Below are 288358 nucleotides of genomic sequence, written 5' to 3'. Positions count from 1 at the left end.
AAAACTCAGAAATTGAACCAATTCTTAGAAAAATGGTTAAGTTGGTCATCACTTTAAAAGTTCTTCAAATAAGTGTGTTCAGTGAAATAAAATTCAGTATAAATGGAAAATTGCAATGTAGCAGGCATTCCAGATCTTTCTATGGGGACTATTCAGGGTGGTTTCATGAATATGAAGGCCAACACCCATCCCCACTCTTGGTCTGGTTTGACTTATTCTCCTGGCAACCTATGCAGAAATGAATGGGTGGCTGAGCAAGGCTAACTGGTGATGGATTGTCTCTGCTCCTCTTGGCTTTAGCTGAGGCATCTGAATGGAGGGCTAGAGGCTGAATTGTCATCACTCAGGACACTGCTCTCTGCTGTGACCTACAACCTGAATACCTACACCCACTCTTCCTATGAGGCTGCCTACTTTAAAGGACATTGGAAGGCCTCAGAACTAATGTTTCTCTGGCCTCATCCTTTATCCCTGTCTCTAGCCCTCATTCTCTCACAAACCAAGCTACAAAGCAGTAATTCCTCCTTTGTAAGACAAGTCATATACACTCTAACACTGTCCCCTCAAGCAAGCCATAAAACCTGAAAGCACTACTATGACTTTCTCTGCCCCTCTGTGTCAGAGCTGGCCATAAAGAAACTCTTTGGCTTATTTGGTAGTAGACTGTAAGCCTATCACTCAAGAAGGGGACCTGCTGCATACCCAGATGAAGCCGAGCAGAGTCTGGTGGGGCATGCCTTCCTGGCTCCTCTTTGGGCCTAGTCTTTTGGTTCAATACAGCTGTTTGTTCTTCACTAAATCTAAGCATAAAAATAGACAGTTACCCTAGGTCTTTGGGTTATCATTTTGAGGGCTCTGTGACACAAAACATTTTCATTAAACAAATGTGTCATACTCTTCTCTTGTTGCCTGACATTTTTGTAAAGGTGTGAGCCATGGTCCTTAGGATGGTGAGTAACATTGTCACTGTTGACCCTCCAACAACAATTTCTCTGTACAGTGGCTGGCCAATAGGGAAAGCATCCTAGGGTGAAAAGGAACAGGTAGAAGACCTCAGACAGACTGCCTTTTGTGGATCCAGTTCAGGGGTCACCCACTGTCACCGATGATGAATGACTCATTCAGGGAAAACTACTACATTCTATCTTTTGATAGAAATCTCAAAAAACACGAATATATCTTAAAACCACCACAGAAATGGTGTTCGTTATTTATTTTTCATTCTTCAGTATTTGTTTTTACTGTATGGAAACGTTCAGTTTGGTGGCTGGTTTCAAATTTTCTTGTCACCCACATTCTGTTTTTACTGTATGGATGCCTGCTCAAATTTTAGAATAATTATATTGTCCTTAATTTTCTCACCTTTTTTTCCATTTCCATCTACCTCTACATTTTAATTTCCACACATTTTATCCAATTTATTTTCTACACCTTATAAGAATTTGGAAATGCCTACTGACCTGTTTTCTTTCCAGAGAGTTTGTTGTCTTCTAATTTCCTGGACCCTGTTCTTGTTCAATGAACACAATGGCCCTGATTGTCGATGTACATTTATAAATGTACCTTTTTGTAAAAACCCCATATTCATGATAACATCATGGCCTCCCTCTGCCCCAGATACTCCTCACCTAGCACTTCAAAGGCTTAAGCTTTAAGTGCAGGTGGCTAGATCTGTGAAAATCTGTATTCTGAGGTTGAGGTCTCTTTCATTCATCAGAAGCCTAATATGCGAGTTTTACCCTGTATAAGCTTTTTGGGGGCTAACCACAAATCAGACAACTTAAAACAGCGAGCTCTCTTCTCTCACGTTGTGGAGGATGGAGGTCTGAAATGCCAGTGTCCATCCCTCGTACTCCAAGGGGGAGTCCCTTCCATGTTCAGTTACAGGGTCTGTGCCCATCATCTTGGCTGTTCCTCAGCTGGTTGGCGCCTCATTCTGATCTCCCTCTTACTGTCGTGTGGTGTTCTCTCTCTGCACCTTTTTTCTCTGTTTTCTCTTCAGCCATTGACTAGAGTCCAACTTAAACCAGTATGATCTCATCATACCTAATTACAAACTGTCTTCAAGTAACATCACTTTTTGAAATATTAGAGGCCATGACTTCACCGTACGTTTCGGGGATACAATTCAACCTGCTCTGTGTGTCTTCCTTTTATCTGTCCCCCTCATGGGATAAGAGACTTCACTAAATATTTCCAATTCCTTTATTTCCCTGAAGTCAGGCCCAGCCCTAGCACCCTACCACTGACAATGCCCCATTTTTAGCGTCTAATATTTTTGCAAATACATTCAGGCAAACTGAGTGCTCTCACATTCATTCATTAATGCATTTCACTTTTGAGGACTCACTTAGGGTGGGTGGGGAAATTAAAGCCTTTCCAAGTGTGCTACCCCTAATTCAAATGTTCTTAAAAATCTGTCTGCTTAAGTCAGTCTCATAGTGATGGAATGAAGAGGCACCATAGACTGCCTTTGTATGCCTGAACTCAGGTCTGGAAACCCAAGCACAGGAATAACCTTCAGTCACTTCCCAAAGTATATTTTAATTCTGTATCCCTCATTTTCTCACACAGATGCATGGAATGGACACCATATTTTCCTCTTAGAACAGACTTGGCCACTCTAAAACAGGAGTTATACATGTATGTGGTGCCCCCACATGGGTTTGTTCCTCCTTTCTCATGTTACCATTAAAATGCAGGTATCATCAGGTAGGGGGAGTCCCAAGTCTTCCAGCAAGAGCAAGATTTCATTTCCTTTATTGTGTTTTAAGTCAGCATTTGCATGGCTAAATGCTTGCTTGTATTTCTTCTGCAGATGTCCCACCTTGTCACCAGCAACCCCCACCATGGTGAGAACACACTACAGACATCTGTTCCTTTTGAGCAAATGCCATCCTGCAATGGCTTTTATTCTTTCTATGAAATAAAGCATGCTTTGCACAGAGTCCACTCCTTATTCAACGAAGGGCACAAAGAACTTTCTTCTTAAAGGTAAATAAATGACTTCAAATATAGTGGCTGCAAAGTTGTGCATTTTTCCCACCATCTGCATCTTATCAAAGGCAAGGTTCCTATTGCTATATCATGGACAGCTGATGTCGTGAATTAGTTAATTTACTGAAGCAAAAGAAAAATAAGAGAACTAATAAGTGTTTTGGTTGACAGACGAGGGAGCCTTTCCATACAACAAAGTGCAAAGACCTGGAAGGAGATTTCTTTTTTTTCTTTTTTTTTTTTTTCTTCTGTATTTCTTTACTCCTTGCCTGGGGCAGCACAGCCCCAGTCTTTGAACAAGGTCAGGTGCATTGTGTATGCCCACAATTTGAAAAGCACTGAAAGATTTTTGGAGGGGGTGTATCTTTAGCAACAAATGATTTTGTGGGGGAGGAGACAGGACCCCACACAGGCTGCCTCTTTATTTCCCAAAGGTTGAGGCCCTATAGGCTCTTAACCAGCTGGGGTGAGCTAACACCTGCTTCCAGCAAGAATTTACTCAGGCCCTCTGGTCACAGGTAGCTGACTTCCTGATGGGCAGGGCTGGAGGCCCCTTTCAGGGAAGAATTTTTGTCTCAACATATCCACAGAAATGAACTGTAGACAGCCATACAATGTCTTAAGACCATTTAGTACTTTCTTTCAGAGAACAAAGAAAGGAAAAATAACCCCTGAAAATGTCAGATGTGTACACATTTGTACACTGTGTGCAGCTGCTCAATCTTATATTTTGTTACCTTTGAACATTCAAGTATTTTTAATAATCAGCACAGAGCATTTGAATGATTAAGGAAATGTGGGGTGTTAAGGAAATATAGGATAAATTACTCCGATAATTGATTTTTCATTGAGTCTCGCTAATACTAAAAAATATGTCATCTGGGTCACACTTTAATGACAAGCTATGGTCTCTGTCTTGGAGCAGGCAACAGGCTGTATAGAGAATAGAACACGCACACAGAGTCTAACGAATGGATAGGCACCAACCTGGGACACATCACAGGAGGTAATGGAAGACTTTCGTGCTCAGACATCAATGACAGGAGAAAATAAGAGTCACTGCAGGAATCTTTCACAAGGAGTCTGCACGTGATGCTAGCGCATGTGGAGCTTACTTGGGCAGTATCATTCATTTGCCTCTTTCGGTTTTCAAGCCATGTAGAATGATCAAATGGCAGTGCGTTTACCTCACTGCTCGGAACATGTAGAAATGATGTGAGAATGAAAACTCCTGAGAGGACCCTGGGTCTGCAGAGATCCAATGGCCGACTAGAATTCCAGTACTGTGGAGAAATTGGGATGTTGCAAATCCAAAAAGCTAGTTGCCTTGTCTTGGGGGTAGTTCTAGCCCTTTCTTACCTCCATGTCAGAACTAATGTCCTGTGACTAATAGATAAAACACCTCTTGGAATCTATTAACTTATAAGACTCCCACCCCGGCACTCCCCCACCCTACCCATCCTGCTGTACCCGCCTCTCTGGTGTACCCACCAATGCATTTTAAACTTGCCTTGATTTATGACTTTCTTTGTTCTGTAAAGCTATTTAAAAAACTTTATGAAATTGCTTCCACATTGGAACATGGAATTGGGGGTGACTTAAATGTGATCACACAGAATGGCTCTAAAATAAATGATCTGACTAACTGATCTTTTATTCCCTGTAAGATGAGAGCTATGATGTTTGCGTTGATGGATAGATGTAATTTTTTTTTTAAAGGCAGAAAGATCATATCAACCTCTGGATTAGACAAACATTTCTGTGGACAAGAGACAAAAGGAAAACATAAATTGTGTACTGTGTGAACTCTGGAATTAGGTAGGATAAGCACTTGGGCCCCGGGTGACCAGGAATTCTAAATGTAGTGAGACCTGGAGCCAAGCCCAGTGAACAGGCTTCTGTTGGTTGCCAACGGTGCTCAGAGTCTCCACTATACTGAGATTGTGGCTTTAGATGAAGCCATGAGAGTGAGAAAGACTAAAAATATTCTAAGACTTTCAGGAACTGAGATAGCCTAAGTCCACTGTCATTATTCTCAGTGTCTTCCAGGACCCCTACATCCCTGGGTCAATTATGAGCCTCATCCTTGGTTGGGGCAGAAGAGCTGGCAAGGCAAAGAAAACCTCTCAATTCTGGGGGGAGGGAAACTTGGGAGCTGGTACTCAAAATGAGCCTGCAACCCAAAATTCCAAAACAAACATATCCTAAGCTCTCAAAGGACAGCAGGGAACAAAGGACTTAAAATAGTTATTCATTTCAAATGAAATTTACTTCAGACAATAGTATGAAAAGACAGCAGAATAAATTTGTTAGGGTGGTTTAAAGGCATAGAGAAAGCCATTTATGCATTAGAGAAATAAATTTCAGGACAGAAATAGACAGAATAAAATGCAGATGGACAAATTAAATCACATCCTCCAAGCCTCCATTCCCACATTGCTAGACTCTCTAGGAGCCAAACTAAGGTCACAGTCAGATTTTGTCCCCTACTTATGAGGGATAATCAATCTGGGAGGCTCACATAACACTGTAAGATAAATCCAAGCTGCCTCTGGTTCCTACCATGCCTGAGCCACATGAGTTATGGGGGGTTAAGGAGTCCAGCACAGGCCAGAGTCCAGGGCTGTGGTCTCCTTCTTGCACCACCCCATGTGCCATGCCAGCTAATAATATGCCATCAAGTAGGACACTGATCCTACTTAAGAAACCACCATCACTTCTGCATTTAAATGCATGGGTCCTCCAGGTCCATCCGGAAGTTTGGATTCCGTGACCTGAAGTGGAGCTTGGAAGTGAACATTGCTAACATGTTCCTGCCAGGATTCTTGTGCACAAACAAGACATTTGGGAAACACTGGTGTTTCTCATAATCCTCACTGTCTAAGAGATGCAACCAGGTGGTGAGACAAGAGCAGTACTTGTCCAAGTCATACAATTGGTTGTCCCAAGCCTTTCTCCTGCTCATCGTGGTATAGTTCTCTCTTCTTTTTCTTGTATTAAGAATGAGCTCTTTGAGCACTCTCTTCTATGTTACTGGAAGGTGTTGATGCTTTGGTGGAGTTCTGACATCACAATGTTCTGTGGTTTTGTTTTCAGTCAGTTCAAAACACTTTTTAGCTAGTTGTGGAGTCTACTTGGATCCCAACACCCTGGAGGTGGAGGCAGGAAAAATCAGGGATAGCCTAGGCTGCATTGTGAATTTTAAGCCAGGATAGAATATAGTGAAGTCCTGTTTAAAATAGTAACAATAATATTTGGAAATTTTATTTTTAAATTCTGCTTTGATCTGTGGTAATGTAAGTGTGCTACTCTTTAATGTTTGAATATTGTCTATGTGTTTTCCTCTTAAGTGTCTTCAAATACGTGGTGCATGACTTGAATCTTTTTATTTTGTTTTATTTTTGTTTTTGCTTTTGTTTTATTTTTGTTTTCTTGAGACAGGGTTTCTCTGTGTAACAGCCCTCGCTGTCCTGGAATTCATACTCTGTAGACCAGGCTGGCCTCAAACTCCAAGACCCACCTGCCTCTGCCTCCTGTGTGTTTGGATTCAAGACATGTGCCACTACCTCCTGGCAACCTGATCTTTCAAAATTTACTGATACTTGTTTTGTAGAACAGAACATAGTCTACCTTCACAAATGTTCTGTGTGTTCACAAGAAAAATGTATATTGTTCTATAAATAAATAGAATGCTCTATAAACGTCAATTATGTTAAGTGGATTGGAAATAGTGTTCAAAAGGTTGCTTTTACAAAAGGCTCAGGTTTGGTTCCTAGCACTTATACAGTTCCTCACAACAATCTGTCACTCTAGTTCCACGAGATCTTACACACTCTTCTGGCCCCTGTGGGCACTGCATGCTCATCCTTACATGCAGGCACTCACACACACACACACACACACACACACACACACACACATGTATGTGTATATATATATACACATGTATGTGTATATATATATATACATACATGTGTGTGTGTGTATATATATATATATTTTTTTTAAAAAAATACCCTTCATGTCTTGATAATTTTCTACATACTTGATCTATCAATAATTGAGTGAAGAATGGTGAAAGTCTAGCTCTGAGCTCATCTGATTCTCCCACAGGTCTATCAGTTTGGCTTCATGGCTCCACAGCTATTATTAGTTATATGTTCAGAATTGACAAGCATTCACACACCACTAAGGATATATGCTCTGAGAATGCATCCTTAGGTGATATTGTCCTTATCCAGACATCATAGTGGGGACTTACACTTGTGCAGATCTATATTTATATGTAGTATCACTCCTTGCTGCCTATTTCATGTTTTGTAGTCCCAGTCTACAGGTAAAAAAAATTATTCAAACCTTCAAAACAGTCCTTTGTAAGTTGTCCCTGTTTCTGAAAAGTGTTTTTATCATATTTAGACTTTTAGATCTTTTAGCATTTTTGGAGTTGTTGATTTTTTTTCTGGTCATCTCATTTTCAGTATTTCCTGTGAGAAATCTATCACCATTTTTATGTTTGTTCATTACATTTGTTATTACAATGTATCACAATCCTTTAGCTATTGCCTCTGTGTGCATTTGCATATGCATGCATAGGTCTATGTGAGTGTAGTTCTGTGTGCACAGGTCTGTGTGGGTGTCGTTCTGTGCGTGCTGGTATACTTACACATGTGTACACGCATGTAGAGGCCAGAAGTCAACTTCAGATGGTGTTCCTTACATGCTATTCCCCTTGTTTTTTTTTTTTTTATCTATTTATTTGTGTGTGCATGTGTGCACACACAGAGATTGATGCTGAGTGTCTTGCTTTACTGTTCTCCACCTTTGTTCTTGAAGCAGGGTCTCTCAGTGAACCCAGAGCTTGCCATTTATCAGGTTGGCTGACGAGTGAGCCCCTGAGCTCCATCTGTCCCCATTCCTACCATACTGGGATTACAGATGCAAGCCACTATGCCCTGCCTCTTCTTGTGTCTTCTGGGGAACACAGCTCAGAGCATCATACCTGCACAGCCAGCACTGTCGAAGCTGCTCCCCACCCCATCCCTTCCCTGGTTGGTGTAAGATTTTACTTTCACCACTGGCTTGGAACATTGTGATTGCTATGTACCTTGTCCCAGTGAGATTTCTGTCTCTTGTGCTCTGAAGTCTTTCCACTTATGATATCTGCAGCATTATAGTTTTCACATATTTTAGCCAATGTCTTTTCAAATCCATTTTTGATGTGCTCTCCTGACCCTTTAGTGACATGAAGTTTTCCCACAACTCTCTGAATCTGTTCGCTGTTTTAATTGCTTTTGCATCTGGGCTTTACTTCAGATAATTTCTATTTTATGCCTTCAGGCTCATATATCTTGTGCCTGGTAATGTCCAATATGGCATTAATGTGACCCACGGTATTTATACCTTAAGTTTGTGTTTCTGTGTCTAGAAGTTTGAATTCCATCCTTTTCATCTCTCACTTTTCCAGCAATCTTTTCCCTGCCATTTTTATGACATAAAATATAGTTGTAACTGCATTAATGCCTTTTTGACAAATTCACAACTTGTTCAGTTTGGGGGTCAGTTTTGCTTGATTGATTTTTCTCTTCCTGCTTCATTTCATGTCTGGTAATTTCTTATCCATTATCAGAAATTCTAATTTTACTTTGTTGGGTGCTGAATATTGGGTTTAGAATTTCAATGTTCACCTGGTGAGATGTTCCCTTGACCAAAGCAAAGTGCCTTTCTTCATGCCTCTGATTCGTTTTGCTTTAGAGTCTATTTTGTAGACATTAGAATAGTGATGCCTGTTGGTTTTCTGGCCCCATTTTCCTTGAATTCTTTTTCCCCTCTTTCATTCTAGGATTATGTTTACTGTTGAAGATGAGGTATGTTACTTTTAGACAAGCAAACTATGGATCCCATTTTCTAATGTAAGCAGCCTTCTTGTGTCTGCTGACTATCAAATGAAGCCATTAATACCTAGAGTTAGGATCAACAGCTGTCTACTAACTGCTACCATTTTGCGGATTTTTGTGGTTTGTTTTCTCAGTTCTACTTTGCATAGCTCCTGTCTTGCCACAATTTCTTTTTCCCTCATGGCCTCTTGGTGGTGTTCATCCTTCTCTTCAGTCCCAAGTATTCCTTCCAGTCTTCCAGGGAGGGCTGGTCTCACAGTCATAAATTCTTTTAGCTTGTTTTCTTTTTAACATGGAAAGCTTTCTTTCTCCTTTAATTATGATGGATAGTTTTGTCTGCGATGCAGCTCTGGCACCTCTGTTCTTTCAGGAGTCACATTGCTCCAGGCTCTTCTGGCATTAGAACTTCCATTGAGAAATACTTGTAATTCTGATGGAACAGCCTTTCGTTTAGACTTGGGCCTTCTTTCTTGCAAAACCCTTTCTTTGTTGTGTGTATTTACTGTTTTAACCAATCCAGGATGGGGAGTTGCCTTTGTGCTCCTGTCTCTTCAGTGGTCTGGGCGTCACTTGTACTTAGATGGACAGCTTAGAATTGGAAATTTTTATTCCAGGATTTTATTGAAAATGTACTCTCAGCCTTTGACCTGGATTTCTCCTTCCTTTATACCCATAATTTATAGATTGATCTTTTTATGGTAGTCCAGAGTTTCTACATACCCTATAATGAGTTGTTGGACGTTTATCGCTTTCTTTGTTTGAATGATCTGATTCCTCTACCTTGTCATCAAGCCCTGATATTCTGTCCTCTACATGGTCCATCCTGTTGGTGAGGCTTTCCAATGAACTTTTTATTAGACTTACTGAAACTTTCATTTCTGGCTTCATTTATATTTAGTTTTTTTTTTTTTCACTATTTCCATCTGCCTCTTTATCACATTTCATTTTTATACCCTGAATTGTCCTCTTGGGCTTTAGCTTAATTTTGTCCTCTTTAAATTCATTCAAGTATTTATTCATGCCTTCTTTGAATATCCTGCACTACTGAGCACATTTATGATTGTTCTTTTTAAATTCTGTGTCTTGAGTTTCACCGAAGCTATTCTCACTGGGAACAATTATGGAGTTTGGTCTTTGAAAGAGACACACTGTCTTGGTTTCTCATATTGCTTATGTTCTTCAGATGAGAACTAGACATCTGGATTAGGTTGTGCTCTACACTGATACAGATTTTTAGCTTATCAGGCCAGCATTCCAAGGCAGAGCATTGGGCTGCGCCATATGGAGGAGTCTTAAGTTGATGGCCCTGATGGATCCTGGTCTCTTATCAGCTGTGTGGGTCCCCAGCCAGAAGGTCTTAGGAGTGATAATGATTTGGGGGATTCTAATTAGATGAGCAGAGGAGGTCAGTTCTCTTTTGAGAGTATTCTGTAGGGACTGGGTGCCTTGAGCAGGTCTCAGGACTGAAGGGGCAGAGCCAAGAGTAAAGCTTGCTCTAATCCTTTTTGAGGATAGCATTTCATGGGCTGGTACAGCCTGGGGAGCCTGCCTAGTGGTCCTTGTGAGTGCAGAAGGATTGTGGGACAGCTTAGGGAGGAGAAAGGAGGGGGCCCTACACAAAGTGAAGTTAGCATAAGGCCTTGATGAAGTTGGGCACTGTCTTGAGCAGCCTGGGGAGGAAGAAGTAGAGGGTCTCCACACTCAGCAGCATTATAGGTGCAGGTCCAGGGAAAGGGAAGTGAGATGTTGGAGTGTTGGATATTATGAGCCTTTAAATAAATATTCTTGGTCATTAATCTGAGATGAGGTGAAGTTTCTTGGAAATAATTAAGACCTGCTAGGTCTTACTTTCAAGTAGACCTTTTGTAAGGTAAGACTAAAGTAGAATTTAGTCTGGGGCTCATTTTCCCCTACTATTGAGATAATCCCATCATGAATACCCCATGATCCATTGATGATGAGGTCAAGCTGGTGGCAAAACACTCTTCTCAGACCTCCAACACTTTCAGATGATTTTCTTCCTTCAACCTTTTAGTTGTATTTTATGTCCTGTTCTGAAGCTGTAACAAAACACCTAAACCCAAATAATTTATTAAAACTAGTTTATTTGTTTTACAATTGTGAAGACTGGGAAGTTCAGGAACATGGAAGTGGCATTTGCCTGGTTTCTAGTGAGGGCATTCTTGCTGCATTATAATATGGCAGGAGGCATCACATGATGAGACAAGGCACATGTGTGAGGTTAGACCCCACTTCCACTTTCTATAAAGCCAAGAATGTCAATATAGGGGTATGACATCAGCCAACTCCAAGTACCTCTGAGACTCCTCATGTACCATCAGTATATGGATTTGGGGATGAAGATGATAAGGCATGACTTCTTAGAGGATACACTCTAGTGACAAGCAGATTCCCTTACATGCTTCTGTACATTGGCTGATACTTAGCTAAATACTTGAGAAAAATTCTCTTCAGATCTCGACTTTTCTCATTGCATAGCTATTGTGTACCCAACACATTGGCATCCTCACCGCCAGTCGCATTTTTTCAAATTTGGAAGTTTCCAGGCTCTTTGGAGTTACTGTTTCCTAGCTCACATTTGGAAATCCTTTCTAAAAATAAACTTGTTTCCTCTCAAATATCACTGGCCATTAACTGGAGCTTAATATCTCCCCCAAGTCATTCAATAGTCAAGGGAAGAAACCAGGTCTTAAACAGGACAAGAGATAAAATGACACCCACGCAATTGCTTAGTGGAAGAAGTAAAGCAAATTCATCTTTTCTCTCACTATGACCCATGCCATGACCTTGCCTATATTTCATTCTTTTAAACGACCTTCAAACTACCAATTAGAAAGGACAGTTTCCATACTCTTATAAGATATACTCAATCAAATGATAATGCCTTTGCACTTGAATGCATAAAAAAAAAAGCAGCCTCTGGTTCAATTTAATTATCCATGAAAAAAATACTCAATCTCTTTATGGATATTTTAGGGAGAAAATTACATTTTTTCACTAAAATTAAATAACTTTGTAGTTCATCTGGAAAGGAAAATGTTTTTTTCATGTCAGTGATGGAATCTTGATATTTGCCTAGGGTCATCTCCTTTCGTAAACTTTGCTATATTTATGAGGAGCAGGAAGACAAGTCAGTTGCCATAGAAAGTGTTCCACTGGACATGATCCTTAATCCACTGAGCATGATGGACACAACAGGCTGAGGCCTTCAGGATTTCCAAGTACCTGTGAAATGTTTGAAGATGTGTAAAAACAAAAGACTAATTTGTGTCCAAACATAAAAAAAATAAAAATAACATGTTTTGAAGCAGCATCTTCCTACATAGCACAGACCAGTCTGGAATTCCATTTATAGCCAAGGCTGACCTTGAACTTATGATTTTCCTTCCTGGCATTTCTGAGTCTTGGGATCCCAGGCCTATGCTATTATTCTCAACCTTAATGGTTTTTTATTTCTGAAAGTACAATGTGGGAGCCTGTAACTTCAAGTTAGCACTTCCATTTTTATATTTTTTGATTATTTAAGTATGGGTTGTCAGCTCATTTCATATAGTTGACATGATGTGATAGAAATGTTCACAAGCACACCTGCATGGTACCACTCTAAATGTCCCATGTTGTTACTGAAATCCTGGGGACATGTCTTGAGTGGTCTAAGTGGCCTTTATTTAAGAACAGTGATGAACTCCAATGAACAGATGTTTCCTTATGATTTTTCTTTCCTTTATTTCCTCTAATGTTATTTTTGGAATTCTTGGCTGTTTTATACTTTTGTTTGCTAAATTGTCATTGTCTTCAGGACATTCTGCAATCAGACCAGAAAATTGCCCATTCTGATGGCAGCAGGCCTGCCACTCTGTCATCTTCTATAGAAGACTTTCAACAAATCAGAAATCACTTTCTGTAATGTTATGGCACTTGTGCGCCCCAAATTTTCTAAATAAAATGTATCTTCTTACAACACACTTTCATCAGAAGGATGGTGAGTTTGGTTACTAAGACTCCATCATTACTCTTGGATCTTACAAGATAAGGATATCTACACTGATATAGAAAAAGTAAAGGATAACCCAGTTGGGATGATGTTTTCCTTTATTCAGGGTTGTATATATGTACACAAAACACCTGTTACAACTTGCAGCCCCTCAAGCTGTCTTCTATACCCATCATGTTCTTTGATAAGATACATGAGTCTATACCTTTTGACTCCTGTTTCTATAATCATCCCCTTCTGACATTCTACTACCTCTTTAAAATTTGTATTGATATCACCTCTCCCTTTTACAAAGTTTCAAGAAAACCAATAACATCCCAGTGTCAGACACAGTGATGTAATGAAAAATGTCTGCTCTTTGTTTCTGATACAAGGCTTCCAAAATCCTCAGTTTCTTAAGTGATAAGGATGCTAAGAGCATCCTTGTATTAATATTTAAGTCTTTGACAATGAGTCCTGACATAGGGCTCCTTAATCCCTTGTAATTTCCTAGGGGTTGTGAAGACCCCTTCTGTTGCATTGAGGCAATCTTGGGTAGGCTTGCAAATAGTTTAAGGATGGTAGCTGGTTGCTATAAAGATAAGCTTAACCGACTTCCTGCAACAGGGGAGAAAGATTGACTGTTGAACTGATATCTGGCATGTTTACATGATGAAGACTTGATAAATATTCTTAACATAGAAAGCTCAAAGAGCTTCTAGCTTCATGAAAATTCTCATGTGTTGGGAAGATAACACATTATAACTCCTTAAGAAGAAAATTCCTATGCTCTCCTCCATTCTGCTCACCCCCGTATCCCTCTTCATCTAGCTGTTCCTTTAATTCCCTTGTTATAGCCTTTCTCACAACCTGGAAACATAAGCAAATCTTTGCCTGCATTTGTGAGTCATTATAGCAAATTATCAAATCTGAGCATGGGTGATAAGAGCCTTCAGTCTGTAGTCAAGTTAGACAAAAATGAGGAGCATCTTGGGAACCCATGATTTGCAACTGACATCTGAAATGGCAGAAGTTTCCTGAAGTTTTATTCTCTGGAGTCTGAACTAACTGCAGTTAGCTTGTGTCATAACTGAATTACAGAACATAAGTGTTGACTGAAGAGTTAGAGGATTGGTTGGTTTGGGGCATCCCTGCCATCCTATATATATTTGCTGTCTGAAATATCATAAGAGTAAGGAAAATTAGTCTATCTTCCCTATTCAGACTTCTTCTGGCTGCACAGGATCAAGTCTCATCTTGCCTTCTATTCAGACAATGGAGCTCCTTCCTTCAATGGGTCAGAAGAGATGGTTCTCACCATTGTGGTTTGAATGAAAATGGCCCCCATAGACTCACTGGGAATAGCATTAATGGAGGTGTGGCCTTGTTGGAAGAAGTGTGTCACTAAGGCTGGGCTGAGGGATTTCAGAATCCCTCAAGCTTGGCCCAGTGTTTTACTTTCTCTTCCTGCTGCCTGTTCTTCCAAATATAGCATGGCACCATGATGATGATGGACTAAAACTCTGAAGCTGTAAGCCAGCCCCAATGAAATGCTTTCTTTTATAAGAATGGCCGTAGTCATGGTGTCTCTCCACAGCAATAGAAACCCTAACAAAGACACTCACCATGTGGTTCAGTTTTCCTGTGCAACCTGGTGGCCCATTGGATAATTAGCGTGTTTAACATTTTCTGATGAATCAAGGCATATAAGCACTTTTGTTTCCATTGAGTTCACAAAGTAGAAATGTAAGATTAACTATGACTTTTACATACTTCCTACTGGAACCTTTATAATAAGCCTTCTAAGCCTCTATATACACAGATGGCCAAGTAGATGAGAAGAGACCAGACTTAGTGAGAAGTTCTCAGTGGCTCTGTAGGTGGTACTAGGCATTGACTAAGGAGAAATCTGCAAAAGGACTCCTCATACAATGCCACTCATACAGCTATCTCTGCTTTCTCCAGCTTTCCCAGTAAATACAGCCACAGACAGCTCTTATTACTCACGAGGAAAGGTAAACACTCTGTGGGCCTTTGAGAGGGTGTAATGGAGAGCCCAGCTCCAAACCACTCAATTCAGGAACATGGGTGATGGGAGATGAAATCCTGTTGTAGAGTCTACTTTTTTTTGTTTGTTTGATTGTTTGTTTTTTGTTTTTTGTTTTTTTCTGTTTTGTCTTTTGAGACAAGGTTCTTCTGCATAGCCCTGGCTGTCTTGGAACTTGCTCTGTAGAACAAGCTAGCCTCAAACTCAGAGATCCACCTACTCTGCCTCTGAGTGCTGGGATTAAAGGCATGAGCCACCACTGCCCAGCAAATCTACTCTTTTTAAAGACAAACTGTCATTAGTCTTTGTGACCATTGCTAGGCATTTTAAGGCAAGCAAGGAAACATTTTTAAGAGGAAAGAGTAAGCCAAACCTATGAGATTAAAAACTGCCTTGTGAAGACTTAAGCAAGTCCCCACCTCTCCCTTTTATATGGTTTAGGGAAAACAATTGACACCTCAGTATCAGACCCAATGGCATAAAAAAAAATAAATTAATTAATTAAAAAAAAAAACCTCTGCTCTTGGTTTCCAACATGGGGCTTCTAAAACCCCCAGTTTCTTAAATGATAAGGATGCTAAGAGCATCCTTTGCATTAACATTAAATCTTTGAAAATGAGTCCTGATACAGGGCTTCTTAGCCCCTTGTAATTTCATAGGAGTCAAGAAGAACTGTAGTTGATCTGAAATTTAGTCCACTGAGTCCTATATTGCTCCTGCATTAATTTAGCTGAATTCAACTCCTCAATGCAGCACACTTAACCAGTACTCTTGCTATGTTCCCTTTTACCTCGGTTACTAAGCTAGCTCATAGACTATACTATCAAGAATCATAACCACAGTTGGAACGATGCAACACAACCAGAAGCAGCGGTTTTAAGCACTGCTCTAAAGCGCTTCCTGAGTGGTTTCCCCACACAGAAGTGTCAGAGGAGCCTCTGGAAGAACTTCTTCCTGCCACTGTGCCCCATGCAATTTACACCCCCTTCTGCCGCCTCCCTTCTCTGCACTTGACTCCTGAGCACATCTTTGTCACTATAAAATACACTTAATTATCACATTGTCTTGTCACTAATTGCTGTTTGAGATCATTTTGTTTCCCCAACACAGTTTTATACTTCTGGTGAACAAAGAGTATTGAAACTCTTTGGCATACCATAACCACTAAAATAAGCCTAAATACCTAATAACTACACAGCTATGTAACCAACAGTTAATTGACTCTTAGGTTTAAGCTTCACATCAAAGATAAAGCAAAATTCCACTATGTCTGATCCCCCCTCCACACACACATGCACACAAATTAGACATTGCCTCAGAGGTACTACAAAATATTAGATTATTTATTACAGTCTTGATTTTTTCTTCTTCTTCTTCTAAAAGGCATTTGAGTTAATGTGGTTTGGGTGTTAGAACCTAATCCTCATTGTGAGGTACTGAGGGGATGAAAACTTGATCCACCAACGGTGTGTAGAGATGTGGTGCGCTTCCAGGAGTACATAAGGATTAAGTGAAGTCATTGCAACTGAGCCCTCGTGTCTGAATACCAGTGGTTCTATGAGATAGAGAGAGCAAACAGAAAGCATCCCTGTGTGCGCCCTGTGTCTTTCCACACATGGCTGAGTTTGAATGGGATCCACGTGGCTCTACGAGTTCACTGTGATGAGTAGATTGGTCACACTGGTGGGACAAACCTATGAGGTAGGATCTAATCGGAAGTCTGTAGTTCACAGGGAACACACTCTCAGAAGATTGCTCTAGTGTGACCCTCTTGGAGCCACAATAGAAAGGACTGTTATAAAAGGAGCAAGACCATCCCTTTCCTTTCTGTCTTCCTTGGTGCAGGCTCTACTATCCACCATCTAACACGAGGTCCCTGGCAGAGCCAGACCCTGCTTCTACTTGTACTACTGTGAGATAAATATAAGCCTCTTCTCCTAAACAGTTAGCTGTCTCAAGTAGTGCACTACAGTAACACAAAACGAATCGACACACTCGTAACTATGTGAGGCTCAGTACATCTCGGGTCTCTACTAGCAGAAGACCATCACCACATGTGGGTCTTTAAACCTTCAGAACTGTACTCTACTTAAAACTCTTAACCTTATAATCTTCCAGAATTTTATATAATAACACAAAAGACACTAATGGAGACTCTGATCAGAAAAGTTCAGAAGTTGGTGATATAGAAGAATTTGAAGCAGAAGTGGACTTTCTCTTGGAGCCCTAAACTACATCACTTGAGTCCTAAACTACATCACTTACATTAAGAAGGGTAGACCCATGCGGCAGGCCTATTGGAAAGAATTCAATTTGGGGCAGATAGAAGACTAAAAATATAAAGAACAAGACCCATGTCAAAGGCCTTCCAAGGGAGAGGCTCCGTGGCTACTGATAAAACAAACCCTCAGTGTCTGTCCATCACAATCTTCAAAGCGCATGACATTGCCCAGAGCAGCCTGGAGGTCACTCTGCCCTGAGATTAGAGACAAGATCATGGAATTGCAGGCTGACGACCCCAGCTGCTGAGTGAAGCCATCGGGCTCACCTTTCTTCAGTTGACTATCCCTTTGTGAGTGTGGAGCCTCCCCTTCCTATCTGGTTGCCATCACTGACAACTCCATTTTTCTTTTCAGACATCCTTTCTCAGTCTGCCCATTAGGATGAGCACATTCCGTTTCAGAATGAGCAGGAAGACTGCATTCACCACAAACAACAGCAAGTGGGCAAGTTAATGCATCCTAAAGACACCCAAAAAGGTAGGCAGCAGAAGGCATAGGTACCTTCTTACAGACAGCAGTGTTCCCTTCCATCAGTTGTAGAGGGAAATCTGGGAAATAGCTTAAAGTTTGCACTAAAATGGAAGAGAGTGTCAGTAAGTCAGCTTTGGACCAACAACAATGAGATTTTTCTTACAGGTCTTTTTCTCCAGACAGCCTGATAGCCACTTCAAAGTCCTCTCTCTGGTCAGATTCAGTGAAGTTCTTTTTTCTTCCTGTCTCTGATTGCACCGCAGCTTTGGGAAGGGCAGCGAAGTAAGCTGAAATGAAATTGCCAAAGTTATGGTTCTCAAGTAAATGAGATTTTCTCTAATGCTTACCAACTGTCACCAGGTCAGATGGATTTTTCTGCTTGAAGTCCCCCAGTGCATTAATTTCTCTGCTGTCTTATGGTATCCCTGAGAAAGCAACCTTGGCCACCATCAAAGCATAAGACGAAAATGCAGAGTGTAAGTGGAGCACAAAAGGACAGTGAGAAATGAGAAGCAGAGAGAGCGGTGGAGAAAGCTTTCCAGACAAGGCTGTTGTTGGCTTGGTTTTCACATCACAGGGCATTTCACACACCACTGTACCCAGAGCTCCCAGCAAACAGCAGGATACAATGAGTCTGGATCAGCTGACCTGGATTCCTAAAAGGCATGTTGTTATTTTCGTTGGTTTCTCTCAGTGCAGCACATTGGTTTTTCACATCCTTTTTCAAGCAACATAACCACTATACAAAAAGCAGCGGAAAGTTGCGCTGCACTGGCTGAGGGAGGGGCCTCAGCAACAAGGCCTCATCCTCCCCCAGGAGCAGCCTGTGTGGGCCTCCGAGGGGCTGTCAACTTGGAGGTGACACAGGACTGCTTTGGACTATCCCAGTGAACTGGCATGTGTTACACAGGAGTTTCACTTCTCGGATGCAAATAGTTGTGACCTCTCTCTGATATATGCACGTTCAGTGAAGTCTCCTCATTCTCTCTAGTTTCTTGGGCAAATATATATATATATATATTATTTACAATAAATGCCGCCAGTTTTATCACCTCCCATCAAGGTGTTTTCCTCTTCCTTCATTCAAGGGATAGCTCAGCAGATCTATATTGAATAGTTCTTCCATCCAAGGCCCTACCTAGATTGAAACACACACACACACACACACACAGACGGACGGTTCAAAGAACAAATTTAATTTTAAATGTATATGTGATAACAGTAGCAGCAGCAGCAACGACATGGTGTACTAAGTGCCCGATGCTGCTCAAATCACTCTGCATACATCTTATCATTCACTCATGTAAACTAGGAGAGACATGGCCATCACTTATGATTTGCAGATGAGGATACAGGCACAGAGACATCAAACAGTGCACACAGTTCTCTGTCCAGCAAGCAGCAGAGCTGGGCTTTGGATGTGAAGAGCCCAGCCCTCTAACCTGCACTCCATCTGTGCTTGCTTTAGAATCCACCTGTCTCCTCCTCTGTGATGCCAAAGAGAAGTGTCTGCTTGAAGACCTTTCACGTTCTGCATCATTTCTGAACTTCATAAAGGCTGAAGATAAATGTGCGTAAGAAATGCAGCTGGCTGTGCCTTTCCCTCCCACGTTGTCCACCAGTTACCTCCAGCTCTTTGTCAAGTATAGTATGACATCAGTATCATCAACTAAACAAATGCTTTCTAGGGTAAACCTTTTTTCCATCATTGAGAAAGCTGAAGATTTAGGAAACTCATTAATTTACTTTAGTGAATCTGTGATGGGTTCTTTTAATTTTTTGCTATTTTATTTGTCGAGCGTTTTCCTTTATGTATGCTAGTGTAGTGTGTGTGTGCCTGATGTCCACAGAGGCCAGAAGATAGTGCTGAGTCCTCTGAAACTGGAGTTATAGACAGCTATGAGCCGCCACGTGGGTGAGATTTGCCAGAGCTCATAACCGCTGAACTACTCTTCAGACCTCCCCCTCCCCTCATGGATTCTGACCCACACCAATCTCTGTACCGAGGCCTTTCCCTTAATATTTCCCAGGAATGGAAAAATTGGCTAAGATTTTGAGGTGGCCAAATTTGCTAATTCCTCTAATTTACATTATTAATACCACCTGTCCCTTTCTTCCCCTTTCTTCTCTGCCCCTGCTGCGTCCCCATGTAATCCTTCTGCTGTATCCCCATTTTACAAAGCATAGCTTTTTCCTTATGGACCATCTGTCATCTACACCCTGAAGTGTGGAAAGGGGCAGATGTTCCCTCCCTAGTCCACGGGTCATAGAAACAATATGGGGCAAGTTTTGGGGGCTCAGCCACTCTGAGTCCTGTGGTTTTCACCTGCTTCATGCTGAACCCAGAGCTCTTGCTTGCTTGGAGCTATCCAAACATTTGTATCTCCTCTACTCAGCAGCGTGCATCACAGAGCTTTGGTTGCCTGGCAGAAGCTAATGGGACATGGGAAGGTGGGACGAGGACAGATGAGCTAGTTTGGAAAATGGGCAAGAGTGGCGGGTCTGTCTCTGTTTGAGATGGTTTGCATCTCCATTTCCTACCAAGGCATCAAACAACACATGCGAGATCGGAATGCAGAGTGAGGAGCTGTCACTGGAGCAAGGACTCTGCCATGCTGGAGACTCCATACCCACAGGCATGCAGGCACATGCTCTAGGGAGGACCTATGCTTGTGCAGGGGCTGTCCTGCTACTGCATGGGGAGCTAATTGCAGCACCAGCCCCACCTCTAAGTTATTGCATACATGCATTGCCGGATCTGTGGCAGGCCTGGCTATAGCCTACTGTGCTGACAGACAGAATCCTTCCTATTACACATGTAGACATAAGAAGATCTCAGGCTGCCAGATGTCACTGTGTCACTGAGTATCCTGTCTGGGCTGAGTTCAGTAGAGTGTCAGGTTAAGAAACTAGCACTTTTTGAAAGTCTTTTGTTCTCTCTCTCTCTCTCTCTCTCTCTCTCTCTCTCTCTCTCTCTGTGTGTGTGTGTGTGTGTGTGTGTGTGTGTGTGTGTGTGTGTTGCACGTGGACTCTAGAGTGAATATCATTCCTCAGAGATGTTGTCCGTCATTTTTTGGGAACCAGGATCTCTCACTAGTGTGGAACTTGACAAGCAGGCCATGTGAGTTGTGCATCAAGTCTTTCATCTATGTCTCTCCAGTGCTAAGATTACAAACATTCATTATTAAGCCTGGATTTAAAACATTTCTTTACAAGTATTCTAGAGATCACACTCAGTTTTTCATATCTGCAAAGCAAGTGCTTTACAAAGTCAGACATCTTTCCAGCTCCTCTTGTTCTGGATGTTCTAAGCAGAAAGCCTCCTGTTGTAGATATTCTACAAGCTCCTTAGTAACACAGAGTTTTCACATACATTTAAAGAAAACACCCATTAAACCTCCCTTGAGGAACCTTAGTGAGTTTCGTTAAGCAACCCGAACCCTTTTGCAATGTAGTGGCACACACCTTTAAGCCCAGCACTTGGGAGGCAGAGGAAGATGGATCTCTGAGAGTTCAGGGCCAGCCTGATCTACAGAGCAAGTTCTAGGACAGCCAGGGCTACACAAAGACACCCTGTCTTAAAACCCAGCAGCATCTCCAGGTTCATCGTCTCATCTCCACTGTGCATCCTGACAGTTGGATTTATGTGGACCATGGCCAACTTTGTTCTCTGCCTACCAGTTTTGTATTACTCAGAGACACCAGCAGAAGGCCAGAAAATACACACACACACACACACACACACACACACACACACAGAGAGAGAGAGAGAGAGAGAGAGAGAGAGAGAGAGAGAGAGAGAGAGAGAGAGATCTTTTCTTCCTGGCTCCATTATCCCTACCCACACCTCTGAAGGAGTCCCTTCAATTTAACTCTACTCTATGAGTTTTCTAGGTGCTCCATTTGTCCCCCATGGGGACCCCACATGACACAGCATCCCAGGCATAGTAATGTATACAAAAAGGATGGAAAGGGACTGATCTTAAGAATCAGAGCAGGGAGCTGTAGCCAAGAGTGCTCAGAGGCCTGCTCTCATGGAGTCTCATGGCTATGTGTCAGAGATGTTCATTAGCCTTTATCCTAAAGCCTCTGCTAATGTCACTGGAGTTGATGTTTGGGGCTTTTCTAGTGATTTCTTTAGAATTCATGGTCTTGACTAAAGGTGTTTGCTGTCTCTGAATTGTAGAACACAGTGTAGACATTGCTTAGTTGTGTGATAACAGAAGGTCCTTCATGTTTTGCTGAGAATCCCCACGAAATATTCTTAGGAGGGAAAGCACAAGATTTGAGCTACAGGAAGCAGTTTCCACCTTTCAGTGTGGGTACTTTTTGGGTGCTCCTTGACCAAACTGTCTAAGGGTAGATGGCCCTGAACTGACTCCTGTAGTGGGTAACTGTTCCAGTTTTCACCTGGAAGTACTACCCCCAGTGAGGCTTCTGGTAACTGTCATGCCTACCTATGACCTGCCCTGAGGCGGGGCCAAGACAGGAGCCCTTGAGACCTGAGATCTAGATATGCTGGCTCTCTTGGTTCCTGGTGGTCCTGAATGTTGGATGGTAGACCCAGTGGAGTTCTCCAGAGAACCCAGCTGGACTGTGCCTTGCTTCTCCCGGATCCTGCTATCCTTTTACTTGTAAGAATCCCTCCAAATAAAGCTCCCTTTTAACTTTGTGGAGTTGCCTTAATAAATCCCCCCAATAGACTGCTCTCCCTGAATAAACTGTGGGTACTACTCCTCACTTTCTCTTTCCCCTAAACAGCCACTCACTTAGGCTGGGAGTATGAGCCAAAAGAGAATTGTTTCAGTCAGTCTGTTCCATACACACTTTCAAACTCAGACCTCCACACTGCCTGAGAAAAAAGCCAAGTGGCAGAGAAGGCAGATCTTAACACAAATTATAGTATGTTTATTGTAACAATACATTGCTCACAGGCTGATGGCTTTAAAGAGACACTTGAACTCCCCAGGGAGTACTAGATGAGAGCTTTTGGAGGTGGGCTGAGCCATACCCCTTCCCAGTCCTGGTTTCTCTTGTCAATCTGAATCATGGAGAGTGGGAAAGAATCATTTCGTGTCTTCCCTTGCAGAGTGGAGTGCTGGTGAACTTTCTGCCAGTGATACGTAAGCAGATCTCTCTTGGTGGTTTCTGAAAGTGCTTTTGATTTTTGTGACTTTCGACGGGGGAGGGATGGGAATCTCGGTCAGCATCAGCCCCCATTCCTTTCATCCTGACTTGAACAGAGAGGAGCTAGCTGGAGCAGCAACATCTTCTACGGAGGAGGCAATAACTGTTAGGACAAGAGGGATGGACAAGATTGTGTCCAAGATGGCATTAATAAGCAGTTAAAGGGATGATAGCAATGGTTTTATCTCCGGAGTTCTGGTTACATTAGCTGCTATTTAAAATAATATTTATTGAGTAATCTGCTCTTCTAGTAAAATGTGTTCTTACTTTACACACCTGGATCGCAGAATAACCACAGCCATCTACCCATCTCATTTTCTTGATTAGAATCGCAGGGTTTTTTTGAAGATAATAGCATGTCTCATATAATAAGCTGCGTTGTTTTTTTCCAGAACGACCTTCATATGTCTCTGCACAGAAACTATTGTTCCTATCCCAGCAGACACACATGTGACAGGAGAGTCATAAGTCTACCTCCATTCCTGTTTAGCTTAGGGACCATGGTCATTATTGCAGTTCTGACAAACCCTTTCCCTCTTTAAGCCCCACTGTTTCTGTGATCCTCAGCTGGGGAAACCTCAGCAATAGAGAAACCCAGCTCTTCCCTTCTCCCTGCTCCCCCCTACAAACCGGTTTCCTACTAAGACATAGTTGCAGACCTCCAATGGTTCCTCAGCTCTGCTCCAAATCTAACTTTCTCTAACCCACTCCATACCCACACTTCTCAGATTCCCCCACTTAACCCGTCTTACCTTACCCCTACAGTCTACTTGAGTTACTGTGGCTCCCTCAGCAGCTGCCTATTCTGTCTTCTACCCTCCAAAAACTAAAACACAATCATGGCTGTAGCCAAAGGCATATCCATTCAAGCTCTCCCTACTCAATATGCTTTATGGACCAGCCGCACCTAGGAAAATACTAGAAATGAAGACTCTCAGAGACCATCTGACAAGCACAGACTCAGAATTTATCTGGTCACAAGTCCTGGCAGTGGTATAGAGTGAGGGCCACATGTGTCATGTATTTATTTATTCATTTGCTTTTGTTTTTGTTTGTTGAAATGCTGCAGATCCAACACTGGGCAAATGCTGTAGTATTGAGCCGTGTGTGTGTGTGTGTGTGTGTGTGTGTGTGTGTGTGTGTAAGTACACACTAAAGATTATTACTCTTGACATTCCTTCTTAAGAATCTCATGCCTCCTCATTCTCTTGAGTCATAATTTTTCCCCATTGACACAATAGTTCAGTCCTTAAGTAAATACTGTCTAGTACTTCCTCTCTGAGAAAACCCAAACACTCCAAGGTTTGTACCTCTGTCCAATGAGTACTTTCCTACTTCTCCTAAGTTCACAAGACTCTTCCGTGTACACATCCCTTTCTTCTTTCCTTTCCACTCCTAATCCACTCAAAATCATTCATCATCTCCACGTAGGTGATTACAAGTTTCAGAACAACTTACCCCAGCATCTGCTACCTTCACATCCAGAATATTTTCTGCTGACGGCTACTGAGAGCCCCAGAAAAGCAAGAAGGTCACTCTGATATTCTCCCTTTCTTCTCACCTGAAGTGAGTTATAAGACCTCTATTAACACCTTCCTTCTGGTGACACAGGGACACAAAGAACAGATCCACCTGTCCAGTTTCCCTCCAGTGTGTCACCATTGCATCAGCCTCTCTTTGCACTGACCACTCTTCTTTCTTCATGACCATCCACACTTTATTAAGCCTAGCACAAAAGTGGCCTTCCTTTGTTCTTTGAGTCTTTATTTCTAAAGGCGCTTGTGTTATGTAAACTTCCATACGCGTGATTTCTGTATCATTTATGTTTCCACTTCTGTTACCATAATTCCTTGCATAACAACTTCAGGTTCTCTCCTTTGCAACAAAACCCAAGGCTTGCTTTTCTGATTTTCTCTAGGTCCCTCACCGCCCAGCCCTCTCCCTTGGTATAAGGTCATTATGGACATTTTCCTTTCTCATCCACAGTGTCATTTACTTCTCACATTACTTTGCCATTCATTATCGGGCTTTCCACAGTTTAAAACAGAGTTTCTTCCCTGCCTTGTCTCTAGATGGTCTCATCCCATTGCATAGCTTTAAATGCCACTCACTCTCATGCTGGTATTTCCCAAATATATCTCCAGGCCATGAATTCCTCTCTGGAACATTCACCTTCTTATGTGGCATTTGTATGTAAAAATCTTGGATGGCTCTCAAAGTAGTTATGTTTAAAACTGAAATCTCATTTTTACAACTTTTTCTGGAGATGTTTCCCACCCCACCTCACCCCAAGTCTACTCCAGCTCAGTGGATGGAAAGGTCACCTACCCAGAGGCCTAAATCAGGGACTTAGGAGTCATTCTTAACCTTCTTCCTCAGTCCCTCCAGTATATTCCAGTGTAGACTGTTTCTCCTGCCTCCCAGGCAGATCCCACACTGTGTGGATCTCATCACACCAGCTGAGCCTGTTTCTACACCTGACTTCCCTTCATATTGCTGGAAAACACTGAGTCTCTTCCCAACCTGGGAACACGCTGTGTCTTCCTGGCTCTTTCTAATGTTGTAGGAACTGACTAAAATGTGTCCTTCTCAGGGAGCCTTTGACTGTCACATTTGAACCTCCCCCAACCCCATCCCTTCTCCTCCCCCACAGCAATTTGCTTTTGATTTTGTGCATCTCCTATTCACACACTTACTCACCACTGCCTACCTGCTAGACTAGAAGCCTCAGAAGTGCAAAGGTGGCCCCCACTTTATTCCTGAGAACTACAAGTCTATAATCTCCCAGAAAACTACTGAGTCGGCAAATGATAGATGTGTTCATCCATAAAACTCTCTCCACCCTGCCAACCAAAAGAAGGCTGTTTCTTTCACATTAACAATGATTTGAGGATGATGAATATAAACACTTAGCAAGAACTGAAAACCGGGATGGATGAACATGGGAAGAACACCTTAAAACTGCAAGAAAGAGTACATTTCTCAGGCGGTAGAAGATTGTCGTAATCTTTGGAGGAGGTAGTTTTCTTGATTTGGAAGAGTTATTCAAAGGACCCTTTACTCTCATGAAAAGCAAGTTCCTCCCATGGTTCCTTTGGGCAAACTCTGAAGCCCCCTTTGACCTAAACAAACCTCTTGGCCTGGGTGCTGACTCTTCTAGGAACTCTAAGCTATTGAGCCTAATGAGAGACTTGTCCTAATAGACACCGGAGCTCTCTCCATTTTATGGCTTAGAAAGCCTGGGTTTTATCAGGCAGGAAACATCCTGCACTTTGTAATTGCTTTGTTTTTTGGAAGGTCTGGATATATTCTTTTCTTACAAAAGTGGCTGACCTTCCTGAAGCCTTGAGAATGTGTAAGTCAAGAGCAAAAGAAAACATTATAAAGGCCTTAAAAGCCAGGCACTGGGCCAAGCACTTCCTGTGCCCTGCCTCCGTTTCTCTTTTGCCCTTCCTGCCTAAGGTGAATACTATGTCTGTCAGTGGTTTACATTTGAAAAAACAAAAAACAAGCTGTAAGTAGTAAGGGTACTTTCAACTAGCCACAGAGCTCCTCAGCAGGTGAGCCTGAATTTGAACTGGATTCTAGGTGGTGTTCAGAAGTGTGTGTTAACTAGGCAGCCTATATAGTAATGAGTGACCTTCAAGTCTTGTGGAAAGAGGCATTGGAAAGATAAATTCAACAGGAATGGACAGGACATACCTCATTTGAGCCATTCTTGAAGACTGGATACATTGTTGGCTAGCATGTTGAGTTATCCTGTTGGGACAAGGAAGAAAAACAATACACCTTATGAGCAATATTTTTGCCACATGAAGGAGGTACTTGCGCTATTTACCAATTTGAGAACAGGTTTCTTTAGGTATAGGAAATAATGTTTGGAGAGGTGAGTATTAAAACTGCAATTCTTCCCTAGGCCTTGGCTCAGAGGGATAGATATGCCCAAAGAAGCTGGATGGCTGGCCTGGCCTCTGCCCCTGTGGTCAGGCAGAGGGCCCAGAAAGGAGAGTCTGAGCTTGAAAGCTAAGAATATAGCCAACTAAACACACTGTTAAATTATACTTTCATATTAGGGGTAGTGTCCAAATTCAGGGAAGGAATGATAAAGCACAAAGCAACCCTGACCCCAGCCCACAAGGCAGTTTGGTGGTAGTGCCATGGCCTTAGAGAGTCAGAGACAAAGAACTCTTTATAAAAATTGGTAGGGGGTGGTGTGGCTGTATGATCAGGAGCAAAGACTGCCAGGGACCTTTCAGGAGCTGAGAGAGAGCACCCTGTTGGACAGAAGGTAGCTTGGAGACATCTTACTTTCTTGTCCCCACCTTCCATATAACCAGAATTTAACCTTTCTCATTCATAATCCATTAACATCCATGCATCACATTATTACTTGTGGGTTGGTGGGATGCGCTTGTGTTTAAGGTAATACTCACAAGGCTTTTAACTAGCATTTTGTGTTAGTGTTTTAGATCTTTTGAATACTGTGACAGAGAAAAAGAGAACCCATTGCCCCTCATACTTGCAAAGGCCCTTACACTTTAAAAGCTTGGGTATAAACATCTCAAGGACTCAGTGCTGCCCAAGCCCATGTTTGCTCTGCAGTTCTCTTGTCTGGCTCCTTCCTCCAAGTTGAAACATTTCCTCCTGGGAAGAGGAGGAAGGTGAGGTACACAAGTCTCAGAAAACTGAGAAAGCTACAATACTCAAGAGCCACTCCCCACGGGTCTATAAAAAGAGGAGGGGAGACTGCTCCTGATGCAGTTGCCTACAAGTTGGGCAGGGAACTCAGATATGCAGCTTTAGTGAGTTGTCACCACTCTGGAGGGGACCTTTCAATGACACATCTACCTGCCTTGAAGTCACTGGTGTTCTTGTAAGTAACCTCTCATCAATGCTGCTATAAGTAACCCCAATAAAGTCACTGACTGACCAAGCTGGCCTTGAGTGGAATCATTTCTTTGGTCTGCCGTGATTCCATATTTGGGGTCAGTAATGTTTGTTCATGTATCTCCCCAGGAAAAGTGACAGAATTCCTTTCCTCCTGCCTCTGATTTACTGGGTTGACTTCATTCTTAATCAAACTTCACGTAGCAAATAAAGTCCTTCTAGTCCTAAGAGGAATAAGCATATCCAAGACACACTTAATAGCCTCAAAGACAGAAATCAGAGGATCATCTCACTAGATGCAGAAAGATCTTTTGACAAAAATCTGCATCTTTCATGATAGACAAGAAATAGAGGGAACCTATTTCAACATTAAAAAAAAAAAAAGCTGTTCATAACCAATCTACAGCCAACATCTTCCTAAATGGAGAAATACTGGAAGCATTTCTGCTAAATCAGGAATAAGAAAAGCATTTCTTCTCTCCTCAGTCCTATGTAATATTGAAGCCTTAACCATGGCATTCAGATGATAGAAGCACATGAAAGATTCAAACAGAAAAAGAAGTCCAAGTATCTGTATTTGAAGATGATGCAAGTCTACACATAAGAGACTTTATAAACTTCCAAAAACACCTCTGAGAGTTTATATGGCATTCTGTAAATAGCAGGATACAAAAATAGCACACAGAAGTCAGTAGTTTTCTTGCATGCCAATAACAAACATAAGTCATAAAGAAATTAGAGAAACAAGCCTGTTCAGAATATCAAGAAGGAGGAGGAGGTGGGGGAGGAAGAGGGGAAGAAGAAGAAGAAGAAGAAGAAGAAGAAGAAGAAGAAGAAGAAGAAGAAGAAGAAGAAGAAGAAGAAGAAAGAAGAAGAAGAAAAGAAGAAGAAGAAAGAAAGAAAGAAAGAAAGAAAGAAAGAAAGAAAGAAAGAAAGAAAGAAAGAATCAAAGAAATCTTGGAATAAATTTAAACAAGAAAACAATCTTAAAATTTAAAATACTGAAGAAAAATAACTGAAGGAGACACTAGGAGATGGAAGACCCACCAAGCTCATAAATTGGTAGACACAACATGGCAAAAACATCCATCCTACTGAAATCAGTCTGTACATTCAATATAATCTGACTGAAGAAATCCGTGTGGAAGCACCACAGAAAGCTAAACACAGAGCTATCATGTGATTCAGATCCATCCACCACTCTGACACCCAAAGGACTTTATATCCGACTACAGAGATATTTGCTCAGCCGTGTTTATGGCTGCTCTATTCATAAAAACTATAAATAGAATCAGCTAGATGACCACCAAATGGACTGATGAGGGAAAAAATGTAGTGCACATGCCCAGTGGATTTTATTCATTTGTAAGGGAAAAATGAAATTTTGAAAATTGAAGGTATATGGATAGAACTGGAAAAAAAAATTAAACCAAATGAGGTAACCCAGGCTCAGAAACACAAACACTACATAGTCTTTTTTATAGGTGGACCCATTAGATTTGTGTGCTTTATTCAACATCCCTTGTAGATAGCCTGGGAACTAGAAAAAGGTGATTGAGGGGATGCCTCAAGGAATGGGTAGCAGCAGATATCAGTGACGGGAAACAGGAAAAAAATATGGAGGAAGTGTAAGCAGAACAGGGTGAGGGAGATGGAAGAGGTGGGCATGGAGGAAGGATTAACTAACATGACAGGCATGTGAAAAACCCACAGGAAAACCCACTGCTTGGTGAGCCAACCGAAAAAATACTTAGTCATAAGATAATAACCTGCAAGGTTAAATAATGCTACACCCAACATCCATGGCTTATTAAACAAGTATCTCACTACCAGATGTGAGATAACTCCTCGTGAGCTGTTGGTCAGGAAAGCCCCACAGGCTCCAACTAATATATAATTTCTCACAATTCCTCTTGGTTGTCCACAGAACTAGATGACAAGCCCCTATTACTGAAGACACCATGCATCATGGGACAAAATACAGAGAAGCAAATTGGAACTAAGCTGGTAGCTGCTCCCTGCTGGTTAGGTTTCACAGTGCTGGAAAGTGCAGTGCAGTCCACTTAGGTCAGGAGGGATCCCCTCCTACTCAGCTGAGAACTCCATGAACTGCAAAACTAACCTGTGAGGCAATATGTGCTCACCTGTGTGATACTAGGATGACTATTGCAGGGGATAATGATCAGTGCTCTCTGATAGGTTTTGAGGCCCATTCCACAAGAGGGAATTTATGTCTGATACAAATTAAACCTAATTAAAAACTCTGGCTGAAGGGGTTATATGCAAAAGAGGGAACTTAATATTACTGGTTACCAGAATTGATATAAGGCCAAACTGCCTTCTAAATACTTAATGTTCATACCCATAGGCAAAGGAATACTATTCTCAGTCTTAATCAGAGAAATTTCTCTTTGCAAGGAATGATGGTGAGTGCAGAGATTCTAGGTGCTAAGAATAAGAGATGGCCCAGAGCTCAGCCAGCCCTGAATAAAGCATTAGTACCACCCCATCTAAGACTCAGTAATAATGCAGAAGAGAAGGTGGAAAGAATGTAAGAGCTGGAAGATAAGGAGAAGGATTATGAAATACCATCTTCTCCACATGACACACCCAATAAAAGCATTATCTCATAGGTGTAGTGGCTACATACATTAGGTCTGAACAAGACTGGGCATGTCAGCGGTTAATCAGAGATTAGGGAGAGGCCATCATTACCTTCCCGTCCTTGATGAACTATGAGCTACTGATGGACTCCAGGGGATGCTCAGATATTCTCTTCAGTTGTGTACCCACTGATGAACCCACCAAGTTCCAATGATAGTTTCCTAGTCACAGTCACATAGACAGCCCTAGTTAAACTCAGTGAGTCATACATACACAAAGATACAAATGAGGGAGAAGTTCTTGTAGGAAGGAGCGTGGGTAAGAGGAAGATAACACAGGTGAGGGTAACAAATCAGAATGCACTATCTATATGTATGAACTGTCAAAAAACAAAGAGTTTGTGTGTGTGTGTGTGTGTGTGTGTGTGTGTGTGTGTGTGTGTAGTTTCTGAAAAGTATACAAATGACTCTGAAAACCAAGACCTTAGGATATAGAACCCAGACAATGCCTTTCATCACCAAAGATAAAAAAGAGCTCTTCACATTAGGAGAAGAGATACAAAGGACAAAGTCATTCCTAAGAAATCACCTAAATTCAGACTTACCCTCTAATTGGTTTCTACAAGTTAAACTTCTGTGTAGAGTATTCCATTTTAGAACTGTCATGAGCATTCTGAGACAACAGTATCCATTTTTACTTTACCAGGGGTAATTTGAAATCGTATGCCTATGATCAAACATACAGCAGCCTTACATGTAATACCTACAGTGGCTAAACACAGAGGAAAAGATCTGAAGATACAAGTAGAACTCTAACAGGTTTTAAAACTGGGTTCAACTGAACCTCTGCCAAGGAACCTCTGGATCAATGGCTCTTTTGTTAGAGATACATGTCTGTAATCAGGGCAGACTTCATAAGCTATCTGGTATCAAGTATGTAACTGTCCTCATTTTCAATTTTTTAAGAATAGGAGAGGACAAACAGATAATAAGGAAGAACACACAAACAGAAACAGGAATGAAGGAAGAGTTTTAGAATATACTGTACTTGGCAGCTTTTATTTAAAAGTACCCAGACACAGCTTATGACAGTAACTTACACTGAACATTGTACATAAGGCGTGCAATGGCCAGGGATCTCTTTCTGGCACATGATGATAGCATCATAGGAGCGTAGTGCCTGGTTTTCAGCTTTTGCAGTCATCATCTTTCATTTACAATCCAGCTCCTCATCCCAGACCATCTTCATATCGCTCTGGGTTCCTCTCCTCTCAGCTCTTTCAACTGGTGAGACATCTAACATGTTTCTAAATAAGAGCAAACCATCTAGATAAAGAGTGTGTAGGGGACTGGATCAGAGATGGGAAGAGAAAGAGAGAGAGAGAGGGAGAGTTTATTTTATATGTTTATCTTTCAGCCAGTCCCTCAGGGGACCAGTCGATTTGACAAGAAACCACCTTTGCAACTTAAACACCAGGCATCATCCGTGCCATCATTTTCTGGGTGCTGCTCATCCTTCAACTGCGAGAGCTGGCACACTACCTCACTTGGTTCTGAAAATACACTAATAAACACCATGCCTTGTGGATCTGTTTTAATCACCCCATGCCTTGAAATGGCTGTTTACCAATTTTGTATAATATAATTAAATGCCCCAACACTATATTTAAGAAACGTTAAAGATGGCTTACTCTGTTGAGGGCTGGGAAGTTCCAGATCTGGAATGTCTGCAATCCCTGGTGGTGTAAAAAAAGGATTCCCCAAGAGACCATAAGCTTGAATGGGAACTAGAGAATGTGGTCTTCCTAGTAAATATTATGATCCATGAAGAAAACAAAAGGCACAAGCTCAGAGGCATGGAAGTGGGTTCAACACTCTCCACCTTGGGGAATCCAAAACCTGAGTTTGGCATTAGATTTCAGAAGCTGTTGTTTAAGATAGTTTACAGAAAAGGAAAGAGAGATGTGGAAGTATTCATTTCTTTCATTTTCTAGACTGGAATTCCTGTTCTACTGTTTGGTGTCTTCTCATCCTCTCTACCACCAGGCAGAAATAGCTTCCTCATTTCAGGGGACAAGTACCAACCCTAGAACACCTCTGTCTCTGTCTCTGAAGCAGCCTTCCTTTTAGAGCCTAGTAGCCGACTCCCTGCCATTTGCACATAGGGAGCTGCAGTCTGGGATGGCTGCTCTTAGCTTCTGGGGTCTCAGATCAGCAGTACAGGAAAGAGTAGAATGAGCAGACAAAAGAACATGGCTACTGTAGATTAATACACTGTTCTGTGAAAGACCACACGAACAAAAGTTCTACAGATTATCTTGTGCCAGACAATAACATAGCACTGGGCCGGGACTTTGAGGAGATCCAGTTATCCACCTCAGGTGAAAGGAAACTAGTTTTGAACCTTTTTCCGGATGCAACTGGAAGGGCATGCGCACAAGCTCGTGCCTGTATGTAGGTGGCCGTGTTGGTATACTCCAGTAAATATCGTGCATCCAGCACAGCTGCTGTGATTAAAGCTGATGCTTGTGGGAGTTTATGGTCATCCCCAGTAATCTGCCACAATCAACCCCGTTTTTTCAATGGTAAGGGTTGCTGTTTTAAACACACAAACCAGTGTAGGGAGCACAAGGGAAGGGCAGCCTGAGTGTATACTCTCTTCAAAGCTTATCCACAGAATCTTTAAGATCATAGTAAAGATGAAAAGCAAGTTTACCTTCAGCTCCTTCTCTCTGCTTTTCATAGTTTGCTAGGTGAAAAACTCCTGGAATTAACTATTGATTCACACAAAGCACAGATACCATGGCTAGAAACAAGAGCTTTCAGATTCTTTGATTGTAATGTCCAAAGTATCCAAAAGCTCCCTAGGCTGAAGCAGAGAATGCTGAGTGGATAAAAGGGCTAGGAATATAGAATGTAAATATAGAGTGAGGACAGTGTCAACCACTAACCAAAATTTGCTAGGAAGTAGTAACTGTGGTCATTGTGGACTAGGCTGGGTAAAGCTTAACCTTGACTGCCAATGTCCTAAAGATGGTATTTAAGCTGAACCACTTGGGTACTGGGAATGCTACACGTATTCCAAAACCACTTTTCCTTAGGAGATAACAAGGGAGGTCGAGGCTTGCCCTGGGTCATGTCTATACTCAGACATCCAGAAAAGCATCAGTTCCTAGGACAAGACTAAGATTAGAGGACAGCTTTCAAGGAACTAATACTGTGAGAAGATAATCATATAAACAAATGATTATTAAAAGAAATAATTATAAGATGGACCAGGAGAGCTGGGCTGTTATTATTTTCATCATAAGTTCAGCTGCCTGAACAGGTTTAGCCTAAAATCCTATGAACAAGTTCCACAGAGAGAAAACACCCAATCTATATCAAAGGCCCACACAACTAAGAAGCAACCAATTTATCCCACAAAGTATTTTCTGAGATGTTGGGAATGCCGCCACAGAGATATGGAATAAAGGAATGAGCAAAAGCCCCAAACAAAAGGTTGGCTTTCCTCCCCTCAGATTCTTTGATGGGAAAGATCACAACTCTAACCAATCCTCAAGGATTTTTACTGATGCTATTGGAGGCTCCCTGAGATGAGCCTTGCCCACTGTTATAGGACCAGCTTGGGCACTTGCTTGCAGCATCAAGTTTACATCCATTGTTCCCTTTGGTGTAGACTTGGATTGCTCAGGAGATTGCCTGGGAACCTCTACAAGGCATCGATATCTTTAACCACACCAGAGTGGGAACTTTTCTACCCATAGATCTTAGGGAATTTTATTTTACAACATTATTTTCTGTATGTTCATTGGTTTCTAAAGCAGAAAAACTACTAAAGCTTTTTTAAAAAATAATTTTCTCATACAATACCATAATCGCCCCATAGAACATGTGCTGTTATGCAGTATTACACATTATTCTGCACCCCTTACAAAGATCCTAACTGTTGCTAGGCCTGTAAAAATAAATAGTAACTAGATTAGCCTGATCTTCGGACCACAGGAAATGGCTAAGCATTACACCTGGAGATTGGTGCTTTTTTTTTTTTTTTAACAAATGTATCCTTCATTACATTTCTTCACAGAGATGCTAAATGTTCTTTAGCCTGAAGCTAATGGCTGGGTGCCTCCACTCCATCTCCCCTCAGCAGCTGTGGCCATCACCTAAATGAATACATGAATTGAATTAATGTGCAATGAGTGTTCACCATGTCCAGAACTACATTAAGATGTGGATTGATGACTCTGGGGAATAAGTTCATATTTTCTTTGAATCCCCAAATCTTTTCTGAGGAATAGATAAAACACAAATCCCTTCTCCATTGTGAACCAGAAAAGTACATGCTCACAAGAATGTTTTACTTTGAGTCTGAGGTCTCCTTTTGTTTACAAACTGGCATAGATGTAGTTGAAATCCAGGGAGTTCATAAAAGTTCCATCAAAAAATAAAACCCGGAAGTGAGGCTTTTGCCAGCCATTTCCTGCAGAGTGTACAACAACCCTTGTTGAGAGTCATGGAAAAGGCAATCAGAAGACTCATAGAAGGCATATTTCCATGGGGCTCCTGAAAGAAGGTTGAAATAGAAGGAGTCTTTGCAGATGCTTTGGTGTGGCCAAAGACACATCCAGGAAAAGTTGAGTATCCCAGGACTATGTTAGGGGGAAGTCATTATCAACCTAGGACCTTATGGGAAAGGACATTCTGTGGAGAGAGAAGGAAGAGTGGAAGGGAGGAATGGGACAAAGTCAATCACCCCAGAAGCATACAGCCACGCTAGAGCACTCTAGGTGTCAAAGCAGAGGAAGTGGGAAAGGCATGCTGTGCCTTCTTGGTTCTGCCTCTTGATCTGCATTACCTCACCTCCTTCAAATGCAACCAGAAACCAGGTGAAGATGCCTCCATGCAACGGTGCCTATAGAAGACTGGATGGAGGAGAAGAGAGAAGGGCCTGGGGGAAGCTAACAAGTTAATGGCTCATGCAGTTACCACCTACATCAAGATAAAAATTCTAACCTCTGCTTCTCTGTCTTTTCTTGGCTAATATAGCATTTCCCATGATGTATTCCAGATGGCGGCTTTGTGAGGCAGCCCCAAGGGGCAAATTTCCTATGTTCAAATTCACTTAAGAAACACTGAACGAGCACGTTAAATAGGTCTCATTACTCCAGGAATTTTCAGAGCTGTACTATATTTACAGTACTTTTTTCTTGCCAACAATAGTTCCTGAAAGCTGTGATGAATCAAGCGCTAGGTCAAGCACTAAGGATGTGGAGTAAGTGGGGCAGACACCTCACTCACAGTAGGTACAAAGAAATGGAGGACAGGTTACAAGCAGAAAACAAAAGCCAATTGCTGTACAAAGTGTTGCGATGTGGCTCTCAGAATGTAAAGTGTGCAGCGTGTCTCAGCACAAGTTATTTGGCTTTGCAGAGCTTTCATTCTGGACAACTGTTAGGGTGTAAGAGATGCCTTAAAACAAAACAAAAACCTGTTTCCCCGGATAGGGGGTGTGTATTTTGATGTGAAATTTACATAATTAAACACTACGGTTCTTAGTTTGGGGTGATACCTTCCCCTCTGCTAGCCCTGGAGGGTTGATCAGAGTACATCTGATATTCATGGAGAATGGACAATAGGGAGGTAACACGTGAAAGAAGATGTGATATGTTAGTTGTCAAAGCCATATGCACTGCCGTAAATATTTCATCTTCCTCCCGGTAACCCCGTGATCTGAGTAAAATACTGGGGTCTCTATTTGATAAATCAGGAAATTGAAGTTCATGGATATTAAAAGGCTCAATGTCTCATGGTTATTAAATTGTATGGTGAAGATTTGACAGATTTTTTATTAGAAAATTCAGACCCTTCTTACTTTACTGCCTGTTACCCACTCTGTCATGCTTTGCTATTTCTTAAATTATCAGAGTTTAGAGCACCAGTTCATAGTTTAGTCATTACAAAACTATATAGTGCTATTTGTATTCCAAAACACAGAACCTTCTAGAATTTCTCTGTGGTGGTAATATAGGCTACACAATTAAACACTGACCCAGCTTCTGTGACGATGATGTATGAAGTTTTTTATTTCTTTCCACTTGTAATGTTTGACTTGTGGTTCTGTAAAATTAATGTCCATTGATTTCTCAGAAAACTGTGTTTTCCTCTCACAGAGGGCTTGGTTTTAGGAGAACCAAACAGTACATCATTATCGATTATGATTGCCGTTCCCGAAAGCTGCTGTGAATGTGAATAGTCTTCTAAATGGGTATTCAGACAAAACACTTTATTTCATTCATTTCCAAAAAGTAGCTTGTCTCCTAGCAAACTGCAGCATAGTTTACCTTAGAAATATCAACATATTTTTTCATCCAAAAAAAAAAAAAAGTCAAACAATAAAATCATTATATCAAACATTAGCTTTTATACTCAGAGAAAAATGCATTGCTCCAGCTTGGTAGGAGACCCAAGAAGAATGCTTTCTCTGGGGCTGAAGAGTATACATTAGTGCTTTTCCAAGTTTGTGCAGTTTAAAGTGGCAGTGGGAATGTGGGTAAGGCAAAGAGAGAAACTGAGCTATTGACAGGCACAGACATATCTTGGAAATCATCATTCCCAGTGTCATGTGCACTTATTTCTAACTTTGGTTATGCATGAAAGAACCAAGCAACTTCATGTAATTGCCATTCTCTAAGGGTTCCAGAGGGAAATTACTAATCACAATTATTTACTGAAATACAAATGGGAAACTCAAGTAACCTCGGGGTTGCATTGAAACAGCTCCAGACTTGGGTTACAACTTCAAAATTAATGGGAATGAGCAGGGGGCGAGGCTATTGAGTGTATTGAACAGCCTCGCCGTAATTAAAGACCCACATGCAGCCAAATGAGATTATCCCCCACTCAGAGAGAGAGAGGGCTTACCCATTCGCACAAATTTCAGAACCCCAGGTGGCTGCAAGTCCTTGCCACACAATTCTATGCCTTTACAAAGCAGGCTCTCTTCCGTGTTGTTGATGCAATGATTGTCGTGGCAGTCATTTTAATTACTTTTTAATCTTTAATAATCATGTTATCAAATGATTTATTTAAACACCATTCTATGCCTGGCATGAGGCTTCAGGCTGCACACACAGAAGGTACGTGTGAGCAATCAACTCTAATAAGCATAGAGAGCTTAACTCTATGAGCTCCCAACAAACATAACTTGCGAGTCAATCAAGTCCCTCAGAGCCAGATGTTAGATTCATAGAAGATGGTTATAATAAGATGAAATAAGGCTTGCAATAGAATAACAAACCCAGATAGAGCCCTAACTGACACAATTTTTCTACCAGGTTCTCCAAGTGAACATATGAACACACGGCTTGAACCTGTAGGTGGACTGAGACCACTGTAATCATCTGTCTGCTTCATTCTAACTGGGTTGGATGACTATGATGTATCCTTCCCCAGAGGTGATCTTCCCACAAGGGAATAGGGACTTTACTATGCAGCTTCCAACAAATAGTGCTTTGGCCTCTAGCCCTTAAGATGGAGATACCAGATGGGTCCTATGGGTACAAGGAATGCAAATAACTGAGGTAATAGAGCAATACCGTAGAAATAAAAAATGTAAGCTGTTTTCCCTCAAAATAGCTGATAAAATTATCTATGGTAGAAGGTATGATTTATGCTGTTTGTTTTTTGGATTTTAGTCTTGCTTCTTGCTTAGAGTCAGTATTTTGGTTTAGGGAGTTTATTGGTTTCTCTTTTCTTCAGTTTTATCTGAATAATTTCTTTCAATTCCATCTGTTGTTGGTGATAGTAGAACAGACATCCAGGTCCCTCGAGGGGAACCAGAGGGATTACGTTAGGACCCAGGTTGGTGCAGCATCTGTTTGCCTGGCCATGGCCAAAGTTATACTTTGCCTTTGCTATCTGTGCTCTAAAAGGGCCGCAGCAGCAGCATGATAAAAGGAGACGCATCCTCACTGCACTTTTCCATCTGACATTGGAAGGCGCGACAGCTGTGAGAAGGTAGACATCGGAGAAGCTGAGTCACTTAAGGAATTCATTGTCCAGGTCTAGCGAAACTGACAGGCCCATCGTACCTACCATGTGAGAAGGACGGTCCTGTTGGTGAAAGAGCCCAAGACTAGTGGCCCACAAAGAAGTCACTGTTCTTCAGCTAAGCTGATATCCAATAAGCACCTGAAAATAATGGACAATGTTCAAGTTGCTCAAGGACTCAGCAACATCTTCTGATGACATGGGTTTCAACTTCATTTCTGTATCGCGCTTTTATTTATACCAGATCAAACTGGTATTTTCAGAATTCTCTGTGTGTGATATCAACTAGATTTGCATTTCCAGTTTCCCATTAACAAGTATCAGTGTCAACTGGATGGTCCCAGTACAACTCAATCAGATTATAGATAAAGATCTAAATACCCATACTACTGGAAGAATGAAGAAAAAAAATCTTTTTTTTTTGATCTGACAAAAATATTTGTATTCTCAGCATCAAACATAATGTTTCTAGAGAAGCAGACAGACGTAATATCAGTCCAAGTAGACTGTTAAAAATTCAGCCAGAATATTTTTTTGCTGCTGAGGAGAAAAAATGACCTTAACTCCCACCCAACTCAGTTAGCTGCCCACATGGACACGAGGCAGCTCCTGACGTTTGTTCCTGTCCAGTCACCTCCAGGGTGGTGTCCACAGCCACCTCCTTAGACAGTAATGTCTAGAGCATCTCATTTCTCCCCAGGTCTTCTGCAGGGCCCCAAACGAAGCATTAAAGTGTGTACAGATGATGCTGCCAGCCGAGGAGGGGAAGAAACCGAAGCTCTCCCACAGTGCTACGCCACTGCTCTTCTTCCTTTTACTGTTTGTCAATTCATTTTTGTAACTCAGTGTGCCGCTCCTGTTCTAAAGCAAACCCATCATAACTGTGCAGGATGGAAAAATACACAGGAAATTACTTCAGAAAAGGAAAGTCAGATTGTCTGTACTTTATGGATCTTTTCAGTCCCCGATAGTGGAATTTTGAATGAATGTCTTTTTGTTTCTTGAAATGATTTCATCTGTTATGTTTGTAATTCTTTATCATCAATTAATCTAAGACCCAAGAGCATGAATTATCCCAGCAATAAGTCAAAGAAAAACACTGGTTACAGACTTTTGAACTTTGACCTTAAGAGGTAGTTACTCTTCGACATGATTCATTTTTCTTTTTCTCTCCAGAGGTCTAATCCTTCAACCCTTCCCAGACAACCTATAATTCTGCTCCTTTGCCCTCTCTGGAATTACCTGAGCGCTGTCTGCCTTTGGCGAAGAGTTACTGCCCTGTGGCGGAAGCAGCGACGGTCAGCTCAAACAAAGCTGCAGGTCCGTCTGGTCTGCCTGGGGATAGAGGATTCCTCAATAACTTCAGCACCGCCCCCTCAATAGTGAGTGGTTTAGTAACTGATGACAGGAAAAGTACTACCCCACACAGCAAGGAGGCTTTTTCCTTACTGCAAAGAATGTGCTGAGTTCTATGTATAACGGCCATAGCTAATGGCAGGGAAGAACAAACATGACCACTCACGTGATACACGAACAAGCCAGCACACAGCAGCCAGGTCTCCTGGAATTTGGAGGTGTGTAGCACTACTCTTGAAAGGCACACTGTTCGGTTCTCCTGCCAAATCTTTCCTTCGCCTGCCTTGTGGATGTGTAACACAGACCCGGGAGGCTCATTGTCTATCATGAGGTCTGTTCATCACTGGCCACCTAGAGTCTCTGAAAAGATCCCTAAAATGATTGGGTTTGATCTTAGGCCAGGCTAGCATCCATAAATGTTGTGGGCTACAGATTGACACAGAGTGCCCATATCAGCTCTCTCTTACCTGAGACATGGCTACCTGAGGCTCCATTACTAGGTCTTGTGTATTCACAGGTTAGAACTTAGATGCACGTCTGCTTGGATAAAGAGCAAGGGCACAGAGGTCAGCACATGTGTGTCAGATAATGACCTCCATTCGTTCCATTGTCACTAGGCTTAATTAAGATTAACTGCTTAGTGTTTTCCATCTACTAGCTCCATGTTTACATTCTAAGAATAAACTGCCACAGACGTGACCCTACATTTGTAGACAAAACCATTAATGTGTGTCTAGACAGTCGTCCTCTTAACCAATTTTTTTTAGTTTCAAGTAGACAAAAAAATTAGAAAAAGATATATACCAGAAGCATGAGGCAGTGATATGGGATAGCTAGGAGACTTCTTAAGACCAACCTCAATTTTGTAGCCCACATCATAATGAGCATGACTCAAATTATAGAGAACTGGATGTTCTTCTACTCCACAGCATCTCATTTCAGTTCTGTGTCCGCAACTAAAGCTATGTAGAGAGGAGCACCTGGACACAGACACACCTAGAAGAGAATGATCTCTTGTCTCCAGGAGTGCATGGCTGCTCTAAGGTTCACAAAACCATCAGAGAACCTCTTTGCTGGTTCCTTGACTCACATCTGCCTTTTCAGGGCCTTACATTCCCCCTCGAGCTGTACCAAGTGAAGAGTTACTCTTTAGATAGCTTCATGATCTCCCTGTCCCACTTACATCCTGCTTCTCCCAAGTTCTACAAACTTCTCAAGGTCATTTAGCATTTCTTTCTTCCTCTCAAATTGGATTCATGCATAAATAAAATGATATAATTTACACATGCATGCCTAAGCTAGCTGCCTCATTTTGGGACCTTTCTTTGAGGTAAAACCCATTCTGTTTTGACAAGGAATTCTTTCATAGCATTATGCCAGTATATATACACCCATACTGTACACAGAAAGAAAGATACTGGTTTACAGAATACCAGCCCATTGCCTCATTAATTGCTATCCTTGTTTAGAGCTGCTCGTGTGGGTGTAAAGGTCATAACGTAGCCTGGCTTCCTTAAATAAGTTTCTGCCTCATTTTTCTTCCTTTATTCTAACTTTGGTTCTTTTTTTTCCACCCTTCAGTTTGATTGTTAATCATTTGTCCTTGTTTTTGACCAAACTTAGATTAAATTTCTTAATAAAAATCTCTTGAATATTAGATCAGCATTTCTTATGCAGTCAAAGTCATGGCCATTTGCATCATGCTCAGGATTTGTCCTATCCTCAAGAGCATCTCATCTCGAGACTAAGCTAGAGACAGTGCTTTTGTTGACCTTGATATTTGAGTGCAGGCTTCCCCAGAAGCCCAAAACTTTCTAGTCTCATCATCATGATTAGCCCCCTTCTTTATTTTCCTTTTGTCCACCCTTCCATCTATTCACTGATAGGACAACTTTCCTTCAAAAATGAAAATCAATCTGCCCAAACTCAGAATTATAGTTTATTTCTTTGGTTGATTTCCTTGGTTAGTGTAGTGATTTGAATGAGAATGGTGCTCATAGATCTACTGGAATATCTGAATTCTCAATTACCAGTTGATGGAACTGTTTGGGAAGGATCAGAAGGCAGGGCCTTGTGGGAGGAAGTGTGTCACTGGGATTTCAAAAAGCCCTCACCTTCCCCATCCATCTCTCTGCTTCATGCTTGTGGATCTGCATGTAAATTCTCAGCTACTGCTCCATTACCATGCCTGCCTGCCTGCTGCTGTGCTCCCTGCCATGGTGGTCATAGGTTCACCTTCTAAAATTGTAAGCTCCAGTAAACTCCTTCTTCTGAAAACTGCCCTTGTCACAGTGTATTATCACAACAATAGCTATCTATTGACCATTCACTTCTCATTCTAAGAGTAGAGGGTCATTTTTAACATCTGTCTTGACCCTTCTCTGTCTACTAGAACCAGTGGTCTCCAGTGACTTGGTAAGAGCCAGACAGCATTGGCTGTGCACACATTTCTCTTAATTCAAGTTAATCCTGCACTAGTTCCCCGAGGTTTCAAGACAAACATTCCCATCTTTAGCTAAGCAAATGAATCTTTGGAAGCTTTGTACAGAAAAGAGCTGGCATTTACTGAGCACCTCTCATATATCTGTCATTATGCCACATTAACTCACTTAATTATTGCAAACAGCCTTATGAATTATGTACAGTTACATCTACTTTGAAAACAGAAAGTCGACCACCTCCCAGGTAAAGTTAGTATGCACAAACCATGCAGCTGCTAAAGAGTATCAGTGATATTAGTGCCCAGGTCCACCTGACTACAAAATAGCTGTTTTGTCTATCATAGACTATATCACTGTTCCTCTACCCAAACTCTACTTCTTTAAGACATAGAATAAGACTTTCCGATCTATTCTCTCTCTAAGCCAGAACCATAATAAATTCACATTCTTTGTTAATGGCCCACCATATATTTTTCCCAGACAAGCCAGGGCAAGCAAGTCATCTCATGAGTGTGCATGCTGAAGAGACATTTTTTGAAAATCACTTATTGCCTTTAATTCTTAAGGCTCATTTACATCTCTACCCAAATCATCTTTACACTTTAATATCACTACTAACTAGCCCCTACATGTAGTGAAAACATATTAGCTTGTTCTTGAGCGCTGTGGGCTTTGGGTATGCATAGCATGTTTGCGTTCACAATCCAGCTATCAGCGACCAGAAAACAGAAGCATTTTAAACATCTGAGGTTTATTCATGATTAAGAATTGAATCTAAATCTATAGAAAATAAATCTGTAAATCTATAGTTCCAGCCACTCTCTCCTAGTTCTTAAGCATATATGTCTGCCCATTGCCATCATTTACTGTTCCTTTAAAGAATTTCTTGAGTTTTCCTCTTCCTTTTAAAAGTGTTTATATTATATTTTAGTTACCTATTGTGTTTCTCTGTGCATGTGCAGATGTGGTTCTCTCCTTCCACCATACATGTGGAACCAGGGATTGAACTCAGATCATATGACTTGGCAGCAAGCACTTTTGCCTGTTAGGCCATCTCAGTGCCCTAGTTTTACCTTTTTCTGTTCATTCCCATAAACCTGGTCCATGGATGTTGGTTCTTTTTGCTGCTACAAAACCTTGCTAAATGCATTCTCCCTGCCTCCAATTCATTTGCCATACTTTAATAGCCAAGCAAATCTTTTGGAAATACTGCTTTCATCTTTTCACTCCCTTCTACCAGCATTTCCAGTGAGCTTTGCCTATTTCATCCAATCTAAAACCTCTCCTTCCAGCTCTTGAGTACTCTGAGATTCCATCCTCATCCCCATGCATCTCCTGCCCCTGCACAACACCATCCAGTCAGGTCTCTTCTCTGCATCCCAGTGAGCCTGTGCTATGTATATCAGATCCAGTGTTCTTTCTGTTGTCCTTTGACTGCCTTGGACAGGAGCCTCTGCATGTGCTGCAGACACTGGCTAACAGGAAGTGTATACAGTGGGATGAACTGCTGATGAGGAGCCAGGACCTAAAGACCAAACCAGCATCAGTGGCTAACAAAAGCCCAAGGAAAGCAGTGCAATGCACAAGAACTGAGATTCAGCAATGAACACGGATGGCAGGAGGTGCGGAAAGACTCATGGAAAGGTCTTAAACCAGTGCTACCCTTCCAGGGAAACAAGCCTGAGCCCATTTCTGGGACTTTAGGAAGATATCAGAGATATCCAAAGTTGATGAAATCTCTGAAGAGGTTTCTGTTCTTGTCAAAAGAGTACAGTCTTACACATTCAGAAGCAATCCTAACTTTCCCCATGGACAAAGTCACTCAAGGGTCAAAGATCAGAATGTGACATAATCAGGTACATAGAGTACTGCAGCCTAGAAACTTCCTGAGTTGGTTCTGCAGCTTTCAAGAGGACCAAAGGAGGTACTAACTGTTCCTGCCACCACAGGCACATTGATCAAGCCCATCATGCATGCAACTTCAGAAACTGTTTCTACACCAAAGAGAGCGTCTTTGCTTATGTGGCCATGTTAGAGGCTGAGGGTGGTTCCTCTAGCTAGTTTAGAACCACGTTTTTTTCTTCTTTCCTTTCTGAAACTCAAGATCCTTTTACTCAATTGTAAGAGGACAAATATTAGGGGCATATTTAGCAATATTTTCAACTACCAAAAAATAAAATAAAAAGTTTTAACACAACAATGGGTTTTAGTCACCAACACATGATATTACCAAGCAACACTATACCTAAGGGGACCCTACACATATTCAAGTTTGTGTAGTTCCTCTGACATCATCCATTCTGTATGTAATTAGCATGCACACACACACACACACACACACACACACACACACACACACACACCTACAAACATTCAGAGAGAGAGAGAGAGAGAGAGAGAGAGAGAGAGAGAGAGAGAGAGACTCCCCTCAGGAGCATCACTGAAAAATCAGCCTGAGAAATTCAGTCACAAGCTGATTTTCAATGCGATGCTCCTGAGGGGTGTGTGTATGTTTGAGTGTTTTACCTGAATGTATATATGTGTACCAAGTATGCGCTTCATGCCCACAGAGGTCAGAAGAAAACATTAAATCCCCATGAACTAGAGTTACAGTCTGTTGTGAGCTGTTCTGTGGGTGCCTGGAATCAAATCCAGGTCCTCTGCAAGAGCAGCAAGTGCTCTTAACCACTGAGCCATCTCTCCAACTCTTAATCTCTTCATTTAGTAAAAGGGTGTCTCTACCGTGTTGTCCTCCATGATGAGGGAATTACAGGACATGAAACACAAAAGCCCTGTTCTCTTGGATCTTACATTTCGGTAGGAATTTGTGCTCAATAAGCAAAAAAGTTTCTTTTAAGTTATTAAAGATAATAAGAATGGAGGAAAGTGTGATTGTAAATAGGTTAGGCAAGCTCCCAGGTGAAATGCTACTTGTTGAGTGTCATAAATTTATTTAAGATAGTGAACCACTTTATCATCCAGCTTTAGACAAAACGTTAAGTTGCTTGAAACTTGCTTGTACCCACTCACTTTTGGTCTGGTTAAAACTGTCTTTCCACATGTGGTGAGTTGGGACATAGCCTGTTTAGTCTCCATTCTACTGGTCTAGCCCAGCATCCCCGATAGCTGCCTGCAGGAATAAGAGTTCATGGCTGACAAAAGAGCCACACAAATAAGCATCCCTTCCACATACATTTTAAGTTCTTCAATCCACATCCTCTGAAGGAAAGCCTAGAATATAACAACCCTTGGACTTAAAAACAAAACAAAACATTATTCTCAGGGTTTTGTTGTTGTTGTTGTTGTTGTTGTTGTTGTTGTTGTTTTGCCTTTCTCTCTCCCTTTCTTGTGAATTGAGTTCTTCCATGCGCCTTTAGAGTTTCAGTCAGCCCCCTGTCAGTACCCCTAACATCTCTGGAGCTGCAAGCAAGACATTTCTTCCATTTTATGCATTTATGTGGTATATGCAAGTGTGTAGTGTGTGTGTGTGTGTGTGTGTGTGTGTGTGTGTGTGTGTGTGTGTGTGTTCATACCTGTGTGCATGCACAAGGGGGCCAGAGGAGGATGCAAAGTGGTGTGTTATATTTGCTTGTGCTGTGAAACATATGTTTAATGATGCAAGGATGTGTTATATTCTTTTATGTTGCATTTGTTTAACTCTGAAGCTGTGTTACTTTGCCTGTCTTGAACACCTGATGGTCTCATAAAGAGCTGAAAAGCCAATAGTGAGGCAGGAGAAAGGATAGGTGGGGCTGGCAGGCAGAAATAATAAATAGGAGGAGAAATCTGGAAGGAAAAGAAGAGCAAGAGGGATCAAAGAGTAGGACACTGGGGGCCAGCCACAGAGCCAGCCATGGAGTAAGAAAGAAAGATATACAGAAGTAAGAAAAGGAAAAAGCACAGAGGCAAAAGGTAGACAAGCTAATTTAGGTTAAGAAAAGCTGACAAGAAACAAGCCAAGCTAAGGCTGGGCATTTATACTTAAGAATAAGCTTCTGTGTGTAACTTATTTGGGAGTTGGGTGGCGGGGCCCCCAAAAGAGTCAAAGAGCCAAATAGTCAAAAACAACCAATATATCCTCCATCTGCCTAATTCCCTTGACACAGGGTCTCTCATTGAAACTGAAGCTAGCTGGTTTTTGGATAGGCTAACAACCAGCCCTAACAACCTGACCTTCCTGTCTCTGACTGCCCCCCCCCCCCAACAGGACCAAGGTTCCAGGTGTCCTTGGATTTTTACACAGGGATCTAAATTCAGACTCTTGGGCTTTTATGGCAGTTCTGAGCCATGTCCCTAGCCCACTGAGCCATCTCCTAGCCCAATGAGCCATCTCCTAGCCCACTGAGCCATCTCCTAGCCCAATGAGCCATCTCCTAGCCTATGTTTAATATATTTTTTATCTAAACGTTCTCATTGTTTATCAGGTGACACACCCCACCTCCCACTTCTAAAGAGAGATAATCTCTCAAGAGAGACCTCAAGTGCAAATTAGAAAAAGTCACAGTGATGTGAAGGAAATAGGGAAGGAAGAATATATAATTGTGGGGAAAGCATGTCAGCAAAAAGGACAGCAGCTGTTGAGCCCATGTTGGGGGTCTTTACCTGCCACACAGGGACATCACTGGGACATGGGGCACTTCCCTTGAGTCAGAGAAGAAGAGATGTGTGGGAGATGAAGCCAGAAAGGGTTTGTAGGACACTCAAGTCACTTTCAAGACTGACTTTTTTTTTTTCCAGAGCTGAGGACTGAACCCAGGGCCTTGCACTGGCTACACAAGCGCTCTACCACTGAGCTATATCCCCAACCCCTTCAAGACTGACTTTTATTCGAGAGGGAAAGTCCATGAATTGACTTGAGAATTAGAATGGTTTGACTTAAGTTGTTAAAAGTTCTTGAAACCCTAGGTATTGAAGTAACCTTGGGAGGAAGCTAAGACCAAGAACCAGCACACTACTGCAGGCAAAGAGGACTGAGGAGGAGAGGCTGGGTTCCAGACAGATCTTGAAGGGAGTCTTGTTGGTATCATTGGTGCCAGGTATAAGGGAGGGTGTTTGTGATGCCAAGATTCTTGGTTGGGACAATCAGCAGAATGGAATTATGAAAAATGAATGTGTCAAAGGCTACATGTAAAAGATTTCTGATGGGAGAAGTAATTTCAGACAGAGTCATCTGGAGTTTGAGATGTCTGTTAGATGTCACCTGGCAGTATCTAGTAGGACTTTTTTACATGTGAACTAGGCATTGTGGGGAAAGATCTAGAAACAACCTCTTATATTAACAACTAATTTTGTGCAAAGGCACCAAGAGAAATAAAATCATTTTCCATACATACATATCTTTGGAGAAAAACATCTACAACTTTGAGTCATATCCCATAAATATCCATATTAATCTGAGATAGAACATGTTTAATGTAAAAATTTTTAAATCTTTCAAGGGAAACATGAGAGAATCTACGTCACCATACCAGAGACCATTGCCGTCACTTCAGAGGACTTCTTCATATTGTTTCCCGTCAGTTCTACCTCAGTAGCAAGGCAATTACTGCTCATAGTGCAGCTTTCCAGCTCAGGGGAGTGACACATGTTACAGCACGGACTTCTTTCTTTAAGCTTGGGAATTCTGAGTCAGTAAAATGTTGAATATTTATCTATAATGTCAAATGTACCAGTAATTTATTCCATTTTTGCTGAATAGTATGTCCTTTTATGAATACACCACAAATATTTTATAATTTTTGATGCACATTTGGATGGATTTGTTTGATAAAAAAATCTTCTATGAATATTTTTGTATATACCTATTTTGGAATATGTTTTTATATTTCTTGGGTAAATTTGCTGTCCAAGGGCAGATGTATGTTTAATTTATAAACTATTGTCATAATCTCTTACTGTGGTTTTTCCATCCTAATGTCTGTGCAGGATTGTGCAAGAGTACTAAGTGTTCCACATCCTTCCCAAAAACTGACGTTCTAAGTTATATATTTATTTTATTTTTGTAACTGACCATGGTAATTTATAATGTATAATATGGTATGTCGATATAGCTATATACTGCTTTAATAAAACACCATGATCAAGGCAACATATGGAAGGGAGAGTTTATTTGGGCTAATGGCTCCATAGGGATAGGAGTCCATCACCATCACCACTGGGAAGTGTGGCAGTGAGGAGTCATGGTGGATGTGGTTGCAGGTTAAAAGGTCACATCTTAAACTACAATCCAGAATCAGAGAAAGAACTGCAAATGGCATATGGCTTTAAAACCTTGAAGTCCACCCCTAGTGACATATTTCCTTCAATAAGGCACACCTCCTAAACATACCCAAACATGCCACCAACTGGGGACCAAGTATTTAAACATCTGAGTCTATGGGGACTTTCTCGTTCAAATGACCATAACACAATGGCATTGTATCAAATGAATAAATTTATTCATTATTTTGGTGTGTGTGTAGGTTAAGAATCTTAAAATTTTGTTCAAGATAATTTTAACTATGGTTCTGTGTAGTGCAATAAGTTTACCTGTCCTGCCTAATAGAGAGTTTATACCCTTTCCCATGCCTCTTCTTCTAATGTTTTTAGCTGTAGCCACTCTGAGTTTGAAGTAGTATTTCCTGGATGCTATTGTATTCCTTTTCAGATAACTAATGGTGTTGAGAACATTTTTAAGGGTTTACTGTTCATTCTTGTGCTTTTTATGAAGGTTTTGCACTTTCTAAAATGTGGATTGTCATTTTATTATGTCACTCTAAAGCAGTCTGTACAGGTTCAATACCAGTACACTGTACAACATCAGACATATTGCAAATCAGGTATATTACAAATGCTTTCCAACATTTTGAGACTAAACTTACTATTCATTCATTCTGAAACTAACTTTATTATTAAAGAAGAAAACTTAGAGATTTTGGTGAAGTTACTACCAATTCTTTTCCTATGGTGCTTTTCGCTTCTTTGTTTTGTTTTAATGCAACAATGTGAGTGATACCATATCAAAAACATTTCACTAATAGAGAGAAGCCAGACTTCCCCCAAAAAAAGACATCACATAGTATAACAGGATTCAATTCATACAAATTTTGAAATAGAGAAAACTAAAGATGGTGTTAGAAAATCAGAGGAGTAGTTAGTTCTATACTGAAATGGAATTGACTAGAAATTACATGAGAAGATTCTGTCTTACGTTCTGGATATGTGGCTTACTTCAAGGTGGCATAAACATTCTTCTGTTTTTCCTTTTGCTAAAACTTCACAGGAATGCTTCATGGTAAAAGTCATGGAGGGGTAAGGAACAGAGAGAACATACCTCAACATAATGAAGCATGCATACAACAAATCTATAGTCAACAGCTTCTCAGATGGGCAAAACTCAAAACATTCTCACTAATATCAGGAGCAAAACAGAGGTGCCCATTTTCTCCACTTCTCTTTGATATAGCTCTTGAAGACTTAGGTAGAACAGTAAGTCAAAAGACAGAAATGAAAAGGATACAAATAGAAAAATAAATTAGAGTATTCCTTTGTGCAGATGACATGGTCATATATATGAGACCCTAACCATTCCAGCTTAAAAACTCTTTAAGCTGATAAACCCTTTCAACATCTTCAGAAAATGATGCTGAGGAAGCTCTATTTCAACAAACATTAGATTTAAACTTGATCTTATCTCTCACCCTGTACTAAACTCAACTCTAAATGGATTAAGGACTTCAACATAAGACCTGATACCGAAAGTGCTAAAGCTATGGTTCTCAACCTGTGGGTCATAACCCCTTTGGCAAACCTCAGTCTCTAAAACATATTTATATTACAATTCATAACAGTAGCAGAATTATAGTTACAGAGTAGCAATGGAAATAATTTTATGGTTGGGGGTCACCACAACATGAGGAACTGTATTAAAGGGTCACAGTTTTGAGAAGGTTGAGAACCACTGCTCTAAATAATACTGGCAGTCCAGAGAATAAGACCTACAGTCAAAAAATGGGAATCTCATACAACTTAAAAGCTTCTATACAGCAAAGGGATTTTTCCAGCCCTTCATGAGGCAGCCTACACACAGAACACACACACAAAAAAATCACTGCTAACTATTCATCCAACAGGGGACTCACGTCTAAATACAAAGAACTCAAAACACTAAACATTAAGTAAATAAATGATCAGAGCTAGAGAGTTGGCTCAGCAGTCAAGAGTACTGGCTGCTCTTCCAGTGGACCCGGTTTCAATTTCCAGTGCCCACATAGTAGCTCACAACTGTCTATAACTCTAGTTCCAGAGGATCTGACACCACCACACCAATGCACATAAAGTAAAGTTAAGTAAATTTTTAAGAGAAAGAAAATAAATGGTCAATTTAAAAATGAGCTATGGAACTGAGCAGAAAAAAATCAAAATAAATGCAAATGGCTTGAAAACACCTTAAAAAGTGCTCAACATACTTAGCAGATTTAAGCTTCTTTACAGTTTCATATCACTCCAGTCAGAATGGCTGTCGTCAAGAGTACAAATACATTTGTATTTGCAGGTAAATAGATGGAACTGGAAATACTGGTGTCGATGTGGCAAAGGGAGAACTCCCGTACGCTGTTGGTGGACGTGCAAACTAGTGCCACCGCTTTGGAAATCAATGTGGACATTTCTCAAAAAAGTAGAAAGAAAGGAAAAAATAACTGCCCTGTGACCCAGCTATTCCCCTGGGTTGGGAGCAGGAAGACAGGGAAATCAGGGGTGGTGGGGAGGACTCATCTGAAGGAAATGTATATGAAAAAGCTATAGAAGCCTACCATCCCACATGCCAATTAAAAAATATAGTTGGAAAGATGATAGAATACACATTATTTGAAAGAATAGGGGAATTATAAGGTACTAAATGATTAATCGGAGATGGGAATAACACAGTAGGAAATGGAAGGATGTAATGGATAAGTCAATATGTGTCTGAAAAGCTTTTGGAAATCCACTAGTTATTAAGAAAATTTTGAAATATATTTTATAAAAAAAGAGTTTGAAGACAGGTACTCTACATGGGTGAACAATGACACTCACAGGAGAAGTGAATTATTAAATGAAAAGTCCAGTGCTGAACGTGGGATGCTTCAGTATGAGCTATTGATCAAGGTGGCCACAGAGACCTGTAAAACAACACAGGCTCTTTGCCATTGCCCTTGGTTACTCACCATCACTGCGTGGTAACACTCAATTGCTGATGGCACCACACACTTTGGCAACAAGGAATAGAGAAATCGATGTCACACCTACCAGGAAACTTTCACTCTGCTGGCTAGCTTTTATAGTGCTATGCAAGCTACTGGGGAGAAAAGACATAATGGCCTTGCCCAGCACTGGATCCTGAATGCTACAATACTGGCCTGCCAGACAAGATGGGTCCAATAGTGGTATAACTACTCCAGGGCAACCAAATGCTTTCAGATTGGAGTTGAGGCCTGCTCCACATGAGGGAATTTCAGACTTGGTACTATAAGCCTGCTTAAATTCCATGGCTTGGATATCATAGGTCCTAGAGTAGAACTTGCTGTTGTTATTTTGTCAAATTCTCACCTAAATATCTTTATTTTAAACCTGTAGATGTAGGCTGATACCAACCTTGATCACAGAAGCGTCTTTCTTCTTTGGTTATCAGAGTCAATGCAAAGACTCATAATTGGTCAAGAGAATTAATGGCTATAAGTGCTCAGTCCTAAATGGAATATCTTTATCAACTCCCCCAAGTCACACACACACACACACACCAAATCCCAGGCAACATTGCAGAAGAGAAGGCAGAAAGAATGTGAGAACTGGAAGATGTGGAAGAGAGCAGCAAAATACTGTCATCTTATTGCATTGTATACATATGTGGATTCTCAAGGAATAAATAAGTAAATGATAAATAAAAATAGTAAAATTCCACAAACTATTCACTTAATAGCTACAAGTATTTGCTGTTGTTGGGTTTTTTAGAATTATTTATTTTATTTCTATTAGTGGTTTCCCTACATGTATGAATGTGCAGCACATGCATGCCTGATGCCTGGGGAGGTGAGAAGAAGATATCAGAGTCTCTGGAACTAGAGTTATGGATGGTTGTAAGTTACCATGGGAACTAAACCCATGTCCTCTGTAAGAGCAACAAGTGTTCTTAAATGCTGAGACATCTCTACAGACATGTCCTAATGTTTTGTTTTGTTTGGGGGGGGGGTTGCTTTTGTTTTTGTTTTGTTTTGTTTTTTCGAGATAGGGTTTCTGTGTGTAGCTTTGTGCCTTTCCTGGAACTCACTTGGTAGCCCAGGCTAGCCTTGAAGTCACAGAGATCGGCCTGGCTCTGCCTCCCGAGTGCTGAGATTAAAGGCATGTGCCACCACCACCCGGCATCCTAATGTTTTCACAAATGAGAACTAATCTTGATTTCAACTGTGCAAGTGACCATTATTGGGTTCATCTTCTGCATGAGCAGATTAGCTCCCTGTTCTCAGTGCTGGGACAGGGTCTCTTCAGAGCAACCAAATCAGTACAGGAGCTAAGTGCCCCCCCCCAATCTCTACTTGGCAGGCACTTGCTCTTAAACCTTTTGATGATACCAGGAGGGAATGGGGAGTCATAAAGAGGTAGAACTAGTTGTTAGAGATATGTCAAGGATGAGTTGTTTAGTCCAGTATTTCAGCTGTTTCTACTGGGCCCAAGGTGAAAACAGCCTTTCTGGAGAGTTGTGCATGCTGTAGGACAACCCCAAGTTTGAATGTTCCCACATCAGTTTTCTACAGGAAATTATGCTTGTCAAAAAATTGACTCAATGATTTCATGAGCTGATTTAAATTTGAGTTCCTTCTTTTTTCATAGAGAATTAATGCAGACTGAAATTTAATGTATTTTCCAGCTGGTAGAATAGTATTGAGTCCAGGCTTTCTCCATCCTTCACCATGACCCAGTTCAGTCCAAGGGACAGGCTCTAATTCTAAGTAAGCAAGTTTATTTTATAGATTGGATCTTTATAAAAATCAACCATTTAGTAGAAGTCTCTGGGCTTTGAAATCTTTAAAGTTCTCAAAAGTTTGATTTACATTAAGTAATCCCAAATAACTTTGAGTTTTTAATAGCATTCTGAAGTGTTTTCCATCTCCTACTTTGAGTAGTCAGATTAACCACAGTCACCTTTTGATGTATCCCTTCTCCTTTCGAACAGCCTTGGGGGTTCTTCTTGTTCTTCTAGAAACCTAGCCCAGCAGTGCATGAATATATGTAAATTAAGAACATATATAATAAAAATAAATAGTAGTCTAGTACTGTTGACTAATCAATCGTATATTTCAAAACAAGCTGTGGAGAATACTTCTAGTATTCTTTTTTATTTAATATTATTAATTCATAGAAAATAGTGGTAAATGTTTAAAGTGAAAAATGCCCAAACACTGTCTCTGTGTCTTTGGCAGATAAGGTTTATTGAGGTGGTTCAATGAAGCACTGAGGGTAGAGAACTCAGACTGTTCTAGACTCGTGGTCACCTCATTTGGAATCCTGCCTCACAATGTACAATTCTTCAAAGTGCTGAGCCCTACTTATTGGAGTGTAATACAAGAATACTAAAATTATATATGTTATAAAGTTACTGTGAATATTCAAATCTATAAAGGTTTCTTCCTATATGACTGACACATAGGAACTAGCGAGTCCCATCTTTATTATATACAAAGGATATCAGCTCTTCCTTTAAAAATGGACAAAACCATCAGAGGTTAATATAGTTCATTATTAGTGGACATTCTTCTTGTAAAAGGTGGAGAAAGTATGGTGTAGTACTTGGTATCAGAAGATCTTTTTCTGATCATTTTCTCAGCATTGCCACTAACACTAGGAATCACCTGCTCCCCTGCCCCCACCAGGCCTCAGTGTTCAACTGCTATCATCTCACCGCTTTCTGCCTAGTTTTATGCTCTAGAGAAATGCAAAAGAGAAAAGTTTGCTTTCAAGCATAGCTACATCATTGGTGTGGTGGCCCATGAGTACAAATCACTGAGCTTGGCGGTGAGGGCTAAAGAATCAGGAGTTACAGACCAGTCTCAACTGTATTCCAAGTTTGAGGCTGGGCTGGGTGAGACCTTGTCTTAAAAACAAAACAACAACAACAACAACAACAACAACAAAACATATGTTTTGGGCTATATCCACTAATGATAATAATTAGGTTCTTTGACCTATTGTACGTCATAGTATTTCATGCCTAAAGAAAAATGTGCATCAGTTTTCCAAACAGCTGGAATTACATTAATCTCTTATAGCAGTTAGTAGGCCATATTAATTACTTCTATTAAAGTCCCAGTTTTTAGGCTCTCCAACAGTTTGTGTAATATCTGAATAACTTTTCTGTCATTTAGGAAAATCAATTGTGAGTATATTTATCCACTTAACAATCATCACTAGAATAGTTTGTTTATTCTAAATGTCTTCTTGTTATTCAATACCTCTAGATTTATAAAATCATGAAATAAGCATGAAAGTACTAAAAATATGCACTTTCATATTAAACCAAGCAAAATGTAATTAAGGAAGTAAATCTATAATAGAAAAAAAGGCATAATCATATATGCTTTGTAACAGCCAAGAAAATGGCTTTTGGATTATCTGTTAATTAGGAGGTATTTTGTTCCTGTTTCCTTCTCTTCTACACATTCATTTACTTGCTCCATAATTACAGAGAACCTGCTAAATGCACAGGAAAATGACCCTGAATTAAGGAAAAGCATGGAAAACCAATGATGTCGAATGGTTATTGAAGGGCATTGACCTGAGGCCTCCTCCCAGAGGTGTGCTTTGATCTTCCAGTAGAGGTGCAAAAAGTCCAAAAGAGAGACAGGTCAACACTGCCCACACTTCAGCTTTGTGTTATGCCTAGAAGTAGATTTTCAGATAAATCTTTTATATATCTGCGTGTCACCCCCCACCCTTCACCCAGCGGCCCCCCCCACACACACACACACTTTGGTGTTGTCTTAATCTCCAAATCCAGAGGTCACTGTGAAACAATTCCAATACCAGGTTTCTTTGAAAATGACTTTCATGTAAAAATGCTTCAGAGTCATTAAAGTTAATCAGCCTCTATCATTATTTGGATCTAGCAACAGGGTAAGGAGGAAATTAAATTGTTCTTCATTCTTTTATAGAGAGCCTCACTCAGCCTTCTCCCTCCCCACTATATATAGAAATGGAACGCAGCAATGCCACCCCCTCCTTCTCCCCAAAAATGTAAAACACAAATACAGAATGTTCTAGAACTTTCCAAGTCAGAGAGGAATCTCAATGAGATTTGTATTTCTCCTGGAGGTATACCATAAGATTCAGGAAAGCAGGTTAATGAAAGCGTAAGCCTCTAGCAAATGAGATGTGACTTACTTGTGTATGCAACAGGAGCCCTCAAAGGCTTCATGGGTCTATTTGCCCAGATATTTATGTCAGTGCTCAGCCAACCATCTATATTCAGCTTTAATAAGGATACCCAAATCCAGAATTGTTTTCCTGTTTCAAACTTTTCAGGGATTGCATACGTGTGAAATGGAAACCTTGTGTTTTACTGACTCCAGGGTGCTCAGCTTGAGTTATATGAATAAAATATGATTCTGATCATAAAAATGTAATAAAAGCTTGTACTTTGAAGTCTGAACCTAAACAAGCTCGCTCTCTGGTCTTGGGGGCAGCTTGAGCTGTATGCTCAGCAGCTCAGCAGGCTTCCTCTGCAGCAAGCCCAGGCTTCATGGAGCGCACACATCCTCCTAACCCTTGACCAGAGCAGCACCACACACAGGCAGAATCATTTCTACAGTGGGTGCCCTGGTGGCTTCCGGGGCTCTGTCATTCTCAGCCTTCCAGAAACTTCACTCCCTCTCTCTCACAGGAAAGAGCTTGTCACTGGCAGGTGTCTGCTTAGGCTGTACAGACACTGTTTACAGCTGAGGGTTCTTCACTTTGTCTCTCAAAAAATAAAAAATCTTGCAGAACAGAACACAGTGGCTTTTTGGGCAGATCATTCTTGAAGGGAAGATAGGAAGGGCTGTTAAATGTTCCAGACAACTGGACAAGGGGACCAAGCAAGAAGACACTCAAGGAAAACACAAAGGCTGAACACCTGTGCTCCTGGCATATCCTGCCAATGGACATGTGCCCCACATAGCAGTGGGTGGCAATAGCTATGCCCTAAACTGATCACCACCAGGATTCCTCAGACAGGATTCCAATTTCCAGAGAGGCTCTCCGATGGCTATGTTCCTACATAGGCATGAAAGCACCATTTCAACCCACATCCCCGCATGAAATACACTGTGTTTACTGGAGAGACTCTGCCTCAACATTCCTCTCTCATTATCATACAGCACAAAAAGAAAACAGAGCTAACTGCCTGTGGAGAAAGTGATTTCAGTGAAGGAAAGTGAGGCCAAAAATTAATAAATAAGCAGATAACCAAACCCAAGTACTAGGTAATTAATAGCACGTTTCTGCTATGCCTTTCAGAAGAAAGAAAATACTTGCTGGCAAAGCAGCATTCAAGTGGTTTGTAAGGTGAATTTGGGGCAGTCATATAAAAAAAAAATGCTAACTTGCTGTGAAAAAACTTAAGGACTAAGATCCAAAATGTAAAAGTCCGAGCAAACAGCCAACTGCTACAGAGATATGACAGTAACAAAACAGCAAGCCATAATCCCACTCAAATACTGATCAGTGCTGTTTTGTTTAGAGTATCTATTTAGCAGAGGAGGGAAAGGTGACTAACACACCACCACGGCTGCCTGAAATTAGTGGGGCTTCTGAAGCGCATGCCCGAGACCTGTGGCATCCCTTTCACACAGTCTTTCTTGGGGCTTCTGAAACGCATGCCTGAGACCTATGGCGTGCGTCCCTCTTACACAATCTTTCCTCGGGTCTGCAGCTCTGTTGGGGAAATGTGTTTGGGAGGTTTGGCCAGAAGCTTGAAGGGTTTAAAGAGATCAAATCCCTCAGCAAGGTGAGAGCAACTGTTCTTCAGAAGCAGCGCCGCCAAAGGTCTATGCTCATCTGAGATGGTTTCTTCACCTTACTTCTCCCCTGGAGGCATGCCAGTCTAATTTCAATGTTTGTCTGATACACGGGAGACACTGGCACTGTTGATTACAATTCTCTCTTTCTCTTAAGCCAGAGTCAGGTACCCCTGGCCTTCATACCCTGCCTATGTCCTGTTCTGATTTCTTCTGCAGCAGAATGACACTGATCTATGTGGCTGACGCCCAGAAAAAAATCCTTCTGTGCTAAAAGGGAAATACTAAAAATGTTCTTTTAAGTATTTAAACGAACAAACAAACAAAAAACATAGACCCGCAGAGCAGGAAAACTGAGACACTTGTGTCACAGGAGTGACCCTTTGTGCTGTTGGAGGGGCAAGAGTTGAGGGGATGCCAGATTTCTGAAGGAGGGCTGAAGCACCAGGAGTGATGGAATTAGTATTGCTTGCAAGCATATTTCTTAGGGCTGACCACTCTGGATGGATAGCTGTTTAGGGAGCAATAGTAAACAGTGAGGAGGAGTGGATGGAAGAATCTCAGGCTGATGGTTGGCTAACTCGATACATTAATTCTTCTTCCCATTATATTGGTTGATTCTGGATGAATGTACAAAATAAGTGACTCACAGATTACAGAGTTGTGAAAAGTTCAGATTTCATACTAACCGTATGGGAGATAGATGTATCTATGGCTAACCTCAATGAAAGCCTACTTGAAAGCTTCTGATGCTGGCAGAGCAGGAGAGAAATCATGCCTGGTACTGACAACCTAGCCAGCGACCCATGACTAGCAAGTCATGTCAGAGAAGAGCTGTCTACTTCCGCTTTTCTAATTATCCTGCTTTCAAAATACCCTTATACCCACAGGTAAGTTTGGCTCTCTCGCCCTTTATCCGGGATCTTCTTTTCACAATAGACGAGACTACTACAGAACAAAGCTGGTGCAATGCAGAGAACAACTGATTTGGGAGTACCCATCCCCATTGATTCATCCATGCAGAGAACAATTGACTTGGGAGTGCCCATCCCCATTGATGCATCTATAACACAAACCTTATACCTCCCAAGGCTCAGGGGACAGAACAGAAGGGAGGCCAGGAAGACTGCAAGAACCAGAGGACCAGGAAGTCTACTGAGAGACTGAGTCCTCTAGATGTGAAAGGGAAACCACACCCATAAAATCTACACTGTGTGGCTGCCTAAACAAGACCTGAACAATGACAACACCATTTGATATGCCGTGGTGGATGGAGAAAATCCAGTGGGACCCCATTCCTAAATGAAGAGCTATAGGCAATTAATAACTGCTGAGAGAGAGAGAGAGAGAGAGAGAGAGAGAGAGAGAGAGAGACAGACAGACACAGACACAGACACAGACACAGACACAGACACAGACACAGACTCAGACACAGACACAGACACAGACACAGACACAGAGACACAGAGAATGAAAATGAATTAGTTTCCCCCAGGGAGGAGCTCCCTAAATGGTTGTCCAGTCAGGATTGGATAATAAGTGGTCAGTCCTAAAAATTATGCATGCAAGCAATACTAAACTAAACAGACGCAGCAGGTTGCATTTATATATTTATTTACGTATGTAACAATAGTAGTAAAAGAATAAGCAGTCATGAATTACTTTTATTGTTTGAGATTATCATTACAACATTTCTCCATTCCTTTCCCCCTTCCAAACCTTCCCATATACCCCTCATCACTTCCTTTAAATTCAGAGATCATGAATTTGGAAGGGACTAGAGGGAGAGAGAAATTATATAATTATATTTTAATTAAAAAAGAAAAACTTCTTTGCCTCTTAAGCACTCCTTCTCTCCATCTTGAATCCTTTGGAGTTTTCTGTATTATTTTTATTTGATTACCTCCTCTTTTTTACCTTAAAAAAGCCTTCTACATTATTCTCTCCTTTCTTTCTTTCTTTCTTTCTTTCTTTCTTTCTTTCTTTCTTTCTTTCTTTTTCTTGCTCTTTTCCCTTTCTCTCCCATTTCTCCTCTTATCATCCTCTCTTATCACTAACGTGTCTTTTGTATTTGGAAGCATTTTGTGTGAGTCACTGTGGTTTGCTGATTGAGAGCCACATGTAAAGAAATAAATACAGAACGTAAAGGAGGCATGTGAAAAATAAGCCTTTGTCTCATCTCAAAATTACCCCTTGCATCATCAAAGGCACCCCATTCTCAGCCTTCCCAAATCAGCAAGCCAGACTTCTTTCTGTAAATTATCTGATTTTGCCATCTAGCCATCTAGCCAAGGTCATGAGGCCAGCCACTGGGCTGCTCACTCCACCCCATCTTCTCTGCAGTATCTGCCACATTGCACCAATTTCCCAGATTTTCCGAGCCTTGGCCAAACTTGAGGACAGTCAAAGCCCCTCCAGTGAAAGCAGTCCATGCTATAAAGCTCAGTCAGCCGACCTGTGAAGGTACGGCTGTGACTAGCACCAAGATCTCCAGGTATGGCAGGGAAGGGTGGCTGGTCCACAGCACGGACGGACAACTCTGTGCACCTTGCCAGCTGGGCCCCCTGGCCTAGGGCAGGTTCCCTGTCTACCCCTTGCTGTGTTCTGCTTCCCTGGCTCTCAGGTCAAGGGCTCTGGCTGGGTTGGCCAATGGGAGACACTGGCTAGAAGGAGGCAGAAGCAGAGAGCTCCTTTCTTTCCTTCATGCTTTGGACTATTTCTCCCCCACGCTGCTGCTTTCGACAGGACTAGGGTCTGGAAAAAAGGCTGTCTCTGGTTATGAGACGATTCCCTGAACTGAGTCCCCTCTGTGCTAAATGTTCAGTAGTTTCCATGTGCCTGGGGAACATGTAGGATATATCTAAGAAGCAGCCACCCTCATAAAAGGGGGCAGCCCAACTTTCCCAACATCCTCACCCTACACAGCACACAGGTATAGTTATCGCCTGCATATCTGCAATCATCCCCTGCACATCTGTAGTCATCGCTGCACATCTGTGCAGTCCCTTCTCCCACCTCAGTTAAACTCCTGATGTCATAGGAACCACAGGCCCAACTTTCTTCTACTAGAGGAAATCCGAAGGCAGGGTGTGGATCAAGCAGCCTGAATTCAAAGCACTGCAGAATGGGAGCACACCCAGCACCCAGGGTCTGTGCCAACTGCAGCCAGGTCATGGGAGGCTGAGCAGAGCAGCCAATGAGCATTTTCCCTGAGCTCCCAGGATAGGTGTGGAGGACTCACAAATCCTCATGAATGAGCATCTGAGGTGGAATTTGAAAGGGTATATATTTTAGTTTCCTTTGGAGATGACCTATGTCTTTTACTGATTTCCCAGAAGAAACACAAGTAAAAAACTGGTGAAGAGAAAAGGAGCTTCATCAGAACTAAGAACTTCTGTGAAGTAAAGGACACAATTAGCAACAGAGAGGAACCCAACCTATAGAATGGGAGAAAGATTTTTGCCATTATAATATCTGTTAAGAAGTTGATATCAAGAAAATACAACTAATGCCTATCATTCAAAATGAGGGGAAAAAACCAACAGAGAAATCAAATAGATATTTCTCGTATAAATAGCCATGAAGTCATTGAGAAAAAAATGTTTAACATCATGAAAATTAGGAAAACACAAGTCAAAACCACAGTGAGATGTAACTCACACCTATAGGATATATATTATTAAAATTTTTGAAAAAATAACAAATGTTCCCAAGGATGTGGAGAAGCATATACATTGTTGGTAGGGAAGTCAAAGAGTGTGATCAATATCATAGTCTGATAGTTTCTCAAAACATTGAAAGTGGAATTACCACATAATCTAGCAATTCCACTTCTGGGTATATTCTCAAAGGAAGCAAGATCTCAAGAGATATTTTAAACCCATATTCACAATAGCATTATTCAAAGTAGCTGGAGGTAGACCACTCAAGTGTCCCTGATGTCACTGAATAGATTGACAAAATGCAATATGTCATACAATGGAATATTATTGCACCTTAAAAAGGAAGGGTAGCTTGATAAAGGATGTAGTGGATGAGACTTACTGACGTTGTGCTCAGTAAATTAGCCAGATACAAGAAGACAAACACTGTAGACTTCCATTTTCATGAGTTTCCAGGCAAAGCCACACTCAAAGTCCAGAGGAGGAGGCAAATGAATAGTTGTTTAAGAGGACAGAGTTTCAGCTGTGTGAGATGAAGGCACGCAGCATAGTTTTGTGGATGCATACAACATGGTTAGACTCCACACTTAAGAATTGTTAAGATACTAAATTTGTTGTAAACACATATCTTTCAAACTAAAAAATGTTTAAAAACAAAAACACAGTGCCAGTAAGACTTCTCAATAGGTAAAGGCACCTGTCAACAAGCTGGATGTTCCATCCCTGGGACCCACATGGTAGAGAAAACCAAATCCCATGTTGTCTCAGACCTTCATACATGTCCATACATACACTCACATGAACACACACTCACATGCACACACACTTATTGATGAAATTATTAAGGCCATTCCACATAGTTAAAAGGGAGGTTTATTTTGTGGGGTAGCTTACAAATGAAGGGATAGGTTGCAAGGTCTGGGAAAGGTATGGCACAGTCCAGCAGTGTTCTCTGGAGAACTCTGCTCAGTCTACCTCCAATGTCCAGGGTCCTGGAACCAAGAGAAGCCTCTTTTCTTGATCCTGGTTCTTCAGCGTCCTCTCCCAGCCCTGAAGCCTCAATGGGGGTTGGAACTGCCAGGCCAAGGCTGGAATGGCTACCCACTACACACACTCACATGCATACATACTCACATGCATACACATGAATAAATAAAATTAAATGTTTTTTTTAAATATAAAGTCTACTGTAGGAAACAACTTAGATGCCCCAAACCGAAGAAAGGATGAAAAAAATGTGGTACATTTACACAATGGAGTATTACTCAGCTGTTAAAAACAATAACATTGGAAAAATTGCAGGCAAATGAATGAAACTAGAAAAAAAAATCATCCTCAGTGAGGTAACCCCAACCCAGAAAGACAAACGTGGTATATATTCACTCATAAGTAGATATTAGCTATAAAGTAAAGGATAACCATATTACAATCCACATACCCAAAGAGGTTAGGTAACAAGAAGGGCCCAAAGAGGGACGGGGACATATGGATTTCCATAGGAAGGGGAAATAGAAGAGGTCTTTTGGGTAGAATGGGGGCCAGTAGGGATGGAAACATAAGAGATTGGGGGGAGGGTTTTTGGAGGGGAGACTAATGAAAGAGACATCTTGATGGGGGAAACCTGGTGCAAGGGAAACTCCCATGAATCTACAGGCATGACCCCATCTAAGACTCCTATCAATAGTGCATAAGTAGCCTGAACTGGCCATCTCCTATGATCAGATTGGTATCTATCCCAATTGTCATCAGAGAGCCTTCATCCAGTAACTAATGGAGATCCACAGCCAAGCACTGGGCCAAGCTTGGGAAATCCTGTTGAAGAGAGGAAGGGAGGAATGTACAAGCTAGAGGAGATCAATGTCATCACAAGAGAACCCACAGAAACAGCAAATCTGGGCTCATAGGAGCTCCCAGACTCTGAAGCAACAGCTAAGGGAGCCTGCATGGGATTGACCAAGAGCCTCTACACATATGACAGTTGTGTAGCTTGATCTACTTTCAGGACTCCCAACAGTGGGAGCAGGGCCTGTCCCTAATGCTTTGGCCGGCTTCCAGGAACCTATTCCTCATACTGGCTTGCCTTGTCTCGCCTTAATACAAGGTGAGGAGCTTAGTCAGTCCTATCTCAACTTGATAACGCCATGCTTTGTTGACACCCATGGGAGGCCTTCCCTTTCTGAACAGAAACAGAGGAGGAGTGGATTGGGGTGGCAGTGGGGGATGGAGGAGGGGATGGGAGGAGAGGAGGGAGGGGAAACTGCAATTGGGATCTAAAATAAATAAATAAATTTAATTAATAATAAAAAATTAAATATACATTCTACTGTATGTACACTTGAGGATATATATAATAGCCCAAAAGAATAAATTAAGGACACCTGGATTGGGGGTCACATTATATACTTTCATTTTCACAGCTAAATTAATTCATTGAATGGAGGCTTAGTTGGGCCAGAATTTCTTTGATGATGCCTTTGAAGATGTGATTGGAAATAGTGACCTGACTTTGGGTTTTAGTGAACAGACATTATACATGGCACTTCGTCTTATTGCTGTGGAGCCAAAGCCAGTACCTTCTGGTTAAAAAAAAATAGAACAAAGGCTGGAGAAATGGCTCAGCAGTTAAGAGCAATTGCTGCTCTTCCAGAGGACCTGGGTTCAATTCCCAGCACCCACATGGCAGCTCACAATGCTCTGTAACTCCAGTTCCAAGAGATGCAGCATTGCTGTGGATATCACTCTGTATTCTGTGAATGTGTTGCTAATTGGTTAATAAATAAAATGCTGATTGGCCAGTAGCCAGGCAGGAAGTACAGGTGGGACAAGCAGAGAAGAGAATTCTGGGAACAGGAAGGCTGAGTCAGGAGATGCTGCCACCAGGAGAAGCAAGATGTAAAGATACCGGTAATCCACAAGCCAAGTGGCAAGGTATAGATGTATAGAAATGGGTTAATTTAAGATATAAGAACTAGATAGCAAGAAGCCTGCCATGGCCATACAGTTTATAAGTAATGTAAGTCTCTGTGTGTTTACTTGGGTCCAAGAAGCTGCAGGACTGGTGGGTGAGAGAGATTTATCCTGACCATGGGCCAGGTAGGACACAGGAGAAAACTCCAGCTACACAGCATGCTCTTCTGGCCTGTGTGGGCACCACATGCAAATATGTACAAGATATACATGCAGGTAAAGCATCCAGACACATAAAATAATAATAAATAAGTAAATAAATGAATAAATGATTAAAAAACAAAATAAAAGGCAATTTGATATGATAAAAGGAACACCAAATATGAGTTTGGGGCCAGGTGACTCAACCGGTAGAGGCACTAGTACCCAGGGTGCCCAGGCCTCATAACCTGAGTTTAATTGCCAGATCCAAAAGGCAGAAGAAGTAAAACTTGACCCTGTGATCTGTTCTCTGACCTCCATCCCACACATTCACTGTGGCATGAACATGCCTGTGCCTGCTCTTTCTGTCTCTCTCTTCTCTTCTCTCTCTGTCTGTCTGTTTTTCAATAATAATAAGTAATTGAATTTTTTTTTTTTTGTATTTTGAAGTTGACTTTATTTGGGAGAATGGTGTAAATTTTCCTAGATAAGCAATATAACCTTTTGTGGTTTTAAATTATGTGGGATATTATGAATGGAAAAAAATTAACTGGTTAGTTATAAATTAAGAGGGGAGTATGCTTAGTTTTTTTTATGGTTGTGAATTTGTTTATTTATTCTTTAATCTGGGGTTGTTCATTTTAAAGGCAAATGTGCCCATGGACAGTGTTCTAATTCTGTCATGCATATTTTAGTGTTGGTGGTGGATAAAGTAACAAAATATATTTGATACTAACTGTATAAAATTTAATATGAATCTCCCCAGCTTCTATTCCAAATGCCTATTCAAAATGTATGGAAAATCACAGAGTTGTACAGATTTGGGTCTGGTTAATTTTCATATGTGATGATTTTTTATTCACAAGTTATTATAATGAAGTTTATATAATTTTAAAAAGAAAACTATCTGAAACTATCTAAATTATTAGCTTTTGGGCATATAGTATGAGGCGAGTAATTGAATTTTTAAGTTGGGAAGTCTGCTTATGAATTATCATAGATAGAATTTGCAACCTTTTGAAAATCAAAAACATTCTCTAAACCTTGAGTCCTTTGTCTGTAAAAATGAGGTAGATAATGCCTATTCCTCTACTTTGTGATGCCTTTCACAAGACTCCACCTGAACATGTATGCAGATATACTTTATGGGCTATCAATGTGATCCCCAAACAGTGCTAATGTAAGTCCCACTTAGAATTCTTGTCCTCCTGAAATGATTTTTATGTTATTTTTCCAAGTCAACTTGTTATTTATTCATTCTGTCAACTCAAGCAATTTAGTACACAATGAAGAATACATGAACAATTAATAGCAGCCTTGTGCAAGCCTTTATCTTTCCATCTTTATTGATGTGCAAGCACACCTCTCCATATTGTAATTAGCAGCTGCCTACCTCCCTGTTTTCCTCCTTATCTGTCTCACATCATACACCATCCTCAAGCATCAACATGCCTTGTAAAATAGCCATGTTACTGCAAAGTATCAACATGATACAGTTTACAACACTATTCTTGAATAGGCTCTGGTCTTAAAATACCATGCAAAGACCAGAAGGATTAGAGGAGAATTTGTGTGCTAGACATATCCTTATCCAAAAGTACCAGGTATTATCTGATGGAATTGGGAACCCAGGTAGCATTAACCTCCTTGGCTAAGAAAATTCTGAACTAATAAATAAGGAAGCAGTAATGAAGGTGGTGAATGATGGTCCTACAGCAGAGAGACCTACCAGCTGCCAAGTTATTAACCAAGAAGCAAAGGTAGATTTGTCACAAATGAAGGGGCCAACAGCTGAGCAGAAAACAGAGAGCCAGTCTGAAAATGGTATATGTATTCTGTGGAGTTTCACAAAGGTTCCTAGTGATATCTGAGCTTGCTTTACCCAGCAGGGCTGCATTAGAGGGTTGCTTGACCACGTGCATAATTACCCAGTGTTTAAAAGGGTCTGCACTTGGCTGTGTTAGGGGGAAGTCCTCTGCTCCACCCCTTGGCATTTCTATAAAAAGCCCTTTAAAAAATACAGAAAGGGCTGGTGGATAATGATCCAGACCCTCCCAAGGCTATCCTGTGTTTCTGTGTGTCTCTCTCCCCTCTATATTTCTATCTAATCCCTTATCCCTCACTCCTCAAGATTACCCTGGGGAGAAAAAAGTGGGAGCTGGTCCCCCACAGTATTCAGCAAGAGAGTCCATTAAATCTTCAGTTTGAGTTTTTGACTTGGCCACCAACTGTTGCCATTGACTTATTATTGGATAGAATGTGTCTCTTCTGTCAATCTTCTATCTGTGTCAGCTTTCTGTTTACACCAAGTTGGACTTGGCAAAACAGCTTGAGGGAGGAAAGATTTATTTCCCTTATGGTTTAATAGGGCTAAGTCCCTGATCACGTGGCCCCATGCACTTGGGAAGACTATCATGGCAGCAGCAGCAGGTGAAGGAGGGTTCTCACTTTAGGCCAGAAAGATAGCAGAGAAAAAATAACTCTAAGAGATGAGAGACAAGATTACACCACAAGTGACCTTGTTTACCCTACTAGATCCCATGTCTAAAGTTACCAGAACCTCCCAAAAAAATCCTCAACATCTGGGTAATAATCAAGACTCATCAACATGAGTCTAGGAGAGGGGGTGGGTGGGTATTCTGTACCCAGATCCTAATATCTAAATCAAATAACTCATAGAGATGCTGGCAAAATTTATGAGTTTTCCTAGTTAGCTTCAGTTGTCAACCTGATACAATCCAGAGTTATAGAAAGGAGTCTCAGTTGAGGGGTTGTCCGTATCTGATTGGCTTGGGGCCATGTCTGTGAGGAATTATATTGATTATTAATGATATGAGGGGGTTCAGACCACAGTGGGCAGTGCAATCCCTGGATAAGTGGTCTTAGCTGAACATGAGTCAGGGAGCAAACAAGTAAGCATCATTCCTCATGGTCCCTTCTTCAGTTCCCACTGGAGTTCCTGCCCTGGCTACCCTCATGATGGACTGTGACAGCAAGTGTAAGCTGACCTGAACACCTGCCTCCCCAAGTTGATTTTGGTCAGAGCGTTTTGTCACAGCAATAGAAAGAAAACTAGAACATGAGGTCATATACATAAAATACTTACCAAGTGCTCAAAATTTATGATTCTAACATAAGAGGCAGAGGCAGGAGGATGACAAGCTTGAGGCTTGTCTGGGCTATATGAGATCCTGTCTCGAGAACAAAAAGAGAGGAAAAAAGGAACAGAAAAGCAAAGAAAGGAGAACAGAGGGGAGCGGAGGAAAAGGGGGCAAGACAAGGTAAAGAACTATGGATAGAAAATAGAGTTTGGCATTATGGCATCATTCTACTTCTTAACCACATACAATGTAGAGATTCAATGAGGTCTTTACAAACTGTCCACTGCTTACCAATCCTCTGAGATTGGATGGACAAGCTCACACAATGCACTGCCAGTTGATCAAGCTGACAAGACGTGATGTGTTCTATAAAAACACTGCTTAAATTACATCCAAAGAGTAGGAGACAGTATTGAAGCCATACCTCCTGCTCAGAGCCCATGCTGTCCCCCACTGCAGAAGAAAGGATGTTTGGCTGCCAGTGTCTGATCACTCAGCGTTTGTAACAGCATCCCTGATAGCTCTGCTCAGAAACCATGAGTCTCAGAATCTGTCAGTGTAAACTTCATCTTTCATTAGGTATACAGCTATTGACAAAGGAAAGTACCAAAGTCCACTCTAGATATTACCAATTCCTGATGAATGGCAAACATTTCCAAAGTTGCTCATAAGAAGCAAGCTTAGCCACTCGTGAAAGCCATCTCTGTGGTCTGAGGAAGGCAAATGGTATAAAAGCAGCGTGAGACTCAGAGTTCACTACTCAACATACCATGACCCACAGCCTTAGCACCCTTGTGCATCCTCTCATTGCTGACACAGGAACAGCCTTTGGATCTCTGCTCTGGTTGACATAAAGGACAACTACCTACAGATAAAAGCAAAACAAAAGCACATTGGCAATGATACAGGGAAAGAGGCTTACCCAAAACCTCTTTTTTCCCCCTAACCAGTGTCTTCACAAGGAAGTATTTTCTATGGCTGCCTTTATGGAAGCCTAAAAAGTGGACTGACCTAGTCACCTTTATTGGAGATGAGAGAATAGGTCCCGAGTCAGGGTCAGCCAGCTCTGACATCCTGGGAATATTTTACTTCTCCATGTGGGCAAAATATACCCATGTTAACTTAAATCTGCGTCATGAGATGGCCAATTTTATTTCTACATTTTCCTATAGTCACATTAAACTTCAGCTAAATGTGTTTACTAAAATGAATTTTCACTGTATTGTTCATTTCTTACGTTTTCTGTAATGTCTTAAAATGTTTCTCTGGATGGAGAGAAACTGCTTCTCCTGGAGCTGGCCCATTCTTGAAGACAGTGAAGGGCCCAGCCTGGTGAGACTTTCACATGTACAAAAGTAGCCAAGTGCCATGACTCCTTCCCATGGCATGTACACCTCAGGGGTCTGGGGTCTCCATAATCCTTCCAAACCAGAGAAGCCTGACAAGTAGGGAGTTGGAACCTATGCCTGTAGGATCTGTGAATATGACTATTTCCCTGCACTGACCTTGTGTTTCTTCTTGTGGCTAACCTGACTGACCATCTCACCAAAGAAGACAGGATGCAGAATGTTCCCCAAGGGCAGGGGAGAAATGGCTACATTAGAATGAACTAATGGAAAGGATTTTTTAAATTTCATATATATATACTATATATAATATATCATACATATGCATTACACTTATTTTCTTTGTGAGTATGTGAATGCATATATGCTCTCATCCCCTGGTGTGTGTTCTTGGGACCCTGTGGAATGCAGAGAACAACTTGGAATCAGCTCTTTCCTCCCACCCCGTGCATTCTGGGAACTGAATTCTGGATGTCAGGTTTGGTAGCAGATGCCTTTACCCACTAAGCTATCTCATTGGTCCTCAGTCTAATTTCTTATAATGAAACTAAGAGACGTGATGGACTTATTAGCTGTAACCTCGGCATTATTCTACACTTTGGTTTTTTTGTTCTTTGTTTCTAAGATAACTTATTCTGAAGCTCAAATCCAATAATTCATTATCAGTTCCTTAAGGTTGTTTACTTTATTTTGCTTAGCAAATAAATGTCTATCCATTATAGCTATGAGACTATTTCCTTCTTTGTGTGAGTTATATATATTTAAAAAAAAAAAGCCATTAGGATGCAAAGAATATCCTACCAATCTTAACAGACCCAAATTTATGTATCTGTTTATTCATTCCTTCATTTATTCATTTGTTTGTTTCTATATGTAAACATGCTTTATTTTTTATTCTTTTCTTATTCTTTGAGGTTTGTTTGTTTTTTAAGTTGACAAAAAGTGTCTATCAGGGGTGAGGAAAAACACACATGCAGCAGACACACAAAGAAAAAGACCTACAAAGTCTCTTCTTGGGGCCTGGAGTTTTTAAATCTCTGAAGTTTTTCCCGCCTTAAATTAGGCTTGATCAGTTTGAAGAAAGCTAAGATGGTTGATTGTGTGTTGTCCCTAGCAGCCTTAAACTTGTAAAGCCAGTCCATCAACAGGGGGCCTGCTGGTGGGAGACAGAAGCCTATAAGGCCTTAGTTTAAAGTTGCCAGGCTTTTGTCCATGTCAGGAGCCTGAGGATAGCAGTGAGGTTAGACAACAACCCTCCCCCCCCCCCCCATCCTCCCCACCCCCGCGTGGCCATTACCGGCTCTGACTCCCTTCAGCCTTCCTCCAGTACCAATGCATATCCCTCCCAACTTCGTGTCTTTTTTTAAGTACCCACTGAGTCCAATTAGTGTGCACGACTGTGGGGCCAACCCCTGTGTTCAGTTGGTCTCCTCCCTCTCCAAACCCCGCCCTCCTCAGAAAGACTGCCTAAAGTCCAGGCTTCTCCCGTAGCTCAGGATTGCACCTTCAGGGTATTTAAGCTCAGGTCCCTAGACCTGCCATTTCTCCCCCCACCCCCACTTCTGGGGGTGGGGGCTGGAAAGGTCACCCGGGAGCACTTGGCTCATTGAACCTGGTCCTTTTAATTCAGCTTGATCTGGCTTTTTGTATCAGCAGAGAAACCCACTGGGGGGGGGGGGGGGATTCAAACATACTTATCACCCTGAAATGTGGGTAACCTGCCAGTGCCCATACCCTGAAAGAACAATTCTGGCTCCCTCAGCAGCTAGTAATTGCCAATAAGTCCCCAGTAAGGGCTGGAGCCTTAGGAGCTCTTCTCTCAGCTATACTAGAATTTTGGCTAGGTTTTTTTTTTTTTTTTTTTTTTTTTTTTTTTTTTGTTTGTTTTTTTTTTTGTTTTTTTTTTTTTTTTTTTTTTTTTTGTGCAGTAACTGCAATTGCTGTGAATCCATGAATGAAAATAGCCATGCCATGTCTAAAGACAGCCCTCCTCCTCATCCTGGTTTTAGTCTTTCCTGTCTCCTCTTCTGAAAGAGTCCGCAGTTTTGACTAGTTCCATAAATTTGATCAGTTACAAGTTTCTGGATTGACGGCTAGCAATCCCAAATTTAATTCACAAATCTATTTTCATGTTTCATAAACTTATCAATATGTCTGAAATATTTTCTGCAAACTCTGATTTTCAGATTCAACAGTTCCAATATTTTAATTGGTGTTTCATTTTTAACTGTGTCCTGGCTTTCTAATCATCTTAGCTGCTTTCTCTGGACATGGGTCAGACCCATTATCTTTCCTAAAGTCTAAGTTGTAGTGCTTATGCACTGACCATCTCTTTTGTTGTGTAGCAGTTTGCTCAGAAGTTAAAATCTACCATCTTATAGAGAATTTCATTAAGAAACTAGATGTTTACATGGAGGTAAATCAACCAAGGGGTTATAAGGGAAGATGAAACATTTCCATCCTGTAAGTAGACCAGTTAAGTTCAGGAAGAAAACAACTCACTAGCTTCAGGAAGTCACTGAAACTGACAAAATTCACTAGGCTCATCCTTCCTTAAGTATATATGAGCAGTAAGAACTACTAATAGACACTCTCAGACAGACTGAGCTGCCTAGAAAGTTCTCAAACAAGCAGAACAGCCTGAAAGAATCAGAGACCTGCTGAATTTCCTGAAAGAGGCTCAGAGAAGCTGAACTACCTGGAAAGAACACTCTGTAATTTGTTGGTCTGCCTGCAGATTATGTGTTATGCTCCAGGTTCCCAGATTTCATAAACTAACACCCATGCTGGGATGGGCTTTTGACAATGCCTTTGAGTCATTTCTGCTCCTGTGAGTAACCCCTCACTCATATTCCTGTAACTTCTATAAAGCTCATCAGTTTAGCATGTTGGACTTTGGTGGTATCCATATTTTGATCTGTTGTTGGTTCCCTATTTGAAGTAAGTCATGGAAGAGTGTCAGGCAGCACCTTCCCATACACAGCCTATCATGGCCTCATTGGCATTGTCAAGGAAGATGGCCATCACTGGTCTGCCTGGTCTGGATCAGGGCTCACTTCTCACAAATGGTATGAAAAACACTACTTCTATTTGCCCAATTAAGGCCTATCTGTCTCATCTTTAGAACACATGTAATATAATCTTATGTGAGCTTTCTAACACAAATACATAGCAATGATTCCTACAGTTTCTGATTCTGTTTGCACACTTGAAAACTTTGGTGTTTACTCCTACCTCCAAAACAATTGCAATACTGAATGAGCCTGGCAATGATTCCCTCATGACCTCAGGGTGAGCCTTGATCATCCAGAGATGTATGCATGTAATTCTTAGTTTATATATCACAGCAATTATCTGATTTCTTATCCTTAGTAACACAGTTCCCAAAGTCTGAAATCAGCTATCTTCAAAATATTTCAGCATGAAATCTAGTCTATGACTTTTCAAAAACCCAATTCCTATGTAATGACACCTAGCTGATAATCAGCATCAAGGGAATACCATACACAGAACCAACCTGCTAAGTGGGTTCTTACTCTTTCATATTTCCAAATGGCCCACAAGATAAGTACTATCACTGTTCCAACTTTAACAACTTGTCTGTCTCCCAGGTGGAAGAGTGTTGATGTGAATGCGGACATGCCTGTCTCCTGACATTTACATTCCTCCCACCTCATTGCCCTTTTCAGCTTAGCTTCCTGCAGTGTTGCATTAGACACCCAGAATTGGGGAAAACAGCATTAATCCTCATTACTCCATGTTAAAACAAAAGCACCAAAGTCCATTTTTAAGTTAGATTTATACTGATCTTGGGTTGAGAACACTCTCAAATTATCTGCTGCTGTATAATCAGTGACTGGTGACCAATGTCTAACTGTAAATAGGAATGATTATAAAAGCAGTTGGGAAAAGTACTTGACACAAAGGAAACCATAGCAAGAATTTTGTTTTGTTTCTGCTTTGCTGCTATGGACACATGTGATCCTCTAGTACTGAAGATGCTGCTAGTAGATCAACATGTAGGCAGCAGTATAGGGTGGTTTCATTTGTTACTTTATCTTGTTCTATGATCTTGTATTCTTAAGGAAGGGGACAATGGGGTTAGCATCCAGTCACTTATTTAAGGTTAATAATGTGAATTGTGCTTTACCTTTCAAGGGCCATGATAAATGGCAGATACTCTCTACAGAAATCTCAGAAAAGCCCTACTTAAATTTTTGGAGAAAATGTTAATGTTCGAGGGATTGCTGAAAACATCATGCTAATACATATAAACTACATTCAAGATTGGAAGCTTTTCACTTAATAGGTAAGATGAATTAGGGCCATCATGAATGAATTTCTCTAAGAGTTCAAAAACACACAAGAGACTGGGGCTGTAGCTCAGAGGTAGGGATTTTGGCTAGCACATGCAAAGCCCTGGGTCCAATCACCAGCTCCACAAAAATAAAACAGGCACCAATGAAAGCAAGTTTTCAGCTTAGTTGGAAGTGAACTGCAAAAGGAAACCTGGTCATGAAGAAGTGCTGGACACCAGTGACTGGCATGAGTTTCATTCCAGAAGTATTTTTATCCTTAACATCATTAGCCCCATGATTGAACCAAGTTCAGGCACTTGAAAATTAATTATGTATCTATTCAGAAATGGAGATAAGCCTATACACACAGGCCAAGGAAAGGCTTGTTGATGGAGCCTGTTAATGCAAAACATCTGAGGACATGGAATACTTGACACCAGAAAGAGTCGTTTGGCAAGAGGGAACCTTAACTGAGAAAATTCTCCCACCAGATTGGCCTGTGGTGCATTTTCCTGATTGATGATTGATATGGGAGAGCCCAGTCCACTGTGGGCAGTGTCATCCCTGGGTGGGTGGCCCTGAGTGTTGTAAGAAAGCAAACCAAGCAAGCCACAAGGACAAACTAGTAAGGAGTATTTCTCCGTGTCTTCATCAGCTCCTGCCTCTAGGTTCCTGCCTTGGTTTCCTGCCCTGATTTCCCAACATGGTGGACTGTGATATGGAACTGTAAGCTGAAACAAACCTCTTTCTCTTCAAATTGCTATTGGTTGTGGTCGTTATGGCTGTTATTATTTCTAACCAATTCCTAGCCACATGAGCACACATGTGCTGTCCAGCAGTCAGGCAAAATGCTTAGTCTCTCCAGGGCCCTATGTCCTACATAATCTGCATGCAGTGTGGTCACATAATCTATGCACATGCATAGATAAGCCCATATACGCATGTGTGAGGTGACCTATAAAAGCAGGCTCCACCTACTCTCCCTGCTCTCTTCCACACCTTTCAGTAGGCCTATCCACATTCACCCCCTTCCCTTCCCTAATAAAACTATTATAGTGGGATCTGTTGTACCTTGTGTTTTCTCACGCCCGGTAAATAATGCCTACAAATAAATAACATTGGTGCTGTGACCAAGCAGGCCCTCCTGCACCCTGCACTGGGATCCTGAACCAAAGTTGGTTCATCTATAACTACCCACCTTCCATCTGCCCAGTCGCCAAATGGCTTCACAAAACACCAGCTACTTTGATTGGTGAGTTTTCCCTTAACCAGTGGGTATAAACAGTTCTCTGGACCTGTGGGAACTGGTTAGTTGACTGTCCCTCCACCCCTGTGTACCTTGTGGCATGGGGACATCAAACGCAGACCACCTTCCAGCCAATGTCCTAGGCTTGACCATAAACAATTGAAGGTTCCCAGGTTCCAAACCAACAACAGTTATCTCCCACGGGGATATTACAGTATTAGGGCAAGCCGTTTCCTTCCTCGTGGACACTGGGACCACTTACTTGATCCTGAGGGAGTTTTGGGGACCCACCTCTTCTTCTCATCTCCCTATTGTTGGGGTAGAGGGACAGCCTTATCTACCTCATCAGACCCCACCAGTTAATTGTATTTTCAGGGGTATCCCTCTCACCTAGATATTTTTAGTCATGCCAACCTGCCCTGTGCTCCTAATGGAAAGAGCTTCTTTTGCCAAGATAGGAGCTTCTATTTCATTTGCTGCCTCCATTCACCTGATCCCAGACTCACCAGCAGCTCCTCTCCTCCTCCTGCTAGCCACCCAGCACACCAGCTCTAACATATCATTTCCCTTGCCAGCCTCTCAAGTGGACCCCCAAGTCTGGGACACCCAGAACCCTTCTGTTGCCAGGCATCATTCCCCCAATGCATCCATTTACAGGACCCTACCAAGCACATTACCCAAGTTCAGGACCCTCTCTCACTCCAGAGTCTTAGAGGATAAACCATTTGTCTCTAATCTTCTAAGAAAAAAAAAACTACTTTGCCTAACCTCTTCTCCTTTTAACACCCCTATACTTGCAGTTAGTAAGTCTAATGGAACCTACCACCTGGTTCAAGACCTCTGGCTCATTAATTCTGCAGTGGTCCCCTCTATCCTGTGGTCCACTATCTTTATACACTCCTTTCCACTGTTCCTTCAGTTACCTCTCATTTCTCAGTTCTGGATCTCAAGGATGATTTCTTCTCTATTCTTCTCAGCCCTCAGTATCAAAATATCTTTTCTGGGCTCGAGAGATGGCTCAGAGATTAAGATCACTGACTGTTCTTCCAGAGGTCCTGAGTTCAATTCCCAGCAACCACATGGTGGCTCCCAACCATCTGTAATGAGATCTGGTGCCCTCCTCTGTATACATAATAAATAAATGAATCTTTTTTTAAAAAAGCTTTGCTTTCACCTGGTCTGACCCTGACACTCACCTATCTACACAGCTGACCTGGACTGTCTTGCCACAGGGATTCAGAGACATCTCACACCTATTTGGTCAGGCCCTAGCCTCTGATCTGCTCTCTATGCCTGGCTCTAAACTAATACAGTACGTAGATGACATTCTACTCTGCAGCCCATCATTATGAATTAGCCAAATTAACACTCTGCTCTCCTAAATTTCTTGTCCAGCCAGGGTTATAGAGTCTTGCCTTCCAAGGTCCAGCTGTCCACTCCACAGGTCACCTATTTGGGTCTAACCATTACCCCAACCCACAAGGCTATTAATGTAGACAGAAAGCATCTAATCCAGTCTCTTGCAGTCCCCTCTACTAAACAGGAGATTCTATTTCTTATGGGAATAGCTGGCTTCTTACGGTCCTGGGCTCCATCTTTTTCTCTTCTTGCCTGCTCCTTATATGAGGCAGCTCTTGGCTCCCCATATGAACCATACCTTCACCCCATTACCAAACCCTTCGAGAAGCTCCAGGCTGCAGCACTTCATTTCCAGACTTAGCATGCCCCTTCTCCCTCTATGTAACAGAAAGAGAAGGTCCTAGCTGGGACCCTCCTTTGTGCCTGTAGCATACATGTTAAAAAAAAACAAAAAAACAAAAACAAAACAAAACTAGACCTCACCATGCAGGGATGGGCACCTTGTGTTCATTCTTGTGTAGCTGCTGAGCTCCTTATTCCTGAATCAAAGAAACTAACCTTTGGGTCACCCACCACTACCTTCTACCACAGTCTGTCCCATCTCTTAACTTAAAGAGGCTGACAAACTTTACCTCCCTCTCCAAGGGGTACTAGTAGAAGGTGCCACACTCACTTTCCAAACCTGCCTACCCTCCATATCTCAAGTCTCCTCCCTCAACCTAATACTAAAACTATCCCCCATCTCATTCTTGAACTGAAACCCTACATGAACTATTGCCCCATCCTTCACACATACAGGAGGCCACTTAAACCTGGTACACAGGTGGCAGCTCCTTTTTACATGAAGGGATCCATAAAGCAGGCTATGCCATAGTGTCAGTTACTGGGGTGGGTAAGCACAGGCACTACCAGCCCACACAACTAACCAACAAGCTGAGCTAATAGCTCTCACCCCCATGCCTTCCACTGGGCACAAGGACAACACCTAAATGTTTATACTCCAAATATGCTTTTTACATCCTCCTGTCCCGTACTGCTATCTGGAAAGAGCTCAGGCTTCTCACAGTGAAAGGAGGATCCATATCTAACTCAGGCCAAGTAATGGCCATGCTAAAAGCCTCCTATCTCCCCAAAGCTATAAGAATTATTCGCTGCCAGTCTCATTAGACCAACAGCTCCATCATGTCTAAGAGAAATAACCGGCTGGCCAGGCAGCTAGCCCTCCAGGGCCCAGACTCACTCCACCCACCACAGGGATCCATACAGTCCAACCCACATCCTCACAGTCAGTCCCTGACACTGAACAAATTCTGTCATATCTATATCAGCTTTTCCACCCTAATAGTCAGGCTCTGTCTCAGTTTGTCAAGGCCCACCTACAGCCTACCGCTGAGGACTTACAGTTCTTAAAAAACTATTGCTGCCTCTTGTAAAATTTGTCAAAAGTCAGATCCCAATTTCAAATATCAGAACCAACCTTTTCCCACCCACCGAGCTAGGGGCTCCCTTCTGGGGACTGACTGGCAACTTGATTTTACCCACATGCCCACTGTCAGGCAGATTAAATATCTTCTGGTGTTCGTGGATTCTTTCTCGAGCTGGGTGGAAGCTTTCCCGGTTTCTAGAAAATGGGCTCAGACAGTCTCTGACCTCCTTCTCTGGGAAATTATCCCCAATTTTGGATCCTTGCCTCCCTCCAGTCTGATAATGGCCTGGAGTTCACCCCACCCCCCTGACTTCTCAAACCCTATCTGAAGCTCGTAACATTCCTTGGCATTTCCGTATCCCTTACCATTCTCAGTCCTCAGGGAAGGTGGAACATACCAACTGCTCTTTAAAAACTATTTCTATTAAGATGTCACAGAACTTCATCTTGGCTGGGTAAAATTATTGCTGCTGGCTCTTTTAGGCTCTGGGCTCTTCTCAATTACGTCATTTGAACTTATGTATGGGAGGCCGGTTCTAACCCTTGACCTTCTATCCAAACCTCCACCCCTCCCTGAAAACCTATCCTTCCCTTACTCTATCATCTCCCTCACGCATTCCATTCTCACCTATGGAATTCTGCTGACCATGCCCTACCCCAGCCATGTGGCAAACCCTGCCCACCCCCAATCAGCATTTCGAAACAGGTCCTCCTTCCCCCTACCCCAGGCCAGCACCCCTCACCCATTTCCTCTAAATGGCAGGGACCCTTCAAGGTAATTCTTGTAACCCCATAGCTGCTGCGCTTGAGGGCTTCCCTCACTGGATTCCTCTATCTCATCTAAAGTCTTTTACCCCACCCCCAGCCACGGGGAATTCCTCCTCATACACAGTAACACAAACAGGGCCCTGCTCTCTGAAGTTCTAGAGGTCACTGGGATCAACCGCCTTGTCTCCAATTCCAGAAGAATGAGGTTTCATCCCACAACTGTACTCAATCCTACTGGATTGGGAACCCCATATGTTTTTCTTCCTGATCCCCTCTCTGAGTTCTCCTGTCTCTACTGATCACATTCTGCTTCATCAGTTTCCCTCTGCGTCTCTAATAACATATTCAAATGTCTAATTAACTACTCAGCTGACTGTTACAGACCACTGTCAGTCATAGAGTAGGAAGCACAAGGACCAACAAATACACCCAGGAGGTGAGAAACAGTAACACTCCAGAGGAATTCACACCCCCAGACTCAAAAGGGTCTGGACTCTGCAAAAACAGACTTTAATATAACAGTTTATTACTCTTAAATGCCCTCAGCAGTCAATCACCTGTGTCTCCTAGATGCTGAAATGATACCATGATAATGAAAGGAAACAGGTGTCTTAAAGTTTGTCTCAGGTGAAGATAGGAAGCCTAATTGATAATAATAGAAAAAAAGAAATCACGTTCCAGATCTCTCTCTCTCTCTCTCTCTCTCTCTCTCTCTCTCTCTCTCTCTCTCTCTCTCTTTTTCTCTCTTACTCTATGACTCTATAACTTTAACACAAACAATAAAATTCTAATAGCAGAGTACTAAACACTATAATAGCATATCTACCAGCTCAGGATTTTGAATTCCCTTTGGTTGTTTCTTAAAACTTGTCTCCTTCATAAACTTAAAAATTCTAAGCTCCAGAGAGTCAGCTTGGATGCCCTCGGACAGGTCAGATCCACTTCAGATAAGTATCATTCAAGCTTTCCTGGTCCCGGGATGCCCCCTCATCCTGGGACCAGTCGGGGACCCCCATCATCTCATCATTGTACCAGGATCTGAGTTTTTGTTTTGTTTTGTTTTCGTTTTGATTTGATTTTAATAAACTTCATCTTCTGCTTCACCTTGTCGGGTCCAAGCTGTCAGATCCAAACAGCACTGGATGGTTCCACAGGGCTCAGGACAGCAGCAGAGACAATCAGCTACCTCAGGAGGACTGGCTACCTTGAAAAAAGTCCCCTACCCACCCCCAAAAATTAACTGACACCCACCGAGTCAACTGGAAGTATTTTTGGAGACACAGCGCCCATTCCCTTTCACCTGCCACCCCTAACCCCTTACTTTTTATAGTAACGAAACGAGTGGAATGTTATTTCCAGCCACTTCCTAGCCATATGACCGCACATGCGCTGTCCAGCAGTCAGGCAAAATTCTTAGTCACTCCAGGGCCTTCCATCCTACATAATCTGTGTGCAGTGTGGTCACATAATCTGCACACAGCATGATCATGTAATCTATGCCCATGCATGAAGTAGCTACATAAGCCCAAATACGCATGCGTGTGTTGACCTATAAAAGCAGGCTCCACCCACTCCCGCTCTCTTCCACACCTTTCTTTTTGCAGGCCTATTCACATCCACCCCCCTTCCCCTTCCCTAATAAAACTCTTATAGAGGGTTCTGTTGTACCTTGTGTTTTTCTCAAGCCCAGAAATAATGCCGACAAATAAATAATCACAATAGAAAAGTAGTTGACAAAGGGTGTATTTTCTTGCAGCAACTGTACCCTTCAGCTCCCAGATCAGTGCCTAGAATTTTAACTTCTCACTCTTTATCGGTAAAATGACTGCACCAATGAAGGGATTGGTTAATTAATCGATTTATTAGCTGGGGGTATCAGAATATTTGTTTACTCTAAATAATGGCATAGAAGTGGGACAGTACTGATGTAATGGCTCCCAATTGTCAGCAAGATTTGGGTCCATGGTCTCAAGTATGTATACAGATGTACACACTATATTCAAGATAAAATGGAAAAAAATTAATAGAAATTTAAGCTAAAACGAGAAAACAGTCTCAACAGAAAGGGAAAAGAATGGAACAGGTAATTCAAAAGAAAGGGGAAATAGTAAGAAAATGTCTTCCTCCATGGTTTAAAAAATAAGATCAAAACAGGAAAAACTGCCAGGTTTTTATTTATTTATTTATGCATTTACCTATCTATCTATTGATTTATTAGTTATTAACTTTTTATTGATTCTTTGTAGATTTCATATCAGGCATCCAAATTCCATTCATTTCCCCATCCCTTTGTATCCACCCTCTGCCCTTGCAACATCCTCACATGCCAAAATAAAATTCAGAAGGAAAAAGATCTTGTCGAGGAAGCTGTAGTGTGACACAGTGAGTCACACAGTACGCCGTCTAGTCCATACGTCTTTACTTGCAAGTGCTCATTGCAATTAGCTCACTCAACTTCAGACAAAAGCCTTTTCCAGAATCCTAGCAAGCTGGGAAGGGGATTCCCTGTCCCTGAACACATTGCCTCCTGTGAAGGATTCTGTGAGCCAAGAAGATGGCTGAGTTGTTGTTTCAGCATCTGTGGTAATTTCAGCCCCCAGTCCTGACTGTGTCCTGCTGGTCTTAGAAATGGAAGATGCCTGAGAGAAAAGCTTCAGCAGAGACATCAGACTGTGTTGGTGGGAACCACGCTACCTCCAAACTTAAACCCTCACCCATCCCATTGTTAGATTCCAAACTCACTGCCCCTTTTGAGTTAGCATTCTCCCAGGGTGTAGAGCAGACTCAGGACCTGCAGCTACAGTTGGCTGCACAGTCAAGCATGTACTTTCTCAAAGCTGGTCACTCCAGAACAAGGGTTCTAAGACTTCCTCCTGGTTTCATTCTCCCGGTCATGCCAGTGAAGTAGTGCTTCATGTCATCTAAGCGTCCCATTCTTAAAAATCGAAAAGTGTCACAGTCCTGCATGATATTCCCCCACCCCTGTCTCTCTTTCCTTCCTCTTTCTTCCTCTTTCCTCCCTCCCTCTCTCTCCCTCTCTTATGTAAAAGCAAATGGTGTTACCAAAGAGAAACTGAGGCACTTCCCAGGAGAAATAATTTTCCTGACATCAATTGTCAATAAGTTATCAGAACAAAATAATAAAAATCCAGTTGTGTGCCAGGCGGGCACAGGAATTTTCCTTAACACATTGCTGGGTGACTTTCAGAGGCTCCTCTAAGGTCTGCAAACTTACTATCACTATACAAAAGCCCAGCTTCAGCCTTGGGGTTTCTTCTGCAGTCCTCACACTAAGATTTCTCATCAAGCATGTCACCCCAAGAAAAGCACAAAGGTACAATGCAGTCTCTGGACCTTGTCCAAGTGGATTAGAGGATGGACTGTCGGTCAGACAGATGCAGGGAAACCCTTCTTATTCAATTGTGCTCCCCAAAGACACTAGCACATGCTTGTTTGCACTTACCACACCCCACTTACCTGAAAATCATGCACATTGTTTGAGAAATGGGTGTGTAACTTCAGAATGAGGACAGATTTCATCAGCAATGGATGATTTGCCCCAAGCTTCCAAGATACAGCAGCTCAATGGTGATTCTCATGAAGGCACATGTCAGACTGGAGGGCATTCCAGGAAAGGATTACAAGACCAAACCACCCCAGCAACACTAATTTCACTCCCGAACTGTCTCCAATTTCCTGTTTCTTTAAAAATCCCTAAATAAGTAAACCTGTTCTTGACAGACAATGTGGAGAAAGGGTTCATGGATAAAAGATCATCGTAATTTTGTGAACATGTGAATAGAACTAATATTTCTATCTTTTTTAACTATTTCTAGAGTTCTTCCATAGGTATCTGTACTATTCATAAAAAGTAAGCACATAGAAAATGAACAGTTACCGTAATTTTACTGTTGCTGTATATTTTGCTTAAAAGAAGAAGGAGGAGGAGGAGGAGGAGGAGGAGGAGGAGGAGGAGGAGGAGGAGGAGAAAAGAAATCTGGATTTTTCTAAATGCAGATCGGATGCAATTGTTGTTAGCAAGTTTATTTCCGACTCAATTTCTTTCTTCATTGTTGACTCTATTTCTTTAGAATTTCCAGATTTCTTTTGGTTTTGGTGGGCAGGGCTCTCTCCTTGGTCCTCTTTAACAGAACTTGGATATATTAGTGGAATAAAGACAAATTAGATACAATGTGTTGTGACAGAAATACCTTCTGTGTGTCTGTGTATTACTCCTTTGTGGAGAAATGCCTTAAGTATGGCGAAACTAGGTACCCATGCCTTGTAAACAGCTGTATCTGAGAGGGCTTACATGCAAAACTAACATAGCTCCTACTCTTTTGCCTGGAAAAAGTTTTATTTATTCATTATCTCTTCAGATGTTCCAAAAAATAATCAGCTGAAGCATCAGAGTCCTATGTGGAAGAGATGTCCTACATTTGGGAGATTCTGAAGGTGGGTTCCTCAACTTTATGCCTCCTCCAGAATATACTATTCTTCCATATACTTGATTTTTGAAGAAGACTGTACACCAATGAGCCTGCCAGGTTGGGTAGCTATAAAATATATCTCCAGGTAAATCACTTAAATGCCCCCAGATACACCATGAGCCTGCATGTGATACAATTTCCATATTCAGATGAAATTATTCACATATACCTCTATAGTGCTGAACATGAGGCATAAAGAGGACAGGATAGTTCCTCTTCCCACCCCGTCCTTATCTGAGTGCTTATCACATAGTTAATAAGTATTACATATCTGTGGGGTGACTCACTGACTCATTTGATCACATGGATTGTTTGATGCAATGATGAACAAAGCTATCACTGGGAGGGATTGGGTTTGTGGTTGGTTGTTTTTTTAAGGATCTGTGTTATAGACAGGGATTAGCCAATACCCAACACTTCTCACTCTTCTGCCTTGACCCGGCTTCCCCTCCTTCCTTTTACAGGTATTGCTCCGTAATTAGCACCAAGCCCCTTAAGTCTGTTTCAGCAATTGTTCTGCGTGGATCCACCTCAGTGATGGCTGGGGAAGAAAATAAATGAATGCAAGGCAAAGCAGATTTCAGGGGAAAGCAACTGAATGGTCTCTGATCGAGTGTCACATTTTCCAGAAAGAGCTGAAAATGCAGCAGACCTGTCTCCAGATGTGTCACTTCAGCCATTCATACACCTGTGTGGTCCTGCATTTCCCTTTTGTTGCTGTGTTGTTGTTGTTGTTGTTGTTTTTTTTTCTAGAATACCTCTTCCCAGGTGTTTGCTCACTGGCTCCCAATACTAGAGGACAAACTTCCCAAAGCATAGACTTTGGCTTTGATTTACTCTGTGGCCCACATTTGCAAGTACTGTTTAGATTGTGGAAAGCCTTCAATACATAGTCATTGAATGAATCCATCATTACTACTAGATATATTATCTTGGGCACCTAAAGCGAGAACACAGAAGCCGGGTTCTGTATACTAAGAGTTTATATTAAATGTTAAGAAAAAAGTTTGGACGCACCAAATAGTCTCAGATGTTAACTAAGTTTAGTGGTTATGAAAATAAGCCTTTGTGCAATCACAGAAAAAAAATACTAATTCATAAACCTGAGCGAATAGTAATTTGAGGGAGACCTGAGGTCACCTCTCATCTTTCTCTCCTAATGCTTTGTTGGTCTGGTTTCCAAATAGCCTTTCTTTGTTTGGTTTTGGTTTGTTTTTATTTTTAGAGAAAACTTCAAAGCTGTTTGTTTCATAGAAATCTCTTTCTCTCCAACAGCAGAGAGAGAAGGCTGGCAGCCAGGAAGAAAGAGAGATGACAGCATGGCAGCTGGCCCAGCCTGCTCGTTAGTACACTTTAAAGCCTACCAAGATGCAGATGGCTTTCAGGCTTTGGACCCACCGCACCACCAAAGGGTTTTAGAACAGGAGAGCCCTTCCCCTCCTCGCTCACTAGCGTTTTGACTCCATCCCATCACAGTCCACACACACCCACACCCCCTACACCCCCCACACACCCACATCCCACTATCCCTCACCCCATCCCCTGACACCTCACATTTCTTCTCCTTCCTCTTTTACTCTTCCCTGTTATTCACAAAGCAAAGCCTCAGAGTGTGGAAGTCTATTGGCCTCCCCCTTCAGCCTGTGTGGCACTGCTGTTAAAACTTCTACCTTTACACACGTTATACACCAGCCCTTAAAATGTTACTGCCTTTGCTTTTGAACACTTGGGTGTCTTTTAAAAAAATTCAGAGGTCAAAACTAGACTTATTGTACATTTATACACTTTCCATTTCCTGTGTGAATCCTGTTTCATTTCTCTCTGCTTGAAGTTTACTTTATTTATTTTTTCCCTCTCTGTGTTGATTTTTTCAGTTGACACACACTAATCATAAATATCTATAGGGTAATTATAATATCTTAGTATAAGCAAGAATCAGGTCAGGGCAATTGTCATTCCACCACCTCAATCATTTATCCTTTTATTCTGTCTGGGACATCTAAAATCCTCTCTTCTATAACAGGTCCCCAGGCCTTAGCATGACTAATGCCACATTAAAGGCACCATTCTGACCTCAGAACCCAGCACTTAAGCCCCAACACCTGCTAAAAATGTGAATAAAGACCCAGTCCATCAGAGACCTAGTCCATCAGAGACCTAGTCCATCAGAGACCTAGTCCATCAGAGACCTAGTCCATTTTCCAGGAAAGTCCCTAAATGCACTAACCTTTTGGCTTCTGTAGTTCTGCTTCTTGCTAACTGAAGTGTAACAACCAAGATGTGGTTCTTGTGCATAAAAGACAAAGGGCTCTAAGGTTTGGGGCTGTGTGATTCGGGCAAGTTCCCCATTCAGCCACGGGCTGACAATAAAGACTTTCTTTTCAGCTCACAAGTGTCTATGTGGTGGTCTCTGGTGGGCCTACCTTGCAACACTCTTAGGTATTTTGAAATATGCAGTACTTGTTGTCAACTATAGTTAATTGTTGTGCCTGAGAACTTTGGAAGTTATTACTCCTTCCTGGCTGCAACCCTAGACCCATCAACCATCATTTGTTTATCTTTCCTTCCTCTTACTCTTCCAATCCCTTGGCAACCACTATTCCATTCTTGACTTCTACAATAACAACATTTTTAGACTAAATATCCATAATTTCTGTGGTAATGAAGGCTTAGTCCTAGCAAGTGGTGCTAGTCTAATCTTATCAATGGATTAATCTGTTTAATTATTACAGAATGGGTGGTCGGGGGGTGGGTTCTACCTAGAGAAAGTAGGTCATTGGGACTGTGCATCTGTAGGATTTATTTTATTCCCAACCCTTTCACCATACCTCTGTCCACTGTGGGTAAGCTGTTATGCTTACCATGGGCTTCCTGCCATAATGTCTGTCTCATGGTGAGTCAGAAAAACAGAGCTGTGCTAGCATGGATTGACACCTCTGAAACCCTGAGCCAAAAGGGACCTCTCTTCTTTAAAGTTATTCTGCTTGGGTATTTTGTCACAGTGACAGAAAGCTGACAGACACAGCTTCTTTTAGCTTGTCTTAGGGTACAGTTTTGCTCTCAACAAGTTTCCCCACCTCTAATTTATCAGAAAATATCTATATTAAATCTTCATTTTAACTTTTATATATTTATTTTACATAATCACATAGTAGCATTGAAACAGTGACTTCATAAGCTGCTTTCCCCTCAGCTTATATGGCATCACACAATATGACTGTCCTTTAGGCTATACATTAATTGTGAACTGTCCCCCATGGACTCATGTGTTTGAACATTTGGCCCTTGGTTAATAATGTTGTTTGGGGAAGTTACAGTCCTTTGGGACATGGACCTAAAGATAAGAAGTAATCTACCAGGAACTGGCCTTTGGAAGTGCAACCTGCCTGGATTTCAGTCCACCAAGTTGAACAAACCATACTGCAAGATCCTGCTTCCATGGCCTGAGCCACCTTGAACTCCATTGCTGCTTCTCCACTAGTGTGAAGTGACAATAAACATGGGCCACATAAACCTCTGTGTTGCAAGGTCCTCTATACTTTCCATATGCAAAATGTTTTACACACACACACACACACACACACACACAAAAAAAAAAAAAAAAAAAAACCAAGTAAACAGTTTCTCATGTCATTTTGTTATTTGGGGGGTTGTATTTTTTTAATTTTTTGGTAGAGTGTCATGTCATCATTCTCTGTGTTGTGTAACACTTTGACTGCTTTCACACTTCTCTTTTCATGAGCCATTGGTGGTCAGTGGCTGCTGAAAGAGGGAGAACTAGTTTCCTCCAGAGGCAACTTCCTATACAGGATGTCCAATGTCAAGTAGTTAGCTCTGGACACAGGTGTTGTGGAATATTATTTTAACTAGCCAAAGTTGTGTTACTTTTGTTTATGCTGTGGAATATTGCTTTGACTGTGTAATAGTGTGTTACTTTTGTTTATGCTGCATTTGCTTAATGATGTAAGGATGTGTGTTTAAGTATGTAAAGATATGCTGCATATGTTTCACCTTGCCTGCCTAAGGTACCTGATAATAAAGGGCTGAATGGCCAATAGCTAGGCAAAGAAAGGATAGGCGGGGCTAGTGGGCAGAGAGAATAAATGGGAGGAGAAATCTAGGCTCAAAAAGAAAAGAAGAATGAGAAGAACAAGAGAAGGAGGGACACACCCAGGGCCAGAATCCAGGTAGCCACAAGCCAGTCAGACATAGAGAAGCAGTGAAAGTAAGATACACAGAAGTAAGAAAGATCAAAAAGCCCACAGCAAAGGTAGATAAACAGAAACAGGTTAATTTAAGTTGAAAGAGCTAGCTAAAAATGTGCTAAGCTAGGCCTAGCATTCAAAACTAATAGTAAGTCTCCTTATCTTTATTTGGGAATTTGTTGGTGTCCCAAAAAGAAAAAGCCTGGTATGCACAGTTACATACAAGCAATGCTAAATAGACTCAGTAGGTTGTATTTACACATGTGCACATATATGTATATACAGATAACAATAACTGAAAAAAGAGATCATGAATTCCGGAGGAGCAAAGAAGTTTGAGTGAGGAGAAAGGGGATGGTAGTGATATAGATACAGTGCTTATGTTTGAACTTGTTAATAAATAATACTATTTTTAAAAAGATTGTCTATGCATTCTTGGCTCTCAGGACATTGATGATGATATTCCAGAGTATAATTTTCTGCTTAGGGAACCACCGAGTTCCCTCAGTATTTAAACTAAAGCTTTTCATCAACTTTGAGAAATTTAGCATAACTTCTTCAATTTTTTTTCTACCACATTTCCTCTCCTGTTGGACTCAAATATTAAATTAGATGACTTGAGATTTCCTTTTGTTCATTTTTTTCATGAATATTGGTTATTTGAGTTCTATAGATGCTGATTTTTTAAAAATTTATCTGCCTTCAGTTTCACTAAACCTCTATCCTGCCATCTCCAATCTGCTATTAAGTGAAGTTTTCACTTCAGTTAATACACTTTTCAGTTCAAGAGTTTTAAATTTTCTGTGGTGCAGAAGGAGAGATAGAAGATCCAGAAAATGGAAGAAGAGGTGCCTAGCAAAGAACAAGAGATTCGGGTTGAGTAAATCTGCAATGGAAGGGAAGAGGATGGGCTGGCGGGTGCAGATGAAGACCAACTTTCAGATTCTACAGTAGGGTCATTTCAGAACTCTGCTCCATAACAGTTGACTTTTATTGGAAATTAGAAGCATGTTTTCAACTGAACATATATATGGAGGCAGAGGTGGTAATGAATTTTAATTTTCAAAGCTGGAAATTTCTGTATAAGAGAAATGATTAGGAACTCTTTGGTATTCTTTTTATTATTATTGTTATTATTATTATTATTATTATTAAGAGATTTTCTATTTCTTTTATATATCAACCATGGATTCCCCTGGCCTCACTCCTCCTACCCCCCAGTCTGCCCCCCCACAATCCAACCCCCATTCCCACCTTCTCCAAGGCAAGGTCTCCCCTGGGGAGTCAGCAGAGCCTGGTACATTCAGTTGAGGCAGGTTCAATGCCCTCCTCCCTGCACCAAGGCTGAGCAAAGTGTCCCAGCAAAGGCATTAGGTTCCAAAAAGCCACCTCATGCACTAAGGACAGGTCCCGGTCTCACTGCCTGGGGACCACCTAAACGGTTCAAGCTAAATAACTGTCTTGCCTATCCAGAGGGCCTAGTCCAGTACCATGGGGACTCCTCACTATTGGTTCACAGTTCATGCATTTCCACTAGTTTGGCTAGTTGTCTCTGTACTTTTTCTAATCATGGTCTCAATATCTCTTGCTCATATGATCCCTCCTCTCTCTCATCGATTGGACTCCTGGAGCTACACCTGGGGCTTGGCCATGAATCTCTGCATTTGCTTCCATCAGTCACTGGATGAGGGTTCTATCATGACAGCTAGGGTGTTCGGCCATCAGATCATTTGGTATTCTTATATAAGCCTGTTTTCAAGACTTCCTCATTTTGTTGCATGACATGAATGGAAGCTTTGCTAGACTAGTGAGGGTGGCAAAGCATGTGAGTGAACCTGATACTCATAACTGATGAAAACAAATAGATGAGGAAATTGAAGACACAAAGGAACCTACCACTGAGAAAGGGGTGAAACCACGAAAGAGAAGGTCATGATCAGTTTGATGGCTTGTGGCAGTGAAGGCTGGCACATCAATGAGCCTGGCATAGAGTTGAGATCCATCAGAGGGTATGAGTCAAAAACTGAGAATATGGTGATGGGCTAATTCAGTACTTGCTGCTCTGGAAGACAGAGTTCAGTTCCCTGCACCTACATTAGGTGGCTCCCAACTATACCTGTAACTCCAGCTTCAGGGGATCAAGTGCCCTCTTCTAGACTCCACAGACACCTGTATTCATGTGTGTTCTCACATATATACACACACACTTAAAGTCTTTTTGTAACTAGCAAGTTTCAACTTGGCAAATTTTCTAGTGAAGAAAACTTTATGCTAGAAATATGAGAGGTTATTTGTGGTTGAGATCATACATCTAACCAGAATAGGGCCATCAAACAGATTATATGGCTCAGGGAGGACCTGATGCCCATGAACCAAAAGGCAAACTGAATTCAGAAAAAGGGCTTTAGAAGGAATAATGAAACTAAAAAATTTCCAACCAGCAGGCAGAATAAAGGCAGGTGATGACAGATCCCTGAAAAGAGAGTGGGACTTTTGAAAAATTCTGAAATAAATAGGAATGAAACATGATAGAGCAGATCTTGAAGGTCTCTTAGAAGGTGAGAATTCAGCGCTGGAGTTATGGACCTGAATATTTAGTTCCTCCCACCTCAAATCTTTCTGGCAGGAAAATGATTTGTGAAAGCTCCCTGCAATTCTTCTGAAGGTCTGTGACACAGACATGGGTAGGTGGGTGACAAAATCCACCTCACTGGCAATATCTAATCTACCAAAATACTTTTTTTGTGGAAATCATGTCATATATCTATCCAGCTTAGGAGTTCACCAACAAACCCTAACCCTGGCTAACACAATAACCTTCAAAACACATAGGTAGAGATATTTGTTCCAAGTAAACATAGAAATTAATCTTAGAGAAAGGGCTTTAGAAGGAAAGATGAAACTAAAAAATTTCCAACCAGCAGGCAGAAGAAAGGCAAGAGATGATGGATCCCTGAAAAGAGAGTGAGTCTTTTGGAAAATACTGAAATAAATAAGGACAAACTTAACTTTATTGCCAGTTAGGATGAAATGAGTTTGCTCATGAACAAAACAGGACCATGAATACAGAGGCCCCTTTGAGTAGAATTACTGCATGTAAATGCAGCTTACAAATATGGTGGATAGACTGCCTGTATGCTTCCCGATTGGACCACATGGAGTGATATGGAAAAGGGATGTGATCGTTGGACTTAAACTCAATTTACCAGCTCATCTCAAGAAAGCTCCCAAGTCTTCTTCATGCGAACAAACCACACAAGTAAACTGTAGCATTACTTGGCAACTCCCTTCATTATGCAAATGTCATAAGATAACCAACTATACACATGCATCAAAGATGACCTTCTAAAGTTGAAGGCAGTCACACCTGTAATGTTAGGTGTCCTGCCTGTGGACCTTTTGACAAGTATGTGTTTTGATGCCTACATTTGTTTAGGATATAAAGGTCATTAAAATCTTGTTTCGTGCTCTCAGTAACAGGTACTGAGGAAAGATGTGTTGAGTGAGTTGATGTGGGTGGCAAAGGATGACAGACAACCACTTGAGTCTGGCAAGGAAGCTGACACTATAGCTCTTTGGATCTGGAATCCATGACACAATTATTGTTCATATTTTCCATTTGTTTCTCATAAAAAAGAAGAGTTAATAAAATGCCACAAATAATAAAATGGCTAGGTTCACTCTTTAAACTGAGCTTGGGACAGCACTGTCCTGAAGAAGTGTCCTTTAAAAACTTTCAGGATAGAGAAAATGAAAATAATTCATTGACTCACAACAATGTGCTAGGGACTCAACTAGATCAGAAGGCTGGTCAAGTTCTAAACACTGGGGCATTGGCTGGTGGTCTCTGTGACACTAACCTGTGTACACCCTATCTTGACACCAACAATCACTTTACAGCATCAAGGAAACAACTCTGCATTTGGCACCAGCTACACCACTTCTGGAACTGCTGTTTCAAATGGCTGTGAAAATACTAGCAGCATTCCCTGGGCACATTAATAGAAAACAACAAATAAAAGTAACAAAGAGAATCTCAGTTCAAGGAAAATGGGGAATTGGTCTATGAATGTACACTTTAAAAGGAAAAGGTGCATTGTAATATATTCCATTTGTAGAAATCATTGCAGCAGAAATCTTAATGGGAAATATGCCAACTGTTTTACCTCTTAAAATGGCATACTAATCTGCCCAGGGAGTCGCAGTGGTAGACTCCTTCCTGTGCCCTATCATAGTCTGCTGATCCTTCCTCTTCCTCTGTGACCCTTTGCAACTATAGCACTTCATAGATTCCCTTTGTGAATTGTTGCTGGATCCTAAAGTCTCCGTGGGGGTGGGGGTGGGTGGGTGGGTAAGAAGGTACGATGTCAACAACACAGACACTGGGAGTCAGTTGACTGGCAAATAGCAGACTCATTTATTCAATAATGGGGAAGGCCTTGTATATCCTCCTCCTGGCACCCAAGCTATGTCCCAATCTGGTGGCATTTCATGGTCATTTCTCATTGGCTGGGCATGATCAGGAACTCTAACAGCAGTCAGGAACTCTGAAAGCACCAATTGCTAGGCCCTCAGGCAAACTTCAGGTTGGCTCATAAGGAATGCCTTGGCAACTGGTTTGAGCCAATTCCTCTATACTATAGGCCTGTCTTACTACAGTGAATGGTAAGATATTTTTCATGTGACTACGATTTTTCTCATCATAGTAAAGATTTATAAAGGATGTGCTTGCTATCTTTGCATCCTCTCCCCACCCTGTACCCCACCCCTTATTCTCTGTGTCTCCCATTTCTTCTGTCAGCCTCTCTAAGTTGTTCTGTAATTTCTTCATTGTGTATTCTCTCAAGGGCATATCTCTCCTCTTATTGATGGCACATCCTCATGCTCAGCCTGAGTTCTTGTGCTCATTCATAGCCTTAGATCTTTATTCAGCAAAGGGGAAATCATTCCACACAGAAGGAGAAATAAGAATGGGCTTGGAAGTGGGTGGAATTGACTGCAGCAAACTTTTATTCCCCAGCACATTACTCTGAGAAGCAGAACTCTATGAGGAGATGGAGGTTTGCCTTAGAACAACTCCATTTACCCAGGAAGGGAAAAGAATGTAAGGCTTGGGGACTGGAAGAGTCAGGGCCATATCTTCTCTTCAGGGCTGGAACACAGAGTGAAGGAAAGAACCCTTTCCATAGAGTGTGAAGCCAAGACTACACATTCTTTCGACCCACTGATCTTTCCAGGTACACTAGGGAGGCCTGGGAAAAATGTATGTGTTTAAGACCCAAAACAGATGATAAACTTGAGAGTGCAACTGCAGGAACAGTTAGAATAACTTCAAATGAGCAAAACCATAAAAGGTTAACAACTCTTCTTATGGGCTTGCAAGGTAGTTCAGTAAGCAAAGGTGCTTTGCTGTCACATCTGAGGACCAAAGTTTGATTTCCAGGACTCACGTGGTGGAAGGAGGGAACTGATTTCTGAAAGTTATCTTCTGACCTCCACCTGCTAGCTCTCTCTCTCTCTCTCTCTCTCTCTCTCTCTCTCTCTCTCTTCCCCCTCACCTATATACAAACAAACAAATTATTAAAATATTTTAAAATATTTTGTCTTAATGAGGAGGAAGAGGCAGAATAGAAAGCCGTAGGGAACAAGTTCCCACAGAACAGTGCTGACTGCAAGAGAAGATTCAAAACTAACTAGACTCATTAGGTGATCCTTGATGTCCAGGTCCTCTCCCTTCAGGAACATTGCATGGCCATGCTCTTCACAGTGGGAGCCTGTTCTACATGGTGCTGAGGCATGCCAGTTCCCCTAGAGTCACCTCTAAGTGTAATGGACTAGCCAGAGGTGACTCACTCTCCTCACTGCCCATAGAAAACATTGCTCAAATGCTTCTCATTTCCCAGCTTTGGTAGGAAGGAACAAACAGCATTTATCAGTTACAGTTCTGGTTTATTGCGATGATCAAAGTTAATAAATTGTGCATCTTAACTACCATGATGGGTTACTTAAATCATTACAGTCCAGGAGTAGGTTTTAAGGAATTTTTAACTCTTAGAGATTTATTTTGTTTTCAATTCTGTGTATATGTATGTGTGTCTCAGTGTGGGTATGTGTATGTGTGTGCCAGTGCCCATGGAGGCCAGAAGAAAGCATAAGATTCCCTGAAGGCAAAGTTACAGGTCTTTATGAGCTGCTCAATGTAGGTGCTAGGAGCAAAAAACCTGGTCCTCTGCAAGAGAAGCATACGCTCCTTGCTGCCAAACCATCTCTCCAGCCCTGGAGTTGAGATTTTAAATTCTCCTTGACCTTGGCATGTGGAAACCTAACTCATCATTCTCCAAATTCTTTTCTGCCAATGAAGAACCAGCATGTTGTACTTTGCCACATAATGTAAATCTGTTAGGCATAACCAACATGGGCTAAGTTCTAAGCCTTAATCATGTTGTTTTTGAGGACCCCTATCTCTACACTAGCCAAAACAAAACCAGCACTGGGATTGGTGAAATGTACTGGAGATGAACATTGAACAAGATTGGTCAGAAATTTCCATCTTGGAGTACTGTTTGCAAAGCACTCCTGTATACTCATAGACTCATAGTCTGAATACCATGACCTTCAGGGAATTTGAGAGGAAGCCCTGTAGCCAGCCCTTGGCCTAATTCAGCTGAGTCCCAGAGCTGACGTTATTTATGGAAACATAAGCCGTTTGGTTGGATGAATGCCCAGGGGCCTTGGCATTGTAGGTACTTAAATCAAATGATCCAGAAAACTGATATTATGTGAGACCTCCACTTGACTACTATCACTCCCTGCCCCACTGGCAAACATCAAGGTCAGGGAGAACTCTCCTGCCTTGTAAAGGAGAGCAGAGCCAGGACCCAAGGGTGCCCACCCAGGCATACCACATGGCCAGTGACATAGAGACCTTATAATGTCGCAGCAAGGAACAGAAAGAAGCCACCACATTCAGATGATATGAGGATTGCTGATTAGGTAATTTGTGGCAAAAACTAGGTAGGCTTCTCACATCTAGGCTGTCTCCTAGGGCTCTGCTCTAAGACTTCCTAAAGCATACTTGCATTTTTAATCAGACTCTGGTTTTTGCTATTTCTATCATTTCACTAAACAGCTTTACCCCTGTGGGTTCGTTTTAAAAATCTAGCCATCTTGCAATCTCAAGCATTACTCAGAAACTTACCCTCGGGAAGGATAAATCTTACATGAATGGTAAAGAAATGCAACTTTGCCACCTAAAAAAGTCATGATAAAGAAAAAAAGAGATAATTGAATATTGACCAAATAAAAACTATCTTGTTTACTCCTTACTTTAATATTCTTTCTTCAAGCAAATTCAAGCAGCTTAGCCTCTGCTGCATAGACTGATCATTCAGCAAGGTCAGCAAGAAATTAGAAATGCAACATTAGGATATCTGGAACGTAATTTTTTTGAAACCAGATCCACATCTGTCTGCTGGTTCAGTGAGGATGCTTGGAAAGACCAATCAATGAATGGTTCATCAATTATCACAGCAGCTAAAAACGTCAGAGTTACAGCTCAAAGGCACTCAGGGTGGACTTCACTTCCCTGTGACTTAATTAGATGTTATTCATATAAAAAATATCGCACATTCCAATTCCTACCCCAGCCATGGTCACTTGGGTCAGAGCCTCCTGCTCTGCTCTGTCTCTAGGTGTTGATTGGAAAACTAAGAACGGTTAATGGGAAAAGAAATTCTTCCATAGACATAATTCCCCTTCCTAGGACACAGGGACAAAGAGTGTCTCCCACCAGAACTTGCCTTCAATGTTCCAAGACACAGAGGTGAGAGCTGGAACGCTATCCTCATGTTTATTGAAATTCAAATGCTGTCGGGAAAAAAAAAATTGGTGCTGGGGAGGGTTGGATTTTGGAAATGAGAGGAGACCACAAGAGAAAAGTATCCCTGTATTGCTACATTTAGCTTTAGAAAGATCTTCAAAGGGATATTCTCACACACTATTGGGGGTACCAGCTAATTGCAGTCATCACCCTACTCCTCCATCTGTGGCCACTGCTAAGGGAAATGTCCTGCCTCAAGTCCATGCAAGGAAACGTGAATGACCCAAGCTCACATGCCTGTGAGCCATGCTGCTCTGCTCTATGTGACCAGAATTCCTTGGGTCCAGAGAAGCCAAGATCAAGGCTGCATGGGGGCCTATGTAAAGCTCAGACATGCAGATGCTCAAATATAAGAAAGCATGGAGCAAATTGTGTAATCGGCAGAAACACAGAGAGGTCATAAGATGAAGATCCAACTGTCACTAGACAGCAACAGTTATTGGCAATTTACAACTCTGGGTATCCAAAAGTGTAGACAATGTCAAGAAGCCAGTTCTTAGGAGGAAGAAAATGAGAAGACACCAAAAGGAGGTATAATTGGAGAGTCATAAATGAAGATACTTTGTTAGGCTGAGCCCCCAAGCACTCTGCTTTATTAAAGTCCCTGAATCCCTACTTGGTTATCTCAGCAAGACCCAGTTAGACTCATTTCTTCAGGACTGCTTTCTACACAACTTCTTGGCTAACACACATTCTATCTTTTTTTAACTGTGACCTTAGTTTTCTTTCTGTTGCTCTGATAAAGCACTGACCAAAAGCAACTTGGAGATAAAGGGGTTTATTTCACCTTACAGTTTATCATAAAGGGGAAGCCAGGGCAAGAACTCAAGGCAGGAACCTGGAGGCAGGAACTAAAGCAGAGGCCATGAAAGAACACTGTTTACTGGCTTATTCTCTAGGCTCACACTTGGCTATCTTCTCTATATCTCCCAGGACCACCTTCCCAGGAGTGGTACCACCTACCATAATCTGGGCCTGCCCACAACAATCATCAATCAAAGACATGCTCCTATTAACTTGCCTACAGGCGATCTGATAAAGGCATTTTCTCAATTGAATTTCCATCTTAGATGACTCTAGCTTATGTCAAATTGACCAAACCTAACCAACACAGCCATATACAAATCTAAGCTGCAAATAAGTGAGGCTGATGTTTCCTGGTGGGTATGTTACAGTCTCCTCATGTGACAAACGCCAAGGACAATGTAGGAACACTTGGGATGGATTCACTTTTAATTCTCAAGTGCAATAGAATTGGTACCCATCAGCATCTTGAGATGCAGGTAAAAGGAGGATAATTAAACCCAGCTTTTCAAATAAGCATCCTTGTAAAGGTTACAAAACACTGCAGTGTTGCCAAAGTTGGTGAAATCAATTTCCATTTTGCTGCAGTGTTTGTCATGCAGAGATTGCTGAAACCAACAAAATGAAAAGCATTAATAATTGGTATTAATAGCTTGTATAAATTAATTTGCTTATTTGCCTAAAAGAAAAACAGTCAAACAATTCATCAAATAGAAGCTATGTACACCAGATAATAAAAATCAGGTACTTCCTAACATTTTTTGGGGGGAAAAAAAGAGAGAGAGAGAGAGGCATTGGAAATTAAAGAAATCTCAGCAGATACAAACCAAATGAAAGCCCTTTTGTTAGGAAAACAAAGCTGATTTGGTGGTATGCAGAAGGGGCATTTTGTGACTTTCACAATGTGGAGAATATAAAGCATAGTACAGAAAACTATTGACTTAAAATTGTTCCTATTTGTTTATTGTATATTCTATCAAGTAATTAAGAAACGTCACTGATTGGTCCTCCTGCAATGCCATAGAAACAGATGAGGAATAAATAATAAACTTAAGTTGGAAAGCACGTGGTGGTGAGGCTAAGCCCCTTGTGGAAAGTATTTCACTGATTCTACTCCATGGGCATTTACTGCAGAGTTCACCTGCTGTTAGTCCTACTACAGAGGGCACTGGTGGGGGAGGTGGGAGGTGGGAGATGCCGAGCATTAAAGATTCTCTGCTTTTCATTTATAATCATATCCTGTGCTTGCCCACGCTGTGCTCAGTTCTCCAACACTAAATTATGAGGCCTGAGGACTGTTCTTCCTCCCTTCTGCCTGTTCATTTTTGTGCTATTATTAGAGTCTGGAGTCTTTTTTTTTTTTTTTTTTTTTATCATGTTGCTGTGATAAAAAAGCAACTTAAGGGGAAAAGGGTCTATTTGAGTTCACAGTTCAAAGTCCAGTCCATCGTGGTGAGGAAGTCAAGGCAGGGGTGTGCAAGCCCAGCGGCTGGTCACATGACAGCCACACACAGGGAGCAGAGAAGAGTGAATGCATGCTGCTGCTCATTAGTTCCCTCTCTCTTTTTGTCAAGGAATGATGGTGCCCACCATGGGCGAGTCTTCCCACACTAAAATAATCAATATAATCCTTCATAGGTATGCCCAGAGGCCCATCTCCTGGGTGACTCTATCTTCATTTTCTTCTCTTGGTGAAGATAAAAGAAGGACATCCTTGCAGGTATGTTCAGACACCTAACAAAGATGCATTCCCAGTTCATTGATGAATCCTGGTCTGAATTTATTAGTTAGATTAAGGATACGTACACAACACTCAGAAGCCACTCTCTGACTCAGTACCGATTCCATACTAGACTTGAAAGAGTGTTAATTGTCTACTTAATGAATAACGCTATCACAGTGAGTTTCTAGCCACTCCCAACAAAGCATGAGTACATCAGAAGACAATCACTCAGCCTTAGAGATTTACCATCCAAAGGCAGGATTGGAGCTGTGTGGGGACAAAATGGAGAGTGGGGAAGGAGAACTTGGTGCTCCAGTGGGAAGGCACATGAAGCCACTTCCAGGGCCATCTTATAAGTTATTCCCATTGACTGAGCAACACAGCAGCATCCCCATATCTTCCATTCAAGAGAACTTTAAGCAATAAACGACACTCTCACCAATGGGTGCCCACTCTGTGCCTGGTGTTGAGGAAGGGATGACAGTCGTTCAAACAGTGACTGCTTGTAAATTCTTGGACCAATGCTGCAACAACTCAAGATCCTTGTTTTGTCGACCTTGAACCTTAGATTCAGATTTCAAGAGCAGGCATCAGGACGCCCTCCGCCTGTGCTGTTTCCCTATACAGCTATACCAGTCTCTTACGACACTTCCCCCTCAAGGCATTGCAGGCTTCTCTGAGCTGAAGAAATAAATGCTCATTGGGATTCTGCATGTGCGTCCTGGGAACCGCATCCTGCATTCCTGTGCTGTCCTTGCATTGTTAGTGCAAACGCTTATCCACAGCTGACAAGCGACATCAAACTACCATAGGTAATTGCATTTCCAGAGCCGGAGATAACGAAACGGGAAAGGCTTGGCCTTGTCCCTTGCCTCCTTGCTCAGAAAGCAGATAGCAGAATTGTGATTGCCCTCCCCAACAGTCAGGCAAGAAAGTTAGGTCTCCAACTATTTGATTCTTCCCCTACCTCCTCACTGGTGAATTCTACAGTTTAAAACATGCTCCTTTACTTTATGATCTTATTTAAGCTTGAATTGTATTTCCACTTAGACTCGCTTTTCACTTCAAAGCTTCGCATTGAAAAGAATACACAGACATTGTGTGGAATCATCCCACCAATCTATTGCATCACTCAAACAACTGCAGGCTGCCCCTGGGTGAAGGTGAAACATTGTTGCAGATATGACAAACATCTTTCTTGCCTTTCTTCAAATGCCTTGGATTTTAAAACCCAGGTCCGTATAAAAGTACAGGCTCCAAAATGGCTAAGAAAACGTCTTTTCAAAGCGGTGGTGGACATTTGGACTTATGGTTGTGAAAAAAGACCCACTGAACGAATGTGGCTTTACCGAAATTGGGAAAAAGACTGTGTTGTTCCTATCGTGTGCCTCTTCACTTAGTTATAGCTTCATTTTCTTCTGTCTAGGATGAAAAAGGACATCCTTGAGCGTGTGTCCAGACAGCTGACAAGGATGCATTCCCAGTCCATTAAGGAATCCTGGTCTGAATTCATCAGTTAAATTAAGGAAGCATACATAACGTTCAGGACTCACTCTGACTATGTATTGACTTCATACTAGATTTAGAAATATGTAGAGAGGACAAATGGGAACTTCCCAGAAGTCAAAGGACATACAGGAAAGGAAAGAAGAAAGCAATCTAGAAGACATGCCTTCCTGTGGATAACAGGGAGCCATTGGGGGTCCTGCTCACTGGTTGAAAATTAACACCAACTAGTCAACAAAAATAGGAAGAAAAAGAACTTAAAGGAAGCCTTGCTTTTAAAGGGCAGCCCCCCACATTTTCTGTCACCCTTCACCTCAGTATGATGGATGGAGCCCACTGTTCTGGAGTACGCTTCTGATTCATTGACTGAGTGTGCATTCAGTAAGGACCCAGGACATGCTGTATATCGAGGAGTGTCTTATGCACTCCTGTGCTTTTGCAGGACATTCGAAGCAGTGTGGCCTACACAAAATGTGATCCTGCACTCCAGACTACTGGCATAGGAAAGTCCTCTGATAGAATAATAATTTGGGAAGTGCTATATACACCCTCCACCCCCTGTGCATTGATCAAGGAGTGCTCCAACGGAATTGCACTCTGCAGCGAGTGCCTCTGTCCACTCTCCTTTTCGCTGTGTGCTTAGGCAAATCTGTATGGCTTCCTTCCATAGGCTCTGCTCTCCATCTCTAGCTTCATAGCATCGCCTTAGTCATCTTGACACCTGCCTCTCCACAGAACCTTTCACTGTGGGGACCAGCAGAAGATGTTTCTGGCTGCCCACCCAGATCTATTTCTTCATGCTTCCTTTCTGGTTTTCTGATTGGTTCAGGTGTCTTCCTTCCACCATGCACCACATACTCTTGAGGGGTCACTGGTGGCCCTTTGGCTGCAGTAACCTGATGGTGACTACTTCCTGCCCGTTTGTGTTTTCCTGGGACCTGAATGTAGAGACTCCCTCTTCTTGAAATTCTTCCAGCAGGTTGCAGGACACTGAGTGGACAGGATGTCATATCTGTGGCATCTACTTACCAAAAGCCATGAAGGACATGAGAGAAAAAAGGAGTTGGCCCTACTGGATCAAGCCCATCTTGAAACTTAGGTTTCTTCTGGACTTCCTGATATCTGAATCAAGAAATTCATTTGGGCCAACTTGATTGAAGTTCTTCTAACTTGTCATTGAAATCATCCAATGGATACAGCCACTTAAATACAAAGACTGCACTCCTGTCTGGGAACCTTCTGAAACCTTATTGGAATCCATCTCCTGGAAATGCTTGCCACATTTTGCCCAGCTTCCTTGAAAAGCATTTACAGTGGATCTGTTTTTTAATCTGCATTCAGCCTCTGGACACGGGTTTACCTTCACATTTGCTTCATACTGCTTCTCGCCATCCCATGCCTACCAAGGCCCACAGCTCATGGCTAGAGTTATCATCATCTACTTTCCAGAAGGGGCCCCACACTGCCTCTGTAGTGTTATCCCTCCTCCCAGAGCTCTCTGGACCAGTGTCAACACAGTAGCCCTACCTTGCTGGTGTCTGCCAGGTTCTTCCAAACCTCTTAGCTGGGTTTCAGGATTCACTGATTTTCATGAACTACAAAGATCTCTTGTGGAAGTTTAAGTGGTCTATGATGTCTTTTGTGCTGGAATTGCACAGCCTATGCAGAGATCCTGTTTCTCTCTGCTCAAACCGTGCTTGTCTCATCCTTTGTGTCCTCCTCGGCTTCCAGCCTTGGCAAGCATCTCCTGGACCACAAGCCAGATGAGGAAGAAGAGGGCAGAGAAGAGAGTTATAGAGATGAAGAGTGAATGGGAAGAGTGGTAGAGATCCTGAACTGTGTCAGATGGGCGATCACAGGACTGAATCTAGACATACCCAAACTACTGCAGCCACTTGTGTTCTGGCTTCTTTAACCATGCCCATACATCTGTGGTTCCTCCTCTTCTAGCATGATGTGTACCCTGACAGCCAGAACAGTCAACAACAAAAAACAAGAAGAAAATGCCCAGGATCCAAAGGCAGTAATATGTTTCTGTTTGCTAATAATCTACAAGTAACAAACATTTGGTTTAAGTATGAACTCACTTCATACATGTGAAATACATCTTTCCAGTTCCACGACACAGCTTACCTCCCAAGGCCATGCTAATCCACAGTGCTCAGTTTCTGCTCTGTGCTGTGGGGGCGTCCTCCCTCCCCTTTCTTATGAACTGTGTTTTACCCAGGGACTGAAGGATGGAAAGCACACCTCATGGAACACAGTGCAGGAATTTCTGATTGCTAGCCTCACTCAGATTTGAATTTAAAGAGTTCAGACAATGTTGGGATGGGAGGATGTTTGCCAAACACCATCCCCTTTTTTTTCTTCAAAAATCTTACTGATGGGTTGGAGTTCAACCTTTATTCTAGAACGCAGAGCTGTTTAACATGGAATTTGACAGCTTCTTTCTTTAAACACCCCTCATATTTATAGCTTACCCCATGATTCTTTTGTAACAGCAAATCTACACATTCCCCTTTCTTCCTGGCTCATTAATCCAGTTGTCACCCAACATTTTGAAACCAAAATATTACCTAATTCCCTTAATCACTAAAGACAAATCAATCTGAAGTCTTGGATACCTGATCATTCCAAAGCTTTATGAAATGGAAAAAAAATCCATGTGATAGACTCCAGTGACCCGATTTACTTTTTGAATTCTAGTTTTCAAAGTACATTGGAAGAGACCACAGAGTCAGTGCATAGAAGGCTGGGCTGGTGGGGTGGCTCATTGGTTAAACCTGATGACGTGAGTTCAAAGGAACAAAGGTTAGAGGAAGAACCACTCCTGCTGCCCTCTGACTGCCACACATGCTGTCGAATGTGCACACACGCATGCATACACACGCATGCATACACACGCACACACACAGAGAGAGAGATTTTCTAGACACCAGAAACAAAATCAGAAAAAAATCACAGTCTACTAATGATTATAATTTTACCAGACAATATATCAATTGCATAGTCAAAAAAAAAAAAAATTCTGGGCAGAGGAAGAAACTAGAGAATACAGAGACACTAGAGATGCTATTTAAATGTCCCAAAGGAAGCCATGTAGAAGTAGAAGCTACAAAATCACAAATAGTTCAAGGTGCTGAGTGAAAAGAGGGTGAATCTCTATCAGCATCAAAAATGATGCTTCCAGGGGTGTCCAAGGTTAGGACAGATGTGGTGATATATTGTGTACCCTAATAAAATTTGCCTGAAGAGCAGAGAACAGAACAAGCCACTAGATTAAACACAGAGGCCAGCCAGTGGTGGCACACACCTTTAATCCTAGTACAGGGAAGCACACACACCTTTAATCCCAGGAAGTGATGGCTGGGTGGAGAAAGGAATATAAGGTGTGAGGAGACAGGAACGAAAGGCTTTTGGGCAGAAGCCTCCCTTTCAGCTAGAGGCTTTTTCAGCTGGAGCCTTTCGGGTGAGGACTCAGAAGATTTCAGTCAGAGGATTCATGGAGTTGGCGAGGTGAGACGTGGCAGTGGCTTGCTCCTTTGTCTCTCTCATCTTTTAACATTTACCCCAATATCTGGCTCTGAGTTTTTTTGGTTTTGGTTTTGGTTTTGGTTTTGGTTTTTTTTTAAATTAAGACCATTTAGGAATTCGTGTTACAGACATATAGGAGATAATGTACTTCCCGACTCCTTGTTCTATGGGGAACTGAAAAGTCTTACTTCAGATGAGACACTCCCAAAGCATCAGGGAGAAGAGACCAGCACTGCCTGTGTCTGCTATGAGTCCATAACCAGCATCAGAACAGCTCAATGGAACAACAAATCAAAACAGAGAGGACAGACTCACCAATGCAGAAGTCAAAGATGTATCCAGCAAACCACTTCCCAGACTCAGCCTCCACCATTCACACCATGGGCCCTGCAGAAACACAGCTTTCTCTTGGATCAGTCTTCCTATAGGGTAGGGATCAGAAAGCTTTTCCTGTACAGGAGTCTTGCCAAGAACCGCACTCTCTCTTCTGCACCCAGCCGTCCTGGATTGAAGGCAGATGCGAGCATGCGGAAAGGAAACTGTGTTCCAATAAAACTTTATCAACAAAATCTAGGTGGTGGAATGGATTGGACCTATAAGCCATGTGACCCTGTGTCACCCTTGATGAGCCCAAGCAAGGACAGTGTTACTCCTAAGTTCTAACAAAGCAGCTCATTCTAACGGCCCATGTTTAGTTAGAGGGGGGAAGTTCATTTTTAACACATATAAGACCAGAAGTGGGAGGGAAAGAAATCAGGATCCTAGAAACAGCAAAGAGATGTTCACTTGACATTCTGAAACTGTGCTATAGAAGGGAGGGAGGGGGAAACGAGACCAAACATTTCATTTCATACTAGAGTTCTTCTGCTGGACTTGACATTCAGAGAAGAGCAGGTGACTGGGCTGGGGGAAAGAACTCTTGTGATTTCCCTGGTAGGCTGCCACTGAGGACATGATATAGTGACATCCATCCCTCTTGGTCAGGGAGGGTCCCTGACCTTCTCAATGCACTTTTTGTATTTAGCCTCCCCAAGGAATCTCTTCCCTCACTCCCCACCCCAAGGAAAAACAACAAAAACTAAGCCACTTTGACATAAAATTTTATTCTTTCAGACAGCATATATCACACACGATGCCTAGAAACACAACTTTAGTGACAGCAATCGGTAAATGTGCTTCATCAGAGGCTTTCACATTGTCAAGAGACACAGAACATGCATCACACTATATAACTCAAAAGTTTTCCACCTCACCCCCAACCGCCTCATAGTTGGCAAGCAGATTCATCAATTTCAACTGGAAATTTCCCTCCTACAGCTGCCCTTTCCATTGACAAGGTGATAAGTGGGTACATTGTTTGGATCTTGACTGTTACAAGGTTGAAGTTTTGGTCCTCAGCCTGTTGGGGCCATTAAGGAGGGTGGTTGAGCTTTTAGGGAGTGGAGACTAGAGGGAGGATTTGGGGCATTGGGAACATAACTTTGAAGGGTACAGTAAAAGCCTATGTGCACACTTTCTCTCCATCCCCATTTCTTCCTCTCTTTCCTTCCTTCCCCCTTTTAAAAAGAACATTTTATTCATTTTTTTGGTATATGGGTGTTTTGCCTACATATATGTCTGTGTACCACATGTATGCAGCACTCATAGAGGCCAGAAGAGGGCACTGGATCCCCCTGGGACTGAAGTTATCAGTTACGAACTGCAATGTGAGTGCTGGGAATCAAACCTGTGTCCTTTAGGGGATCAATTAGTGCCCTTCACTGCTAAGCCATCTCTCTAGCCCATACTTCCTCCTTCCCAAGTCTCCATTAGGAGTGAGTTCCTATTCACTCTCTAACACAAGCCCCCAAATAGTATGTACTGCAATCTCCAAACAAACCATTCATCTTTATAAATGGATCATCTCAGGTTCTTGTTCCAATAATGCAAAGTTAACACAGTAGAGAAACTGCTGTGGGTCGAAGGATTAAATTTCACAGAGATGCTCTGAGCTAATCACAGAAGCCAGAGAGTCTGATCCAGCAGCCTCTGAGGGAGCCCATGGGGTCAAAAAGTCCTTCCAGATGGAAGTCTGGTCAGGCTGGGGTTTATCAAGCTACTGTTACCATCAACAATACTGATGGATCTTCTAACAGAAGTAACAGAATGTAGCACCCCTAGACCAGGACACGGCAAGTTATGTAGTCCTCTTGGCTCCTACCAAGTCCTCATGCTCAGTGCTGTGACCTCATGCAGGAGCAGTTCAGCAAAGCAAACCTTTGCCTTCTACTTTGGGGTCCAATGTATCCTCTTTATCAAGTGCAAGATGGGCCTTCGCTCCAAAGTTTACCGGTCCACTGTCTCTGCCTCGTGCCTTACAGTGCTGGTCTCAGCCCGTCCTAGGAACAGTAACATCACAGCAAGGGAAGCATGATGAGCCAAGCCAGCACCGGGAGGTAGGGTGTGGGAACACTGCTGCCAGATGTCCTCTGAGCATGCATCACAGCGAAGACTGCGTTTGTGTGGTTGGTAGGCAACTCTACATTGCAGATCATTCCTTCGCAGCAAGACCTGCACTCCTGTACAAGGACGGAAAGGGATGAGAGTGACGAGCAGGAAAGGAGGAAGGAACAGAAAAAGACAGAGAGACAGATGCCTGAGTTGCTAGTCCAGCTTGTCCACTGCCTGGGCCTGTGGGTACCTTCCCCTGTGATGGGCTGAGCAAAGACCATCCTGAGGGGCTTCGTCCTAACTCTTGAGGTTTCTGTGTCAAACCCAAGCATAAGTGAGGTGAAGAACGGGAGCTAAATTAGACTACCTGAGTTGCCAAATCTTGACAGGTTTATTAGAAAACTGTGAAACAAAAGTAAAAGTTAGGAACTTTCTGGAACTGTCATTGGCTTTCTTTCTCAGAATTGCTTGTTAGCTAATAATAGTGGCTTGCTATTGTCTGTGACTTTACCCAAGTCCCATTATTACTGCAGTGACAGTTTAAAAAAAAAAAGTCCTTAAGAAGCAAGCTCTGGTCGCACTAGCAATGCATGCCGGGTCGAAGCCATGGCCTCATGAACTAGCCACTTATACAGGCTTCCAGGCTGATGAGGAAGCAGAAAGGCAGCAACACCCAGCATAGCCATCATTGGCTGTCCAGCCAGCTGCCCATCAGATCCATCCAGGAGACAGTTTTGATTCTGCTTTTCAAATCATGCTATGTAGCCCAGGCTGGCTTCACACTCACAATCCTCCTGACTGCTTCCAGAACACTGGGATTACAGGTGTGAGCCCGGGTGCCCAGCCTGGGGCACTTTCTTGATGCCCTGCACTTCCACGTGAAGTTCCATTTCAATCAGTCTCATCAGGACACCTTGCCCTTGCTGTTCACATGCCCCTTGTGTGACCAGAGCCAACAGCCACGGATAAGTCAGGGTCACTGACTTACACACTAGATCACACTCTAAAATCTCATGAAACGTGTATGTTTCAGCCACTTTTTCCTCCAAAATTTTAGGATCTCTGCATATAAGAGTACATTCTTGTTTGAGATGATGGAATGAGATGTTCAAGGATCAATTGATTCACTGTGCATCTAGAATTTATCTTATTTATCTAATTCTCTTAGACTCTTTCTCCTCTGAGCAGAGATGGAGAGTGAGGCAGTTTCAGTGGCAAAAGTCATCCCTGTTTTCTCCTTTCTACCATCTAGTTACCCTGGGAAGGGGGTGCGCTGATATTTAGCCAGGACCAGAGCGTGTCATCTAGACTGCAGTGTGCCTTACTCTCTGGAGGGTGGGTTGTTCTTTAGCTTCTAGAGCAGGCTTCGAACTATTCATGAAAGCTCTGAAGCCCAGAGTCTAGCCCAGGTTCTGGGACATTATCATTCATTCTTAGGAACATGTCCTTTGGAAGACAGGTTATCTTCAAATGTCTGCTCTGCTCATTGGCACTGTGATGCATCCATTTGTCAGAGTACAAACAAATCCAACACAGTGCTTCTCCTTCCTGGTTCTCCCACGGTGCATAACTTACCACCATCACCCTGAAACCCGGGGAAGCGACCACATACACACACACACACACACACACACACACACACTCTTTACCGTGTGTTCCGAGTCCCGGCTGTGACGGCAGCCAACAAAATGACATTCGTTTTTAGAGGCACACTTTTTAGTGATGGATGTACTTCTTCCGCGGCTGCTGAAGTGGTGAACTGTCAAACAATACTGTGTGTCTAGGAAAATTTAACAACAAAAAAGCAATCTTATTTTCCATATTGCAAAAGAGACCTCTAGACCATCATGCCATAAATGGCTGAAATTCGGGATAATCTTTAGGCTTCCAGGTGAGAAATTTAATAGCAGTAAATGCTAGAGCTTGTAGGTAATATTTCTGCAAAGATATCAGCTTCTGAAGTACACATGTGTTTGGAAAATGAATATAAATGGGTATCCAATTCCTTTGGTATTAGCTGAAGCTGAGAAAAAATGTGCACAGTTTTCATCAGTCCTCAGGTCTGCACACCAAATATCAAGTATTTATGACCCTAATCTGGCCCTTCTTCCTCTGAAGCATGCCTTCTAGAACTCTAAATTAAGACAGAAACTGTGAGCATGAAAACAACACCTCTGAAGAGTTGGAGCCTCACTCAACATTTGTTTCTTACAGGCTAAGTGGCAAGTGGCAAATGGGTCTCTAGCTACACAGCGGGTCGCCTCCTTCCTCATCTTGCTTACTCATAGTCTACGCTTTCTAACATGTTTGACTCTTCCTCATCAATGTATTCCACTTTTCCTCTCCCCTTCACTTCCTGTTCCCCACTCATGCCTGCTCTGTATAGTTAGCTCATTTCTTCATCCTCTTTTTATATATATAAAGATTTATTTATTTATTATGCTTACAGAGTTTGCCTGCAGACCAGAAGAGGGCACCAGACCTCATTATGGATGGTTGTGAGCCACCATGTGGTTGCTGGGAATTGAACTCAGGACCTTTGGAAGAGCAGCCAGTGCTCTTAACTGCTGAGCCATCTCTCCAGCCCCATCCTCTTTTTCTTTAAAGGTTTATTTATTTATTATGTATACAGAAGAGGGCACCAGATCTCATTACAGATGGTTGTGAGCCACCATGTGGGTGCTGGGAATTGAACTCAGGACCTCTGGAAGAGCAGTCGGTGCTCTTAACCTCTAACCCATCTCTCCAGCCCGTAGCTCATTTCTATATCATTATCCTGACTGCTTTAAACACCTACTTTATGACAGCATTGTTCTAAGAAAGTGGTTCATAGGACATCATAGGATATTCTGTTCTGGTTCTGTGTTTCCTCAGTTGCTACCAAAGACCATGGAAATCATTGTTATTTAGTCATCATGAATCACAATAGCAACTGACTGGGGGGAAATGGACCAGGACTGAGAGACAGAGTTCTCAGAACTGTCACAAGTAAGTCCTGTTAGCACTTTTGAGATCATTGTAGGGGTTTTTGTTTTGTTTTGTTTTTGTTTTTTGAGACAGGATTTCTCTGTGTAGCTTTGGAGCCTGTCCTGGAACTCACTCTGTAGCCCAGGCTGGCCTCGACCTCACAGAAATCCACCTGCCTCTGCCTCCCAAGTGCGGGGTTAAAGGCAGGCACCACCATCTTGCCCGCTGCCATACAGGTAGGAGGGTTACACAGGGGTAAGGTAGGATTAACCAAGGCAGGTTTCGAGGGTTTGTGCTCTTAATAAGTACACTTGGCTGCTACCAAGGATACTCAGCATTAAGCTAGACAAAAGTAGCTGACTTTTGGAGTCTGAAAGAAAGGGAGCCATTAGATGTTTTGGAGAAGGCATTTAAATATATGCTCTAAACTCAGAAGAATTGGAAACCAGTGACTGCTTGTGTTTATCCAGAGCATTGCACGCATCACACACGAAAGAATCCTCTAACAAGTCAGCACAAAAGCTGGTGCCAATAAAACAAGAAGCACCCATGTTGTCGTGCTGTGTTCCAGAGACAGACCACAAGTGGAGCTTTATGGAGATAGAGGAAATCTGAGATGACAAAGAACAACAGATCCAGGCCTGCTGGTCATCGATGAATGGTTGACTAGACTTCCCCAAATAACAGCAAAGGGAAAAGTCAAAAATGACACCTCAGTTATAACTCCAGATGGTTAATGTCTTTGAGGCTTGAATAACAGATGGTCAAAAATGAGCTCTCATGCTGTGCTGGGATGTGAGGTCATTCCTTGCTGGTTCCTGTAAGAGTTGGCTTCTCAGGTGGGCTTGGCAGAGCCAACCAGGCTGCCATTGCTATTGTAGACACTGATAGGGATGAGAGATTAAGATCGCCTGTTTTGTTTATCTGTAGTTCAGAAAAGATGTTATTAGGGCTGGAAAGATGGCTCAGCCCTTGTTGCTCTTTGGGAGGAGCTGGGTTAGTTCCCAGTACCCATGTAGAAACTAACAAGCATCCATAACTCCAACTGCAGGGGCTCCAATGCCTTCTTCTGGTCTCCTTGGACACCAGGCTGCATGTGGAGCACAGACATACATAGAAGCAAAATACTCACACACATAAAATAAATTAATCTTTAAAAGGTATTTAAATAAACAAAAGAGGTGATATTCTAAAACTTGAAGCAGATAAAAGGTTTTGGTTGATAAACAACAAATTGGAACATTGTGCACATAGTAATCACAGACTTTGAAGGTACCATCAAAGAATAGCTTGATCCATAAAGGGAAGGCCAATAAGCAAGTAAACTTTAAAGCTATTCTAACCCTTCCATTTGATGTTAAGGAGAAATTGAAAGCAAATTGTTAAAGATATCGAACATCTGAAATAAATTAGGAGAGATAGCTATCAACCAACCTTAAAACTAAAACAATTATAACCAATCTCTTCCTGAGTGGACTTGAAGTCCACTCTACAAGATGAACTAGTGCCTGGTATTGTTAACTGGGCCCAAACCCAGTGGCTAGCTAGGTCCTAAGTCCTAAGAGAGAACCTTCTGCTAGTGTTCTGCTAAATGAACATAGTAATAATTTGCCCTTCTTATCTTTATACCCATAGATTAGTACACCTTTCAACCCTCATCAAAGAATCTTTTTTTCTGCAGCACAGAGTGATTAATACAGAGACCCACATCTGGTCAATGTGATGAGGATAAGAATGTGGAATGCTTAGTGCTAAATGGGACAGCTGTATGAGAGCTCCTACTCTCAAGGCTCAGGGATCATCAAGGAAAGAAAGGTAACACGGATTTTAAGAGCGAAGGTGAGTGGGTCTGCAGTGAAACAGTATTTACCAGACATGAATGACAGGACCATTGCACACATCAACTTACAGAGGCTGCGACTGCATGCAGAAGACCTGCACAATAACAAGCCAAACATGATCCCAGCACCAGCAGGGAAGGGGCTCATGAGGTGATATTGTCAACTGATGACTGCTCAGTAGGTCAAGTCAGTTTTCTTTAGGACGTGGCCCCTGAGAGGACACTCATGATCCAATAGATTATCCATTACCTATCCCCATCAAGTGGACTTGTTGAGTTTTAAAAAAGCTCACAAAATTGAGGAGGCATAGTGCTGTGTGTGTAGGGGAAGGGGATAAGGGAGAAACTGGAGGGGAGTGAAAAGAGAGTGCTTTGATTAAAATGAATTTTATGCATGTAAAAAATCCTAAATAGAAAAAATCCTTTAAAACAACTAAGAAAAAATTTTGTGGAAACATGAAAAAATGGACACAATCACACATGTACAAGCATATGACAATTTAAGAGTAGCCACTTTGTAGAAATATGAAAGAACCTCAAGAAAAAAGATTCTAGTAATTGATTCTTCTAGAAAAGAGGAGATGACAAACATTGATCATATGGATGTTATGGTGATTTGAAAGAGTTGCCATGGTCATGGTGTCTCTTCACAGCAATAGAAACCCTAACTAAGACAGAAGTTGGTATCAGGAGTGGGGTGCTGCTGTGATAGGCCTGGCCATGGCTTTGTTGAAGGAATGTGGACCTTGAGACCATGGATTAGAAAAGCAGATGAAAGTTCTGCTTAATGGGTCATACTAGTAGGAACATGGAAGACAGTGGTGATAAGTGTGATTTGATGAACTGTGGGGGTCTAGTTCAAGAGGTTTCAGAGGAGAAGAATTTTAATATGTTATCTAGAGATTGTTCTTGTGATATTTTAGTGAAGATTGTGGCTGAAAAGTCTGCATGAGGCTAAAGTGAAAAGTTTTGGATTAATGTAATTGCCTAAGAAAATCTCAAAACAGCCTAGTATAGACTCTATTGTGTGCTTGTTAATGTTAACTCTAGTGAAGAATAATAATGAAAAGGAGCAAGCTGTACAAGGAAAATACAAGTTGTATAATTTGGAGAGAAAGAGGACAGACACCAGGAAGTGGAATGGAGCTAAATTCAAGGAGATAAACTGATTAAGAAATGGAATAAAGGGAGTAGTGACCTCAGGGCAAGATCCCACCCTATATGATCCTTCCAACTTGTGGAAAAAGAATTAAAGAAAAGCTTAGAACTGGGTGTGGTGGTGCACACCTTTAATCCCAGCACTTCAGAGGCAGAGGTAGGCAGATCTCTGAGTTTATGGGCAGCCCGGTCTGTGGATTCATTTTCAGAACAGTCAAGCTTAGCAATGAAGGAAACCATTGATAACAGAAAGCTGGTGAAGGTATGACTGAACAAGGGGGCCATGTTGCAGCCCCAACAAGCAGTGGAACTTGGCAGCTTCTGCTACATAGTTCTGGCCTTAGAGTCAAGGATAGAAGAAAGGTGCTATGGAACCTTCTTCCATGACTAAGGAAAGATGCTAAGGCCAGGTATGTGTCAGGGGTATCCCTACAATGGAGGCCTAGAGAGGCCATTGAATGAAGCTGTGAAGGTGAAGCCTGGATTTCCTTGGAGACCCCAAGATGTTGCAGATGCCAGAGCCATGGAATACATGACAAGGAAAGCTGCCAATAGGAAGTGGAACCAGTCCAAGTGAAAAAAGTATGTGGCAGTCAACAAAGCTAAAAGGAGTTGGAAATCTGAAGAGTGTTTTGACATCAGACATGGAGATGCAGAGTTTGGAGTTTGCCCAGCTGGTTTTCAGTGTTGCTTTGGCCCAGTATTTCCTCACTATGCTCCCTTCCCTATGTTTTAGAATGGAAACATATATCCTGCACCATTGGAAGTATGTGATCTGCTTTTTTATTTTGATTTTACAGGGGATTACAGTTAAGAGATGGCATAAATCTCAGAAGAAACTTTGAACTTTAGACTTTTAAATAAATGTGAGACTGTTGTAGACTATGAGGACTTTTGGAATTAGACTGAATGTATTTTTGCATTATGATATGGCTACAAGCCTTTGGGAGCTAAGGAGTGGAATGTGGTAGTTTGAAAAAATCCCCCCCAAAGGGAGTGGCACTATTAGGAGTTGTGGCTTTGTTGGAGCAAGCTGTTACTATGGGAGTGGCCTTTGAGGTCTCCTTTGCTCAGTATGGGCAGACTCTGCTGCCTGCCGATCAAGATGTAGAACTCTCAACTCCTTCTCCAGCACCATGTCTGCCTGCATGCTGCCATGCTTATAGCCATGATGATAATGAATGAAACCTCTTAAACTGTAAGCCACCTCAATTAAATGTTTTCCTTTCTAAGAGTTGCCATGATCACCGGGCAGTGGTGGCACATACATGCCTTTAATCCCAGCACTCAGGAGGCAGAGGCAGGCAGATCTCTGTGAGTTCCTGGCCAGTCTGGTCTACAGAGTGAGTTCCAGGACAGCCAGGACTGTTACATGGAATAACCCTGTTTCAGGGAGGAAAAAAAGTTGCCATGTCATGATGTCTCTTTACAACAATAGAAATCCCTGATTAAGACAGAAGTCACAGGCATGCACACTTAACTTAGCCATGATTCTCAGGAATGAAGTCAGTAGTGGTTTTTTTTGGGGGGGGGGGCACGTCTGACAGCTTTTTTTTTTTTTCACTGTTCAAGGTTTATTTGGTGTTTTCATTGGCATGATACTTGGGTAGTTGGTTGCATCATCCATATGCAGATCTTACTTTTTTATATAATATTTCAATGTACACTACAGACACATAATACACAAAATAATATCCTTTAGAACAGTTATGCACAAATATGCATAATGGATTTACCCACTGGAGCCACATTATGACTAACTGGGAACTCACTGGCCTAGGCATGTTTGGTGAGGGTGCACAGCAGACATGGCAGGCTCATAAGGTAACTGAAGCCTGCACACAATTGGCAGTGTGTCTCAGATAGTGGGACTGTCACACCAACCAGGTTACCACTACACAAGTACCACTTAGCATCAGGGTAGAGCTGTGGGAACCGCCACCTTAACATAACACAACTCAGATGAGGAGACAGTGTGTGGTCTCTATTGAAACCCTGCTGCAGCCTGGACAGTGAAGCTCTAGGACATCTGGGGATTTTAGAACTACAGCTCTTTCCATATGCCCCAGAGTGTATCTGCACTCTTCTTCAAATGGGCCTCCTCTCCAGAAGTCAAAGTCACCTTCACAACATCTGAAATTCCATTTTGTCCCAGGACACAAGGGACACTGAGGAAAACATCATCCTTGATTCCATAGAGACCCTTAATCATGGTAGAAATGGCATGCACCTGCCTAAGATTCTTCATCATGCTCTCAGGCAGGTTGGCCACGGAGAGGCCAATGGCCTAGGAGGTATACCCTTTGAGTTTAATCACCTCATGGGCGCTGTCAACCACCTGCTTGTGAACCTCCTTCCACTGCTCCTTGTCTATATTGGAGCCCAGTTCTTGGTTCAGATTCTTTAGAGAGACACCAGCAACATTCACACCACTCCACACAGGCACAATGGAGTCTCCATGCTCCCCTAGGACCCATCCATGACAGCTTAGGGGGTGAATGCCCAGCCTTTCTCCCATCAGGTAATGAAACCGAGCTGAATCCAGATTGCAACCACTCCCAAATAACTCAGTTTTTGGGGGGAGCCACTTATCTTCCAGGCCATGTAGGTCAAGATGTCCACTGGGTTTGAAACAATAAGCAGCTTGCAGTTTGGACTGTACTTCACAACATTGGGAATGATGAATTTGAAGATGTTCACATTTCGCTGGACCAGATTGAGTCGGCTCTCTCCCTCTTGCTGATGGCCCCCACTGTGATAATGACCAGCTTGGAGTTTGCAGTCACACTATAGTCTTTGCCAGAGACAATTTTTGGTGTTCTGAGGAAAAGGCTGCCATGCTGGAGATCCATCATCTCTCCCTTCAGCTTGTCTTCCATGACATTAACAAGGGCAAGCTCATCGGCCAAGTCCTTCATTAGGATACTGATGGCACAAGCCATGCCAACAGCACCAACCCCAACAACCGTAATCTTGTTCTGGGGGGCTTGTTCTTCCTTAGGTAGATTCACAATCAGCTGGTCCTTGAGGGTTGCCATCTTAGTGGACTTTGAACTTTTTGTTCATTGTGCTAGTGCACAATGGACAGCAGCGTGGTCTGGACTTGGTGACAGAGGCTCCAGCCCCAACAGCTTTTTTATATCTAGATATAATCAGGGCATTCTACTATTATAAATAATGTAGTATAGACAGATTCATGATAATAGACCCAAACTAGCAATTTCTAACTTTGGAAGTCCATTTTGCTCTTTGTATTTCTTGGGTTATTGTATCTGAAAACTTAAAATCAGAACAGCCCAGTCTCTATAGATCTCTCAGTTCCAAACTCCTATGAGCACATTCTATCTGCTTAAGCTCCAACTCTGTATAAAAACATTGTTTCCTCACAACTCTGTTTCTATCTCTGGAAGTTGCAGTTCCCACCCTCCAAGCAAAAGTGATGGCAGTTGCCCCTTGATGTATTCTTTGACTCTTTCTTTCCAGCTATGCATTCTCCACACAGCAATGTTGTATATCACAATCAGTATCATGTGCTCTGACTTCCATATTCTATCAGAAAAAGAAACATCTGCACATCTTTGAACATGGGTCCCTCTCAGATTGTTACTCCATCTCCCACTGTGCCACAGTGGCCAGTCTGTTATTGAAGAGGCCATACCAACTGCTGACTCTGGAAGCCTTTACATTTGAGATTTTCCTTCCAGGCACACTATTTCTGCAGATCTCCATCAGGATTCCTTGTCTTGGCCATTCAGGTCTTTGTTGTAATGTATATTCAGAGAAGGTTTCCCATGGCTACCTAGTCAAAGGCATCCATTCACCTGTCAGCGAGTATTTACTGAGTGCATATTAGGACCCAGGCACTGGATTGGGCACTAGAGATGTGTCAGTAAACTACCAAGGATAATCAGATGTTTGTTAGGCTAGTGAATGAGCTTCCCAAGCATCAATGAATCTCTAGAGTAGAGCACAGAAACCTTTCTTTGCTTTAAGCCAGTAAGTAGGACGTTTCTAAGGTATCATCAAGCATCAAGCATTTCTGGAATTGTTTGAACACTTTAGTCAACACTGTGGTTTCTGTTTTCTTGATAAATACCTGTTAAGAAATTTTCCCCCATGATGTATCAACTACATGTTGAGGCTGTGTCAGCCATTTCCAGGTTCTCCCATGATATTCTTTTGTCTGGATAGTCTTTCACAAGAAATCCAGGACCCCTATAGAATGCCAGTGGGCTGTTGGCACACTAATCTACTACATAAGCCATCTCTTCCAGTTAAGGAGAGGACCTAATTAAGTGAGCACACAGAAGAATCCAGAAGAGTCTTCCAAGCTCATATACTCACCCTGTGGACACCACTTGTCTTCTGCCCATCTATTGCAATTGTAATTATCCCCGGCATTTTCACAAGTAAAACACTTGAAGCTGTTTGGGAATGGTGTGGCTTTAAAGAAAAGGGAAGTCAGGTCACAAAAAGACAAAATTTTCAAACATCAAAAATAGCACAAAAGTAGCAACTTTATTAGATGAAACAAAACATACAAGACATCCTCTTGGGAATGCCTATGTCCCTGTCTTGAAAGCTTGATCAACCCATCTGGCTTGTGTTCATTTCATTTGTTCCCTTCTAGTAATACTGTAATCTTCCACTATAGAGAAATGGAAATGGCTTCATGAGCTTCTCTGAAAGACTCATGAAATGGTTCTATTACAATTTATCTTCTCAATTAAGAGAGGTGAAGGGAATGGACAAGAATGATAGCGGCATTAGAGTTTATATACGTACACATACACATACACACACACACACACACACACACACACACACACACACATACATATACATATATACACACACGAATGAGATAGACAGAGACAGAAAAGATAGAGCATCCTGAATAGTATAGAAAATGTGAAGCAGAGAACGGCAATGGTGAATACCTCGTGTAGGGCTAGGGTGAAGACAGCCCTCACCCTGGCTGTGTATCTCCACCAGCACCAGGAAAGCATTTGAAAAGAGAAGAGGAGAAAGGAAAAGAAAAGCATGCCCCACATCTCACCCTCTGGATTACTATTTGGCTACTTTTAGTGGCAAAACTTTTATGCACAATTAATTGTGCATCACAGTAATGAAGACCAGGTCCCACTCTCTTCCCAATTTCAAACTCTCTGATGAGTTTTTAAATGGTGTTAATGGCCATTTGAAAGAATGGGTGCCTCATTTATGAAGAAACTTTCCACAGCCGGTAATCTTTTCTGATGAAGAAATCACTGAATTTCTACTAAGCCACAGTTAGGGACAGTGCTTGCACTAACGGACATGAGGACCACAGCCCCTACTTACGGTCAAGAGGAGGCCTCACGTTGTAGAAGTTAATGTTCTTGGCAAATACCCAGTTTTCTGAGAAGATCAGCATCTGAAGGATGGTCACAGCCAGAATGTGGCAGAGGAACAGCATTCTGAGCTCCCAGGTTGGGCAGGTTCAATTCGTATGTCTGCTGTGAAAACACAGACTGGGTTAGCTCATTTGTTTCCTATACATCAGTGCAAGTTGTGTTTGGCTTCTGCTTGGAAAGCTCAATTATTCTACCTGTTGAAAAGGGTCAGTACCACAAGTATCATTCAGATGAAAATCAAGTAATTATTGCTTTCTACTGGCCCGCTGAATCTCAACAGGACATCCAGTGACCCTCCCTGTCCAGGAACACAAGCATCTGGCACTGGCCTGGCTACACCAGGTTCCTTCTGTGTCTGGGGCTAGCCAGTAGATGCTGTGCTGAATCATGCATTTTTATTTCAATCAGGCCTGGTTCCTGGTTTATTTACCTGGAGTCACTAAACCACTTATTTCTGAAATCCCTTCCCTGAGTAAACAGAGGCACTTGATCACTTTTGCAACTCCACCAAATCCTGGCAGAAACCATGCAAGCAAAGCCTGCGGAGCAAATACTGACGAAAGCACAATAGGTCTGGACTAAAATCTCTGCTGATCTCAGAGCTCACAGAGGCAGAGAAGAGAAGGAAGCATCACCATCACGTGAGGTGCCAGCTCCACCAGCACCTGTCACACTGGGCGCAAGGACAAACCACCGGGAAGTTCCAGAGGAAATAATCAAAGTTGAATACTGGAAACAACGTAATGATGCCTCTGGTCCACAAACATTATTGACTGTGTTCATAACTTTGAGCAGATGGGACTGAAACTCGATGGAATGAGAGACAGGAACACAGTGCTGAGTAAAGGGAATGGTATACTGCCCCCCCCCCCATAGGACCCAGAGTTTCTACCCTGGGAAGCCAGCCTTGTGGGACCAGTTAAATGTGCAGTCTCATCGTTGACAGGTCATCTGGCTAGGGAAAGGTGAGTGTGGGCTGCAGAAGACAGCATGCAACTTGGAATCCAAAGGTTCAGGTGCTGGCTCTGCTGTTTATTAGCTTCTTGACCTTGGGCGAGCTCTTTAAACTCTATTAACCTCAATTTCCTCATCTGTAAAATGGCTTAATAATACACACACAACCTACACATCTGGATAATTGCGAGCATCAAATACAGGTTCAGATAGAATCACATAGCTTTGAATGAAACACATATAATAAGAGTTCTGTGGAAATGCTGGAGCTCAATAGAATCAGCCAGACTCATTTTCTTCTTGCTGAATCAACCAGTCTCAGTGGCTTAGGGAAATTTTCAAAGAAAAGTGGTTTGATATCCATATATACAGGCATGGTTCTTTACATTAGCTTTTTTTGAAGTCAGGGTAATAGTGTGTGGATTCCAGGATTTTACATCATCTCCTGTGATTTTTGCATATATGTAACACATAAGCAGGGGTACTGAACTGACTATCAGATAAGGTCTTGCCGTCCCTAAAGAAGACCTTTGTGAAGGCAAGACCAAGTCACTATGGGTGTAGTCAGTGAAAGAAAGCACACTGGTATGGAATTTCTGAGAATACAATAGGGCTAAACTTTATAGATTTTTTTTTTTAAACCGGAGCTGAGGACCGAACCCAGGGCCTTGCGCTTGCTAGGCAAGTGCTCTACCACTGAACTAAATCTCCAAACCCTAGATTTCGTTTTAGTTACATCAACACATAGACCCAGAAATATTAAATCAATTTTCCCTAGCTTATTTTAGTAACCACAATTGAAATTTTAGTAGTCATGTTTCCACATTTCATTCTTATGGCCTTTCTGAACAAACAGACATTATCAAATCAAGTGGTTATATTGAAAAACAATTCTGCTTTTCCTAGTCACACATCTAAATTGGTCCATCCCAAAGTTAAATGAATCTGTAGCCAAAGGATAGAACCCAATATCCCAAGAGAGACTTTTTATAACGAGGAGATGAGTTCTTCTCCCCTAACCCCCATCCAACCTCAGAATGACTGTTCTCTAATAGCAATCCACATTGTTTGTGTAATATGCGCAAGACTCCTAAGAACATGGATTTCAGATTCATGTTCTGTATACTTTGATCCCCTTTCATCACTGAGTAGCTATGGGTCTTTAGACAAGTTGCTGAAGCTTCCCAATTCCAGCTTCCCTCTCTGTAAAATAATAATGATAGCAGTTTTGAAGTGAGGTTTCCATGACCCCCATACCTCTAAGCTTGAAGCTGAGTGCTGAGCCACAGTTGAAGCTATGTTCATTTAATGCTTTCTATTGGGTGGTAAAAAGCATTGGCTCAAATACCTGCATTGAGACTCAACCCTTGTGATGCCTGGTTAAAGCTCATTAACCTCCAGGTGCTCTCTATAGCACAGTTTTTGTGCCTATGAAATGAGCAGTAACGTTGACTTGTAGAGCTGTGGGAATAACGTTGGCTAAAGCACAGACAACCTTTGAACTATTGAGTTAGTTATGTGCCTGGATTTTGACTAATTCTCCTAAGCATTTACTGCTGTGAACAAATTCCCCGTTCAAAATTAGAGATCAAAATCCTAGGTTTCCCTAAAGAAATTTCCCTTGGAAACCAACGCTTATTCATTCAACATGACATTGTTGACACCCACTATGGCTCATACATTGTTATTATTGACTCCCCACCAATGCCTTTCCTCTCATGAAAACTGCATTTTAGACGGCACAGGTAACACAAAGTGGGGGGGGGGGGGGCGGTATATAATGTGAGACGGTTATAAATGTCATAAAGGTGAAGCAGTAAGGTTATCATTTAGTAGGAGGGTGAGGGGCTGCATCACATGTGACAGTCTGCACACACCTCTCTGAGTAAGTAATAAGGTGATAACTTGGTAGGAGGGTGAGGGGCTGCATCACATGTGACAGTCTGCACACACCTCTCTGAGTAAGTATAAGGTGATAACTTGGTAGGAGGGTGAGGGGCTGCATCACATGTGACAGTCTGCACACACCTCTCTGAGTATGTGACATTTGAACAGATGAACTAAATGAAGAGAAGAAGCAATAGCTAAATCAGAAAGCAACTAAATCCTATGGAGGGAACTGCAGAAAACAGGTCTGGACAGATGGTTCAGTGGGTAAGAGCATTTTCTGCCTGAGCTCAGATCCATATAAAAAGAGTTGCACCACAAATGTACCAGGTATACGCCATGCATGTATATAACCCTAATGTTGTGTAAGAGGAGACAGAAGGATTGACGGGGCTTGCTGGCTGTTGGTCTGGCTCCTGGTCTCTCACTGAACAAGGAAGGAAGTGAAGAATGAGAAGAGTAGGACATCCATGTTCCTCCTCTAGCTTCTGCATGCACACGCAGGCATGAGCGTCCATGCACACACCTCACACACATCTGTACACACACACACACACACACACACACATACTAAAAAGGGTAGCATCAAGTACGCCTGTAGCACACAGAGTACTGGTTTAGGGGTATAGACAGTCAGTTAGTGGATGAAACTACATCACATAAGCACCCTAAAGATTTGGATCCAGGAAAATCAAGACGTTGAAACAAAAACCACACATGTTTTGTGTCTCTAGAGACACTGGTCCCAATGCCTAGCTGTGTTTGCTGCTCCTGGAACAAAAGGGATGTGAGTGGTGGTGGAGGCAGAGGAAGGTAGAATTCAGACCCACCAAAGGCTTCAAACTACTGAATGGAGATGGTGAGGTGACTCGGTCGGTAAAGTACTTGGTGAGTGTCAACTCTAGGAAGAGCAGTGTGTGTCTATAACTTCAGCATGGGAAGGTGGAAACAGGGGGATCCCTGGAGCTAACGTGTCAGTCACCCTAGCCAATTAGTGACATCCAGGTTCAATAAAAGATGTTATTATTAGTAAGTAAGGTAGAAAGTGACTTTGACTTCTGACCTTCATAAGCACAAGCATTCTTGTACATATATATGCACACACACACACACACACACATACACACACACACACACACACCTCAATGAACTAGTCTAAGCATAAGACTTGCTTTTTGGATTCTCCATGCTCTAAAACAACACTGCAGAGACTGGGTCATTACCATTGTACATTTGAGGGAACTGAGGCTCACAGGCATGCAGTCACTGACACAGTAGCCCCTCAAAATTGTCCACATTGTATGGTCTGACTACTAGAGAAATGCGTAACAAAGGTTTGAATCCCATCATGCTACATCTACCCACAGCCAAAACGTATTTTCATTCCCACTTCAAAGAGAAACAGCAAAGCCCTATTCTGGCAACATTCTCCAAAACGGGAAAGGTTTGCCTGCCAAATGAGAAATGAACTAGATAAAAGTGCCTTCTAGCTCCTGAGCAGGCTTTATAATGTATTATCAACGTATTACCATACACTATCTCCCAAGCAGCGCCTAGCTCTAGCTTCTTCGGTATACAGGTTTGTGTTATCATTTTTTAGAAGCAGGGGGCATTAGGGTAATGAACAAGGGATGGTTAAATTGAGGTCCTGGAGTTTCTGTACATTGAGACTCATTGCACAGAGCCTCTGAACTAAAACGAGTCTGTGGAGACTCTGCTGAGCAGACACACTCACCTCGGTCTCTGTCACAGGCAAGGTTACAGGAGAGTTTGTATTGTGTTTCATGGAGGGGGTGGTATCTACAATGTGTGTTGGAGTAAACCAGGCTGTTTTCTCCATAACCATCATACAGACTACTGTACTTCCTCATATAGGATAAGGAGTAACCCATGAGGTTCCTAAGGTGATTGGTAAAACTGTGTGTGTAGATGTATCTCTGTGGGTAGAGGGTCTTGAGATCCAATTAATGGTGAAAATTGCTGTTTATTGCTTCAGAATATAGCTGTCAATGATTTGGCTTCCCATGAGAATGCTTTTATTCTGACACTAAGACAAAAGTTCCACTGTTTGTGTGGATGTGTGTCTACAACCCTCACACTCAATGGAAACTCAAAAAAATCTTTCTCCACAAGAGCTTACTGCTTTCGTCCATGTTTCCCAGAGACAAGCTTGGACAGAAACCCCATGTGTGTGGTGCTCACCGTCCCTGTGCTTGGAGTCCCTTCTTTGCTCCAGAATGCAAACAGCTTCTTGGCCAGGAGAGGGGAGAGAATTCTTGCAGGCATTATTTGTAGAGATACAGGAAGCAACTCTCAGAATGGCAGGAGGCCAGATTTGTAAGTTAAGGAACCCCCTCCTGAGACTGGCCCATACCTGCCCACAATAAAAGACTTGACTCACAGGAGAGCAAGTGGTTCAGAAGCAGAGCAACTTCCCAGGCTCCGGTCCTCATCATCACCTACTTGATACTTCTGCAAAGCTGGGGGGACCCCAAGAAGCAGCATATTGCTGACATCCTTTGAGGGAGTAAAAGGATCTACATTTTTTTTTAATGTTCCCCAGATGTATGCTCAGCACACAACATATACTCACTGAATACATTTTTGAACAGAAGCAACATCATTATTTATGACCTCGATGGAGCTCCTTTCAGAGTGAGTAAAACAAAGATATTCACAATAAAGAACTGGCAGGAAGTCCAAAGCTGTTCAATGATGGACTCCTAACAGAAAGCCAAGTGACCAAAGCCGGGCAGTAGAAACTGCAGTTCTTACACAGTTCCTAGCAAATGAGTCAGCAAGCACACAAGGGCCTGCAACTGCTAATGAAATAAATGAAGAGAGATAATTGAAGGGAAGCAGCCCTTCTAAGTCCAACATGCCCATCAACACTCACATTCACACCTCCCTGCAAGCACCACTTACTCTGCAGACAGGTACACTAATGACAATCTTAATAAGCCTGGCTTTGCTTGTAAAAAAAAAATAAATACATAAATAAATAAAGGATTGAAAGCAAAGTGGAAATTCAAAATGAGTGCTGAAATCCTACTGGGGAAGAGCAGACTAGGTGAAAACATTCCTCTGGAAAGGGGAAATTGGCCAGAAGAAAACGCCACTATCTACAGCTAGAGTGGGGTACCAGTTGCTTCTGGCTGGGAAAGCAAGGTGGTGAAGAGAGATGCTCAGGGTCTTGTTGAATTTTGGAAGCATGCCAGGGGATGTACAGTCTACCTGCTTCCTTGCAGAGGAGCTAGAGGCTAGGTACTGAGCCCTCCTAGGCTGGGGAGCCGGTTCCCAGGGCTTCGGTTTCTACCTTGTGGGGTGGTTTGCTCTCTATGGGGCATAATATTTATGGAGGGCTCAGCTTCTCCACATCTTGAGAGTTTATAATGTGAAGTCACATCTTACAGCAAACAAGAAGGAGCAAATCCTTGAGTTCTGATAAATTACTGATACCAAAAGGCAGTATGGGCCACTGAAGGTATGGCTGACAATATTCTTTGAGGGGAAATAAAAACAATGGCCTTAGCTTCAAAATCCCCCAGATTAAAATTCCAGCTCTATAGTTACTAGTCAGACAACCACAGAGTATGAAGTGTTGTCCCCGTTAGCGATAAGGAAAGTGGGGCTCAGAGTTGTGCTGGGAACTCGGGTTGTGGTATGACTTCAGAGGGACTATTAATATATAAAGGACCTTCTATTTAACCTCAAGAATCTTCAGCGTCAAATTTACCCTCTACTCCCTCCCTCCCCTTCCTATACACATCATTACCAGACTAAAGATCTGATCAAAAGACACAATTGTGCAAATTTATTCCATATTAGCTGGAACAAGTGGGACAATGTTGGCGTCTGGAAATAATTACTTAAGAGGACTCAGAAATTCTTCCTATTGCAACCAAGCGGGAAGGTGAAAAACTTTGTACCGATACTCCTTCCACTTCTAATAACATAGGATACTCTGCAGGTAGATTAATGAAGAATTCCAAGCCTGGCAGTGGTGGCACATGCCTTTAAGCCCAGCACTAGGGAGGCAGAGGCAGGTGGATTTCTGTGAGTTTAAGGCCAGCTTGGGCTACAGAGCGAGATCCAGGAAAGGTGCAGAGCTACACAAAGAAACCCTGTCTCGAAAAACCAAAAAAAAAAAAAAAAGAATTCCAGTTATGTATTAAGACTCATAACTATAATATGGCATTCCCATAATTCTAGATTCTCATTACACTGCTTAAAAAAATACAAGCAGCAGGGCAGTGATGATGCATGCCTTTAATCCCAGGACTTGGGAAGCAAGAGGCAGGCAGATCTGAGTTAGAGGCCAGCCTGGTCTACAGAGTGAGTTCCGGGACAGCTGGGGCTACTTGGAGATACTCTGTCTTGAAAAACTATACAATGACAAAAATACAAACAAAAAAATTCTCATCAAACACAGGACAACCTCTTGTAAGTGACCTCATTTCTAAGGATAAAGCTGAACATTTTGTGATGTGAGAGATGCAATTCATTATCTGTTGCATGTAACCAGGTCAATGATAATACCTAAAACAGTGCTAATGTTAAAATAATTTTATTATGCAAATCAATTTAAATCCAATTGTGAGGTAATGCAGGGCCAATAAGTATGAAACTCAGATTCTTCCTAATTTTAAAGGATGATTCCAGTTTTAAGAAAATGCCAAAACATGCTTTCAAGGTTATAGCTTTTCAACTGCAGTTTTGTCAAAGACATGATTTTATACCCTTTTAGAAGGCTTTCCTGATGCTAGAAGAGGAAGATGGTAAAAAACAAAGCCCATGAACAAGACTTAAAGGCTTAGCTGGTTAATAATAACAAGGAGGTTTCCTTTAATGGGCCCAGACTGATTTGTCAGGCTTCACAGACACGGATAAATGGTAGGAAGCTCCATTAGTCAGTTTTGTCACCCCAAGTATCTGCAATAACCAACTTCGAGAGAAAAACCAGTTCACTTTGGCTCGGATGAAAGTTTCCTACTGTGATCAGCTGGCTCGCTGTCTGCAGCTTGTGATGAGGCAGCACAATATGGTTGAGATGCACAGCAGAGCTCAACTGCTCACCTCAAGGCCAGAAAGCAGAAGAGAGAAAGAATAAGGGGTCAGGGCCACACTGTCTCCTTCGAGAGCATTCTTCCCTACCACGGAAAGACCTTCCCGTAGGTCCCGCTCACCTCTTCACTCTCTTTCTTTGTGATGTTGTGGTTGGTTGTTTTGATACAGTGGCTCTGGCTGACCTGGAATTCTCTATGTAGACCCAGCTGGCCTCAGACTCAGGGATCCACCTGCCTCTGCCTCCGGAGTGCTGGGACTAAAGGTGTGTACCACCACATCCAGCTAGGACCTACTTACAAGTTCCACTCTGTCCCAACATCAGTGGCCTGGGGATCAAGACTGTCACATGATCGATCCACATGATCGATCCACTAAAGGACATTTATGATCATTGATCTATATAGCAGAATCTAATACAAATGTGTTGACTAAATTTGAGATTTTCCTTCATAAAGATGGAATAGCTCTTAGCAATTCACTTCTGTAAATGATTTATGCCAAATCATTTATGTAGTAATATTTTTTACATACTGAATAAAAACGTAAGTTGGATGGCAGGATAGAAAAGAGCCCAAAAATAGTGGGTTTCCTTCCATGAACAGCATTCTCTCTCTGTGGTGTCACCCTTTGCTCTGCACTTCTTAGCAGCTGAGAGAGACACAGTAGAATACGTAACTCATCACTGTCAAAAAAGACAGCTTTTTTCCAATATTTAAATTAACATGGCTGTGAGTTCCCCTAGTAGAGTGCACTGACTGACATAGGATCACACCTAAGGTCTTATTTGATAAGCTCCAGACACAGCTGTCATTTGACATGGTGGTCACTTTTCTTTTTAATGTGATAAAGTTATTTTTTATTATTATTAAGAGTTTTTTTTTCTATTCATTTTACATAGCAACCACAGATTCCCTTGTCCTCCCTCCTCCTGCCCCCCCCAGCCTGCTCCCCCAGCCCACCCCCCATTCCCACCTCCTCCAAAGCAAGGTCTCTCATGGGGAGTCAGCAGAGCCTGGTACATTCAGCTGAGACAGGCCCAAGCCCCTCCTCCCTGCACTAAGGCTGTGCAAAGTGTCCCACCATAGGCACTGGGCTCCAAAAAGCCAGCTCATACACCAGGGACCGGTCCTGATCCCACTGCCTGGGGGTCCCTAAACAGTTCAAGCTAAACAACTGTCTCACCTATCCAGAGGGCTCCTCAGCTATTGGTCCACAATTCATGCATTTCCACTAGTTTGGCTGGTGGTCTCTTGAAACTGAGAAGCTTTTATAGAGCAAAGAACACAGTCAATAAGGCAAAATGGCAGCCTACAGAATGGGAAAAGTTCTTCACCAACCCCACATCTGACAGAGGGCTGATCTCCAAAATACATAAAGAATTCAAGAAACTAGACATCAAAATACCTAACAATCCAATTAGAAAATGGGGTATGGTGGTCACTTTTAATCTTACTTGGAGGCAGAAACAGATGAGTCTCTTTAAGTTCCAGGCCAGCCTGGTCTACAAAGTGAGTTCAAGGTAGCCAGGACTACATAGTGAGACCCTGCCTATATTCAAAAGAATAAAGGCATAATACTGGAAGGTAATTCTGCTGACATCTTTTGCTCTCAAGTAGACAAATACAAGAGTGGTTTTTTTTTCTTCCCTTCTTCATGAAAGAGGCATGCCTTTCAACTTGAGGAAAAGACCTAAGCAGACAGAAGTCTTACAGGGGGCTGCAGACACACAGGTCACAGCATTGCTATAACTGAGCACCTCCTCCTGCAGAACTGTGTGGACACAAACTCAATAGAAACACAGGGTGGGCAGAGAACATGCTGCTTTTATAGTCCATACCTGTGCTTCTTTTACTGAACTCATTTCCTTTAGTAACCAATCAAAGCTCTCTTAATAGAATCCCAAGCCAAAATGCCTGACAGCTGGCTAAAGATCCATTACTGCACATTTGTTGAGTGGAGCAGTGTGTGCTGCCAAGGGGGAACGTGAGCATTCTCAGCCATTTCATGTGTAACATAGAGCATGGTTTACTTTGTCTCAGATGACCTAAAAATGAACACTAAAGTAATAATATGTCGGGACACGTGTATTTCTTCTTTTAATTTTTCCGACCATATTCTAACATGACAGAATGTACTAAAGCAGAAATCTTAGGTAATAAGTTCATTTACATATTTGTGTATGTATCTAGGGATACCCAAAAGTGCATGTGTGCACGTGTGTCAGTGTATACAATGTATTTTATGGGATGACTGGATTGCTTAAGCCAGGCTGGAAAAGCATACCTACAACTCTGTTTAAGAGACTGATTCACCAGTTATCCTACTTTGCTTTTCTGTCACTGTGCTAAGCACCATGAACACAAACAACTTGAAGAGGAAAGAGTTTTTTATATCTTACACTTCCAGATGACAGTCCATCACTGAGGGAAACCAAGGCAGGAACTCAAGCAAGACAGGAACCTAGAGGCAGGAACTGAAGCAGAGGAATGCTGCTTACTGGCTTGTTCCTCAGCTTGCTCAGCCTGCTTTTTTTGTGCCACCCAGGACTACCTGCCCAGGGATGGCACCATTCACAGTGGGCTGGGGCCTCCCACACCAATTATTAATCCTGAAAATGCTCCACCGGCTACAGGCCAATCAATCTGATGGGAGATTTTTTCTTTCTTCAGTTGAGGTTCCCTTTTCCCAGATGACCCTGGCTTGTGTTAAGTTGACCAAAAAATGTAACCAGTGCACCGATAATCTTACAGTTTACAGCACCCACAGTTGCCCATGGGGAGAACCCAACTGGTACAACACACTGTCCTGTTTTCATCACTGTCCTGGGGCTTTATGTCACTGTCCATTGTTTATGAAGCCCCAGCTAGCTCAATTTTATTCTCAATTCTTCATCTAGAAATAAACTGTACAAGCAAACAAGTCTGCAGATATCATTCTGAAATGGGAGGGCATTTAAAAAGCAACAATAAACTGCATGCTATGGCAAAAGAATATTGTGCTGACTTTTGCAGAGTCACAAAACCCAGAACAGATTATTCAAAGAACTTTCTGGAAGCTGACAAGCTGATAAAAGCTGTCCGAAGGAAAAAAAAATCTGTATTTTGCATATAGAGCAAAGTTACAGTGTGTCACTTGCACAATAAATCGTCACTATTACCACTCGGAGCAGAAGAAAATGTACATGTATAAAGATATGTATGTGCATAATTTTGTATTCCCAGAGGAAACTGAAAAATTATGTACATTAAATAGCATTTTAATTGCAACATGAAAAACGATGTTTAATGGCTGGTAACGTAGTTCACAGTCCCACAAGGTCAAAGTCAAGTGAAGATGCTGCCTGGTATAATGGGGAAAAATTGGCCTTTGGAGGCACCAGGCCTGGGCAGAAATTCTGACTGTCACCTCTATTACCTCTCACTCAACTGCCATGAGACTCAGTTTTCCTACCAGTAAAATAAAAATATCATATATGTATTTTGCAGAGCTTCAAGAATTAAAGGAAAATGGAAACTAAAGTGTTGTCACTATGTCAACTTACTAAGTCAATTCAAAAGCTAAATGTAGAGGATTATTATTCTATGATGGCCAATATTAGTACTGTTGCTCAGAAGCTGACGAGATAAGGCTCAAATTCAATATGTATGTTTTCAATTATCAAATTCTATGATTATCTGAAGATATATGATCTCGAGATTTGAAACCTCTGAGAACTAGCCCATGGAACAACATCCAGAATTCCTTAGTTTGAAATATTCCATCTCTTAATGAAGCTCCTAAGGCAGTAAGTAAACAACTCAAAATAGATTCAGGAAATCCCTGAAAATGACTAATCAGTTTCACTAGACCCCTCCCTCCCAAGAGTAAAAAATAAATACTGCTTGAGAATTACTCTCAGACAAGCCATACTGCCCTAAAGAAGCAGAGACCAACCAGCAGCCCCAAAGATGCAGAAACCAGCCAGTCTACCTAAAAGCGGCATAGGCCCTCTGAACTTCCTAAAGAGAACACTTTCCAAGCAGACAAGCCACTTGCAGGCTGTGCAGTGTGCTCCAGGTTCCCAGCATTGTGAGCTGTCACCCATGCTGGGTCAGGCTCTGGGGATGTTGTGGTTCATTATGGTGCAGAAACAACATAATCACTCAACCATGGACTGGAGGCTCTGAAATCACCAAGTGAAGTAATTCCTTCCCCTTTAAGTTGATCCCCCCTTCAGTATTTTGCCACAAGAAGTTGAGCAACATGCTTTCCTACTCTTCTGATGGCCTCTCATCTTCCACACCCCAAGCCTCCCCCTGCCCCCTGCCCCCTGCCTCCCTGCCCCCCTGCTCCCCTGCCCAGGGACAATATTCTCAGGCAACTCATTTGCCCAAGTAAAGGGAACTGCTTTACTTCACCTTCCTTGTGTATTTGAACTCACCTTTCTTAATCAGGTCCTCCTCCTCCTCCTCCTCCTCCTCCTCCTCCTCCTCCTCCTCCTCTTCCTCTTCCTCCTCCTCTTCCTCTTCTATTACCTGCTTCTCTCATTCAAGGACACTTAACAAAATAAAACAAATAAAAAAAGTTGAGCTTAAAATGCACATTGAGATCTCATCCATATTATATACAAATGGTCAGGAAACTGGTTCATTCCCTAGACTCTAAAGTAGAGCAGTTTCCATTTACTCTTTAGAGTTTGGACTTGAGCAGCAAGAGATTATCCGAACCTAAGGGTCTTGAAGCCTCAAATTAGCACATTCACTATGCAATATGATTCATCCCTAAAGAACATTCCCGTCTGACACTAATGATCTCTCCACACATGGCTGTGAGGTAAGCGTGATGTGGTCATCGCCAAGGTGTAAGGAATTGAGGCTGGGGAGGTCACAGGTTGTGCTAAAGTCATTAAGGGTGCTGGCAGGGGAACTATGTCATCATACAGGAATCTGGTTCAGCTTCTCTACCCACTCTGGAATCTAGCCCTATCTACCACATTTTTTCCACTCATTCCTCATTGAACTTTGTCAAAGGTTCAGACAGAGTGCAGTAGACAGGAACATTTCCATGAAAGAACATGGTCAACGCCATCAGTGATTTCTACATTAACAGCATCAGGTCACTATGTCAGATCTTCTCCAGGAAGATGTGTCACTGGGTAGCTTTGGTCTTGCCTTTTGGAAACAAGGCAGAGAGTAACACATCTTCAGCCAGCTCAACCTCATATCTTCAGAGCCACTGGTGTGCAGGCAGCCTAGGGACCCAACATCACCAAATGCCAAGACTATGAATTGCTCAAAGCCGCAACACAGCCTTCTTGACACACCTGCTCTGCAGCACACTCTGGCCTCTATGAAACATTTCAACTTCCTCTACTGTCAGCCTTTCTAACTCTGCAGAATGAGAACCAGGGATAGGCTAGTGCCCAGAGAGAAGCAAGCATGAAGCTCCAAGGCCATGGTTTTTTTTTTCCTCTGGTTGATTCCTCATCACCCTCTACTTCTTGACATACATAGGATCTTACCATTTAGGATGAAAGGATATGATACTTATACAGAGGTCAGAAAATAACCCTCTTCTTCTGCCATGCGTGCTCTGTGGATTGAACTTGGGTCGTCAGTCTTGGCAGCAAGCACTTTTAGCCAGAGGGCTATCTGACCAGCCCAAAATTTAATTCTTCATGTAAAAGTAACCAAGTTATTTTCTGACCTCTGTATAAGTATCATGTCTTGTGAGTGCCTCCCCACACAAAATAAATATCAAAAAAAAAACCTTTCAAGGAATTAAATTTTAGCTGAATATTTTATTCTGCAGGACACAGAGGATCTTCTACACTTTTTTGAGTTGACCGATATTGATTTTATATTAGTCAATGCTGAGAATGCCACTTTGCATTAATGTGCTGTACGAAATGAGGAAGTAATGTTTATGGCCATTGTAGAAACTGTTGGAAATTCTGTCCTCATTCCAAGCCAAAATGCATTTCACAATGTTTTTATGAAGCTTATGTCAGCAACACAATTTGCAAGTCTTAAAATCAAACTTCCTAACACACTAAAACTCAAAGATACATTAATTTGATACTTATGTGCTGAGAAATAATAGCAGAAAATATTAAAATTCCTTGTTTCCATAATTAAAACATGTTTTAAATAAGAGCAGAAGACTGAGTTGACAGTGAAAACACTGCAGTTCACAGCATAACATAGTCTCGATCTGAGCTGGTTGCTCCGACAGGCAGTCCTCACTGACATCATGGAGGCTGTAGGCATGTACAGTGCAAAGAATGCATGCTGTATGTTCAGAACCAAGGTTGCAGTGAAGCTGCATGGTTCAACCCAGATGAGCACTGCAGAAATACCTTGGATGAATTATGCATTTGATCTTGAATTAATCTGAGGTTCTTGCACATTCAAAATCTTTCACTCACTCTTACCAAGTTTTCGGGACCCCTCCTACTATCGCGACCTACAGTTTAAAGAAGCAGTTCAGTGCAGTTTGCTTTTCCTGGTCCTTTCCTTTGGGAGCACCCTCTCACAGATGTCAGCTCCTGTCCCTACAGTGCCACTTCCTACATTACCAGCCTGAGGAGCTGATGGTGAATCATATTTTCACCCCTGTACACGGCGTGGATTGAGTAGAGCCTTGTCACTTCATTTAAGTAGTAGTCCTAATAATCATTAAAAATGCTCTAACATTTCAGTAATTCAAATAGTGCAATACTATAAGTAGAGAGACACACAAGACAGAATAAAAAGTCCAGAAATAAAGTCAAATACCCTGGCAAGGTAAGACATACTTTAAAAAGTTAAGTTGAGACAGCAGAATGGATGGAAAAAATAAAATTAGATCCATACCCCATGTTACACACAAAATGCAAGGCTAGGAAATTCCAAAAGAAAATGTAAATTCAAAGTGGCATCGGATGATCTTGAGGAATTCTAACCATAATAATGCTATGAAGAGTATTTTCTTTAAAAAGTTCTTATAAGTTATTAACATATATTGATGTGCTTATGAAGCAAATCATACAATATCTGGAATTTGTATATTAATATTCTCAATATGAATGGGCCAATAGATAAGATTGGGTAATATTTCTAATGACTAAAACTGGATGGTGGACACCCTAGATTTGTTATACTACTTCCTCTAATGTGTGTATGTTTACATTTTTTCATACTTTTTAAGTAGCAGGAGAAAATAAGAATGGTGCACTTAGAGTGGGAAAAGGTTCTTCCAGCTATGATTCAGAAGACAGGAAATGGAAAATTAAAGTTCCTGTAATTCAATCATGCTTTTTAAAATGTTCCACATACAAAATATATGTGCCATAAGCAAAGTCGAGAAACAAGTAATAACCTGCAAAAACATTTCCAACTCAAATCACAGACAAAAGCTCAGATAATTTTGCCAATATGGCAGCAGCTACTAGCAATCCTTAAGAAACCTATGAGCATGAACAGGAAAACGGCCAAGAGACATAAATACTTTAGAGAGCACAAATAAAGCAGTCCTTAAACATCCTAAGAAAGCAGGAGAATTTCCAAACAGGAGAAATGGAAATTAGTTTTATTTTAATTTTCCTGGATTTTGGTCAATCTCATAGGTCAACACACTTGTTAATGCTCTCTTCTGAGGCACAGAAGTTAGGCCGCGACACAGGCTGCTGATGGGATTTCAGCTACGAAAGACCGTTCACAACAGGGTTTAAATCTCATTTACCCTTGACACCACATCACAATTCTGGAAATGTCTTCCTTCAGAGAGACCTGCATCCATGCACAGCAATATCTTCCTCCTATGATATTCAGGATATCACTGTCTGTGCCAGCAAAGGATCAGAAATAAACCATGTCCACTAAAATCAATGCATATGTACACGCATGTATACACACACACACACACACACACACACACACACACACACACACAAAACTATCATGTCACCTCTTGGGATAAAAATCTTTATGTGTACTTATTTATATATACATAAATATATACATGCCATAAGAATATGCTAAAAATTAATAAAAGGAAAGGCTTGTAAATAGAGTGACAGGGCTAAAGAACTACAGAACGAGAAGGCAGAAGTAACAAGACCTCTCAAAGTATACCCTATGTCACTAATTTGATTTTTCCATCCATGAGTACACATGGCTTATTAAAAAATACAAGTGGGATAGACAAGGCAATTGGCCTGACAGTTCCCAGTTACCAACCTATTACACAGTTAAAACCTCACAATTCTTTCTAGTGATATGGTGGTTTAGAGGGTAAGAGGCCAGGACCTAAGTTCCATCCCCAATATCCATATAAAAATTTCCAGGCATGGAGTGCAAGCTTATCATTCTAGTTTTGAGGAAGCAGAGGCAGGAGGATCTTTGGAGCTCACTAGCCCAGCACCCTAGCCTAGTCAATATGATTCAAGCCAATGAATCTTGTTTCAAAAGGAAGTAGATGGCCTTCCTTATCCTATTGCCTCCTTATAGCCTTGTACCTGCATGTATACATGCATTAAGAAAAGACTCATGCCTCATCCACCATTGATGGAGAACAGGGTGCCTGCTCTCACTGCAGCATTGTATACCAAGGATGCCTGATATCCATGGGATGCTCACCTCTATCTAAAGAGAAACAGTGGAGGAGGAGTGGGTGGGGGTAAGGGAATGTTGACAAAAGGGGAGGGAGAGGAAGCTTTGGTTAAGATATAAAAACAAGACAATAAATTTTAAAAGAAAAAATGCAAATAGTGGAAAATGAAAAATAGCATTTTTGTTTTGTTCTGTTTTGTTTTAGCTTTAGATTCCATTGCTAAGCAATGGGTGTAAGGGAAACAAGCAATTCAGCATCCTCATTTCTTCCTGCAAAGTCTGTTGGTAACATTCCCAGACAATGTGGGAGAAGCCATTCACAGCTGTGTAAAATGAAAACATTTGGAATGTAGGTAAGGTGAGAAACTATTAAGAAATATCACCATCTTTTAGAACAGGCAGGCAAACCAAATGCCAGGATACTGCTGATGACTCAACATCACTTTCCTCTTTGCTACAGATCCATAGGTGCTAACCATTCCTTTCTAACCTCCATCTCTGTCTAGTTCCCACTCCAAACCCATTTTATGTTTAGAAGGACTCATCTAAAGTGTATATAAAAGATAATCATCACACACTGTAAGACTGGAAGCATAATTTCCATGAACAGTATCTAATCCACAAAAGATAATTAAATTATTGTATTATGACATTATATGGACAAATGCAAAACAATTGTCTTATATATTCATTGGCCGATATTGTTACAATATCCCTAAAAGTGTGGGGAGTGTAAGTAACCTCAAGTGAGTGTGTAGATGAAGTCCTGAATTGAATGTGGGTTATTGACAAGGACCAATCCCTCAGACCTGTGGGAATTGGCAAAGCATTCCTCTGTTCCAACTCCAGGTGTTCAGTTGACCATTGAATGCAAAAACTAGCAAGTGCAGCTTCCTCCTCCCAGAGACACAAAACATAGAGATGCAGCTGAGGTGACAGGAACATATCTAGCTTGTTAATAGAGACCTCCTGCCAAAGTTGGCCACCCCATGCTTCTCCTGCTGCACATAACAAACACTGGTGCCCTTCATCACAGTGAGTGCAGCCCACCCAATCGCAGCTTTCTTGTTTGTATGTGTCTGTCCTTTTTCATTCCTCCATCACTCAGTCAGGTTTTCAGGACTAAGTAATTTACTGGGGGCTCCTTGACATGATAGAAATAGCTCAAGATCTCCTCTGACTAGACTTCAGGTTCTGAGATCCACTTTTACAGGCAAGAGGAGGAGGCTTGAAATCCTTCACCTGGAACCTCAGAAAAAGATTCCATATCCAAAACCTGCCCTAAAGGAAAAGAAGTCATGCTCCTTTGGACACATGTAGTAGGGGTGAAAGACCTCTTTTCAGCTTAGTGAACCAGTTAGATAGGTTTCCATTACCTCAGTTGTTTCTCAGCATGAGCACATAGCTTTGGACAAGTTACAGTGTCTCAGTTTCGTCCTTGTAAAAGTGGCACAATAATAAAAATAGTGAGTAGTAGTAGTAGTAGTAGTAGTAGTAGTAGTAGTAGTAGTAGTAGAAGTAGTAGTAGTAGTAGTAGTAGTAGTAGTAATAATAATAATAATAATAATAATAATAATAATAATTTAACTCTGAGAGTGAGTTCATTTTTCCCCAAGCACTACAAATCCTGTCTAGGAGACAGGAAGACCTCAGTAAATGCTCACTCCTCACATGCAGCATCTTGGAAGTGACAATGTGCAAGACTGTTGGGAGCCAGTCATCCAGGACTACCTCCAGAAGAGCTTGGGAATGCATCCCTGCCACCATTTTCCTTAGGCTAATTAGCTGTGGTGCTAATTTACTCAACCCTGAAGCCAGGAGGTCCCAGAACTGCATTCCTTTCTTCGGAAAATCTGTAGGTCTTCCTGCAAATTTAGGCTTTGTTCATCACATCTTGACTGAGTACTGACTTGTGACTGGGGTGAGGTGGAGAATGTCCATTCTTTTCCCTTCCTTGGTGCAAAGGTTTGGAGAAAGGAGGAGCCGAAGAGGGGAAGGTTCACAGAAGGCCGATGTAACCTGCCCATAGCTGCATGAGGAGGGTCAGAGGGGACGCGATAGGGTCTGCTCACAGATCCACAGTGAGTGAATAGTTCTGGGCAATGAATGGTTAGACTCCAGAACTAGCTTCTATTCTCTACCATGCACAGAGTATCAAACTCACGGGCCAGACGGAAATGGGGAACAGCAGTGACTGCGGGCAGTCATCCCAGTGTGAGCCCATCACCCTCCTCCTGGATCTTAACTTCACATTTATACACAGGGTCTAGGATGCTGTCCCCAGGAAGACACAGCCACAGGGTAGGCCATCCTTAGATCATCTGCTCCTGGAGAAGAAAGTGAAACCTGTACCACAGTGGGAAAGGAACAGTCGTGGTTTCTAGGCTGGAAGTCTGGAAGTTCCACCACTGCCCAATGCAAACAACTACTTCTGCTTTCCTCATGTGATGGACGTTTAGATCACTTCATAAAACCATCTAGCTCATGCCTGTAGATGCTCTAAACATGTTTGTTCGGATTTTAAGCAATATTTAGCAGATAGCTACTACGTGCCAGACACCATTGTATTCACAGCTGTGGCATCTCCTAAAACAGAATGCCTGCCCTCCCCAAATATTACTTTGTAATACTTTGCTAATGTGTTTCTCCACTTCCTCATGCAGAGTAACTTCCTTTTAAAGTTAGCATTTATTGAGGGTTTGTAAGGGTCAGGTACCCTACACAAATAATTCTTCTAATTCTCATAGCATAGTGACGTGGGAACTATTACTGTCTCCACCTCACAGATGAAGAGTTTGAAGGTCAAAGAGAGGATTCCAACTTGCTCAAGGTTGCAAAGCTAGTGAATCCAGGAGAAAATGTGAATTCAGGTGTGAGGTCCACACCCCTCTATTTTAATTCACTTTTGACACTGCTTTCAAAATTCCTTCCTCTGGTTTGCTGTTTGGTTTGTAATGGTCTGTTCTGTATTTTCTTTGTTTGTTTAACATGATTCCATCATCTCTTGTACAATACCTTCCAGCATCTAGACAATAGGAATTTAAAAACAATTGTGTCGAGTCATGGGGCTGTGGCACAGCAGGCTAAGGAACGGGCCATTTGTCCATAAATATTTAAATGTATGCAATACACTCACTCCATTTAGTGCATTATTCACATTCTGGGCTTATATAAAAAAGGTTTCCAGAACTTACCAGCTGCTTCCTTCTGTGATCTCAATGATTCTCATCCAAACAGGCCTCAAAGGAACTATTTTCCAAATCAGCTACTTCATGCTGACACCTGGGCACTGATGTCGTTTGCCTTTTCCTCTGACAGCCTCACACTGGCAAAGGAAGAGAATCAATTTGAATTCCCACTCCCCCAAACTTGGCATTCTGATTCCCTCTAATCACTAAGCAAAACCATAGTTCAGTGAAGTGAGAATTACTAAAAAAATCTGAAGGGGTCCTGCAGTCACTGTCATTGTTCTAATCATGGATGTGTCCCCAGCCCACAGGTAGCGAGGCTGGCCCACATCTCTCAGATCTATGGGTGAGTTGGCAGATGGCAACCATGTCTGCTGTTTACCAAGTGCAGGGGAGATAAAGGAGATGTTCCTACTCTGGGCTTTAGACCCTTGTTATCCTCCTTGATGGTTTCTGTAATCAATCTACTGATAGTGGGGTGGGGGATTGGGAGGGCTTGCAGTTAACTCCAGAATCCCCTGGAGTCCATACAGTGGTTCCAGGGCACATCACCAGCTTCTTTGGAAGTGGAGACTCAGCCCCCCATAGTGAGGTCTCTTTACACCAAAAGTTTCTCATCCCAGCAATGGGCCTGGCATTGAACAAAATGGTCCAGACGTTTGTGGAATGAAGAAATGAGGTGTGAAGGCAAAGCCACGTTTCCTTCTAAGGAGCACTTAACAGAACAAATGCATGCACTAGAAGACCCATTCCATCCACTGTGCACCAGTGAGGCCTGACAGGAACCACGGAGTACACTAAGCCACATAACCAGTGCTCCATACAGATACAGAGGCAACATTCATCCAGTTTTGCACCATGAACTTGAGATAGTGTAAGTCTGCAAGGAAACTAAAGTTGAAGATGCAAAAGTACCAAACTGTCGTCAAAGGAGGAAAACAGCCACAGTGACCACCGCCAACCAACAATTGTGCTAGTTATGAAACCCATTGAGAGAATCCCAAAGGCTCAGAGATTTAATCCTGCAATGAGGCATGAAATGTGTAGTAGGCAGCAGGATATATAACAGTGCAAGGCTTAGCGTTAGCATCCTACCCCTATTAGCAAGAGACTGCGTGGAGGAAAGCTGGGAGCTATTTCAAAGCTCCTTAAGGGGTTTTGGCTCTCCAGCCCCCTGGGAAGAATGCTGGGGAGGTGAAGCATATGCACTGTACTGTTGAGACCCTAGGTTCTGTCCTTGGCACTGAGAAGAAAAAAAGGACAGATGGAAGAAAACAGATAGGTTCTGCAGATCCTTGGTGGTCACACACTGATGACACTATGTATCTCAGGATTTCTATTGCTGTGGAGAGAATCCATGACCACAGCAACTCTTATAAAAGAAAGCATTTAACTAGGGTTTGTGTACATTCAGAGGTTTTGTCCATTATCATCCTGGCGGGAAGCATGGTGGCACACAGGCAGACATGGTGCTGGAGAGGTAGCTAAGAGTTCTATATCCAGATCAGCAGGTAGCAGGAAGAGAGAGAGAGACACTGGGCCTGGCTTGAGCATTTGAAATCCCAAACCCACCCCAGTGACACACTTCCTCCAACAAGGCCACACCTCCTAATAGTGCCACTCCCTGGTGACCACAATTTCAAATCTATGAGCCAGGTAGGGTGGAGCATTCATATCATACCACCAAAGCATGTATGCCATTGGCTTCCTGTTGTGTGAGTAATTATACTGCACACTAGAGTTGAAGTGTTGTGTTTTGACATCATCTATCCAAGTTTATCTTTAGGATTTTTATTAGTGGAAATAGCATTAATTGAATATGCTTTTTTAAAGTAAAATACTTGAGCACAATACATTTAAGTATGTATATATAGTACATACTTATGTAGAAAAATACTGCTTCTTCTTTTATGCATTTATCCTTTTAATTTTTAAAAACCTTTACATTTACTTTTTTATTTTGTGTCTCTGTGGGTGTGCGCACATGCACATACCACAATACACATGTATGAGGCTCACTGGCAAGCATCTTCACCTGCTAAGACATGTTTGTCTTTTATTCATTTAATAAACCTTTTTTTTTTTTTTTTTTTTTTTTTTTGGTTTTTCGAGACAGGATTTCTCTGCGTAGCTTTGTGCCTTTCCTGGATCTCACTTGGTAGCCCAGGCTGGCCTTGGACTCACAGAGATGCACCTGGCTCTGCCTCCCGAGTGCTGGGATTAAAGACATGCGCCATCACCACCTGGCTTAATAAATATTCTTGAACACCTACTGTATATCACATAGTATACCGTCTATACTATAGAAGGAACTAAAAATGAAACTTTAGGTAAGATATGGTCCATGCTCCTAAGGGATTTGAATACAGTGATAAAGGTCATGGAAATGAGAGCCTGCTCTGGCGTCAATGGAGTCCTGCTACCTCCACTGCAGACTCTGCTAAAGTCTCTGCAGATTCTTCTAAAGTCTGTGGAGTAGGTGAGGGATCAATCATTTCATAGATGCTGCACTCAGGCAAGAATGGTCCCCAAAATAAGAATATCTGCAGAGAACACATCCACACGCATTATAGACTGACCAAGGAGAAGAATGGATCAGGAAAGAGGTTTCTTTCTGAAAACCATGAAAGATGTTAGAGACCAATTTGCCCTAAACAAATCCAGACAAGTATTTTCTGTGTGTCAAGTGCTGTGCAGACTATCTTGGGAGGTTTTAATATATGGAACATGTTGACTGAAAGGACTGATTTCACCTAAAATAATCAGAGTAAAAAGGGGAAAGAATGTGGTTTAAAATGAAAAGATTTGCTGTGGGAACAAAACCAGTTTTGTTGTTGTTGTTGTTTTGTTTTGTTTTTTTAAAGCCTTCCAATGACACGTACTAAACAGAACAAAGGTTAAAATGCAGGGTGCCTGAATTAAAGTCTGTTCGCACTCAATGCCCACTTTCATGACAGCCACACCAGAAGGTGGGAAAGGAGATGACAGTATTAGCTCATTTCTTAGCAACCAAGTCTTGTTAAGAGGTAGAATTCTGGGGTCACGATTACTGCCCTACTCTGTAACCTACCTTGAAACACAGGGTTTAGAAGGGAAGGATGAACAGTCTTCACAGGAAAAAGGTGGACAAAGAAACACCATTGACAAGAACAATGATGAGGATTCAAGCTAGGGGCCCATCGGCAGATGAACTGACAAAGAAAATGTGACAGCTGTACAGAAGAATACTATTCAGCCATGAAAAATGAAATCCTGTTATTGGAGCAACATGCATGAACTTAGAGAACAGTAAGGCTGGCACAATAAGACAGTTGATACACCCTCTCACTAAATATGCAGAAGCCAAAAATGTTGATACCTGGGGGCGGGGGTGGGGGGGGGCACAGAAAGGCTGGTCAATGGCACTAAGCTTAATAATAGTGGTGCTCTATTTTAAGTAGAGGGACTGCTGATGGCAGTAATCTACTGCACACTTCAGAAAAGCCACAGGAATGATTTGGAGTGTCTTACCACAAATACATAGATGTTTGAGTAGACAGATGGTTAACTGGATTTGAACATTATACAGTGTATTCATGCATCAAAATGTAACATAGCCCTCAGGAAATGTATATACCTTTATAAAATCATACCTAATGAAAAAAAAATATTCTTCTCATAGAATTGAGAGTCCATCAGCAGTTACCAGTGGTTGAGTGGGCCTGGAGGAGCGGGGTGGGGAGGGAAAACAGGAAATGGGAACCAAGTGGAGCTGGGGAGGAGGAATACCTCCTAAGGCTGCATCAAATGGCATAGTCATTATAGTTGACACCAAATAATTACATTATTGAAAATAGCTAATAGGGAAGGTTGGATTTGTGGTGACCAGCTGGGAAGATTGCCTTGATAGACTGTGTACAAATAGTCAAGTAACACACTGTGCCCCATAAATAGATGCAATCATTATGCAACAACCAAGCATGCATTCAAGCCTCTCTCTCTCTCTCTCTCTCTGTGTGTGTGTGTGTGTGTGTGTGTGTGTGTGTGTGTATACTAGAGTAAGAAGGGATGGGAGAAGAACATGGTCACAAGCTTAGAGGAGGAAACCAGGGGGAGAATGGCAGTGAAATTAGGCTGTGTGCCACCAGGGGGAGAATGGCAGTGAAATTAGGCTGTGTGCCACCAGGGGGAGAATGGCAGTGAAATTAGGCTGTGTGCCACCAGGGGGAGAATGGCAGTGAAATTAGGCTGTGTGCCTCTAGGATTAAAGAATGGTTTGACAAGAGCCTTCAACTACCATGAGGAAAATCAGGAGTTGAGTTTTGGTCTTTCAAACAATAATAAAGGAGGCCCCCGTGGTCAGAACTGACCCAAAGCAAGTCATCTTGGTATTCATGCAGCAGTGGCTGGAGACTGGCAGTGAGGGGACAGGAACAAACACCAAGGAGGAGGCTGGAATCCAGTGAAAGTGTACTACCCACAGCCAGCTTCTCTGCTAGTCTAAGGTCACGGAGCAAGTGTGAAGCTAAGAGGCTGCTTACCTAGAACAGGGATTAGAAGAGGCCACGTGATCCATGCTCTACAGCCACCTGAGGCTGGCTGACCTAAAACTCATTAGCAACCCTATCTCTAGGACTCTGCATGAACTAGGGGGAAATACTGCACTCATAAGCCTCAGCTGAGAACAGCTTCCTGCCCCCAACACCCTGATAGTGGCTGGGAGAGGGGGACCTCCACAGATGAAGGGGTTCTGAGCAAGTCTGTTACTCTTGGCCCCTTAATTCCACTGAGGTAAGACTGAAATGGCTTTTTTATGGGATAGTTCACTTGGGTCAAAGGTTCAATAGCTTAAATCATTTGCAAACTTATGGATTTAAACCAGTCTTGGCCACATACAAATGAAAAGGACCTGACAGGTACAAGGTCCAGTCCAAGACCATAGGGCAAATGAGGCCAGTTGAAGGACCTTTTGGGCCACATTAAATGGGCAACTAAGAATCATTTCATGAAGGTGAAGCCCCAGGGACAGTTTCCTTCCCCTAAGTCCCCATTCTGTGTCTCTGGCAGAAACACTCTCTAGAGAGATAGGTAGACATGAAGACAGCCGTCCTTCACCCTCACTAAACATGCCCCTGAGCAGGATGAAGGAGCTTCAAGCTGAGCCTGCAAATAAACCAAGGTTGCTTTTAACAGGAAGGAATTAGTTTAGTTCGTCATTTCTCACACTTACTCACTTTTCAACTCTTGCTTCTTTTTTCTTGAGCATTCTCCTGTACACTAAGACCAATGTCAAAATAAAAGACACCTAGACCACCACCCAAAACCATCTTGAGGAAGGCTGCATGTGCTTGGGAGAGATGAAGAAGTGAGGCAGGTGTGGAGTCCTGCTGTTACCAAAGAATTGCTACCCAGAAGCACCTAGAAGTGAGGAATCATTAAACCTGGCTGGTTTCTCATATCTAACAGCAAATATGATGGTTCCAGCCACAGCACTGCCCGCTGAATCAGGAAGTTGAGAGAGAGAGAGAGAGACAGAGAGAGAGACAGACAGAGAGAGGGGGGAAAAAGCATGTCAGAAAGACCCTAGTAAAACTGTCTTTGTGTATTCCAATCATAAACAAGAATTCCCCTCACTTTTTATGCGGGGCCTGCCATCACCTTAACTGTGTTTATCATTTCAGACAAAGCGTCTTGAGGAAGCCAGAGCATCCTTCTTCCTTGACGGCACACTGATTAAATCTTCTGGAGAAAAGTTAGGCAAACCAGAAGCTGCCGCCTCACCAGACTTCCCAGCACACACATCTCCTTCCCTTTTCTCAGTGTCATGGAAAATAAATAAAGGTGATAAAATTTTGTAGCGAGTTTCTACTGAAGATGGAGCTGTTTATGTCTGAACTCAGACTGAAAATTTTCCTCCCGGCTTTGTGAATTAGCCAGTAACGAAAAGAATTGTGAGTTAGCCAGTGGAGTGTTTTCTGTTAATGCAGAAAAGCTGGAGAAAGCAAGGGATGCTGGAGTTGATGATGTGGAAGAACTGTATCCCAGCAAGATAGCATACCCCTCCCCGCTTCAGAAGAGGAGAGGCAGGGGACTGAGGCTTAGTTTTCAATTTCACTGGTGGCAAGAGACTGGAAGATAGGAATTGGCAGCTAACTCTCTGCAAACTGATTAATGCCTGGATCTCCAGAATGTATAGTTTTAAAAAAATAACAAATCAGGAACTGGCCTACCCTGCTAACAGAAATACATCCCAGTTAGAAATCTGGAGAAACAATTACCTCAGTGGCATATGTGCTGATCTTAGCATTAGAGCTTGTCTTTTTAATCTTCCCTGTTAGGAATATAAAATCTGCTTAATAAATCACACAGCTCTCTGGACTTCACGAGTAATTCACCGACATAAAAGATCCAGATTTTACAACAGTTATCTGCACTGCCAGCTAGCTGCCAAGAGCTACTGGAACGAAAGGACTTGGTCTGAGAGGTAAAACATCTGAGTCACTACAGAGATTTCAGACTTCTGTCAAAGTCCCTCAATTATGGGGGAGAACATAAGCCTCTTGGATCACCACCCTGGCAACTCAATCCACCGACTGCCCTTTTCTCGTCTTCCTAAATAACTGGCGCTTAAACATCACTGTGGGCAGGAAAGTAGGACTCCCAGCACTCCCAGCGTGCACTTCTATCTTCTACTAGCCATAGGTCATTGATTCTTACATCACTGTACAGCCTGAGGCTTTTTTTTTCCCTCGATCCTAAACTTGGAAAACTACTAATTATCTGACAAAGAAACAATAGGTAATCTCACGCCCACTGCAGTAGCCATCCGTGAGTGGAATGGGCAGATGTACACTTTCATGCTTCACCTGACACAGTGAAGCAATTCCCACCCAGGCAAGCTCTAAAGACTGGACTGCAGCTCTCTAAGGAAGGTGGGAGGCATGCTTTGTGCAGACCGGCCCAGCCTTTGATGGATTTATTGGGAAGACCTACTGGCTAGAATAAGCACAGGAACGTACCATGGTTGAGAAAGAAAGAAGAGCAGCAGGCTTCCAGGAGCCCATAAAACAGTCGCCAGGCTGAGAAGATCCTGTTGACAGTGTATTAGGACCGGGGGAAAAAAGGCATTTCTGATGTTTAATGGAAAATAATATTTCAAACACCAGGTGAGTTAGTAGGCAGTGTCTGTCTAGAACTGCTGGGGAGAAAGTTCTCTGATTCTGACCTGCTCACTGTGAACGGGCTGCAGTGCAGGGTCAGGTCACTGCTCAGCCTCCCAGCAGGGGAAGGCAGAGAAAAGTCAGAGAAACTCACTTTCACTTCCTTTTGCACTGACCTCTAGTGCCCAGGGACGATGAGGTGCTGTCCGTGAAATGTCGTGGTTTGTTGTTTGTTTTTTTTTTTTAAGATGAAAAATTAATATTAAAGTCCTAACATCAATGGAGGAAGGGAAGGGAAGCCTGAGGATTAAGTATCCAGGCTTACTGCACACAGCAGGCTCCTATAAGGATAAATGTGTTCTGAATTTAAGTAGAGTGTGGAATACCTTGTTCAGATCCTGAACTTAAGATTGATCGTCACTTAGAAACTGTCAACTACTTGGAGTCTCAGAGCCGCCTCTATCATCAGTACAATGATCTTTACACTCCGGGTCTCTGGTGGGAAGAAAATTAAAAGGCAGTGAAAGTAAAAAGAGAAAATGGCAAGGTGTTTTACACAACACCTCCTATGCAGTAAGCACTTGGCAAATGCTAGCTTTCCTCCAAGGCCTTCACTTTCAATTGTAGGGACACTCTGGCAGCAAGGAGACAGGCCAGGCTGTAGAAGACGATGACCCTGCCGGAGTTCTTTGTTAGACATGGCAGATTCCGCTGAGCCACCATCAACCCTAGGAACAGGCTCTGCATAGCCCCTGCTGAAGATCTCCAGATAACGAAGAGCTGGCAGGCATGCAATCTATTCACAGAGCATGCCACATCTCCTCCCATCCTTGTGGCTCTCATGGCAAAGCATCCTGTGTTTTACTGCCCCTGGTCATTTACATTCACTTTCTTTACAAAGATCAACACCCCTGGCTCCAAAGAAACAAAGGGAGTGGGGAACAGACAGCAGGAAATGGCCAGATGGAGGAAGACCTTGGGCAACCAAATACAATAAAGCTCTCTGCTTACTGCCAGAACACTGGAAGCAGAATCCTAGGCATCTTTGTGAGCCAGCACCTTGGCCAGCTGGCTACCCAGCTAATAGGAACAGAGTTAAAAAAAAAAAAAAAAAAAAAATGAAAGTGTTTCCTGCCATGAAAGAGAAGTAGTTGGGAATGTGGTTGAAGACAGTGGCAATGGGGTGTCCAGGTTTGCTCTCTTGCTGTGACATTAGTCTTATTCACTCGGCTTACAGGTTTTGAGGTCCTTTCTCTCCAGACCACTGCTGAGAATTCCACCTGCAACTATGGAACACACTGTGCCTCCGGTAGTAACTTAAACACCATCTTTCATGCTGTATAAAACCTACATGCAGCTGCTATGGTCTACTTCAAATCTGCACAGACAACTCACCCAGGATGAAAGTCACAGGTCATTCAAGGTGAAGGATGGCTGGATGTCACCTATAGTGGTGAGTGGTGGTATTTTCTAAGTGTATTTACTGCAGATTTAAACCCTAAATGCTTCTCTGATTTTAAAGTGTGTTACATGAGCATCCTACCTGGCTTCCTCTGAGGTGTTTTAGGGTCATTGTACCATCGCTTTGTGTTCAATCCATGGGGTAGCTGTCATGTCAGGTTGTAGGTGACCACCAGACAGGTCCTATGATCTGCCTGTAAACCCCTATTACCTAGACTACATCACCAAAGTGGTAAACCAGACATAGTTTGGAGGTCTAAAGATGGTTGAGAATAGGGCAAGAGGGTTGGCAGATAATGTAAACAAGTACAAGACATAAGTCACAGAATCAGGTCAAGTCTAGAATCCCGCCTCCAGGCAGCTGACCAAAGAAGGCTTCATTCCTTTCTTCAAATACCCTTTTCCCCTTTCCCAAGACTAATGACTTAGTCCTTAACTCTGTAATGAAAAGAGCTACCATTTCTGCCCTAACCTTTGAGATAGCTAGGCAGCTGCTAGTTCTCACATAGATTTACTAGGCATTATATTTACTGTAGTATTTCTAAAACTCCAAATTTATTATCTACCCCACATAAATACATGCTTGTATTTATTTCCAACATATATAATTGTAAATCTTTTCCTTTCTCTTGACTATAATGCTTTGAAGGCAAGCACCATGTCTTACATATTGAGTACTATGAATGATACAGAAGATTCTCAAACCAATATTTTTCTGGATTAATAAATAAAAGTGCATGTTAGGAAATGGTTGGTTTGTGAACAAACACAAAGGAAGAAGAGAGTAATGAAGTATAATATAGTAAATTAAAGTAAAATATTGCCTGACAAATTGCCTTTCCATTAACACATAGTTCCAAGCTATCACATCAGGGCAGTGTTTCACAAGACCTGGGTTTTAACAGGGCCCTCCATAACAATGGTATCTTTGGGGAAGGAGGGGCAAATTGTGAGCTGGCAAATAATGTTTTATAACAGACAAGCCTCAACACTAACTGCTCAGCACAAGTTGTAGAACCTCGTCTTTATTTATTCTGTTTAACATTTTTATAGACTACTTGAGTAATGATAAGAAGACTTCTTATCAGCCCTATGATGGCATCATGCCAGGAAGGGAAGCCAGTGTGTTGCACACAGGAACCAAGATCTAAAAGGAAGGCTTGGCATCAAGCTGAATTCAACACCAGGCTAAATGTGAAGTTCCACACTTTGGTTCAAATAAAAAACAGGGAAGCTTGGGTCGGCCAAGGCATCACTAGACAGGAATTAGTTTAGATGGACGTTTAGCTAATTGGCAAAGACCATGTCTTTTTAACATCCAGCAACAGTATTGTTTCACCAAGAAAGTGATGCACAAATGAGCCTCATCTTTCGATTAGAATGTCCCCATCAAGCACAGTTGTTCTCATGAATATCTTAGACAGGGTCTCCAGAGGAATGGAACTGACTGCACACATACAGGGGATGGATTCTGTACACATCTTCAAGATGGAGACCTGAGAGTCTGGTTGTGTAGTCCAAAGGCCCCACAGCCCATGCCTGATGGTATAAATCCCAGTCTGAACCTAAAGCCCCTTAACACAAGGGTCACTGAGGCAAGAAGATGATGTCTTATTCATCTTTCACAAATCCAGCTTTCCTATTACCTTCTGTTTTATTCAGACCTTCAATGGGAGGGATGATACTCATCTTGGGGAGGGACAGCTGCCAACTTACAAACACTCTCACAGTAACACTCAGAAATAATGTCTGACCAGCTACCCAAGAATCTCAGACCATCTAGGTCTAATTCAGAGACCTGAAAAACCAGATATCCAGATTATACTATTGAGTTTGATAAAAGACGTGCCACCTGAACTCAGCCTTGAAATCCTAATAGACAAGGTCTCCTTCATCAATCAGTACCTGTATTCAGGATCTGTTTCTGGTTTCCGGCCGCTGGTCTGGAGGAAAAGCCTGCTGTTGGAATCTTAACATAAGGAGGTGTAGGTACAATGAAACAGAGGTGAGCCAAGAAGGCAAAGGTAAAGTGGGGAGCTTTTAAGACATGCAACTGAGAACTGAGAGGGACACCTACAGTGCTGGAGGCACCCACAAATCACTGGATCCCACTATAGATCCCAGCAAAGAAACCACACAGAGAACCCTAGTAGTGGGCATTTTATTCTTCCACTAACACAACTTCAGCACCAATTACCCCAAACTTAAGAAAATATACCTATTATCTCTCTAAAGAGTGGACAAATGAACTGAAAATGCTTTTTCTAAATCAAAGCATTTTTCTGCCCTCCATGTATTACTGCACACACGGGGCCTTTCTTAACCCTCTTTTCCCATCTTCCCCAGCTCTCAACCACCAGGCTCACCAACAGAAACAACACAAAACAGAAGAAGGCTGGGGTAGAGAACCAAAAAGAAAAAAAGGCATGTTGAAAACAACAACAACACATAAGGACTGAAGCCAACAGAATCTCTATCTATGAGTTATAAAAACTGAAAGGTAAGGGGAGTTTCATATCCTGGGAAGTGATGAAGTGAGGAGCTAGACATCAAGTCTGCCCAGAAGGTAATAAAATATTTTATTTGTCTTCTGGTGTGAAAAAGAAAATAAATCATTAAAATGACTGTCGGAATGCCCCAAGGGTAAGGGCATCGAATAGGACATGGCTCTAAATGTTGTGACAGTAATAAAAGAGTTGGTTTTGTTGCCTTAGCATTTTTCTGGGCTGAGCCTTCCTATTTCAACACAGGAATCATGGGCAGCGGTAAAAATGAACCCGCTGCAGGGCACACATTATTGTCTCCCAGGCCAGCCTGACTCACGATCTCCAGGGTAACTGTTTCTGCAATGACCGGATTCTTATTTCACTGACCCTGTAGGACAGGCTGCCAATCACCAGGCCTTCTGGATTACAACTTCCTCTTTTTCACAGCTACTAATGACTCTATCATACTTTCTATAAAACATTTATTTTTTCCTTTGGACTTGAAGATGGAGACAGGCTTCTGCCCCAAGGTGCTCATTCTACTGTCTAAAGGGCCTTGGATTAATTCTGCTGTTGTTTAGTGATGTATTTCAAGTACCTGGAGGTAGAGAAGGGTGACAGGGTAGCTGTTATAATAGCAACTGTGGGTTTTATTTAAACCCAAGAAGGATTAGGTAAGAATTTGCAGAAGAGGTAGGATTTCCATTAACCCACAAGCTTGAATCCAGCATCCTCCTTGAATATAGTCTTTATGCTTGAAACACTGAGCTATCCTGCAGACACATAATGGCTCAACTGAGTCTTAAATACAGCTCCTATTCAAAACTACACTTCTCTGATTTGTGGTGACTGTAAATATTAAGACTTTCCAAATAGATTGAGCTTTGAAATGAACTGAACACACATACTAATCAATATTGATCTCTATAACTATAAAGACATCCAAACTAGATGTTGGATAGTTTAGTCTCAATTTTTCCATTTGTAGTATACACAGACCTAAGGATAGCACAGAGCAGAGACATGATAGAAGATGGGTGTCATTTATAAAATTGAAATTACCTTGGCTACCTTTCAGTAGTACAACACAATGATGGCACATGACAAGTGTGACGGCCCTGTCAACATTGTCATAAGTCTTAAAGGGATTTCCTAAGGTCCCCACTGGCTTCTCCAGTAAATGCACAACAATACTAAGTGCACAGATAAGAGGTGCCCCCTACCTCCACTAGCACCTTCCATGCTAACAGCTGCACCTGGATTCTTGGGAGCAATCCCAGGCAGGCTAGAGAGGCTGGCTGCCCCTTGTGGTTGTACATTGGTCATTCACATGGCCCCTTTTGACAATACTGGCCAATACAATTTCTCAAATAGACACATGGCTGAAGACTGGACTTCAGGAGTATCTTTCCAGGATGAGGCACAGCTCCATATTCCAGACACATACGCAGTTTATAGTAGTCAACAGGAACTTTGACTCTACATGCCCATTGTCTGAATATTTCTATTCAGTAGAAGCCCATACTGCATCCTGGATGACTCAGGGGAATGGTAATGAGCAGATGAGTAATGTTCTCTTGAAGTCACTAGTTAGGATAAGAGCTGTTGTTCATTACCTGACAGGACAGGTTTCTCAGGCCAGCCAAGAACTGAACAAATAAATCAATGTCACTTTCCTCTCTAACAGCTTAAACCTCCGTATTTAAAGTGTGCAACTCAGCTCACAATTCAAAGAAAGCTTTTGCAGAACCCTCCTTGGGGCCTTGAGTGATAACAGAGATGGACAGGAGATAGGTGAGACCCAGCAGAGGGAACGTCTATCGAACTGGTGGAGAGAAAGCCCATAAGAACACACTCTAGCTTTCTGCATCTTACTGCCTCTGTTATTTCAGGAATCCTTTGAATAAAGCTAACCCAACATCTTACTGAAACTGAGTAAACAAGTAAGTGGATGAGAGAAAATAAAAGCTTCAAATCTGACAGTACAGTTTTACGACTTGGCAACCGTGAAACGAACCTTGCCCCTTTCGGAGTCAGAACAAGAGCAGGTCAGGGAATACCTTAGAGATTCCTTTATGCCTTGTGTTTCCTCACCCCCACCGTTTTCCCTGTGGCATTATTCTAATTTTTTATTAGAAATTATTTTTAGAACTAGAAATTATTCTTTGGGGAGAAATATATTGAACTGTGGTTTCATTGCAAATAAAGGGTTCCCACAATATAGAAAATCCATTGCCTTAGGAACTGACAGGGAAATCTACACTTTACCTCACATTCCTATGGGGTGATCAACACCCAACAGGGTCATAGGATGATGCTGGTGATCCTGTGTGAGTCTCTAAGGTTCCAAAGCAAACCTCAGGAGAGAAGGGTTGGCCACCAATGGGTGCTTTGCCATGGGTCACCTACCTGTCTTCCAAACATATCTACTCTTCATCCCTCTCTGGTGGTGCTATGCTGGGAGAGCGCAAGGATCTGCCACTGAAGACTAACAGCCTCTCCTCTTTCCAGAGAACAGAGCAAGAAGGGAGCAGAACTAATAATTAGACAAAAGTTCAGTGCTTAAGAGTTAAACACGGAGAGTGATCATGAGAACAGACAGCTCAAGCATAGGCTTGTCATGCTTACACGAGAAACTTCCGTCTCTACTTCAGAATCCCTGGGGATGGATGTTAAGAGCAGCTTAAGGGTACATTTAGAATGCTGTGCTGTGCTTGGACTCTTGGTGACGATCTCTGAAAGAAAGTCTCTGAGGATGATAAGCAGGTGGTTAAAGTGGCTGTGATTGTGGGTCAGAACCTGACCGATGGATGATGTACAGATGTGTTGATTTGCAATGTAACTACTCAGAGCCCTCCCCAGCTTAGCAATCTGTGCCAAGCCCCAGCCTTAAGCAAAGTTCTCTGCTCTTTTCTTCTCTAATACCCTTTCTGTTTATTATTGGGCAATGGCTTTGACTTGGGAGGGAGAAGACTCCAAAAACTCCAACGTACTTTCTTCCTACAACCTTGGTCATAAAATCAACCAGAAAGGGGACTAATTAAACACAGCAATCCCAGGGTGAATCACGCTGCCGTGACATCAAGGAAAAGCTGTGCCTGGAGCATCCTCTGTGGGGATTAGACTAGTAAAGCCCCTTCAAACGACATGAGGACTTTTTTATGTATCCAATGGGCACGCCGTCGTGAACCACAATTTTCTAAGCCTACTAAAGCATGCCTGCTCATTCACTGACCCAGAAGGCTGGGAGGTGTCTTACCTACTTTCGATCCATACACATACCCACATACCACATACATGCCCACTCACATCCTTCTCCTCAGCTCCATGTCTTAGACACATTTATGTCACTCACATTATTGAATGAGAACCTTGCCCCTGCAGAACCGGCAGTGTTAGAAAACACCAAAGGTAAAGCATGAACCAACAGGTGAGTTCTGAAGTGCAGCTGAGAGGCAGGGACTGCCGCCTAGCCAAACAGGAGGACGCGAAGGCAGTCCAGGAGGCAGTTAGGTTTACAGCAGGGGTTAGAACAGCACCAGAGGCTCTAAAGAAGATGCTGCTGCTTCCAGCCTGTGGCCCGTCCTGGGCCATTCTGTCATATAGGCAGGCTTAGTAGCTTAGCTGCAATGGCAACCTTAAAACACAGTTTGGAAGTGGCAGCTTAAGTCCTGTGGTGACGACCTGCTTGGCTGCTTTCAGTGTCTATGCTGGAGACACACGGTTCCAGTGGTTTGGAAAGGGGAGGAAAAAGAAGCAAGTGTCCACGAGGAAGGATTACTTGATGCAGGAAAGGATTATATACTCTGAAGATTAGCTGAAGGCAAAGATGAGGGTGGCAGAGTTTCCATTGGCATGAGGAAAACATCTTTAGGATTTCATGTGTGACCATCAAGAGATCTGTCTGTCCTCTGGAGCAGTTCCTGGAGGGAGGGAGAGGTAGGGGAAGGGGTGAGCCAGAAGCAGAATGGCCTCCCTAGATCTTGCCTGTGTTGTCTTGTTTTGTGTGGTGCTGTGCATGTCCATTTGCCTGTCCTCCAGTATATTCTAGTTCTAAGGGCTATGTGTAGAAACACGCAAGTTCTGACATATGCAGAGGTTATAGCAAGTACCTTCCAGCCACAGGCACCAGCCACCAATGCTAGCCCAGGTCAACGTGACCAGGATAACAGTAAGAGGCTAGCTAAATAGTCCAAACACCACAGAGGGATCTGAGGGAGACAGAAGCCTGGCTGGTAGAGTGACTTCCATTGAGCCTTAGACTGGTGGTCTCTCCCCAAACTCTGGTGCTACAGGCACAGTGAGAAAAGACCACTCTGAGTCACAGGTCTGATCCTGGCTGCCAAGAATGGTCTATACTCCTCAAAGTGAGGATTTGGCTGGAGATCAGTTGCTAGGATATGTAAAATGGCCACTTTTAAGGCTGAAAAACTGACCTCGCAAATGGTGGATATGCTGTTTTTCTCCGTTAAACCACCTATACTATCTGGAGAAGTAATTTCCACAAGTAGTGTATAAAAAGGGCTATCAGCATCCTTCTCTTTCCCCAGGATAGTCTTTAAACAAAATGCTAAATAAACACAACATTTTCTTTTGGGCTAAGTCTGAGGAGCATAAGCTAAAATTAAGAGACTACTGGAAAGCCTGTGGGGGTTGTCCTTAAACATTCTCATTCTTCAAATGCTTCCCTAGCAAGACAAGAATGACCCTACAGTGAGCACCCATATTCCAAGAGACAATGGCGGGACAAGAGGAATCACTTTCTGTTCTATGGGACATAGACTCCTTTATGATCTCTACTCTTCTCATGTGCCTTAACCTAGTTGAGGCCATAAGGTTATGCCCCAAAAGGCTTAGCAATCTCACCAAATAGCCAATCCTACCATCTCTGGGAAAAACAAAACCAAACCAATGATGATCCAAGAGAGCTTTACTAAAACTCAGGAAGATTTGCTTTCCATTAACCTGAGAAACAGCTAGGGCTCATGCCCAGTCTCTGGAGCCTGGCCACTTTGGGTAGCCTCCGACTTCTGCCACTTAGTGGCTATATGGGAAGCCACTTAACGTCTCTTGCTTTTCCCAGTTTAAAATGGGAATAAAATCTATAACTCCTCAAATATTTTATAATGATTAAATGAGTTGTGATATGTAAAGGACTTCAAACAGTGGTGGCATACAATAAGAACAATGTTATTGCAACCAGCATCCAGGAAGGTATGAGGACATTCTAAAGAGACATTTGTGTCTCTCTATCTGGACTGCTGGGCTAGTGAAACAGCTATCCCTGTGAATCAGAATTTCCCCCGTGAGAGAAGAAAAGCATTGGAGGGAGGTGAGGATGTCCCCAGGAACAGGGAAGGGATTTTACATAGTGCTGACAACTTAGACCACCTTTGCGGGAAGTCCAGAGCTGAGATAATGATGGATCTATGCCAGGCAGGACCACACTTTGACCGGGACTGCTTAACCATGCACATCTTTTGCCTTCTGTTTGACTTTATCTGCATTTTGAGAATGGATTTTAGGTTTCCCTGGATCCGTCCTTCTTCCCAATATGGCCAAACTGAATGCAATTCCTTTCTCTGCTTTTCACAATTTCTTTGGCTCTGTTAACTGCCTTGTAGAAGATGAAGGCCACAGCTTACCCTTTTGGCTCCACTGGAGACCAGGTTGTCCCCTAACTCTGGCAATGTTACTGGTGATGGTGGTGATGGTCAGTGTCTTCATTACCGTATGCACAGACATGTTGCTGAAGACCTCTGTTTTCCACATCTTCCTCTTATTGATTGGCCAAGATCATCTTATTCAAGGATTATGTAAAGATAAATGTTTTTGCTGGGCAGTGGTGGCACGTGCTTTAATTCATCACTCTTTTTGGGAGGCAGAGGCAGGTGGATCTTTGTGAGTTTGAGGTCAGCCTGGTCTACAAAGAGAGTTCCAGGACAGCCAGGACTTGTTATACAGAGAAACCCTGTCTCAGAAAACAAAAACAAAGATAAATGCTTTTAATCCAATTTCAGGTTGCTTTTACTAGCAAAGCTAAGAGTCTCTTGATGTATTTTAAATGGCTATTTGTAGCTAGCATCAAGAAGAGGTAGTGTCTATTTCCAGCCCCTTCCCTTGAACTGGACCTACCCAAATACTCCCTGGATAATAAAATGTGGTGGAAGTGAGGCTGAGCAGTTTTTGAGTCTAGGCTTCCAGGTTGCACTGTCTGCCTTTGCTCTCTGGCCAGGTTTGTCATGGGACAGAACCTAGGCGAGTCTACTGATATCATGGGACATCCCAGATAAGTCCCCTATCAAACTTTAAACTGTGGCACATGGGGCCATGTATCTTGACATGAAATTGCAAACAATGGAGCAATGGTAAAAGGTTTCTGAACACGCAAGGACCAAAAATTAATGAAAACTCATACACACACAGTGAACCCCTGGTAGCAGTGCTCACCCGGGCTGCATCCTTCAAATTCACTGCAGCTTTAGTTCTGAACATACATCACATGGAGTTTGCATGGAGCCTGTTGTCATGCCACATAGCACCACTGAATACTAAAACATGCTGACTCCGACTTGACTGCTGTATGCTATGAATGGCAGTGTTTTTAGTGTACATAAAAGTTTTCTATTCTTACTACTCAACTGATTTAAGTTGGGCATGGTCGAACATGCCTGTAATCACATCCCTTGAGAAATGGAAGCAGGATCAGGAGTTTGGGGTTATCCTCGACAATACAACAAGGTTGAGGCCTGCCTGAGCTACAGGAAACCCTGACTCAAAATGAACAAAGAAACACAACAATTTAATTACAAAAAACAAAGACTTAATATTTTCCTACTGTCAATCCTTAGCATGCAAATATCAAATTAATATGACTTTAGATTTTATTGTGTTTACAAATAAAAACATCTCATCTCACCAGTATGCAAATATGCTTTCATTTTTAATAAATGGAAAGTTATATGTATTCCAAAGGATTGCTTTGTAATGAATTTCTTTGTGATTTACTGCCAGTAACTTTGATTTGTATATCTATTTCATGTTCTTACATGATCAGACTCATGTAAAAACTCAGGAAAAAGTGGTCACAGGTAGAAGGAACTTTACAGAGGCCTATCCTAAACCCCATCTTCCGGGTACCAATTCAGTACAATGGCAAGGGTGACCCACCTGACGCTAGCAGAAGGACCACCCAGCTGGGCCTAGCCCCAGCTGCAAACCCACGGAACCACAAGCAAATAAAATGACTGTTGTTTTAAGCCACAAGCACAGGGTGGTTTATTAAGCAACAGATAACTGATGATAGTCCTGCTCAAATGAGGCTTGACCATCAATGGTATTTCTAACACAAGTAGACACACACAAAACCAGGACACTTGTCTGCCAACAGGTTTTCCAGTCTCCCAAGCTCTCATCCCACCTGCCTAGGGCCAGTGAGGACACTCAAGTCAGCCCATTGACTTGAGAAAAGCTAAGGCCAGTTAGTGATCAGACAGGGTGCCACAAAGGCAAACTTTCCAAGGTAGATCTTTGAAGAAAGACATGATGGAAACCAAATTTTGTTTCCTTGTAAGCCATGACAGAATGTAGGGCCAGGCAGACCTATATCTAGCTCCAATAGAAGTTTTTTATTCCATGGGTCTTAGTGAGGTGGGCAGACATGTTCAGGATATGTGCAAACCAATACAAAGTGAGTATCACCAGGTGATAGTCTAGGGAGCAGGTCATAAATATCTATGCAATTGCTATGATCTAGATATGTGGTACCAAGAAAGTAAGCAGTCCCAGATAGCTTCTGTTCTCTGCTGGTCAAAATGACTGAACATTTCTTATATGTACATAATTAAAATTTCCCAGTTGTGGAAGAGATAATGTACCAATGGTAAGTGGTAGGTAGGGGACACTCTGCAAAACAGGGAGGTGAGAGTGGAATCCAATGAGCCATCTACATGTGTCTGTACTAGGCTGGCCCTGTCCTGGGATGTTCTGCAGTCTACATTCCACTTCTGAGACTTTTGGGCTTGGCTAACTTTGAATAACTCAATGTTCTTATCTATGAAATATAGATATTAATAGAATCTTCCTGCCAGGAATGCCATGATGATTATAAGAGATCACATATATAAAACCTTAGTCTGGTACCTAAGGAATAAGGCGCCAATAATGTTAGCTGTAGTGATGGTGATGATGGCTAATATCAGAGTTATGACTTTGTTTATCACCTTATGCTCATTGTGACCACTATGGTTAATGGTGGTCCCATAACTATGGTTAACACTGTTAAAAGAAATTTTCTTTGCCTTGGAAGATGGCCCTCCACCCCATGTCTCATAGCTGGACCTTTAACTCTCTGATCTTCACATTTGGAACACCTAGCAACACACTGTTAAATGGAAGTAACAGTTCATGCACCACCCTCTCTCTTATCTTGGGGAAAGCTGATGATAATATATGAACTCTTGCCCATCTTCCTGATCCTGAGTAGAGCAGTACAATGTCATTTATCCAGAAAGGCATCCTACCAGACATTTTACAGAATCCTGCTTTGTACTTGAAACATATAATTATCATTAACAAACACTGATGCTAATAATTCAATCTGCTCTCTGGACAAGAAAAGGAATGTAAACATGGCCAGCACCCAATCACTTCCTGATCTCAGACAACTTCCTCTGGGTGCTTGTCTTCCTCCCTTCCACCCATCAAACACAAAGTGGGAGGTCTGTTTGTAAGACAGAGGCCTCGGGGCTAGGGGCTGGCATTCCTGACAGCCAGGGAGTGATAACTAGGAAGCATAGGCTTACTCCTCATAGCCACAAAAAGGCATTACATGGCATGCGCAGCCCGACCTCAGTAAACCAGTCTTCTGCTTTGATCTCTTCACCTGGGAAAATGGAGGTCAGGGCTAGCAACCTATTCTGGGCAGTCTCTGTGTTAAGCATCATATTAAAAACCAAAAGCACATAAAGCTGAGCGACATCATCAGTAAACACAGAGCTTGGAATATGTTCACATTTATGCCTATGGATTCTTGATTGGAATAACACTCTCATCCCATTTTGGGTCAGAATGTGTTTCCTAAGCCTTAACATTTAAACATTTGAGAATTGCAAACATTCGATAATTAGTATTCATATACACCGAGTATTTTGTAGCAGTGATATGCCTATATGTAAATATTGCTCCTTGTCCCACATAGAACCCCATGATCTATGAAGGTCACTTTAGGTGAGTTCTCTTTTAATTAACCAAATAAGTGACTTCTGCAGTACCAGGGGAGCCTTTTATCCACCAGGCAGTCCCTGGGCTTACAGACTCCCTCCTTAGCTAAACAAAAATATAACAAGCCCAAACTAGCATTCCAAGTCCCGGAACCACAGAACAGAAACAGAAGCGGACTAGGATAAGGTAGAAAACTGGCAGACTGGAGAAAACAGAGTTCTGAGACATGCAGGAGTTTGTGTGGGTGCCCAAGAGGCTAAGCCAGAGTTTCTGCCTGAAGCCCAGGGGTGTCTGTGATGGCGAAGTTCTTACCTTAAGAAAGACAACCTGGTAGTCGGGCTCTACTCTGCAGTGAACAGGTCTGCATCCAAGGAAGTAAACAGCCTGCCAGAGAGGAAAGGACAAAGTCAGAGCCACCACTGCTCCATTACATTCTTGAGCAACTGGAAGATTTTCTAACAACAACCAAAAGCACATCTCCAGATGTATGAAGACCTTTCGGGATAGAACAGCAACCGCATAATGAATCAAACAAATCAAATGCATGAAATCCCTGGAATCAAGTCAAGGTGGGGTGGTTAGTGTAACAGAGAGTGAGCTAGCACTTATTAACACACACCTGGGCACTGGCTAATTGGGAATGCAATAATGGTGAAATCATGCACCCCATCACATCCCTCCACAAAAATGGCTGATTCCCAAAGGGCTGCCTGGCAGAACTCACCATGGCATGGGCTCACACCAGCCTGTTTGGCAGGCCGTTGCATCTACACATTCCCACCTTCAACATATCCACAATGAAGACTCTATGCCATTTAACCCACCTTGGTTTGGAAGACAGCCCTACCCAGCTGATGAAATAATGACATCGTGAGACTTGATGAGGAGGTGGGAGGGAACTGGAATCTTCCTCTACATGCACTCAAATAAGCAAACAGAAAAGACAACAAGTCCCCCGATTTAAAGATGATTCTCTTATTGACACATCCCTATCTATAAATTAGTTTTGTAGTCAGTTTGGCTGAGGATATGGGGGGTGGGGGGCATTGTTAAACATCAGTCTAGAAGTTGCAGTGGAGATTATTTTTAAGAGGTGTTAACATTTGAATCAGTGGATCACCTTTCATCATGATGGGCCCATTCAATCAAGGAGATTCTAAGATACAAGACTAAGGTCCCCCAAGAAGGAATTCTGCCTCTAAATTACTGTGAAACTCAACGTGTTAAAAATAGCTCTTCCCCAGATCTCCAGCCCACTGGTCTGCTATCCAAACTTCACATTTGCCAGGCCCTATCATCATAAATTATTTAAAATAAATCTCTCTATCTCTCTTATATACTGACAAACAGGATTCTCTGAAAAACCCTGATACATGGTCTATTTTCTTAATGAGTTAACTTTACATACCACATGCCTCATGGGAGAGATGATGGCAAGCTCAAGTCACTAGTGATTTAGCAAGGGATACACACAGAAAAATAAAACTGCCCAAGCACCAAGCCTGAAGCAGCCTGGCCATCTGGCTTGGTCCACGGATAAAATAATTATTTCTAAAAGGATTAAGGGATTCCAAATTTTTGTAATATTTTCCATAAATAGTATGATTTCTCCCAAGTTAGGAAGAAATTGTACTACAACTGTCTGAGCCTGTCATCCTGGCCAGAGTGTGACATGAAAGAGTCCTCTGTACTACATGAGTAAACCCACAGAAAAACTGCCCACAAGCAGGTCTGGAAACTCGGGCAATAAACACCTCAGTAATATAAATAAATAAATAAATAAATAAATAAATAAATAAATAAATAAATAAATGAATAAATAAATAAATAAAAAGGTTTTGTTTTTGCAACTTGTACATATTTCCTATATCCTTCCTCCAACAGAATCAGGTTTTGAAAGCACCTAAGTATGTATGTATAGAAGTAAGTACCGATTAGCCATTTTAAAGCCTCTAACATTGAGCAGTATGGCTACTTTCCCTTTCCAGAACTTTCCATCATTCCAAACAGGAACCCTGAAGCCAATAAAGCCCCATTCTTGCATCCAAAGCTCTGGTGAGTTCTATTTTCTACACAATCTCTGCAAGTGTGGCTCGTTGGGATACTTTATAACCATGGAACCATGCTTTTTATGCCTGGATTGTTTCACTTACACAGTGTCTTTAAGATTCATCCCTGTTACAGCACCTGTTGGAATGCTACTCTCTCATAGATTCATAACAGTTCATCAGCTATATGCCGTGTTTTGTTTATCCTGGAACCCACTTTTACAAAACCAACTCACTAGGTAATTACTGAGCATTTACAATGTGAGAAGTCTTAATTCTTTTAAATACTAACTTTACCCTGAGAATGGTGAGTGTGGAAGAGACAGAAGAGATATTCCACCAGGAGCCAATTAATTATACAAATCCTAGCTTGAGAATCAGCAGCAGCAGCAAGAAAACAAAAATCATTAAATAGCTTTTCTTCCCTAAGGGTTTGGTAAATCCCACCACACAATCTTAATTAATGGTCTTCATATTTAAAGTAGAAGTGAAATTAAGCCATCCCAAGTCTATAGTCAGTATGCACTGTGACTCTAATACCACACTGCCTACAATTTGACATGTCACTGCTGACTCTCTTCCAGGGATAATGAGCTTCCATCAAAATGGCTAATGCCCAGAAGTCAGAAGCCACAGAACCATGGAACATTGGTTCCGCCCCAGGAGACGGAACAGCCTAGGACAATCCAAGAGAAAGCATGTCTTCCTCTACCCTGCTGCCCACCCAAAAGCTGTCATTTCTATGGCAAACAAAGATGGTAAGTAGCCTCCATGGGAAACACAAGGAGCATATAGCCCTCCAACAAGAATATTGAATAACAGAAAGGATCACCACTCTCCTCCGGCTTTTACTTCATAGTGGAGAGAGGAGCAGATGGTGTGAAGTGGGGTGCCACCACACACCTGAATTCACCCAAGTGACTCACAAGGAGGCTTGAAAAGACCTCCACAGGAAGTCAACAAAAAATAACCAACTTTGCACTCTGGAAACAGAATTGCAAACCATTGTGGTTGAGGACTCAGGCTACTTTTACTTTGTTCAGCCAAATGTCTCAGCTTGGATGATCTGTTCTCATAGCTCTTGGTTGAGCTGAGGTTCACCCTCTGCTCTGCAGTCAACTAGCTGATAATATGTCATTTAAATAAGAAAAGCCATTTTATAAAATTACGGAGAATCAAGCCCTTGGTTCCTCATGCATGTTTTTAAAAACTTGACTTCTATATGGGCATGGTGGCTCATACCCCAAATCCCAGCACTCAAGAGGCAGAGGCAGGGGGATCAGAAGTTCAAGTCCTATCTCAGCTATACAGCAAACAGAGTGCAAATTCAGAAATTAAAAAAAAAGACTGATTTTTTTTTTGAGCCAAAGTTTTTTGTTTTGTTTTATATAAAGACAAAATGAACACTGTAACATGTAGGTAAATAATTCATTGCCTCTAAAGCAAGAAACATATATTTCTATGGGCTGTAGGAGCTTATCCCAAAAGGGCATTAGATGTCCTTCTCCATCATTCTCTACCTTATTTTTTGAGATAGAACAGGGTCTCTCACTCAGTCCAGAGCACATTGACTTAGCTATCATGGCTGGCCAATGAGCTGTGGAGATTTGCCTCAACTTTACCCCTTTCTCCAGCATTACACAACTGGCTTTTCACCTGGGTCCTGAAGATCTGAACCCAGGACCTATGCAATTTTCCAAGGGTGCTATCTCCGCAGCCCATGATGGTTAATCCTAAGAGTCAACTTAACAAGACTTCAAACCACCATGGAAACAAACCATGTCTGTGAAGGACTGCCTAGATTAGATTACTTAAGGTAGGAGGACCCCCCATAAATGTGAGTGGCAGCATTCCATGGGTTGGGGTCCCCAACTGGATAAAAAGGAGAAAGCCAATAACACACTGGCATTCTTCTATCTCTCTCTCTCTCTCTCTCTCTCTCTCTCTCTCTCTCTCTCTCTCTCTCTCTCACCCTTTCATTTTCCTGTCACTGTGTATGTTACCTGTTATAATGAACAACATATGTTCTAGAGGCATACAAGGTACATAGGCTGAGTGACGGAATTTTAAATTCCACAAGCATTTCAATGTTTTAGCTGTCATTAAGTTTGTTTAGCTATAGTGATATATTGTGCACCCCAATAAAACTTATCTGGAGATCAGAGGACAGAGCCAGCTACTAGATTAGATATAGAGGCCAGACAGTGATGACACACACCTTTAATCCTGTCACTTGGGAGGCAGAGATCTGTCTGGATCTCTGTGAGTTCAAAGCCACACTAGGAACAGAGTCAGGCAGTGGTGGCACATGCCTTTAATCCCAGCATTTGAAATCTCATGTCTTTACTTGGAAAGCACATGGGCCTTTAATCCCAGGAAGGGACATGGCTGGGTGGAGAATGGTATATAAAGTGTGATGACACAGGAACTAAGCAGCAGTTCAGCTGAGACCCTCAAGGGCGAGGACTCAGAGGCTTTCAGTCTGAGGAAAGAAGATCAGCTAAGGAGTTGGCAAGGTAAGGTTGTCTGTGGCTTGCTCTGTTTCTCTGATCTTTCAGCTTTCACTCCAATATCTGGCTCTGGTTTTTTGTTTTTGTTTTTTTTTTTTCTTATTAATAAGACCATTTAGCAATTCATGTTACATCTGGCGCCCCATGTGTCCTCACTCAAAATGCAAGTGTCTCATGGGTTTGAATCCATTGGGAAAAACTAAGAGCCCCAGGGCAGAAGAGATGGCCCAGGAGTAATGGACCTGCACTGCTCTTGGGGAAAACCTAAGTTTGATTCCCATGCCTCTCACAACTGCCTGCAGCTACAATTTCAGTATACCCAACACCCTCCTCTGGCTTCTGCAGGAAACTGCACTTACATGCACATACACCATACACAGTCAATAACTCATAACTAAAACAAAACAAAACAAAAAAGATCTTTTAGGATGGGAATGCCACCCTAAAGGTAATAAAGGTCTATCAGTAGTTAATAAAATTGAACTTGAATTTGTTCAAAGGTCAATTCTCTTTTGTTATGAAGTAAATTGTGCCTGCTCCACACACATATTGAAGTACTAATCCTAGCACCTCAGAATGTGACTTACTCAGAGATAAGGTCTTTAAAGAGGGAATTAATTTAATATAAGGTCATTACAGCAGGCCCTAATATAGTATAACTGGCAATGTCATCTGAGGAAATCAGATACCCAGTGTATGCATGGAAGGACGGGTGGGAAGATGTGGCATCCACAGCTAAGGAGGGTGCTCTTGAGGAGGGGACGTGCTCAACAACTAAACCTTAAACATCCAGCCTCCAGCACTGGGAGAAAATTAACTTCTATCGGTTAAGCTACTGGTCTCTGTGTTACTGACAACCTGAGAAAAACAATTAGCCCTCTATTTGTCTTTTCCTTTGCCAGGATTGCCAGAGAAGAATCTAGAAAGGTCTCAGGGGAACTCTTCTATACTTTTCAAAGAGCTGACTATCATTCACAGCCTCAGCTTCAACCAAGGTGGTCTCTAACTTCAAAGAGAACAAGAAGACCACCACAGGGAAGGCCCTTGCATGTCCCGAGCCCTCTGGCCTCCATATGTAGGACTGGCCTGCCTTTACCAAATACTGAGTGTTGCTAAGAAATTGCCCTTTAAAGAACATCATCCAGATGCCATCTCCATAAGTCACATCATTTCTCTTACCTTGATTGAGCTAAGACACCCTAGCCAGCTTTATTCTGCCCCCCCATCCCACTCCACCCCCTACCCCTGCTTCTCCTCCTTGAATGAATAGGAGAAGAAGCCAGGAGCAAGTGCCTTACAGAGTGCAAAGGTCAAGTTCAGAGCAAGAAATCATCATAAACAAGATGACTCTCAGTTGCATCAAGGCCTAACTCACAAATAATTGCTTTTTCTTTCATTGGAAACGTTCATACAGCGGATCTAAGTGCTGACTATGGTCTCTTACTAGTACTTGAAGTCACAAACACAACAGTTTAATTTTCTATGCTCTCCACAGACAATATATGCATATAGCACACTGGGCAAGCTCAAAGAGGATTAGATTAAGGACCAGAGTAATTACAGGTGACCAGAGTAAGACAGACTTCTGGGAGAAAGCCAGGGTGCCAGGGACAAAGGAGGGACCATGTAGCCTGTCTTCAGGCCACACCCACCAGGCTCCACTGCAGATCTTGCTCAGGTGACTTCACAGTTCCTGACAAAGCCCATAAGATCTAGGCACACAAGCCCGGCTGAACTCCTGGAGTCCTGTCTAAGAGAGGGAGGAGGGATTGTATAAGCCAGGGAGGTCAAGGTCATGATGGAGAAACCCACAGAGACAGCTGACCTGAGCTCGTGGGAGCTCAGGGACTCTGGACCAACAGCTAGGTACCGACCTAGGCCCTCTGCACGTGTGTGACAGTTATGTAGCTGGGTGTGTGTGTGGGGCTCCTGGCAGTGGGATCAAGACCTGTCTCTGGCGCTTGAGCTGGCTTTTTGGAACCAATTTCCCATGCAGGGATGCCTTGCCTAGCCTTGATGCAGGGGAAGGAGCTTGGTCCTGCCTCAACTTGATGTGCCATGCTTTGTGGACTCCCTTGAGAGACCTGCCCTTTTCTGAGTGGAGATGGAGGAGGAATGGATGGGGTGGGGGTTGGGGAGGGGACCGTAGATGGGATGTAGGGGAGGGAACAAGAGGAGAGGAGGGAGGGGAAGCTGTGGTCGATACGTAAAATAAATGAGAAAAATTAATTTTTTTAAAAAAAAAAGAGCTAGGCACAGTTTTGCCCAGAAGAATGCAGAAATGAATGAGCAATCCCTTTGCTCTTGGAGGCCTAGCCAGACTACATAAACAGGTTGGGAATTTTTGTTAAGGTGCACATCCCAGCCACAGGGGACCGCTGACACTCATCCCTGCCAATTGGCTGTAGTGAAAGGAGAGAAGACTGAAGCAATTAGCCAAGAGAACAGGGAACTTGTCAACCTTTCAGATAAGACAGTCCTTGAATTGATTCCATTCCCACTACTGGGGTGACGGTCCTTCCACCCCCTGCTGATGTGCAGGCTTTAGGAGTGATTTCCTAGGATGAAGTGAGAAAAAGAAAGGATGGTTTCTGAGTCTACAAATTATGGGGCTCTGCTGTTAAATCAGCTAACACCAGACCTCTAGCCAACGGGTAATTGACTTTAAAGTGTCAAGGGACTGTTTCTTCTGCTTCTTCTGCCTTACTATGTTCAGGTCTTGCAGGTGTAGAATCACTAGGCTGTGATGTTGTCATATAGGTCTCTATGTTGTTGCCTGTGCTTTTGCACTGGCGTCTACTCATCTCTTCCTCTGTTGGGTGCAGGCAGTGTCTATGTCTGAAGGTGCCTCTCTTGTTCTATTGTTAGTTTTGGTTCACTAGGAGTTCTTGGTTAAATCAGTGTTGTTGGGCTCTGTTTCTTCAGGAGCTGTTTAGTCCATTCAGTGTTAGTGGGTTCTGTCTCAGGGAGCAGTTGTTCCCGGTTGGTTCAGGGTATGCTTATGGTTTCAGTAGTTGTTAGGTTTGTAGGAGTTGGTTTTTGTTTTTGTTTTTGTTTTTGTTTTTGTTTTTGTGGTGGGGAAGCAGGGAAAGGTAGCTGTTTGGTCCCTGGGACTCTGATGGGTAGGGCCTAGGGGCTAGAGACCTCATCTGCCGGTGTGGAGATGGGGGCTTACTTGTTCCCATTTGGTGTAGTATAGGATTATAATTCTGGTAATCTGGTTCGGTGGCTGGGCAGCGCCTTGTTTTGTGTTCTCAGGTCGCATTTTGCTCATTCTTCAACTCCTCAGCTGATCTTGTTTCCTCAGACTGCAGACTGTAGGTTTCTGAATCCTCTCCCGGATGGATCTCAGCTGAGCAGGTTGTTTAGTAGGGTAGTCTCATCAACACCTCCATGTTGTTGGGTTTCGCAGGATGGGCAGGGCAGCTGGGGCCTGGGTTGGCCTCAGACTGAGTGTTCATATCTGTTCTGGTCACATCTCACTGAGATGGCTCCTTCCCCAGGTTCTTATTCTCCTTGTTTTCACTAACTTCTCAGCGTGTAATAGCTCAGTTTCTGGTCTTTATTGGAAATCAGTATGTTGGTTTCTCAGAAAATTGGAATCGATCTACCTCAAGACCCAGCCATACCACTCTTGGGCATATACCCAAGGAATGCTCAATCATACCACAAAGATACATGCTCAACTATGTTCATAGCATCACTATTTGTAATATCCAGAACCTCGAAACAACCTAGATGTCCTTCAACTGAAGAATGGATTAAGAAAATGTGGTACATATACACAATGGAGTACTGCTCAGCAGAGAAAAACAATGACAGCATGAAATTTGCAGGCAAATGGATGGAACTAGAAAATATCATCCTGAGTGAGGTAACCCAAACCCAGAAGAACAAACATGGTATAGAATCTAGATATAAAGCAAAGAACAATCAGACTGTAACCCACAGAACCAGGGAGGCTATATAGGAGTGGGGAATGGGGGACGGACCCTAGGATGACTGGCTTATAATAAGTTTTGGTTTTACTCAATTACTGGGCAAGCCTCAATCAAACATTTCACTATTAGGATAAAAATTTATACTGTATCAAGCTGATAATAGAAAAATAATTATTTTTTAAAAATGTTACAAAGGGGGAAAAAAAGAGTCAAGGGACACACCCTGCTGTGTGACTTTGCCTCAGAATCTCCAATGCAATGACAATTTTTTTTTTTTTTTCGAGACAAGGTTTCTCTGTGTAGCTTTGTGCCTTTCCTGGATCTTGCTCTGTAGACCAGGCTGGCCTCAAACTCACAAAGATCCTCCCAAGTGCTGGGACTAAAGGCATGCACCACCACCGCCTGGCTCAAATTTTTTTTTAAAACTTCAAGTACTGAAGCTGGATTTTTTGTTTTGTTTTGTTTTGTTTTTTTGTTTTTGTTTTTATTTTTGACCACACATATATAATAAATACATTAATATACAAAAATAAAGGTAGAAAATAGTTAAGCTTCCTTACCCAATTCAATATTCTTTACATCTTTTCCCAGTAATTATATATTGACTTTGCTAGATGGTTTTAATTATTGGGATGTGATTACTCAAGGGTCCTTATGGAATCTTATGATCTGGTCTGTATCCCTTCCTGTGACTAGTGCACCACTGGATAGAGTAAAAACTCTGCAAATATTCACCTCGTGGATGCTGCTTCTTTATAGAAGGTTTCTTCTGTAGGGAAGCAAATAAACTTCACCTGCTTCCTTTACCAGCATCACACCCCCAGCCCCTACCACAAAACCATCGGCATTGATGCTGAAGTCCTCACAGTGAACATCTATTTTCTCAATGGATCATATAACGTGACAATGTTAAAACAAAGTTGATTGCTGATTCCTGGTCTCTATTTTAAATCGAAGCATACCTGAGTTACTTTCCAGAGCTATCTAAGAAATTAATAAAAAGTGGGTTGCTTAACACAATAGAAATTTATTCCCTGACAGGAAGACCAGAAATATATAACCAAGGGGAGTCAGAGTGGGCCCTCTGAAGATCTAGGGGGATCTGTCCATGCCCTCTTTTATAGACTGCTGCTACAATCTCACAGACCTCTGTGTACAGCTGCATCAAGCATTCCCATGCCTTTCCTCTGTGCCTTTTGGCCAACTCCTCTTTCTCTTAAAAAAGACCATTGAACCAAGATCCATCCTAAACCTAGTATGTGTCTTCCCAAGACCCTTAATCACGTATGCATAGGAACTTAGAAAAAGGATTTGAATATGTCTTTTGAGGGGATACTGTTGGGGAATATTGTTTTAAGATGTGTTACTTTTGTTTATGTTGTATTTGTTTAACACTGTGAAGCTGTAATACTTTGCCTGTCTAAAACACCTAATAGGCTAATAAAAAACTGAATGGTCAATAACTAGACAGATTTGGCAGACAGAGAAAAATATGTAGAAGGAGAAATCTGGGAGGAGAGAAAGAACTAGCCAGAGAAGGAGGAGGACTCCAGGGGCCAGCCACCCAGCTACACAGCCAGCCACAGAGTAAGAGTGATTTACAGAAGTAAGACAATGGGGAAAGCCCAAAGGCAAAAGGTAGATGAGATAATTTAAATTAGGGAAAGCTAGCAAGAAACAAGCCAAGCTAAGGCAGGGCATTTATAAGAGTAAGCCTCCTTGTGTGATTTATTTGGAAGCTGTGTGGTGGGCCCCAAAAAGAGTAAAAACAAACAAGAGCATACCATTCAATTTACTACAGTGTCTAAAATCAGAACACAGTGAGGCAGGATAGAAAGATGAGGAAAATTATGGGGATATAAGAAGTAAAAAATGGAGCTGGGCGGTGGTGGCGCACACCTTTAATCCCAGCACTTCGAGGCAGAGCCAGATGGACCTCTGTGAGTCCAAGGCCAGCCTGGGCTACCAAGTGAGTCCCAGGAAAGGTGCAAAGCTACACAGAGAAACCCTGTCTCGAAAAACCAAAAAAAAAAAAAAAAAAAAAAAGTAAAAAATGTTCATTCAGAGTCTGGTTAAAGCCTCTCACCACTGAAAACCAAGGATCCCAGCACATTTAACAACATATGCTGTGAGGATTGACTATATAGAAACAATAGAAAGAGATTTTTAAACAATAATGCTAAAACAATAAACAATGCTTAAGGCCTGAGCATATGAGTATGGTTACTTCCAACTGTCAGGTATTTCCTGAAGATCTCAAATGAGACTGGATCTTTTTATACACTATTTGTTTAATTGTTTAGAGAGAGTGTGTGACACAGAGAAAGAAAGAATGTGTCTGCATGGACACACACAGATCAGAGGACAACTTGTCAGTTTCTCCTTCTACCATTTGGGGTCTAGGGATAGAATTCAGATTGCCAGGCTTGGTGGTGAGTGATCATACCCACTAAGCAATCTTGCAGGCCTCAAGACTTAATGTCTCCTGCAACCCTTAGACCAAGGGATTTCCTCTGTCAGTTGTGATTCCATCCAATGCATACCAGGAATCACCCCATGAGATCATTTACCAAAAAAGAAAAGTTCCTTAGCAACATTTGAGATGGAATTCCAGGAGCTGCCAAAACTATAGTGAGGCTACTGTAAGGACACTTAATCCTCAATCGTGATTCTCACCTGAGAAGCCCACACCCACACCTGGGTGACCTGCCCAGCATCCTGATACCGTCTTACACAAAGCCCACTTTAAGAGAAAACCCCTCCCCTTTCTCTATTCTCGCGAGGTATACACCTCTCTCCTTCTCCCCCTCCTCTTTCTCCTTCCCTTTCTTCCCTTCTCCCTTCCCCCCAACAAAACTTTCCATGTGGGTGCTGTGTCTGTATGTTGAGAGTAACTTACCACTGCTCCAAGCCGCAGCCAGCCACCACATCTGCATGGCGGCATTAGCGGCGTGCCTCCCTCACCCACCCAAGGCTCCTTGGCCCAACCTGCCAAGGCCTCTTGAGTGCCATCTCACAACAGCTTCTCCGTTAATCACACCCCGCCCCATTTAATCTAGGTTGAAATCTCTTCCTAAAGAACTCCAACTTTGCTTCTCAGGTGAAGCCAAGAATCTCATCTTCACCTGAATAGAACTCTCTGAAAAGAGATCCTGAGGCTGTGTGGGCAGCAACATGGAGCCCTGCCACCTCCACTGTCAACATCACCTTCCACACAAAATGCCCTAGTCAGGACTCAGGCTGATCTTGAACCATCCTCAGGGGGCTACAACCTCTTGCTTTCATCTCTGAGCCACAGTCATGAAGTTCAGCGGCATCACCTCTGCCTGCACTGGGGATCATGCCTGCCTCTTTTCTGGGCTTGCCTTATCTCCTTCTTCACAACTCACATAGATAGCCCCAACTCAAACTGATAATATATATATATATCATATGATATATTCCCTTGCTGAGCTTCACAGACCTCACTGGATTCTCCTTTTAATATTAATCAGGGCCTGCAAGATGACTTAGCCAAAAGGGCTTTGTCATGCAAGCCTGAAGCCAGGGATCGGATCCCATGGTGGAAGGATTGAACCCATTCCCTAAAGTTGTCTTCCTCCACATGTACCACTACAAATAGCACTCATGCAGGTGCCCCACACATATCCTGTGTTATGTATGTGTATAATAAACTAAACTAAACCATAAGTGCATGCCTCATAGAAGGATTCTTGTCTCCTCCATAGAGGACTCATTGCTCCTCAGATTTATCTGCATAAGCATTAAAACAATACAGACAGAGCTCTGTTGACTAGTGGACACCTCTCCAGGGTGTAGCTGTGCTCTGCATGCAGCCAGCGCTCACAAATAGTTGCTCAACAAAAGGCATATGCTGTAGGAAAATAGTGTAGTCCTTGCCTTTGAGCAGCTTCCATTTGGGATGGGGAGGATGGAACACACACAAAGGTGATTAATAACATAGTATCATCAGTCATAGAAGAAATACAAACTAGTTTCTAGGAGAAACAAGGGAAAGGAAGCTTTTGAAAATGGATGCATCATTACCACCACCACCACCACCACCCCCACGTCCAGTATGCTCATGTAGGTCTCATCCATTTCTCTGTCGCTGGGCGATCCCTGTGTCTTTCTTAGAGTCCTCTTCACTAGGTAGCCTCCCTGGAGTAGTGAGTAGCAGTCTAGTCATCCTTTGTTTTACATCTAGTATCCACCTATGAGTGAGTACATACCATGTTTGTCTTTCTGAGTCTGGGTTACCTCACTCAGGTTGATTTTTTTTTTAGATCCATCTATTTTCCTGCAAACCTCATGATGTCATTGTTTTTCTCTGCTGAGTAGTACTCCATTGTGTATATGTACCACATTTTATTTATCCATTCTTCAGTTGAAGGACATCTAGGTTGTTTACAGGTTCTGGCTATTACAAACAATGCTGCTGTGAACATAGCTGAGCATGTTTCCTTGTGGTATGATTGAGCATTCCTTGGGAATATGCCCAAGAAGGCAAGAGTTGGGGAAAAGAGAGCTTAGAGGAGTGGGAGATCCCAGCTGGATCAAGAACAGAGAGGGAGAACAAGGATAGAGAGACCATGGTAAATGAAGACCCAATGGGAATAGGAAGAAGCAAAGTGCTGGAGAGGTCCCCAGAAATCCACAAAGATACCTCCACAATAGACTACTGGCAATGGTCAAGAGAAAGCCCAAACTGACCTACTCTGGTGATCAGATGGCCAAACACCCTAACTGTTGTGCTAGAACTCTCATCCAATGACTGATAGAAGCAGATGCAGAGATCCATGGCCAGGCCCCAGGTGGAGCTCCGGGAGTCCAATCGGCAAGAAAGAGGGATTGTACGAGCAAGAGATGTTGAGACCATGATTGGAAAAAGCACAGGGAAAAACAGCCAAACCAGTGGAGACACATGAACTATGAACCAATAGCTGAGGAGCCCCCAACTGGATCAGGCCCTCTGGATAAGTGAGACAGTCTATTAACTTAGAACTGTTTGGGAGGCCCCCAGGCAGTGGAGCCTGGATCTGTCCATAGTGCATGAGCTGGCTGTTTGGAGCCTGGGGCCTATGCTGGGACACTTTGCTCAGCCTGGGTGAAGGGAGGAGGGGACTGAACCTGCCTCGATGGAATCCCCAGAGGAGTGCTTGCCCTGGAGGAGATGGGAATGGGGGGGTGGATTGGGGGAAGGGGGGAGGCGGGAGGAGGGAGGACAGGGGAATCCATGGCTGATATGTAAAATTAAATTAAATTATAAAATAAAAATAATAATAATAAAAAGTAAAAAAGAAAATGGACACATCAACAGAAGATGGATCTTGAGGGACAGACAGCATTGAAGGCACAAATGTTGCTGAGTCTGGGAAGGAACTGAAGAAACTGTCTGGAAGAGGAACAAAGCAAGTGAAAATGATGCATTCCAGATTAAGCCCACCAGAAGGCAGCTAGGAAGGCAAAGGAGTTTCTAGAATGCTGTGACAAAAGGTTGAGTCTGGCAGGTGGAAGCCGCAGAAGGCCTCATATGGTCACTTACGAATCTTTAGAGGACCACTTAACCTGGTACCACAGACCCCAACATCAGATCCATCTGGGTGGTTTCAAATTCTCCTTATGTAAAAAATTACAACAGTAAAATACTTCTCAGTTGATAATAAAATCATGGTGATATTTGCCATTTTGTTTTAAAATTTCTAAGACAAATATTATATATATTTTATTTAAAGTCCCATTTTCTTCCTTTCTCCAAAAAGAAATATCTTCATTTATTAGTTATCCTTTTAGTCCATCCTGAGAGGAAGAAAGGTGAGTATAGGACCACAAAGACTACATACTATTACTATTGTGTTCAACCATGTAAATCGTAAGTTTAGCAACTATACTTATAAGTTGGCTGTATTCACTGTAAAGCATTTTCCAAAATTCAGTGGTTCTGCCTTCCACTCAGATCTAATTATTCACAACCCTCAGGCAGAAAAGTTCCATTTGTTTTGATGGCTTCAGTTGACATCTGGGGTGATAGAGGTAAGATGGGAAAGACATAGAATTGAGCATCTGGGGTGATAGAGGTAAGATGGGAAAGACAGAGTTGAGCATCTGGGGTGATAGAGGTAAGATGGGAAAAGAAGACATAGAGTTGAACATCTGGGGTGATAGAGGTAAGATGGAAAAGAAGACATCGAGTTGAACATCTGGAGTGATAGGGATAAGACAGAAAGGAAGACACAGGAAGAGAATGAAGAATGTGTCCCATTGGTTCAAGCAAGAGGTGATACACATTAATAACCAAGGCCACAGTGATAAAAACCAAAGGCAAGGGCAAGTTCCATGAACTCTATGGAACTAATTGGATTCTGGGGTAGCTAAGAAACAGCCCCACAAACTTGGAATTGAGTGATTCATGGGACAGCAATACCATTGATAAGTAAGGCCAACATCTGAGGAAGAACTTGCTGTCACAGACAAATCTGATTCAGGTTTAGATGTGTGAATCTGAGGTCTCAGCAGGACGTTTGTGTATTTCTAATAGGCATCTGTAAGTATTGGGCTCCCACAAGTAAGAGGGTAAGCTTGCCACACAGGCCCAGGATTTCTGGAAATAGCTGCACACCCAGCAATGGATGCCTTAGTTTCAGTTTGGGGGTGGGGGGTGGGGTGATGAAGCTATGCATGTGTTCAGGGGTGAGCACAGGAGGCAAGCTCATGAAACATGTGTGGCCAGAGCAGAAGAGCAGTTGGTAACCGAAGAATCAAGGTAGAAACCCACAGTGGTGGAGTGTGGGGAGGGAGGCAGGGACTGAATGAGCATTAGAGAATTGGCTACCCTTCAAATAGACACCATAATGATAGGGAAGAAGTCAGGGAGTGTTGTGGGCCTAAAAACCATTGAAAGCAGCAACTTCCAACTCACTGGTGTTGGGGATAGGAGGGGGAGCCCTGGGAGCAATCAGAATTCAAAGCATGCTTTTTGGAATTTAAAACAAGGGGTAACTGTATTTTCTAAATACAGGCGGGGGAGCCAGAATTATAGAAACTATGAAAGGGAAGAAAATACATAAACAGATGAATGAAAGTCCTGCTCTTGTCTGGATCTGAACTTTAAAGCTTGGCCCCCAGCTTTGGTGTTATCGAGGTGGTAGGTAGGCGGCACTGGAGCAGCCCTCAGGGGGAATGTCAGGACATGGCCCTTCCTGTTCCTTTCTCTGCTTCCTGGAGGCCATGGAGTAACCTGTGTCCCCAACAATGAATTCTCTGCCTTGCTGTACTGCCTGACCAAACCCCTAAAAGTAACAGGACTAAGTGACCATGGACTGACATCATGAGCTAAAATAGATCATTTATTCTTATCAGTTGATTATTTCAGATATTTTGTCATAATGATGGTGGCTGACAAGCATAAGTCTTATATTGGGTTTGGGATCAGGAAAAAAGATGTTCTTTCTGTTGAAAATCTCAGACCAGTAACACACATACTCATCCTTCTTTTCCCTTACCCCCACTAAAATATCTGATTGGTTCATAAGACAAAGATAACATAAAAGAAATAACCGTAGGATAAAGACTGGGAAACAGGATGCATAGTAAATGGTACCTAACAGCCTTGGGGCCTGATGACAATGAGAAATGAGCTAACCGTGCTATGATAACCCTGAAGAGTTTACCACCAGAAGTTACCCGACATCAGGAAGAAAGAGTGGATCTTTGGGTGAAACATACAGATTATTTAAAAGAGACAGAGTATGTGCTGGAGAGGTGGCTCAGTTGTTAAGAGCACCGGTTGTTCCTCCAGAGGACCTGGGTTCAATTCCCAGCACTTAACATTGTGTTTCAAATCATTTGTGAATCATTCCAGGGGATCCAGCATTCTCTTCTGAATGCAGACAACACATTCATGCACACGTGCGTGCACACACACACACACACACACAAAGCCTAAGAAAAAAGAGACACTATAATTTAGATCACCAAATCCTTTCTCCAGCCATATAGAGCAAGGTGGTTTACCCTGAGGCCTAGAACCTCATCCTTTCCAAAAATTTGATGAAAAGACTCTCTGGTTTCAAAAGCGTCAGGGATGAAGGATCAGAGGGATGAAGTATAAGACTAAAAACTGGGGGATGAAGTGATAATCTGTGTACTGAACCACCCTGACCCATCATAGCAATGTCCAGTTACAGAACATGTTCCTGTACAATCTGTGCACTCTCCCTCAACCAAGAAGACTGGACAGGGCTACAAACCCCTATTCAGCATCCATCAACTACAGGAGAGCCTAAACAGGTGCTGGACTTCTAGCTAAGGATGAACAAGATGTTCAAGGAAAGCCTCTGAGCTAAAAGTGGAGTCACGACAAAGAGCAACATCCAGAGTTCAAAAATGGACAGTGTGTGTGTGTGTGTGTGTGTGTGTGTGTGTGTGTGTGTGTGTGCGCTCCTCAAGGACAAAAAGGGGCTGGTGTGATGGCAAGGTAGGAGAGAACCGACAACTCTCTCCCAAATCATCCTCTGACTTCACACAAACACATCTCTCTCTCTCTCTCTCTCTCTCACACACACACACACACACACACACACACACACACCAAAGAGTAAAAAACAAGTTTTCTTTGTGGAAAAACAATTAAAAAATAACACTTGGTTCTTGTTTCATAGATGCAATAAAAAACTGGTTTAACCCGCACTAGTCATGTGCATGCTGTCACAGTCTCTGAGTTCATAGGGCGTCAGTCCTGCTGTGTCTAGAAGACACTCTTTCCTTGGAGTCACCCATCACCTCTGGCTTTTAAAGTCTTCCTTGCTCCTCTTTCCCATAGATTCCTGAGCCTTGAGGAGAGGGGATTGATAAAGACATCCCATGGAGGGATGAGTGCTCCCAAGTCTCTCACTCTGCATACTGTCCCGTTGTGGGCTCATTAATGGCCAGCCACTTCAAGAAGCAGCTTCTCTGATGAGAGCTGAGTGTGGCACTGATTTATGGGTACAGCACTATGTCATTAGTAGTCATTTTAGTGATATGTTCCTTTAGCAGAGTAATAATAGTAGGTTCTCCCCTAGGCCCATGACCTAGCTCATCTCAGTTTCTTGGCGAATTTAGGGGTGTCATGTATTCCTAACATTGAGAAGAGGAAATAAACACAAAGTCTGACCTATGAGCAAGAAGTTATTTGCAGTAGATACCTGCTAGGAAAGGCAAAACCAGTTTTCACTGGAGCATCATCTAGTATAACAACCCCAGTCCAGGGCAGGCCCCACGGCCAGGAACAGTTGGCCACCACACAAACAGACTCCATGGTTTGGGGTCTTGTATACTTTTTCTTTTGTTTTAGTACACTTTGCCTTACTGATTTTGTTTTTAAATTTATCTATTTGGATTTACGTTCCCCCCCCTCTTTTGAGGGGGGCAGAATTATTTTGAGAATAAGAGATGAAGAACATAAAGTTGAGTAGAGAAGAAAAAGATGCAAAAAGAAATAAGGAATTTTCCTTGCATTACCAAAACAAAAGTGCAAGGGCCTCAGACTCAAAGGGTCAAGAGAAGTCTCAATCAAATGAACAGAAAGAAATGTGGGAAAATCCTAAGCATCTGAGGATGAAGAAAAAGACCAGACTTGTCCATAACCACAGACACAAAGAAGCGGGGGAAATACCTGCACATTCTTGCAGAAAAATGATTTCAATCTTCTCTTCTCACGTGTGAGAGAGAACTGATGTGAACTCATAATTAAATAGGTATGCAATGGCTCAAGAACCCAGCTCCTATTGAAAGATGCACTGGGAAGGATCAGAGAAGTGACCTAAACACACCAAAGAACCGGTGAAGAAAGACGCATAAAAGGCCAGCCAGAGGGGCCAGTCTCACTGGCATGGGAGCACTGAAGGCTCCATGTTGCAGCTCAAATTTGGTTTTACGCATGTTTAATAAAAATGACACAGTACACAAAAAGGGATCTGAGTGAACAGTGACAAAACTGAAGGGTGACAGTGAGATTGGCACTTACTATTAACTTCTGTGGAGCCTTTAGTACTATCAATTCTATAAGGCTAGAAAGAGTGGTATAATGGTGTTAGTTAGAAATGTAGAGACCATATCAAAAGAAACACTCTAGCAATAGAGAAGGGTCTCTACAGACCAGAGCTAAGAGGGAGAACCAGTAGGCTCTTGTTACATATAGTCATTCACAGGAAGAAGAGGGGAAGGAAGGGCCCCAGGATGGTTTCTGATGATGGGGTGAAATGAAGCAAAGTCCAGGGTGGCCATGTATAATATGGGCAGTAGAGATTACACCAGGCAGTGAGGTGTGATGAGGTCAGATTGAAAGAAGATAAAAGTTAGGAACCCTAGTTATGACGGCACACACTACTCATCTTCTTAGAATATAAGCTCAGCAGAGGAAGGTATTTGGTCCACACGTGTAGTTAGAGTTTTCCTGCCTGGCCCACAGTCAGGACAAATCTCTCTCACCCGCCAGGCCCATAGATGCTCAGAACCAACCAAGTAAACACACAGAAACTTATATTGCTTAAAAACTGTATGGCCATGGCAGGCTTCTTGTTATCTACTTCTTCTATCTTAAATTAACCCATTTCTGTTAGTCTATACTTTGCCACGTGGCTTGTGGCTCACTGGTGTCTTTACATGTTGCTTCTCATGGCAGTGGCTGGAGGTGTCTCTTCCAGCCTTCCTGTTCCCAGCCTTCTACTCTTCCTTGTCCCACCTACCCTATCCTTCCTGCCTGGCTACTGGCCAATCAGCACTTTATTTATACAGAGTGATATCCACAGCACACAGGGATTCACCCTAAGTAACTACACTAAAGAGAAAGGTGAATGTTAGAAAAAGCAGCCAGAAATTACTGTGCAGATACAACTGTGTGTGTGTGTGTGTGTGTGTGTGTGTGTGTGTGTGTGTGTGTGTTCTACAGGAACTGAGCTGAGTACAGAGTAGACTAATTTGTTTGACGAGTCAAGAATAGGAAAAGAACATTGAAATCACATAAAAACATTGTTTTGGAAACTTTTCTGAGGAGGCTGGCTTTGCTTTTCTCTGTGCAATGACTAGGAAGCTGAAAGGGCCTTCTTGACCACACCCTTCAAATATTCTCTAGCCTGATGTAACACTTTTCTACTGGAGTCCCCCTAAAAGAAGCTCCTCCCAACTTGAAAATGTACCTTTCAAAAATTTGAAATGAGGGGCCTCTTGAAGAATCTGCTTCAAGCCATGACACTCCCTCCAGGAAGATCACACATGCATATACTTGCTTTCAGTGAGGGCACCCCAAAACTTAAAGGCCACACCCAGATTCTGTGCTGGGAGACCCTGTTGCACATTCCACAGGAAAAGCTGAAAAGCAGCTGACTCCTAATGAAAATGAAAATCAGGACCCAGTTGTGGAAGCCAGAGCCAGCCTGTGAAGGAAATAGATGGTTGTTTCTACAGAGCTCCCCTTTGGGGGTGACTCCTCTCACTTCCTGTTGATTTAGTTGTCCCTCTGTAAGTATGCTGTGACTTATACCCACAAAACACTGGCCTATTATCTAAAGGACCAGTTAGCGCTCCCCTTTGCCCAGGAATGTAAACTTAAAATGTCAGTGTAAGAGATCTCACATCTGGTCCTGCTTCGTCTCTACAGATGTTAACTCATGAGTACCCACACAGGTGGGGGTGGCTCTTCCCTGCAGGCCACAGTCACCAGTGGTCAGCCCACCTCCCTGCACACTACATGCTCCTTCAAGGCTGAAGTCACATTTATTTGACCAAGGTGAGGGGTACACATTCAAGGTGCTACCCAGAAGAACCTGCTCAAAGGACATCAACTCTGGCATGATCTCTGTCCGCATTGGCTGTCTCCAGCAACCACTCTAAGGCCCACATCATGTTGTCCACTGACTGAAGAGACCTATAACGCACAGTTTAGACAAGAACCAGAGACGTCTTCTTTGCCAGTTTTCAGTTTCTGATGCGAAACATAAAATAACCACTGAGAATGTGTTTCAATAAGCTGGTCTTTTTATAGAACTATCAAAAGAGGTAGAGGGGCACACCAAGAGATTGGGGAAATATTCTTAGACAACTGTTCCCATCTTAGCATGTAATTAGTTGTAATTGCAATTTAAAAAACAATTAAACTCTGTGGGGGTTATTACTGCACCTCCAATGGCTCTGTCTTTATGCTTGTCAAAAGAGACAACTAGATTGTCAAGGGCGGAAACTGAAAGGACATGGTGTTCTCATTGTCACCCAGTCAGTTTCCTTTGCCTTCCTTCTGAGGGGAGGGAAGGGGGATTGTTTCCTTTCCTCTTTTCCTTCCTTCCTTCCTTCTTTCCTTCTTTCCTTCCTTCTGTCCCTTCCTTCCTTTCTTCCTTCCTTCCTTCCTTCCTTCCTTCCATCTTTCCTTCCTTGCTTCCTTCCTTCTTCCCCCCACCCTCTCTATGGCATCATTTTGTAACTTCAGAATGCACAGTTCTAAAGTTTTCAAATGATATAGCCCCATGGGTACTGCAGACTTTTGGTTTTCACTCACACCTCGAGCCATATCTTGACTGGATATCCTTGCCCAGTTCACACACTCATTGGCATTCAGAGTCCTAAAAACCAGACCCAAATATACATCCTCCTAACCAAGAACTTGGTACATAAAGACAAAGGGAAACTAAAGTATGTTGATTTTCTTACATTATTGTTAAGTTACCAATTAACTTGGATTTTGCTAGAAAATCAATAGATTCATGGGATATACAAAATAAAGTGTAGTTCTCAAATGCTCTTTGGTACCCTAGACTGGAATCCTGGGACAAAGAAAGGATGGTAGGGAGAAACTTGGGAAATCTGAGAGACATGGCTGTTAGCAGATTATTACTGGCTGATTCACTGTGACCGAGTGTCATCAACTGCACGGTGTTCATAGGAGCAGAACGTGAGCAGTATGGGGGCTACAAGTCCTTGGCTCTGTCTTCTCAACTTGTCTGTAAATAAAGTATGAGGTTTGCTAGTTTTAAAAAATACTCTCAGTCCCTTAAGATAGGTACTTTAGAATCAGGCAAGGGTGGGAATTTTCTTGCAAGTGTCATTTGTTTACTCCCGAAAAACACAGGAAGCAAGCACAGGGTGTCTATCAACACATGACATGGACAGCAAACGTGAAAAGAACTGATGAAAATAAAGGATGAGTTTTAGGACTGTAGACCTCTGGTTCATACTTCTGGCACTCTTCTCACTCCTAAGCTTTTCCAGTAATACACTGGTAAGTTCTCTGTGACTTAGAATTTAATTAGTCAGTTAACAGATGCTAAGTGACCTCTTGGTTTGCAACCCTCTGGAAATGCTAAAGGTCCACACTTCTGGAAAGAGCAAGGTGGGGCTCATGGACTCTATTGAAGGTTCCCCAGCCCTAGCAGTCTGTGGGTGCTTAAAAGCATTTATCCAGATTGTCTCCACGGTGGAACCAGCCCCTGCTGCACTGTGCAATCACCTGGGCCTGGAGCCTCCCCCAAAGAGATTATTTAACTGATATTGGCTGGGGGCCAGAACATTGGCATTTTTTACAAAGCTGACCATGGGTTTTGATGTGTGGAATGGTTGAATATGTAGGAATCTATAAGATGAATTTCAGCAGACCAAACTGGATGTCAAGCAAACTATTCATTATTCAAATAGTGTAGCTGTGGGAATTCCAAATCAGTGGAGATTTCTTCTTCCTCAATCAACTGACTTACCACATTGATAAAACACAACAATGCAAAGATGGCTGGCAACTACCTGAAGCATGCAAGAACAAAGGATTTCTCAGAGAGGGGTGGGTCCTGAGGACACCTTGATGTCAGACCTTCAGCATCTAGCACTGTTCCAAGACTCCCAGCGTGTCTCTTAGCTACCTAGGAAGCTAATACAGGGAGGGAGGAGGGGATAAACAGTAAAGAAAACCTGATAACTGGATGTGTTACTTTTCCAGCAGGAAGTAGTTTCAATAGTAAAAGGAAAGAGGAGGAGACTTTTGAGGAGATTTTGTATACAAAGTACAAAATAAGATGGCAGAGAGCAATCAAATACACTAGTAATTCAAAACTACGGGCACAGTAAATCCATTTGTTAGGAGAGGAGATGCTGAGGGGGTCTACAAATATAATCCATTAGTCTATGCTTTCCTTTTTATTTAGTCATCACGCAAGATACTAAATAGCACGGTCTTTTCAAACCAAGTGTTTTTTAGTGTATTCTCCCCATCTCGTAAACACTCCCCAGTTTCTTTTCCTCTGTGTCCTTTTACCTCCTGTCTCAATACTCACATTTACCTTCTGTGTTTCCTTTGTAGTTTTTATGGCTTTGCCCACATTTACACCCATTTCCACACAAACACGGACAATGGTAAAGGCTGGGATCCACAAACGAGAGAAAAGATGCAATTTTTGTCTTCTGAGTGTGTCACCTCACTTAATACTATACTATGTAGATCCGTGTGTGTGTGTGTGTGTGTGTGTGTGTGTGTGTGTGTGTGTGTGTGATTTTCAAATGACATTTTCACAGAACAAAATGATACAAAATACATAAAGAAGAAAATGGAAAGTAGGCACAAACAGTAACCACTGAAGTTTGGCTCTGTCTCCCACAGACCCCAGTGAAGACTTACTCAGTCCCCAGCCCACAACACACTAGTAAGTGGCGGAACATTTAAGGGATGGACTTTTGGAGGAAGTTGGGTCACCAGGGGTGTACATGTACAACAACTGGAGGATGCTGGTCCCTCTTCTTCCTCTGCTTTTGTTTCTGGCTGCCATGTGGTGAGCAGATCTACTCTCTAGTGCCATCCTCACAACAGACTGCCTTACCACAGGCTCAAGAACAATGGGCCCACCAACCATGAGCCTCTGGACCCTCAGACCAAATAATCTTTCTCCTTATGTTCTGTTACAGAGTGGTGAAAAGGATGAGCAACACATTGACTCTAAAAGCAAGCAAACAAAAAGCTCAGAGAGCAACATTCATCAGGACAAAAAGAAATAATATGGGCCAAGGAGGTGCTTGGTGTAAGAAGCCTGCCTCTCAAGCAGCAAGCATTCTTAGACGCCACATAAATGTGTGGTGTGTGTGTGATGCAGGGTGTGCAAGATTTGAGGTGCCCATGATGTAGGGTGCATGTGATGCAGGGTGTTTATGATGATAGGTGTGCATGATATGGTATGCATGATGCTGGATGTGTGTGGTGGCTTGCCTACAACTCTAGGTCTCCAAAAGCAGACACAGGGGACCCAGAGTGAGAGAACTGGCTAGGCTAGCCATAGTGACCAACTCTGTGTTCAACAGAGAGCCCCTGCCCAAGGGAATAAGGTGGAGAACCATCCAGGAAGACTTAATGTCAATCTTAGGCCTCCACGTGCACTTCCACAGCCATGACCCCACACATGCATGTGCACAGATGCACATACACACCACACACACATATACATGAAAATAGTATTTAAAGGAATAATTCATGCTGACAATGCACCAAAACAAACAACAAAAACAAACAAACAACAAAAACAATAACAACAACAACAAAAAAAAAAAACAATGTTCCTAATAAAACCTACAAAAATATAAAACTGTCAACCATAAGGAAGAATGAAAAACCTGGGATCAAAGTAGGAGATTTTTTTTTTTTTTTTTTTTTTTGAGACATTCTGGGAAAGGTGCAGATTAATTGAGTGAGTAGGGTGATAGATAATGGAACAGCTTACCCACTGAGATTAACTGGAAGATTTGAGTAAAAGTCTACTCCTTATGAACAGAAGTCACATTCTATTGTTAAGAACACCAGAGTACTTCCAAAACTTCTCATGCATTAGGTTTCTAAGAAGTCTCAATGAATTTCAGATAATCACAGAAAACATTCCTGGACTTATGCCAAATACTGTTCATGTCTGAAGACTACCTCACTTGGAAAAGAATGTAGATTAAACTATAGCCAATGAGCAAGCACAAAAGAGCAGCGAGGTGGTGTGCCACTGAGGATGGAAGAAAACAGGGCTCTCGATGTCAGTAGTGTGAATTGATATAATTTGGTGATAGTCACCAAAATTTAAAATAGATATCTAAGGCCAATAAGATTGCCCAATGAGTAGGGGCATCTGCCACAAAGACTGCTGAGCTAAGATTAATCCTAGGCCATGGACACGGGGACACATCCAGAGAGAGAGAGAAATGTTTGCACTCCAGCCAAGGAAACAGATCAGACCCTTGCTCAGCCAATATCAGAGAAGCTTCCTCCTGAAGCTTACAGGGGGAAAAAATACAGAGACCCACAGCCAAACAATACGCAGAGTAGAGACCTTGGAACACTCAATCCTAAAGGAGATCTCTCCATCAAATTCTTCACCTTAAGGGTCAGGCAACCCTGCAGAAGTGTATGTGTAAGAGCCAGAGGGGATGGAGGACACCAAAAAAAAAAAAAAAAAAAAAAAAAAAAAACAAGACTCTCCAAATCAACAGGATTGATACACATATGAACTCAGGAACTGGGCAGTATGCACATGGCCTGCACGGGTCTGCACCAGATGGGGGTCTTAGAGTGGAAAAGAAAAGTGGACACTGCCCCCATCCCTAACCAGAAGCTCTCTCCAATTGATAACCACTTGCAAACGAAAACTTAGTTTTCTCCAAGGGAGAAACAAACCACTCTTAAGGGTAGGCTGCATGCTAGCAGTAGATGGTCAACAGAAAACAAACTCAGCAGCATCTTTGGAGGTTCCTTCTCTCAGAATGTCATGTCAGAGCTCTTTTTAATCTTATTTTTTATTTTTATTTTATTTATATTTTCCCCTCTCTTTTTACTTTCCAAGTCCTTTGTGTATATAGTATCATTTCAGGTTAGTGTTTTCATGGGATTCCTAAGTGTGGGAATGGGGGGGTCTCTGCGTCTCTGTCTGTTTCTCCAGCCTTTTCTTGGGCTCTTTTCTTTTCTTTTTGTTTGTTTTGCCCTACCCCCATGTACTAGGTTTTCTTTGATCTTATTATATTTTATTATTATCCCTTAGAAGCTTATTTTCTAATGAGAGACAAAAAGGGGTAGAACCAGATGGAAGGGAGAGAGGGGTACACTGGAGAGGGGAGACTATAAAACTATATTATGTGAGGTGGGGAAGCCATTTCAATAAAAAGGAAATGTTTAAAATATTCAAAGGGGAAAAAGCATTCTCCTAACGTGAGACGGAATCTTATCAAGTTGTCCACGCTAGCTCTGAACTTGCTGTGTAGCCGAGGCTGGCTGCAAATCTACAATCCTTCTCCCTCACCATGTAAGTGGAACTGCAGGTGTGAGCCACCACACCTGATTGCCCTTCACTTTTTAGAGTAAATTATGAGAATACAGAGTTTCTATGGCTTTGTTTTCCTCTAGTACTGACTGTCTCACTCACTCTCTTCATGTTCCACAGTGAGAGAGTTCTTTGAAGAAGCCACATATCTAATTATTATTCTTTACTCCAGGATAGATCACCTGCTTGTTTACATCTGGCTTCTTTCAAGGATTTACTCTTTATCATTGATGTTCTGGAGTCTGAAATGACGCCTAGGTATAATTTTTTATACATTTGTACATTTCTTAAATTGTGCATTACATTTCTTTATTTGTAATTTGGTGGCTGACATTAATTTCGGGGAAAAATAAATAAATGTTAACAAATAAAATATAACAAGATAGGTATCTCTCTTTTGTCTATAATATATACTTAGGGGAACTTTTTCTATGGAAACACTTACAAATGAGCAAAATGAGGAATGTACATGGCTTTTTTGTCATAGCATTTGTTGAAGCAGAAGAGACGACACTCTAGTGGCCATCAGTGGGGAAGGGATTAACTGTTACAGCAGCCACACTATGTCTTTATAAGGACAGGAAGACATGCAGAAACACTCTGAGGCTCTGCTGACTTTAGCTGCTCCTGGAAACAAAGAACCACAGGAAAGGAGAGACCTACTTCCACTAAGTATTTTTCCTAGCACTTGCATGTTTACACTGTTCACATATTCCTATTCCAATAATAAATAAGCAAAAGCCTCTAGCCATTTTATTTATTCATTTAAAACACAACATCTTAGTAAGATGGATTGTCTGGCGGTAAGTCTAATGAACTTGGTGCAGAAAATCCAAATTCCTTTGTGCATTCCCTTCCCATCCCTCTGCTGGCTAACGTGTCTGTACAATTTAATCAGAAAACATGTTCAACAAGGTTTTTGAGAGCTTCAGTATTTGATTGGCACATGCTCAGCCAGGCCCAGCAGAGCAGGAAAAGGGCAATCCAATGGAAGTCGGTTTCCCTTTCACAGCAAACCCACTTGCTGACCCTGGACACCCCCCTGATGTCTCTCCCCTCCCTACTCACGTGGACATACTAAACACATGCTAGCCTTGGAACCTTTGCACATAGGGTTCCTGTTTCCTGGAAGCCCCATCCTACAGTCATGCTGTGTATTCCTCAGTCTACCTGGCTGTGCCAAAATGACAACCAGAGAGGCCCCTATAACCAGCATACTGAAGCATATACTGCCTTCTCGGTCTCTCTTACTCTTTTTGCTCTTTATTTCTTTTCTATTACTTTCTCAGCAAGACTTGCAACCAAAGGGGCTGTAAGGAAGGCACGTTCTGTGTTTAACACTACCTACTAGTAGCCAGTTGCACATAGGAGGCACTGAAAAAAAATGCTCTTACATGTGGAATAAATTTTGCAGGTAAGAAATCTACAGCACAACTAATTTTTGGCTAAGCACCTCCCCAAAGTGTTTGATTTTTTTCAAACTATGGCTTTTTCTCATCTTTCTGGTCTAGCTGATGAGCAAGCATAAGACAAATGGAGAATTAAAGAGCATTAGAAGTTAGAAGACAGACAAAGAAATCATGCCACAATGCTCCGTTTTCTTAAAATTCACCAGGACAATATGATAGTAATTCAGAAATGATGGTTTTGGTTTTTGTTTTTGTTTTTGTTTTTGTTTTGCTTGTTTGTTTACCCGATCAAAGAGTGATGGAAAACCTTCTCTCAGATGGTATGCGTGGAGCACAATGCTTCAGACAAGTCCTAGAACTTGTGAAGTGTAGAGAGTCATTTGAACTGGAGTCTAACCTAGACCTTGGCTTTCATGGCCCAGTAGGTATGTGCCAAATCCATCCAAGTCCAGAGAACCAGAGACTGTCCTTGACCTTCAGTGTAACCCTGGATGGGCTCACCCTTGCCAATTCCAACCCTCTGTTGGAATTCCATGAATCTTCTCTAAGCTTTCTCTGAGAAATGTCACCAACTTACATGGGAGCATCATGGGACAATGAACTCTGGCTCCCATGTAACATGTAGGCAGTCATGCTCCAAAGGAACCCTGACCCCAACTCCTAGAGTTCTGTGAGAGAGCTGTGCATCCTGCTGAGTGCTAAGTGCCAAGCTGGCTGGCAGCCTTGATCCCCCAGCTGTGTCCCACTGAGAAGGTGGCTTTCCCTACAGGGAAGCAATGCCCACTGCAGTGGCCTTCAGTCTTCTGCTAGCACCCCAGTGTGGAGAAGTCCTCAAACATTTTCTGCCTCCACCTGGCCAAGGAGAGTGGCTCCATGCAGTTGTGAATGAGAGCATTGTCTAGTGTCAGCCCAAAGAACCGTTTTTGGGAATCCATTCTGGTAAAGAAAATAACAATAACCTCAACAAAAGGGAGCAAAACTAGGTAAATGCTCTTTACTCCTCTTCATGGGCTTTTTCAGTCTGCAGTCAGGAAGGACTAGGGTAACGTAAGTCCTCCTTGAGCCAACATAAGCATAAGTTCTCACTGCCACTGGAAATGGCACAGAGTTCCTGAACGCTGTCCATGCCATGTGATATGAAGTGTCCCAGGGCCCCCTCTCTGCCTTCTTTTTTAGAATAAGCAAGTTCTCTTCTCAAAGTCCAAGGTGATTGCCCAGCTTATTTCACTGGCCTCCTTAATCTCAAAAAAACTGACTTTTTTTATTTTAAAGTCTTGGATTGCTGCATGTTCTGTTGTTCCTCAAGCATTTAAAGCAGCCCAGCTCCACTGTGCCTGTTCCTCAAGCATTTAACCGGGCCCAGCTATACTAAGCAGAGTGAGACAACAATTGTTTTGTTGTTGTTGTTGTTGTTGTTGTTGTTGTTGTTGTTGTTTTTGAGCATCTGTGGCTGCCAACCCTGGGTTAGCTCTAGAGTGTATGCTTCCAGCATTTACCTAGAATTATTCCACTGACAAGGGAGAAAGGAAGAGGCGGCAGATGATATCCACCGGTCTCCATATGAAAATTGGCACAAGCCAGGTTGTGTGTTAATCAAGCCACCAAAGGTCTTTGGCCCTTGGACAACAGCAGCCTTTGTCAACACCTGAGAGGAAAGCCAGCCGCCTCCTTTCTAGTGCTAATAAGCTGAGTGGAGACGGGGTTAGGTTCCATGGGAAAATGTGTGCTCAAGCTCCCCAGGTGAGCATCTAAAGCAAGGGGCTCTGGAGGGCAATGGACCACTCCTTTCTGAAATGGGAGCCACTTTGGGAGAGGTTCACCTGGGTCCTTGAGTCCAGACTCAGTCTTCTTCATGGTGCTTGGTATGCAGCAGTCCTCCACACTTGCTTACAGAATGAATGAATAAAGGAGTGGATGAGTTATTAAGATTTACATTTGGTTCTGAATTTCCTGAATACCCAAGCCAACAGAAAATAATGTTGGCATGTGCAATTCTCCTGTGTGCATGAGAGAAAGGAGAATATTACTTAGCAGACACGCTGCTGCTAGCATTGTCTAGGGGAGTGCTGAGCATATGTTTCCTATATTCCTCAGATCCTCAGCAGAAAGCTGTGAGAAAAAAATAAACAAAAGAAAACTGTGGAGGAGGAAAGGGTTTGTTGCAGCTTACAACTCTCAGGTCACACTCCATCACTGAGGGGAGTCAGGGCAGGAACTCAGGGCAGGAACCTTGAGGCAGGAACTGAAACAGTAGCCGAGGAGGAACACTGCTTATCAGCTTGTTCTTCCTGGCTCACTTATCCTGCTTTCTCATACAGCTCAGACCACTAGCCCATGGAGGGTATCACCCACAGCAGGCTGGGCCCTTCCACATCAATCATTAGTCAAGAAAATGGCCAATAAACTTACCTATAGGCCAGTCTTGATGGAGGAATTTTCTCAGTTGAGATTATCTCTTCCTAGATATGTCTAGATTTGTGTCATGTTGACAAAAACTGACCAGGCCACTACCCATATTTGCTTACATGGCAAATATCAAGGTCTGTGGCTTCCTTGCATTCTTGCCGCCCTTCATAACTGTGCTATAAGAACTCAATCCTCATAGCTGACAGGGGCAAGAACAGAACCAGAAGCTGAAGTGGTAAAAAAATTCCCAGAGTTTAAACTGATTTAGAAACACACGTGTGGTTTCTCAACAAGAGGTCTGGTACCACTTGCTAACCATGGACTAGTTCTAGACTTACTTTCCCTTGTAGACACAAGAGACATAGTCTATACTTTCAAACAGCTGCAAAGAGGAGCAGAGAGTGTATGATTCAAGTGTAAGAAAACGAATTCTGACGCTGGAGCAATGACTCAGCAGTGTTAGAGTGCTAACTGTTCTTGCAGAGAAAGAAGCAGGCTCCCATTCCCAGCACCCACGTGGCAGCTCACAACTTCCTGTAACTCCAATTCCAAAGGATCCAACCCCATCTTCTGACAGTCTTGGGCCTATTCAAACACTGTGCAGGGACTCACAGTGCACACACACATGGTACACACACACACACACACACACACACACACACACACACACACTTCACTGAATAATGTCACATACATATTCTCTGTCCAGGAAGCAAGACACTGCCCTTTTCTGTGCCAGGGTCTCAGCAGGATAAAGAACCTTGGAGGAAATAATCAGCTTCTGAGTTTTGGAATTTAATGGCAGCTTATAAAGAGTGAAATGGCAGGTTCCTGCGTCAGCCAAGATGAAGTTCAACAGTAATCTCATAGAACAGAGTCCCCAAAAGAGTTTTTGAAATTTAAATGTGTATTCCTTTGACTCAGCAAGTCCTAGGCATGTGTTTTAACAAAATAATAGAACATTTCTTTACAAAGTATAAAGATGAGTATATAGGGAATTTTGTGTTGTACGTATGGGAAGATAGAAATAATCCAAATATCTGTTCACAGAAATGTCGTGAATTGAACCATGACTCATTTGTTTACTTAATTGTTTTAGACAGGCTCTCACTATGTATTCCTGGCTAGCCTAGAACTTTCCAGTGTAGACCAGGCTTGCCTAAACTCACAAAGATCTGCCTGCTTCTGCCTACAAAGTAATGGGACTAAAGGTATGTGCCAACACACCCCAGCTTCAAAAGACTATAATGATTACTCTTGAGTATGCAGATATTTACTAAACATCTGCTTTGCAGAGTTGGGTACAAGGTACATGAGTTACATAAGATCTGCTAAATCCATATCCTTCTTGAGTTTATAATCTAGACATGATGTTTTAAAACATTTTTTAGATTTATTTATGTGTTTGTTTATTTATTTATTTGTTTGTTTGTTTTATGTATAGGAGTGTTTTCTCTGAATGTATGCCTGATGCCCTTGGAGGTCAGAAGAGGACACCAGGTTCCTGAAACTAGAGTTGTGGCTGACCTTGTGGGTGCTGAGAACTGAACCTAAATCCTCTGCAAGAGTAGAAATGCTCTTAAGCACCGATCCATCTCTCCAGCCCCTACAACACACACATAAAATAGTAATTGAATAAAAAAAAAAGATTAAAAACTTATTTAAAAATAAAGAGTTCAAGGACAAGAAAAATACTAAAACTCTTTCCAAGATGTCAGAAATATTCACTTCCCTCCTTACATTGCTGATTCTCAGCTTTTAACTACCCACTGCCTTTGTCTAGTGTTTTATTATAGTTTAAAAGGAAATACATCCATCAAAAAACATTTCAATGAAGAATTGTTTGGACTAGATCAAAGGACTTTTAATTTTCCCTTCTCTCTTTTCTCTTTCTGCACCTATACACACAAGCAGAACTCAATTAATCTGCTGTCCCTCTACAGGATATTTTGTATTTCTAAGCGTTGCTCCCACCTCTTAGAGAACACTGTTAAGGAAGCAGAACGCATTCATTGGCTTCCCCTCACCTGTATTCCCAGTTGTCTCCACAAAATAATTACTTTCTCATACAGCCTGAGTCATCCAAGGCAAACTTCTCTGAGAAACCCAGGGAAGCCATGCCTGTCAAGCATCCTGCAAGTCCCAAATACATGCACCTCCCTTGCCATCTGTTTCTACAGATGCTTTCCTTTAATACCCACATTTCACTTAATGCCCCAGCCTGAGAGTGAGCACAGTAAACTTTTTCAGTAGAATATCTATTAGATGGTTGCAAACAGGGAAATAAAATCCAGTGGCATACATAAGCTGGTTCCCAGGCTCACTGCCCTCTGGGAAAGCGGTGTTCCAACAGAGAGTATACTAGTAAGCTAACAAGTACCCCAACTTCCTGATGCTGGAGTTGGCCTCCAGCTGCCTGGTTCTTCCAAAGACCATGGTGGTTCTTTCATTCAGTCAAGGCAAAGGCACTTAGGATGTATTGAAAATGTGTTTCCTAGAAAACCCAATAGAGTCATACTATGTGTCATCATCATATACCTTCAGGAACTTAGCTCCAAGAGTGGGAAACAAGCGTGTCATTTGAAGCAATGTTCTGCTTAGATCTGCAGGCTTATGAAACCTATGAGGCCAATATAATTTTCTTTTTTGCTTAGGTTACCAGAAGGCTTCAAATCAGGTATGAGTCTTAATAACACATTTACTAATCTATGCATTCAACAGACTGGGATCTCTGTTTCAGGTTACACATCATGTAAGGTGTGGATGACTTTGGGCTCAAAGATACAGTGCTGGCCTTTGAGAGAGCCAGGGAGAGACAATGAGTCCACAGCTAGTCATTACTATAATTGAGACACATAGAATTCTCTGGAAGTCCAGAAGAGCAGCATCTCACCCAGCCTGTCCTGGAAAGGGAACCCAGGAAGCAAAGAGGATGGGGACCCTTTAAAGTGACATCAGCACTGGTTTTTGGTAAATAATCTCTAATTTAGTTTCTGGTGTTTCTCAGTTCTTTTTTGGCAAGTATGTTCAATCTCTTAGATCCTCTAGGTGGGTGTGGCGGCATGTACCTGCAATCCTAGCTCCTTGGATCCTGAGCTGAAAAGGTCAGTTTAGACCCAGAGTAAAGGGACTAGCCTAGATAACACAAAAAGACTCATTCTGAAAATTAAAAAAAAAAATTTAATCCCTTATAAAAAGTTTGGAAAAATACATATGTATTCATGCACACTTATTTAAGCATACACACAAAGCTCACAAAATAACTTTTCAACCCAAATGAAACTTTTAAATTAAAAAAAAAAAGTGTCAGGTGTGGTGATATATTATGTACCCTAATAAAATTTGCTTAAAGATCAAAGGATAGAACAAGCCACTAGATTAAACATAGAGGCCAGGCAGTGGTGGCACACACTTTTAATCCTCGCACTTTGGAGGCAGAGATCCATTTGAATCTCTGAGTTCACAACCACCCTGGACTACATGAGATTGACTCAGTCTAGGAGAGAAACAGAGCCAGGCAGCTGGTGGCACACACCTTTAATCCCAGTACTTGGGAAGTACACACACATTTAATGACTGGGCAGAGAAAGGTATATAAGGTGTGAGGAGACAGGAACTAAAGGCTTTTCTACAGAAGCATCCCTTTCAGCTGGAGGCTTTTTTGGCTGGAGCCTTTTGGGTGAGGACTCAGGATTTCAGTCAGAGGATTCGTGGAGATGGTGAGTTGAGACGTGGCAGTGGCTGGTTCCTTTGTCTCTCTGATCTTTCAGCATTTACCCCAATATCAGGCTCTGTATTTTTTTATTAAAAGACCATTTAGCAAATTGTGTAACAGGTCCAAAAGAAACCCATAAACCAGTGCATGCTGGCCTCTAGGCTTGCTCAGCAAGCACCTGTTACATAGTCCAATACTAGCATCCTGGCTCCTCTCTGCTCTTCTCACCCCACCCCCTACCCTAAACCTCTCCAGCCCATGAGCTTCCCTTCCCTTCCCTCAGCTTCTGATTCCTACAGAACCCTGCCATTTGGGCCACGTACTCTCTTTGCCCTCTCCCCTCCTGGTCCCCTCTCTGGGCCCTCTCTCCTCTTTTCCTCCTCTCTTCTGCTCTGGACTCTTCAGATGCCTCTGGCTGTACTCTCCAACATATCTACAATAAAAACCTTCTCCTCAACTATACCTTGGAGTGGTCATGTCCTCATTTCATTCAATAAAGACTCAGAAAATCAGACATAACCAGACACAATATTTGAATAGTTGCTGGTTACTGTGAATACTTCTTGTGATTCCAAATAAATCTGGTTTAAAAACATGAAGGTATTATATTAGTTTAGCACATATTTTTTTAGATTTATTTATGCATCTGGATGTTTTGTCTGCATATATGTCTGCACACCAAAAGGGGGCATCAGATCCCATGGGACTACAGTTATAGACAGTTGAGAGCTGCCATGTGGGTGCTGAGAATATGAACTAAGGACCAACCAGAAGAGCAGCTAGGGCTCATAACTGTTGAGCCATCCTTCCAGTCCCAGTTTAGCATAGTCTTAACCTTGTCTGTTTGAGTACCAATGATGCTGACATACCAACTGCAAAGGTTTTTACAGAGCACTTCTGGGCCAGTAGATGGTGACTGACAACCCACATTAGCTATATGGCCTCCGGATCCTGGCTTTCTTCCAGATGTGGCTAATGCAAAGCCAAAGCATTCCTTTACTAGCTCCTATACCAGCCTTTCCCTCTGCCATATCATATGCTATAAGAGTATGGGGTTGCTGGCAACATTTCAAGTTCTATCATTGATTCAAATCTATCCTGGAGCAAAACTGCTTTTATTTCAAACGAGTACTCTCTAGTGATCCAAAGAGCAGAGGCAGTAAAACAACTCTACATTCATGTAAGCATTCCCATCCCCAAGGAATGGTTCTCTGGGCCTACAAACACCTTTAAAGCAATAAAAAGTTTGCAAAGTTGGAGTCCTTTTTTGTGACTTTCTAAGAAGTCAGAATTCTACATAATACAATGAATCTGGTGCTTAACAACTGTTTAAATAAAATTCATTCCACACAAGAGTCTTACTGAACAGTGGTCACTTCATAAAGCTATGGTAAAAGACAGTGTTCCACTTCTCAATCAGAATAAGCCAGGAAATGAATGGGGCATTAGGGAAGAGCTGCAGAAGGGGCTGGCCACATCCTCTCTGTAGCCTCTGCCCTGCCTTCTCAGTTGATGTCTGCAGGACTCTGGGCTCAAAAGCCAACTGTCAGAAAGGCCTTTCCTGGCCATCTTTGCACAAAGTGGTAACTCCTGACCCTTTCCTAGCTCACTGGCTTTGCTCTTTCCTCCACACTGCTAGCCCTGCCCCAAATACACACACACACACACACACACACACACACACGCATGCACGCACGCACACACGCATGCACAAACACATTCACGCATACTTCTTTTGCATGGCACATCCTTATCACCAGGAAACGCTTGCTTGTTTGTCCATTCCCTCCACACAGAACAGGACCCTGAGAGCAGGGCTGTGTTTAGTCTACTACTTGGTCTCCAATATCTGGCATCAAATAAGCATTTAGCAAATGTTTGCCAAATGCATTTTTCTAGACCTTACTCTTTCAGCTCACTCATATCCCATCTATGTGTCTCTGCATGGAAACCAAAGGACATGGAAGGCAGAAAGAATGTTTTTCTGACTTCCTCATTTCCCTGATTCTTGCAAAGCTCAGTTCCCTACAGAAGGCCAAGGCCAATTATAGTGGGTAGCCATTCCAGCCTCGGCCTGGAAGTTCCAACCCCCATTGAGGCTTTGGTAATGGTCACACCTACAAGGCGGGGCTGAGAGAGAACGCTGAAGACCTAGGATCAAAAGGAGAGGCTTCTCTTGGTTCCAGGACCTAGGAAGCTGGAGGTAGACCGAGCAGAGTTCTCCAAAGAACACCACCGGATTGCGCCATACCTTTCCAAGACCCAGAAACCTATCCCTTCATTTGTAAGCTACCCCACAAAATAAACCTCCCTTTTAACTATGTGGAGTGACCTTAATAATTTCACCAGTATCTGGTGCCCAACATGGGGCAAATTCCAAAGGCCTGGGTGACTCTCTAAACAGCAGGAAGCAATTCTAAGAAAATGATGCCCCTTCTTCCTAAAGTTTCATATTTGTCAGGGTTATGGATGATGGTTCTAGGGTCGGGGGTGGAATAAACTATTAAACTCAATACTCTCCTTAAGGAAAGAAAATATGTCTCAAAAAAAAAAAAAGGGAAAAGAAGAAATGGAATGGATAGGTAGAAGATATTATGGTAGACTATTGTATATATTAGTAAACAAATTTAGTAAAATAGCAGCCTTAGATAATTTGCACTGTAATTTGCACTGTTATGAATTCTTATATGTTGATACAAATATAAACTTTTTATATTCCTGTTTAAGATAATTTGTATATTGATACAAATACAGAACTATGTTTGTTATAATATACATACACATATTTTACTCTTATTTGAAATATATGTATATTGATACAAATGTAAGTTTATATCTGTCATACTGTATGTATGTTCTACTTCTGTTTAAGATATTCTGTATACTGATATATATTTAGGATTATTATCATATTGCATATTGCACTATACATACCTACCTCTGTTAAAGATATTTTGTGTATTGTCACAATTTTAAAGCCATTGTCCTTTTACTGTACATTTGCTTACAGACTGTTTGCCTTGTTTACATGAAGCCTTAGTCCTTAGGTTGTTTAGGTAGATAAGACTTATAGATTTATAGTCACCTATGCTTGTCATCTCTATAATTATGTTAATTAGGTTATCCAGATTTATAAATACATAGGTCGGATGCATAGGTAATCTTCAAACACTTCATGGATCTAGAGAATATGGCATTTAAATAACTTAGAATTCTGTTGACGTGAGACACAATTGCTCCTGACAGCACCAATTTGATCCCGAGAGAATGTTGGGCTTCTAAGACATTTCCATTTGGAAGTTTGTCTTCTTGGCACAAAATGGCCTACTGGGCAAAGAACTGCCCTTGCCTCAACTGCTGACAGTACAAATGCTGTCCTTTTCTGGACAAGCAGGACACAAAGAAAACAACCACTGTACTTTGCAAAGACAGGGAAAGATGGTCTTTCAGAATTCCTGCTTCTGAAAATAGTCTGTCAGATACTCTAGGCCTCTAGCCAATTTGAATGCACCAACAATGCTGAGAAACATTAGGTGACTGTCCAGGCTGCCAGCTGTCTCTGTCTACTCTTGCAAGACTCCTGAAAATTGCTTGTTTCCTCCCATTTCTCAGATATGTGTTTTTTGCTTGATATTGTTTGCATTGATTGTAGTTCCAGCTTATCTAAGTCATTATTCCTCATTACTCCTGGACAATATTTGATAACCATTTCTTTTGATATAGTCTTGTATTAGGTTAGAACTTTCTTATTTAGACAAAAGGGGGAGATGTAGTGGGTAGCCATTCCTGCCTTGGCCTGGAAATTCCAACCCCCATTGAGGCTTTGGTAATGGTCACACCTACAAGGTGGGGCTGAGAGAGAACGCTGAAGACCTAGGATCAAAAGGAGAGGCTTCTCTTGGTTCCAGGACCCAGGAAGCTGGAGGTAGACCGAGCAGAGTTCTCCAAAGAACACCACCGGATTGCGCCATACCTTTCCAAGACCCAGAAACCTATCCCTTCATTTGTAAGCTACCCCACAAAATAAACCTCCCTTTTAACTATGTGGAGTGACCTTAATAATTTCACCAATAGCCAATCTAAGAAGATGTCTCAAGAAGCCTTGTCAACAATAGCCCTTCATCTGTACTTGACTAAATGGTTAATATACGTAGGCTTCTGACACCTACTCCCAATGGCTCCCAACCACATTCTTCAGAAGTTTCCCACTAGGAGGATGCATCAGCTACAGTATCTATGCATGTTCTCAAAATGACAGAGGCCTACTGGCTGCACTGACTCCCTTTGTCAAATCTAAACCAACGCACTGGGGCAAGGGACCCCAGCAAGCAGCAAACATCAACTATACTGTGCAGCTATCAATCACACTTCATGAAGCTGACCGCGCAGCCCCAGTTCATTCAATAGTCAAAATCATTCTGTTTCCTGGACACAAGTCTGTAGCACTCTTCAAATTTTGCTAAGTCTAACTAAAGAAAAAGGGATTCCAACAGTCATCAAAATTAGAAGCTGTGGTCACCCAGAGTCACCAGAGCTCCAGAAAGAACCCAGTAAAAGAGAACTGGAAAAAGGACTAAATAAACACTACCACTCTGGACCCATAATTGTTCTTCATCTGTCACTATAACAGAATGCATCACGGAAAAATAATGTTTAAATAAGCAAATAAATAAAACCATCCATCTACAAAATCCTTGGGCTTGGAGCAGGCTTAATTCTAAGTCTCCATATTGCATCTTGGCGCTGGCTAACAAAGTCTTCCACTAAACTGCCTGCCAAGGAGCAATGAAGCGGAGCTCCAGCAATTCTTTCAACAAGCTACTGAGAATGCAAGGCTAATTTAACGGGGCAGGGCCAAGTGCCGTTAACAAACGGCACTTCTGTAAGGGGGAAATAAGTTGCTCATGTTCTTCAGCAGTAACTCTCCTGACTAAGCAGCTCTGAAAGGGTTTGGAGCCTTTCTCCTGTCGGTGTGCAGGTGGCCACGAGTTCATTTTCATCTGCAGGAAGCAAGAGATGGCCAAAGCAGGGGCTTTGCCCAGTGCCCCCTGGCATCAGCCGGGGATTGGGGTGTCTGAGTTGTATCTAATCCCTTCCTGGAGAAGGAACACACAGAACCATGCTCTACTTCTTAGAAACCCAGAAACCGCTGCTAAATCCCTTCCCTTTGTCCCAAACAGAGACTGAATCACGGCACACAGGAAGTGAGTCCCACCCCACATCAGCCCTTTGAACAGGCTGCACAGGCTGCAGAATGTTGCCTCTGCTTGCTGCAACAGGGTGTCAGGCACGGCCTGGAGAGCTGAAGCTTTCAATACCACAAAAACCCACCTTGGTCCTAGGACTGGCTTGCCTTTCAAATGGCGATGAACGGAACTCTTGTCTGCCCTGATTTGTCCACATAACAATGCGAAGAGGATGCGCAGCAGGCAGCGTGGCCCATACTGACTGCACAGCTTTGGGCACACCATTTCCATTTTCTTGGTCTGTTTCCTTATAGGAAAAGCACAGAGAAGAGACTAAAATAGCTAAGGGAGGCAGCGACTCAAAGTCTCTGGTTTTGTGTATTTTTCTGAGCTGTTTTCTCTCTGAAAGGAGCATTTTCATTATCAATTCTTTCTGGTCTCTCATTCCTATTTTCTTACGAAGACCTTGCTGGTCACATGTCCCTGCCGAGAGAAAATGTTCCATGTGACTCTTCAAGTCACGCGAGAGACCAACTGGAGTGAGTGTGTTAGCTTTTCATCTCTAGCAAAAGATCAGAGAGAAATCAACTTGATTTGTTGAAGGATTCAGTCCACAGTGGGCTGAGGTGGGCTAGCTCTCCACGGCTCTTAGGCCTGCCACGAGGGAGGCAGAAGCTTATCGGGCAACATATGGCAGAGCTGATGCTGGCCAGGAAGGGAAGAGGGAGATGGAGGAAGATGGAGAAAGGGGAAGAGAAGTGGAGAAAAGGGAGGGCTGGAGGGAGGGGAGGGATGAACTTCATAACAAAGCTTATCTCCCTTAAACATTTGTATTAAGCTCTGAGCCCAACCATGGTGCAATCCATTCCAGAAGACTGATCACCATGATCCAATCACCTCCCAAAGGTTAGAGCTCTGGGGAGCACTGGGGGTCCGAGCCTCCACACGAGCTTTGGGAGGTGGATATTTCTCATGCAAACCTGGGCACTAAGGCTCACGAATTTCTAGCTGTCTGGTCACCCTGGGTCCTGACAACATTCCCATCCTTTGATCTTCAAACTTAAAGAAAGAAGCAGCCCTGGCCACACGGATCCCCATGTACTTTTGTTTGAGGATCTGAAAATGGACTCTCTAACTCCAGGGTTATTATGCAGGAGACTCACAGCCCTGAAGTAATCATCAGCCAAAATGTGTGTGTATCTCTCTCCCCCTGCTCTGTTCTTTCAAACATCCTCACGAGTCCTTCCATTTTCTTTGCCCTTCTTTCCTGGCTCTTCTCTTCTCACTTGGTCCTGCTGGCATAGCTAAGGAGGTGATTTAGACCCATTAGTAACCCAGGATGAAATAAACTAAAACGAGAAATTGCTGCTTATCTTCAGTGAGCAGAACCGCAGGATTAGGACTCAAAGCATCTGTAGGATTGTATGTTAACAGCACTCAAGGAGCTGAAACATAAAAGCCCACGAGATGAAATGAATTCAGGATGGCAAATTAGATCAAGCCCTACCTTCTTGTAGAAACACTCTCAACACAGCTTTGTGTTGAAACTTCTGCCATGAGAAGTTGATATGGTCAGGAGAAGTTACCCAAACCATGGCATTTAACCAGTAACAGCAGCCGCATCCCTGAGATTAATGGAACTGCAGAGCATAACTGTTTAATGCATTCTCCAGAAGCAGGAATCACTCAGGTGGTGAGGATTTGCCATTCAATCAAAATATCTTCTCTGCACCCACTTGTGAACTTAATGCTCCCAACGCCCATATGATTAACCAAAGTCCAGGAGGGCTGCCAACCAACAGGCAGAAGTGTGGCATATCTAAGCAAGCGGGCACAGAAAGGTATCATTATGACGGATATTGTAGACATTTGGGATAAAAGGCTCTTAAGTAGGAGGTTTTAGGCTGGGGACAAGTTGTTGAAGAGGTCCTTAGGCCCGATAGCCTTTCCTACTCACATACCAAGTACAATGATGCACAGTTTTGTATATTGTTGTCCCCAGGTAGAAAGTAGACAGGATACATGTGATGTGATGCAGGTGGAAATGTTCAGTGTGGGCAGGCACAAGAAGGAAGATGTCGATAGTTCCCTTCCTAATCATCCTGCTCAGCACTCATTCAGCTAGACCAAGACAGATACTGCTTTGGGATGCAGAAACCTTCGATTTTGAACAAAAATCTAGAATTTATGTCCAGATGTTAAGTTATTCCATGAATGTTTGCTTAAATGCTCACTATGGTATAGCTATGAGACAAAGCCCAAACTATGTTGATGCCCAAATACAAATAGTGCCATTCCCCCATTCCCCATTTCCCTTCCCTTGAAAGAGCATTTAAAGTTACCTTCCCCCGCCCCCGGACGATGTGAAATAATTAATCTGGAAATATGCCATATTTGTAGTGGGACCTGGGGTACGATCAGTGGAATGGTACACACTGGCTTCAGCCAGGGCCCAGTGTAGAACACCACCTCTGGCTGTGTCCCAGAAATCTAAGAAAGAAGCAAGACCAGCAGAGGTGAGAGTGACTTCCACTGAGTCCTGTCCAGGTAGCCTCTTGGGACAGCACCTGGGAAAAGGTGAGACATCCCCTCTCTGAGCAGAGTGCCAGCGGAGCATAGGCTGTGGAACAAAGGCCACAGCCTGACTTGTGAAGAAGAGTTTAGAGAAGCAAAGAGACAAAACAAGAAACAAAGCCATGTATTACCCAAAAAGGAACGTTGTTATCAAAGTCTGAGACAATGTTGGTGTTCAACACCCCAGCTACTCCATCCAGGGTTCCCATCTTCTCCTCTCTTTCTCCTTCTATCCTAGACCCCACAGCCCACCAGGCAGGCAGGACTCTGGCCCCATTCTGCGGCTGATACTCAGAGCCCCAACCTCCCACCCAGCACTGAGTTGGAAATAGACAAAAGGAGGAAACTTAAACAGAGGGCTCTTGCCTAACTATAGCTCCATTTACTAATTTTCAGCTTTGTGGGATGCGAAAGCAATTCATGTTCACTTGAAACCACACTCTGAATGTTTTATTTCTACACTTTCCCTGACTAGGCAAATATGGCAAGATATGCTGCCACGGTGCTGAGCCACAGCAGTGAGCATGCAGCTCTTGCTCGGCTCTGCGATCAGAAGGGGAAGCCACTGGGACCCAGAACCATATGGCTAAGCTGGGGGATCAACATGTTGGAGATATTAAGCTCATTTTCATATGATATTTTCTATTTCTCACAGTTTTATGACTTACCCTCTCAGAAATGAGGAACACCTGTGTAAGTTTCCAGCTCTGAAACCTAAGCTCCATGAAGAAAGATGGATAAAGTACATCTGGCCATGATGAGCACCGTTAAAGGGAGACACTGCCCACATCCCAGGAGAGGTCCAGGACTCCAGAAAGCACTCAATGAGGATTGGCAGTCTCTCCTACGCGGTAGATATGCTTGCCATCTTCACAGGAGCTGCCTAGCATTGCCTCAAAAACCATCTCCAGTTAGACACTAAAGCAGGAGCCCAGGAGCCTCCCGGCCATTTACATTTCTGCATGAGGGTGTTCACTACATACTTTTCAGAGAGATTTACAGAGAGTATGAGAGAAAATTCTTTGAAGGAAGCAGAAGTCACCCAGGCCTGGTACTTGTCCTGGTCTGCCCATACCATATCAGTGAGATCCTAATAGCTACAGCTTATATATTATTCATTTCAATTGTCTAAAAAATTTATTATGTGTTTATATGTATGCACCAAGACATACACGTGGTGACAGACTGACAGGAGTTAGTTCTCTCTTTCTGTCATGTGGGTTCCAGGCAGCAAACTCAGGTCATTGGCCTTGATGGCCAATGCCTTTACCCCCGAGCCATCTCACTGGCCCTTATCTCATGGTTTCAAATGTTGCTATACATTAAGTAATTTTGCCTACTATAGCTCTTGGGAATTTAAAAATTATCTTCCTGCTCCTTTTCTTATTATGGTCTTAGAAAACTAAAGAAGATGGCTTTTTCATAAATCCTTCTAAATGCCTGCATTTGCTCATTCTTGCCTTCTATGTCTCCAGTAAATGATCATCAGAGGCTTTCTTTGGCTTTGAAATAAGCAGAGTTCTAGAAAGCAGGCATCTGACACCAAAGTTCCATCTGCCCGTTGCTATTTACCCACTCGTCATCCCTGGACAACCAATCAGGGACTATTCATTCCATCACGACAGAAAAGAGACAGGGTACCCAGGGGAGTGCTGCCTTTCTCCCCTTTAGAGGGAGGTGGTTCCTGTTAGTCTCATCAGATTTTCTTCTGGTTTACAATCAGGGGGATCAGAATAGCAGAGAAGACTAAAAATAGAGCAGGCTCTCAAACACAAACCAGAGGTAGGGGATGTGTTCCGCACTGGCACGCCTTCACTACATGAGCAACAAACAGATAAACAGGCTTGTGCAGTGCATCTTGTGGCGGCACACTGGGCAATGAACTTGTGGTCCTCTACCTACTGTCTGTGAGTGTAGCCTGCTTCTGGGTATGGGTGGCTTCATTCAGAGCTGGGACGTTAGCTTGTTAGATCCATTTGCCATGTCAGATTCGTTTCCTCTTTTCCTGTGTGAACAATAAACCACGCATTCAAAACAGACACCTGACCATCTCCCTCTCTGGCACGAAAGTCCTCTTCATGACCAGAGGGAACAGTAATAAAGAAGAGGTTGTTGTGTGACAGGGATTGGAGTAGGGAGACAAAGGAAGAATTAGAGGAGAGAGAGAGAGTACGAGGTGGAAATCATATGAATACAGTACTCATGTATGGAATTCTTTTAAAAAGTGAAAACAAACCAAAACATTATCAATTATACCCAATAAGCCAAGAGTAGCACATTCTCAAGGCTCTGCAGCATAGGTTACTTAAAACTGGAAGGAGAGAAGGACTCAAACATGCTCTCATGTGATACATTTTTCTGTTTTATCCTATTCTGTCCCAGGCCCTTCTGCTATGATATGATAAGATCCTGTATAAATACACTAAGGAAATATTATAGTGCATGTTTGACTATCAAAAAAGTGAAGAGAGCTGGGTGGCAGTGGCGCACGCCTTTAATCCCACCACTCGGGAGGCAGAACCAGGCGGATCACTGTGAGTCCAAGGCCAGCCTGGTTTACAGAGCGAGATCCATGACAGGCACCAAAACTACACAGAGAAACCCTGTCTTGGGGGAAAAAAAAAGTAAAGAGAATGTTCCAAGAAAGTATAGACATAACCTGGGGGGAGGGGTTGTATCTTGACAATAGGGCCATGCTTATAACTCCAAGACCCTGTGTTCAATCATTCAAGCCTCAGCATTGGGAAAAAGTTGTACACCTGCAGACACACTTACACACATACAAGGAAAAGAGGGGATAACAGGAAAACAAGGAAAGGGAAAGAGAGGGGCAGAAACACAAAGTGAAAATACAACATGTGCAGTGAGACTTGCTTTGTGAGGACGAGCCGTTCTGTTTCTGCAAGCAGAAACTGAGCCCCAGGCACAGTGAACCCAAAATATGTGCAGCAAGCTAAGACCCTTGACTGCACTAACATGTCCCAGGTCATTCCTTCCCCAAAGCCCCAAGCACAAGAAATGCAAATCTCTCGAGGAAAGCTCTCTATTTAAACCCTTGTTATTGCTGTAAAGCAAATTTAACTAAGTATAAGCTCCCCCGCAAAAAAAAAAAAAAAAAAAAAAAAAATACAAGCAAGCAAAGCAGCATACATGAGAATTGGAAGAACTAATAAGAACATGAGAACCACACCTAGATTACCAAATATTGAAATACGCAGTAATGAGATATGCAATTAAAAATGAACAGACAAAGCTGACATTTAAAAACTACCAGGAGGATTTGCAAACACGCTAAAGAAAACTTTGTAAAGCAATAGCAACAATATAAACTCACTCAAACCCAATGCATGGTGTAGTGGCTAGTCTTAAAGTCAATGCAACACACAAGCTAGAGTTATCTCAAAGGAGGGAACCTTAATTGAGAAAATGTCTCCATAAGATTCAGCTGTAAGGCATTTTCTAAATTAATTATTGATGGGAAAGGGCCCAGCCTAGTGTGGGTGATTCCATCCTTGGGCTGCTGGTCCTGGGTTCTATAAGAAAGCAGACTGAGAAAGCCATGGGGAACAAGCCAGTAAGCAGCACCCCTCTGTGGCCTCTGCATCAATCAGCTCCCACCTCCAGATTCCTGCCTTGTTTGGGTTCTTGTCCTGACGTCCTTCAATCATGAACAGCATTATGGAGGTATAAGCCAAATAAACCTTTTCCTCCCCGACTTGCTTTTGGGTCATGGCGTTCCATTGCAGCTATAGAAACCGTGACTAAGACAGATGGGTTCAGCTGCAGCTTGGCATAGTTGAAGGAAGAATTATCAACCTGGTAAGTGTTCTAGAAGTGGTCAGAATGCAGGAGAGGGCTTGGGAAGAACTGAGAATTTTGAGGAACTAATGAAAAACATACTCCAAATGCATGGAAAGTACCCTCTCCCCAAAGCAAAACAGATAAAAGTGTTCCTTCCTCATCCGTGCGTGCGTGCTGGGGAGACATGGCAGAAGACCAAAAGCGGTGAGTCAGGTCAGGCAACAACTAGAGGGGTGGTGGTTTCTATGGCAACAGCAGAGGTCAAGCTAGGAGCCTCCCAGCTGTTAGCAAAACACACAACAAAGTTATGTCTCAAGGATGAGAGCGAAGCAAATGTGGCTTCTTATAAACAAGAACTGTCTTCACTACCAACAGAAGTTGAGGAAAGGGACTTTAAAGACTAGACTTCAGGAAGGGGAAGCGTGACCTCAGCAGGAAGCTCGGACAGAAAGGTAGACAGTGAAGGAGACGAACGAGTAGGTAATTTTAAAAGGATGCTTTACACTGTTATAAAATAACAAAACTAACATCTGCAATGTGGTGCTTAGCTGGTCTGACCTAAAACTATCCGGCAAGAACAGCATGTAATTTGAGAGACTGGTTGCATTCAAGAACTCTGCAGTGCCCCCTTTGGATACTGCCTGGGTTCACAGAAGACGCAGGGATTCGTGGCCCCAGTCACCTGGACCAGCCAGCACCAGGGCACCCTGCCACTTCCTCCTGTCCTAACCCTTCCTTAAGCTGGTCCCTCCAAAGCTGTCATTGAGACAGAGGCAACAGCACTCCAGTTTAGCAGACTGAATGCTCCCTGGAGGCAGGTGGCTTCCCCCAGCCAGGAAGAGAGGCTGCAGCCAAAAGCTGGCTTCCAGGGGGAGGAAGATGGTGTTCTTGGCAGCTGAAACCACAGCCAAGTCTAGAAAGTAATCCCTTCATCCTAACTGCAGGCCGGGCGTGGCTCTGTTTGTGGAGGGCTTTGCTGGGGAGGGTGAGCAAACAGGCTTTGAGATTAGCAATTTGTAAAGTGGCCGCATGTACTGGTAGGCAAGGATGTGTTTGCCCTCCTGGGTTTTGCCAGGGGAGAGGTTTCGGTGGGGGGGGGGGAGGGGGGTGAGGTGATGGGAAAAGCATGTTTGGCTGGAAAGGCCCAACTTCCTGCTGGAGGCTCTAGCAGGTGAACTCCGACAATCACAACCCACATCAACTTTCTTCTTAGAAAACCCACTCCAGCAAGGTCAGCTCTGGACAAATTACTAAAGAGGCCTTAAATGGCCATTCTTCCATCACCTTTCCTGCTACCTGGCTGCTGGGGTTGGTCTGGGGAGAGGGGTGGAGCAGTGTGGAAACTGGTATCTGAACTTGTGGAATCCGGGCTCTTTTCTCATAATCCTAACACAAACAAGCAGAAAGTTCACTGGCTGGAGAGAAACTGCGTCTCACAGTTCTGTGACAGAGCCGTGTGATTTATGACTATCTGCTATTTGGATTATCTCTCACCCTGATGAACTCCACTAGAGGAATTAGTGAGCAGCCATAATAACAATTGGTAACTGCCCTGCTCCTTCAACTTCAGAGGCATCAGAAATGATTCAACTTCTGTGGGTTGCTAAGGACAAATGGTGTTGCCTGGCTGAAAACAGCAGGCTGCTTTTGCACACCTGTTCATAGTATCATATGATCCCAAAGTACATAGTTTCACAACCCCTGCCCATAGGACAGACCTATGCACTGAATGCCCAATGCACACTACCTGGGTTTCCCATATACATATACTTGCCCTGAGTACTTCCAAACACTACCAACAAACTGGAAACTATGTCCTCTCCCCAGCAGGAAAAAAACAATGCTGGCAGCTGTAGTTTGTACTGTACCCAAAGAGAATTAGATGTTGGTAATCCCCAAGAAGTCTAGAATTCATCAACCACATTCTTAAAGAGGTAGTGCTGTGAAAAATCAAAAGGAGGAGACTATTGATTTCAAAAAGTGGAGTTTAAACGTTAGAAAAAGAATCAGTAGGGCTGGGCAGTGGTGACACACACCGTTAGTCCCAGCACTTGGGAGGCAGAGGGAGGAGAATATCTGGGTTGGAGGCCAACCTGGTTCTAGGATAGTCAGGGTTACATAAAGAAACCCTGACTAAAAAAAGAAAGAAAGAAAGGAAAGAAAGGAAAGAAAGAAAGAAAGAAAGAAAGAAAGAAAGAAAGAAAGAAAGAAAGAAAGAAAAGAAGGAAGGAAGGAAGGAAGGAAGGAAGGAAGGAAGGAAGGAAGGAAAGAAAGAAAGAAAGAAAGGAAAGAAAGAAAGGAAAGAAGGAAGGAAGGAAGGAAGGAAGGAAGGAAGGAAGGAAGAAAGAAAGAAAGAAAGAAAGAAAGAAAGAAAGAAAGAAAGAAAAGAAGATGGAGGGAGGCAGGGAGGGAAGAAAGAATCAGTGATTATGAGACTTCATTATGAGCCATGCAGATATGGAAAGACTGGCCCTTGCATTTCATAGTGAAGAGTAGAAAGCATAACTCAAGGAGCCAGGTGGCTAATATCATGCAGACAATTGCTGTGTACGGACTACTAGGTCACTCAAACTCCCTTGAATTCTTCAGAGGAAGATTCATATGGTCTTTTAAGGGTCTTTTGGAAAGTCCCCCACACCCTCTCTTCTTTCCTTTCTTACGTCAATGCATAGAGACCAAGGTCACCATTTCGGTATCCTTATCTCTGCAAACCAATTATATAACTTGAGTTATGGATAAAAGAAGAGTGTTGCCTTGGATACCTCAGTATTAACCTTAATTATTCTTATTAGTGTGCCGCCTAGACAACTACCAACAAGAACTCAGGGACAAGATCTGTAGAGGTAGTACCCGAACCTACACAAACAGAAGAACAGGTTGAAGCAAACAAAGGCGTAAGGCCTGTGGCATCCAGATGAGTCCCATTACATTAACATGGTAGATGGTCGGCCAAACACGCTGCTGCTGTCCAATGGAGATACAGCCAGTACCACTCACTATGGCATGAGTCCTCTTGCCATCTGCTAAGATTTCCTTCCATGTTCCAAGTGATGAATGGATTTGCCCACCACTGTTCCTGGGAGAACTACCATGTAACTTTTCTTCATTGACTGGATTTGTGGGCAACAGTCATTGAATGTAAACAGTACGTTGGAATCATTTAGGAAGGGCCTTCATATTGACCTAAGGATGTAGGTCCTTAGGGGTAGAGTAAATACTAGCATATGCAATGCTCTGCCTGGGTTTGGCCCCAATACCACAAGAAGAAAAAGAAAAAGAAAGTAGAGAGGGAGGGAAAGAGAGAACCTTCATATTAAAAGCAGTTCTATTTGACATTAATTTGAATGTGAACCTATACGCAGATATAGGAACTAAAATCATGCCCCAGTGCTCAAGCCTAAGCCAGAAATCTAATGATCAATAATTTGTTTATATTAGACTCACAAACCCCCAAATCCACAAATGCCCAGAGGCCCTCAGCCGCCTTCCAGAATGCTATCAGGCCATCAAGTTCTTTCCCAGACAAGCTATGTAGTGTGTACCCGACACCGGAAACTTCATTCTACTAAACCTTAAGGGAGGTTAGAGGTTTGGAGAAGTGGACAAGCTGTTATGAGGACTAAAGCCAGAGGTGCCATGGATAACAAGACTGCCAAGGAGCAAGTGCACAGCCTGCAGACCTGCGCTTTCTCTCGTCTTCCTGCGTGTCTTCCCAAAGTCTCCAGCTCTTTCATTAGGACGTAGTTTTTATAACAAAGGAAATGCAACCCTTGGAGTCTTCCAGGCCTTTCGGAGAGAGATGTGAAATATGACACAAATGAGATTCTGCGTGTGCCCTATGCTGCTGTGGACACAAACCTCCCATCATTATCATTCTGGGCTGGTTCTGATTTTGTTTGTTTACCACTTGGGCCCAGCCACCACTGTCTTCTCTGCTCTGTGTCCCACAAGGGTGACCCCTAGCTATTAGCTGATTTTCCTGTCCCCATGACCCAACATCTGACAGGAAGCCACTTAAGGATTTAATTGGGTTCATGGGTTGAGGGAATACAGTCCATTACAATGGCCATTGCCTGGCTGTTTACATCATAAGGGCAGTCAGGAGGCAGAAGAGTCCTCCAGTGGAAGGGGGGCTGACCCAGAACTCGTTCAGGGCCCCCCTTAAAGGTTCTACAACCTCCCAAAAGGGTTGGGGACCAAAACAGGGACCAAGCCTTCCAATGTAGACATCTATGAAGAACATTTCCCATCAATATTCAAGCAATGATATCACTCTCTAAGGAAGTGTCCACTAGGTCCAGGGAACTTCTACTTAGTTCTAACACTGCGGGAAGGGAGTTACTGTCTGGAGATGGGAAGGAATGAAAAAACCCAACGATGTGACTTCTGTGTCTTCCTGGAGCCACTATTGATACAATTATCACTTAGTTAAGTAAATCAATACTGTCTATTCATATACATGTATGGACTCTCCAAAAACAACAATATAAATAAAAAGAAGACCACTTGACATCATTCGGGAAAACAAACCTGTAAAGGTAAATTGTCTAAACAATAAAATGGCCTCAACCCTCTAAATCGATTCTTCAAAAATTTAGCTTAAGAAAACATCTTAGAAAATTTTAAAAAAAGTGTCCTTACAAAGGAATTTATTATATTGTCATATTCACTGGAGGAAATTTTACAACTTAAATATACAAAAGAACGATAATAGTTAAATTGTAGCATATCAACTTGATAGATTAAAAGACTATGAAATGTTAATATTAAAACTTTGTAACTGCAGAAGTTTATATTAACAGAGATAAATAAAACATATTTGAAAATGAATGCATCAGAACTTTAATTATATAAAAACATATGTATGCATCTAAAAGTGAGATAAAAATCTCACAACGATAACTCCTGTGTTGGAGGATTGGAATGTAAGTACCATATACTCATCTTCTAAATTGTCCTTTAAAATAAAGCAAATGGAATAGGACAAAGGACATGACACACTCCCTAGAAATCTCATGGCTACAGCTAGTGTGGCAGGTGTACCTTCTGGGACATTCAGACCCCTCAAGGCTGCACTCTGCCTTCCAATCCACTCTCAGTTTTACAGGGGCTGTTCAGCCTCGGCAGGGCAGCTACTGCCCCACACACCAGGATATGAAGTTAATAAAACCTCATTGAATGGCAAAATGTGCTTTCTTACTTTCATATTCATGTCTGGCTGTATCTATTGACTATTTGCTGACTCTAGATGGAACAATTCAGAGTGAAAGCATTTTCTTGGACCATTTTTGTTGTACAGTGTATGTGGGCTCTCCCAGACACTGCACACTTTCATTAGGAAGCGGTGAGATGAGGACTGTCATTGGAACCCTCATTGGCGCTTTTAAGATATGCCTCATACTCCTCCTTAAAGAGATCCCATCTAGCACAGTGATAACAGATGGATGGCTATGACCTTCTTCACATTCTTCTAACTCCTTTTAAAATGAAATCAAGGCTCTTGCTGCTGGTGTCTATGGGCAGGGTGCCAAGGCGATGTAAGGAGGGCTACATATCATCGCTCACTCTCAGGATTGTCTTCAAGTTCATCGTTAATGTACTATGCCACCGAAGAACAAGCCAGAAGTGGGGGGGAGGGGCAGTCCAAGGGAAATGTGCTTCCCCCCTACCCAAGGCCTATTTTCTTGAAATACTGGTTGTCACATAGGCAATGTCTTCCCATTGAAAACAAATGTGACACCATTATTGACATTACAGCAAAATGCTTCGCAGACATGCTCCTCTTTATGCCTCAACATTGAGCTGACAATTTGACATTGCCCTAAAGTTTTAAGCCTAGCAGGATTTCCTGTCGAAAACATTTACCATATAGAATATATTCTGCCTTGAAATAGTGCTATTTCCATTTCACATCGAAGTGAACAGTGATTTACTGTAACTACATATCAATTCCAGTGTATTCCTTGGATTGGCTGTTATTGTTTTAATAAGGCAAGGATTAATGGGCAGGTGCTCTATCATCACCTGACTGAAGAAGAAATACAGAAATTATGCATGGCTCATTTTCCCCCTTCTCTGGGCTGATTAATAACGCTGTGGTCATGTACTTATAATGCACTTCCCAGATTTAAAGTGCTTTCATACCCAGAATTACATTTTACCTTTGACGGGGCCTTCCAAATAACACACAGCTTCACAGCCTTTTCAGTTTTCTGATGCCCAAATATTGTATGCGAGTGCATATATGAGCATATGTATGAGGGGTGTGGGTGTGTGTGTGTGTGTGTGTGTGTGTGTGTGTGTGTGTGTGTGTGTATGTAGACCATCCCAAACACCTGGTGACCTTGCACATGGTCCAGCCACCCCCTAATGCAGCCTTGCTATGGAAAGCAAGCTTAGATCTCACTAGAAAACCTTTGTGGGCTCCCACAATGCAAAGCATCAAGACTGTGAGTAGCCTTAATTGACCCCGCTTTTAATGAAGGTTTCATTTATTCAGCCCAGCTAAAATAGAGCTTTAAAGTTTGATGCTCCAGCCTCCAGCCTCTGGAATGCTGGGATTATAAGCTTGTGTTGCCACAAACCTGGCTTGAGATTTCGTTTTCTGACATTTTTAGCATACGAAGTAGCAGATTTCTTTGTAGTGTTTCTTGGTTTTAGCCGACCCTCTCCCTGCCTCCTTCCCGAAACCTCCTTGCTCCTCTCCACTTAAACCCTTCCACCCCAGTAGTCCCCTTCACATCACACATGTTGTTATCCACTCTACTCCTCTTCCCTAAACTCTCTTTCTAATTTCCTGGCATCTCCCCACAGTCATTTCCACATAAATACACACATATAAAACTAGAAACTAAGATACGCAGATGAGAACATGCAGTGTTTGGTTCATATGACCCAGCTACCACTTCACGGCATATACCCAAAAGATTCTTCATATTCCTATAAAGATACTTGCTCACCCCTGTTGATAACTAGTCTAGTCATAGTGTTTAGGAGATAGAGCCAGCACAGATACTCATCAACAGATGAGAATACTGTACATATACATAAAGGATTCAATCAGCCATTACATGTGGCTTCTGAAGGAAAATTAAACTGGAATTTCTTCTTGATTGCTTAGATGGCCTTCTCAGAAAGCAAAGCACAAGTCAGGAGAATTCTCAGCGGCTATGGAAGAAGAGGCCCACTTGCCAGTGTCAAATGCCAGCCATGAATGTAAATCCTCCAGTCCCAGAACACCTTTCGATAACTGCAGCCCTGGTCAACATCTAACTAACACATCATGAAAGAATGATGCAGAATCATGCAGCCGAGCCACTTCAGATTCCCAACCCTTAGAAACTATGGCAGATAATAAATTATTGCTAGTGCTTTGTGACAGAGCAAAGGTTACTTGTTATAGTAACAAAGGAAATTTGGCAAGACTATGGCTCAGATTAGCACAGAGTTACATAACCCAAGGAACACGGCCAAATAATGTGGATGAGCTACATGACCCATGTCTACAAAGAAAAGTGGCTTTCATATACACACCATTACCATATTTTAAACATAAACACTTCACATCAAGACAACTGACCAAAATCCTACACTAATTCCAAAAGTCTAAAAAATTGTAAATGATATATTTGTTTGTATAATTAAGTAAATTCTTTAGATGAAAAGAACTATAACTAAAGTCAAAATCCAACAGCTTATTAGGAAAATTATCAGCAATGTAGAATATACAGAGGGTGACTACTCCCTGTGTATAGAAGAATGGACAAACCAATTAAAAAAAATCACTCAATACTAAGACAGAAAGCAGGCATCATTGAAAGATTCAAAGAAAAGTGGTCCAGAGTTGGAGCTCAAGAGCACTCTGCTATTTGGAATAAAAAAGAAAATTCAGCAAAAAGACTGATGAGTGGCCATGAAACAAGGGGAAATAAGGAGATTCTGGAGTCTAGGAAAGCATGGCTCAAAAAAGTTTTAATTTGTATTTTGTTGCTAAGAACACAATACAACAAACTGGATACTTGATAAGCAAATGAGGTTTGTTTACCTCACAATTTGGAAGTCCAAAAGCCATGACATCAGCTCTGTGGGGGAACAGGATCACAGAGGTGCAGGTTCACAACAGAGAAAGACACCATATTACAAGATGGGAAGCCAGAGCACAATGGGTGGGGTGGGATCAAGCCAGCTTCCATAGCACTCACTCTGTGAGAGCCTAATTAGAGGTTTCTACACAGCTAGTTTTCCGCCATCCAGGGCTACACAGTGATAATCTATCATAAGGGATGGAAGGAAGGAAGGAAGGAAGGAAGGAAGGAAGGAAGGAAGGAAGGAAGGAAGGAAGGAAGGGGAAAGAAAGGAAGGATAAAAAGAAAGGAAGGAGGGGTTGGGGATTTAGCTCAGTGGTAAAGCGCTTGCCTAGCAAGCGCAATGCCCTGGGTTCGGTCCTCAGCTCCAGCAAAAAAAAAGAAAGAAAGCAAGGAAGGAAGGGAGGAAGGAAGGAAGGAAGGAAGGAAGGAAGGAAGGAAGGAAGGAAAGAAAGAAAGAAAGAAAGAAAGAAAGAAAGAAAGAAAGAAAGAAAGAAAGAAAGAAAGAAAAAGACAGGAAGGAAGGGAGAAAGGAAGATGGGAAGACAGACACAAGCAGTGATTTCTCAATCCAGATCTATTTCTTCTTACTGAGAGTCCACTGTGGGTCAGGGCACCTCTCCCATATCCTAGTTTCCATGTTTTAACATCCCAAGTGGCTCTAAACTGTGAAAACAGATTTTATTAATCAGCACAGCACAAAATGGGAGGTCTAAGGGTCTCACACCAACAGTTCAATCACCTAACACAGAAATGACTCTTGTCGAACCAAAACCCATTGGCCAGTCATATGATCTGCCAAATCAGGAGGATGAATCTTTCCATATGATCAACTAAATACAGGTAAACATGAAAACCTCCATCACAATCAGATTTCTAGTTCCTCAGAGGGTCTGGCATCCAATCATCCACTTCCATGAAAACATCCCATCACAGTACATATTAACTGAAGCAAATGTACTCATGATAGAAATTAAAGCAGGAGGGTGAGATGGCTCAGCAGATAAAGGTGTTTTCTGCTCACCCTAATGGCCTGAGTTCAAAACAGGGGAAAACTGGACTGGAAAGATGGCTCAGTGGTAAAGAACACAGCTTCTCTTCCAGAGGGTCTGGGTTCAATTCCCAGTATACCCGCGGTGACCCACAACTATCCATAACTTCAGTTCCAGGGTATCCAGTACCCTCTTCTGGCCTCTGTGGGCATCAGACACACAAGCAGCACACAGACACACGTGCAGACAAAACACTCATACACATACACATAAACAGGGACCTGTCCTTCCCTGCACAGTGGGAAGAACAATCATCCTCCTCCCACGTGTCACCATCTGACCACCCCAGGCACATGCACACAAATCAATACATGTAACAAAAACTTGTAAATAGAAAAAAAAATTGAGGCATCAAAACTCCCATCAACTTACCTAATTAGTTGTGATACAGGATTCCAGCCTCTATAACGAGGACTGTCTCTCAATTTTCTGAAGTTTTCACAAGTCTGTATTGGTATTAACTCAAGACAAAGAAACGAAGGTGACTGAAATCTTAGCTACTATGGTATGTATGGCATCGAATGTAACACCCTGTGATCCTCCAAGCACATTATGCAAAAGACAGTCTTTTGAAATGGCTGGGATCAGTTCCTTCAGACGTATTCTTAGCTGTGACTGACTAATACCTACAATGGGGCTCAGGATGGAAGAAGGCTTGGAGTTCCCTAATAACACTTGAGTCTCCTGTCTCTGCACCTGTCACTGAAGATTAGCCCTCAGAAGAGTTGTGTGTGAACCTTCTTCATGTTAATGATCAACTTTAGATTTCAACATTCCCTACAGTTCTAATTTGCAGGCTGCTGACAGCCCAGCTTTAAGGCAACCAGCCTTTACGTGTTAAGCCTTAAGGTACAATTTCCTTCTCTCAGATATGTGGAATCTTGGTACAGTTTTAATACAGCCGGAAAGAGCTGCAGTGGGGGTTCTCTTTATTGTGAGTTTACTGAATTCCCCAGCACAAAATTAACACTTTCCCAAAGAAATATTTACGAAATCTCTAGATTCCAAGATGAAGACAAAATATTACTGGGCATTGAGATAAAAGCATTACTTGGGATGGGAAGACATTGCTCCAAATAGTATGTAGTCAGAGTGATTAGCTGTATGTTCTTATTTCTTCCAATCTTTAAATTCCATGCAATAATTGTTAATTCAGAAGTTGGTGTGTGAGGGAAGGTACTACACAAGACCCTGAGCTGGTACTGGGTGGCGCCCTTGAAGTCTTGTCCACAGTCTCCCTTTCTCGTTTCCTGGGCTTTTGAACAGAGAGATAAAGGGACAGCATTTCCAATGTCAAGATGAAAGGCACATACGAAACCTCAGAGGGCTCAATCAACTTCCAATCTACCTCAGAAATGAGCAGGTGAGTTCAGAACCAACTCCCATCTTCTTCTCAATGCTTCATGCAGCAAAGGAGCCGCGCATAGCTCACTCCAGAAAGCCACTTCACCTCACTCTGTTGTCACACAAGGCCCTACCAGACAGCATGATGGAGGCTCCCGTTTACAGGCATAAGAGGTTTTTCATTCCTCTGTCAATCAGCTTGCAGAAAGCCCCACATCTGTTTTTTAGCCACTAGAGAATATAAGGCGCCTCAGATGGAATTATATGCATGAAAAGACTACATTTGAATCTTTTCAAGCCTAGTGGTTTGCAACGTATTTCACTTAATATCATTTCCCTAGACTGTAAGAACTCATTCCCACACTCCTCACTTCATCAGGATAGAAAAGTCTATTTCACAGGAAAGTCTCTTCCTACACAAATGCTGTCTGTTTTTCACTACTCCATCACAGAACTCTGAATCCAGAATTTGATCTCTTTTTCTAATGTGCATTGGTGTATTGCCTGTGTGTGTGTATGAGGGTGTCCCCCTGACCCCGCCCCAGAACTGGAGTTACAGATAGTTTGAGCTGCCATGTGGGTACTGGGAATTGAACCCAGGTCCTCTGGAAGAGTGGCCAGTGCTCTTAACCACTGAGCCTTCTTTCCAGCTCCCAAGCTTGATTTTTTTTTTTTTAATTTATTGGCCAAGCATCCAACTCCCTACTAAATGATATATGCACAATAACACCCAAGAGCATTACTGGGTGGTGTGAAAACCTTGAAGGGTTTCATATTCCTGAAGTAGAAAGACCATAGCATGTATCACACCCACTCGGGCATTTTTCCAATGGGGATCATGATACCACAGCAAGTAATCAGGGACAAACTTCCAAGTCACCTTCCTTCAGGCTCACTAGACTTCATCTTGGGCATCAGAGGAAAGCCTAAAAGGCTCATCCGCTAATGAAGTAATTTTTTTGCTTTTAGGACCAGGTATTAGACCCGAGTCCTTGCTAGGCTAGTGTTCTGTTACCAGGCCATGCTCTCTACCAGAAATCCCATGTTTATTCATCTTTTGGGATTTTTGTTTGTTTGTTTGTTTTGGTACATTCAATTTTATCCAACTCGTTTTCAAACTATATTTACCACATAAGCTTGTATTTATTTATTCATTTTTGGGCTTTTTCAAAATGTTTCTCTAAGCCCTGGCTGTCCTGGAACTCACTTTGTAGACCAGGCTTGACCTCAAACTCAGAGACCCACCTGCCTCTGCCTCCTAAGTGCTGGAATTAAAGGTATGCATCACCTGGCCCATCTAAACTTTTTGTTCCCACTATAAGCATTTTTAAAAACTCCTTTTGTTGGCAGTCAAATTGAAAAAAATCGATATTCAAAATAAGCAGAAAGTGAGTATCAGTTATATTCTCATCAGCTAGAACTAAACATGGCTAACATCCAGCAACTGTTTTTCCAGTATGCTTTCAATGTTTCCATTTTTTAATTACAGTAGTTATGTATGACTAGTTCATCCTTTTTAAAACATTAAAAATGCAGAAAATTAGAAAAATACTATAATAGCCACAAACCAAGTAATTTGGGGGCACTTAGCACATATTATTTCATTAAGTCTTACATTAATTCTTCCTGGTGGTAGTGGTTCTATATCCATATTACAAATAAAGAAGCCAAGCACAGGAGATGGTGGTGATGTATGTGGGAGGTTTACATCCAAGCATTTCCATAGTCCAGACTTCATTTAATTCCACTTTACGTTATTACTTTTGATAATTAAATGACAGTCACTAAGTAAGGGATGTTCCGTAACAGCGAGGGAGTATTAGCCCTGAACTGAATACTGCTATAGTCGTGCCTAGCAAATATCAAAATAACACCAAAAGTGGCAAACTGTTTCCAAGAACTTTAAATGCATCCTAGAACAAAGTTCAGGAATACATAAAGGTCCCTCGAGGCTCAGGAATCTATGCAGAAATGGAGATAAAAGGATTGTAAGAGCCAGAGGGGAAATGGCAGTTTCCAGACACAACAGGACAGGTGCACATTTGAACTCAGAGATTGACAGCAATACAGAAGACTTGCACCAGCTGAAGCCAGACACAACCCCAGCACAGAGCAGGGAAGTAGGCATGAAGACCCACCCCTGGCCAAGAAGTCATTTGTAATTGGTAGCTACAGAAGAGAGAAAGTCACTTTTCTTCAAATGAAGTGACACAAGATATATCACCAGCACTCCTGCTCAGGAGTCGTTAACCAACACAAACTGAACTCCATGTCTGTTTGTTTTAAGAAAAAAAAGAACATAAAGTTGGGTGAATAGGGAGGATCTGGGTGGACTTGGGAGAGGGAAAAGAATATGATCAAAATATATCATATAAAATTTTCAAAGAATAAAAGAAAACATTATTAAAAAGAAATCTTACAGAAATAAAAAAATGGCCAACATTGCACAAAATAAAAATCCATAATGTAAAGCATGCAGCCAAAGATTATGAGTCATAATAAGAAGCAGAATAACATAATCATAATGAGAAGAAAGCCAATCAATTAAAACCACCAGAACACAGATGTTCAAATTAGCATCCAAGAACACTGAAACTATATAACTATTGTTCCCATGTAAAGTTATCAGGTTCAAGATCAATATGCAAAAGTCACTCTTATATCCATATACCAATAACAAATAATCAGAAGTTAAAATTTAAAACAAAAAGAAAGTGTCATTTATCATGCCTTCCCAAAGAAGCACTGAAGGATAAACTTTGGAAAGTATGAAAAGACTGGTCACTGTAAATAATATTACTTGGCTGCAAAGAGTACAGAAAACAAATAGTGAGCTACACAGTATTGTTTGTGGGCTGGGAGGTACTTACAGTTAATGTGGTAATTCTCCATTAATCAATCTATACATTCCACTATCAATCAAACTTCTAGCAGGCTTTTTGTAGAAACTGGCAGGCTCACTTTAAAATTCATATGAGAATGCCAAGGGACCCAGAGTAGCCAAGGCAAGTCTTGATTTCAAGACTTACTACCCAGCTGCAGCAGTTAAGACAGAATCAGCACACAAGGGTCCAAAAATAGAAGCAAAAGGAAGATGAGACAAAGGACTGATTTCTGATAAATATGCAGCAGCCAGCCAATGGAGAAAAGCACCAACATTCAACAGAGGTGCTGGAACAAATATACGTTTACAAAGGCTGAACCAGATCTTACTCCCTATGTGGAAAATCCCTCAAGTAGATCAGAGAACCAAAATTAAAACCCCAAATCAGGAAACCTCTAGTAGAAAACATGGCGAAAAATCTTTGTAACTTTGGGTTAAGAGATGATTTCTTCTTTTTCACATGCAAAAGCAAGATCCATTTTTACAAAACAAAATAGTTGATATATTGGATTTGATCAAAATTTAAAATTTCTCTTCTTTGACAGAAATTAGAAGAACATGAAAAGACAAAACAGATAAGAAAGGAAATATTTACCAAGTGTATATCTAATAAAAGACTTGGTATAGAATTTATAAACAGCCCCAAAATGGAAGAGCCAACAACACAATTTATAAAGGTCCAGACACCTCACCAAAGAAAATACACAGAGAAGCAAGAGCCCATAAAGACTCCTCAGCACGTGGCAGGACAGGCACCTGGGTAAAGATTCAGTGAAACTAGATTCTCATGTGCCACGTGGAGGATGCAAAGAACAACACTCCTTTCCCTGGTAAACAGTGTGACAGATTATTAAATTGGCTTAACTATTTAATCAACAGCAACAGTAACTTTACAGCTACCATATGACCTAGCCATTGCATTCCTAAGTGTTTACTTAAGAAAAATGAAACAATACATAGCTATACAGACAGAAAGACAGATGACAGATAGAAGAGATGATAGATAGATAGATAGATAGATAGATAGATAGATGACAGATAGATAATTATATACACACAAAAACTTGTACGCAAATGCTCACAGTAGCTTTCTATGTAATAGCCCAAAGCTAAAAATAACCCAAACGCCCCTCACCAGGTGAGCATATAAACACATCGTGACATTAACGCTAATGGAATGTCTTTCAACAGTAAAACAGATTGAGCTACTGATACACATGATGTGCATAAACCTCACAAAAATTACCTAGTGTGAACAAAGCCAGACAAGAAGAGAATATACCACACTCTTAATTCAAGATTATAGAATATGCAAAGTAACCCACACAGTGACAGAATGCACTCCCTGCCAGGAAAGGGGACAGAGAGGGACTGGAGGTAAGAATTTCCAAGAAGACCTGAAAACATTTGAGGTGATAAATGTGTTCATTACCTTGATTGTGCTGATAGCACCACAGACAATGGGTGTCTAAAGTTTGCAAATTATATGCCTTAAATATGCCAATTTATTGTAGGTCAATTATACCTCAGAAAAGCTGTTAAATATAATAAGAACAAGACTGCCTATTTGAGGTCACCCTTTGCCAACCTAAATTTTGGCCTCCTTTCAAAAATGTCTTGAACAGCATTTAGGAACAGACTGGCATTGTTAGGTTAATGTCCTGTGAAATAGTCTAAACTAATTGTTTCAAAGGCCTGTGGCAGCAGTTTTCTGAGATTATATCAGGGGACACTTTTCTCTTTGTGTATACATAAACTGATGTTGCCACTGGATGCCAAACAATGCTTTTGCTGCAGTCATCCCCACAGTGGGATGTGTTATTTCACTCAAGAGAACTGAGAACAATGCCCTGAGTCCCCTGTGTCTTGGCCAAGCCTGTACCCATACCGCCACTTCCGTAGCAAACTCTTCACTTTACGGACCTGAGTCATCGACAAGTCCATTGGTTCCCGTGTACTCGGGTGTGAGAGAGAAAGACAGAGACAGGGAGAGAATGAAAGACAGAGGGACTCAAAAGGGAATCTGAGTCAAGTGTCAGCTCATGGACACCCCCCTATCCCTTCTCCCCCCACTCTTCCCCACCCCCACCCAGAACTTTGCTTCAACCAGCTGCCTCAGGCCTTCAGAAAAGAAAGTAGTGGTGACTGCGTATTTCTAAATAGCTCCCACTGCATCTTCCAGTCCTACCCTCAGGAGCTCGAGGACACAGACAATTTCTCAGCATGTGTTTAGGGCACAAGCACACACATAAACACCAGACATGCATGCACATGTCCACCTGAACTCAGCTCCTCCACAGCAGTGCAAATGTTCGCTTTCTTCTGCTTCTCAACGAAATTGTCAGAAACCTGCATTTCAGTGAGGCCTTTCCGCCTCACAATGATTCCACCTCATAGTAGGACTCTATACTGAATCCATTTTTCTGGGGCTGGGCAGATAAGTCAGTTTGTCAAGCATGTGCTGTGTGAATTGTAAGGACATGAGTTCAAGTCCCAAGAAGCCATGCAAAGTCAGGCATCGGAGTATATGTCTATTAACACCCGTGAGAGACTAGAGGCTGATACGGGAGAACCCCAGGAAGCTCTCCGGCCAACCAGCCAGGCAAAAGCAGAGGCAAGACCATACTCAGAGTCAAAGCTGAGAACCGACATCCTCTGCTGCCCTCTGACATCCACATTCATGCTGTGGTACACACACACACACACACACACACACACACACACACACACACACACACCATCCGTGTTTCCTAAATGGGGTCTGAGTCAGTGACAACTGACCATAAAATTATTTTCATTGCTACTTCATAACTGTAAATTTGCTACTCTTGTGAATTGTGGTATAAATATTTGGGGGAAGATAATAGGTTTATCAAGGGGTCGTGACCCAGAGGTTGAGAACCACTATATTAAAGCACCATCTCTATTTACCTACTTTCAAAAAAAAAAAAAAAAAGTAACTCACTTCTCTTATGTATTTTTGTTTAATAAACTCGTCCTTTCTTTGAACAGGAAAGCGTGATCTTTCAATCCTTGGAGACCAAGAGGGTTCAAATAAGAACACATCTTAAGCTGCTGCCCTGGGCAGCCGAACTCACAGGGCTTCTGTGCCCTGACAGCAGCTGAAGCAAATGAGAGGCAGTGTTGTGGGAGCCCACAGAGGTTTCCTAGAGAGAGCCGAGCTTACTTTACCCAGCAGGACTGCAGGAGAGGATGATTGGACCACTGGCCTGGGTACTAGGTGTTTGGAAGGGTCTACACTTGATTGTATATAGCAAGGGGAAGAGGTCTTTTGCCCTCTCCTTGGCATTGTTATAAAAAGCCCATTTTAATAAAGTTCTGGGCCGGTGGATTTTGATCCAGGTCCTCCCGATGCTATCCTGTGTTTCTGTCTGTCTCACCTTCACTATCTTTCTATCTACTAATTCCTTATGCCTCTCTCCTCCTCAGAGGAATGTTGTAAAAGGTGGGGGCGCCCCCCCTCCAGTATCAACTCTAGACAGTCCATTCTTGCCCTGTGTAAAGCTCAGAGAGAGGACAGTACCTGTATGAGAATTTTTAAAGGCCTCCATTTCTCCAAGTCAACATAACTTCCTAACAGGCAGTGCATGAGCTAGTTTTTAACCCTCGACCTGATGCTGTGAAGCAGAGGGCCCGACTCCACATGACTTGCCAAGTATGGCCAACATCCCACTGACTCTCCACTCCCTAATTCCTTTTCACTCCCAGCTTTTGGACTGTGCAGTCATTCAACCAACAGTACTTCCATGGGAGTATAGAAGGAGGCTATGTAGAGAAAGGGGATCATTAGCAGCCCTTTTGAGGTTTCCCAACATCCTCCAGTTTAGGCAATGATGAGTGGCTGAGTGACTGGCAGGCTTGGAAGTATGCCTCTTTTGCCAATGGCATGTTAATGAACTTCAAGTCAACGTGAGCTACTGAAATGAGCAGGCCTAACAAGAGGGTCGATTGTTACCTAAGAGGCTTGACTATCTGGACTGTCTGAAGACACAGCTCTGCCCTGAGAAAGCAGGGCATTCACAAGGTTGGTCCAAACAATGGGTGGGTAGATTTCAAACAGCAAAAGACCTGGGAGAGGCTAGGGTTAGCACAAAAAGGAAGCAACTGCTTGCTCTGTTCCATGCTGAATGCCGGATAGCTCATGGCCCTTCCTGCCTGAGTGTTTTCTAAATTGTTATTTATTTGTATATTGAGATAGGATCTCACCACCTCTCCATTCTGAGTATTGGGATTATAGTGTGTGCCATGGTAAGCATGGGTCTTTTCAAATATTCTAAAATATTAATAAATTTAATGGTTGCTTCATTTAATGTATGGCCACTGGTAGATATCCCATGCTCCAGTGCATTCCGCCATACCCCTATACACACAGGCAACATTAATCTGACTTAGACAGCTATTAGTTGCTTTTCTGGTGTTGTGACAAAATACCATGGCCAAAAGTGACTTAGAAAAGAGTTTATTTTGGCTTACAGCTCCAGAGAGAGGAAGTCCTTCATGGCAAGAAAGACAGGGCAGGAGGAGGAGAAAGCTGGCTGAAAACATTCCACACACAGGAAACAGACAGCAAGAACAGGAAGGGACACTCTAAAGGCCCAAAGCCCACCCATGGTCACTTACTCCCGCCAGCAAGGCTCTAGCTCACAAAGGTCCTATACTTTCTCCAAACAGCACTGTCAACAAGGACCGGGTGTGAAAATACACACACTGGGGTGGTCTGAATACAAATGGCTCCCATAGGCTCATAGATTCAAAGGCTTCATCCCTGGGGAGTGACACTACTGGAATGGATTCAAAGGTGTGATCTTGGAGGAAGTATGTCACTAGAGGTGAGCTTTGAGATTTCAATGCCCACGCCAGGCTCAGAGCCTCTCTCTTCTGTCTGCCTGCATGCGGCCATGCATCCTGCCATGGTGAAAAATGTATTAAACCTCTGAACTGTAAGCCAGCCCCAATTAAATGCTTTGTTTTATAAGAGTATTCATGGTCATGGTATCTCTTCACAGCAATAGAACACTGACTGAGACACAAACCTATGGAGAACACTTTTCATTCAAAACACCACAGTGGGTTATTTTTTAAAAAAGACAAAGTTGAGAGTGGATCATGTAAGGAGAAATTTGGAGAGGGAGTTAGAGGAATGGGTGTGATCATATTTCTCATGTTATACATGTATAAAATCCTCAAAAATGACAAAAAAATAAATATTAAAAAAGATTAATTCATTTAGCCCTTGAAGGTAAGTTTTACAATGCCACCATCTTTAAATGTACATAATAATAAGATTGACTCAGCTGATAAATCATGGTGGGAGATGAAGAAATGAAGAGAAAGAATTAAATGTCTAAGAATGAGCTCTGTTGAACAGCCAGCTCTCTCTTTGCAAGTAAATCTCCCAGGGGGTCTCTAAGCCATGGTGCCCACTGCACTGCTGGTGACCAGGTGGGGTGAGACTCGGGGAAACTTTCCCAACCTCCACTGAAGGCCAGTGTCTCAACTCCAGCTGACGGCCACACCTCTGCTTCCAGCCTGGTCTTTCTTCTGCCAACGCCGAGGGATATCAACCTGGGACTCACCTTGCGAAGCATCATAGAGCTATTTTAGCATGCTACTTATGAAAGAAGCCAAAGAAAACAATCTATGAAAACCAGACATGGTAATCTGCCCAGCTCACGAACCAATACCAACTGCCTAGCATAACATGCTGTGTCCACCAGGTTGAGCAGCCCTGGGGTCAGACCCAGGCCTGAACAAATGGGCCAAAGTTTGATGAAAAATTTGAAAGATTCAACCCAGCACAGACTGTAACATACCTCCTGGATCCCAGTCCCCCCGGAACAGCCCTTGTTGGGCATCAGCAGCCAGTCTTTTCTCAGTAAGAAATAAGTTGGTTAGAGAGTTCACATCAGAACAGAAACATGAAACTGAACACAATGAGAGCAGACTGCTCTGTGCTGGCTGCTGCTGAGCATGCTCAAAGAAGCTGAGGAACCTGGGAACCGGCTTCCAGGCAAGCACTGGGCCCTGTTCACTCAGCATCACAGTGCTGGGTCCAGTGAGCTTAGAATGGGCAATGCTGGGCTGGCAGTTGTGTTCTGACTCGAAAGTGCTACTCATACCTGCCGTTTGGGGGAAGAATACGGTTTACAGTCTCTGGGTTCAATACGTGTATTCAGGAGCATTGAGCCACTGTAACAGGAGCCATTCCAACCTAGACTAAGCCTTGCTTCCCGTCCCACAAACAGAGCTTTGAAAACTCCAGATGGCCCAGAATGGGCCCTACCAATGACCAGCAGTTAGGATTCACTTCATGACATGCACTAGGTGGCATCTGCCAATCTCAGAATTAGCTACTAGATTCCAAGTTGGAGGGAATATGGGTTCCCTCCTACTGGCCCCAATGTGATCCTCTCTGGAGAGAACCTTTAGATGGTTCAGAGCCCCTTTTTCTCTGTAAGAAACAGATGGGAGAGAAGTACTGCCATCCTCAATCAAAGGGCCAGTAGCCAAGCTTTCTGTCACACATTGTCCCACGTCCAGGCAGCCAGCCCAGCCTCAGAGTCTCAGCTCATAGCCAGTTACAGATGGGAGTGTTAATGGTCATTGGCCCCAGGAACCATTTACTTAAGGAATTGTTTTGGCAGCTGGTGAGGAATGCAGGAGGCATTCTAAGCTACTGATCATTGCTGTGACAGTGTACTATGTGGGAAACCAATTGGGGAGCCTTGTAACGTGCAGGACATGCCCTGCTTCCAAGTTCTGCTGTCATCTCACATGGATCTCAAGCTTTCCACTGTAAAGCAATATGAGAAAAAAAAAAAAATATATATATATATATAGATAGATAGATAGATAGATAGATAGATAGATAGATATATCCAGATACACACACACACACTCAAAACCTGCTTACACAGTAAACTATTCAGAGCAAGCCATGTAAGAAATCAGCCCCATTTACAAATCTCCTTCATCATGTCCTACAGAATGTCACACAGGAAAAAGAGGTCCAAAAACAAGGATCAAAACAGCCTGCAAATGGAAAAATTAGAGCAACTTCAGAACGAAAATCAAACTGGAATCCAGGGCATACAACATTGGTACTCAACCTGGAATCCAGGGCATATGACATTGGTACTCACACATGAGGCACATTGAGATCAACGCAGGAACCACAGGGCCTGGGACTTTAAACTCCTCGGATCTTCCACCTCAAAATCAAACATGGGACAAAGTTACCATTTGCAATTTCTAATTTTTGAGATCCCTGGCAGATGGCAGCTCAACAGAATGAAAACTGCAGGACTCAGGTCTTCACTAACACATCTTCCGTCTGCATTAGAAGTCATCTGAGAGGACTGTGCAGTTGGGAAAGTGCTGGGATTAGCCCTCAGGGCCCCATTTTTTAAAAGCACATTTATAATAATTCCAGTGCTGCAGACGCAAGGCAAGAAACTCCCTGAGGCTGGTCAAAACAATGAGAGAATGTGTCTAAAAAAAATAAAAATGGAACATGTATGAAGAACATGTGGTGTCTTCTGGCCTTCACACACACACACACACACACACACACACACACACACACACACAGGAATCATAGATTTGAGCACGCCATGTTTATCACAAGTTGCTCAACAGCCATGGACTTTTACCAAAGTTGATAACTCAATCTAATGGATTGTAAAGGCCATTTCTATTGTCTATTAAATCACTTCATTTGTATCTCTGATGACACCAGATGCACTGTGAAGACAATATGAAAGCCTAGACTTGATTTTGCAGACTCCATCTCAGGAAAGGACCACCATCTTAGACCACCTGGTGACCAGGGGCTGTACTCAGTTCCAGGAAGAACCTCAGGAATGTGCTGTGACAACTCAAACAGACACTCTAGAAGCAGCCAATTAAGAAACAGGGCAGTAAAGTTTAACAAGATCCAGATGCTCCTGTAGACTTCCTGTCAGCGGTTTATGGTCCTTGCAGATATCCAGATACCCTGTCAGCAGGTTGTGGTTTCACACCAAAAGTCTAGACCAATAGTTTCAAAAATCACCTTGTCCCATATCCCTTTTACCCAATCCCAAATGCCAAGGCATGTAATTCCCAGCTTGTGGTTGTTTTTCCTTTAAAAACTCTCCTGCCCTTGAGCCACTCACCATTGCCACTGCCATTTCCCTCCATCCACAGGGGGTGGTCCAGGTTCAAATCTGACAATAAAAGACCCTTGCATGCTTGCATCAGAAACTGGCTCCTTGGTAGTCTCTGGGGGTTTTGTAACACAGGTACAACAACACGAAGTTGTTTTCTTTACTTACAGTTATTTCCAATTCAAATTCCATGTACTCTACCTCCTAGAAGATATAAGGATTCTCATAGCCCTGGGAATGACAGGCTTAATTATTGCCCAGTTAAGATGCTCAGGGTCTGGCAACATCCAATATAGGTGACTCTTACTGGGTGGGCAGGTTAGGAAAAACAAACATGGAATTCTCAGTCAAATCTGAGTTTCAGACAAACAAGTCATTTTTTTTATAAGTTAGACTCAGCATCCTGCCCTTTACCTAGCAACGACGCCACCCTGCACAATGAGTTCCAGTACACGATGTGTACCAAAAGGTATTTTTAACATCCTGCAGAAGAGCTTACGACTTAACACAGGTGAGGAGTTGAGGAAAAGTGCCTCCTTCTCTCTGTGACTGGCTTCTTGCTTCAAGCTTCAAAGCAGCCCTGCCTCACACTTCCGGACAGAGAGGCTTCCCTGAGTCTAGACTACATCAGAGGACAAGAGGCCTGTAAAAACCTTTAAGTATCAATTTCTCTAGTAACATACAGCTTCCATAATATTGTCACCCACCTCCTCTTCCGTATGTTGCAATTTTTTAACAACTGTGTTTGTTTTCCAGAAACTAAAATAGGAAAGTATGTTTGGTTGTTTCCCATTAAAGATGTAGAGTTAGCTCCACATTTTGAAGTCTGGCTCAGAAATCTGGCAAGATGCTCAGTGGGTAAAAGCGCTTGCCCTGCCTGTAAGCCTGGCAACCTCAGTTAGATCCCATACGCCACTTCTAGGTGGAAAAAGAGAACTGATTCCCCGATGTTGTCCTCTGATCTCTGTCTCTGTCTCTCTGTCTCTCTGTCTCTCTCTGTCTCTCTGTCTCTCTCTGTCTCTCTGTCTCTCTCTGTCTCTCTCTCTCTCTCTCTCTCTCTCTCTCTCACACACACACACACACACACACACACACACACACAATAAATAATAATTTTCTTTCAGAAAATTCCTCTATAAAAAACAACTTGGAGTTTTCAGGATTCTATTCAATGTTTCAGTTTTCTCTTTGAGCTAGAAGAGAGCAGCTGAATTTTTTTTTTCATCGCCAGCTCTGAAACATTCCATTCATTCCCTCCTTCAGTTGATGGGACTTCTGCCTGCCTCAACTAATGAACCTTCAGTCAGCAACTTGCTTCTTTCTCCACGTGCAAAAAGTTTAGAGGGAAGAGAGAGAGAGAGAGAGAGAGAGAGAGAGAGAGAGAGAGAGAGAGAGAGAGAGAAAGAGAGAGAAGAAAAGAAACATCAACCACCTAGGGTCCTAAGAGGTTTAATTGTTGCCTGGAAAGCAACACCCTTCCTCAGCTCTTTAAGACTGATTTCCATAATTACTTGCTGATTGAAACAGACTTGCAGCCTGGCAACCACATTTCCATATTAATATAAGCAATGACTAATGCAGCTCAGAACCCAGGGTCAGGATCAGAAAGCCTGGCCGAGGTGGAAACTAAAGCCTTTTAACCCATGGGGTAAATCGGCCACTTTTCTCTCTGGCGATTTTCCACTCAGGAAGCAGCACAAGATAAACTTATATCTGTTCCCTGTCGCTCACAGGAAGGAGAGCTGTGGTTGTCACCAGGTCAGGGCACAGGCAAGACCTCCACAGACCTGTTCCTTCTCTGCCTCCTACTTCTCCCTCTCTGGGGCTCCCCTGCCCCTTCTACCGCTTGCTTTTGCTTACTTCTCATCCTGTGACCCCTTTGCCTCTCTTCTATCTCTTCATCTCCATGTCTGTCTGTCTCACTGCTATCTCTGTCTGTGTCTCCATCTCTGTATGTCTCTCTGTCTCACTGCTATCTGTCTCTCCATCTCTGTATGTCTCCCTCTGTCATTGCCATCTCTGTCTCTGTCTGTCTGCCTGTTTCTACCTATGTATGTCTGTCACTCCCGTCCCTCTGTCTGTCAGTCCCACACCGTCTCCCTGCTTCACTCACTTGAGATCTCTCGCTCAGCACTGAGGTCACTGCTTTCTCCTCTCTCACTCCACAGAGTTCCATCACTTCACCTCCAAACAGCAATAACTACCCAACTAAGGGTCAACCTTTTTATTTTTCAAGCCCCTTGCATACAGAGTACCAAGCGCTAACATGTTTCGCCAAGCTCCTACTTGGAATAAGAGAAAGTCAGGGGTGGGCAACATGGCTCAGAGGGTAAGGGTACTTGCCTCGATGTCTGAAGATCTTAGTTCAGTCCCTAGAACCCATGAAATAAAAAGGAACCAACTTCCACAAGTTAGCCCCAGACCATACACCAGCACTGCAGTGTGAGTAAGCAAGCAAGCACACGTGTCCACACACACACACACACATGTTTAAAAAAAAAACTAAACATGTTCAATATTTTCATTGGTAATCAAATGGCTTCTACTGTATTTATCTAGAGCACAATTCTCTATTAGACCATGATTTCCATGTCATGGTTTCCTTAAAACATTTAAACATTTAAAAAAAAAAAAATCCAAGTTAGAATAATGATAGAACAATGCGTTTTTACCGTCTTGAGAGCTTCTGTGGAATTCCCCTTGACAAGCACCTCACTCTGCTTAGAAAACCTTTGAACAATGCAAAGCAACGTCAAGTAAACACAATATGGTGGGGCCTAAAGCTCACCCACACAACCCAGTAACAAGTGAAGTTGTTGACAAGGATTAGAAATGAAGTTGGAGAGCACAGATGAGATTTCCAGTTACATATTTTCTAGTTACAGTTTATGGTTTTATAAATGTTTGGGTTAAAATATAATAGAGTAATATAAATCTATTTCCTTTTCTTCTTTACAAAGAAGATTCTGAGAGCTAATAAATGTGCTCAAGATGGCCAGCCTTGTGGGAAATGCAGAGTCACTCTATGTCCAGAACCCAGTCCCTGGGCAGCAGACCCTTTACAATTGCAGGGGCCTGGGGGCAGTGTAGGGGCGGGGGCTACCAGGGCATTTTTCAGACAAGCCTTTGGATATTTGCTTTAGCAAATCTAATTAGGCTCTTTATGAGCAAAATGTTTTCACAAGATAACAAGTCCCTAGCTTTCTAGAAGTTACAAATGCTTTATTCAATTTTTCCTTTGGGAGCTAAAATTCCATTGTCAAAACTTTCTGTATATTTATTTGATAAAGCTGCATGCTGACATGCAGCACTTCCAAAACGTGTGTTCCTTTATGTACCATTTATTACATCTATTCATTCTCACACAGGGACCAAAAATAATTAAATCAGAACCAAACATTAAAGAGATAATTATTTTCTTATTTCCTGGACAAAATTTCTTCATGCATTATATATGTTTATTTTATCCATTATTGCTCCAACACTTTACACCAAGTCCATAACATCAAAAAGGAGCGTTTATTTCATCAGAAATAAAACTCTTTGGTCATTGTAATTGGAATAAATTAGATAAAGTTGTTGAGTTGTTGTAAAGGAACGTCAAAGTGACTGATAAGAATCGAGGGTGAAGAAACAGATGTGTGCCTAAAGCAGTTCCAGGGCTGAGGCATACGAATAATCCAAAAGTGACCATCATGGATGGAAAAATATCCATTTATTCACAGATAAACATAGGTTCATAGGACAAGCAGGAATCGCAAGAGAAAAATTCTACAGAAAAGAGAAAATTGAAAATTCTTGTGGCAGCTGTGAGTAATGAAGAAAATGTGGGAGAAGAATGTCGGGGGATAAAGGGAGCCAGCCCTGCCCAGAGAATAAACCATCAACCACACACAGCTCAAAATGCCACGTCTGAGGGGAAAGACCTAAATCTGATTTCTAAAGAAATGGCCCATGAGCACTCACAGGGAGCACGCAGAGCTTTAGAAAGCACCACGCACTGGCCCACAGCAATGAGCAATAATAATCTACACTCCCTTCCTTTCTGAATAGCATCCCCAGTCTTAATGGGAACAGGGTAAAAAAAAACCTGGGACAGTTTATCAGAGGTCCCTTTAGGCCAGGGTCTAACCCTGCTCTAAGCTTTATCACCCGCAGACTTGACTTCCATGTGTGGACCACTCCACGCTAAATCTTCAGTAATCTAGACCACACCAAACCCCTGTCTGCTGAACCGCTGAGGTCAGCTTCGACAGCTTGCCACATCTCCTGCATTTCTGTGTTCTCCATCAAAACATAAATTCCTGTCTGTGTGTCCCAGGGACTCTTCTCTAACCCCCTTTCAGTGTGTTCTGTTTTGTTTTCTAGCACCTTCCCCGATTCCCTGCCCTCCAAACTTTTTAACTCTGCCGCTGGAAACCTTAATCTAGGTAGCAGTGCATAAGCATCCATGCGTCTTCTCAAAATACTCTAGCTTTCGACCTCAGCTGAGATCTGATTCTCTCTTCAAGATGCTGCATCTTCTCCTGATGGAAACGGTTTCTTCCTCCCATTCTGAGATAAAGGAGGATTAGTGTGCTGCACTTAACAGAAGCCCTGTGGTAGCAATGGCTTTAGAAGATAAGATGATGGAAGGCTTGTTTTTATGTCTGAGAAGGGAGGCTTCGTGTCAACTGAATGCACAAATCAATTGACACCCTACTGGTCAGAATTCAGACATGAGAGCACATGATACAGGCTGTTTGAGAAATGGTCACATACTCATAGAAAAGTCGTCTGTGTGTTGCTAAGGAAGAACCAACCCAGGCATCAATGCACAGCCTCCGTGGCCTCAGACATGACTCCTAAACCTCATATGCCCACTTCCTTCCATTGACTCACAGATACTTAGCCCACGGTCTCTGTGACATCTTAACCCCTGCTGTCATTTTCTTCCTTCCTTCCTTTTTTTTTTTTTTTTTTTTTCTGTTTTGTGCATCTAGAGTGAGAGACTGTTGTGAACCACCAGGTAGGTGTTAGGATTTGAGCACAGGAAGAGCAGCCAGTGCTCTTTACCGCTGAGCCATCTCCCCAGCCCCCTTGTTATCATCTTAGACTTCTTCACGTTCATGTAGAAAGCCTATCTAACCAGCACTTGAACATGGCGGTAGTGTTACTTCCTAAATCTCAAGGCTGTCTCCTCCATCCCAAATTCCCACTCCCTATCCACAGACCAGACCTTCAGATCCCTGCTTGCCGCTGGTCTTCCAGCTTTGCTGATCCCTGTCCCCCCTTTATGGCCCCCACCCTCACCTAATCAGGATACCACCGCTCACGCAGACTGTCTGCAGCCCCCCAGATTCCCATGGAATCACAACTCATCTGGTCGGCAAGTCTCTGTCTTCAACCAGTTGTTTGCAAAGCAGCAGCCCTCAACACTGGCCTACACTTGTCAACCTGAGGTCTTTCATGCAGCTCTCTCCTCTCTTAATCCTGGTGCAGAGTCCACAACGCCTGTGCGTTTAATTTGCAAAAGTGGTGCGGTGTGTCATAAATGTTCATTGGGCTATGCATGGAATGATGGACAGCATCATAAATTAATTGATGACAAGAAGAATATAAATTTCACTTGGTATATTTTCATAGATTTGTTCATCTGTGCCTTTAAAAAACAAAGGGTGTCTTTCATGATGAGCCCAGGAAAACCAAAGGCACAGCTCAAGATCTTACCACTGGGACTGTCCAACTATGAAGAGAACATAGTTCGAATAATTAAAAATACAAAGAAATAAAGGTAAATAATTAGAATATTCCAGAAGCAATATCCAAAGTCCAATAGAGCAGAATAATGTCAAAATCTTTAACCTTTACATATACTAATACACATTCCATATGTTAATACATCATCATTTTAAAATATTTATATATAACCTTTTAAATATTTTATGTAATCTCTAGATATATAAACATATATTTATTATAATCATGGTGTTGAATATTTAATATAGTATATATTATATTACATATATATTTAATATGTATATATTAGTATATGTATGTATTAAAATGAAGAAAAGGTTAAGTCCTTCATTTCATTTAGATCCTTTATTTAAATTCTAAATTCTAACAGACACAACATAAAATAAACAAAGTTATTCACATGAAAATACATATAAGGTTATATTTTATTGTACAGCTCAAATCAAGAGTTCCCTAAAAGTTACGTAATGCCACTTCTAATTTAGTAGAATAAGACTCCAAGAATGAAGACCTCCTTGAACTCATGCATAAGTCCACTTTAATATATAAAATTTCAGCATTTGGAAGCGTCAGTGACTGAGCATGGGAAAAGATCCAAGATGATTGTAAGTTACCATTGTTTTAATTTGTTCTGGTTCATTCAAAATGCTCTGAAAATGTGTGGGTGCCCTGCCACAAGTTAGGATCACCTGAGTAGGGAGCCATACCTAAGAACTGTCCTGATTGCTTTAACTGATGTGGGGAGACACACCCGAGTGTGGGCAGCCCAGGTGAAAGGGGTGTGTATGGCAGCAGAGCATTCTCCTTTCGGCAGAAGATTTGCACCATTCCCTTTTTGGCCTTCCCACTTGCCATCCAGTTGACATAAATGTCTGCTGTTGATTCTGTCACTGATAACAGAACCGGTATTTCCTGGCTTCCGTCACCAACTAAGGACCAGGGGCTCTCCATACACCCTCCAGGTTTTCAGTGCCAGATTGGGACTGCTGAGGCGCCCAGCCTCGTGGAGCAAGCAACTACAGCGTTGTGGACCTCACAGTGTGAGACAGCCACTGCTAGGTTCTCCGTATCTCAGGCGTTAGACCAGAGCTGTTACTATTTTAACATCTGCTGATTCAATAAATTCTTCATATGGCCATAGATACAGAGGTAGATATAGATATGGATACAGATAGAGATATTCATCCTATTGGTTCGGTTCCTCTAGAGAAATAGTAACAAGTTAACAAAGATGTTTTCTGCTCTTAACATTCTGTGACTATGTCCTCTCTTAAGCCAAAAGAAGAAAACCTAAAATGGAAATGAAAGATGAAGAGATGTATTATTTCAGTACACACCAATTCATTCTCCCATTTAAGTTATTATGGCCCTCTCTGGCCAGTTGGAAATTATATCTAAATAATTCTTGGAAACACAGTCCATGTGCCCAAATACAATATCATTGCATATAAGTCTATGTGATATTAATGGTGTGGACTCGGTCTATACCTTTCATAACCTGGTTCAATATTTCTGAACTTTAAGGTCTTTTAAAGGACATCATGCATTTTTGCCATTAATTCAACATCCTGTGATGACACAACCTTCTTACCACACTAGAGCAATGGAACCATACACAGAAGGACCTCCCCAATTTCCTGACCCCCCAAACAGACAATTCAGTACAGAGCCACAGATTTTTAGATTCTCCAAATAGGTTGAGTCCATGTTCATCACACATTTATAAGGAAATTTTGAGGAAAAAGAGAATAATGATACAAACACAAGTGGCCAGTGGTCCCATCCTAGCTCTGAAGAATAGAAGTTTGGGGTGCACTGACTATGTTCCAGTCCCTTACTCATGCAGTCTGTGTACAACTCAGTGGTGTTAGTGAGCTTTGCACTGCTGCGATGAAACACCCGAGACAATCAACTTGAAACAAGTGAAGGATTACTTTGGCTCATCGTTTCAAAGGTTTTACCCCATGTCGCTTTCAGCCTGTGGAAGCATGCCACATCACACAGGAGTCTGGTATTTGTCCCGTGGTGCTGAGAAGCAAAAACAGAAGACGAGTCTGGGTTCCCAATGGCCCCCTTAAGGAGGTACCCCAAGTGGCCTGACTTTCTCCCACATTCCAAGTTTCCATACTTCCCAATGGTAACTAATCTTTTAACATATAGGTCTTTAAGATTCAAATTACAGAATAAGTGATTTTGCTGTTTAATGATTTTAAATGTTTCTTACTGGACCAGTTGATACTTTTAAGTAAATGCTTTTTAAAAACTGACAGGTATGGGACAAGTAAAACTGCACAACAATTAAAATTAATCAAGAAAAAAACAACAACAAACCCCAGGAAGTTGCCAACAGATGAAAGAAGCTATCAGAAACTTATTTCCTTTATTTATTCAAAGGGAACACCTTCTATATATCTTCTACCACAAATACACAGATTGTAAACATTACTCAGGAAAACTATTAACACCAGATTGAACTTTTTTATTTTGCAAGATCATGGGTTCACTTCAAACAGAAGAAGAAAAAAGTAAGAAAGAAAGCATTACTAGATCAAAGAACTTGGCTATGAGTTGGAGGGAGGATGGGCAAATGTTTGGTATGCATAGTCCAATCATCCCTCCAGAACCTGAAGTTTATCCCAGCTCTTCCCACTGCACCAGATGAAGCCTCACCGCCCTCAATGCAGCATGCCAACCAGCCCCTTCCACTTTGCAAGAGAACCTATTAGGCTGCCCCAAGCTGGGCTCATAATGGATTTCTACACAACAGACGGTTAACTAATTGCCTGGAGTGTTCTCTGTCCTTTGTTTGTTGTGCTACATGCCAAATAGCTCTTGGTTTAGAAACAAATTCACAGAATTTGGAGTATGTAAACAAATGCACTTATACACACATTACACGCATGCATTTATCCCCTGGCTCTCACTCCTGCAGGTATTAAATAGTATCACTGTTTTTGAGGAGAGAAAACGGAGTCTTCAAGAATTTGAATAGCTCCTCAGAAAGATGCTCAGAAAATATTTGGTAGCTCTGTCTAGTCCTTGTTCCAGAAGCTATGTTTCTAGATGATATATATAATAAACTGTCTCCCCCATAAGTTATTTACCTTCAGTGAAGAGTTGAGAAAACTTCATCCTGGTGTCTTTACTGCAACACAGTTAACCACTATTGTGAAAATTCCCTACAATGTCATACTTAACACTGTAACGTGTGCCCATGCTCCCAACATGAAGTCTGTGACATTCTATTTAAATTCTGCAAAATATTTTTGTATATAATTGAGAGAATTTCTTGCCCTAGGTTCCCTGGGAACCTGCAGGCCACTCTGGCCAACAAAGCAAAAAGACTAGCTGCAGATCTTCACCTCTCCCTCCAACCCTCCAAGTCCCCTCCACAGCTCTGTAGCAGACCACTTGCTGCAGTCTCTCCTCACTCTCTGGCCCCATTCCCAGGGGACTAAGCAAATCCTGGAGACACTCTCTGCTTTCCTCTCTCCTGTGGGTGCACTTATTCCTCCCCAGCTGATCACTGGAAACCCCAGTGGCCACACCTCTCAGGATCCCAGAAGAATTTCCTATTAGGCAACACGCAGCCACTACACTCTCCTAAGAACCAGAAAGGGCAACAGAAACCAATAAACAAACACTCCTCCAACAAAGACAAGACCAGATATCAGCACCTAGAATTACAGTCTTCCCAAGCCCCAGATGCCTAAACACCAGTGTAAAAAGCACAATCAATAGCCAAGACAATATGTCTCTGTCAAAGTCCAGAAACCCTGCCACAGAAGACCTTGAGTATTGCTACATAGCAGATGCACAAGAAAAAGCCCTTAAAACAGCCTTTATCAAGATGACAGAGGTCCTTAAAGAGAAAATGAATAAATCCCCTAAAGAAACCTATGAAAATACAAACAGTGGAAGGAAACGAATAAAACCATTCAGGACCTGAAAGTAGAAATAAAACCAATAAAGAAAACCCAAACTGAGGGAAATGTGGGAATGAAAAAATTAAGAACCTGAGCAGGAACCTCAGAGGCAAACCTCACCGACAGAGATGGAAGAGAGACTCTCAGACATTGAAGACTCAATAGAAGAAATAAATACCTCAGTCAAGAAAATGTTAAATCTAAAAAATTCCTTGCATGAAACATCCAGGAAACATGGGACACTATGAAAAGACCACATCTAAGAATAGTAGGGATTGCAGAAAGAGAAGAAATCCAGATCAAAGGCACAAAAAATACTTTCAACAAAATCTTAGAAGAAAATGTCCATAACCTATGAAGGAGTCCCTTCAAGGTACAAGAAGCCTACAGAACACCAAATAGACTTGATCAGAAAAGAAAGTCCCCTGGATATATAATAATCAAGACAGTAAATGTTCAGAGCAAAAAAAAAAAAAATATTAAAAGCTGCAAGGAAAAAAGACCTATTAGAATAACACCCAACTTTTCAGTGGAGACTCTAAAATCTAGGGCCTGGGCACATGTCCTACAGACTCTAAGAGACCACAGATGCCAGCCCAGACTGTTATACCCAGCAAAACTTTCAATCACAATAGATGGAGAAAATAAGACATTCCATGATAAAACCAAATTTAAATTGTATCTATCTGCAATCCCAGCCCAACAAAAGGCACTAGAAGGAAAACTTAAACCTAAAAAGTTGTTTCCTTTTTTTAATAATCAGAGGAAATGAAAAATATTCTAAATATTAGATGATTAAAGAAAGATTGCTGACCAGTTTCTTAGGTGTGATACTGTACAATGGTAATCTAAGAAAATGTCCCTATCTTGAAGTGCATTCTGAAGTATTTAGGGGTGGAATGCTGTAAATGAAATGGGAGAGAGGGAAAGGCAGATACAGATCCACTCTGTGCCTGTATGGCATCTGTGGTGGTGACTTGAAAGAAAACAGCCCTCAAAGGGAGTGGCACTCTTAGGCACTATTTTGCTGGAGTGGGTGTGGCCTTGTTGGAGGAAATATGTCACTGTGGGGGTGGGCTTTGAGGTCTCCTATGCTCCACTTCCTGTTGCCTTCTGATCAAGATGTAGCCAGCACTGTGTCTGCTTGTGTGCTGCCATGCTCCCCACCATAATGATAATGGACTGAACCTCTGACACAGTAAGCCAGCCCCAGTTAAATGTTTTCTTTAAAAAGTTGACATGGTCACGGTGTCTCCTCACAGCAATAAAAACCCTAAGACAGCATCCAAGCTGGAAACACATGGACCGCTGTCCTTTGAGTAACTGTCTGCCTATTATCCTACTGTGCATTTTATTCCCATCTAGGGTAGTTTGCTCAGTACCCCTAGACTCCAGCCCAGGGACCTGGTGTGGGCTTCGTCTTTGTCATCTGACTGCAGGAGCATCTGCTTCATGTTCCAGCACTCAGTCCTCTATGGAGGTGCAGCCAGGCAGTTAGGGAGAAGGCCGTTCCACACCATGCATTCCTTATTTCCTGAGGGCAACAGGGTAGAAAGGGAGGCTTGAATTATGGCTGTTCTCAGCCAGCTTCAGTTCACCAGCCTTTCTGGCTGCCTTACAATGGTGTGATTATTAACCAAAAAAAAAAAAAAAAAAAGTCTGCCAAACCTGGGTCCTCCACTGGGACAAAATAATAATAATAATTTAAACCATAACAACTGCCGCAGTTCTTGAGGTCTTACCATTCACCAGGCACCAAGTGTCTTACAAGTATCCTAATTCATGGACTCCCATGTGGGATTAGTCATTATCATTAACCATCGTCCTTAAGCACTACTATCAGGAAGTGAAACACTCATATGAAAGGCAAAAAATAGTAACAGAATTCACATTCAGAAGGCTAAGTCATCTTTGCTTAAAGAGGCAGGAATTAGAGGCAGGAGTGTGTTAGCAATTTCTTTCCTAAAACCATTAATGCCACCCCCTCTGCAGCCCAAGTCCCTGCAAGTCTCAGCACCCACAGTCATTTATCACTGAAAGAATGTACCTCAATCAGAACCACAGCTTGCTTCCTGCCACAGGCTCAGGCTCCACTGCAAGCAAAGCAAGAACAGCAAAGACACATGACCTCACCCTGTCCTGGCTCCCAGGACATTTCTAAGTGGCCTTGTTGTCACTGCTCACATCTTCCCTTTCACACATCACTGTTAGAAGATTGCAAACACCCAACTAAGATGTCCCCCTCAATATCACTACAACAGTTTTTAAAGGGTAAAAAGAAAGCTCCCAACATCCCATGGGCACAGAATAAAGGTCCTTGGGAGACCTTCAAACATTAAATCTTAGAAAGCAGAAAATGAATTACTTGAACATGTGTTTGGTGGTCTGGGAAAAAAGAAAGACATTCAGAATGAAGTTCCAGTATACCATGACAATGCAAAAACAAACCAACCAACCAACATACAAAAAGACCCCACAGTATTTGTGTTAATTAGATAGGCAGTATCAATTAGATAAGGAGGCTTCCTGGAATATCATAGAAAACTTAGAACAAATGCACTATCACCATAGACAACATGGATGAAACCTCGTATAATATCATAATGTCTATTGAAAGACATTTCAGTACTAAAAGTACATACCTAGGGCTAGGGATGTATCTCGGTGTGTACCTCAATGAGCAAGGCTTTGTTTTCCATCATTAGCACTGGGAAAAAACAGATGACTGTATGATATTTTTTATTAATATGGGAGCTGGGACAATGGTCCAGTTAGTTGGTAAGCACAAAAGCCCAAACTTGACCCCAGCACTTCAGTTTGGTTTTGCTTAGTAATAGTGGTTTCTTTGGATTTTTAGAATTTAATGAGTGTTTTGCCTACATGTATGTGTGTGCGCCACTCACTTACAAATGCCAGGAGTATGACCCACACTTGCAACCCTAGTGCTGGAAAGCAGAGATAGGATCCTTGGGACTCACTGGCTAGGCAGTCTAGCCTAATAGGTGAGCTTCAGGCAGTGACAGCTCCCTTCTCAAAGGACATAGATGTCATTCTGGAGGATAATAGCTATCCTCTGGCCTACACACACACACACACACACACACACACACACACACACACACACACACACTCATGTGCACACTAACACAAATATATCTTTTGAAATATGTACCAGGACAGCCAGGGCTAGATCTGCCAGGGCTAGAAAAACCCTGTCTCTAAATGTGTGTGTGTGTGTGTGTGTGTGTGTGTGTGTGTGTGTGTGTGTGTGTGTGTGTGTGTGTTTGTGTATGTGGGGTGTGTGTGTGTGTATGTGGTGTGTGTGTGTGTGTGCATGTGTGTGTGTGTATGTGTGTTTGTGTATGTGGTGTGTGTGTGTGTGTGTGTGTGTGTGTGTGTGTGTGTGTGTGTGTGTGTAATATTCCAATAGTGGTGAGGGATAGTGGCCAGGAGGGGGCATAACAGAGGGGTCCTTGATAAGGATCTATCTCTTGCCAGGGATACTTTTCAAACTGCTCTGTTCACTGAACTGTTCTGACCATTTTCTGTAAGCAATGTAAGGTTTACATGAAGTTGTGAATACAGTGTAAAATCTTGCACCAAGAGCTCTCTGACTTAAGCTTCTGAAGCAGGCCCAGAAATGGTGGTGTTACATAAAATCATCAACTTAAAGACAGAGAAGAGCTCAAGGCAATTTGGAGGCAACATCTAAGTCTATATGTAAAGTGAAATTAGACACAGTCCTAGCAACAGCTGACAAATAGCTCTGCAGGCATTAGCAAGAATTGCTGGGGGGAAGTAATTACGAAGGCCTTTGATCTTCTACTATGTCTTCTAGCTGGGATCTCAAAGAAGCCAATAAACAAGTGAGGCCTCCACAAAGCCACCTGTGGCTTCACTGTTTACAGCTCAGGCCAGATCTAGTCACCTTTGTACATAGCAGTCAAACTGGGAAAGAAAACATGACAAATGAACCAAGACTTCATACATGCATAGGATGACTTCTGTCTGCTCTTCAGTCATAGGCAGAATCTACTGTTAGCACTTCCTCATTTATTACAGGTTTGCTTTGTTTTGTAATAGTGGTTTGGGTTTGTTTGTTTGTTTGTTTGCATGTTCTTAGACTTCATAAACATATATGAGTATTTTGACTGTGTGTTTATGCCATGCCTGATGCCAGAAGAGGATCTCCTAGAACTGGAGTTACCGAGAGTTTGGAGCTACCATGTGGGTGCTAGGAACCAGACCTGTGTTCTCTGCGGGAGCAGTAAGCATTCTTAACTGCTGCTCAGCAAGAAGGGAGCCTGAGAGAGGGGACATCGCCCATCTCCCGACCTCCCAATGCTATTTGACTTCCTCCCTGTCACTTGTACTCAATTGTACTGCCACGGTCACACACACAGACTCTACCCAAATCCAAATGTTCATTCCAAGCCTTAAGTTTCAGAATTCGACCTGATTTGAAAAACAAACTCATTGCAGATGTAATTAGGCAAGATGAGCTCATTCTGGAGAAAGGGTGGGTCTCATCCACCCAACTGGTGTCCTCTTAAGAAGGATACGTTTGGGTACAGACATGCCCACAGGGAGAACAACAGATGAAGACTGAGAGCTACGCCGTCACAAACCAAGGAAGTACCAGACGCCAGAGAAAGGGACACAGAGGGGACAGAAGGGCACAACAGCCCCGCCAACCGCTAGCTTTCAGTCTCACCCCACAAGTGACTCAGCGCTTCTGCTATGTTTCCCTGTTGGATCCGTTGCCATTACTATTATGGTGGTTCTAGCAAGCTAACACCTTCACAGTCACAGGTGGGAAGTGACCACCAAATCAGGGCATTCTTGCTTAAGAGACAAAGAAACACTCACAGTCGCTTGGAATCATAGACTACCGCTGAGTACAGAACAGGACACGAGAGAGACTGGGCTGCAGAAAATTCTATGAAGTGTGAAAGAAATGACAGACTCCACTCACCTGAGGACTCCAATCTGAGTCCTCCATGTGCACTGGCTTGAGAGGCCTCTGTTCTACTAGCAAATGGTGGGAGCAAAAGCACCTTCCTGAAGGTGCCTCCCAACCCCACAAATCTAAACCACGCCATACAACTTCCCCTGTGGGCTGGTAATTCCCACTGTGGGAATGAATTAGTTTCTAAATACCTGAATCTGCTAAAAAAGAATGTAGTTACTGAAAAAGAGGCACATGGGGTTGGGAGGGTGAATAGAAATAGCATTTTAATAAGTAATGAGACTTCAAGGGAGTCTGGAAGTTCACAAGCATTTTTGAACTTTACCACAAAATGAATCTACGTTGTCTTCGAAAAATGTCAGTCCAGCAAAAAACCATGCACTACACAGTGGGCTTCAAATGCAGCCACAGAAAACAAAACATGCACCTCGGAGAGCAATCAGCGTTTGGGTGGGTTTTATGACTTGAACTCTGGTATGTGCCCACTATGGCTCAAGTCCAAATTGCATTAAATGTCTGTAATATCTAGATTGGATTGAATATTAGCTGGAACTGTGTGGCTAGAGTTAAACTCTACAGAATGGAAATGAACTCATTTAAGACATTAATTGAATGTCCATACATGCTGGATAGTAAGAGGTTGGCCAGTGGGGAACAAGGGCTCGCTGCTCCCACAGGCTTCACAGCTTAGCTCACAGACTGCAGTTCAAAGGCAATTCCACAGCTGGTGTGGTGGTATATACTGCCATTCCAGCACTAGGGAGGCTAAGGCAGGGGGTTGTGAATTCAGGGCCAGCCTGAGCTACATGGTGAGACCCTGGCTCTAATGTTAGACAGACAAACTAGATTAAATTTCATTGACAGCAGTATTAGAAATTGCCATTTATTCTTCCAAGTTTTAAAATCAGCCATTCCCGTGTCTTTGAAATTAGTGCCCTAAACTGGGCTTGGGCTCATCTTGATAGACAGTATAGAAAAGGCAACCTCCCTTTGTGCTGTGTGGAAAACACAGAAGCTGATCAAGGTTCTCTGAAAGAAGCCAAGGTTTAGTCCTCAGGGGACCATGTGACTGCCAGAGAATATTTTTATCCCAGCTGACAGCCCACTTTTCAAGCCACTGGTTTACTGAGAGGGATTATGCCCTCCAAACCCTCACTGAAGATGTGAACAAAGCATTTTATGAATATGGAAGACAACAAAAGACAACCCCAATGACGATGCCATTGTTGTAGGACACGGGGACCTCTGTCTGGGGCCATGGCACCTTCTGGAGCAGTAGGACACGGGTAACAGCAGGAATCCGGTTACTACTACAGGTTAGACTCGCTCAGTCCGGGGCCCCACATCTGGCCTGCACTGAGGCACTGTGGCCTGACATTGTTAGCCTACCAGACAAACTAGCTGACTGGCATCCCTCGTGTGAGTCCTGCTGAGAATCCCACAGCACAGAAACAGCCTCTTCCCAGGGCTGTCCTTCAGGAAGCAGAAGGTCTCAGCCTAAAGTACACCATCAGGTCCTACCTTCACCCTAATGACAAACTGGAAGATCAGGTGCTAGTGTCACAGGCCAATGTGAGAACTTCAGCATTTAACTTTGAAATTTGTCTATTAAAAAGATGCTTGCCAGCTGGGCAGTGGTGGCACATACCTTTAATTTCAGCACTCGGGAGGCAGAGCCAGGCAGATCTCTCTGAGTTCCAGGCCAGCCTGGTCTACAGAGATCCGGAACAGGTACCAAAACTATGCAGAGAAACCCTGTCTCAAAAAACCAAAAACACCCCCCCCCCAAAAAAAAGATACTTGCCAAAAAAGAGCTTGCATACTATGTTAATGGTATGGACTTTTCACTGTGGCTCAAAATGGAACAATTAGGTAAGACATTGAGGCATGTACTAGAAATTCCACTCTGCAGGAATAGGAGGCAAGAGGATTAGCTGTTCAAGGCTACCTCGGGGCAACATAGCAAGACCTTACTTCTCTCTAAGTAAAGTGAGAAGATAGTAATGATAACATGTGTTCACATGATCACTTGCTTTTAGTAATAAACATTTTAAAAGTAAGGATGCAAGCCTTCAGAGCCATTCCCATCAAATCTTTTTAAAAACAGGCTAAAAATAAACATGGTCCCTTCTACAAGCCACATTGTCTTTAAGAAAAGAAAGATGTAGTTGGGATACACGCTCAGAATCCCAGCATTTGGGAAGCTGAGGGTAACAGGATAGTGAATTTGAAGCGGGTGTTAGATAAAAAGATAAAAAAAAAAATCTCTAAGTACAAAGAGGACATGTTTTCAGCATAGACCTACTATGTGCAGGTAGCTCCCTTAGCTTTCCCAGACACTGAAGGCTGGAAGTCTCACTGCCCTGCAGAGCTCTGTGTAAAGACATGTGGCTTATTCTATGTGACTTCCTGGGAAATCAAATGAGCCATCATCTGTGACACTTTCCTTCCTGGACTGGTCACTAAACGTCTATGGCCAGCAGGCAATTGGCCATCGCTGCAAATGGCTAGTCTGGAGGGGGTACCCTGGGTTAAGGGGGAGGCTGCAAGTCTCCACAGCCTGGACCAGCAATGGGTGCCTTCACCCATTTGTCCTTTGTCCTTACGACAGAGTCAGCTCTAATAACAGCACACCACTGCCCATCACTACCCAGCTAAAGAACCCATCAAAATGCCTTGACCTTAGACTCGAAGTGTTTGTGATAGCGCCCTCTACTGAATAAAGATAATGATGTTTTCAACTTCAGTTTGTTTAAGTATTCATTTACTTATTCTACTTTTTAAGGTAATATAACCTTATTTTAATTAGATGCAGAATGTTTTTGCTTGTTTGTTTTTTAAATCATCTTACATGGGCTGGAGAGATGCTCAGTGATTAAGGACCCAAGATCAATTCACAGCACCCCTTTCAAACAGCTCACTACCACCTGTAACTCCAGCTCCAGGGCATCTGATGCCCTCTTCTGGCCTCTATAGACATCCATGTTGCATAATCACATATAAATACAAATAAATTTCTTTTTTAAATCTTCTTACATATTGACAACCATTGCTAAAGTCTCCTTCCTGTCTTTTCCCATATAATTTTTATTCTGCTTCACACCTAAATATTATCTTAGCTATAAAACAGCCCATTGTATGGATGAACTAGAATTCACATGTATGGATGAACTAGAATTCACATATCCATCTCTCTGCTTAGATGCTATCTCATTTTCAATTAGTTATTATGTATTACACTTTTTTGTTTGTTTGTTTTTGTTTTTTCCAGATGGGGTTTCTCTGTGTAAAAGCCCTGGCTGTCCTGGAACTCACTTTGTAGACCAAGCTGGCCTCAAACTCACCGAGATCCACCTGCCTCTGCCTCCTGAGTGCTGAAATTAATATGCATTAAACTCTAAAGAGTACATTTATGCCAAATTGTCTTCTGTATGTCAAGCATTTCCTTTAAAAAGATTTGTAGAATTAAAACTACTCTGGGTGTGACTGCTCAGGTAGACAAACCATTCTGGTCTTTAATATTGATGCTCTCAGAGAGTTCACATCCGCTTTGGTGTTAAACTCTGACATTTCATTTGTCCTATTGAAAAGCCATTCTGCCCCTCACCTTGGACTCTTCACCAGCACTTCGCTTGCTTTAGGTCATCCTTGCTTCCCTCATCCCCCTGCCTCAGTAGCAGAGTAGGCTTGCCTTCCAAGGTATCAAGTTCATTTTCTGTTGCTGTGATAAAAACACTGACCAAAAGCGACTTGGGAAGGAATGGGTTTATTGACCTACATGTCCCAATCACAGTCCACCCCTGAGGGAGGCCCAGGCAGAAACTCAAAGCAGGACCTGAGGCAGGCAGAGACGATGATGGACAGTGGCTCAATGGCCGGTTCCCCAAAGCTTGCCCAGGGGAGCTGGGACCATGTGCCTAGGGGTGGATGACACTACCCACAATGGTACACAAATTTTCCTAAATTTGTCTTAACTCTTTAGCTGTGCCTGTTGCTCCCTTAGGTCCAGTAAACAAATGTAAAAAAACTGTGGAAGCAGACAGTTGAGTTTGCTTTTACCATTTCTATTTTGATGATTTTATGAATATACATACATATATACAATACTATAAATACACATCAATCATAAATCTCATAAATGTCAATCTTAAGTCAAGACAGTGCCCACAGACTTATCGGATGGAGGTACTTTCTCAGTAGAGGCTCCCCCTTCCCAGATGTACCTGGATCCCAGTTGCCAACACAGTAAGCAGCACCCGCCTTACACAGTCTCACTGATGGGGGTTTGATTTATATTTTCTTTTGCTTCTGTTTATTTTTATTCACCCACCAAACTTGTCCTGACACACCAGGTTCTATTAACACTGCTTTTCAAAATATGTCAGTCATGTTTATTTTCCTTGCCTACTTTTTGGAATATGAGCATTTCAGTGACTTGGGAATCATTTAACTATTTGCAACCCTTCCCCAAATACCTAATAGTTCTGTGATCAACTTTCTAAACTTTGTTTTTGTGGGAGGCATTTTGTTTTGCTTTGCAAGTCCCTGGTCAAACTCAGGTCTCACTGAAGTTCTCGAGGAAAATCCCTTCTACAGAGGAGTGTCCTGTCATGCCTGCCCTCCAGTCCTCCATTTGCACAAAACAGACAACTTTCTTATTTTTTTCCACAGCGTTAACACCTTTTTGTGAGGAGGTGTCTCAATATGTAGCTGAGGCTGGCCTCCATCTCTCAATCCACCTGGCTCAGCCTCACCTTTGGAGTGCTAGAATTGCAGGCATGCTCCAGAACACCCAGTTCTGGATGGTTTTTAAAAGAATTTAAAATCATGGCTTGCTGGTTCCTGGTTTTTCCCCCATATATCTCTTTATTTAATTCTTTCACATGAACAGATTCAGGTCAAACATACAAATCTAATTGCTTGCTTACTAGTGTAAAGTACAGTAAAATATATACATTACAAAACACAATATAAAACCATATATATAGTATTGTCTATATGAATATGTACTATGTATATATACATATATATATATATATATATATATATAAAATGAATATATATATATTCATAAAATCATCAAAATAGAAATGGTAAAAGCAAACTCAACTGGCTGCTTCCATATTTTTCTACTAATGTTTGTTTCCTGTTCTCAGTCAGAACCAGCCCTGCACCTAAGGGAGCAAGAGGAACAGCTAAAGAGTTAAGACAAATGTAGGAAGTGAAGGTAAAGAAGAGTCCAAATTGAAAACTCAGATCTGAACACAGTGGTGCACACTTACTATCACAGTGCACAGGAGTTTGAGGCAGGAAGACCTCAAGTAAGAGCCAGTCTAGACAGCTTAAGATGACCCTCTTTGAAAAAAAGAAATGAATGAACTCCAACCACAGGCATCCTATGGTGCCTGAATTGTGGCTCCAAGCATGAAAAGATGACCATTGTAAGTGTAAGGCCTGAGATAAGGAATGTGGGCAGCCAAGATCCTCCAAGACCATCTCTCCCTTGCTTCAATCCAGGTAGACATATGGCTAACCAATTCCTACTCCTCAGGTCGGGTGACATCTGAGATCCTGCCTTGTCTCTCCTGCCTGGGGGATGCCGGCACTGCACTGCTCCCCAAGGGCCAGGCTGAGTTGCAAGCATGTATTCTGTGGTATATAAGAACCTTATTATAGCTGGTGTTTTCTCCAGTCCCACCTGGGCCCACAGCCATTCAGACCCAAATAAACACACAGAGGCTTATATTAATTAAAGCTGTATGGCCCAATGACTCAGGCTTCTTGCTAGCTAGATCTTACACTTAAATTAACCCATAATTTTTATTTATGTTTAGTCATGTGGCTTGGTACCTTTTCTCAGTTCTGCCTTTACATCTTGTTTCCTCTGTGTCTAGCTGGTGACTCCTGACTCAGCCTTTTTGTTTTTAGAATTTTCTTCTCTCTTTGTCCCACCTATACTATACTTTCTGCCTGGCTACTGGCCAATCAGCGTCTTATTTATCAACCAAATCAGAACAACACATTCACAGCATACAGAGCGAAATCCACAGCACCTTATGACTTGAATTTATGATCAGAGTTTCAACAAATGATTGTCCGACTCACTCTAACTTACAAAATAAATTATTATACCTCAGTATCTGAGGGGTATTGGCTCCTAGATTCCTTCAGACATACACAAGTCCCTAGATACAGAATCCTTTACATGAAGTAGTATTGGTTCTGCTTGTAGCCACCATTTATCCTCATTCCCTTTTGTCCTACTGAACCCAGGGACTTGCATACACTATGTGAGTGTTCTAATGTGGGGCTGGTAACACAGGTTCAAACCTTTCTTATTTTAATTTGAATACAGGATCCCATTAAATTGTTGCTTTGGACTCACTCACAGGCCAGATAGACCTTGAACCTGTAACCTTCTGCTTAAGCCTTCAGGATCCTGAGATTACAGGCCTGAGCCCCCAGGTTCCATGTTCTTTAAATCATCTCTAGATTGTTCATAATACCTAACCCCAGGTCGGTGCTATGTAAACAATTGTTATGCTGCATTGTTTAGAGGAAAAAAAAAAAAAAAAAAAAGGTCTGTACAGGCTCTGTATGGTGCAGTGTTCTTCCAATATTTTCCAGTTAGGTGGAGCTATGTGTGTGGAATCTTCAGATAACCTAGAAAAGAAGAAGGCCCCCTTTTCTCTTCAAAGCTACTATTACCATGAAGCCAGCACAGCATGTGTGAACATGGGGATGTGATTTGCCTTGAAGAAGGAAATACACCAAGTGGTATAGGGTGGGGGGGGTATTTTCACTCTGTTCTCCTTTCTCAGTTTCTCAATATTGAACCACACGAGTGAATTACCTACTCAGGAAGGAAACTGTATTTTAGCATTTTTAAAAAGCAATTCCACAGGAGATTCTGGAAACTCAGTAAATGTTAATTCAAATTTACCTACTTCTCAAGAAACTAAGTGGTAAGCACAGGGAGACATTTTTACCTCACCTAAGCTAGCTAAGGGAACAGGCCTTCATGTAGCTACCTTGTAGGTATATTATGTTTTTACTATAACATCTCTTCAGCCCTATGACTCTTCTCTGGGGCTAACGGCTCAGAGAGGTGACCCCAAGTCATAGCCAAGTGGGAAAATCTCCATGTACACTCTCTAAGTCAAGTCTTATGGCTGGAATCAGGAAGACAAATAGCAAGAGAACATGCACGCTAACTCTGCTCTGTTATTCTGAGAATCTGGCCTGTTGGTTTCACAATTGCTCAATCAACAACATGAAAATGGGTGTTTGATCTACATAGAAGGAACAATAACTAAAATCTGAAACCGAGAGAGAGAGAGAGAGAGAGAGAGAGAGAGAGAGAGATGACCTAACAGTTGACCCTGCTAGTAACTATTAGCTTACCTCTGACCTGAACTTGTGCTAACTCAGAGGTCCGCACTGTGTCCTTACAGGTCCTCACTGTCTCACATTCCTCTTCAAATAGCTTGGTTATGACTTGGCTCAATGTCTCTCTGGAAGCATTTGCAACTTTTAATTACTGTTCTTCCTGAAGCCTGTAAACCTTATCTGGTTTCTGATCATTTGCCCGGCCATCATGGAGCCAGTAGAGCCCCGTCTGTTGAAGCTTCCTTTCTTGATGTGTCTTGACCTTCTGCACGTGCACACTGTCATTTCGTCCCTCTCTCACCATCTCTGTTGGCCTGTGATCATGCCTATGAACACCAGCAGCCTGGGCTTATGGGAAAGGGTCAGAAATAGGCATTCTAGGCTCCAAGGAACTTGTAAGCTGCCTTCTGTTGCCCAAAGCATCTTGACAAGAGTCCATATGAGCGTCGACAGAAGCACAGCCCACCATACCATTGTAGCCTCCAAATCCATTGTTCACAGAGGCATAGCAGTGGTAAATGCATGGTCACCAATATCAGAGCAGGGCAGTGGGGGCCTTAAAGCACACTGTGGGTACTCCTAACATGTGTCCATCACAGGGCCTAAACAGCTGTGGGAATGGCCCCCAAACCAATAAGCTCTGGCACATGCAGGTGGACTTGGACGACGGCAGCAGGAACAAGGCAGATCCCAGGATCCAGCATCCAGCCAAGGAGGCTGTGGATCCAGCTCCAGCAGGACACATACAGCGCCATACAGAAAACTGAAGAAGAACCCCAGGAAGGAGTGCAGGCCAAGAAGACACTGAGGCTGGGGATGAGGGTGCCGTGCCCACTTCCTCCCAGGCTTGAACCAGTTTGTCACCGGTCAGCTGATGACTGTGCAGCTGCCATCACACCTGTGCCCACATCAATGTCAGGTCAAGAGCTGAGACACAAAGCTGGGCCTGCCCGCTGAGAACAGGAGGAGTTACAAAGCACAGGGTTGGGGGAAAAAAAATGACAGCAAAGCTCCTCTTACACTGCCTTTATCATCACCACTAAACCAACAACGGCGAGCATGCACTACCTGAGGACGCGTCTCTAGTTCCCCATTCACTTTCTAGCCCTCTGGCCAATTCCATGTTCCTTGAACTAGGGACAGCACCATCCATGCCAGGGCCCTGGCACTGGCTGCTCTTCTTCCTAGACGGCTCTTGCCCTCAGCACTTCCTCCTGCCCCTGTCACTCAAGTGGCCCAGCAGTTCCTACTAAATTATCATTACACAGCCCCCTTCACCACCCCAGACCCCACACACAGGTGTGTGTGACATTGTCAGCCTGGGTTTTTCACTCCTGGGTTTGCTGTCTGCATCACCAGAAGACACGTGCTGAGAGCCCAGGCAGGCCCAAATAACTGCATAAACAGGGAAATCGAGGTCGCAAGCAGAGCACACCTCTGGTCACTTCGCCCCCTGCCATCACGCCACTGTTGATTCATGACCAGTACCAGACCTGACCTGACATTTTCCTTCTGGTTTCCAACTTCTTTAGTCTCCCATTTCTCCAGATTTCTTCTGCGATATTGTCTAGTGCACATGAACGTTCACACCAACTCTCAAACCCACCTCCCCCGGCTGCTAAGAGAATTAAATGAGATAATTCACCCTCAGAAAAGCCATAGGCCGGTGACTCAGTCTTTTTTTGTTTTGTTTTGTTTTTGTTTTTGTTTTTCGAGACAGGGTTTCTCCATGTAGTTTTGGTGCCTGAACTGGATCTCACTCTGTAGCCCAGGCTGGCCTCGAACTCACAGAGATCCGTCTGGCTCTGCCTCTGGAGTGCTGGGATTAAACGCATGTGCCACAGACACCTGGTTTTGTTTTGTTTTATTTTTTTAATAAAGTATTTATTTTTATTTTTTATGTACATTGGTGTTTTGCCTGAATGTATGTCTGTTTGAGGGACTCAGGTCCTTGGGTGCTGGACATACAGACAGTTGTGAGCTGCCATGTGGGTGCTGGGAGTTGAACCCGGGTCCTCTGGAAGAGCTGTCAGTGCTCTTAGCCTCTGCACTATCTCTCCAGCCCAACTTGGCCCTTCTTACATGCTGTGTCAAACAAATCACATCCACTGCAATTATTTGGGATATATTGCAGCATATACTGACTCACGCTGCATTTCTGCAGCTACAGTGCAAGCAAACCCAGGGCAGAGATCCTATCCTGTGTTTTGGAAACCCCCAGAGTATTTATTACATTTTTTTTTTCTTGATACATATTTATTTTATTATCTATCAGTCTTTTTGGTGATGATGGTGATGGTGTTTCTAGAGATTGAACTAGGGCCCTTAAAACAGACTATTAGTAATTGCTTGTCAATTAAACAAAACGAAAAGTTCATCTTTTAAAGATCTAGTTGAAAGCCCCTAGAGCCACTATTTAAACAGTGATTCCCAGCCTTCCTTGTTCCAGCACTGACCTGGTATGCAAACACAGCAAATCCTTGAAAATAGCATTTATAATAGGAACTGTGCTACAGCACAAATACCAAAGCCAAAATACTATATAAAAGATCAAACAAATATTGACTCAAAGAATTTTCCCCAAGGCAACTGTTAGAGTCTTATCTTGAATAGAATGTTTGCACAGTTAATTAAGTATTGCTGTGGACTCAGCAAGATCCCAGGCAGCCCCTGCCAAGCTGAGCTTCATATCCCACCATCTTATCACTGTTTACAAAGCTGCACAGGAATCCCTCTCCTTCTAGCCCCTCACCTAGCAGTGGGGCTAACTCTGGGTGTGGGATTCAGTGATAAGTAAGTCATACACCTTTTATTCATGGACAAAAGGTAATGGAACGTCAGTGCCAGAGATTCCATTTGCCTATCCCACAACAAATATGTTCTGTCATTACCAGATCCACAGGCTGCCTCTGTTTCTACCTGTTGACTTCCTGGAAACATAGGAACGACTAGAAATGTATATACAGAGAGAGCTGCTTCTGGCTTCACGGAACATATTTGTAAACCCCAAATCCAATGGAGAGCTTACTTCCTGTCACTGCTAACAGTGATACTGCTAACACTGCTTGAAGATGGGGCCTCAAAACTCACCTCAACATCTAGCCTGTTCTGCACAGTGAATGGGCTGACTGCAGATAATTCTGTGTCTAAGCTGTGGAAGTCAGCAATGACAGATGGAGCCAACAAATGTCAGTCAGTACTTTTTCTCCCCCTCCTTCTATTCAGTGAGTGTCTTTGGTGCTCTACATGCTAGAATCTGATTGGGAATAGAAATCTAAACTCTACCATGCCCCTAGGACAAGTATAGGAATGTATTCAAGTGTGAGAGAGGAAGTGGCCAACAAGACAACTAATAAAACTTACATTATTTGACATTGATAAGTGCAAGGAAAAGAGAAAACAACAGAGAGAATCAGGGTATAGAATGTGGGAGGCCCATAAGGAAGGACTGATATCACAGATGGCTATACCCTCAGTAAGAAGCCACTCTTTGGGTCTGAAGGAAAGGGAACAAGCTTATAGAGAAATGGACAAGAGCATTCCAGGCAGTAGAAATGTTTGCACCAAGGTCCTGCAGCAGACCATGGCCAGCAGGTTGGAACATGACCGAGGTGGAGCTTAGTGTTCAGCATCAGGAATGGAAGAGGGAAGACTAGAGAAGAGTGGTGAATAAGACCATACAGAGCCTTGCTGCAAGACACAGTCAGTTCTATCAGCCATGCAAAGCCACTCATTTACAAATTTTCATTTATTGAAAACCCTAATGGTTATTTTCCCAAGAATGTATACATTCTTCAAAAGAGCAACTTGTGGGGGGAGGGAGTACTTTAAGGATAAGAAAAAAGTTATACATCAAGTTAACATGTTTGCCTGGGGGTAAATCCTAAACTTCTTTGACTATAAACCTCCAGAGTGGGAACAGGTGCCATATGAGCAAAGCAGCTATACACCCTAGGCAACCACACACCCGGCCATGCTGTACAAAGACAGCACCCTAGTCAAAAAAACACTGCAGTCATGGGAGACTGGAATACTGAAATTCAGCACATGGTCCATTTAAAAGTATAACACAGCCTCAAAAATCTTGGTAAACTCAGAGCCAAGCTGGCTAATGCCATATACAGACGACTACACATCTTCCCTGCCCAGCCAGCTTCTCAACATAACAAGATGCTATCAGCCAAGATCTGCAGCACAGCCTGGGTTGGGATGGTACCTTAAGGTCTGTTATCTTCCATCAACTCTACTCAGTCCCCATTAACCCAGTTTCATATTTGGTATAAACAGTTTTCCATTAACAAATGTTCCTAAACAGCTCTAAGGCACAAGGGACTCCATTTATGTCTACATAGTCTGTCACCAAGATGACAGGTGTGGACTGCAGGGCATGGCCTGGAGCTTGTGTAACAAAAAGATTAGATTATTAATGACTCACTAGCCACAGTCCTTCCCACTGAGCTTGCCCAAGGCCACTCCTACTATCTACCCACAAAATGGACAAATCTTGTTTTTGGCTGGTGGTGGTGTTGTTTTTGTTTTTTGCTGGGTCTCTTCCGTGCTCTCCTGGGAAGCTATTAGGAAATTAAAAGAAGTTGCAGAGCCGAAACTGATCTATGTAATAACCAACTTGGGGAGAAGTTCCTGAACCATCAGAAAAAGTAGGGAACAAACAATGAGGGTGGGTTTTGAGAAGAAATTATAAAAACCGTGTGAGACAAAACAGAGTAGAAAAAATGATCATAGCTATTACTTAGGAGTTTTTGTAAATACACTTTGAATCTCTTAATGTTCTCTGAAAGACACAATGAGAGTGACTATTATGGAAATACTTGTCGGCTGCCTGAGTTTCCGAGCTGAGCTTTGAGCAGCACGTCAAAGCATTATTCTTGAAACACCTAGAATGGAACAGTCTGGTCCACTGGAGAAGGATGATCCAGGTTCCTCATTTGTCTTAACACACCCTGCATTGTCCAGGGTGGTGATGTGCTCTACAACCAAACACTGGGAAGACACTGCAGGAAAACCACAGCAGACCTTTCTTCCCTGTCTCAAACATAAAAGCCCAAAGAAGTTAAAGCCCACATGTCAATTTCCTCTCAAGCTGCCTTAAAAAGGTAAAGACATGGGCAAAATTTTTTTTCTCAGTATCAACAAAGAAGCCCAAAGAGCAAAACTCTGTCTCCTTACAGTGAGGTTCCACAATCATCTAGAATTTTCTGAGCAGTTGACCTGAGATTGTCTAAACATGCCATCACTCCTGTCCTCCAGAGGTCAGCCCCATAGCAAGTGTGAGAGCAGAATGACCAGACCATGTTCCTTCCAAAAGTAAATCCTCTATAGCCCAGGAAGTTTCTGGCCAAAAACAATTTATCTAAAAACAAAATATGACACACCAGTAAGTATTTAATTAAAATTTTCATTTGTACAAAGATGAAAATGAAGTCATAAATCTAATCATAAAACAGCTATTTCAGACATCAAAGATTATGATTATACCAGAAATTTTTTAATCAAAATAAGAGAAATGATGGTCTTTCAAGACAATGATTATCTAAAGAGATTTTCTGAAACCAAAGGAAAGAAAGGACTGTTGTAAGAGTTTTGTCTTTAATTATGTCATCATCCTGGGACACGGGCCAGCCTAAAAAGCGGGTGGACCCTCTGTGTCCCCCCACTTCCCCGTTCTCTCTTCCCTCAGCGTGGTCTCTCTGTCTCTGTCTCTCTCTCCCTCTCTTCCCCTCTCTCCCAATATAGCTCTAGAAAGGTAACCATGGCTCGTGATTCTTCCTCCAGACCAGCCACCAGCAGCACCGCTTTAACCAACATTTGGAGTTTAACCAACAACTGTGTCTTAGTTAAGGTTTCTATTGCTGTGAAGAGATACCATGAACATGACAACTCTTATAAAGAAAATGTTTAATTGGGGTGGCTCAATTACAGTTTCAGAGGTTCAATTCATTACCATCATAACAGGAAACATGAGGGTGTGCAGGCAGACATGGTGCTGGAGTAGTAGCTGAGAGTGTTACATCTTGCACGGGGGTTTGAACTCAAGGCCAGCCTGGTTTACAAAGTGAGTTCCAGGATAGCCAGGGCTATTACACAGATCTCTCTCAAACAAGCAAACAAACAAAACCCCTAATATCTAAGTTAGCAAACTTCCTTTCACTTTTCCCTGTTGCTTTATTTTTCTCCAGTAACCACACAGAGAGCTTACAATGGGGAGGGGGAGGGAGGAGAACACCAAAGTTTTTTAAAATTACGCACAGAAAAAAGATTACTTTTAGACTATATCTGAGGATAAATTGCTGTTTTACTTTTCACTTTTATGTGTTCTTGGGGCTTTTTCTAGTGAAAATTTCTTAATTTATCATAAAGACAAATTTGAAATATGTTAGTATTATTGAAATGTGATGAGACTAATAACTTACTACTCATGGTATATAGATAAAAGGCAGGATCAGAATAAAGCTTTCACTGATGACTAGCTATTCTGACCCTGACCAGTTAAAGAAGTGATAACTGTACCACAGTAATTCCCAAGCTGAAGCGAGCTTCCGAACTACCTAAAAGTGCATCAAAACACAGGTGAAGCTGGGCGGTAGTGGTGCACGCCTTTAATCCCAGCACTCAGGAGGCAGAGCCAGGCAGATCTCTGTGAGTTCAAGGCCAGCCTGGACTACAGAGGGAGTTCCAGGAAAGGCGCAAAACTACACAGAGAAACCCTGTCTCGGAAAAACAAAATAAAACAAACAAACAAACAAAAAAGATGATACAAAAAAAAAGTGAAGAAAGCTGTTACTCTGCATGTCTAAGTCCCCAGGGGGTACCTATGCTGCCAATCTACAGACTATATCCCCCATAGACGGGTTTGATACAATAGGAAGTAGAGCCTTCTAGAAAGTACACAACCACACTCAAGAGCCATCTTCTCAACATCCTAGAGCAGGAGCCCATGTCATCTCCCTCCAGTCCTAACCAAGGGGTCAATGGAATTCAGATAACTATGATTCTAGGACTAATGAGCTTGTTAGAACATATGATGGAACTAGCCTTTGGTTCCAACCTGGCAGAGTGCCTCCGCCCTCCTTGAAACCCTCCATAAGTGTACCCCAGTACTTGGCAGTACTTGTTGAGCACTACACTGTTCCCTGTGAGGATTTTTTTCAGGTGCCTGCAGACAGATGTCTGCAAAAGCGGTTCCTATGTAAGAAGACAAAGGCAAGCATGCGCACCAGGCTGATCATGTGCACTCAACAGGACCTCTGACAACACCAGAGAGGCAGAAGCAGGAGGAGCAGCACACAATCAGGTCAGCCCCTGCCTTTCACTTCCAACCTCATCCTTCCCATACATGTTGAGATCCTTCAGGAGAAAACAACAAAAACCACAGTGAGAAACTCCATAAAGCCTCCAAAAGCGACGGAAATGCTTTTAAAAATTACTCAGGCCCACACCCAGTAAGTATCATCACCCAGCAAGCCCTCACATACCTTGGGGCGAACACAGTTTGTTTTCGTTTAGTCTAAAGAAGAAGTACAGGGCTAAGGGGCCTCCACATTCTATACGATGAGACCTTCAAAGAGACACTAAGTTAATTAACCATTCAGAAGAGTACAGAGAATTCCCACCAGCCACCAGGTCCCCAAACACCACACCTGTCATTTATTCCCAGTACTGCCATTTCCTGCCTGCGGTAAACTAATTACACACAGTGGGAATTCTGGAGCTGCCAGTTCTAATGTTTACCTGTTGTTAACTTGTTGTGTGACCTCAAAGATAGGTCTCCAGTGCCTTTATTTCCTCTGCTATAAAAGCAAGATAAGGGACTGGCATGCTTGACAAAGAGCCCTAGCATAATACTATAGTCACGCTAGCCTAGAGATGCTCTGGGATGGTAATTAGCGTGTTTCTTTTACTAAGGCCTTTAAAAATAACAATGGCATGTTGTGAAAAGCATGAGACCTCAAATGATATTTCCTCTTTTGCCAAAACAGGTTTCAGTGGCAAGTGCCTCCTCTAGAACAGTACATAAAAGCAACTCCCAGAGTTCCTGGTAAATCACTCCATTTTGTTAAACATCTCTCCATGACCGTAGTTCTAATGATGGGTCCTGGCTACATAAGCTGATGAAGTACCAGAAAACATCGCTTTGATTTCCCTAACTCTGGCACTCAGGATTGAAAACTTCATTTAATGTTTCAAACTCCGTCAGCACAGGGCTGTACTCTCTCACCAATAAAACCTTTGAAGCCATGGAAAACTATACCACAGAATTGTTAGAGACATGGGGTTGTGCTAATCTGTGAGAGAAGCTGGTTACAACACATTCCCAATACAAAACAATCAGTCTGATCAGATTCTGTAAATCCATGTGGTCATAGGAAACTGTCCTAAGTGGTAACTATGGTATTTCATATCCCCCTTCTTAGGCCCCCAGCCCACTTCTCTACTCATTTCAGTAGGAGATACTTCAAAACTGTGTGTGTTACAAACTTAAAATTTCCCCAGTCTCTTGCGTCTTCGTGTATACAAGTTTTAGCTTTAGAAATATTCAAATATTCCCTTTTTCTCATGAATGACTTCTTTGGTTCTAAACCATGAACAAAGTCATTCCTGCATAATTTCACTAACTCTCCCACAATGTTCTTTGCAGTGTTTAACTCTCTGAAACTTATTTTGGGTTACAATATGTTTGCTGGGATCTAAGCTGACAGCTTACTGTGTCTGAATCACTCATTAAATAATTTACTAAATAACTCTTAGTATCTTATTTGGAAAACTTTAGTATATTTAACCTAAAGGTAGTTTGGAAATTATTTGTTAATATAAAGTTTAAAAAAACTATATTGAAACGAATTTATACAATATTTTTAAAGAACTTTCTAAGAAACTATGAACAAATCCAATTATCATCAAGTCACTTCAGTGGGAAGTCAGTCACCTAAATAATAATCCTGGTTTGAAATCAGTTCACCCATTCACAGAGGACTGTGAGAATGTAATTGCAGGGTTGGTAAGTACCTGGTAGCTGAGTCACTGACTACTGTTTGAATTTTCTGCTTATTTCATGGGGCTGGGTTATGACTTCTTGGGTGGTAATGTTATTCTTCCTCTGAAACAACTGGAAATAACACCCCTTGGCTTGAAAAATATATAAACAAAAAGAGAAGAGTAGAAGACTCCATTGTTTAATTTGGTCAAGATTTAGAACCTTCATTTCCCTCCATTGATTTTCCTCTCAGATATATTAGAAATGAGTTCTAAGATATGTACCATAGAAATTGGACTTGCTTTCAATTCTCTATTAACGTGAAATATAAGTTCTTGGAAGCAAAGGATATGTGTATTGGGAAGAGGCAGAGAGAATAAGAGGAAAGAGGAAAGGAAGCTGGGCGAATTCAGCTCTGTGAACTCACAGCTGCCTCTTTGCAGAGGTGGTCCCTCAGGAAGGCTGACCGAAGACCAATTATTTTAGTATTTCATGTACTGTAAATTAATCTTAAGGGGGAGGTACACACAGCACCAGAAATTTCCATCTGAAATCCATCTCTCCACTGACAAACACGGTCCAGCTCTTGCCATCAGTTCACACCCCGAAGCACAAGACATGATGATCTTTCTTTTCATTTGCATAGCTATGACCCTCATTATCCAGCCCTATTTTTACCCAACAAAATAGCATTGCACCATTAAGATTTCAGCATGTCTATTCTTGCAGCGACTATTTTGAATTGTGCCTTTTAGAAGCAACCACTTTAAGAAAAGGGGGAAAAAGTCATCACTTCTGAAGTACAAACTTGGCTTGGTATTAGAAACTAACCTTGGTGAGTTCATTTTCCTGTGTGGAGAAGGAAGGACTTGATTGTCTCAGTCCTTTGGTCCAGGCCTTTGGTTTCTTCCCCCAATAGACAAACCTCATCAGGGATACACTTATTTCTCCCATGCCAACCACATCACCCATTCATTCTTATATACATGTTGTACTTGTTAGCAAATTCTAGAATGCATTCCCTTTTCTTCCTTGGGGTGTGGGGGCTGTTTTATATGTTACTATACTTAATTACTAAGTATACTCTAGACATACTGCTTAACTTTTCATCTAATAAGTGACTAAGATTTAAGAAATCTGGTGTATAATTGCTTAAATTCTCAGTCCCTAAAATAGAAAGGCAAGCTCACCGGAGCATCTTGTGTGCGTCTCTCTTTTCCCTGGAGAAGGGATACATCTGTTAAGCAGTACAAGGCCAGTGGGAAGAGTGTGCTTACCTTGCATGCTGGCAAAAAGAAGCCTCTTTGAGGCCTCCCATCACTGGCCCACCCCACTCCCAGTCCCTGAGGAGTCTCAGGGAGCTGAGAAGTGGAGTTAGACAGCTGTAAATGTTACCCAATTGCCTCTCCCTGTCCTCTACCCCAGCATTTGCCTAGGGGCGGGAACTGAGGAGTCACACCAACTTCATAGGAGGCTCCCCAGGGAGCTGAAAGCAAATGCCAGGAAGTTCAGAACAATGCAATTCCTTCAACTGTCCTGGGAAAGAAGCATCTAAAAGAATAGGTGTAATTTTGTTCATTTTGTGTTGCTGTCACAAAATACTTGAAGCCGAGAAATGAAGAATAGGTTAATTTTGCTTACAATTTTGGTGGCTGGAAAGTCCAGCTCACATGGTACCCACATCGGTAATTAATGGGACTCCTGGCTATGTAACAACATAGCAGAGAAAAAGAAAAAGAAAAAGAAAAGAAAAGAAAAGAAAAGAAAAGAAAAGAAAAGAAAAGAAAAGTAAAGGAAATGTCCAGAATGCAGAGGAGACCAAACACAGCATGGTTCTCTCCCAGAAAAACTACCCAGTCCTACATTCTTCCTTTCCAAAGGCAACGCCACTCACCCACCATTGGGCTCCACTCCTTCAAGATGCCACCACTTCTCAGTACACTGGGGACAAATCTTCCAGCACGAACCTTTGGGCAACAAGCCACACCCAAACCATAGCAACATACAAACATGCACTTTATTACTGATGTAAACACAATCTTACTCTAGCAGTCCATGTCTACAGCAGTCATGCTCAGATACCTACCACATTTCAGAAGCCTGCCAGTCACCAAATGCTCCTGCATAAGCACCCCTGGCCATCATCTAGCTGATTCCATAGGATCTAGAGCCAATCACACTAGCATAGTTTCCCTAAAACATGCACTTTCTACCAAAGACTGCAAAACAGGAAAGGACATCTTAGCACACATCTGGGTTACTCTTCCTGATGCTGTGATAGAACACAATACCAACCTAAAGGAGAAAGGCTTTATTTCGGTTTGCAGTTCAAGGGTAAGACATCATGACAGAGACATCCTAGCAGCAGGTGCTTGAGGAAGCTGGTCACATGGTATCTGAGGTTAGAAAACAGACAACACCAACAGCTCACGCTCATGAGTTTTCTCCTTTTAAAGCAGTCCTGTCCCAAGCCCAAGTGGTCACCCACTGTCATGTTGTGTCTTTCTAAGTCAATTAGAGAGATCAAGATAATCCCTCACAGGCATGGTCAGAGGTTCAACAAATCTAGATGATCCCTTACAAGTATGCCCAGGGACTTGTCTTCTAGGTTATTCTGGATCCTCTAAGGTAGATAATCAATACGAACTAACACAGCAAGGCTCAAATTATGAACCCACCCAACTCCATACCTTCTTTCTCTCTCTCTCTCTCTCTCTTTCTCTCTCTCTCTCTCTCTCTCTCTCTAGAAGACAGACAAAAACCAAACAAACAAACAAAAACCTACCAGGATAAAAAGAAAAAGCACAAGAAACACACACAAGACCCATAATATACAAGCAAAAGACTAGTAAATAACATGTGCCCAAACAAAGCAATTTGAGACAAAAAGTCTATAAAAATACCACTGAGTTCATTTTGCATTGGCCTTGTGCTGTTGGGCATGAGGCCTACCCATTAAATTTGACTAATACACATAATGAGATCCCATTGGAGAAAATGAATTTTCCCTTTTGCAAGCAGACGTCAATTGGAGATAACTTCTTGGGTAAGGATGGGAGCTCATGTCCCCCACCACCAAGTGCTGGGACCCTGTCTGGCTAGAACCTATGTGAGCCCTGTGCATGTTGCCATAGTCTCTGTGAGTTCACTTGTGTGTCAGTCCTGTTGTGTCTGAAGATGGGGAAGGTCTAGAAGGAGTTGGGGGAGGGGAGACCATGATCAGAATATATTGTATGAAAAAAAATACTTTCAATAAAAAAAGAAAGGAAGAAAACCCCCAAAGGAAACCAGACCCTAGGTGCTGGCTCACCAGGCAGGTGCTGACTTTGCCCTTTGGAGAAATTTCCTCTTAAAATCTACAAAGCAGCAGATGTAGGAGTCAATGAGCCTTGCTGGTGGCCCTCATTAGTGACCCTAAGTGCTCTGTTCCTTCCTAGGCCTTTTGTCAAACAGATTCAGCCACTAACAGCTAGAAGGAGCAGAACTAAGCTCCTTGGTTCTAGGTCTTCCCTAATGGGGGGCTGGGCTCTAACAAGCCCTTGCAGGTAACGGCATTGGTGAATGTACTTAGTTATTCCTCACAACAATTTGTATCTCTGTTATAAAGATGGGGCCACAGATGGGGATAAAGAAACACAGCAGAATAACCTGCCTACAAGTGGAAGGCTGTCAGGACAGGACCTAGACACCAGTCACCTAAACTCTTAGACCTGGATCGTGACGTCCATGCCTTGGAAGCCTCCAGCCACCCGGCTAACACTCTTCCTGTGGGTTTCCACACCCTTGGGATAAAATCCAAATTGACCAGTAGTAATCAGTTTGGTGTTCAAGACTCTGCAGCGCCTGGTCCTGCTCATCCTCCCCCCCCCCACCTGCCCCACTACCACCACTGCCTCCTCACGTGCTACCCCTTTCCTGTCCCCTTTCCTGTCCCCTTTCCTGTCCCCCCTTTCCTGTTCCCTTTCCTGTCCCCCCCCAGGCTTATTCTAAGCATTTGAGCATATAACTTCCCAAATCCTGTGGTTCCCTCAAACTTTGCTCCTGCCTCTCCATCTGCCCAGATTCCCTAGTCACCATTCTAGAACTGTCACCGTTCTAGAACATAGGCCTGGCACAGGATCCTTCCAGAATCTCTGTGCAGGGCTCCTGTTCTCCAACTGCTCCTATTCACTCAGCTCTCTCCTGAGCCCAACTGCCAGCCCCTAGTGACAAGGTCTGGCTCCCTGCCTGTCCCAGGACCAGTGGTTAGCAGAAAGCCTGCTCTCTGCAAAGGCACTCAATAAAAACTGGCAAAATAGGAAGCAGGCAGAAAGGACAAGAGCATGATGGAGAGACAGACAGAGAAACGAGAGATATGATTTTCCATTTTTAAATCATCAGCTCTTCATTCCCAATAAGCACCAATTAAACTGCTCTGTACTCCTCAATTAAATGGTTCTTTCATGACAGTTTCCCCTGCCAAACCTCTGTGCGAAGGCCTCTGTGTTCACCGGGGTGTCTGGAGACAGGAACAAACAGGCTGTGCACTTTCTTAAAACAGCAGAGAAAGTGAAGCTTCCCCTGAGCACTCACTCCCTGAAACACAGCAGTGCACTCTGCAACCAAAACACAGGGAAGAAGTCTGTGACAGAGAAAGGCATGTTATTAAGGAAAAGAGTCCCAGGGCAAGGAGCAGACAGATGATGGCCTGACAGAGGCAAGCACAGACCCACTTAATAGAGCAAGCAAGCAGCACACAGGGAGGCCGGCCTCAGAAGCCCATGGACAGCTGACAGGTACTAATCACTGCCTTAACCTCAGAGACTGCCATTAAAGGGTCAGGGCTTAGGGCCTGACAGCTGCCATGAAGAGCTGCTGAGGGCGGGAAGCGTAGACTGGGGCTGCCTTCGAAATCTTGGGGCCCCCAGGGTGCCTCCAATCTTGCAGCAAAGAAGAAAGATTGCCACGTAAGCTTGTGGGGGGCACGTCTAGAGTGAAAAGCGAGGTAGTGCAAACGCACACAGCACCTGGCAGCTCCCCCTTCACTGGGCATGTGTCTCCATCACTTACATTCCTGTGCTACCTGAGAAAGCCAGGTGGCCCCAGTACAATGGGTGCCCCCGCATCCCCATGCAGCTGGACAAGATGTCAGAGTCACAGACATCTGGGTGTGAGAGACAAGAAAGTTTGGGCTCCGGGAACCTTGGTATTCAAACGCTTCATTCAAGCCAAACCTTGCAGGAGCCTAGATGAAGGAGAGAAAACTGAGGCCGCTCCCTTTTGGAAGTAACTGCGAGGAACTCCAGTGGGTGAAGGCCAGTCTCTGAGATGGCTCAATGGGGTCTCGGGAGTTCAGGTTAGGAGTCACCTATATCTGTGTTTTGCAGATATGGCAAGTTTGGTTCAGAGGGGACAGGTAATTTGTCCAAGGTCACACAGCGAAGGCAAGAGACTTAAGAGCAAGACCCAAGTTATCTGTTAGTTCCAATTCTCTGCCCCAGTAACAGCCCTTACACCCTGCTCTGCCTTCTTCCCCATAAGCAAATCCCAGGAGAAAGCAGGAGCCTAGATTGGGGAACCAGAAATCAAGTGTTGCTGGGCCTTAGGAGGCATGTTCACACACAAGCACACGGAGACAGCTCTGCTAAAACCACCTGTCCTGGCTCTCCCGCTATGACTGACCCCAACAGTCAGATCAGCAGAGGCCCCCGTGCCCTGGAACTTCCTCAGACCCCTCTGCACCTCCTTTTCTATTCTCCCATGTGTCTAGCAGCACAGAATTCAGGGTTGCCTGCCATCCTGTCCTCCAATTTGTTCAATTTGTCCCTATATAGTATTTGTGTGTGGTGTTTAAAGTGCTGTTTGCTGTACTTTTCAATTTTATTTCAGAAGTCTACATGGAGAGGGGCCAGAGCTTCATTACAGGGGTTGGACAGGCCTCCACAAACCATGTACAAGGCACAAATAGAGTAGTGATTGTCCCGGTCCCCTGTGACAGAACCGGCTGCTGCATTGTATGCAGTAAACAATGTGAGCAGAGAACATTCTGCAGGCTTACCTCACTCCCTCACAAAATCAAAAGGAAAAATACATGGCAATAAAAAGAAAAATGGGAAACTAGAATTTCAGATTTGTTTAAAACTTAATTAAACCTGAAAGGTTTGTGGAGCTCATTTATTTCTTTTGTAGCCCAGGAGCACAAGGTTTCCATTCCGCGTCACCAGTGGGATAATAAAAACCTGATGCTGTTTTCATCGTACAATAAAGTTAGAACAAAGTATTTCCTTGAAATAGACAAGTAAAAATGGAAACACGTGTACCATAAAACTCAGGAAAGGCATTAAAAACTGTGTAAAAATTTTAAAATTAAATATTTAATTGTGTCCGCTAATACTTCATTCTCATCTGGAAAAATGACTTAACAGTAAGTACACAGGTATGACTTTATATATCTCCCAGGTAATCCTCTGAATTGACAAGTTTAAAAGAGACTGAGCGTCCTCTTTACAATGAAAGCTGAACATGCAATTAAACGGAACAGGAAGCCGGTAGCTCAGCTTGGCAGTGAGATAGCCACTGCCCCCCCCCTCCACCCCTGTCAATTCCATGTCATAAGCATCTACTGGAAGGACAATGCCTTGCACTCTCCACAGGCTAGCAATCCTAGACGAGTCATATTAAAGATGATCATAGGGGCTGGTGTTAGATTACCCACACCAGACACAACAAATGGAGCCAGGAGTGGGCTGTGCAGGGATTGCGGGCTGCCGAGAATGAGGGTATGAGTGGGCGCGCGCACACGCCCACCTGGTGAGCATTTCAGGAGAGAGAAGAGCAACTGTGGGGTAAGGAGAGGGGGTCCGTCCTTCTGCTGAAAGACAGAGGACTGGCTGAAAGAACTTTCAAGACTCTAAACATCTTCAGCTCGTGCTGCAGAGAGTAAATGTTCCAGCCAATGCCAAGGGTGATCCTCATCCTCGTATCTGTGTCTTTCCCATGGGTTACTTCTATGGGAATTAAAGAATATTTAACTAATATCTGTGTGTCTCCCCCACAAAGTCTCCACAAGCACCTTGAGGTGCTGCATCGAATTCATCTTGGTGATCCCAGAACAGTACCTACTACACACAGTGGAACCCCAAATATGGAAGAGCAGGATGGACAATGGGTATCTCATTTGACATGTAAATAGCAGATGCCTGCATGTTGGATAATGTCAATCAAATTCCTTGGCATCTAGACATCATGTAAATACACAGATCCATCAATGGCAATACTTCTTTTTCTTTTGGCCACAACGTTAAATCTCCTGATGGACAGGACAGAGGAGTTTTTATTCCTAGTCTGGACCAGCAACTTCTGCTCAGTCATCTGGACTCTTAGAAGAACAGTTATAGGAAGCCAGCATATATAAGGCTGGCCTCACACTCAGGACCATTGGACATGCAGGACAGAATGTCTGCTGTCAACACTTCTATTTAATATTGCACTGTGGTTTCTAGCAATGTCAATTATCCTGTGTATCTCCCACAATGTCTCTATGAGCACCTCAAAGTGCCTTATCTAATTCATCTTGGTGATGAGATGAAATGAGAGAGGAAGAAGGAATGAAGGAAAGAAGGAAGGAAGGAAGGAAGGAAGGAAGGAAGGAAGGAAGGAAGGAAGGAAGATCTATGATAAAGATAATAAAATATTCCCATTTGTAGATGGCATGATGCTGCACCCAGAAAATCTTAATGAATTTATTAAAACATTACTAGAGCTAATGAATGAGGGCAACAAGGTTTCAGAATACAAGAATCAACTGTATTTCTATGTATTAACAAAGAACAACCTCGAATAAAATTGACATCTCTACACACACTGCACCAATAAATAAACAGCTAAGTAGATAAATCTTAATGAATTCATTAGATAAGTAGATGAATAGAGAAGATGCCAAAGAATTTAACAATAGAGCTTCAAAGCTTGTACAGTAGAAATCATAAAAAACAGATGAAAAACCTTAAAGAATGGTAAGTCTGATGACAGAGTTTGACCCTGGAGCCCATGGGAAGGAGAGAAGTAATTCAACAAGTTGACCTCTGACCTCCATTGTGTACGTTGGCATTCCCATTTGCACACACAGGTGTGCACATGCACACACAGACACATGATAAGTAAACGTCCTTACATTGTAAATGGATGTGAAGATGCACACAGTAACTGGATATGTCAGTCAGCTTTTTTCACTGTGCCATGTTCCTAGGATTAGACGTTAAGGGAGGCCAGAACGAGGGTTTCAGAGGTGCTGTCCAGCGCTAGCTCTGTGGCATTTGGATCTGAGGTGAATGAGAGCATCACAGTCAAGACTGCGGGATAAAGCAAAGCTGCTCCGCTATGGCAGCCAAGAAGGGGAGAGGTGAAGAATGAGGGGGAGAGCAAGGGAGTGTGTGTGTGTGTGCACTTGTGTGTGTGTATACATACACACAACTCTACCATGAAAATGCCAGTAACCCAAATTTTTAAATGGCAACATAGTTAACTGGACAGTTATCTAAAGAAGATTCAGCATTTGTACATGGAAATGCCCTCAGTGTCATTAGCTGTAAATGTCCATTAAAAACCACAAGGAGATGTCACTGGCAGTGATGAGGATGACCCTGCAGCCCTGGTGTACAGGTGGTGGGAAGAGAAGTGGGCCAGCCATTTGGGGACGACAGTGACAGCTCCTCAGAAAGCTAACCATAGATGTACCTACCATATGGTCCAGAGCTGTTACCCTCCCTATATGTAGGTGCAAGAGAATGGACAACGTAAGTCCACATAAAAATTTGTTCGTGGATGTTCAGAGAATCATTAATCACAGTAGTTGAAAGGTGGAAGGGATCCAACTGTCCACAAACTGATAAACAAAATGTATCACATCCATGTAAAGAAATATTACTCAGACATCAAAAGGAAGAATAAACTGACTTACCATATCTTAAAATCATTACAAATTGTTGTCTTTTATTATTATTGTTGTTGTTGTTGCTGCTGCTGCTGCCTTTTAAGCCATGGCTGTCTGAATCAGCAGCGGTTGGGCTGCAAGGGCTGTAGCTGGAGGAACACCTGTTCCCTCAGGCTTCAACCCTTGCAAGCTACAAAGAGAACTTAACTAAACCTCTGTCCCTCTAAAGAACTCAAGATTCGAAGGTTAAGGTGGAATTCTGCTCTTCAGAGAGGCTGAATAGCAAGTAGCTCACCTGCTCTGCTTGTCTGCATCCTCCACAAAGCTCCTGTGCTTCTCCGCGCCCCTCCTTATAAACCCTTTCTCACCTGGCTCCTCCCTACCACTTCCTGTCAGCTAGGCACTGACGCAGCCTCCTGACCGCAGGTGAATTTTATTTCATCAAACACATCTTTGCATCATTAACCAAATGTCCCAGAGCATAAACAAAAGTAACACATCTTGAAATAATATTCTACAACAACAAATCTTACACTTTGAAAACATTTGAGTGAAAGAAATTAGATACAAATGTATCAGAGGGTTTCAAGTATATGAACAGACCAGAAGAGGCAAATCCAACACAAGGCTCCTTAGTTCATACCAGGACTCAGGGAGGTGAAGATATGGAGTGATTGTTAAGGGTACAGGCTTCCTTATGAAGTGTCAAGAGTATTCTAGAATTAGATATTATGGTTGCCCAACTCTATGAACACATTATAAAGGTAACTGTGCTGTGTGTATCACATCTTGATTACATATAATTTTCACATACTGCTGATAACACTCAGAGCTAGCGTTCTTGAGAGATGGAGAAATGGGTACCAAATTTAACTCAAAGGTTTGGGACTTCACTGTTGTTTTTGGTGTTTTATTTTGACACAGGGTCTTGCCATGTAGCTCTGGCTGGCCAGCACTACCATGCCCAGGTTCCTCAGTGGCACCAGCACCACGTCAAGTGCTCAGTCACCATATTGAGACAGTGGCTATGTACAAGGAGGAACCGGGTCTCCATCAAATTGGTAAGTCCTATTGGAACGAGCCAACACCAAGTAAGCTGGTGCATGCTTTCCATTTTCTTCTCTATATTCATTTTCAGCTTTTCAACAATAAGCAAATGTTTATAATAAAATAACTATTTTAAGTGGAGACTTAAGAAATGGAAGGTGGGGCAAGGGAAGATGTCTTAGAGGTTAAGAGCACTTGCTGCTCTTGCGAAGAATCTGAGTTCAGTTCACAAGCACCCACACCAGGCAGCTCACAACCACCTGTAATTGCAGCTTTAGGGGACCCAATTGCCTTTTTCTGGCCTGCAGAAGCATGTGTACATATATACACATGCACACATGCATGTTCACACACAAACAATAAAACACATCTGAAAAAACGAAGAAGCAAATGAAAACTGAAGGTGACCCAGGAGTCACTCACTCACTCTGAGGTTCTCTGTGGTCCTGGCAGCAGCAGTAGGAGCTGGTCCCACGATCTCCCTCACCCAGGCTGAACCTCTGCACCCCAGGCTAGGGAGGTGGGGGAGAAGAGGGCACGCCAAGCCAGACAAGAACATCGCTCTACCTGCTCCGAGTTCAGCAGCTTCTATCACGAAGCCCTCTCCAGTTATCACACACTTTGATGGATTACGAGAGTGATAACATGGAGATGTCTGTTCCTTTTTGTCCAGATTTACACAGCAGCCTTCAAAGAAAGATGTGTCTATCTCCTTCAAGTACAGAAGCCCTACCTCTTAATACAGACCTAAAAAAGCAACATCCTGTTACAGAGGAGGAGGCTTGAGAACGAGGCTTCTCAAACTAGGCAGCAAGATAGAGCAGTTCACGCCTTCTGAAAGACAATGTGGAGATATGTATCCAAAGCCTTAAAAAAACCTTCTCTTTGCTCAATTATGACACTTTCAGCAACTTATTCCAAGAGAATCATGGTGGGTACGTTCAGAGGTTTGACTATAAGAATGTAGCTGGCAGGGCTGTTTATAACAGCAAAAAGCCAAATTGAAGCTTTGAGAGCAACCTGATCCATCCTCACGAGGACATGGACCATCAGCCAAGGACAATGGGGAAGGAAAGACTCCATGGCACCAGAAAAGTTCATTAAGTATTAAGCTTAAAAGTGAGTTTTAATACAGTATGAAAGGTGGTATTTCATTTTCATGATATATATGTAGACATATACACATATATACTTAGAATGATAATGATAATGACTATGAGGAAGATGAAAGTCAGGACGGTGTGAAGGAAAACATGCAGTTGGGATTAGAAATTGTTACGTCATGTTTTTAATAATGAACACATATCATTACGGTAATAAAAAATTTAAAAAATGTTTTTTAAAAAAGGCAAAATCCTAATAAGACAAGAATATTTATACTTATCCCTTGAAATAAAACTATCACTATAATTATTTTTACATTTAGTTCCAAGCTTCCTAGCTGCCAAGGCAAAAATGAATACAAAGAATTCCGTAGCTTCCCACTGTTTTATCAGCTAGTCATCTGGCACTAGATTCTAGGGAGAACTGATGCTGTCTGCTCCTACGTCACACGAACAGCCACCCTATGTAGGCACAGCAATGGGTCTCTCATAACCTCCACCCTGTTCTAATTCTTCCGGCAGCCAGCTGATGAGGACCTGGCTCCCAGATCCCAGCTAAGGAGCTAACACCACACACTACCTCCTCTGTGGAGTGTACCCACCCCTGTTTTCTAGCACACAGGCCCAGCATGATGCCATGTTTTCAACATCCATCTAGGAGCATCCGGCCTTTACACAATCCTGTGGCGCTGGTGCTTCTCACTGTGAATAACAACACTCAGCCTACCTCACCAGAGAGACAGGTCATTAAGAGTCCTAATGTGATGTGCTCTGAGAACAAGTTTTCTTAGCAATGCATCTGCTGAAGCCCCCCCCCCCGACTGGAGAGAGCAAACAAAACTAGACCAGGGGTTAGGGGTGTTCACTGGACACAAGACACAAGAGCTTCAAGGGCTAGAGCACGCAGCCCTGAAGTGGCCCCCAGTACGTTGAGTATCACCCTTTCAAGCAACCAACAAACTGGCCTTGTCTGAGTCCGGGTACCTAAAGGATCACACATGGTGGGATGAAGGAGTGAGGGGAGTCAAGTCCATTGCCTTCTGTGGGCTGTGATTACAGGAGCAGTCTAAATTACATTTCCCCTTTCAACTTAACCTCTGTCTTCACTCAGACCCTGTGGCTCCAAGTCCTAGGATGACAAAGCTTGGAAACTTCTAAAGCAGCTCTCTCCTCTGTCACATCCTCTCTACTCCAAGTACCCTCTTCTCCATATGTCCCACAAGTACCTTCAAGCCCCCAATGGGCTGTCTCCTGTCCAGGAGCATGCACTTTCTTATATATGTGACCTCTAAGAGAACTCATCCACTGAATTCTTACACAGGCCCAGCTATGACATGTCACTGGCCCCTCACTCAGCACTTCCCACAGTGCCTGGTACGTTAAACTGGCCAGGATGGGGAGAAGCTCACAACACTGCTGGAAGAAACACATATACCAAACCCCAGAGTGCTTTGGGACAGCACGGGGACTGTGCTGAACGCTTCAATAGCTTGAGGAGAGATGGGCTGGACAGGTATTTTTCATTCTGCAAGAAGCAACATATTTGTGCAGTGTAAAATGAATTTAAGAGTTCAGGACACACAAGGAAAGTAAGTACTGTTTCATAAAATGCTTGCCATGGGCACGTGTGTTCATGCGTGTGTGTGTGTGTGTGTGTGTGTGTGTGTGTGTGTGTGTGTGTGTGCCTACATAGGCACAAGATCATTGATTTCTTTCAAATAGTTTGCAAGGCAGAGAATGGTACAGCCCCCCAAAACCTTCATGTAGCACCCAAGCCACTGATTGTCCTGAAGGGTATTCATGCAAGAATCGGAAAGCCGGATGAGAACTCTTAAGTTCACCCCCACACACACACCCGTCCATTCTGTAAAAGCGTCATCCTAGATCACAGGCAACTCCTCCCACTGAGGCACAATGAGAGGAGGGAAACAATGCCATGGGGGGGGGGGGGTCTACACAGCCTGAAGTTTCATTTGGCCATTTATATCAAAATACCACCCCCATGAAAGGGGAAGCAATATCTAATATTTAGACAACAATTTTTCAGCCTAGATGAATGCCAGAACCACTCAAGGAATGTTTAAAACATACTTATGACTAGATCACAAAGAATATCTTCTAGGACTCTGGGACCCGACACAACACTTCCCAAGTGAGACCCACTGGTCTCATGTTTTAGATGTGTAAGACATACAGGGATTTTATAGAGCCCTGAGAGAAAAGAACCAATGCCAAGATATTCCATGAAGATCACTAAAGAAAAACAGGCTTAAAACACAAAATTGGGGTTTTTTGATTTCTGCCCAAGATGTACAGAGCTGCAGGGGGTCTCACACTTATGCCAAACAAAAGGTTGCACAAACTTCAAGTTCATAGCCTAAACAAATCCAGTGAACAACTGACAGAGAGCGGACTAGCCCAGTCCAAGGAGAAGTGTTACCTGTGGACAATAAGACGTAAGCGTTTGTTCGCCTGGGCAGATGCACCTGCAAGCCTCAAGAAACAGACAGAGGGATTCAAGGGGAGAGCTGGGAGCGCATGGAGACAGACCTCTCCGAGGCCAACCCCAAACACAAGCAAGGCCTTGGTAGAGGAACGCAGAGTCTGGGGCATGGAAGTGCCTCAGATCCTATGACTACAGGCTAGACTGCCCGGGTCCTCACACAGAACAAAACACAGCAATGGGGAGGCATGCCCAGGTCCAGGCAGAAGAATTACCTCTTTCTCCAATGTCCTACCAATGTCTAGTTCTCAACAACAAAAGAATTGCAGGGCATCTGAACAGCAAGGAAAAACCGCGCTGAAAGCCATAAAGCAATCCACAGAAGTGAAACAGATGTCATGTGGACATTGAAGCTATCAGGGAGAGAATGGAAAACAATCATATTTATGAAAGACTCCAGTGGAATGAGTAGATAACGCGATCATTTGTCCATGGGGGGAAATGGGTTATTTTAACAGCACCGGGGACGGGGGGGGGGGGGGGGGGGACCATAAAGAAAAGAATCTATTGTGAAAAAAAAAATGCTCTCAACAAGGATTCTCTTAGAGTTCCCACAGCCAAGTTAAGAAATAATAATAATAATAATAGCGAACTTGAAAACAAGTGAATAGAAATTACCCAAACTGAAACAAGAAGAGCAAGCAGTGAACAAAGGAAACAGATCACAGTGGACAAGAAAGAAAGCTAACCCAAAAACTGTAGCTGGAATTTCAGAAGAGGGCGGAGGAGAATAAAGGGGAAAAAAAGCTGCTGTGACTTTTCCAAAATGACAAACCACAAATCCAAGAACTTTAAGAAAGCCGGGCTAGATAACTAGCAAGCATGTGCCTGCATACAGCAGTCTTGAGCATCCCCCACACCAGAGCCAAAAACCTGAAAACCAAAACAGAAAGAAAATCTTAGATGCAAGGAGAGAAAATTTAATGCTGACTACAGAGGAAGAGGAGGAAAAGTTCTTGTCAAAAGGCCTGCAAACAAAACAAGCAGTGAAGGGGTGTCTTTAAACCACTGCAATGACAAACAGGCTGCCGACTGGGAAGTCTGCATCTATTTTTCATTGCCAACACAGACAAGTGAATGTCTAAAACAAGAGTCAGCATAGCCTGCAAGTCCACGGCCTGCTTTAGTTTGAAAGATTACATTGAAATGGTTGTTTCCTCCCTTTGACAGAGACAAAGCGAGGGCTTGCTCTCACCACACCCAAACGTAGTAGACTTCCTAGCCGGAACAGCCAAGCCAGAAAGACATCAGGATCGGAAAAGAAAATGACTGCTATTCGCAGAGCATGTGATTCTCTTTGTAAAAAACCTGAATGACTCTACCAACCAATCTGCTACAATATACAAGAAGCGATTTCTGCAAGTTCACTGGATACAAATTCAGTATACCAAAATAAACATTTCTGTATGGTCACTGAAAACCCCAAAATTAAATACTTAAGGTATAAACATAGCAAAACCTTATGCACAAAACTATTTTTTCTAAAATCTATCAAAAAAAAATCCAATGATAGAAACCAGATAGATAGATAGATAGATAGATAGATAGATAGAGACAGAGATATATAGATGCCATATTTATAGATTGCAAGACTCAAATATTTTAACATATCAATCAATTTACAGATTACCTGTACCCCCAGGGAACTTTTGTAGACATTGACAAGCTGATCCTACTATTCACATAGAAAGACAAAGGAACTAACGAAGCATGTCATTAGTGAAAAAGAACAACACTGGTCAACAAGATTACCCACTTTCCAAAGGCCCTAAAACAATCCAGTCCAGAGACGGTAATATTTACACATAGTACAATGTTAGATCAGCAGCATACAAGGGCTCCAGAATCAATGAATCATTATATTTATGATGTTTTATTTAATGTATTTAATATTTAAAATTAGATAAAATAAAATATATTTTAAGCATTACATCTATATCTCTATCATCTATCTATCCATCTATCCATCTATCCATCCATCCATCCGTCTATCTTTCTATCTATCTGAAGGTCTAAGAACAACCTGCTGAAGTCAGTTCTCTCCTTTCACCAAGAGGGTCCCAGGAATCAAGTTCAGGCTGTCCAGCTTGGCAGCAAGTGTCCTTACACACAGAGCCATCTTGCTGGCCCCTGGCTGGTTTTCCTTTAAATACCCAAGGAAATAGTTGGGAAATGTTGGTCCTTTTAATAACTTGTGCTAAAATAATTGAGCTTATACATGCCCAAAAAGTCTTGGACCCATTTTCACACCTTATTCAAACCTTAACTCAATTATAGACCTAAATGTAAAACATGAATGTATGAAATTTATAAAGGAAAATGGGAGCATTGTTAAGACTTTGAACTCATGAGATAAATTCCATATAAATTCTTAGGAAAGGGACTAGTTTTCCTATGAGATAAGAATGGTTCTTTGAAATGCAGAAACGATTATAATTGTCTAAGGCTTCAAATTTTATTTTCTCACTATTCAAATAATGAGCCTGAGCATGAATGAGCACATTTGTAATGTAACCATACTTCCTCTTTCTCTACCACCCAAACTAAACAATTCTGGAGCAAAATGATAAAAGGAATGGTCCTGTTTGCCCTTTGCTCATATTTCTTCACTCATTTCTCATCACCTCGTACTGTTTTGCAAGTCACTATAGGAACAAAGTAAGATCTAACAAAGAAAGAAATTCAGCTGAAAAAGGAAAAAGCTAGGGGTTGTGGAGATGACTCAGTCGGGAAAGTGTTTGCCACTCAAGCATGAGAGTCTGGGTTCAACTCCCAGAACCCACACAAAAAAGCCAGGTGCAGTGGTTGCACTTGCAATCCCAGTGTTGGGGAGGTAGAGACAGGCAGATCCCTAGGGCTCACCACCCAGCCAAACTAGCAAGCCGAGGCCAGCAAGACCCTGTCTCAAACAAACAAGATGGAACTATATGTCTCACAAACATAATGTGGTTCCTGAGGCTGTCCTCTTGTGCACAAGTGCACACAAGCACACATACACACACACACACACACACACATAACACACACACATAACACTTACACATAACACACACACACACACACACACACACACACACACACACACACACACAACCACCTGCATAAAAACACATGTGCACATTAAAAGAAAAATAAAATACTCTAAGTAATTTGATATTTAACTGGCCTCTAGGTGAACATTTGTCCTTTTTTGCCCCAAACCATTCCTGCTCAGGCCAGAATTCTCTGCCAGAAGTAAGACTTCCAGGATTGTGACCAGGCGTCCCAGTAACACTCTTTACCTGACTAACTCCCTTTTCAATACCTCACTGCTCCGCATCCAAAATGTTACCTAAAACAGAGGTATGTCTCCTTCTGGGGGACTGTAAGCTCCATGAGAACAACGCCATTCTCATCTTTAAGGATTTTGGATTCCCCACACTTTAAACTGTGTGCGGCGCACAGTAGGTGCTTTGTGGGGTGACTACTGCCACATCTGCACAGTGATCCTAACAAACATAGCTGTTTGAGCTGGCCTTCCCCACCTCCGTTCTCCAGGATCAGTGAGCACTCATTCTGGCGGCTTCTGGATGAACTGGGTCTTGAGGAGAGGGGATTGTAGGAAGCCGCATTGTCCAGGTTCTGCAGCCAAACACCAAATGTCCACTGATACCCACCATGTCCAGTGGAAACAAAAAGCATCAGTCACCTAGCGCTTTGGTGAAAACGGACAACACACGTGACTTCAGAGCAGCACTAAACGCTGTCACTGAAGGTCATGCACTGAATTCAGGACAAGGAAGCCTGCTTTCTAATCCAGGATCTACCACTAGCTGCATGTTCACCAAGCCCCAGCCTGTTTGAAGGCAGGTAACAATGCTGAAACTGCGCCATGGCTTTGAGCAAAGGAGTGCTCTCAGGAGAACTGAGGAGGCCCTGGGCTAGGGTGGATCGCTAGGGGAAGACCATAGTCATCTGTGAGATTTTAGCTATACATGGCCCCTCCTGGAACTCCTCCAAAAGAGTGAGCCATTATCTCTCACTAAATGACAGTGATACATGGAAAACTGTCACTCATGCAAAGGGGCATGGGGAGAGCTTACAAAGCCTTTTCCAGGTTTCACGAGTGAGTTGTCTGACAAATGGGCCTATGACTCTGAGTGACACCATAGGGGTCCAACACAGGGCACCCCTGTCTTTCCTGCTAATGCTATGCTTAGCTCCTTTCCTGCCCCCCCCCCACATCCTCTGCTTTTCCTCCTGGCCTGAACCCTAGATTTTCAGGAGGTATGACTGGGTGCCCACCCTTGCCTTGGCCCTTGCATGCAAACTTCTGATCATATTAGACACAGAGCCCGGGGGAGATGAGCCCTACCCCAGCTCAGAAGAATGTCTGGCAAAACCAAGCACTGCCCCAGCTCTGCTGCTAAGGATTGTTCTAGGGGCAGACTGCCCATTCCAGTCAATGGTACATGGCCAATGACAAGAAGGAAGGAAATTTAATTTTCTTATCTAAAAGGAGACTGAGGAGTAAGCCCTGTCTTTCCCTCTGCTATTATGTCAAGGAAGGCAATAGGATCCCTGGTCCCCATGGAGGTCAGGGGAAACTTAGAGAAATTTCTAGAAGGCACCCAGAGCTGTAAACTGTCCCTTCCCCACCCTCAGACACCCTGAGGGGAACAATAATGTGACCTAACTAAAGCAGCATATATTAAAGTGTGCCCTACCCTGTGACCAGGACAGATCCTTCACGGCTTCTGCTCCGCAGCCTGTTCATTTCCAATTTAGAGCTAAACTACGCTTTGCTTGGGAGGACTTCACAAGGTCCCCAGCGAGACAAGTGTTATCTGCACATACACCTTTCCTCAAAGCATCCACCCTCCCTCTTCACAGAGGCTCTGGCATGTGCTGGGAACTGACTAGATGAGGAATGATTGAGTGAATAAAGCAAGGGCTGAAAGCTGGAAATTCCAGCCCTGGCCCTGACAGGCTGGCACCTAGGCTGTCCACACGTATAAGCAAGGCCTCCTTGAGGTATCCTCAAGGAAAAGTCGACACAGTGCAACACTCAGTCCTATTTTTGGCTGCCCAGAATTGAACCTACTTCTTGAGAGCAGGCCTCCAAATAGCCTACACTTGAGACAGAGCGGTCAACCCCAGTAGCTGAGTTAATCCTCCATGGTGTTGGTGGCACCTGGCCAATACAAGTCTACTCCGGTTATGGAAATCCATACCCTATGTGCCAAGATGGCTTGGCCTTACTGTGTCCAGTGCACCAGGAAGGTCTGCTGGAGGATAAAATGTCTATCTCTCCCTCCCTCTCTCCTCCTTCTCTCCTCTCATTTCCTTCAAAGATAGGCCTGAAGATAAGGTGCCAGCTCTATTGACCACCGCATACCAAAGAACATGTCAGCCTAGAGGGGAAGAATTGAGATGCCCCCTGAGGGAGCTCATAGGAGTGGCCATATCTTTCTACCCCTCAACTTTTCATTTGGAGGACTCAGTCAATTCCTACATTGCATAAGGCAACTTTCAAATCACCAAACCCGAATTCTAAGAAAGGAATTCTCACAGTTCCCAGTGGCAGGAGCGGGATGATTATACCCTTCTACAAGGGGAACATGTGCACTGACCCTCTTGATCTTGGCAGTCAGAACAGCCCCACCCCATGCCACCGCTGCCACCATCAAATAGTCAGGATGGTGCCCACCCTTCCCAGGCACAGAGGCGCTATCACTTTCCCCCTGGATGCCTTCTATTCAGAACGATGCTGGGGTCTCTGGAGACATGAAGTGTCGAATGTGTTAATACCTGAAGGATAAACATGGAGGACAAACCCTCAAGCATGCTAGGCACCTCATGGGGTGTCAAATAATTTAAGGCCATCTGATGATTATAATGCCTATTTGAGGGAACAGGCTCAGAGAAGTTAAAGAGCTTGCTCAAGGTCACAGAGCTAGCTAGTCAGTGAACTGAAATTTAAACACCACTCCGGACTACTCTTCCCACTTCATCACTCTGATCACCAGGCACCCGGAGGTGGGCAGCACCCCTTCACCCCACCACACCCCAGGGCACACAGACCCGTGCGGACTTACTACGTCTGCCCCCTGGAACTAACCAATGTGTTGGTTAGTGATTTCACAGCCAAAGTAAAGCGCCAGGCAAGGGGAGCGGCGGCTCCCGCGGGCGGGGATGAAGCGCCGCAGAGGGAAGGGCGGGAGCTGGCTCGCACTTGGCCGTGCGGTCCGGCCCCAGCCCCTGCCGTGGCCTCCGGCCGGGGAGTCAGCGGGAGACCGGCGCAGCTCCGCCCGGCGCGTCCAGATGTGGGCAGCTGCGCGCCCCTGCGGTCCCCTGCGGCTCGGAGAGTCCCGCGTTGGGTTCCGCGGGTCGTAGCGCGGCGCCCGCCGCAGCCGCTCGCCCCTCCCAGCCCCGGCTCTGCAGCCCCGCACGCGGCCACCCCGCCGAGCCCGCCCGGCTCACCTACGCGGTCGCGGCCCGCGGCGGACTCCCGGCGCCTCGCTCGGCTCCCAGCCTGGGCTCGCGGCACCCGCCCGGGGCTGGCGTTGGCTGGGACCGCGCGGGGCGGGGCGCAGCTCCTCCCAACCCCGAGCCACCTGGGGCGACCGGGAGGGGCGGGCAGGCAGGTGAGAGCCTCCCGCGGGGAGAGGGGAGCGGCCCCGGGTGCACGCCTGGGAACGCCGCCTGGATCCTGCGCCGGGTGGCAAGAAGCCGAGCGAACGCGAGTAGGTCGCTTAATGCACCCGAGCAGAAGAGCGGTTCCCACCTAGCCTGGCCGGTTGGGGAAAACGCATAGACCCTCGCGGAGCAGCCAGACTAAGAGGGATACTGCCTGCTGTCCTCACAGAGCGGGGTGCGAGTCCCTCAGGGTTGAAACGGTGAAGCCAGGAGTGCAACTTACTTCAGAAACAGAACTCAGGTCTTTGAGATCCTTCGATCCTACCCTTCTCAGGCCTCATCCACCACTCAAACGAGGTCTCATCCTCTTTTGAAAGAATGCATTATGCTATAATTGAGAAAAATCCCGACTGCGATGTCCTCCCCAGCTCTGGATAGTAAATCCAACCTTGCTTCTCTTGTGCTGAATCGCCAAAGCCTTGTACAAACCCAGAGCAGCCCAGGGCTCGGTTGAAAGCAGAATGCCGGAGGTATGGTCCCCAGGCTAGGCTGGCACCAGCCTTCCTCTGTGTTATCATTTGAAAGCAAGCTTCTTGGCTTGCAGGCCGCTGGCTGTATCCCTTTCCTTCCCAACACTTCCAACCAGACAGTCTGTAGGAGGCCTTCACTCTCAGGATAACTGTCTTAGTTAGTTCAGCCAACTCTCGAACTTAGGAAGAGGTGGCAGGCAGAGGGACTCGCAGAACAGAATAACCTGACTTCACCAGTGGGAACCGACCCTGAGGTCCAGGCCTGGATCTCCAAAGACAGCAGAGTGGCCTGCTACTAGGAAAACTTGGCTGAGGGGCAGATCTGAGAGACTAGGCATGGATGTGGTCTCTAGAGACCCATGGTGCTTTTGCATGTCAAGTTGCACCTAAGCCAACGGCATTTACCGAGGTCCCTGACAGATTCTAAGAGTGGAGTATTTTTCAAAGTCTTCCATTTAACAGACAGATGACCTTAACACACACTTAAGGTCTGTGCAGTGCAGCTAGTCCCACGTTGGCTTCATTTATGGAGTCACAGAGACATCTACTTCAAGTCTGATAGAGGAAAGCCCTGCTCAGCTTTAAAGATGCACAGAGCCCATCCTTCTTGTAACTATTTCAGGACCATTCGATGACTGCACACTAAACTTCCAAGGCAAAAATTGAAGGTGTTTTGCCAAGGTGATATCAGGGCCAAGTGGACTGCTCCATCTCTTCCCCTGACTACAGGCTCGACACTGTCAAGTCTGGGCCCTCTCTCATCAGTGGATCTACACAAGGGAGTATTTAAGGGCTTCTGCTACCTGGGTAGCCTGGTTACACTAGACAGGCCATCCTGGGAAAAAAAAAAAAAAAGTTACAGAGGATGCCCCACCTAGGTGTGCCTAACCACAGCTGCTTTTCCCCCATGACAGATGCGGAGGCTGGTGTCCCAGGGTGGAGCCATGGCAGGGCCTGCCCTATGGGTCAGCCACTTGCGCCAGCAGCTGGGGCTGAACAAAGGAGCCGCTCCAGGTCCCACCCAGGAGAAGCAGGCCCAACCCTCTTTATGTTTTGGTTTCTGTCAGTGGAGCGTGTGATTTAAGATCCTCTGGTGTGTGTATGTGATCCTGGCTGGGACAGCCTTGTGAGTGATGCCACCCCGAAAGGCTGAATGAAAACCTTCCAGAAAACACAAATCTACCCCAGAACCTTCCTTTCCCCTCCCCGTTCCCCCCCTCCTTCCCCCTCCTGTTCCTCTCCCTACTTGCCATATGTTTTTTCCGTTTGCTTAGGATTATATACATACATACATATACATATATATATAATTTTTCATTATTATTGAGGTTTTTATACATGTATACAACGAAACACTATCATATTCACCCATTCCCCCAAGTTCTCCCCCAACGCAGTTCCTTCCCAATTTCATGTTTTCTTTTCTTTTTTTCCTCTTCCTTTTTTGATGGCCCACTAAATCCAGTTAGTGTTGCCCATATGTGTATGCGGGTGGGGTTACTCACTGAAGCATGGGCAATCTCCCAGCGGCCACACATTTAAAAACAAAAGAATAATTGTCCTCCCCTGGCTGCCATCAATTGCCAAGACCTCCTCAGGAGGGAATGGGGTTGGGAGAGCACCTCCCCTACCTATGTTGGCTGGATTAACCTTGTGTAGGGTTTGTGCAGGGAACCACAGCTTGTAAGAGTTCATGAGTGCAATAGCTACATCAAGGCCAGAAGTCTGCATTTCCCAACGCCCTTCTCCATCATCTGGCTCTTACATTCTCTCCAATACCCTCTGAACCAGGGAGGAGCGTATTGAGGAAGGTGTCCCATTTAGGGATGGGTACTCAGTCACTTATTCTCAGCACTAGGACAAGTTCAGTGTGTTTCTTTTTTAAAAAACATTTTAAAATTTTTATTTATTTATATATTTTATGTATGAGTGCTGTGTCTGCATGTACAGGTGCATGACAGAAGAGGGCATCAGATCCCATTATAGATGGTTGTGAGCTGTCATGTGGTTGCTGAGAGTTGAACTCAGGACCTCTGGAAGAACAGCCAGTGTTCTTAACCACTGAGCCTACTCTCCCGCCCACATGTTTCTTGATGAGCTATTTCTTCTGCTTGAACAAGATGTAGCCCCCAAACTTCACAAGATTTCTGCTGGAACTTTGCTAAAACTTGGTTTGTGAAACCTGGAGGTCTGGTGCTGCTGGGAGGCTGGGTGAAATAAAGCCTGCAAAACACCGGAGCGGTCCATTTACATCAGGCTCAGGAAATGGAGCCCTGGCTGCATTGCCTTGGCTCTGGCTGCCAGTACAGAGAGCCCACCTGTGTCTCCTAGATATTAAAGATCTGGAGAAAGGGACAAAACCACTGAAGGGTATCTGAAGATTCTAGGATGAACCGATAATTCTTGCAAATAGATCAATTTAATGCTCTTCTTCCCGATGTCTAGGGAAATCATGTTTGAGCTCTGTCTTTTTCTCAATCTCTAGTTCTCTGATGGAATAATGAAAGGAAAATTGAGGCAGGGAAATGGCTCAGTGTGTAAAGTGTTTGCTGCTTAGTTTGAGGGCTTGAATTCAGATGCACACCCAAGTAGAAGTCAGACATCGTCACACGGGTTTGTAACCCCAGGACTTGGGAAGGAGGTTAGAGGGACAGAAACAGGAAGATTTTGACCTGATCATTGAACTCTAGGTTCAGTGAGAGACCCTATCACAAAATATAAGGTGGGTAGTAACTAAAGAAGACACCCAACATGGACCACTGGTCTCAGCACATGTGCATGAGCGTCCCCTCCACACAAACCTGTATATACACATACACTACACATAAATAATAATAATGAAGTATGAATAAAAAGAGAAAATATCTGGGGCTGGAGAGATGGCTCAGAGGTTAAGAGCACTGACTGCTCTTCCAGAAGTCCTAAGTTCAATTCCCAGCAGCCACATGGTAATGCACAACCATCCATAGTGAGATCTAGTGTCCTCTTCTGGCAAGCAAAGATACATGCAGACAGAACATTATACATAATAAATAAATCTTGAGAGAGAGAAAATATCTAAAGAGGGATAGAATCTTTTAAAACTGAGCCCCAGGGTGTATCTTTGTTTTTGTTTTTGTATTGTTTGAGACAAAGTCCCTCTAGAATAACCCTAGCTACCCTGGAACTTTACATGTAGACCAGGCTGGCCTAGAACTCACAGAGATCTGCCTGCCTCTGCCTCCTGACTGCTGGGATGAAAGGCATGCACCAACCACACTCTGCTCTTGGTACGTTTTTTTATTGACACTATGTGTGTAGCATTCTGGGCACTGAGAAACCACTCATTTAATTATAGTTAGCATGGGAGTACTATCGAGAAATAGCCAAAAAGATTCATGTCAGAAAAGAACCAAGAATCTAGGATTTAGCTTCCATGGCTCTGGATCCAAGCATTTAAGTTTGAATAAGAAGTTGGGAGATGTAAAATACAAAGATAACTAGCCTTTAATGAGTGGCTATTGGGTACCAGGCACTGTTCTAAGGCTCAGGGTCCTCAGCCAGGACCCCAGATCCTGCAAATGGATTCAGTATTATGGTGTTCTTTCCCTTCCCACTTAATTCCTTCTAATTACATTTAGCATCTGTAGATTAAATTCTAAACAGTCTTAGTAAATAAGAAACACAGAGCCAAATACAGAGGTAATAGCCAAAGAGATCAAAGCAATAGTCATGAGTAGCTTTAGCTTACCATCAGCAGTAGCTTCCCCAGAGAAAGCTTCTGCCTGTGTGACTTGTATTTTTATTGCCTTTCTGTTCTGCCTTCTCATTGGCTCTAAGCCCAGCCACATGATTTCCTCGTCACTGCCTGTCTATACAGACCTCCAGGTCTCTATGGTTGGTACTGGGATTAAAGGCCCTTGTCACCACACTTGGCTGTGTCCTTGACCACACAGAGACTTTGCCTGCCATGTGGTCAGATTAAGGGCGTGTGCTACCACCGCCTGACTTCTGCTTTTGGCTCAATATGTGGCCTCTGATCTCCAGGCAAACTTTATTTATTAACATACAAATAAAATCATATTTCAGTACAAATAAAATATCACCAGAAGCATCACTCTTTGAAGAGCTGAAACTAGTCAGCCACATGTTCATGTGACAAGTCTATGAAATGTGACACAAGCCACACCCTCAGGACCAGTGAACACTGACCTAGGACTTCAGGGGTGGGGAGGAGTCCCGTTAATGCCATGCAGTTGTATGGTCCCCTCCTGGAGAACCACTTTTTTTCCTTGCTGGGTCTAAGTGATAATGGGGTTGCAGACAAAGCAGGAGTGATTATTAGAGCAACCTTTTCAGGGCTCCTGGGAATGTCAGCTGAAGAGTGATCAGGAAAAAAAAAAAATCCAGAATCATCTCTTATTGATTGTGAAACCCGCCACGTGTACCAAGGACAGCCAAGGATTGAGTTTCCTAAGATTTTTGATGGTAGAGTACTGATGTGGCAAAATAAAAAAGTTGAAGTAACCTTCCCAAAGTGCTTTGGGCATACATCTCACGTCCTAGGCCAGCCTGCAGAATTTTCAAGGTGGCACACTGTAGCTCTGTATCCTTGAAGAGACTTTAAAAAGATGAGGTGGGCCCCTCCTGAGGTGAGCAGAAACCAGCACTGCCATATCGTTCCGTCTTACCCTTCACAGTCCCACTGGGGACCAGAGGGAATTTGCTTGGCTGGTTAAAGTCCAGTGGCTGGGAACATCCTTCCTTTCCTTGAATTCAGAGCAGCATGGGAGCCTGGGCTGCTAACTTGGGATCTGCTCACAGTTCTGGCAACACGAATATTCAAATGTCCGCCTGTCATTTTTTTGGAAGTCCTGGCAGTCAAACCCCAAGGCTCACAGGCACATTATCCCTCTGAGCTACATCACTAGCTCCTGGGGCTGTGTTCCTTAACCCACACATCTTTTCTTGAGCACTCTGATTTATGTTAGTTTCGAAGGGAACCCAAATGTGTCATCCCCATGTTGAATAAGTAGAGGAAGGGCAGTTTTCCATATTAGTATGAAGAAGCTTCTTTGTGTAAAAAAAGTTCTATAAATTTCCACTAATATTCCAGCCAGACACTTCCTCAGGAGCCTTCACACTGGCTCCTTCACACAGGCCTCCCCCTATATTTTCTTGCCAGCACAGGAAGGCCCTATATCACTTTACAGAGTACTGCTGCCTAGATCGCAATTGGCTCTGAGAAAATGAAGGCTCAGTTTCGTCTTGTTCCCCAATTCTGCTGATACAAGGTGGATGCCTGTCCCTCTTTGCTTTCTGTTGCTGTGTTAAACACCATGATCAGAAGCAACTTGGGGAGGAATGTGTTTATTTCAGTTTACAGTTCATCACTGAGGGAAGTCGAGGCAGGAACCTGGAGGCAGGAACAAAGGAAAAGACTATGGAGGAATGCCGCACACTGGCTTGCTCTCAAGGCTTGCTCGATTTGCTTTCTTATTCAATCCAGGACCACCTGCCCAGGGATGGCATCACTCTACACCACCAGTGAGCTAGGCCCTCCCACTTTAATCCTTAAACAAGAATATGCCCTATAGACATACATACCTGTATGCCAATCTGATGGAGGCAATTCTTCAACTGAGGTTCCCTCTGCCCAGATATGTTGAGATTTGTGACAAGTTGACCAAAACCAACCAGTACTGTATTCAAATGTTTGTGGAAAGAATCCCACACTATCAACTATTGAGCTGGTGTTGTAGCCCACTAGGTCTCCTCATGGCTGTATCCAGCAGGACTGCATTAGAGTTTGATTGGACCACAGGCCTGGGTACCAGGTGTTTGTAAGGGTTTAACTAGCATGGGGGAAGTCTTTTGTTCCACCCCTTGGCATTGTTATAAATAGACCTTTAGAATAAAGTTCTGGGCTGGTGGATAAGGATCCAGGCCCACACAAGTCTATCCTGTGTTTTCCTTCTGTTTTCTCTCCTCCTTCTAACGAAGTCTCTTATCCCTCAAGAGTCCCTGGGGTAAATAAATGTGGAGGCTGGTCCCCCACAAGCCAGGTGTTTGGAGCATTTGATTCACCAAGGGAGAGAGGCAGCTACAGGGGTGCTATTCTAAATTGCCTGGAATCACTCTTCGTCCCAAGATCCCTGGCCCATAGTACACACGCAACTAATGACAGTTGCAAGGCATTTCCACAGCAGATGTCCATCTGGATGTGACCAGTCATGTCAGAAAGGCTTCCAATGCTGTGGTGCTTCTGTACTGCAAGTGCAGCTTTGGTCTCCATGTGACAAAGGTTGATGCAGCAGAACGGACCCTGAGGAGAAGCCCTTGTTCTGGGCCTGGACTCCTTCACTGACCACATGCATGAAGTGAGTGGGGCCGTTTGACCTCAGTAGAACTAGATGGCTCTGCATGGTCCCTTCCCATCCTGCTGTTCTATCATCTGCCAGATGGTCCTCAGGTTGCCTCTATACATTTGCTGAGGTGTTCTTTAAGAGCTCTTCAATTTATTTGTTCCACATAATTAAATGAAAGCCACTTTGAAAGGCACTGTTTATTTCATTCACAATTCTTGGGGGAAGTTGTGAGTGGCATTCCGTAACAGCTATCAACCTGAACCTTTGAGATGGACGACGAGTCAAACACTGTGGAATAATCCCTTTGTACACTGTGAAGACTTGCCACTGAGATTGGTTTAATAAACAAGCTGACTGGCCAATGGCTGAACAGAATAAGATTAGGCGGGAGAGCCAGACTGAGAACCCTGAGAGGGAGGAGGGTGGAGTCAGGAGTCGCCAGCCAGACACAGAGGGATCAGAAGATGAACACGCCATGCTCATAAAGGTACCATCCTGTGGCAAAGCGTAAATAGAAATATGTCAGAGTTAACTAGTAATAAGCCTGAGCTGTTGGCTAAGCATGTGTAAGTAATATTCAACCTCTGAGTCAGTTATTTGGGACTGGGCGGTTAGGACAAAGAACTGTCCATTTACAATCAAAGACCATAATAGAGGACACTTGCCCTCTGGAGTCTAAAGTATGACAAGGACAGGTTCTTCCACCTCCTGGTACATGAGGTTTCTCATGGGTTTCCAGAGACAAGGCATACAGAACAAAGTCTGTGACCACAGTTATCTCATAGATTTATGTACAGCAGCCGGTGCGCACAGAGGTCAGTGCAGTATGGGGGACAATTACTTGTGCCTGTGGAGTTGGGAAGGGAGTCCTCACCTGGTCTTGCTATAGAACACATTCGAGATGCTGGCAGAGCTGAACATGCTTTGTGTGCAACTTAGTTAAATGACTTCTGAGTGTCCCTAGTTCCCTGTGGGGACTTGGTAAACTCCTTCGGATATCCTGCTGGGATTTCATCTCCTGGCATCCCAGGCTTCTTCCTCCATCCAAGGGAAACTGCATGGACTCCGCCCACAACCCAAGGTCAGGTTTCAAACCCTGATAAGATCTCTGGGGTGAAAAGCCTCAAGGCAAAGAGTGGAAAGTAGCCTGAAACCTCGCTGCAGTTATTTACAGTGCTCTACCCATGTAACTAATGGCTGCTTCTCCTTTAGCAGAAAGAGGGTGGAGAGGTGCGATCATTTGTGTGTTCCCACCCCCACTCCCCAACTCATATGCCAAAACTTAATCCCAGTGTCATGGTACATGGAGCTGGGGCCTTGGGAAGGTGTCTAAGTCACTATTCATTCTATTGCTGTGAAGACACAATGACCATGGCAACTCGTATTTTTAAAAAGCATTTAATTGGGGCTTGCTAACAGTTCAGAGGTTTAGCCTATTGTCATCATGGTGGAGAGAAAGGTGGCAAGCAGGTAGACATGGTGCTGGAGAAGTAGTTGGGAGTTTTCCATCCTCATCTTTAGGCGCATGGCGGGGAGGGGGGAGGGGGGAGAATCTGGGCTTGGCATGGGCTTTTGAAACTTCAAATCCCATCCCCAACCCCCACCTCCCACCTTCCACACCCACCCCCACCCACCATGACTCATTTCCTCCAACAAGGCCACACCTCCTAATCCTTTCAAATAGTGCCACTCCCTGGTGACCAAGCATTCAAATATATGAGCCTATGGGGGACCATTCTCATAACAACACCACAGAAGGCAACTAGGTTACTAGATTGGAGTCCTCATGAATGAGGCTAGTGCTCTTATGAAAACATCTCCAAAGAACCTCTGTTTTGTGATGTTAAGACACCAGAGAAGTCAAAAGTATGCAACTTGGAGGTTTTCACCAGACCCCACCCACCCTGGCATCCTGATCGTGGACACCCAGCCTCCAGAATGGTGAGAAATAGATGTATTATTTATGAGTCACCCAGTCTATGGCATTTTGTCACAGCACCCCCAGCTGACCAGAGAAGAATAAGGAGCCTCTAGACAGGGGACAAGAGATTTGACTTCATTGGAAGGAGGAAGTCAGTGCTTCCCAATGGCCCCTCTATGGTCTGTTCTTCTCCTAAGTGTTGGGGGAGATACAGAAAAGGCAACAGCTGGAGTTCACAGCGAAAATGTCCTCTCCTAGAATGGCTGTGATAATAGCACTCACTTCTATTGAAGCACCATTACAAACTACTTTCCTATGGATTCTCATTTGATCCCTACAACACAAAGAAATGTATAGGCGGCAGTGAGCTAAATCTCAGTAATTTGGGTGTGTACATGAGGTCTTTGAGTCTGCAAGGTTAAACGCTTGCTTATGATCCTGTAGCTGGCCAAACAGAAACTCAGAGTTGGCTCCAGGGTCAAGCCCATCTTCCTTTCTATTGTGGAGTAATTCTGTAGAATCACTGCCCAATAATCTAGATTCTAGGAGTATCTTGTATCTACAAGGATGCTGGAGCTAAGAGCCAGGGCTGGCTGGAGGAGTTAGCATCCCATCAACCAGACACTATCTGGAACCAATCTTCCCTGGCCAATCCTTAACAGCCCATCAGAAAAGTCCTCTTAGGACAGGCACAGGTAGTGGGAATTTGTGGCTAAGTGGGGAACTTGTAAGGGAACCCCACTTTATTTCTACCCCTTCCTGTAGTTGGGCTAGCATGTACATGTGTGGTATGATTGGCATGTTTGCTTTTTCTAAAACTTAAGCCCTAAAATGAAGCCCAATTAATCATTATGACAGGCCAGGGGGTGGAGCAGCAGCTTTCAGCAGGGGCTGTCTGGGCTGCCTCTAGAAGGCCTTCCATACCCATGGGGACGAAGGAACCACCGTCTACCAGCACTAGACCTTTGGGAACCTGTGAAGGAGGGCAGGAGTATGCTGGTCCTTCTGACTTAAGCAAAGAGCTATGTCTTATACTTTAAATGCAAAGATTACTGTCTTGAAGAGAAAAACATGCATGATGTTACACGTCATGTTGGGACAATGATGGATGCACTTCTGAGTGGATTATGTATTAACAAAAGTCTGCCAGGGACAAGGGTACCACTGAGGTGCAGCCTTCCTTTACAAGCCCAGAGCTCAGTGTCCGCAGGCACCCTTGCGTCCCCCCTCGTTATCATTCCAAGTGGTTTCTTGACTGGTTGAAGTGATTGAAATGATAAGGTCGTCTTCAATTCCTGTGAGAATTTACTCAAGTATAAAGGTTTGTATACATTCTTTAAAAAAGGTGTGTGTGTGGGGGGGGGGGGGTCCCTGAGGCTGGGTGCTGGTTATTTACCCATCTGTGAAACACACACATACACAATCATTCTTTTGAGGGGCAGTTTTACTAGCTGTTGAGCATACAAGCTTTGGAACTAGATTTTAAATCCTGGCTCCTTCTCTTGCTGGCTGTGAGAACTTGGGCACGCTACATAACCTCTCTATACCCTTTCCTCACCCATGAACAGAATCTAGCAGTGCCTACCTCATGGGGTTATTAGAAGGATTAGATGGATTAATACATGTAAAGCACTTAAAATAGTGTCTGGCACACAGCCAGAATGCTCTTGCGAATTAATTGACTGCTTACTGTGGCTTTCTGGGTATTTTAAGTTCCTGATGCTGTCACATGTCATCCAAAACAAGTCTGTAGATTTCCCTAATTTACACATTCTGTAGGAATAACATTTTGACTATGCATAAATCTTCTTAAGAGCTGTAGAGTGAGAATCTTTTTCAGTCCATCAAGGATATGGTGAGGGTTTAGAAAGTGCTACATTATCAGGGACTCAAAAACCAAACCAAACCACACCTTTTTCGAGGAAAGTAGACAAATGCAGAATTCCAGCCTCTGCCACTGAAGGGACAGTAAGGAGAAGCCCTCAACAGTGGTTTCCTATGTTTTTAAAACGTCATTCTGAGCTCAACTAACCACACAGAAAGTGGTGGGTTTCTTTGCAGATTTGCCGAGGAGAGAGCGTCAATCTCATAGCTCAAGAGGCCTCTTGTCAGGGACCCCACATTGTCATCTCAGGTGTCAGAGCAATACTTCTGTTCAGTGTATTGTGTACCTTAGACACATTACTAGACACGGCTGTCACAGATGTCAGGATCCTGCCTGCCACACTCACGTCACCAGTGACAGCTTTGACAGACATTTCTTCCCCTCACTTTGTCCCAAGGATGCTTCAGTTCAGAGGGTCTGGGGAAAACTTAGGTACAGCTTAGAGCCAGGGACAGGAGACCTGGAGAAAGACCTACCCCCAGGAACTGCCATGGGAGCCCCACTGCAGAGCAGAGCCACCTTCTTGACCTGTGGGGGTCACCTTGTTGGCACTGAAATGTGCTTTGTGATCTGCTTCTTTCAGAGGACTGCTTCCCATCTTAAACAGGAGTGGAGTTAACCACATAAGTCACCTTCAACAATGTCCTATCTGGATATTGCCTCTTCTGCGTTATGTGGGGAATAATTTCTAGACAGATGCACAAATATCAATCATAAAAGCATACCATTTGTAGTGCCCACCATTACCCTTATTAACCATTCCTTTAGCATTCATCTTTTCCGTTTAAAAATCTTCTAAATCATTTTATTTTGAATGGCTCTTTTTTCCTGCATGTCTGCCTGTCCACCAAATGTATGCAGTACCCTCAACGGCCAGAAGAGGGCATCAGATCCCTTGGGACTGGAGTTACAAGTGGTTGTGAGCCACCATGTGGGTGCTGGGAATTGAACCTGGGTCCTCTAGAAGAAGAGCTAGTGTTCTTAAACACTGAACCTTCACTCCATTCCCATCTTTTCCACTCTTAATTGGTTAAAGTGAAGAGGTTTATTATCTGACTCCCATGCATATTAGTAACAGCTACAAAACCTCAAGAATAAAGATGCTTTACACATGCAGTTCTATGGGTTGTCATATGACTCCGGTGACTGGGGGCAGGGAAGGTTTTTTGTTTAAAAAAAAATAAACTTATTAAACAAAATAATCCTGCATTCTGTCATTGGTTATTCTCCAAAGGCCTCACACTCTAGTGCCTTCTTGTGAGATTTCAGATTTGTACCTTAAAACTAAGAAAAACAGGAATGCACATGGCTCAATTATTCTCAAAGGACACCAGGAGGCATTCAGCATAAACAGGACTCTGGCTCCTCAGATGAAGGACACCAGTGCCCATGCCTGCCATGAGAACAGGCATCTTTCTCAGGCAGGGAGAAACGCAGACATTCACCTGCTGGCCTACTGAGCTTTAGATTGATTTTGCCTTTACACAGTTGATGTCACCATTTGAATCGTAACTGTCCCCTCAAGGCTCATGTTTCGATCACTCGGTCTCCAGCTTGTAGTACCATTTTGAAGGCTGTGGAGCCCCACTGACTGAAGCAGGTCACTAGGAGCACTTAGGGTTATACCTGCTTGGAGTTCTAGCCCCCTTTTTCTGCTTCCTAGTAACCATGATGTTGGCAGGTACTCCCATCACCATGGCTAAGCCTCTCAGCACGCTTTTCCCTACTATGGTGGAGACACTCTGAGACCATGAACCAAAACAAATCCTTCCAACATTAATTTTGTCACTCTAATGAGAAAAGACCCTTAAAATCCATAGCTATTTTTCAGAGATAAAGGTAGACATTATTATTATTATTATTATTATTATTATTATTATTATTATTATTATTTTAGTTTTACTGTGAAAGCAAATGTAGGCAGATACCAAGCTAAAAAGAAGGAGGAGGAGGAGGAAGAGGAACAGAGGAGGAGGAGGAGAAGGAGGAGGAAAGAAGAAAGAGAGAGAGCCAAGAACTGATTTTGGGTGGTGCTATATGTTGAGTAGCTGTTCCCTTGAAATGAACTTCTTTCCAAAGATGGTTCATGCCAACACACACTTCCTGACTTCAAGCCAGATGCCCCACTGAGGCTCCAATAATGACACTGGATCAGTCAAAGTTTAACTCAGTTTTATTGTCCAGTTTGGAGTATTTTCAAATTATACACATGCAGTCTGCCAGAGTATCCGTACATCTTCATTTAGAACCTAGGAGATAACCAGAGTTTTCCAAAAGCCAGGGAGGGTTACTTCCAGATCTTTGGGGACATTTCTATCTCACAGGATAGCTGTTTAATACACACTGCCATTCTCCCCATCAAACCACAGAAACAAGTTTGTCCACAATTTTTCTTAATGAACTCTACTGTACAGAACATAACACAAATCTGCAGCACACATGACACTTTACAAACTAGACATATAGAATTCTATGGAAAGCCCTATTCCCCTTGAAGCTGCAGACATGGAAGTGTTCAAAATTGATACACAATTTCCAGGAACTAAGCAGACTTCATAGAATGGTGCCTCCTTTGGCAGTTATCTGGTCCTTACTCAATATTCGTTTAAAAACTCAAAATTATGTTATGAAGCAGTTTTAAACAGTGGTGGTTCTTTAGCTTGCTCAAGATGGTCAGGATGTGACACAGTAGTGAAACCCGCCCAACGACAAACTTCCACTAACAACAAGCTTCCCCAATGTCTTTACCTGGAGTCCCAATGAAGCCTGCCCTTCAATAGAAGGGACTGTTGAATCCTCATGTTCCTTTAGCTGTTCTTCTAGGAAAAGAAGCCGAAAAAACCCCACCCTTCGGGCTCTGGTGAAGCCTTGGTCGTGTCCTGTGACTGAAAAGTCACTTCTCTACATGTACTGAAGGCTTCAAGGAGCTACTGGATCTACATTCTAGACAAACATTTTTATATCTTCATTTATTCCAACATTTCTACAAATTCTGATTTTCTTCACCATACGATTCTATATCCTTTAAAAGTCTTGACACCTCTGTTAAGACTACCTGCCGTTCAAATACTGCTCAGCATTTGAAGAGAAGGTGTGGCCATACAGGATTCTCTAGAACTGACCAAAATGCAGTTGTTGTTGTTGTTGTTGTTGTTGTTGTTGTTGTTGTTCTAAGTGCCAATCATAACTGTATTCACTCTCAGCACCCAAGGTCCTGCAGGTGGAGGTCATTGTATAAACCACTGGCTGTTCTCAAGACAGCACCTCAGAGTAAACTTGCAAGAAATAGGCATGAAATGGTAATTATCCAGAGCAGAGTACACATTGACATACACACACACCAGCAACATGCAGCATATGACCAAAAATGTAACCATCCGCTTGGCTGCTCAGAAGTGGGTTTTTTTTTTCCCAATTAGAGTATAGGATGCAATAGTCTTTCAACAATGAAAATTTTATAAACATGGTCTTTTTAAAAAGTGGCCTGAGAGCATACTGTCCTGATAAAAGAATTAATAGTCAAAGTGAGATTAAGGGACCCGCTTGAATAAACTACATAATCTGTTCCAATGAAATGCCTAGCTTTTAGTCACAGTGTGAGAAAATTAGATTGGAGGTCTTATAAAGACTGGCGCTAGATGAACTGACTGGCTGATCAGCAACTAGCAGAATTATCTCTAAAAGACATCAAAGCCAACTTTCTCTGTGAATAAAAGTACAGTGAATTCTGTTAGGCCCTTGTAGAGATCAAGAAATGTGAACGACAAATGGATGTTGCCTTTTGAAACTTGAAAGTGCCCCCACAAGTCTTAGAAGTAGAAAATGGGAACCTAGGGGGAAATCGCTTTAGAAAGAATCTAAAATAATCCATTTTATTATAATGGATACTGATGAAAGCCAAGAATCGGGTATTACTGACCTGTGCCCAATTTCCAAACACAAAGTAGCACAGTTGTCTAAAATACAATAGCAGGTCCTATAGTGTGGTCCTCTTACAGGCCAACATTTCGGCTTCCCTCCAAAGCCAGAGACAAGCATAGACAGCAAGCTTCTAATCTGGCATCCGTTAGTGCCTGATAAGGTTGGCAAACTTGTCCTCCAAAGGACCCACCAGACTCCAGACAGCAGCCAAGCAGTTGTGTTGAGCAGACAGTGGCAACAAAATTAAACCAAGTGAAGACACTTAGACAAATACAAAATCACCTCGGTGAAATAAACACTTCAATAGAAGCTGTCTTCTTTTCATGCCTAATTAAAAACAAACAAACAAAGAAAAACATATGGCTAAAGGGTAACATCTAACGAATAAATTAAGTCAAAGCAACGTTGCTTTGTTAGGGACAGTCTATACAAAAAGAGTCTGGAAGGTAATGTACATGACTCTCAACACTTTACACATGCATGTGCATGAGTACACACATTAACTACATCAACTTTTTCTACCCCACCCTTGAAGCCATGAGAAAGCCCAAAGCTCCCTGCTCCCCCACTCCCCCACCGACGTAGACTTCTCCAGGGTGCCAGCTGGAGGAGACAGTGCGAGCTCACACTTCTTGGGCACATGAGATGCCAGGCTGAGCGAATTCTCGGAGATGGGAGGGGATGTTACTAACCCTCACATTA

General features: G+C 42.8%; 1 protein-coding gene and 1 pseudogene across 9 annotated transcripts; both read right to left on the bottom strand.

The window, feature by feature from the left end:
- Positions 1-103353: 103353 nt before the first annotated feature.
- Positions 103354-273174, bottom strand: Lypd6b (LY6/PLAUR domain containing 6B). 9 transcript variants are annotated; one of them, XM_036186351.1, is made up of 8 exons: positions 272897-273174; positions 220851-220919; positions 155749-155820; positions 135135-135265; positions 115410-115564; positions 114411-114509; positions 105751-105881; positions 103354-104229 (listed from the first exon to the last, which is right to left on the bottom strand). In XM_036186351.1, the coding sequence occupies exons 5-8, from the start codon at positions 115522-115524 to the stop codon at positions 104065-104067; spliced, it is 510 nt and encodes a 169-aa protein (XP_036042244.1). In that variant the 5' UTR covers positions 115525-115564; positions 135135-135265; positions 155749-155820; positions 220851-220919; positions 272897-273174; the 3' UTR covers positions 103354-104064. The 9 variants fall into 9 exon arrangements, with proteins under 9 accessions (XP_036042244.1, XP_036042245.1, XP_036042247.1 ...); XM_036186352.1 differs by having other exon boundaries at positions 115410-115561; XM_036186354.1 differs by lacking the exon at positions 272897-273174 and adding an exon at positions 272512-272531.
- On the bottom strand, positions 112096-113149 carry LOC118583068 (annotated as a pseudogene).
- Positions 273175-288358: the final 15184 nt, after the last annotated feature.

The sequence above is a fragment of the Onychomys torridus genome, chromosome 4 (genome assembly GCF_903995425.1).
Source record: "Onychomys torridus chromosome 4, mOncTor1.1, whole genome shotgun sequence".
NCBI lineage: Eukaryota > Metazoa > Chordata > Mammalia > Rodentia > Cricetidae > Onychomys > Onychomys torridus.
The sequence above is the reverse complement of the archived record's forward strand: the minus strand, read 5'-3'. Positions and strand labels throughout refer to the sequence as shown.

Excerpts from the sequence above, each read along its gene's own strand:
- Lypd6b (XM_036186351.1), bottom strand. The coding sequence starts at position 115,524 with ATGCTGTTCCTCTGCCACATTCTGGCTGTGACCATCCTTCAGATGCTG. Across the intron at positions 114,510-115,409 it reads CGTGAGGCCTCCTCTTGACC|CCACACCATTCCCAAACAGC; the intron begins GTAAGTAGGGGC and ends TTTTCTTTAAAG. Across the intron at positions 105,882-114,410 it reads AGACAAGTGGTGTCCACAGG|ACACACAGTATTGTTTGACA; the intron begins GTGAGTATATGA and ends AAATTTTCCTAG.